Consider the following 243,793-nt stretch of genomic DNA (forward strand, 5'->3'; position numbering starts at 1 on the left):
CATTAGTGGCATCACTATTGGAAAACGCGTTTATAAAATTTCCCTGTTTGCGGACGACATGGTCCTTTACCTTGCACATCCATGCACCTCATTACCAGCCCTGGAAAAAACCCTGCATGATTTTGGTTACATTTCAGGTCTTAAAATTAATAAAACCAAATCAGAAATTTACCCTATTCACCTAACTCCAATCATTAGGTCAGAGATGGCTTCTAATTTTACATATCAATGGACCCATAAGCAATGGACTTATTTAGGCATTAAGATACCAGTTGATTTACTGGATATAAAAGAAGCTAATTTTAAACCGTTACAAAAAAAGATAAAAGACAAAATTAAAGAGTGGGCGGAAATGAAGTTGTCGTGGGCAGAAAAGATTAATCTGGTAAAATCTATGATTCTCCCACAATTTTTATTTAATTTCCGCATGCTACCAATTAAACTTACAGATCAAGATTTCCAACATTGGCAAAAAATTATAAACAGTTTTATATGGGATGGCAAACGCCCTAGGATAAACTATTTAACCATGAAACGGTCTGCTAAGAAAGGTGGATTATCAGTCCCAGACTTAAAACAATACTACATAGCTGCCCAACTAGCAAATATCGTAATACTATTAAATACTGTAGACGGTTCAGGTTGGCCACAAATTGAATCATCACACATCTACCCACATGACTTACAGGATGTGATATGGGCTGAACCTAAGAATAGACCACCTCAAATTCATACTAACCCCTTTCTAAGAACCACCTTAGACATATGGGACAAGTTAAGGCAACATCTTGCTCCAACCATCTCGCCATTATCATCTTTTATAGATCAGAATTGGTTCCCACCTGGCATGGACTTAAATTCTTTTAAATTATGGAAAGTAATTAAACAAAACAGGATTATTGATATAACCAAACATGGGATTATCCTGAACAAGGCTCAAATAGAAAAGGATACAAATGCTACGATCCCATGGTTTCAATACCTCCAAATCAGACACCTACTAGAAAGTCAGCCACTTGTAACCTCATTAAAGCGTGAACTAACTGACTTTGAATATTTACTTAAATTAACACAATCTCATAGGAAAGGTTTAATAGCTAAAATATATGCTATTTTAAACTCAAGGAATGATCAGCTCACATTGAAATACCAAGCAAACTGGAGCAGAGACTGTAATACAATCTTATCTGATGCTCAGTGGTCTTCCATCTGGTCAGGAAACTGCTTGCAATCTAAAGCAGTGAGCATCAGAATGACATCCTTTAAAATAATGGCGAGGTGGTACCTGTCTCCCACTCTTCTCCACCACATTAATCATGAAACGAATCCACTATGCTGGAAACAGTGTGGACAAAATGGAGACTATATTCATCTATGGTGGTCTTGTCCTAAAATTCAGTTGTTCTGGGATCGAATCATACAAAAAATTAAAACAATAACAAACTATGCAATTCCCAAGTGCCCTGAAGTAATCCTGCTAGGACTCTGGGAGGATCAGACGGTCCCATCTACTAGGAAAAATCTGATATTTTTATTGATTGCTGCGGCAAAATTGCTTTTAGCCTCAACCTGGAGACAGGAAAAAACTCCAAGTGTATCACAATGGCTCAGAAAACTATGGGACATTTTCATAATGGAAAAAATAGCAGATCACCTTAAAGGCTTAGATAATCCACAATATCAATCGTGCTTTCTTGTACAATGGCTACCATTTTTAACCTATTGTCATAATACCAATCAGTTACCTAACGTAGATTTACATACACTTAGCTTCTTTGCTATAATGTGACTTCTTATACTCAGTGTATTGTTTTCCATGTTAATATTGGCTGTTTGTTAAAACATCAAGGTTTTCATCTATTCCATGTATTGCCCATTATGCTGTTGTTTAATTTGGTTATTTGTAGTTTTGGAAAAAGTTATATAAAAATGCAAAATAAAAAGTTAAAAAAAAAAAAAGAAGTACCAACCAACAAGGTATGGGACACGTACAAGGCAGTAATCAGAGGTGTATTAATGGACTTAAATGGAAGACTCCGAAGGAAAAAAGAGGAGAAGAGACAGGAGATTATGGAAAAAATAAAAGCCAAAGAAATCCAGTTGAAGAAAAGACCAGGGAAAAAGAAAATATATCAGAACATTAAAATCCTTCAGGAGCAGTTGACGGCCATGAATAATAAAGAATTGGAATGGAATCTGAAAAGACTGAATCAAAAGTCGTTTGAAGGGGCGAACAAACCTGGGAAATTTTTGGCATGGCAATTGAAGAAAAGAAAGGAGAAAAAGATAATAAATAAAATATGTGATGACAATAAAGTACACCTGGAACAGGTCGCTATTAGCAGAGCCTTTTATAAATTTTACGCTAAATTGTATGATAAGAAAGAAGTGAATAAAGATGCGATAGCCGCATATCTGGAGAAAATGAAGCTGCCAGTAATGTCCGAGGAGTGGAGAGTTAAACTAAACAGTGAAGTAACAGAAGAAGAGATAAGGAAGGCAATACAGTCAACAAACTTGGGGAAAGCGCCAGGGCCTGATGGACTCACAGCTAAGTTTTACAAGGCAATGGCCAATGAACTGGTACCGTTTTTAAAAGAGGTGATCAATGGTGTTATGAGGGACCAAAGGATCCCAGATACCTGGAGTGAAGCAAATATATCATTGATCCCCAAAGAAGGACAGGACTTGACCAATGTTAAAAACTACAGACCTATCTCTTTACTTAATAATGACTACAAGATTTTCGCAAAGATCTTGGCGGAGAGAATAAAGGGGTGGCTAGCCGAAGTTATTGGAGAAGAACAAGCAGGCTTTTTACCAAATAGACAAATCAGAGACAACCTAAGGACAGTCATAAACGCTATAGAATACTATGACAGGCGATGTGATAAGGAGGTTGGTTTCTTTTTTGTAGACGCTGAAAAAACATTTGACAATTTGAACTGGGACTTTATGTTTGCCACCATGGAACAGCTACAAATGGGGGAAAGGTTCATAAGAGCAGTGAGAGAAATTTATAGAGACCAGAGTGCAGCAATTGTGGTGAATGATGAGCTGACTAAAAAACTGATTATCGGAAAGGGTACAAGACAAGGTTGCCCGCTATCCCCATTGTTGTTTATTTTGGTTCTTGAAATTTTGATGATGCAGATTAGAGAAGATAATGCAATCCGTGGTATAAAGATAAAAGACTTTTCCTATAAGGTCAGAGCGTTTGCAGATGATATAATGTTAATTGTGGAAGATCCAATTGAAAACATGCCTAAGGTAATAGAAAAAATAAAAGAGTTTGGAGACTTGGCAGGTTTCTATGTAAACAAAAAGAAATCAAAGATTTTATGTAAGAATATGATTAAACAAAAGAAAAATACAACTCTCAACAAACATTTCAACTTTTTTTTTGGATTTTTTTTCTTTGTTTGAAAAACCACAACACTGAAAAACATTTTAAACATTCCAAACAGGAGGATACAGTTTCCCATTCCCTAATCCCCACCTAAGCAATCCCTATCTAACCTATTTCTCCCTCCAGTGGCAATACATGTTTCTGGGGCATTATTTTTCAGAAAAAATTTGGTTCCACAGGGTCTGTCTCAGTGATGGGAGATGTTTTGAATTCCCTTGGGGTGGGGGCTTCAAATTGCTGGGTGGATTCCCTTTGCCACTGGTTCCTAACCACCCTCCCTCTGCCAGCAGGTTTTAACTGCGTCTGCAGGGTTTTATGCAGGGGAGAGCGTGATTCCAAAGGATTGGACTCGCAGAGGATGCAGGCCACAAGTTGGGCTCACCTCAGTCACTCTGGAAGTCCAGTCCTGAGAAATCGAAGAGGCGAGAGTTGACCTTCAGGAAGGTCAACTGCTCGACTCTCCATGGGAGAAGGCGAGTGCGATGTGGGCCGACAATGTCGCCCGCATGAGAAAAGACGCGCTCACTCTCCACGCTCGTCGGAGGGCATGAGAAGAGCCGCTGCGCCTCGAGGGAAAGGTCCGGCCAGACCGACTCCTTCTTGGCCCAGTAGCTGAGCGGATCGGTGGAGAGCGACTCGCAGGGCTCCGCGAGGTAGTCCCTGACCATTGCCTCCGCCGGATCCTCTCTCACAGTCCTCACGACCCCAGAGGGGACAACGGCCCACCGGAGCAGCTCTATCTCCATCGGCACTCCGGTGGTGGCCGCGGGGGGGCCTGCGCAGAGGGGGCGTCAGAGGGACCCGCACGGCAGGGCCCCTCTTGCATCCCCCCTGTCGACAGGCGTCCCCTCGCGGCCTGCCTCCGCCTCACCCAAGAGCAGAGCCCGTCTCTGGCTTGGGTGAGGTTCCCGTCCCGCTCGGCGAAAGTGCCCTTTATGCGCGGGTCACACATGGTCGCCAACATGTATGACTCGTCTTGTGTGAGAGGAGTTAGCCTGGCAGCTATGCCAAGCTGCAGCCTTCTCACCAGGGCGCACACCGCTGGAACAAGGTCAGCACGGGGCGCGACCTGGTCTGCAAGGGTGGCCAGATTCCTCTGGAGCGTGTGCACCAGGGGAATGACCAGACCGAGGGTCGCCGTGTCTGACGAGACCGCCACAGTGAAGTCCTTGAAGGGCTTCAGGACCTCCACTGTCTGGGTGACGGTGAGCCAATCCTCCCGGCTGAACTCACCCACCTGACTCGCACTGCGGCTCTCGGAGAGCCACGCGTGGAGTGCGGCCTGCTGCTCCACCAAGCGCTCAAGCATGGCGCAGGTGGAGTTCCAGCGAGTGCTAACGTCAGTGATCAGAGCATGCTCTGGCACACCTGTCTTGACCTGTGTCTGGCACACTTCGTGCGTGGACTTCACGCTGCGCGAGAAGTGACCCGTGAGCCTCCGACATTTCTGGATCAGTAACTGGAGTTCACGAGTCTGGGTATCAAGGGGTTCCTTCGAGGAGCCCAACCCCAGCGCATCTCTCACCACTAGGTGAAGCTTGTGAGCCGCACAGTAGACGCACTCTCGGCTCACTAGATGCGCTGCTGCCCTCATGTTCTTGCCACCGTCCGTCACCATGCATCCCACAGTGGCGGGACCCTGGCCTACCCACTCTTCCAACTGTCTCCTTAAGGTGGCAGCGATGTTCTCCGCCGTGTGGGACACGTCGAGCACCTCGGCATGAAGCAAGGCCTTGCAGTAGCCGGCCCAGCGGTCTCCCATCCTTCCCTGGCTAGCTGTGCTAGGCACCTCCCCCCGGCCCCCACCCACAACTGCCTCAGGTTCCCACCAGTGAGCAGTAAGCGAGAGGTACGCTTGCTGCACACTTGGGCAGGTCCAGATGTCGGATGTGAAGTGCACAGTTCTCCCGGCAACCCGGGACAGCTGTGCCTTCACATGGTCCCTGGCAGCCCTGTAAAACGAGGGCACCACCGATCTGCTCAACGTCGGGCAAGCAGGGACGGCATACCAGGGAAAGAAATCATGGAGCAGCCCTGAGAAGCCGAAGTCTTCTACTATGGAAAACGGTCTCCCATCCACCGCTACCATGTTGACGATGTGGCGCATGAGGCACCGGCCCGCCATACGGATCCCCTCTGTGGGCACACTAGGGCCCGCTGTACCAAGCATCTCCGGGAGAGAGGCTTGGCATCCCTTTCCTGAAGGAACCTTTGGGGGGAGAGCACCAGAGGAGCCTGTCTCCTTCTGGCTAGCTGGCGGCCGTGTGGCGCCACTTGAACCCTCCTCCCGAAGAAGCACCGCCCGGTGGTGCCTCCTCATGTGGTTCCTCATCCCAGACGTGGTGAGATGCCCAGCATCTCTGCCACGGCTGACCTGCATCCTACAATGCCGGCACTGCGCTGCTCGGGTATCCTCCATTGTCTGGAAGTGCTTCCAGATTTTGAAGCGAGTGGACGGCCCACGCTTCTCAGGAGAAGCGCTTTCGGGCCCACCCTGAGGCACCTCCTCTGAGGTGCTCTGGCCAGACACACCGTGTCCCACTCTCGGCCGGGCAGGTGGGGATGGACGAGGCTGAAGGGGCAGAGATGTGGGCTCTTCCACCACAGTCTCTGCCTCTTCCTCCTGCATCCTCTCCTCCTGCACAGCCGCGAGAGGCCTGCTGCTGGCCTCAGAGGAAACTGGGGTGGACCGCCACAGGGGGGGTCTCACGGGCAGTTCCTCCAATATCCTCCGGGTTCCTGGGGTGATCGTGAGGGATGGAAAAGTCACATGCCCCACGTCCATCCCAGGAGACACCACATGCTGCCCCTCCTCCAGCAGCTGGCTCGCAACCACTGGAGGAGGAGGAGCCTCAGCAGCAGGCCCCCACCCAGTGCCAGCCCCTGCCTCATGCACCCGGGTTGGGGGTAGCCCTCCAGCAGCTGCCTCAGGAAAGAGAGTCTTGCAAACCCTCTTACTGTCACCAGAAGCCAGGCTGGTGAACAGCAGTAGCGCAGGGGAGGGCCTCCTCCGCTCAGATGGGGGGGCTGCCGCAGCAGTCCCCCCTCCCTCCCCTCCTCCCATCTAGATTTCTCCCTAACCTTTCCCCTGGGGCCCCTCTCTGCTTTCCTCTCTGACATACTTTCCCCTCCCGAAATCTACACTAAACTGGTCAGAAAACCTTGGGAAAACAAAGGTCAACTTTGTTTTCAAGACCTAACTTTCCTGCTCTAAATCTGTGCTTCTAGTGGCTCTGTGACTTGGAGATGGACTATCAAGTGCCTTTTTAAGCAACCCTATTTATGTCGGGGAACCTGAACCTGCCAAACAGCTGAATTCCTCCGGAATTGAGCTGGCCCTAAACCCCAGTAGGTGACAGACAGCCTTAGACACTCACACACTAGTATGCCCGGGCCGGCCTTGCACCACCACGGGTGCCAGAGATGGGCAGCGGAACCCTAGTTATGGGGGCACTAATGGGAAGCCTATTGACAGCTATTCCAAATGTGCATATTTATTGAATTCAATCCTAACTCTCACTCACTAATGCTTTTCCTGCTGATTCCCTATTTAATTTTTTTTTAAAAACTACGCTTGGTTTTCCCTATCGATTACGTTGAGGGCTATTAGCCACTTAACACCTACCAACTGGCCTACCTAACTAAGACACTATTTAGTGGGAACAATGTTTCTGTGGTGTGTCGGTGTGGGGTGTAGATGTGGTGATCTGAAGATGAGCCTCCCCCCTCCCAAGCTAGCAGGAACCCACCCCTAAGCCCACCCAAATGTTAACCCAGATTCACAGTCCTGCAGTCCAGCGATGTTCAGGCGGTCGTGCAGCCGGTCCTCCTCTCTTCCTCTATGCTATAAAGAAAGGTGGAATCATGTTAACAGAGTCAGCAACACGCCAAACACACACACAACCCCCAAAAGTCAAGGCTCCGACTTGCTTTGGGCCGAAATAGTCCAGAAGTCATTGTGAGTAAGCGGTGCCATGGTTTAAAGTCCGGTCATGCAATAACCCCCCCCCCAAGAAAGGATTGGGCCAACCGTTGGTAAAACACAAAACATCCACCCTGCAGAGCAGGCCTGTGTGTGGGCCCGAATATGGCACACTGTTTTTCTGGTGTAAACAGTAGATCAAGCCCACCCCACACTCAATCATAAGAAAGGAAATATCAAAGAAAGAAAGTACAACAATCAATATTTTACCCCCCCCAACCCCAGAACAATGTCCTCGTGCCCAATGAAAAAATGTCCCTCCTCCTGACCCAAGCCATAAAGACCAAAACTAAAGCATATGCTGGCAGATTGCCACAGCAGTAGCAATATATTAAAAAATAATAATAATAAAAAAAATTACCAGTCCTCCTCTCCAGATGTCCAGCAGCAAAGTTGATCCTCACACGCAGAGGTCCCCAGGCCGATGTCCTCCAAGTGCAGTGCTGTCCAATCCAGGAGAGGTCCACGAACAGTCAGCAACCTGTTTGTGAAGCATGCTCGTGAGTGCCAGGCCAGCCAGCAAAGCAGCACAGAGCAACAAAGGCACAGCACCAGGCTTCTGGCCTGTGTAGGCCCAAAGCTGGCACACTTGTTGGAGAGCCTGGTGGGAAGCATGGGAGAAAGGGGGCCATAACCAGCAAGGCCAGACACACCAATCCAGTTTGTAAAGCGTGATTGGGAGAGCCAGGCCAGCAAGCAGCACAGAGCAACAAAGGCACAGCACCAGGCTTCTGGCCTGTGTAGGCCCAAAGCTGCCACACTTGTTGGAGAGCCTGGTGGGAAGCATGGGAGAAAGGGGGCCATAACCAGCAAGGCCAGACACACCAATCCAGTTTGTTAAGCGTGATTGGGAGAGCCAGGCCAGCAAGCAGCACAGAGCAACAAAGGCACAGCACCAGGCTTCTGGCCTGTGTAGGCCCAAAGCTGGCACACTTGTTGGAGAGCCTGGTGGGAAGCATGGGAGAAAGGGGGCCATAACCAGCAAGGCCAGACACCCCAATCCAGTTTGTTAAGCGTGATTGGGAGAGCAAGGCCAGCCAACACAAAGAAAGCACCAAAGCCACCGAGCAGAGCTTCTAGACAGTGGGCCCAGCCAGGCACAATCATTTTTTAGTCCTGGGAAACAGTGTATCAAGACCACCCCACACTCAAGCATGACAAAGGAAACATTGAAGGAAGAAAGCACACAGCAACCAATGTTGAAACCCCCCCCCCAACCATTCTCCTCTTCTGCCCAACATGAAAATGTCCCCACAGGCCAAGCCAAGACAGACTAAACTTTAAGAATCATTTTGCATAGGCATGCCACAGCAGTACATTTCCCAGCCAGCATCCAAAAATTTATAAAAATTAAAAAGGCCTACCAGGTCTCCTCTCAGGATGTCCAGACAAGCACTATCCTCCAGGCAGATGTCCTCCAGGCGCAGCCTCTGTCCTCTCTCTCAGCACGCAGCAACAGAACTGTTCAGTCTTGCCCCAAATTTAAATCCCCTTCCCCTGCTGCAGCCTCAGCCAAAGATTTGAATCTATTGGCTGGCAGAAGGATGCAGCAGTGGGATTGGTGACTCCAAAAGTCACCCCTCCCTTGCCTTACCTCCCCCACTCCAACAGCCACCCTCCTCCTGCTCCCCCTCCCCTACCTGAGAGGGAATCTCTGGCATTGCTTTGCAAATGCAAAGTGCAATGCTATTGGCAAAGCACCTTGCATTGGCAAGGCAAAACAAAGGATTCCCTTACATCCTTTGCAAGAGGGCTGGGGGGTGACAGAAGGAGTGAGTGACTCACTCCTTCCCCCCCCCTTCAAAGAGCCTGCAGGATGCTTGGCTTCCTGCAAGAGGGGTGGGCTCCTTCCCCCCCCTTCAAAGAGCCTGCAGGATGCTTGGCTTCTTGCAAGAGGGCTGGGGGGTGACAGAAGGAGTGAGTGACTCACTCCTTCCCCCCTCTTCAAAGAGCCTGCAGGATGCTTGGCTTCCTGCAAGAGGGGTGGGGGGGTGACAGAAGGAGTGAGTGACTCACTCCTCCCCCCCCCTTCTAAGAGCCTGCTGCAGGCTTTTGCTAGACGCTTGCCAAAGCAAGTGCCTAGCAAAATGGCGCCTGAGGGAAATCTGAATCGATTCGGAGAAACCCGAATCGATTCGGATTTCTCCGAATCGATTCGGATTTCTCCGAATCGATCCGAATCGGGGTGATTCGGGTTTTTTCAGGTTTGCCAAAACCCGAATCGCACACCCCTATCTATTATTTCCTATGGGCCAATGCTATCTCCATTATTCCTTATGGTTAATGGCTCTCTCCATTATTCCCTGTGGGCAATCACTGTTCCCATCATTTCCAATGGGCAGCTGTGCTTTCCATTACTCCCTATGGGTAATTGCTGTTCCCATTATTCCCTTTGGACAATCATGGTTCCATTTTTCCCTATGGGCAATTGCTTTCTCCTTTATTCTCTATGGGTAATAACAACAACAACAACAACAACAACATTCAATTTATATACTACTCTTCAGAACAACTTAATGCCCACTCAGAACAGTTTACAAAGTATGTTATCATTATCCCCACAACAAAACACCCTGTGAGGTGGGTGGGGCTGAGAGAGCTCCAGAGAACTGTAACTAGCCCAAGGTCGCCCAGCTGGCTTCAAGCGGAGGAATGGGGAATCAAACCCTGCTCTCCAGATTACAGTCCCGCACTCTTAACCACTACACCAAACTGGCTTATCAGATCACCAAATATGTAGCTTATCTGGGTAGTCGTGCTTTCCGTTATTCCCTTAGGGCAATTGCGCTCTGCAGTATTCCCTATGGGCAATCGGTGATCTCTATGTAGCCTTTTCTATCTGTTTCTCTGTATCTGTCCCTTACTGTCTATTTTTTACTTTCTATTTCTATCTGTTCCTTTCTATGTCTTTCCACCACTATTTATCAGAATCTATCTCTTTCTACATTTCTATGCTCTTTCCTATCTCTTTCTATCTCTACTATCATTTTCTCTCTTTCTCTTATATTATTTATATCTTTCTCTAACTTTCTTTATCTATGTGTATGTGTATCTATCTGTTTCTAATGTTTTTCTTTTTCAATCCATCTTACTATCTAGCTATCTCTACTCTCTATTTTCTCTTTCTCTCTCTTACTGTTTTGTTTATATCTTTATCTTTATCTATGTGTATGTGTGTGTATCTATCTTTTTCTATTGTTTTTCTATTTCAATCCATCTTATTATCTATTTATTTAACAGATCTTGTTCTATCCGACTACATATGTATTTTCAGCATTCGAATTCTGTTTCTAGCTCTAGCAGAATTGATCTCTATGGAGCCTTTTCAATCTGTTTTCTCTTTATTCTCTCCAACATTCTTTCTTCCTTTCCTTCTTTCTTTTTCTTTTTTCTTTTTTTCTATATCTATCTATCTATCTATCTATCTATCTATCTATCTATCTATCTATCTATCTATCTATCTATCTATCTATCTATCTATATTTCTATGCCTTTTCCTATCTCTATCTCTACAATCATTTTCTATCTTTTCTATCTTTTCTATCTAATTCTTTCTTTCTTTCTTCCTCCCTGCCTTTCTTTCATTCTTTCTTCCTTTCCCTTCTTTTTCTTTTTTCTTTTTTATCTATCTATCTATCTATCTCTTTCTATATTTATATGCCTTTTCCTCTCTCTATCTCTATGATCATTTTCTCTTTCTATATCTTAATGTTTTGTTTATATCTTTCTTTCTCTAACTATCTTTATCTATGTGTATGCGTGTGTATCTATTTCTGATGTTTTTCTATTTCAATCCGTCTAGCAGAGTTGATCTCTCTGGAGCCTTTTCAATCTGTTTTCTCTCTTTCTTTCTCTCTTTCTTTCTCTCTTTCTTTCTTTCTTTCTTTCTTTCTTTCTTTCTTTCTTTCTTTCTTTCTTTCTTTCTTTCTTTTTTCTTTCTTTCTTTCTTTCTTTCCTTCCTTCCTTCCTTCTTTCTTTCTCTATCTATCTATCTATCTATCTATCTATCTATCTATCTATCTATCTATCTATCTATCTATCTATCTATCTATCTATCTATCTATCTATCTATCTATGCCTTTTCCTACCTCTATCTCTACAATCATTTTCTATCTTTTCTATATCTTTCTCTAAGTATCTTTATCTATGTTTATGTGGGTGTATCTATCTTTTTCAAAAGTTTTTCTATTTCAATACATCTTATTATCTATCTGTTTAACAGATCTTGTTCCATCCAACTACATATGGATTTTCAGTATTCGAATTCTGTTTCTAGCTCTAGCAGAGTTGATCTCTATGGAGCCTTTTCAATCTGTTTTCTCTCTATTCTCTCCGACATTCTTTCTTTCTTCCTCCCTGCCTTTCTTTCCTTCTTTTTTCCTTTCCTTCCTTCCTTCTTTCTTTCTTTCTTTCTTTTTCTTTTTTCTTTTTTCTCTATCTATCTATCTATCTATCTATCTATCTATCTATCTATCTATCTATCTATCTATCTATCTATCTATCTATCTATCTATCTATCTATCTATCTATCTATCTATCTATCTATCTATATTTATATGCCTTTTCCTCTCTCTATCTCTAAGATCATTTTCTCTTTCTATCTCTTAATGTTTTGTTTATATCTTTCTCTAACTATCTTTATCTATGTGTATGCGTGTGTATCTATTTCTGATGTTTTTCTATTTCAATCCATCTAGCAGAGTTGATCTCTCTGGAGCCTTTTCAATCTGTTTTCTCTCTGACTTTCTTTCTTTCTTTCTTTCTTTCTTTCTTTCTTTCTTTCTTTCTTTCTTTCTTTCTTTCTTTCTTTCTTTCTTTCTTTCTTTCCTTCTTTCTTCCTTTCCTTCCTTCCTTCTTTCTTTCTCTATCTATCTATCTATCTATCTATCTATCTATCTATCTATCTATCTATCTATCTATCTATCTATCTATCTATCTATCTATCTATCTATGCCTTTTCCTATCTCTATCTCTACAATCATTTTCTATCTTTTCTATATCTTTCTCTAAGTATCTTTATCTATGTGTATGTGTGTGTATCTATCTTTTTCAAAAGTTTTTCTATTTCAATACATCTTATTATCTATCTGTTTAACAGATCTTGTTCCATCCAACTACATATGGATTTTCAGTATTCGAATTCTGTTTCTAGCTCTAGCGGAGTTGATCTCTATGGAGCCTTTTCAATCTGTTTTCTCTCTATATCTATATTTATATGCCTTTTCCTCTCTCTATCTCTAAGATCATTTTCTCTTTCTATATCTTAATGTTTTGTTTATATCTTTCTCTAACTATCTTTATCTATGTGTATGTGTGTGTATCTATTTCTGATGTTTTTCTATTTCAATCCATCTAGCAGAGTTGATCTCTCTGGAGCCTTTTCAATCTATTTTCTCTCTGACTTTCTTTCTTTCTTTCTTTCTTTCTTTCTTTCTATCTTTCTTTCTTTCTTTCTTTCTTTCTTTCTTTCTTTCCTTCTTTCTTCCTTTCCTTCCTTCCTTCCTTCTATCTATCTATCTATCTATCTATCTATCTATCTATCTATCTATCTATCTATCTATCTATCTATCTATCTATCTATCTATCTATCTATCTATCTATCTCTACAATCATTTTCTATCTTTTCTATATCTTTCTCTATCTTTATCTATGTGTATGTGTGTGTATCTATCTTTTTCAAAAGTTTTTCTATTTCAATACATCTTATTATCTATCTGTTTAACAGATCTTGTTCCATCCAACTACATATGGATTTTCAGTATTCGAATTCTGTTTCTAGCTCTAGCGGAGTTGATCTCTATGGAGCCTTTTCAATCTGTTTTCTCTCTATATCTATATTTATATGCCTTTTCCTCTCTCTATCTCTAAGATCATTTTCTCTTTCTATATCTTAATGTTTTGTTCATATCTTTCTCTAACTATCTTTATCTATGTGTATGTGTGTGTATCTATTTCTGATGTTTTTCTATTTCAATCCATCTAGCAGAGTTGATCTCTCTGGAGCCTTTTCAATCTATTTTCTCTCTGACTTTCTTTCTTTCTTTCTTTCTTTCTTTCTTTCTTTCTTTCTATCTTTCTTTCTTTCTTTCTTTCTTTCCTTCTTTCTTCCTTTCCTTCCTTCCTTCCTTCCTTCCTTCCTTCTATCTATCTATCTATCTATCTATCTATCTATCTATCTATCATCTATCTATCTATCTATCTATCTATCTATCTATCTATCTATCTATCTCTGCCTTTTCCTATCTCTATCTCTACAATCATTTTCTATCTTTTCTATATCTTTCTCTATCTTTATCTATGTGTATGTGTGTGTATCTATCTTTTTCAAAAGTTTTTCTATTTCAATACATCTTATTATCTATCTGTTTAACAGATCTTGTTCCATCCAACTACATATGGATTTTCAGTATTCGAATTCTGTTTCTAGCTCTAGCGGAGTTGATCTCTATGGAGACTTTTCAATCTGTTTTCTCTCTATTCTCTCCGACATTCTTTCTTTCTTCCTGCCTTTCTTTCCTTCTTTTTTCCTTTCCTTCCTTCTTTCTTTCTTTCTTTTTCTTTTTTCTCTATCTATCTATCTATCTATCTATCTATCTATCTATCTATCTATCATCTATCTATCTATCTATCTATCTTGTTCTGTCCGACTTTATCTCTTTGTAGCATTCGCATTCTCTTTCTTGGTCTATCACATTAGATTTCTATGTAGCCTTTTCTATTTTTTTCTCTGTATCTTTCCCTTAATGTCTATTTTTTTACTTTCTATCTACTTTTTTCTATTTCTTTCCAACACTATCTATCGGAATCTATCTCTTTCTATTTTTATATGTCCTTTCCTATCTCTTTCTATCTCTACTATCATTTTCTCTTTCTATCTCTTATCGTTTTGTTTCTCTTTTACTATCCTTATCTAGGTGTATGTGTGTGTGTCTATCTTTTTCTAATGTTTTTCTTCTTCAACCCATCTTGTTATCTATCTGTTTAACAGATCTTGTTCTATCCGACTACATATCTATTTTCAGCATTCAAATTCTGTTTCTAGCTCTAGCGGACTTGATCTGTATGGAGCCTTTTCAATCTGGTTTCTGTCTATTATCTCTGACTTTCATTCTTTCTATATATAAAGGTATACAGAAAACACTAAAGATAGATATGGAAAGAGAAAATGATAGCAAGATATAGAAAGAGACAGAAACGTGCAGATGTACATAGAAAGAGAGAGATTCTGATCCATAGTGGTGTGAATACATAAAAACAGATAATGATAGAAAGTTACAAATAGACATTAAGAGAAAGATACAGAGAAACAGATAGAAAGTGGTTCATAAAGATCAATGGTGCTATTGCTAGAAACAGAATGTGACTGCTCCAAATACATATCGAGTTGGACAGAACAAGATGACAAGATGAGAGAGAGAGAGAGAGAGAGGAAAAGATAGATACACATACGTACACATAAATAAAGATGGTTAGAGAAAGGTATATAAAAAACAGGAGAGAAAATGATATCTACGCTTTCCTATCACAGAGAAAATGATAGCTAAAGATAGAAAGGGCAGATATACCTAGGAAGAGGAGACAAAAACAAAAAAACAGCTATAATTGGTGTAGATAGTTAGAGAACGGTATATAGAAAACGATGGGGGTAAAAAGAGACAGAGAGAAAATGAAAGCTAGAGATAGAAAGACACAGGAAAGCCCAGATATACACAGAAAGAGATAGATTCAGGTATATGGTGGTGGAAAGATATAGAAAGAAACAGATAGAAAGTAACAGACAGGAAGCGAAAGGTACAGAGAAACAGATAGGAAAGGCATCATAGAGATCAACTGTGCCAAAGCTAGAAACAGAATGTGAATGCTGCAAATACATACTGGGTTGGAGAGAACAAAATAGATAAGATCAAAAGAAGGAGAGAGAAACAAAAAAATAGAAGGTTAACAGATGAAAATAGAGAGTGGTATTTAGAAAACAATACAGCTATTGAAAGAGAGGAAGTGATTGCTAGAGACAGAAAGAGATAGGAAAGGGCATATACCCACAGAAATAGATTCAAATAGATGATGGAAAGACAGAAAAAGAAAGTAAGAAATAGCTAAAAAGAGAGATTCAGAGAAACAAAAAGGCTACGTAAGAAATCAACTGTGCTAGAGCTACACACAAAATGCGAATGCTCCAAATATAGAGAGTTGGACAAATCAAGATAGATAAATAGATGAAAAGAAGGAGAGAAAAACAAGAACATCAGAAAAAGATACACCTAGATGAAGATAGAGAAAGGTATATAGGCAACGCTGGAGTTAGAGAAAGTGATAAAATGATAGCTAGCGAGAAAAGGTGATAGGAAAGCGTAGATAGACATAGAAAGAGCTAGATTCCGATAGATAGTGGTGGAAAGATTCAGTAAGAAACATAGAATGAAACAAATAGGAGGAGACAGATTCAGAGAAACAAATAGAAAAGGCGACATAGAGATCAACTGTGCTAGAGCTAGAAACCAAAAGTGAATGCTACAAACAGCTATAGAGTCAGACAGAACAAGATAGATATATAGAAAGGACTGAAAAAAAAAAGATTAGAAAAAGACATATGTGTCTTCATGTATACACATACATGAAGTTAGTTAGAAAAAGGTATATATAAAACGATGCTAAAGATAGAAAATCAGAATGATAGCTAGGGAGAGAAAGAGATAGGAAAGGGCAGATATACATGAAAAGGGATAGATTCAGATAGTGGAGGAAAGACAGAAAGAAACAGGTACAGTTAGAAAGTAAATAGACAGTAAGAGACATCTATACAGAGAAACAGACAGAGAGGCTACATTGAGACCAACTTTGTTAGAGCTAGAAACACTGCAAACGCTATACATACATATAGAATCAGGCAGAACAAAATAGAGAGGAAAATAGAAGGAGAGAATCTTACGAATAACAGAAATAACAGAAATATAGAAATATAGAAAATAACAGAAAGGATACAGATACAGAGAAACTAGCTCTAACAGAAAACAAGATGGATTGAAAAAGAAAAACATTAGAAAAAGATAGATACACACACATACACATAGATAAAGATAGGTAGAGAAAGATATAAACAAAAGGTTCAGAGATAGAAAGAGAACATGATAGAGATAGGTAGGGCATACAAACATAGAAAAAGATAGATGTCTTGTCTATCTGTTTCTCTGTATCTGTCTCTTACTGCTTATTTGTTACTTTCTGTATTTATCTTTCTTTCTAAGGCTTTGCACCACTACCTATCTGAATCTATCTTTTCCCATGTATACCTGCTCTTTCCTCTCTCTTTCTATATCTATAATTTTCTCTCATTCTATAGCTATCTCTAGCGTTTTCTATAAATAATGATCATTTGTGTATCTCTTTTTCTGATGTTTTTCTTTCTCTCCTTTCTATCAACCTATCAATCTTGTTCTATATGACTATCAATTTATAGCATTCGCATTCTTTCTAGCTCTAGCACAGTTGATCTCTATGTAGCCTTTTCTAGCTCTCTGTATCTCTCTTACATTCTGTTACTTTCTAGCTGTTCCTTTCTCTATCTGCCCTTTCCTATCTCTTTCTAGCAATCTCTTTCTATATCTAGCTCTATTTTCGATATACCTTTCTCTTAACTATATTAATTTATGTGCATCTACGTACTAATGTTTTTGTTTCTCTCTCTCTCTCTCTCTCTTGTTCTGTCCAATTCTATATGTATGTATACATACATATGTATGTATGTTTGCAGTGTTTCTAGCTCTAGCACAGTTGATATCTGTGTAGCCTTTTCTGTCTTTCTCTATATCTAGCTCTTACTGTCTTTCTCTGTTTCTTTCAACGGCTTTTTTCCACCCCTGCCTAACTGAATCTCTCCTCTATGGATATCTCCTGTTTCCTGTCTCTTTCAATCTCTTGCAATCATTTTCTCTCTTTTCTCTCGTGTCTCTATCATTTTCTGTATACTTCTAGCTAATTATCTTCATCTATGTGTATATATCTTTTTCTAACGGTTTTGTTTTTCTCTCTATCTTTTTCTTTCTTACTCAATATGTATTTCTAGCATTCACATCCTGTTTCTAGCTCTAGTACAGTTAATCGCTATGTAGCTTTTTCTTTCTGTTTCTCTATCTTTCTTTCTATGGCTTTCCACCACCATCTCTCTGCATTTATCTATTTGTATATCTGGCCTTTCCTAATCTCTTTCTCTCTCTAGCTATCATTTTCTCTATTTCTGTATCATTATCTATCATTATCTATCTCTCTATATATACCTATCTCTAACTTCATCCGTGTATATATATTTTTCTAATGTTTTTTTTTTCAATCCTTCTTTCTATCAATTTATCTATCTTCTTCTGTCCGGATCTATATCTATCTGTTGCTTTCCCTTTCTAGTTCTAGCGCAGTTGGTCTATTTTTTCTATTTTGCATCTGTCTCTTTTCTATTTTGTATCTGCCTTTTCTATTTTGTATATATATCTTGTCTTACTGTTTATTTCTTACTTTGTCTTTCTATCTGATTCTGTCTTTCCACCACTATCAATCTGAATCTATCTCTTTCTATCTCTAGCTATCTTTCTACAGCTATCCCTACCGTTTTCCACATACCTTTCTCTCTCTAACTATCTTTCTAACTAGAGCTAGATATAGAATTGGACAGAACACGATAGAAAAATAGATAGAAAGGGGATTGAAAAACAAAAACATTAGGAAAAGATACACATATAGAAACATAGATGAAGATAGAGAATGGTATATAGAAAACGATAGAGATATCTACAGAAAGAGAAAAAAGAGCTAGAGATAGAAAAAGATAGGAAAGGGCAGATATAGGTAGTGGTGGAAACACATAGAAATAGAGATAGAAAGTAAGAATTAGACAGTAAGAGAGAGATTCAGATAGTGGAACGGCACAGAAAGAGACAGTAATACAAGTAACAAATAGACAGTAAGATACAGAAAACACATAGAAAAGACTACATAGAGGTCAACTGTGCTACAGCTTGACAAAGCATGCGAACTCTACAAATAGATACAGAGCCAGACAGAACAAGATCCATAGATAGAAAGACGGACTAAAAAAATATAGAAAAAGATAGCTACACAAACATACATATAGATGAAGATAGAAAACGGTATGTAGAAAACAATATAGACATAGAGAGAAAAAGACAGAGCTAGAGCTAGAGATAGACAGTAGAGATAGGAAAGGACAAAGAGAGAGAGAGAGAGAGAGAGAGAGAGAGAGAGAGAGAGAGAGACATTTAGTAGATAGTGGTGGGAACACATAGAAACAGAGAGAGACAGAAAGTTACTAATAGATGGTAAGAGAGATACAGAGAAACATAGAAAAGGCTACTTAGTGCTCAACTGTGCTACAGAATGCGAACGCGACAAATAGATATAGAATCGAACAGAACAAGATAGATAGAAAGAAGGATTGAAAAAAAACATTAGAAAAAGATTCACAAACGTACATATACATGTACAGTTAGAGAATGGTAAATAGAGAGAGGTATATAGAAAAGAGAATGGTACATGGCAAACAATAGAGATAGATATAGAAAGAGAAAAGACAGATAGGCGGAAAGGGCAGATATACATAGAAAGAGATAGTGACAGAAATAAACAGAGATAGGTAACAGAGACTAAGAGAGATACAGAGGAAGCTAGAAAAGACTACATAGATATCAATGTGTTGGAGCTAGAAACTGTTTGAGCTAGTTTCTCTGTATCTGTCTCTTCCTTTCTGTTTGTTTTCTATCTCTATTTTCATCCCTGTGTGTGCATGACTTTGTTTATCAGTCCTTCCTCTTTCTAGTTAGCTTGTTCTGTCTGTTTGTTTTTAATCCGTCTTTATCTAGTTCTGTCTGACTATGTATCTATTTATAGCATGCTCTCCTTCTTTCTATCGATCTCTCTATATTGTTCTGTCTGATTCTATATGTATGTATAGTGTTCGCAGTGTTTCCAGCTCTAGCACAATCGATCTCTATGTAGCCTTTTCTGTTTCTCTGGATACTGAATAGCTGCCCTTTCCTGTCTCTTTCTATTTAGCTATCTTTTTCTCTCTCTATATCTATTGTTCTGTCTGATTCTATATGGACCTATAGGGTTCGCAGTGTTTCTGGCTCTAGCACACTTGATCTCTGTATCCTTTTCTATCTGTTTCTCTGTATGTTTCTTACTGTTGATGTGTTACTTTCTATTTCTATCTGTTCCTTTCTATGACTTTCCACACCTACGTATCTAAATCTATCAATTTCTATGTATAGCTGCCCTTTCCTATCTCTAGCTATCATTTTGTTTTTCTCTCTCTCTAGCTCTATCGTTTTACATAGACCTTTTTCTAACTTCATCTATGTGTATTTATGTGTATATACCTTTTTCTAATGTTTTGTTTTTCAATCCTTCTTTCGATCTATTTATTTATCTTGTTCTGTCCGACTCTATAGATATTTGTTGCATTTGCTTTTGGTTTCTAGCGCTAGCACAGTTGATCTCTGTCGCCTTTTCTATTTGTTACTCTGAATCAGTTTCTTCTTGTTTATTTGTTTCAGTATAATGTTTTTCTTTCCACCGCTATCTATCTGAATCTATATGTCTATCTACCCTTTCCTATCTCTTTCTCTCTCCCGCTATCATTTTCTCTTTTTATATCTCCGGCGTTTTCTATATACCTTTCTCTAGCTTCACCTGTGTGTATCTCTCTTTTTCTAATGTTCTTGTTTTTCCCGTCTTTCGATCTTTCTATTTACCTGCCTTGTTCTGTCCAACTCTTTTGTAGCGTTCGCATTCTGTGTGTAGCTCTAGAACAGTTGATCTCTAATGTAGCCTTTTCTATTTGTTTCTCTGAATCTGTCTCTTCTTGTCTATTTGTTACTTTATCTGTTTCTTTCTGTCTTTCCCTCATTTATGTTAATCTATTGCTGTGGATATATGCCGTTTCCGATCTCTTTCTGTCTCTAGCGATCACGTCCTCTCTTTCAATATCTATTTCTATCGTTTTCTAAATACCTCTCTCTATCTTCATCTATGTGTGTATGTGTATCTATCTTCTAATTTTTTCGTTTTCCTCTCGTTCTTTTGATCTATCTTCTTCTGTCCGACCCTGTATGTATTTGCAGCATTCACATTGTTTTTTGCTTTAGCACAGTTGATCTCTGTGTTGCCTTTTCTATCTTTCTCTGTACCTTTCACTTCCTGTCTATTTGTTACTTTCTATCTCTATCTGTTTCTTTCTATGTCATTCCACCACCTGAATCTCTCTCTTTCTCTGTATAACTTCCGTTTCCCATCTCTTTCTATCTCTAGTGTTTATTTTCTCTCTGTCTCTTTCTATCCCCATCGTTTTCTATATACCTTCCTCTAACTATCTTTATGTATAGCTATCCTTTTCTAATGTTTTTGTTTTTGTCTCCGTCTCTTTCTAGGTACATCTGCCTTTTCTATTTCTAGCTATCATTTCCTCTTTCTATATATATCTTTCTATATATATATTGTTTTTATATACCTGTCTCTAACTATCTTTATCTTTGTCTAATCTATAGGTTTTTCAATCAATCAATCTATCTATCTAATCATCCAACTCTGTATGTATTTGTAGTATTCGCATTCTGTTTCGAGCAATAGCACAGTTGATCTCTATGAACCAATTTCTATCTGTTTCTCTGTATCTCTCGCTTACTGTATATTGGTAACTTTCTGTCTTTATCTGTTTCTGTCTTTACAACACTATGGATCTGAATCTATCTCTTTCTCTGTACATCTGCCTGTTTCTGTCTCTTTCTATTTCTTGATATCATTTTCTCTAACCACATCTCTCTCTAGCATTTTCTATATACCTTTCTCTAACTTCCATCTATGTGTATGTATCTGTATCTATCTTTTTCTAATGTTTTTGTTTTTCATTCCTTTCTATCTACAGAGAAAAGCAACAAAAGGGATCACATGTGCTAGAGTTACAAATGGAAAGCCAAGGCTACATAGCGATTAAATGTACTAGAGCTAGAAACAGGATGTGAATGCTAGAAAGAAAAAGAGAGAAAGGAGAGAAAAACAAAAACATTAGAAAAAGATAGATACACATAGATGAAGATAATTAGCAAAAAGTATACTGGAAATGATAGGGACAGAGAGAAAAGAGAGAAAATGATAGCTAGAGATTGAAAGAGGGAGGAAACAGGAGATATCCATAGAGGAGAGATTCAGTTAGGCAGGGGTGGAAAGCCTTTAGAGACAGACAGTAAGAGCTAGATATAGAGAAAGATCGAAAAGGCTACAGAGAGATCAACTGTGCTAGAGCTAGAAACACTGCAAAAGCTATACATACATATACAATTGGACAGAACAAGAGAGAGAAAAGAAGAGAAAAACAAAAACATTCGAACGTAGATGCACGTAGATGAAAATAGTAAGAGAAAAGTATCTAGCAAATGATAGTGATAGATACAGAGAGGAAGTGATTGCTAGAAAGAGATAGGAAAGGGCAGATAGAGAAACAGCTAGAAAGTAACAAAGAGACAGTAAGCGACAGATACAGAGAAACAGATAGAAAAGGCTACATAGAGATCAACTGTGCTAGAGCTAGAACGAATGTGAATGCTATAAATTGATATAGAGTCATATAGAACAAGACTGATAGGTTGATAGAAAGGAGTGAAAAAGAAAAACATTAGAAAAAGATAGATACACATAGGTGACGATCATTAGAGAAAGGTATATCGAAAACGTTAGAGATAGCTATAGAATGAGAGAAAATGATAGATATAGAAAGAGAGAGGAAAGAGCAGATATCCATGGGAAAAGATAGAGTCAGATAGGTAGTGGTGCAAAGCCTTAGATGAAAGATACAGAAAGTAACAAATAAGCAGTAAGAGACAGATACAGAGCAACAGATAGACAAGGCTACGTAGAGATCAACTGTGCTAGAGCTAGAAACAGAACACAAATACTATAGCATTGGACAGAAAGAAGGATTGAAAGACAAAAAATTAGAAAAAGATAAGATTCACAAATGTACATATAGATGTATAAAAGAAAGGTCAATAGTTAGAGAGTGGTATATAGAATAGAGAATGGTACATAGAAAATAATAGAGCTAGATATAGAGAGAACAAGAATGGGCAGATATACATCGAAAGAGATAGTAGTGGAGAGACAGAAATCAACAGAGACAAACAGAGACTGAGACAGATACAGAGAAAGCTAGAAATGGCTACATAGATATCAAGTGTTAGAGCTAGAAACTGTTAGAGCTAATTTCTCTGCATCTGTCTCTTCCTTTCTGTTATTTTCTATCTCCATTTTCGTCCCTGTCTATGTATGATTTTGTTTTTCAGTCCTTCTTCTTGTAGTGTTCACATTCTGTTTTTTTAAATCCATCTGTATATTTATCTAGTTCTGTCCAACTCTGTACTATGTGTAACATTCTCTCCTATCTCTCTATATTGTTCTGCCTGATTCTATATGTATGTTAAGCGTTCGCAGTGTTTCTAGCTCTAGCAAAGTTGGTCTCTATGAAGCTGTCTCTGTCTGTTTCTGTATAGATCTCTTACTGTATTTGTTTCTTTCTGTCTTTCCTCCACTACCTGAATCTATTTCTATGTATATCTGCCCTTCCCTCTCTCTTTCCCTTTCTAGCTATCATTCTGTTTTTCTGGCCTCAGCTATCATTTCATATATACCTTTTTCTAACTAACTCCATCTATGTGTATTTATATGTCTTTTTCTAATCATTTTGTTTTCAATTCTCCTTTCTATCTATTTCTCTCGCTTCTTCTGTCTGACTCTATAGCTATTTGTAGCATTCGCTTTTGGTTTCTAGCTCTAGCACAGTTGAGCTCTATGTAGCCTTTTCTATTTGTTTCTCTGAATCGCTCTTCTTGTCTATTTGTTACTTTCTGTTTCTTTCTGTCTTTCCACCATCTATTTGAAACAATTTCTGTGCATATATGCCCTTTCCTATTTCTTTCTGTCTCTAGCAATCACTTCCTCTCTTTCAACATCTATCTCTATTGTTTTCTAAATCTTCATCTATGTGTATATCTTCTTCTATTTTTTTGTTTCTCTCGCCTTCTTTCGATCTTATCTATCTTGTTCTCTCCGACCCCGTATGTATCTGCAGCATTCGCATTCTGTTTCTAGCTTTAGCACAGTTGAACTCTATGTTGCCTTTCCTGTTTCTCCGTACCTTTCGCTTCCTGTGTATTTGGTCCTTTCTATCTCATCTGTTTCTTTCTATATCTTTCCACCAACATATACCTGAATCTATCTCTTTCTGTGTATAGCTGGGCTTTCCTGTCTCTTTCTCTCTCTAGCTTTCATTTCTATCTCTTTCTAGGGATATCTGCACTTTCCATCTCTAGCTATCATTCTCTCTCTTTCTATATCTATCTCTTCTGTTTTTTATATACCGTTCTCTAACCATCTTCTAACCAGTTGATCTCTATGTAGCCTTTCCTATCTGTTTTGCTTCCTTATATTGTCGAAGGCTTTCATGGCCGGAGAACGATGGTTGTTGTGGATTTTCCAGGCTGTATAGCCGTGGTCTTGGCATTGTAGTTCCTGACATTTCTCCAACAACTCTGGCTGGCATCTTCAGAGGTGTAGCACCAAAAAGACAGAGATCTCTCAGTGTCACAGTGTGGAAGGGGTGGGGTGGGGTTGAGCTGAGTCGTAAGTTTCCCAGGGTGTGGAATGCTAACGGAGGGAGGCTTCACTGTATCCTGAGGAGGTTCTTTTGCATATGGATTGGTGCTTGATGTGCTAATCTTCTCTGCAGGGCTATTGTCCGGTATAGAGTGTTTTGTTAGCCTGGTGTTTTTCAGGACTGGAAACCGTGCTCTATTCATTCTTAAATCTCTTCTTTCCTGTTGAAATTGTGCTTATGCTTATGCATTTCAATGGCTTCCCTGTGCAGTCTGACAAAGAAGTTGGAAGTGTTGTCAAGTATTTTAGTGTCCTGGAATAGGATACTGTGTCCTGTTTGAGTTAGGCTATGTTCAGCCACTGCTGATTTTTCAGGCTGGCCAAGTTTGCAGTGTCTTTCATGTTCTTTTATTCTTGTCTGGCTGCTACACTTTTTGGTCCCAATGTAAACTTGTCCACAGCTGCAGGGTATACGGTATACTCCTGCAGAGGTGAGAGGGTCTTTACTGTCTTTTGCTGAACGTAGCATCTGTTGTATTTTTCTGGTGGGTCTGAATACTGTTTGTAAGCTGTACTTTTTTATAAAAGCTTTACCATCTGATCAGTGATTCCTTTGATATATGGCAAAAACACTTTTCCTGTGGGAGACTGTTTTTCCTTAGTTGTTTGATTTATCCTTTGTTTACTCACTCTTCTGATTTCATTTCTGGAGTAGCCATTTGCTTGAAGTGCATGGTTAAGATTATTAATTTCCTCGTTGAGTCAGTGCGGTTCACATATCCGTCTTGCATGGTCTACTAATGTTTTTATTATGCCTCTTTTCTGTCGAGGGTGGTGATTGGAGTTTTTGTGTAAGTACCGATCCTTGTGAGTTGGTTTCCTGTAGACCTTGTGACCTAACTGAAAAAAATAGAAAAGGCTACATAGAAATCTAATGTGATAGACCAAGAAAGGAAATGCGAATGCTACAAAGAGATAAAGTCAGACAGAACAAGATAGATAGATAGATAGATAGATAGATAGATAGATAGATAGATAGATAGATAGATAGATAGATAGATAGATAGATAGATAGATAGATAGATAGATAGATAGATAGATAGATAGATAGATAGATAGATAGATAGATGAAAGAAATAGAAAGTAAAAATAGACAGTTAAGGAAAGATACAAAGAAAAAATAGAAAAGGCAACATAGAAATCTACTGTGATAGATCAAGAAAGATAATGTGAATGCTACAAAGAGATATAGTCAGACAGAACAACAGACAGACAGACAGACAGACAGACAGACAGACAGACCAACCGACAGACAGACACACAGACAGACAGACAGACTAAAGAAAGAAAGAAAGAAAGAAAGAAAGAAAGAAAGAAAGAAAGAAAGAAAGAAAGAAAGAAAGAAAGAAAGAAAGAATGTGAGTCTGAGATAGAGAGAAAGGTTGAAAAGTCTCTATAGAGATCAACTCTGCTAGAGCTAGAAACAGAATTCAAATGCTGAAAATATGTAAGATATGTTAAATAGATAGATAAATTAACAAGATGGATTGAAAAAGAAAGACATTAGAGGAAGAAAGTTACAAACACATACACATTGATAAAGATAGTTAGAGAAAGCTATAAAATAAAACATAAGAGATAGAAAGAGAGAAAAGGGATAGAGATAGGAAAGGGCATATAAACATAGATTCTGATAAATAGTGGTGGAAAGACATAGAAAGGAACAGATAGAAATACAAAGTAAAAAATAGACAGTAAGGGACAGATACAGAGAAACATAGAAATCTACTGTGATAGACCAAGAACGAGAATGTGAATGCTAAAAAGAGATATAGTCAGACAGAACAACAGAGAGATGATAGATAGATAGATAGATAGATAGATAGATAGATAGTTTAGAAAGAAAGAAAGAAAGAAAGAAAGAAAGAAAGAAAGAAAGAAAGAAAGAAAGAAAGAAAGAAAGAAGAAAGAAAGAAAGTCAGAGAGAATAGAGAGAAATCAGATTGAAGTCTCCATAGAAATCAACTCTGCTAGAGCTAGAAACAGAATTCGAATGCTGAAAAGCCATATGTTGTCAGATAGAACAGGATCTAATAAATAGATAGATAATAAGATGGCTTGAAATAGAAAAACATTAGAAAAAGATAGATAAACACACATACACCTAGTTAGAGAAAGATAGTGTAAATAAATAATGGAAAGAGAAAGAGATAGAAAGAGAAAATGATAGTAGATATAGAGATAGGAAATGGCATATAAAAATAGAAAGAGATAGATTCCGATAGATAATGGTGGGAAGACAGAGAAAGGAACAGATAGAAATAGAAAGTAAAAAATAGACAGTAAGGGACAGATACAGAGAAACAGATAGAAAAGGCTAAAGAAATCTACTGTGATAGACCAAGAAAGACAATGTGAATGCTACAAAGAGATCCAGTCAGAGAGAACAACATAGATAGATGATAGATGATAGATATAGAAATAAAAATAAATAAATAGATAGATAAATAATTAAGGAAAGAAAGAAAGTTGTAGAGAATAGAAAGAGAAAAAACAGATTGAAAAGATTCCATAGAGATTAACTCTGCTAGAGCTAGAAACAGAATTCGAATGCTGAAAATACCTATGTAGTTGGATAGAACAAGATCTGTTAAATAGATAGAAAACAAGAGTTAGTTAGAGAAAGATATAAACAAAACGATGAGATAGAAAGAGAAAATGATACTAGAGATAGAAATAGGAAATGGAATATAAACATAGAAAGAGATAGATATAGAAAGAAAGAAAAAGAAAGAAAAAGAAAAATTCGGTGAGAATAGATAGAGAAAACAAAGGGAAAAGACTCCATAGAGATCAACTCATGCTACAGCTGGAAACAGAATTCGAACGCATATGTAGTCGGATAGAACAAGATCTGTTAAACTGGTAGATAATAAGATGGATTGAAATAGAAAAACATTAGAAAAAGATAGATACAAACACATACACATAGATAAAGATAGGTAGAGAAAGATATAAACAAAACGTTAAGAGACAGAAAGAGAAAATAATACTAGCGATAGAGATTAGAGGTTTTCAATTCGGTTATCTGATTTGGTAAAGATTACCGAATCAAAGCCGTTTTGGTAGGTTTCGGTATTACCAACAGGTTTTTAGAATACTGAAAAATTTCGGTAATACCGAAACAGAGAATATCGAATCGATTCAGTATGTTTGGGGTCGATTCGGTACCCCAAGAATCGCCATTTTGCAAGCAGTTTGCATTTGCCGTTTGAAGAGGGGAGGGGGGGAGAAGAAGTGACAGAGTCACTACGTCCTCCTCATCCCTCCCCTCTAGCTAGAAAAGGCGGGAATCTTTGCTTTGCAAGGTGCTTGCTTGCTAGCATTGCACTTGCAAAAGGCAATGCAAAACAAGCAGCAAGAGACTCCTGCCTGGATTTCAGGTAGGGGAGGAGTGAGCAGGAAAGAGTGATAGAGTAGGAGTGCAAGGGGGAAGAGGGGGGGTCAGGCAAGGGAGGGGGGTGGGCCAATCCCACTGCTACATCCTTCTTCCAGCCAATGTGTCAGGCCTGCTATCCAGAGTAATGCCATATTGTTTTCTGTTGCTCTCTCGTGTTCCATAAAATGTCAGTTTATGGAATTCAAGTTACTCTGATTTCATCTCCCACCCCTTGCTGCAAGAAATCCAAGGTCTCTTGGTACAAAGGTTATTTATTGAAAGATTATATTCAAAGTACAGGTGTCCATAAGTAATCCAAAGGCATGAAAGCTTCTGGCTGACAGTGAAGCTTTGTTGAGAATGACTTGTTAGTTACAAACTGCAATATATCAAAACCTCCTTCTATTCTCGCCCCCCCCCATTGTCTGGCTACAGTAGATGCCTGGGAAGGCGAGGGATGCTCCTCCAAGGTCGATGTCTAGTCCTGGTAGATAAGGCCTTCCTGCCTTCCTGGGAATACAGCTGGCTCTCTGTGAACCTGTAGACGAATAACACTGGAAAACTACAGACTGAGAGAACATGAGAGAACATGAGAGAAAACAATATGGTGTTACTCTGGATAGCAGGCCTGACACAATGGATTCTTTGGAAGAAGATGCAGCAGGGGATTTAAAATAGAGGCTGGACTTTGGGACAGCCTCTGTTGCTGCTGGAGAGAGACAGCGAGAGAGACACTGCTTGCTTGCTTCTTCTCACTGTCTCTGCCTTGGCCTGACCTTCTGGACTGGAGTGTCAGTGGAGTGGACTTCTGCGGCTGCCTGTGGACTTCTGCCTGTGGATCAACTCAGGGCTGGGCATCAGGAGAGGACTGGTAGGAGATATTTTTTATTTAGGGAAGAGATGGGAGGAAGGGAAGGCACAGAGATTGTTTAAATTGATGCTGGGCCACTCTGCTGGCCTCTGGTTAAAAATGCTTCACTGTGACACTGGCTTTGCCTGCAGAGTGGGCCTGGGTCTCCTTAAGGCTTGGATTATTGTTCCCTTGCATGTTTGCTCTCTTTAACTCTGTGGGCTGCCTGGCCAGGCGACACCACGGCCTGGTGTCTTTTAACTTTGGGTGCCAGGGAAGCAAAGTGGGAGCATTTTAACTGGGGCTTTGGAATCACTGCTTGCATATTTGCTCTCTTTAACTCTGTGGCCTGCCTCTGCACAGTGGCTCTGGGCCTGGCCAGGCCAAACCCATGCCCTGGCCTGGTGTCTTTTTAAAATGTGGTGCCAGCCAGGGAACCAAAGTGGGAGCCTCTTTACTGGGGGTTTGCCTCACTGCTTGCATGTTTACTCTCTCCAGCTCTGTGGCCTGGATCTGCACTGTGGTGGTCCAGACAGTGGAGGACCTGACGCCCTTCAAGGACTTCACTGTGGCGGTTTCATCAGACACTGCAACTCTGAGTCTGGTCATTCCCCTGGTGCACATGCTCCAGAGGAATCTGACCACCTTTTCGGATCCAGACGCACCTCGTGCTGACGTCGTTCCAGCGGTGTGTGCACTAGTGAGAATGCTGCAGTGGGGCATAGCTGCCAGGTTAACGCCTCTCACACAGAACATGTCATACATGTTGGTGACCATGTGCAACCAGTGCATCAAGGGCTCCGTCCCTTCTGTCGGCTCGGGGGGGTCCCGGGTGAGAAACAAGCTCCCTTGGCAAATGTTCTTCCATCGCTGGTAATCCCGTCCCGAGGGGGTTCCAACCCCCACGGCAAACAACTCTCCTGCTGCACGGGGAGAGTTACACAATGTTCCAGTTCATCCTCCCACCTGTCAGGGTGTCAGTTTGATAGTCAGTTCTCAAGCCGGAGCTACACCATGTTCTTGTGTTATAATCTGTTGTTGTTTAGTTCTCTCCCTCTAGGCCCAGGTGCTGCCCAAGCCATAGCAGCGAAGTATTCTTATGAACCCATTCCGGCCGACCTTAATGTCCTCATCTTCCCAGGCCTTCTAGACAGGACTAAGGGGGGAGGCTGGGAATGGGTGTTTGAAGTGTTGTTACTTTCGTTTTATGTGTCATTCTCAACAAAGCTTTCATTCAGCCAAGGCCTTTCCAATCCTTGGAATATGGACACTGTATCCTGAGCATTGTCTTTCAATAAACCTTTTGGAATCAAGAAACTTTGTGCTTCTTGCAGAAGGGGGGAGACGAACTCTAGATAACTGGGATTCCACAGTCTGACATTTTGTTGAGAATCCCTTTTAACTCCCCCGGCCCCTTTCAACATTCAGCGTTATGAACTGAAGCAAGCCAGTGTAGAGGTTAAGAGCGTGGGACTCTAATCTGGAGAGCTGGGTTTGATTCCCCACTCCTCCACTTGAAGCCACCTGGGTGACCTTAGGCTAGTCACGGCTCTCTGGAGCTCTCTCAGCCCCACCCACCTCACAGGATGGAGATTGTTCCAGATACTACCAGTTGAAACCAGAAGCTGATTGTTAAACTTTTTGGTGTTTGAATACTGTTTGGTCGCCCCTGAGGAAGCATCCTTTATGAAACGAATGAAGCTAGCCATTAGTCGGGTGGAACTACTGACACTCCCTCCTGAGCTACAGCGCTGTGCACATTGAATATGTATCGGACTGGACAGGAGTGGTTGAGAATTGCGGTCTAATTTTCTCCAGGATATAGACACGATAAACTCCTGAATTGTGACGTTTTGGCCTTATATTGACCAGTGGAATAATTTATAGTGTATATGTCTATTGTCATACATAGGTATTCCCTATGGGCACAGCAATTGCTCATAGTGAATAATGGAAATCACGCTTCCCCATAGGGAATAATGGGGACAGCGATTACCCTTAGGGAATAATGGAAGTATATATTTCCCATAGGGAATAATGGAAAACACACTTGCCCAGAGGAAATAATGGAGAACCCACATACGCGTAGGTAATGAATTATTCCATACTTGCCCATTGAGAGTAATGGAGACCCTGTGTGTCCATAGGTAATAAGCGACACCAGAGTTGTACGTATGGGCAGTGATTGCCAATACACAATGCATTCCAATGCAGAATCCAAGTTTCTTCATTCTACTTTATAAAAGCCGAGCTGTATTAGCGATGACTCACTTTTTATACCTGCACAGGAGCACTTGCTGGCCACTCCGCAGTGATTAAAAGGGAGTCGTTAACTACAGGGCTTCACCTCAGAGGCCAAGAGGTGGCTGTGGTGGCAGCAGGAAGAAGGCCCTTTGTTCTTGCAGCGCAGCCCATTTCTCAGGCCCCTTCTCAGGCCCCCCTCACATGGAAGCAGCGATGGAGCGGCCAACATTCCTTCGAAGACCCCTTGCCCTCCTTCCGTTACTGCTGCAAGTTGTCTGGTGTCAGGCTCTGCAGTAAGCTCCCTGGATAAGCCCCCACCTCCCTACCCCAATGGAACACACCTGGAGGCACCAGCGGCAATAATAGTAATAATAATGATAACAACAGGAATAATCAATAATAATCAATAACGTGTGTCCTACTTATTTTTATTGTGTTTCAGATAATTCCAATAAAGATAGCAACTACAACAACAATCTTTTTATATACTGCCCTTCAGGATGACTTAACACCCACTCAGAGCGCTTGAGAAACTATGATCTTATTATCCCCACAACAAACAACACCCTGTGAGGTGGGTGGGGCTGAGAGATCTCTTCGAAGCTGTGACTGACCCCAGGTCACCCAGCTAGCTTCAAGTGGAGGAGTGGGGAATCAAACCCGGTTCTCCAGATTAGTCCTGTGCTCTTAACCACTATGCCAAACTGGCAAAGGTGAGGAGAAGCAGCATGAACAGCAAAAGCCCCATTGGCAGGATGGAGAGGTGTGCGTATGGGAACCCCACCAGCAAACCAGGCCGCACCGTAGCTCCCGCAGATGCTTGACAGCTGCAACAAGGCGGTAGGAAGTGGAAATGAGCTGCAGCAAGAGCAGGCTGGTTGCCCAAGGACGTGCAGCCCAGTTGGAGCTGTGGGCTGGCACCGCCCCACCACCTGGAGCCACCTAAAGCGATGGCCAACCTCAGACGCCATGGCCAACCAACAACCAGCCCACAAGGCACAGCCCACAGAAAGGGGCAGGGTTGGGGGAAGGAACGGCCATCCTGCCTCTGGAAGGTCAGAGGGAGGGCATAATCATAGGGTTGTGGCCAACACTGGCCAAGGTGTTGGGCCTCACCCTGGGGTCTGGGAGTTGGGCACCAGGGCAGCGCTGGTAGGAAGGGGGAGGGTATAAAGAAGGCTCCTTTTCCCGGGACAGGGAGGAGAGCTTTTCCTGAAGTGAATGGCAGCCTCCTCATGGGTAGCATGGCCAAAAGAGGGGCAGAGTCCCCAATACGGTAAAGCCCAATTCTGAGGCCTTAAAGACTGTGAAGCCTTCTGACTAGACATGGGCACGAACAGCATTACGAATGGAAAAAGCTAATGAACAGGCCATTCGTGATGCGCCACTCCAGCCGAACAGGTGGTCGTCGCAAGCCTTGTTCGTTGCATTCGGCTGCTGTTCAGGAAGCTAGACACTCAGGCGTCTTCAATCAATTGCCTCGGCAATGGAGGGAGGGACTGCCTGAACTCTGCACTCCCTCTGTCACCCAGGACATCCCAACCAAAGCCCAACTTAGCTTGATGGGCAGGTCTTCCTTCCAAGCATGGAGCTGCAAATTGGTTACAATCGGTCACGTAGGAGCAGACACTGGGGGGAGGGGGGGGAGGGAGGGGGGAGTGTTCTGTGGCCATGGGAACCCCCATCTCATCCCTGCAAACCCTGTTAGGCAGTTCTGACTGCCAACCACAGACCTCCTGCATTCCTCAATGAGACCTCTGCTTATAAAAGGGCACGGCGCTCCCAGTTCTGGCTTTCACTTTCAGCAAGCACTGGAGTGGGACAGAGCTGTTGATAGCTTTTTGGGAGAGAGGGGGGGGAGTGCATTGAAGCTGGGTTTTTTCTGTGTGTGGTGGGTGGGCTAGGGAGCTATCCCCTTTGGTTCCCAGTCTGCTGCCACGCCCTGGGGCCAAGCTCAGTGGGCACCTCGGCTGAGGGCTCACCCTGACTATTAGTATTATTAGTATTATTAGTATCAGTGCCTGATCTGGTGGTCAGGCTTGCGGGTGTGCTGGGCTAGGGCTCTAGCCTCAGCCTCTGGTTCCATGGCTGCTGCCAGGCCCTGTGGCCAAGCTCTGTGGGCACCTCTGCTGAGGGCTCACCTGTCATGTTTGACTGTACCCATTCATCCATGCCAATATTACTTCTGATTATATGCTTAGGTGCTAGTTAATGCCAGTGGTAACTCAATTATGTTCTACTGCCTTGTGCTGGTGTTTACCGTGGGGGTTGGAACCCCCTCTGGACGGGATTGCCAGTGATTGCCAAGCGAGTTTGTTCCTCGCCTGGGACCCCCCCCCCGAGCCAACAGAAGGGACGGAGCTAACAGGAGAGGGTCGTTTGGATTACCTCAGTGAACAGCTCCCAGTGATGAGATACGACCTGTTGGTGTTAACAGGTCTTACCCGGGCTTCGATGAGAAGCGCAGCGGATGCTCAACGTACCCAAGTCCCGGTGGATTTACAAATAACGGAGGTGTCAGTACTGTCCCACAGGCCTTCCAGTCATTCTTTTGCACCTGCCTAACTTTTGCATTCCAGCTTCCTAGGCTCCCAGGACCAGAGAACGGTTATCTCCGCGGCCGGCTCGCCGCAGCAGCCTTGAGACCGCTCTACTGAAGTCATCTTGTTCCTGCTTCTATGCTTTGTGGTCTGGAAGGGAGGGGGAGCGGGGAACGGGCAGAGGGTGATGTGTTCAGTTCGTCATTCCTAAGAAGGGACCTGTGTACGGGAGATACTTTTGTATTGCTTCTGACTATTCTATGGGCATATATATGGCAACGCCAAGGTATCTAATAAAACCCATTTACTCAAGAGCTTGGATTTCTTGCTGAAGGGGTCTAGAGTCTGGGCCACCATATCCTGTCTTCCATAGCCTGACATATTGTTAGGAATCCTCTTTACCTCTGAACCCATACTACCCGCCCTTCGACAACAGGGTTGCCCATTCTGGGACTGATGGAGCCAGAGGACTCTACAACCCAACCCACCCTGCCGCTGGGAGTGACTGCAGTGCCTGGAAGGACTTCCATGAAGCTTGGGGTGATCTCATGGAGCAGGGCCTCCCATCTAATGTGGACACAGTTACCTACCTCAAGGCAGTGGGCGCCCCAGCCCCGGGAAGAGAAGGAGAGGAGGAGGGGAACGCTCTTCAAGCGCTATTCTGTGGGGGCGGGACAAAGTAGCGTATTAGAGCTACCGCTGACATCTATCCAAGGGACAGAGATGGAGTACGAGGCCCTGGGGAACTATAGATGGGAACCGTGGCAATCTTCCTGGGACGGCATGAGAGCTGGCCCGAGCAGACCGAATCTATGGTGGGATGAGGCCACCGGGCATTATGGAGAGTTATCTGTCACGCAGGAGAGACTCGCACCAGGGGGCTTGGAGTCCCTAACAACCTCCCAGCCAGGAGCGGACCCCGTGTCCCACCAAGAAGTTCAACGGTGGGAATGCACCTGCCTAACTTTTCACCCAGAGCTGGGCCCTTTCGAGACAAAGGAGAGGGAAGAACCCCGGGACAGGGACCATTTGGATGACCTCATGGATCAAGTCCAAGTCATGCGCTGTGATCTCCTATCATTAATGGGACTTACGTAGGGTTGGGTGGATGGCTCACGTGGTGTCCAACCTAACTTGGCCACCCCAGGGGTCGCAGACCTGGTGGACCAGGACCTTGCGACACTGGGCCTCGTTGAGGGGGTGGTGGAGTAGAGCAAGGATCAGTTCAGCTCCTGCACACCGCCCTTGATGCAACACAGCCGGTGTTGCAGGACGTACAAATACAAGGACTTGTGGATTATGTGAGCAAGGTGTCCCTGGCCTGTGGTTTGAGTGATTACCGAGATTCCACCAGGCCCGAACCCCTGGAGGGGATTCCAGCACAGCAAGACCTCGAACAGCCAACAGCAAGCAAAATGCCCCCAACCTTCTGGGGCACATCTCCCACCTGTCCTCCCACCCTCCACCAAGGCTCAAGCTGATCCCACTTTGGGGGGCCATTTTATGGCCTCCCAAAGAAGGTGCTCTCAGCCCCTCTTTTCTCCATTTTTTCCTATGGGGAAAAAAAGAGAGGCTTGTCTGGCTAGGGGTGGCATTTGCCTCCAACCTTCAGGGGCCCATCTCCCACCTGTCCTCCCACCCTCCACCAAGGCTCAAGCTGATCCCACTTTGGGGGGCCATTTTATGGCCTCACAAAGAAGGTGCTCTCTGACCCCAAATCGACCCCCAACAGCCCCACACAGACCCAAATCAACCCCCAACTGCCCCACATCTTCCAGTACCCCAGGAGCAGGCTGGCCAGCCATCCCCCATTGTTCCCTATGATGGGAACTTTTGAACTCTCTTTCCCAGGGCAATTATGCACAGTCCAGGGGTGCCACAATGGCGGGCACACTCCCGAGTGCTAGGTGAAAGAGCACCTGATCCACAGACACCCTCCCCCAAATTCCCCCACCACCTATAGAACTGGCTGGCCAGCCAGCCCCATTGTTCCCTATGATGGGAACCAACTGCACAAGAAAAAATAAAACACAAACACACACTGATTAAAGTTTTTTAAAAATTATTTTCTCACTTTCAAAGTACAAGTAGGCAAAGTATTATGACACATTACACCAGCAATCTCCCACACTGAAAAATAACACCATTCACTTCACATCAGAGAATCATCAATGACACAATTCATTTTAAAAAACACTATATTTCTTGTACGGCTTTAGGTTACACATTAGGAGGGCAGAACAGGGCATGAAAGCAGTCTACTACACAAAAATAACACAACTAACTTCACATCAGAGAATCACCAAAAACACAATTCCTTTTAAAAAACACTATATTTCACAGCAGCCCCCACCCCCACAACCCAGCAATACACAACCACCGTTACAAAACTCCAGGAAAAAGAATTCCACATGGACACCCCCTGAGGGCCGTAACTCCTCATTGGACTTTTACATTGAATGCTTCCGTAGACGTGCTCAGGCTGAGATAATTGACAAACAACAACACCTAAAGCAGAACCTCAGCCGTGGAGAAAGAGAGGCCATAAACAGCCTCCAAAATAATTCTGGCATCGTAATCAAGGAAGCTGACAAAGGCGGAGCAGTTGTCATCATGGATAAACAAAATTATATACAAGAAGCAGAAAGACAACTCTCCAACTTAACATTCTATAAAATACTACCTTCTGACCCCACTGAACAATACAAAAGGGAACTCAATAAAATATTAAAAACACTCCCCATGGACATACAAGAATGCATCCATACGGACACACCCCAGGAACCACGACCAGGAAGATTCTACCTACTACCCAAAATCCACAAAGCGGGTAACCCAGGACGCCCAATTGTTGCAGGAAAATGCACCATCACAGTAGGAGTCTCGGGATACATGGACTCTATCCTCAGACCCTATGCCACCAGCACACCCAGCTATTTACGGGACACCACTGACTTCCTCAGGAAAATACAGTCCATTGACAACCTACCCGATGACACCATCCTAGCAACCATGGATGTGGAGGCCTTGTACACCAATATCCCACATGCAGATGGATTGCAAGCCATACGGAATATTATCCAGTACAAAACCACAGCAAACCTCGCCACTGAACTTTGTCACTTCGTACTCACTCACAATTACTTCAAATTTGGTGACAACTTATATCTACAGGTTAATGGCACAGCCATGGGCACACGCATGGCACCACAATATGCTAACATATTCATGGTGGACTTAGAGCAACGCTTCCTCAGCTCCCATCCACTGGAACCACTACTATACTTAAGATTCCTGGATGACATCTTCATCATTTGGACCCATGGGAAGGAAGCCCTTGAGAGATTTCATCAGGACTTCAATAACTTTCACCCTACTATCAACCTAAGCCTGGACCACTCTACACAACAGGTACACTTCCTGGACACCACTGTACAACTACATAATGGACGAATAAATACCACCTTATACCGGAAACCAACAGACCGATACTCATATCTACATGCCTCCAGCTACCACCCTAAACATACCACTCGGTCTATTGTCTACAGCCAAGCCTTACGTTACAACCGTATCTGCTCCAATGCTCTCGACCGAGACTCACACTTAAGAGATTTACAACAAGCATTTTTGGGACTACAGTACCCACCAAATGAAGTGAAGGAACAAATTAACAGGGCCAGACTAGTACCCAGAAACAGTCTGCTCCAGGACAAACCTAAAGGAACTAACAACAGAACACCACTGGTTGTCACCTATAGCTCCCAGCTCAAACCCATCCAACGTATCATCAGTGAGCTACAACCCATCCTGGAAAATGATACCTCTCTCTCAGAAGCCCTGGGTGGAAGACCTTTCCTTGCCTACAGACAGCCCCCCAACCTTAAACGACTTCTCACTTACAATCATGAATCGGCCAGCAGAGTCACCAGCACAGGTACCAGGCCCTGCAACAGACCCAGATGCCAGCTCTGCCCCTATATCTACCCAGGGAATACAATTACAGGACCCAATGGCATCAACTACACTGTCTCTGGCTCTTACAGCTGCTCATCCTCCAATCTGATATATTCCCTCATGTGCCAACAATGTCCTTCTGCTCTGTACATTGGACAAACCAGCCAACCTCTACGCAAAAGAATAAATGGACACAAATCTGACATTAGAAATGGAAACGTCCAAAAACCAGTGGGAGAACACTTCAATCTACCAGGACATTCCACCAAAGACTTAAAGGTCGCTGTGGTTCAACAGAAACCTTTCAAAAACAAAATCCAACGGGAGGCTGCTGAATTGGAATTCATATGCAAATTTGACTCTGTCAAGCTGGGACTGAATAGAGACTATGAATGGTTATCACATTACCACAGGTAACAGATTCTCTTTACAGAGGCGTGATCTGGGGGAGCCCAGTGACGCCTGGTGTGGGCTTTCGGGGACCACAGTTCTCTTTGTCAGATGCAACTGGCAGGAAGAGCTGTGGTTACCGAAGGCTTATACTACATAGGAATTGGATACCTTCACTGCTACAAACTGACTGCACACCAAAAGGAGACGTTTACATTTCCAAGCAAAGGAATGTTTTGATTGCCTCTATGCTAATTGCATTCTGTCTTCTTGTGATTTATGCCCCCTTCCTTCTCTCTCTTTCCCCCTCCTCTTCTGTATCTGCCCAGTTTTGATCAGGCATCTGATGAAGAGAACTTGATTCTCGAAAGCTTATGCTATAATAAAATTGGTTAGTCTTAAAGGTGCTACTGGACTCTTTTTGATTTTACTATATTTCTTGAACGGCTTTAGGTTACACAGCAGGAGGGCACAACAGGGCATGAAAGCAGTACAAAAACAACACAACTCACTTTGCATCAAAGAAGCACAAAAACACAATTCCTGTCAAAAACACTTCATCTCCTTAAAAGCTTTAGGTAACACAACTTCCATTCCAGAAACCTAGGACAAAATAACAAAAACCACACACACACACAAATCACTTTATTTCTTGGCACGTGAGGCCATGAGGGAAATCACCCATCCCTCCCAAACCAAATTGATGGGGGAAACCATTGCAACAAGGTCCAGCAGAACCATTTCCTGCAGCTGAGCTTTCAGTTCAGCCAGTGGGGAAACACCACAAAGTAGAACCGTGTACATCCACAGGCACAGCACAACGGCATTTCTGGAGTAGTGTTGCAGAGGTTTTCCGCCCCCGGCCAGCCGCAGCCTGTACCTGGAAACATCTGAGAAACACCGACGTTTCCTTCATCATCAGCTGGCCACCTGCATCATCCCCAACTGTCCCCCAACCCCACCAAGCACACACACCCAACAGTAACATTTCAATGGCATGCAAATGAGAAAACATCAGAACACTTAAAACAACAGTAAAAACATTCACTATCAACACACAGTAACTAAACATTAAACGCAAGCATCCCTAACCTAACCAGTCCCTATCTAACCTATTTCTCCCTCCAGTGGCAATCAGCATTTCTGGGGCATGTCATTATTTTTCAGAATAAACTTGGTCCCACAGGGTCTGTCACCTGTGTTCCCAGGAAGGCAGGAAGGCCTTATGTACCAAGACTAGACATCGACCTTGGAGGAGCATCCCTTGCCTTCCCAGGCATCTACTGTAGCTGGACAATGGGGGCGGGGGGAGAATAGAAAGAGGATTTGATATATTGCAGTATAACAAGTCATTCTCAACAAAATGTCAGTTTATGGAATTCAAGTTACTCTGATTTCATCTCCCACCCCTTGCTGCAAGAAATCCAAGGTCTCTTGGTACAAAGATTATTTATTGAAAGATTATAATCAAAGTACAGGTGTCCATAAGTAATCCAAAGGCATGAAAGCTTCTGGCTGACAGTGAAGCTTTGTTGAGAATGACTTGTTAGTTACAAACTGCAATATATCAAAACCTCCTTCTATTCTCCCCCCCCCATTGTCCGGCTACAGTAGATGCCTGGGAAGGCGAGGGATGCTCCTCCAAGGTCGATGTCTAGTCCTGGTAGATAAGGCCTTTCTGCCTTCCTGGGAACACAGTCTGTCACAGTTTTGGGAGTTTTTTAATTCCTTTGGGGGGGATCAAATTGCAGCGTGCATTCCCTTTGCCACTGGTACCTACCCACCCTCCTTCTGCTGGCTGGTTTTAACTGCGTCTAATTAGTTTAATGCAGGGGAGAGCGCGATTCCAAGGGACTGGACTCGCAGAGGATGCAGGTCACAAGGTGGGCTCATCTCATTCACTCTGGACGTCCAGTAGATGCCTGAGAAATCGAAGAGGCAAGAGTTGACCTTCAGGAAGGTCGACTGCTCAACTCACCATGGGAGAAGGCAAGAGTGATGTGGGCTGACAATGTCGCCTGCATGGGAAAAGATGCGCTCGCTCTCCACGCTCGTCGGAGGGCATGAGAGCAGCCGCTGCACCTCGAGGGAGAGGTCCGGCCAGACCAACTCCTTCTTGGCCCAGTTGCTGAGCGGATCGGTGGAGAGCAACTCACAGGACTCTGCAAGGTAGTCCCTGACCACTGCCTCCGCCAAATCCTCTCTCCCATGCCTTACGATGGGAGAGGGCCCACCGGAGCATCTCCATGGATACTCTGGTGGTGGCCACAGGGGGAGCGTTGTGATAAAGAGGTTGGTTTCTTCTTTGTTGATGCTGAAAAGGCGTTTGACAATTTAAACTGGGACTTTATGTTTGCCACTATGGAAAAGCTACAATTGGGAGAAAGATTCATTAGAGCAATTAAGGAAATTTACAGAGACCAGACTGCAGCAATTGTGGTGAATGATGAAGCGACTAAGAAATTGACTATAAGTAAAGGAACAAGACAAGGTTGCCCGTTGTCTCCACTGTTGTTCATTTTGGTATTGGAGATCCTGATGATACAAATACGACAAGATGAAGAAATTCGAGGAATAAAAATAAAGGACTATTCATACAAGGTCAGAGCATTTGCGGATGATATAATGTTAATTGTAGAGGACCCATTGGAGAACATGCCAAAAGTGATAGATAAGATTAAGGAGTTTGGAGACTTGGCAGGTTTTTATATTAATAAAAAGAAGTCAAAGATATTATGTAAAAACATGACTAAGCAGAAACAACAATTGTTAATGGAAATAACGGATTGTGAAGTAACAAGCAAGGTGAAATATTTGGGAATTGAACTGACTGCTAAGAATATAGACTTATTCAAAAACAACTACGAAAAATTATGGACTCAGATAGAGAGAGATTTGATTAAATGGAACAGGCTGAATTTGTCATGGTTGGGAAGGATTGCAGCAGTTAAGATGAATGTGTTACCAAGAGTAATGTTTTTGCTACAGACAATACCAATCATCAGAGACTCTAAGCAATTCGAAAAATGGCAGAGGAAAATATCAGATTTTGTATGGGCAGGCAAGAAGCCTCGAGTGAAAATGAAAGTTCTACAAGACGCAAAAGAAAGAGGCGGAATGCAACTGCCCAATCTAAGACTTTATCATACATCTTCTAGAGTCTCCTGTTGTATCAACTCAAAAAAGAGCTTTGGTAATAGTCCTCTTTTCTTTTGTGCCGTTATTGTCTTTTTATCTAATTCCAAGTTTGTCACTCCATTGAAGTCTCCAGCAAGAATTATCTGGTCATATGAAAGATCGTCTAGTTGCTTCCTCAAATCCTCAAAGAAGCTTTCTTTTGCACCGTTAGGTGCATAAACTCCGACTACCAACACTCTCTTTACGTTCCAGGTACATTCCACTGCTATAAATCTGGCTTCCACATCTTTCATTACAAATTTTGGCTGTAGCTCCTCTTTTATATACAACACCACTCCTCTTTTTTTCTTGTTGGAGGCCGCTACAAATTCCTTGCCCAGTTTTCCCAATTTTAAATATTTTACATCCTGCTTTCGAATATGGGTCTCTTGCAAACAAACAATGTCACATTTTTGTTTTAATAGCCAGTGGAAAATGTTTTTTCTCTTATTTGGTGAATTTAGTCCATTTACATTCCAAGATAAAACTTTACACTCCATACTCATAATCTTGTTGGTAAGTCCTTTTCATTGTCCCTTATAAATCGCTCCATCTCTCGCTCAGATCTAATGCGCTTTTTGGCCCCTCCAAATTCAAAGGACACACCTTCTGGGAGCTCCCATCTGTACCTGATTTTCATGTCCTTCAACATCTGGATTAGCACTTTATATTTTTTCCGGTCTAGTAACGCTGATCTGGGTAATTCCTTCATTATGATAATTGTCTTGCCATCAATCTCCAATGGGTCTTGAAACTGTTTAGTCACAATCTTCTCTTTCATGTTTCGTGTCGTAAACTGCACAATCACATCTCTTGGTAATTTCCTCTGGGTTGCAATTCTCGAGTTTACGCGATATGCCACATCTAGGATAGCCACAACTTCCTCCTCCTCCTTCCCCAGGTATTCAGCTAACACCTCAGTCATCTGTTCTTGCGCTGTCTTTCCTTCCACTTCCGGCAAGCCGCGAAATCTCAGCTGCTTCTCCATGTGTCTACTTTCCGCAACCGCCATTCTTCCCCTCATCAGTCTCATCTCTGTTTGTTGCGTGTCTGCTAGATTCTCCATCGCGCCTTCTACTGCTTTAACTCTCTGCTGTGTTCCTTGTAATTCATTTTGTATTGTTTCCATACCTTTCTTCACTTCTGACAGCTCCGATTTTACTGTCTGTTTAACCTCTTTAATCAACTCCAATTTCGTGTCCTTAAGTTCTTTAATCACTTCTAAAAGTTTTTTGTCCAGGTTTTCTATTGCCGATTGCCACTCTTTTTTCGACATCGTGGGGCTTGCTTTAGCTCGCTCCCACGAGTCCGCTCTCTTCCTTAACTCTGTGGCGTAAAATTTAATGTCTTTTTATTTCAAATGTCCCGGTCTTCTTGCATAAATTAATTTTTAAAGAGTCCAAAATGTCGGGCGTCTTTTCTCTATGGTTTCTCTATGATTTTGTAATCCAAAATGGCCTACTTCCTTTTCCACTGAAGCCGCGACCCTTCCCCTTTCAAAGATGGCGATTCCCTTCTTCCTGCCCTCCAGCAAGGGCCGCTTCTCTCCAGCAACTCTATTGTTATTACGCACTTCCTGTCTCCCGACTTCCCACAGTAGGTCTCGCGATGGTATCTTTTTCTCACAGCTCCATAACCGCAAGTATTCAAAACAATAGTCCAATTTCTTTAATAACTTCTTTAAACTTAGTCTCTTTTCAAATACAACTCTTGCCGAGTCTTCCCCTCCTTTTCATTAGCCTGTTGCAGTTTGAAAATCTACTTTTATTCCTCTCTGCTTTTATCAATCTGTCCCGTATCAGAAGATAGTGATCTTTACCTTCTCATTCACTTTTCTCAGGTTGTAATCGCTGTTTCGATTTTAACTTCTCCTCTCCACTTCTTCCCCCAATCGAAGCTTGGGTATGTAGGTCTTATGCCAGCCGGATTGGCCCCAGAACTGCCGCAGAGATTGTAGCCGACCTGTCGCAGGGTGGGACCTCAAGGATCGGGAGGGGACCCGTTGCGCAGAGCCCCCCTCGTCCGAGATCTAACACACCCTAGGGTCTTGAGCGTTCTTTGCCTGCTCTCCGCCTGAGAGCAGTCGGCCGCGGGCTATTTTCCCCCCGCTGGCCGCTTAAAACGGCAGTCCGGTCAGCTCCGCAAATGGAGCTGCTTCAGACCTCCATAAATCCCAAACCGGAAGTCTGGCGCAGTTCATGAGTGGCTGTCACGCTGCGCGAGAAGTGTCTTGTGAGCCTCCGACATTTCTGAAGCAGCAACTGGAAGTCACGAGTCATGGGATCACGGGGTTCCTTTGAGGAGCACACCCCAAGCGCATCTCTCATCACTTGTTGAAGCTTCTGGGCCGCACAGTAAATGCGCTCTTGGCTCACTAGATGGGCCGCTGCCCTCATGTTGCTGCCACCCTCCATCACCATGCATCCCACGGTGGCGGATTCCTGGCCTATCCACTCCTCCAACTGTCTTCTCAGGGTGGCAGCGATGTTCTCCGCCGTGTGCGACACATTGAGATCCTTGGCGTGGAGCAAGGCCTTGCAGTAGCCAGCCTGGCAGTCTCCCATCCGTCCCTGCCAAGCTGCATACACCCGACCCCATCCAGAACTTACTCGATTTCCCACCAGCGAGCAGTACGCTTGCTGCACACTTCGGCAGGTCCAGATGTCGGACGTAAAGTGCACAGTTCTCCCGGCAACCTGGGACAGCTGTGCCTTCATGTGTTCCCTGGCAGCCCTGTAAAACAAGGGAACCACCAATCTGCTCAATGTCGTGTGAGCAGGAACGCCGTACCAGGGAAAGAAATCATGGCGCAGCCCTGAGAAACTGAAGTCATCAGCAATGGAAAATTGTCTTCCATCCACAGCTTCCATATTGACGATGTGGCATGTGAGGCGCCAGCTCGCCTTCTGGATACCCTCTCTGGGCACACTAGGGTCCTGCTTACCAAGCATCTCCATCAGAGAGGCTTGGCATCCCTGCCCTACAGGAGCCTGTGGGGGGAGAGCACCAGAGGAGCCTGCCTCCTTCTGGCTAGCTGGCAGCCGTGTGGTGCCACTCAAACTCTCCCCCCGAAGAATCATCGCCTGGTGATGCCTCTTCATGTGGCTCCGCATCCCAGACGTGGAGAGAAGGTTCACATCTCTGCCACGGCTGACACGCAGCCTACAATGCTGGCACTGGTCAACTCGGGGGTTCTTTGTTATCTGGGTTGACCACACTTCCCAGGGGAAGTGCTCACAGGCCCACCCTGAGACACCTCCTGTGAGGTGCTCTGGCTGGACACACCGTGTCCCGCTCTTGGCTGGGCAGTTGGGGATGGGTGAGGCTGAAGGGGCAGAGATGTGGGCTTTTCCACCACAGTCTCTTCCTCTTCCTCCCACACCCTCTCCTCCTGCACAGCCGCGAGAGGCCTGCTGCTGGCCTCAGAGGAAACAGACCCCCACCCAGTGCCAGCCCCTGGCTGAGACACCTGGGTTGGGGGTGGCACTCCAGCAGCTGCCTCGGGAAAGAGGGCCTTGCGAGCCCTCTTCCTGTCACCAGAAGCCAGGCTGGTGAACGGCAGTAGTGCAGGGGAGGGCCTCCTCTGCTCAGATGGGGGGGCTGCCGCAGCTGTCCCCCTCCCCTCCACCCCTCTAATTTTCTCTCTGGCCTTTCCCTCAGGGCCCCTCTCAACTTTCCTTTCTGCCATCCTTTGCCTTCCCGGAAGCTACACTGACTATTTAGAGACCAAAGGAAAACAAAGGTTAACTTTGTTTTCAAGCGCTATCTACCTACTTCTAAATCTGTTCTTCTTGTGGCTCTGTCACTTGGAGATGGTCAATCAAACGTCTTTTTAGACAACCCTATTTATGTTGGGGGACCTGAGCCTGCCAAACAGCTGAATTCCTCAGGAATAAAGCTGGCCATAAACCCCAATAACAAGGGAAAGCCTTAGACACTAACAAGACTAGTATGCTCGAGCTGGCCTGGCTCCACCATGGGTGCCAGAGATGGGCAGTGAAACCCTAGTTATGGGAGCACTAATGGGAAGCCTATTTACAACTATAAGAATATGTATATATATACGAATGTAAATCAAATATGACCTAACTCTAACTGCTGCTTGTCCTGATGATCCCTATTTACTGTGTTAAACAAGCTACGCTTGGTTCCCTATCAATTAAGTTGAGGGCCTACAAACTGGCCTACCTTCCGAAGACACTATTTAATGGGAAAAACTTTTCTGTTGTGTTTCTGTGTGGGGTGTGGATGTGGTATTCTGAAAATGTACCTCCCACCACCCAGGAAAGCAAAAGCCCACCCCTATGCCCACCCAAATGTTAAACCCGGTGAGTCACAGACCAGTCCTGCAGTCCAGCAATGGTCAGGCAGACAGGCGGGCAGGAAGTCCTCTCATCCTCAGCAGCAGGCGAGACAATGCTTTGTAAGCCACCGAAGCAGCAAGAGCGTCTCGCCTCTCTAGGCCAGGAACAGAATGGTAGGAGGTTAGCAGAGATCCTTAAACTGCACCACCGCCTAAAGTTAAGGCCCAGGCATCGGTTTGGACTGGCCATTCCCAGAGCCACTGTGCAGAGGAAGGCCACAGAGTTGAAGGGAGCAAACATGCAAGCAGTGAGGCAAACCCCCAGTAAAAATGTGCCCACTTTGGTTCCCTGGCTGGCACCAAAAGTTTAAAAAGACACCAGGCCCGGGCATAGGTTGGGCCTGGCCAGTCCCTGAGCCACTGTGCAGAGGAAGGCCACGGAGTTGAAGAGAGCAAACATGCAAGCAGTGAGGCCAAACCCGCAGTTAAAATGCTCCCACTTTGGTTCTCTGACACCCAAAGTTAAAAGACACCAGGCCCTGGCAGTGGTGTCGCCTAGTCAGGCCCAGAGCCACAGTGCCCAGGCAGGCAGGCCACAGAGTTGAAGAGAGCAAACATGCAAGCAGTGAGGCCAAATCCCCAGTTAAAATGCTCCCACTTTTGTTCCCTGGCACCAAAAGATAAAACAGGGAACAATAATCCAAGGCCCACCAGGCAAAGCCAGAGTCACAGTGAAACATTTTTAACTAGACACCAGCAGAGTGGCCCAGCATCAATTTAAACAATCTCTGTGCCTTCCCTTCCTCCCATCTCTTCCCTAAATAAAAAATATCTCCTACCAGTCCTCTCCTGATGCCCAGCCCTGAGTTGATCCACAGGCAGAAGTCCACAGGCAGCCGCAGAAGTCCACTCCACTGACACTCCAGTCCAGAAGGTCAGGCCAAGGCAGAGACAATGAGAAGAAGCAAGCAAGCAGTGTCTCTCTCGCTGTCTCTCTCCAGCAGCAACAGAGGCTGTCCCAAAGTCCAGCCTCTATTTTAAATCCCCTGCTGCATCTTCTTCCAAAGAATCCATTGGCTGGAAGAAGGATGAAGCAGTGGGATTGGACACTCCTAAGTCCCCCCTCCCTTGCCTGACCCCCCTCTTCCCCCTTGCACTCCTACTCTTTCTTGCTCACCCCTCCCCTATCTGAAATCCAGGCAGGAAACTTTGCTTTGCAAGGTGCTTGCTTGCTAGAATTGCACTTGCAAAATGCAATGCAAAGCAAACAGAAAGAGTTTCCCGCCTGGATTTCAGGTAGGGGAAGGGTGAGCAAGAAAGAGTGATAGAGTAGGAGTGCTTGCAAGCATTGCACTTGCAAAATGTAATGCAAAGCAAACAGCAAGAGATTCCTGCCTTTTCTAGCTAGAGGGAAGGGGTGAGGAGGAGGTAGTGAGTCACTTACTCCTTCTCCCCCGCTCCCCTCTTCAAAGAGCCTGCAGGAAGTTACAGCTTCTTGCAGGATTTTGCTAGCCGCTTGCAAATGCAAATGGCTAGCAAAATGGTGATTCTCTGGTTACCGAATCGAACCGAAACATAACGAACCAATTCGGTAATCTCCGTTTCGGTATTACCAAAAATTTTCAGTATTTTAAAAACCTTTTGGTAATACTGAAACGTACAGAAAAGGCTCTGATTTGGTAATTTTGACCAAATCAGATAACCGAATTGCACACCCCTAATCTCTCCATCATTTTCTCTTCCTATCTCTTAATGTTTTGTTTACATCTTTCTCTACCTATCTTTATCTATGTGTAAGTATGTGTATTTATCTTTTTCTAATGTTTTTCTATTTCAGCCCATCTTGTTATCTATCTATTTAACAGATCTATCTGACAACATATGTATTTTCAGCATTCGAATTCTGTTTCTAGCTCTAGCAGAGTTGATCTCTATGGAGCCTTTTCCATCTGTTTTCTCTATCCTCTTTGACTTTCTTTTTTCTTTCTTTCTATATCTATCTCTTTCTATGTTTATATGCCATCTTGTATCTCTATCTCTATCATTTTCTCTATCTATCTCTAAACTTTTTTTTATATCTTTCTCTAACTATCTTTATCTATGTGTATTTGTGTATCTATCTTTTTCTAATGTTTTTCTATTTCTGTCCATCTTATTATCTATCTATTTAACAGATCTTGTTCTATCTGACTACCTATGGATTTTCAGCATTTGAATTCTGTTTCTCGCTCTAGCAGAGTTGATCTCTATGGAGACTTTTCAATCTGATTTCTTTCTTTCTTTCTTTCTTTCTTTCTTTCTTTCTTTCTTTCTTTCTTTCTTTCTTTCTTTCTTTCTTTCTTTCTTTCTTTCTTATCTATCCATGTATCTATGTTTCTATCTGTCTGTCTATCTGTCTATCTGTCTATCTGTCTATCTGTTGTTCTGTCCGACTATATCTCTTTGTTGCATTTGCATTCCCTTCCTTGGTCTATCACAGTATATTTCTATGTAGCCTTTACTATCTTTTTCTCTGTCCTTTACTGTCCATTTTTTACTTTCTATTTCTATCTGCTCCTTTCTATGTCTTTCAACTACTATTTATTGGAATCTATCTTTTTCTATATTTATATCCCCTTTCCTATCTCTTTCTATCTCTACTACCCTCTCTTTCTATCTCTTATAGTTTTATTTTATCTTTCTCTACCTATCTTTATCTATGTGTATGTGTTTGTATCTATCTTCTTTTAATGTCTTTCTTTTTCAATCCATCTTGTTATCTATCTATTTAACAGATCTTGTTCTATCCGACTACATATGTATTTTCAGCATTCGAATTCTGTTTCTAGCTCTAGAAGATTTGATCTCTATGGAGCCTTTTCAATCTGTTTTCTCTATATATTCTCTCCAACTTTATTTCTTTCTCTATCTATCTATCTATCTATCTATCTATCTATCTATCTATCTATCTATCTATCTATCTATCTATCTATCTATCTATCTATCTATCTATCTATCTATCTATCTATCTATCTATCTATCTATCTATCTATCTATCTATCTATCTATCTATCTATCATCTTGTTCTGTCTGCATTCTCTTTCTTTGTCTTTCATAGATTTCTATTTTGCCTTTTCTATCTTTTTCTCTATATCTGTCCCTTACTGTTTATTTTTTATTTTCTATTTCTATCGACTCCTTTCTATATCTTTCCACCACTCTCTATCGGAATCTGTCTCATTCTGTGTTCATATGCCCTTGCTTATCTCTTTCTATCTCTACTATCATTTTCTCTTTCTATCTCTTATCGTTTTGTTTATCTTTCTTTAACTTTTTTAATCTAGGTTTGTGTGTATCTATCCATCTATCCATCTTGTTATCTATCTATTTAACAAATCTTGTTCTATCCAACTACATATGTATTTTCAGCATTCAAATTATGTTTCTAGCTCTAGCAGAGTTCATCTCCATGAAACCTTTTCAATCTGTTTTCTCTCTATCTATTCTCTCCGACTTTCTTTCTTTCTATATAGAAAGGTATATGGAAACACTAAAGATAGATATGGAAAGAGAAAATGATAGCAAGAAATAGAAAGAGACAAAAACGTGCAGATGTACATAGAAAGAGAAAGATTCTTATGCATAGTGGTGTAAATACAAAGAAACAGATAATGATAGAAAATTACAAATAGACAGTAAGAAAGACATACAGAGAAACAGATTGAAAGTGGTTCATAAAGAAGCAACGGTTCTATTGCTAGAAACAGAATGCGACTGCCCCAAATACATACAGAGTTGGACAGAACAAGATGATAGATGATAGATAGATAGATAGATAGATAGATAGATAGATAGATAGATAGATAGATAGATAGATTGATTGATTGATTGATTGATTGATTGATTGATTGATTGATTGATTGATTGATTGATTGATTGAAAATTGTATATATTAGAAAAAGATAGATACACATACGTACACATATATGAAGATGGTTAGAGAAAGGTATATAAAAACAGGAGAGATAGATATAGAAAGAGAGAAAATGATAGCTAGAGATAGAAAGGGCAGCTATATCTAGAAAGAGAAGGAGACAAAAACAAAAACACTAGAAAAAGATAGCTATAATTGGTGTTGATAGTTAGAGAAAATTATATAGAAAATGATGGGGATAGAAAGAGACAGAGAGAACATGAAAGCTAGAGATAGATAGAGACAGGAAAGGCCAGATATACACAGAAAGAGATAGATGGTATATGGTGGTGTAAGTAACAAATAGACAGGAAGCAAAAGGTACAGAGAATCAGATAGGAAACGCAACATAGAGATCAACTGTGCTAAAGCTAGAAACAGAATGTGACTGCTGCAAATACATACAGGGTCGGAGAGAAGAAGATAAGCGACAGTTGATCTCTACGTAGCCTTGTCTATCTGTTTCTCTGTATCTGTCTCTTACTGCTTATTTGTTACTTTCTGTATTTAGCTTTCTAAGGCTTTGCACCACTACCTATCTGAATCTATCTTTTCCCATGTATATCTGCTCTTTCCTATCTCTATATCATTTTTTCTCATTCTATAGCTATCTCTAGCATTTTCTATATACTTTAATGATCTTCATCTATGTGTATCTATCTTTTTCTAATTTTTTTGTTTTTCTCTCCTTTCTATCAGCCTGTCAATCTTGTTCTATATGACTCTATATGAATTTGTAGCATTCACATTCTTTCTAGCTCTAGCACAGTTGATCTCTATGCAGCCTTTTCTATCTGTTTCTCTGTATCTGTCCCTTACTATTTGTTACTTTTGAGCTTTCTTTCTCTATCTGCCCTTTCCTCTTTCTAGCAATCACTTCCTCTCTTTATCTATATCATTTGCTACGTCTCCCTATTTTCATCTATGTGCATCTACGTTCTAATGTTTTTGTTTCTCTTCTCTCTCTCTTTTTCTCTATTGTTCTGTCCAATTCTATCTGTATGTATAGCGTTTGCAGTGTTTCTAGCTCTAGCACAGTTGATATCTGTGTAGCCTTTTCTATCTTTCTCTATATCTAGCTCTTACTGTCTATCTCTGTTTCTTTCAAAGGCTTTCCACCCCTGCCTAATTGAATCTCTCCTCTGTGGATATCTCGTTTCCTTTCAATCTCTTTCTCTCTGTCTCTATCGTTTTCAGTATACTTTTTGCTAATTATCTTCATCTATGTGTATCTCTTTCTAATGTTTTTGTTTTTCTCTCCTTTCTATCTTTTTCTTTCTGACTCAATATGTATTTCTAGCTTTCACATCCTGCTTCTAGCTCTAGTACAGTTAATCTCTTTCTGTTCTTTCTGTTCTTTCTGTTCTTTCTGTGTATGTGTCCCTTACTTTCTATTTGTTATTTTCTATCAATCAATCATGTGTACCATTGGCTTTCCATTTGTAACTCTAGCACATGTGATCCCTTTGTATCCTTTCTATCTGTTTCTCTATAGCTAGAAAGGATTGAAAAACAAAAACATTAGAAAAAGATACAGATACATACAGATACAGATACATTAGGAAAAGATACAGATACAGATACATACACATAGATGAAAGTTAGAGAAAGTTATATAGAAAATGCTAGAGATGGATGTAGTTAGAGAAAATGATACCAAGAAAGAGTAAGAGACAGAAACAGGCAGATGTACAGAGAAAGATATAGATTCAGATCCATAGTGTTGTAAAGACATTGAAACAGATAAAGACAGAAAGTTACAAATAGACAGTAAGAGAGAGATACAGAGAAACAGATAGAAACTGGTTCACAGAGATCAACTGTGCTATTGCTAGAAGCAGAATGCGAATGCTACAAATACATAGAGTTGGACAGAACAAGATGATCGAAAGAAGTATACAAAAAAATTAGAAGATAGATACACATACCTACACATAGATTAAGATGAGAGAGGTATTTAGAAAATGATAGAGATAGATATTGAAAGAGAGGAAGTGATCCGATAGAGACAGAAAGAGATTGGAAAGGGCATATATCCACATAAATAGATTAACATAAATGAGGGAAAGACATATAAAGAAACAGATAGAGAAAGTAACAAATAGACAAGAAGAGACAGATTCAGAGAAACAAATAGAAAAGGCTACATTAGCGATCAACTCTGCTAGAGCTACACACAGAATGCGAATGCTACAAATACTTATAGAGTTGGACAGAACAAGGTAGGTAAGTAGAAAGATCGAAAGGCAAACAAGAACATTAGAAAAACGCTATACATACAGATAGAATTGGACAGAACAATAGAGAGAAAGAGAGAAGAGAAACAAAAACATTAGAACGTTGATGCACATAGATGAAAATAGTTAGAGAGAGGTAGCAAATGATAGAGATAGATATAGAAAGAGAGGAAGTGATTGCTAGAAAGAGATAGGAAAGGGCAGATAGAGAAACAGCTAGAAAGTAACAAAGAGACATAAGCGACAGATACAGAGAAACAGATTGAAAAGGCTATGTAGAGATCAACTGTGCTAGAGCTAGAAAGAATGCGAATGCGAATATTCTATATAGAGTCATATGCGAATGTTCTATATAGAGTCATATAATCAGAAAAAGATAGATACACATAGATGAAGATCATTAGAGAAAGGTATCTAGAAAACGCTAGAGATAGCTATAGAATGAGAGAAAATGATAGATAAAGGAAAGAGGAAAGAGATACTCATGGGGAAAGATAGATTCAGAAAGGTAGTGGTGCAAAGCCTTAGAAAGAAAGCTAAATACAGAAAGTAACAAATAAGCAGTAAGAGACAGATACAGAGAAACAGATAGACAAGGCTACAGATAGACAACTGTGCTAGAGCTAGAAACAACACAAATGCTACAAATACATATAGCGTTGGACAGAAAGAAGGATTAAAAAACAAAAACATTAGAAAAAGATAGATTAACAAATGTACAGATAGATGTATAAAAGAATGGTAAATAGTTAGAGAGTGGTATATAGAATAGAGAATGGTACATAGAAAACAACATAGAGAGAGAAAAAGACAGAATGGGTATACATCGAAAGAGATAGTAGTGGAGAGACATAAATAAACAGCTAGAGACAAAAAGAGACTAAGAGAGATTCAGAGAAAGCTAGAAATTACTACATAGATACCAAGTGTTAGAGCTAGAAACTGTTAGAGCTAATTTCTCTGTATCTGTCTCTTCCTTTCTGTTATTTTCTATTTCTATTTTAATCCCTGTCTATGTATGAAGGATTTTTCAATCCTTCCTATCTATCTTGTTCTGTCTGACTCTCTATATTTGTAGCGTTCACATTTGTTTTTCAATCCGTCTTTATATTTATCTAGTTCTATCCGACTCTGTACTATTTGTAACATTCTCTCCTATCTCTCTCTATTGTTCTGTCCGACTCTATCTGTATGTATGTATAGTGTTCGTAGTGTTTCTAGCTCTAGCAAAGTTCTTTTTACTCTCTGTTTCTTTTTGTCGTTCCTCCACTATCTGAATCTATCTCTTTCTATGTATATCTGCCCTTTCCTATCTCTTCTCTCTCTAGCTATCATTCTGTATTTCTATCTCTAGCTATCGTTTTCCTAACTAACTTCATCTATGTGTATTTATGTGTATTTAAGTTCTTTTTATTTATCTATCTTCTGTCTGACTATAGCTACTTGTAGCATTCGCTTTTGGTTTCTAGCTCTAGCACAGTTTATCTCTATGTAGCCTTTTCTATTTGTTTCTCTTAATCTCTCTTCTTGTCTTTCTGTTTCTTTCGGTCTTTCCATCATCTATTTGAATCTATTTCTGTGGAATATCTGCCCTTTTCTATATCTTTCTGTCTCTAGCAATCACTTCCTCTCAATATCTATCTCTATTGTTTTCTAAATACCTCTATCTTCATCTATGTGTATTCTTCTATTTTTTTTGTTTCTCTCCCCTTCGTTCGATCTTATGTATCTTGCTGTCCGACCCTGTATGTATTTGCAGCATTCACATTCTGTTTCTAGCTTTAGCACAGTTGATCTCTATGTTGCATTTCCTATCTGTTTCTCTGTATTTGTTACTTTCTACCTCTGTTTCCTATATATTTCCACCACCATATACCTGAATCTATCTCTTTCTGTGTATATCCACATACCTGAATCTATCTCTTTCAAACGTTTTTGTTTTTGTCTTCTCTTTCTAGGTATATCTGCCCTTTCTATCTCTAGCTATAATTTTCTCTCTTTCTATATCTATCTCTCCTGTTTTTTATATACCTTTCTCTAACCATCTTCATTTTTGTGTACGTATGTATATCTATCTTTTTCTAATATATACATTCTTCAATCAATCAATCAATCAATCAATCAATCAATCAATCAATCAATCAATCTATCTATCTATCTATCTATCTATCTATCTATCTATCTATCTATCTATCTATCTATCTATCTATCTATCTATCGTCATCATCATCATCGTCATCATCATCTTGTTCTCTCCAATTCTGTATGTATTTGGAGCAGTTGCATTCTGTTTCTAGCAATAGCACCATTGATCTTTATGAACCACTTTCAATCTGTTTCTCTGTATGTAACTTTCTATCATCTGTTTCTATGGATCAGAATCTATATATTTCTATGTACATCTGCACGTTTCTATCTCTTTCTATTTCTTGCTATCATTTTCTATTTCCATATCTATCTTTAGAGTTTTCTATATACCTTTATATATAGAAAGTTGGAGAGAATAGAGAGAGAGAAAACAGATTGAAAAGGCTCCCTAGAGATCAACTTTGCTAGAGCTAGAAAGAGAACTCGAATGCTGAAAATACATATAGAACACGATCTGTTAAATAGTTAGATAACAAGATGGATTGAAAAAAGAAACACATTCAAAAAAGATAGATACACACACATACACAGATAAAGATAGTTAAAGATATAAACAAATGTTAAGCAATAGAAAGAGAAAATGATAGGGATAGGAAATGGCATATAAACATAGAAAGAGATAGATTCCAGTAGACAGAAAGAAACAGAGTGAAATAGAACGTAAAAAATAGACAGTAAGGGAGAGATAGAGAGAAAAAGATAGAAAAGGCTGCATAGAAATCTACTGTGATGGACCAAGGAAGAGAATGTGAATGCTACAAAGAAATATAGTTGGACAGAACAACACTAGATAGATAGATAGATAGATAGATAGATAGATAGATAGATAGATAGATAGATAGATAGATAGATAGATAGATAGATAGATAGATAGATGAAAGAAAGAAAGAAAGAAAGAAAGAAAGAAAGAAAGAAAGAAAGAAAGAAAGAAAGTCGGAGAGTAGAGAGAAAAAAGATTGAAAAGACTCGATAGAGATCAACTGCTAGAGCTAGAAACAGGAATTCGAATGCTGAAAATTGATATGTAGTTGGATAGAACAAGATCTGTTAAATAGCTAATAAGATGGATTGAAATAGAAAAACATTAGAAAAAGATAGATACACACACATAAACATAGATAAAGATAATTAGAGAAAGATATAAACAAAACGTTAAGAGATAGAAAGAGAAAATGATAGCGATAGAGATAGGAAATGGCATATAAACATAGAAAGAGATAGATATAGAAAGAAAAAAGAAAGTCGTAGAGAATAGAGAAAACAGATGGAAAAGGCTCCATAGAGATCAACTCTGCTTCAGATAGAAACAGAATTCAAATGCTGAAAATATATATGTAGTCGGATAGAACAAGATGGATTGAAATAGAAAACCATTGGAAAAAGATAGATACACACATATACATAGATAAAGATAGTTAAAGATATAAACAAAACGATGAGAGATAGAGAGAAAATTATAGTAGAGCTAGAAAGAGATTGGAAAGGGCACATAAACATAGAAAGACATAGATTCTAATAGATAGTAGTGGAATGACATAGAAAAGAACAGATAGAAAGTAAAAAATAGACAGTAAGGGAGAGAAAAAATACAGAGAAAAAAATTAAATACAGAGAAAAAAATTAAAATTAAAATTAAAAATTAAAATTAAAATTAAATACAGAGAAAAAAATTAAAAAGGCTACATAGAAATCTAATGTGATAGACCAAGAAAGAGAATACGAATGGTACAAAGGGATAAAGTCGGACAGAAAAAGAAAGAGAGATAGAGAGATAAAGAGATAGAGATTGATTGTTTGATTGATTGATTGATTGATGAAGATGGTTAGAGAAAGGTATATAAAAAACAGGAGAGATAGATATAGAAAGAGAGAAAATGATAGCTAGAGATAGAAAGGGCAGATATACCTAGAAAGAGGAGACAAAAACAATAACATCAGAATAAGATAGCTATAATTGGTGTAGATAGAGAAAGGTATATAGAAAACGATGGGGATAGGGAGAGACAGAGAGAACATGAAAGCTAGAGATAAAAGAGACAGCAAAGGATACACAGAAAGAGATAGATTCAGGTATATGGTGGTGGAAATATATAGAAGGAAACAGAGGTAGTGACAGGAGGTAGAAAGTGACAGAAAGTGATAGAAAGTGACAGAAAGTGATAGAAAGTTACTTTCTATTTCTTTTTCTTTCTGTCTTTCCACCACTATCACTCTGAATCTCTCTCTTTGTATATCTGCTTTTTTGTATTGCTTTCTATCTCTAGCTATCTTTCTACAGCTATCCCTACTGTTTTCCATATACCTTTCTCTATCTCTATCTTTCTAACTAGAGCTTAGACATAGAATTGGACAGAACAAGAGAGAAAAATAGATAAAAGGGGGATTGAAAAACAAAAACATTAGAAAAAGATACACATGCAGACATATAGATGAAGATAGAGTATGGTATATAGAAATTATAGAGATATCTTCAGAAAGAGAAAAAAAGAGCTAGAGATAGAAAAAGATAGAAAAGGGCAGATATACACAGAGACAGTAAGAGACAGATACAGAGCAACAGATAGAAAAGGCTACTTAGAGATCAACAGCTAGGGTACTACTCTATGGGTAGTCGTGCTTTCCGTTATTCCCTTAGGGCAATTGCTCTCTGCAGTATTCCTATGGGCAATCGGTGTTCCCATTAGTCCGCCCTGAGCCTGCTTGTGGGGAGGGCGGAATATAAATATGATAAAATAAATAAAATAAATAAATAAAATAAATGAGCAAACGAGCTTTCCATTCTTCCCTATGGGCAAAGGCTCTCTCCATTATTCTTTATAGACTATCACTGTTTCCATTATTCCATACAGGAAAGCGTGCTTTCCATTATTCCATGTGTACAATAACTTTCTCCAGTATTCTATATGGGCAATTGGTGTTTTCAATATTCCCTTTGGGCAATCGCTGTTCCCATTATTTCTTATGGGCAGACGTGCTTTCAATTTCTCCTTATGATCAACTGCTGTTCCCGTTATTCCCGATAGGCAAGCATGCTTTCCATTACTGCCTATGGGCAATTGCTATTTGCCTTATTTCCCTAAGTGCAAGGATGGGTAAGGGGATTGCCCCTAATGGGCAATCGTTGTCCCTGTTATTTCCTATGGGCAGGCTTGTTTTCCATTATTCCCTAGGGACAATCGTATATCTATTTATGTGCATGTATTCTTTCTAATGTTTTTGTTTTTCCGTCGGTCTTTATATTTATTTATATATCTTGTTCTGTCTGACTCTATGTATTTGCAGCGTTTACATTCTGTTTCTAGCTCTAGCACAGTTGATCTCTATGTAGCCTTTTCTATGTTTCTCTGTATCTCTCTTACTATCTATTTGTTACTTACCATTTCTATGTGTTTCTTTCTATGTTCCACCACTATCTATCTGAATCTATCTCTAGGTATCATTTTCTCTCTTTCCATATCTATCTCTATTGTTTTATATGTTTTTTCTATGGGTAGGCTTGCTTGCCAATTATTCCCTATGGGCATATCTATTTATGTGCATCTATTTTTTTATGTTTCTCATGTTTTTCCGTCTGTCTTTCTATCTATTTATATATCTTGTTCTATGTATATGAATGTGTAGCTTATCTTTTTCTGTTTTTGTTTTTCATTCCTTCTTTCTATCTTTCTATCTATCTTGTTCTGTCCGAATCTTTCTCTTTCTCTTTCTCTTTATCATTATATGTCTTTATATTTATTAAGATATCTTGTTCTGTCTGACTCTATTTGCAGCATTCACATTCTATTTCTAGCTCTAGCACAGTTGATCTAGCTGTTTCTCTGTATCTGTCCCTTACTATTTGTTACTTTCTATTTCTATCTGTTCCTTTCTATCTTTCCACCACTATTTATCGTAATCTATCTCTTTCTATGTTTATATGCCCTTTCCTATCTCTTTCTATCTCTACTATCATTTTCTCTCTATCTCTTATCGTTTTATTTATATCTTTCTCTAACTATCGTTCTCTATGTGTATGTGTGTGTATCTATCTTTTTCAAATGTTTTTCTTTTTCAATCCATCTTACTATCTATCTATTTAACCGATCTTGTTCTATTCACCTACATTTTCAGCATTCAAATTCTTTCTAGATCTAGCAAAGTTGATCTCTATGGAGCCTTTTCAATCTGTTTTCTCTCTATCTATTCTCTCTGACTTTCTTTCTTTCCTTTCTTTCCTTCTTTCTTTCCATATCTATCAATCATGTGTAGCATTGGCTTTCCATTCATAACTCTAGAACATGTGATCCCTTGGTAGCCTTTCTATCTGCTTCTCTGTAGATAGAAAGATTGAAAAATAAAAACATTTTATAGATACAGATACATACATACAGATAGAGAAAGGTATATAGAAAATTCTAGAGATAGATGTAGTTAGAGAAAATGATAGCAAGAAATAGAAAGAGACAGAAACGGGCAGATGTACATAGAAAGAGAGAGAATCAGAGCCATAGTGTTGTAAAGACATAGAAACTGATAAAGACAGAAAGTTACAAATAGGAAGAGAGAGATACAGAGAAACAGATAGAAATTGGTTCATAGAGATCAACTGTGCTATTGCTAGAAACAGAATGCGAATACATACAGAGTTGGACAGAACAAGATGATTAGATAGATAGATAGATAGATAGATAGATAGATAGATAGATAGATAGATAGATAGATAGATAGATAGATAGATAGATAGATTGATTGATTGATTGATTGATTGATTGATTGATTGATTGATTGATTGATTGATTGATTGAAAAACCTATAGATTAGACAAAGATAAAGTTAGTTAGAGACAGGTATATAAAAATAGATATATATATATAGAAAGAGAGGAAATGATAGCTAGAAATAGAAAAGGCTAGAAATAGAAAGAGAGGGAGACAAAAACTAAAACTTTAGAAAAAGATAGCTATACATAGATGAAGATAGTTAGAGGAAAGTATATAGAAAACGATGGGGATAGAAAGAGACAGAGAGAAAATGAACGCTAGAGATAGAAAGAGATGGGAAACGGAAGTTATACAGAGAGAGAGATTCAGGTGGTGGAAAGACATAGAAAAAAACATAGAGACAGAAATAGACAGGAAGTGAAAGGTACAGAGAAACAGATAGAAAAGGCAACATAGAGATCAACTGTGCTAAAGCAAAAAACAGAATGTGAATACATACAGGGTCGGACAGAACAAGATAGATAGATCAAAAAAACGAGAGGAAAACGAAAAAAATTAGAAGATAGATACACATACACACATAGATGAAGATAGAGAGAGGTATTTAGAAAACAATAGAGATAGATATTGAAAGAGAGGACGTGATCGCTAGAGACAGAAAGAGATCGGAAACGGCATATATCCACAGCAATAGATTAACATAAATGAGGGAAAGACAGAAAGAAACAGATAGAGAAAATAATAATAAATAATAACAGACAAGAAGAGACAGATTCAGAGAAACAAATAGAAAATAGAGATCAACTGTTCTAGAGCTACACACAGAATACGAACGCTACAAATACTTAAAGATTTGGACAGAACAAGGCAGGTAAATAGAAAGATCGAAAGACGGGAAAAACAAGAAAATTAGAAAAAGATAGATACACATAGGTGAAGATAAAGGTATATAGAAAACGCTGGAGATAGAAAAAAAGAAAATGATAGCTAGAGAGAGAAAGAGATAAGAAAGGGTAGATAGACATAGAGATTCAGATAGATAGTGATGGGGAAACTGATTCAGAGTAACAAATAGAAAAGGTGACATAGAGATCAACTGTGCTAGTGCTAGAAACCAAAAGTGAATGCTACAAATAGCTATAGATCAAAAGAAGGATTGAAAATACACATAGATGAAGTTGAGCTTATATCTAGCTCTTACTGTCTATCTCTATCTGTTTCTTTCAAAGGCTTTCCACCCCTGCCTAATTTAATCTCTCCTCTATGGCTATCTCCTCTTTCCTACCTCTTTCAATCTCTAGCTATCATTTTCTCTCTTTTCTTTTTCTAATGTTTGTTTTTCTCTCCTTTCTATCTTTTACTTTCTGACTCAATATGTACTTCTATCATTTGCATCCTGTTTCTAGCTCTAGTACAGTTAATCTCTATGTAGCCTTTTCTTTCTGTTTCTCTGTATGTGTCCCTTACTGTCTATTTGTTACTTTCTATTGCTATCTTTCTTTCTATAGCTTGCCACCACTATCTCTCTGCATCTATCTCTTTCTTTGTATATATGCCCTTTCCTATCTCTTTGTCTCTTTATCATTTTCTCTATTTCTATATCTATAGCTATCGTTTTATAAATACCTATCTCTAAATCATCTGTGTATATATGTATTTCTAATATATTTCTAATGTTTTTGTTTTTCAGTCCTTTCTATCACCCTATCTATCTATCTTTTTATCTATCTTCTTCTCTACGGATCTATATCTATTTGTTGCTTTCGCTTTCTGTTTCTAGTTCTAGCATAGTTGGTCTATATAGCCTGTCCAACTCTATAACTATTTTTAGCATTCACATTCTGTTTCTAGTTCTATCGTACTTGATCTCTGTAGCCTTTTCTATCTGTTTCTTTGTATCTGTCTCTTACTATTTGTTACTTTCTATTTCTTTTTCTTTCTGTGTCTTTCCACCACTATCGCTCTTAATCTCTCTCTTTCTATGTATATCTTCTTTTTTATCACTTTCTATCTCTAGCTATCTTTCTACAGCTATCCCTACCATTTTCCATATACCTTTATCTAACTAGAGCTAGATATAGAATTGGACAGAATAAGATAGAAAAATAGAAAGGGGATTGAAAAACAAAAACATTAGAAATCTTAGAAAAAGACACACGGACACATAGATTAAGATAGAGTATGGCATATAGAAAACGATAGCGATATCTACAGAAAGAGAAAAAAAGAGCTAGATATAGAAAAAGATAGGAAAGGGCAGATATACATAGAGAGATTCAGATAGCGGTGGAAACACGTAATAGAGATAGAAAGTAAGAATTAGACAGTAAGAGACAGAGAAACAGAAAAGGCTACTTAGAGATCAACTGTGCTACAGCTAGAAACAAAATGTGAACGCGACAAATAGATATAGAATCGAACATAAGATAAAGGATTAAAAAACAAAAACATTAGAAAAAGAGATTCACAAATACATATAGATGAAGATAGAAAACGGTATGTAGAAAACGATATAGATATAGAAAGAAGGATTGATATAGATATAGAAAACGATATAGATATAGAAAAAGATTCACAAACGTACATATACATGTATAGTTAGAGAAAGGTAAATAGAGAGGTATATAGAATAGAGAATGGTACATGGAAAACAATAGAGATATATAGAAAGAGAGATAGGTAACAAATAGAGACTGAGACAGATACAGAGAAAGCTAGAAAAGGCTACATAGATATCAATGTGTTGGAGCTGGAAGCTTATAGAGTTTCTCTGTATCTATTCTCTTCCTTTCAGTTATTTTCTATCTCTATTTTCATCCGTGTTTATGTATGATTTCCCCCCCCAGTCCTTCCTGTCCTTCTATTTATTTTGTTCTGTCCCACTCTATATGTATTTGTAGCGTTCCCATTCTGGTTTTGTTTTTCAGTCCGTCTTTATATTTATCTAGTTCTGTCTGACTATGTATCTATTTGTAGCATGCTCTCCTTCTTTCTATCGATGTCTCTGTACTGTTCTGTCTGATTCTATATGGACCTATAGGGTTCGTAGTGTTTCTAGCTCTAGCACACTTGAACTCTGTATCCTTTTCTATCTGTTTCTCTGTATGTTTCTTACTGTTGATGTGTTACTTTCTATTTCTATCTGTTCCTTTCTATGACTTTCCACACCTATGTATCTAAATCTATCAATTTCTATGTATAGCTGCCCTTTCCTATCTCTAGCTATCATTTTCTGTTTTTCTATCTCTCTAGCTCTATCGTTTTATATAGACCTTTTTCTAACTTCATCTATGTGTATTTATATATGTGTATTTTCTAATGTTTTGTTTTTCAATCCTTCTTTCGATCTATTTATTTATCTTGTTCTGTCCGACTCTATAGATATTTGTAGCATTTGCTTTTGGTTTCTAGCTCTAGCACAGTTGATCTCTGTCGCCTTTTCTATTTGTTACTCTGAATCAGTTTCTTCTTGTTTATTTGTTTCAGTATAATTATTTTCTTTCCACCGCTATCTATCTGAATCTATATGTCTATCTACCCTTTCCTATCTCCTTCTCTCTCTCGCTATCATTTTCTCTTTTTATATCTCCTGCGTTTTCTATATACCTTTCTCTATCTTCACCTACGTATATCTATCTTTTTCTAATGTTCTTGTTTTTCCCGTCTTTCGATCTTTCTGTTTACCTGCCTTGTTCTGTCCAGCTCTTTAAGTATTTGCAGCGTTCGCATTCTGTGTGTAGCTCTAGAACAGTTGATCTCTAATGTAGCCTTTTCTATTTGTTTCTCTGAATCTGTCTCTTCTTGTCTATTTGTTACTTTCTCTGTTTCTTTCTGTCTTTCCCTCATTTATGTTAATCTATTGCTGTGGATATATGCCGTTTCCGATCTCTTTCTGTCTCTAGCGATCACGTCCTCTCTTTCAATATCTATCTCTATCATTTTCTAAATACCTCTCTCTATCTTTGTCTATGTGTGTATGTGTATGTGTATCTATCTTCTAATTTTTTTCGTTTTCCTCTCGTTCTTTTTTTTAATTAATTTACTTTTTAATTAAGCTTTATAACATACAACAAATAGAAATCAACAATGAACATCAACTGTAACACAACAACTAATCAATAATAGTTTACAAGTTTTGAAGAATATGAACATTACAATAACTTTTAAACAAAGCATACATAATATTACCAAATATCAGAAAACTGAGTCAACGTCTGAGCAATTCTTATTTTGGGATGTAAATCGTGCATGTCTATAAATTCAAGAAAAGGGAACCATTTCTCATAGAAATTGGAACTGGCGGGAAAGCGTTCAGCATTGAGAATATTATCATTAATTTTATCCAGGATGAAATGGTCCCATATCTTAGAGAGCCACATCTCTTTAGTTGGCACCTTCTTCAGATTCCAGACTGAAGCTATCGCTGATTTCGCTGCAACCTAAAATATTGCTATAAGATTCCTGATAGCTTTTGGGATCTGTGGAATATTCCATTGGTCTAGAAATATAATTGAAGGTGATAATGGAATATCGTAATTCGTTATCTGTTTTATTACTTCCAATATTTCTTTCCAAAATGTGGCTATCCGTGAACAACCCCACCAACAATGAGAGAAGGATCCTACCTCATTGCAACCCTTCCAACACAGGGGAGAGCAAGAGGATGACATTGTAGACAATCTTTTAGGCGTCAAGTGCCACCGGTGAATAATTTTAAACGATTGGAGTCTTACAGAAATTACTTTTGATGTAAATATTGAAGATGACCAGATTTCCTCCCATTTTTCCTGTGTTTTTTCAATATTGCAATCCTGATGCCATTTGGATTTGCAAGGTAAATCAGTACTTTTTAAACAAGAGAGCAGAATATTTTAGATACCAACCCCTTTTTCTCCCTCTGTGTATAGTTTAAAATTTGTTCAAAATCGGTCAAAGGGGTACTCATAATTTTTTAAAGATTTATACTCTCTGTCATGTTTTTAATCTGCATGTAAACATACCAATGAATTTTCTTTTGCGTTTTATTTTCCAGTTCTTGTTTTGACATAATATCTTTCCCAAAAGTTATAAGCCTATTGAGTTGCATATCTTTGAGGACCAAGTTATAATTACTGTTTTTTCCTGGTGGAAACCATGTTTGATTGTGAAAAGAAGAGAATCTTGAAATCTTAGGAACTATTTTATCTCTTATTAAATCCCATTCTGATAGTACTGCTGACAGTAATATGTTATTATTTAATGGAGGGCAATCCTTTCTTTGATTCCAAATCAAGTCACCAAGTGAGAATGATTTTGGGAGTGAACACAATGGTATATTCCAACTAGAGAGTTCAGGTGCTGATAAGAGTTGTAGAATGTTAAACAGAATAACTGCTTTTTGGTAAATTGCCAAGTCAGGAAAGTTTAAACCTCCTTTTGAATGTTTCAACGAGAGGATATTAAAAGAGACCCGTGGAGGTTTGTTTTGCCACAAAAATCTATTCAGAATTGATTGCCATTTTTTCAATTGGGTTGTTGATATTTTCACCGGAATAGATCTAAACAGGAATAGAAGTTTTGGTACATAGAAGGATTTAATTATGTGGAATCTATCCCACCAAGAAAGGTTCAGTTTTTTCTTATTTTGCATATCTGATTTTATGTCTGAAATTATTTTATCTTGATTAAGTTTAATAAGATCATTAACATCCACTGATATTTTAATACCTAGATAAGTTAACTGTTTATTAGTCCATTGGAAGTTATATGAGTTTTTTATCTGATTTATCTTGTGACTAGGCAAATTCACTGACAAAATTTGGGATTTTTCTTGATTTACTATCAGTCCTGAAATTCTACCAAAGATTTCTAAAAGGTGATGTAAATGCTTTAAAGACTGATTGGGGTTTTTTAGATAGAGCAACATATCGTCAGCGAATAAGCGGATTTTATATTTGGATGTCCCTATATCTATACGATTTATGGAGTCATTTTCTCTAATCGCTATCGCTAGTGGCTCAAGGGCGATGGCAAACAGTATAGGTGACAGCAGGCATCCCTGCCTAGTTCCACGTCCAATGTTGATTGAATTTGATAACTGCCCATTTACCTTGATATTTGCTTTTGGTTGATTATAGATATATTGGATTATAGATAGAAAGTTATCGCCAAAGTTCATCATTTGCATAGTTTTAATTAGGTATTTGATTTCAACCGAATCAAAGGCCTTTTCCACATCTAAGGACAGAAAGGCTGCTTCTATTTTATTGAGTTTACAATGAGCCAGGAGATTTAAAGTTCTATGAATGTTATTAGTTATGTCACGTTTTGGGATAAAGCCTGCTTGATCTAAGTGGATATATTTGTCTATAAAGGTATTAAGACGTTTTGTCATTATTGCAGTAATCTTTACCGTGCTTTAGAATGATTATTATCGTAGCCATTTCCCAAGTAGGTGGTGTTTTCCCTGATGTTACTATTGCGTTGCATGTCTTTGTTAGATGAATGGTTAGTAACTTTGCATATTTTTTATAAAATTCCACAGGGAACCCATCTGGACCTGTCATTTTATTATTTTTGGCATTTTTTATAGCTTCTAAAATTTCTTGTTGGGCAATTGGTCTTTCTAGAAATTCTCTATCTGCCATAGTCAATTTAGTAAAATTTCTAATTTTTCCTAGAAAGTTGGTAATTTTAACCTCATCCGGGGCCTTTGAGGAGTATAAAGTAGAATAGAAATCAGTGAAGATGTTTAAGATTTCTTTAGTAGTAGTTTGCACATTTCCTTTTTTAGCCTTAAGACTATTAATCATGGTAGACCCTCTCTTCTTTTTTATTCTGTTAGAAAGCATACGAAGGGCCTTAGGCGAGTTGAACCAGTATTTCTGTTTAAGATATAACAAGTTTTTGTGAATATCCCTTGTTTCTAATGTTTCCAAAACCTTACGTTTGTTAAGCAGTTTTCTATAGTTTTTTTCATTACCTGTTTTTTTATGGTTTGTTTCCAACTGTTTAATTTCGGCCAAGAGTTCCTGTTTTTGCTTTATTTTTTCCTTATTAATTCTGGAAGTTAGTGAAATGATATGTCCCCTAGCTACTGTTTTAATAGTATCCCAGAAAATGTGTGGGTCTACCTCTTGCGAACTATTCTCTGCTATGATTGTCTCTAAAAATTTTTCTATTTCTGCTGAACTTTGTTGATGATACAATAATTTTTTAGGAAAGCACCACTGCCTATTCTGGCTCCCCTTATTTTCAATCGTTATGCTGACCCATGCATGATCTGATATTAATATATTACCAATTTCAGAATTTAAAAGTTTATCACCTAAAGAAGAAGAAACAAGGATATAATCTATCCTCGTATAAATTTTGTGTCTAGGGGAGTAATATGAAAAGTCTTTTTCTCCTACATGAGTGTGCCTCCATGCGTCTAGGAGATTGTTATTCTGAAGCAATGTGGCAAGCCTTGTGATAGATTTCCTTTTTTGTTTTTTCTTTTTTCTTTTAACTGTTTTGGTATTGAGCACTGTTTTGTCTAGAGAGTGGTTAATGATATAATTCAGGTCTCCTCCTATTATCAGCTGACCTTCCTGAAAGGAGGATAAGGTATTAAGTTTCCTCTATGAAGACAAGTTGTTGGTTGTTTGGTGCATATATTGAAGCAAAAGTGTATGCTTGTCCTTCTATCATACCTTTAACAAAAATAAATCTCCCTTTGGGATCCTTGAGAAGCTTTTTCTTTTGGAAAGGTAGGTTTTTAGTTATTAGAATGGCAACTCCTCTAGATTTGGATGATCCTTCTGCATGAAATTGTGAACCTATCCAATTGGCTTTTAATACGTTGGAACTTCCTGGTCTGAAATGAGTTTCTTGTAGTAGAATGACTTGTGAGTTTGTTTTTGCTAGAGTGGAAATTATGCGCTTACATTTAATGGGGTTTCCCAATCCTCTAACATTAAGAGATGTTATTTTAAGATTGGTGCACATCATGCACTCTTGTCCTCTTTTAAAGAGTTATACAATTTTCTATTTAGTACTTGTAACAGAGTATACTATGCTTTAAAATACCCTTATAAAGTGATAGGATCTAGAATTATTCTAACCCACCAAGGGGATCTTATTTTGTATTTATTCATTATTGTACTTAATGTATTTATTTAATTATTCAAATTTGTCTAATGAGAAACTACCTAACTGTGATAACAATTATTTCTTATTTTACAAGCCTAATGATTGTAAACTGAGGCAATGGCTTTGTCTTACTTTGTCCAAATTAACTACCCTAACCCAACTTGTTTAAAAACGATCCCCTCTAATTATAAAGTCAAAAATTAGCAAAGCTAACCTTGTTTGTTATAAACACAAAACCAATAAATATTTGCTAGAGTTTAAGCAAAAAATAGAATGCCTAAAGCCAATATTACAAACACCCTGATATAAAACTATTGACACAAATATTTATGATCTCTTTAACCCAGTACTTCTTGTATTTCACTGAATCTTTTCTGTCTTACTATGTATATACTCTGTATGAATATCCCCAGTACTTAATATTAGCTCCTAACTTGTAGTTAACAACCCTTAAAATGTTTCCTATTACAACAATTGATAACAATATTACAATTAAATAGTATGTTAAATTGATTGGTTACTATTTAAATATTAAAAATATATATCTATATATAATATAATATAATATTATAATATGGAAGAAATGTACTTTGGTAATATAAATAACTCTGTATTTACTCAAACAGTTATATAGCAATTAATCAAGTAATTAATCACTGGAATCAGCTGCCAAAAAAAAAGAGTAATTAATCACTGTAATTAATTTAATAGGTATATAAATATTAATCAATTTCTTAATCAATGTATTTAAGACAATAGTTATGTAATTATTAATCAAATTATTAAATCCTGCAATTATTCAAATAACAATCAGTAACAATTGAACAGTATTAAAATTATTTAGTTGTAAACCTGTATAGCCTGGAAAACTTATTCAAAGCCTTGTAAGATGCAAATGTTAATCCCCCCCTCCCTCCCCTTTATATTAATTCGGTGTCTTTAGTTATAAATTTTTTAATAAAACTTTTAATAACTTTAAGAACAAAAAACTACCCAGTTTCCCCAGCAATAGCTCTTAAGCTAGAGTTAGACTCTAGCTTTGGAGGAGGAAAAGTCCCCAAGTCTTGAGCTATTTAAAAAAAAAAACCGGAGCTGTCTTAGCAGAACTCTACCCTCCCTCCCCCAAACCCCTGTGATCATACCCGTTTCAATATTTGACTACCCCTGACTCCTATTAAATCACAACTATCAGTCTCTCATTCTTTATATATAAATGTTGTTTTAAAAGCCTCTTATTGGGATCTTGCTCCCTTGTGGGGGTGACGGAGTTAACGGCTGCTTCCTCTTGTTGCTGTTCCTGCTGACCTCCATGGGTGTTTCTATTCCCAAAGCAGTCAGAAGCTCCACTCCCGTTTCTAAGTCTGATGCTGTGTATTGCTTGCCTTGAATAATCACTAACACTTTGCAGTAATTCAGCCACTTGTAGCATATGTTATATTTTCTAAGAGCTTCAGTTATAGGTTTCAGTTCTTTTCGTTTTGTCAAGATTTCTTTAGGCAGGTCTTCAAAAATGAGTATCGAGGCTCCTTTAAGAGGGATAAAGCCCTTACTTCTGGCTTCTTGCAGTATTTTCAGTCGCATTGATTCCTCTGTAATCTCGATTATAATGTCCCTCGGGCCTGGCTTGTTTCTGAAGAGCCTCTCTGAGCCAACCCTGTAGGCCTTGCTGATGAAGGGGGGGGGGGCCTCCTCTCCCAGCTTGAAGTGTTTGACTAGCCACATTGTCAGGGCTGCCTTCAGATTTTCACTGGGGGCAAATGAGTCTTCCACCCCCCTTATCTTTAAACTCCTCTGCCGAGCTTTTATCTCAAGACTGAGAATTCTTTCCCGGTGAGACTCAGTCAGGTGCTGAAGATCTTTTATGTCGCTTTGAGATTCCTGACACAAATTTAGAGCCATTTCTGATTTCTGGTTTGTTTTATTGAGTTCTATTCTTATTTCTGATAATTGATTTGCTAGAGGCTGTAACAGTTTGGCCATTTGATTGAGTAATCTTTGTTCCAAATACTGCAACTGGGGATTGAGAGTAATTTCTGAGGGAGTTACCTGCGCCTCATCAATCTCTGTTCTCTCAGCAGCCATTTTAAGCAGTCCTTCACTGTCGTTCCTCACCTGCTTGGAGTCACTCGTGACAGAAAAACAGCGCTCTAAGTCTTTAACAATTTTAGACTGTGACTTCTTTTTCTTAGAGGCTTGTTTTATCATACTAAGAATTTTTTGAGTACAGGAGTATTTATTTTCCAGGGGATTGAGGGTTAAGGAGGACAGAGCTCTCCTAAAATGCTTCCATTCCCTTGGGAATCAAAGCCACGCCCCCCTCTCGTTCTTTTGATCTATCTATCTTGTTCTGTCCAAGCATTCACATTCTGTTTTTTGCTTTAGCACAGTTGATCTCTATGTTGCCTTTTCTATCTGTTTCTCTGTACCTTTCACTTCCTGTCTATTTGTTACTTTCTATCTCTATCTGTTTCTTTCTGTCTTTCCACCACCTGAATCTCTCTCTTTCTCTGTATAACTTCCGTTTCCCATCTCTTTCTATCTCTAGCGTTCATTTTGTCTCTGTCTCTTTCTATCCCCATCATTTTCTATGTACCTTCCTCTAACTATCTTCATCTATCTTCATCTATCTTTTTCTACTGATTTTGTTTTTGTCTCCATCTCTTTCTAGGCCTTTTCTATTTCTAGCTATCATTTCCTCTCTCTATATATATCTATTGTTTTTATATACCTGTCTCTAACTATCTTTATCTTTGTCTAATGTACATGTTTTTCAATCAATCAATCAATCAATCAATCAATCAATCAATCAATCAATCAATCAATCAATCTATCTATCTATCTATCTATCTATCTATCTATCTATCTATCTATCTATCTATCTATCTATCTATCTATCTATCTATCTATCTATCTATCTATCTATCTATCTATCTATCTATCTATCTAATCATCTTGTTCTGTCCAACTCTGTATGTATTTGTAGCATTCGCATTCTGTTTCTAGCAATAGCACAGTTGATCTCTATGAACCAATTTCTATCTGTTTCTCTGTATCTCTCGCTTACTGTATATTGGTAACTTTCTGTCTTTATCTGTTTCTATGTCTTTACAATACTATGGATCTGAATCTATCTCTTTCTCTGTACATCTGCCTGTTTCTGTCTCTTTCTATTTCTTGATATCATTTTCTCTAACCACATCTATCTCTAGCATTTTCTATATACCTTTCTCTAACTTCCATCTATGTGTATGTATCTGTATCTATCTTTTTCTAATGTTTTTGTTTTTCATTCCTTTCTATCTACAGAGAAAAGCTACAAAAGGGATCACATGTGCTATAGTTACACATGGAAAGCCAAAGCTACACATGATTGAGTGATAGAAAGTAACAAATAAACAGTAAGGGACACATTCAGAGAAACAGAAAGAAAAGGCTACATAGAGATTAAATGTACTAGAGCTAGAAACAGGATGTGAATGCTAGAAAGAAAAAGAGAGAAAGGAGAGAAAAACAAAAACATTAGAAAAAAATAGATACACATAGATGAAGATAATTAGCAAAAAGTATACCGGAAATGATAGGGACAGAGAGAAAAGAGAGAAAATGATAGCTAGAGATTGAAAGAGGGAGGAAACAGGAGATATCCATAGAGGAGAGATTCAGTTAGGCAGGGGTGGAAAGCCTTTGAAAGAAACAGATAGAGATAGACAGTAAGAGCTAGATATAGAGAAAGATCGAAAAGGCTACAGAGAGATCAACTGTGCTAGAGCTAGAAACACTGCAAAAGCTATACATACATATACAATTGGACAGAACAAGAGAGAGAGAGAAGAGAAAAACAAAAACATTAGATGAAAATAGAGAAAAGTATCTAGAAAATGATAGCGATAGATATAGAGAGGAAGTGATTGCTAGAAAGAGATAGGAAAGGGCAGATAGAGAAACAGCTAGAAAGTAACAAAGAGACAGTAAGCGACAGATACAGAGAAACAGATAGAAAAGGCTACATAGAGATCAACTGTGCTAGAGCTAGAACGAATGTGAATGCTATAAATTGATATAGAGTCATATAGAACAAGACTGATAGGTTGATAGAAAGGAGTGAAAAAGAAAAACATTAGAAAAAGATAGATACACATAGGTGACGATCATTAGAGAAAGGTATATCGAAAACGTTAGAGATAGCTATAGAATGAGAGAAAATGATAGATATAGAAAGAGAGAGGAAAGAGCAGATATCCATGGGAAAAGATAGAATCAGATAGGTAGTGGTGCAAAGCCTTAGATGAAAGATAAATACAGAAAGTAACAAATAAGCAGTAAGAGACAGATACAGAGCAACAGATAGACAAGGCTACGTAGAGATCAACTGTGCTAGAGCTAGAAACAGAACACAAATACATATAGCATTGGACAGAAAGAAGGATTGAAAGACAAAAACATTAGAAAAGGATAAGATTCACAAATGTACATATAGATGTATAAAAGAAAGGTAAATAGAGAGTGGTATATAGAATAGAGAATGGTACATAGAAAATAATAGAGCTAGATATAGAGAGAACAAGAATGGGCAGATAGACATCGAAAGAGATAGTAGTGGAGAGACAGAAATCAACAGAGACAAACAGAGACTAAGAGACAGATACAGAGAAAGCTAGAAATGACTACATGGATATCAAGTGTTAGAGCTAGAAACTGTTAGAGCTAATTTCTCTGTATCTGTCTCTTCCTTTCTGTTATTTTCTATCTCCATTTTCGTCCCTGTCTATGTATGATTTTGTTTTTCAGTCCTTCTTCCTATCTGTCTTGTTCCGTCCGACTCTATATATTTGTAGCGTTCACATTCTGTGTTTTTTAAAATCCGTCTGTATATTTATCTAGTTCAGTCCAACTCTGTACTATGTGTCACATTCTCTCCTATCTCTCTATATTGTTCTGCCTGATTCTATATGTATGTATAGCGTTCGCTGTGTTTCTAGCTCTAGCAAAGTTGGTCTCTATGTAGCTGTCTCTGTCTGTCTCTCTGTATAGATGTCTCTTACTGTCTATTTACTTTCTAACGGTATTTGTTTCTTTCTGTCTTTCCTCCACTACCTGAATCTATTTCTATGTATATCTGCCCTTTCCTCTCTCTTTCCCTTTCTAGTTATTCTGTTTTTCTGACCTTAGCTATCATTTCATATATACCTTTTTCTAACTAACTTCAATTATGTATTTATATGACTTTTTCTAATCATTTTGTTTTTCAATTCTCCTTTATATTTCTCTAGCTTCTTCTGTCTGACTCTATAGCTATTTGTAGCATTCGCTTTTGGTTTCTAGCTGACCTCTATGTAGCCTTTTCTATTTGTTTCTCTGAATCTCTCTTGTCTATTTGTTACTTTCTGTTTCTTTCTGTCTTTCCATCATCTATTTGAAACAATTTCTGTGGATATATGCCCTTTCCTATCTCTTTGTCTCTAGCAATCACTTCCTCTCTTTCAACATCTATCTCTATTGTTTTCTAAATACCTCTATCTTCATCTATGTGTATATCTTCTAATTTTTTGTTTCTCTCGCCTTCTTTCGATCTTATCTATCTAGTTCTCTCCGACCCTGTATGTATCTGCAGCATTTGCATTCTGTTTCTAGCTTTAGCACAGTTGATCTCTATGTTGCCTTTCCTGTTTCTCTGTACCTTTTGTTTCCTGTGTATTTGTTACTTTCTATCTCCTCTGTTTCTTTCTATATCTTTCCACTAACATATACCTGAATCTATCTTTTTCTGTGTATATCTGGGCTTTCCTGTCTCTTTCTCTCTCTAGCTTTCATTTCTATCTCTTTCTAGGTATAGCTGCACTTTCCATCTCTAGCTATCATTCTCTCTCTTTCTATATCTATCTCTTCTGTTTTTTATATACCTTTCTCTAACCATCTTCTAACCAGGAGACAGTGATTGCCCATAGGGAATAATAGGAACAGCTATTTCACATAGGAAAGAATGGAAAGTGCACTTACCCATAGGGAATAATGGAAATCGTGCTTGCCCTTCAGAAATAATGTGTACAGCAATTGCCCCTAGGAAAAAATGGAAAGCATGCTTGCCCTTAGGGAATAATGAAAATAACAATTGCCCATAGGGAATAATGGAAACCATGACTGCCGATAGGGAACAAAGGAGACAGTGATTGCCCATAGGGAATAATGGAAACAGCAATTGTCCATAGGGAATACTGGAGACAGTGATTGTTCACAGGGAATAATGGAAAGCATGCTTGCCCATAGGTAAAAATGGAGACGGCGATTGCTCATAGAGAATAATGGAGACAGTGATTGACCATAGGGAATAATGGAAAGCTCACTTTCTCATAGGGAATAACGGGGACAGTGATTGCCCATACGGAATAATGGAAATCTTACTTGTCCGTAGGGAAGAATGGGAAGCACAACTTGCCCTTAGAAAATAATGGAAATACCAATTGTCAATAGGGAGAACTGCAGAGAGAAAATGCCTAAAGGGAATTATGGAAAGCATGCCTGCCCAGAGGGAATAATGCACAAAGTGATTGCCCTTAGGAAATAATGGGAACCATGCTTACCCTTAGTGAATATGGAAACAGTGATTGCCTTTAGGGAATACTGGAAATCATGCTTTCCCATAGGGAATAAAGCAAATAGTGATTGCCCATAAGGAATGATGGAAAGCACACTTGTCCAAAGGGACAAGGAACAGCAATTGCCCCTAGGGAGTAAAGGAAAGCACATCTGCCCATTAGAAATAATGGGACAGTGATTGCCCATAGGGAATAATGGAAACAGCGATTGCCCAAAGGAAAGAAAGGAAAGCACGCTTACCCACAGGCAGTAATGGAAAGCATGCTTGCTCTTAGGGAATAATGAAAAAAATGATTGCCCATAGGGAATAATGGAAACCATGATTGCCAATAGGGAACAATGGGAACCGTGATTGCCCATAGGGAAGAATCAAAACAGCAATTGCCCATAGCAAATACTGGAGACAGCGATTCTCCACAGGCAATAATCAAAAGCACATATGCCCATAGGGAACAATTGAGAGAGCAATTGCCCATAGAGAATAATGGAGATAGCATTTTCCCAAAGGAAAAAATGGAAAGCACATTTGCCCATAGGGAATAATGGAGACAGCAATTGCCCCTAGAGAATAATGGAAAACATGCTTGCACTTAGGGAATAATGAAAAAAAGATTGCCCATAGGGAATAATGGAAACCATGATTGCCAATAGGGAACAATGGGAACAGTGATTGCCCAAAGGGAAGAATCAAAACAGCAATTGCCCATAGTGAATACTGGAGACAGCGATTCTCCACAGGCAATAATGGAAAGCACGTATGCCCATAGGGAATAATGGAGAGAGCAATTGCCCATAGAGAATAATGGAGACAGCATTTGCCCAAAGGAAAAAATGGAAAGCACGTTTGCCTATAGGGAATAATGGAGACAGTGATTGCCCAAAGGAAAAAATGGAAAGTACGCTTTGCCATAGGGAGTAATGAAGACAGTGATTGCCCACAGAGAATAATGAGAATAAGAGGAAAGGTAATGATTTTAAAATGTACCAAGATATGACAAACCCTCAAGGAAAGATGAAATTGTGGCAAGAAATTCAAGATGAAGGGGAGGAAATACAATGGCTTATATATTTTCAGGCAATTGATAGATAGATAGATAGATAGATAGATAGATAGATAGATAGATAGATAGATAGATAGATAGACAGATAGATAGATAGATGATGGAAGAAAGAAAGAAAGAAAGAAAGAAAGAAAGAAAGAAAGAAAGAAAGAAAGAAAGAAAGAAAGAAAGAAAGAAAGAAAGAAAGAAAGAAAAAGTCGGAGAGAATAGATAGAGAGAAAACAGATTGGAAAGGCTCCATAGAGATCAACTCTGCTAGAGGTAGAAACAGAATTTGAATGCTGAAAATACATATGTAGTCGGATAGAACAAGATCTGTTAAATAGATAGAAAACAAGATGGATTGAAAAAGAAAAACATTAGAACATTAGAAAAAGAAAAACATTAGAAAAACATTAGAAAAAGATAGATACACACACATACACATAGAGCCAAAACACACGTTAAGAAAAACCTAGGTTCAGCACGTGTTCTCTTACCTCAAGGTTTGCCGGGATCTGTAGGAGTCCTGGAAGCTTAAAGTAGGCGTCCTGGAAGCTTAAAGATCTGTAGGGGTCCTGGAAGCTTAAAGTCCTGGAAGCTTAAAGGATCTGTAAGCGTCCTGGAAGCTTAAAGGCGTCCTGGAAGCTTAAAGCTTAAAATACAGGCGCCTGTATTTCCCTTTCCCTTTTTGCTGCTCTGTAAATGCTAAACTTTAAGCTTCCAGGACGCCTACAGATCCCAGCAAACCTTGAGGTAAGAGAACACGTGCTGAACCTAGGTTTTTCTTAACGTGTGTTTTGGCTCATAGATAAAGATAGTTAGAGAAAGATATAAACAAAACAATGAGAGATAGAAAGAGAGAAAATGATAGTAGAGATAGAGATAGGAAAGGGCATATAAACATAGAAAGAGATAGATTCCGATAGATAGTGGTGGAAAGACATAGAAAGGAGCAGATAGAAATAGAAAGTAAAAAATAGATTGTAAGGGACAGATACAGAGAAAAAAATAGAAAATGCTACAAAGAAATCTAATGTTATAGACCAAGAAAGAGAATGCAAATGCTACAAAGAGATATAGTTGAACAGAACAACACATAGATAGATAGATAGATAGATAGATAGATAGATAGATAGATAGATAGATAGATAGATAGACAGACAGACAGACAGACAGACAGACAGACAGATAGATAGATAGATAGATAGATAGATAGATAGATAGATAGATAGATAGATAGATAGATAGATAGATTAGAAAGAAAGAAAGAAAGAAAGAAAGAAAGAAAGAAAGAAAGAAAGAAAGAAAGAAAGAAAGAAAGAAAGAAAGTCGGAGAGAATATATAGAGAGAAAACAGATTGAAAAGGCTCCATAGAGATCAACTCTGCTAGAGCTAGAAAGAATTTGAATGCTGAAAATGTAGGTGGATAGAACAAGATCGGTTAAATAGATAGATAGTAAGATGGATTGAGAAAGAAAAACATTAGAAAAAGATAGATACACACACATACACATAGATAAAGATAGTAAGAGAAAGATATAAACAAAACGATAAGAGATAGAAAGAGAGGAAATGATAGTAGAGATAGAAAGAGATAGGAAAGGGCATATAAACATAGAAAGAGATAGATTACGATAAATAGTGGTGGAAAGACATAGAAAGGAGCAGATAGAAATAGAAAGTAAAAAATAGGCAGTAATGGACAGATACAGAGAAAAAGATAGAAAAGGCTACATTGAAATCTACTGTGATAGACCGGTTCGGTTTCGTTTTCTCCGCCATGTCGGACGCTCCTCTTCGCTGGCTCGAGAGGAAGCGGCCGAGCACCCTGTCCGGGCGGCTGATCTGCGAAGATTAGCCCCCAAAACTCCCAGTGAGGGAGGCTGGGTCCGGGACGCTGCGGGAAGAGCCCCCCGGAATCGATGCGGGGGGTTAATTGCCCGTTTGTCCCTACGGAGGCCGGCGGACGTGCGCGGCGCCTCGAGTGCTGCCGGGCCATGAGAAACGGCAAAGAGCAGAACTAGGCGAGAGCCTACAAGTAAGCGAATTCCTTCTGTTATTACAAGCGTACGTGAAGGAGAGGTGAGATCTGAAGCTAAGAAGGCTCACTCTTCCCCTTTGCTGAGTCTCAAAATTTGGTTGGTGCCCCCCCCCCAAAATGGCAACAAAAAAACAAAGTCCTGCCCTTGGCAAGTCAGTTTCGGCTGCCTTAAAGGGAGAATCGCTGGAGGAAATTGTACGGAGGGCAGTTGGTGAAGCTATAAAACCCTTTGTTGACAAGCTGAATGAAACAGATCAAAGGGTGGGCTTAATTGAGAGCGAAGTGAAAACCATCAAGGAAGCAGCGGGGGGGGCAGAGAAGTCTGCTCGGGAAAGTGCGTCACTCGTGAAGGCTACGAATAAAGAGCTTAAACTGGTGGAGAATCAGTTGATCGGGCTACAAGTGGAACGAACACAGACAATTTTGCGCCTCCAGAATGTGAAAGAGGAGGAAAACGAGGACTTACGGGGTCTTGTCTCGGAACTATTGGCGATACCCGCGAGGGCAACTAAAGAAGAAGTTAAAAGCGCCATTTTGGAAGCCCGTCGGGCTACTTCAAAGTATGCAATGAAGCGTCAGTTGCCGCGCGAGATCATCATCGATTTTTCATCTAAGAGGATCCGGGACACTATCCTATACAATTCATATAATGCGGATTTGGACTTTTTGGGCAATAAAATTAAGATATTGAAAGACGTCCCATTTCTAGTCCGGAAAAGACGTTTTAAGTATAAAAAGTTCGCAGCTCTTCTGAGAGAACGTGGAATAAAGTACAAATGGTTATTTCCAGAAGGAATCTGGTTCACCCATAAAGATCAAGCCTTTAAGATATTATCAGAAGATCAACTAAGGGATTTTGAGGACAGGAACCCAGAATTCCAGTGCACCAAGCTAGACGAAAAGGAGAAGCCTGAGGGGGAGGGGGAGGAAACGAGCACTGCGGCTGCAGTTGCGCAGAGAGAACTCCGTCCGGGACCCAGGAGGGGAAGAAAAATCTAACTTGAAATTAAATTGTAATTTGCATTTAGTAAGGTCAACCACTCCATCAATATAATATAAAGCTTTAACTTTTGAATAATGGCAGTATGAAGGGAAAACAGAAATGTAGTGTTTAGTGTTTAGTGTTTGTAGGGTACCTTCCCCTTTTCTCCACCCCTCCCTCCCTCTCTCTTTTTTCTCTCTTCTTTCCTACCCCTTGTGCTATTGTAGTCTTTTGTAGTTACTGTTTTGTAGGGTATGTATGTATGTAGTAGTTGTATGTTAGATATTGAAAATAAAAAAACTATTATAAAAAAAAAAAAGAAATCTACTGTGATAGACCAAGAAAGAGAATGAGAATGCTACAAAGAGATATAGTCGGACAGAACTACAGATAAATAGATACAGAGAGGGAGAGAGAGAGAGAAAGAGAGAAAGAGAGAAAGAGAGAAATTAAAAATGAAAGTCGGAGAGAATAGAGAGAAAACAGGTTGAAAAGGTTCCATAGAGATCAACTCTGCTACAGATAGAAACAGAATTCGAATGCTGAAAATTCATATGTAGTCAGATAGAACAAGATCTGTTAAATAGATAGATAACAAGATGGATTGAAAAAGAAAGACATTAGAAGAAGGTATCACCCTTCTTGCGAAGGTCTTACCCAGGGTTGGATGAGAAGCGCAGCGGATGCTCAACATATCCAAGTCCCTGTGGATTTACAAATAACGAGGGTGTCAGGACTGTCCCACAGGCCTTCCAGTCATTCTTTTGCACCCGCCTAACTTTTGCATTCCAGCTTCCTAGGCTCCCAGGACCAGAGAACGGTTATCTCCACGTCCAGCTTGCCGCAGCAGCCTTGAGACAGCTCTACTGAAGTTACTCCCTTCGTCTTGTTCCTGCTTCTATGCTTTGTGGTCTGGAAGGGAGGGGGAGCGGGGAACGGGCAGTTGGTGGGGGTGATGTGTTCAGTTCGTCATTCCTAACAAGGGACCTGTGTTTGGGAGATGCTTTTGTATTGCTTCTGACTATTCTATGGACATATATATGGCAACGCCAAGATATCTAATAAAACCCATTTACTCAAGAGCTTGGATTTCTTGCTGAAGGGGTCTAGAGTCTGGGCCACCATATCCTGTCTTCCATAGCCTGACATATTGTTAGGAATCCTCTTTACCTCTGAACCCATACGAGCGGCCCTTTGTCGACAGAGCCGCCCAGTCTGGGACTGATGGAGCCAGAGTACTCTACAACCCAACCTACCCTGCCACTGGGAGCGACTGCAGTGCCTGGAAGGACTTCCATGGAGCTTGGGGCAATCCCACGGAGCAGGGCCTCCCATCTAACGTGGACACAGTTACCTATCCCAAGGCAGTGGGCACCCCAGCCCCGGGAAGAGAAGGAGAGGAGGAGGGGAACGTTCTTCACGTGCTATTCTGCGGGGACGGGACAAAGCAGCATTTTAGAGCAACCCCTGACGTCTATCCCAGAGACGGAGACAGAGTATGAGGCCCTGGGGGACTATAGATGGGAACCGTGGCAATCTTCCTGGGACAGCACGCTGGCTGGCCAGAGCAGACTGGAGCTATGGTGGGGTGAGGCCGCCCGGCATTATGTAGAGTTACCTGTCACGCAGGAGAGACTCGCACCAGGGGGCTTGGAGTCCCTAACGACCTCCCCACTGGGAGCAGACCCCGTGTCCCACCAAGATGTTCAACAGTGGGAATGTGTTCACCCAGAGCTGTGCCCTTTGGAGACAACGGAGGGGGAAGAACCCTGGGATGGGACCATTTGGATGACCTCATGGATCAAGTCCAAGTCATGCGCTGTGATCTGCTAGCATTAACGGGACTTGCACAGGGCTGGGTGGATTGCGCACGCAGAGTCCAATGTACCCTAGCCACCCCAGGGGTCACGGACCTGGTGCCCCGCGACACTGGGCCTCGTTGAGGGGGTGGTGGAGTAGAGCAGGGATCAGTTCAGCTCCTGCACACTGCCCTTGATGCAACACAGCTGGTGTTGCAGGACGTACAAATACAAGGACTTCTGGATTATGTGAGCGAGGTGTCCCTGGCCTCTGGTTCGAGTGATTACCAAGATGCCACTGGGCCTGAACTCCTGGAGGGGGTTCCAGCACTGCAGGACCTCGAACAGCCACCCAAGTTCGCTCCAGAATTCTCTCAGGAGGAATGGAACCGAGCCTGGCAAAGACAGAGGGACTGGGAAGAAGTGCCCTCCAAATTGCTGGAGCCCTACCCCAGGAGCCCCTGGCAAAGGAAGCCTTCCTCTTCATTTTTTCCCCATAGGAAAAAATGAATGAAGATGAGCAGAAGCAACCTAAAGCTATGGCTTTTTTTAGGCGAGGATAGGGGACTTGGTTTGGGGGTCCATAACATGGCCCCCCAAAGTCCAATCGTTCTGAAACTTGGGGGGTTGTTAGAGTGGAGTTAGAGGAAGGCCCCCACCAATTTTGGTTTGATTCGGTGGGAAAATGCCTCCCTCAGGCTTCAGAGAACCCTGGGGAGGCTTTTTCCCATTGAAAAACCCCCCGAATCAATCCGAATCAATCCGAATCAATCCGAATCAGTAAACCCGAATCGGCTGGGCGATTCGGGTTTCTGCTAAACCCAAATCGGCCTCTCGATTTGGGTTTAGCAGATTCGGATAATACGAATCAGGGTGCCTTTGCACACCCCTAATACACGGTCCTGGAAGCCCAGGTCGTGGCCATACGAGATGAGCTGGTCCAGTCCACCCAACTGGTCGGGGAGATGACAATCCTCCCAGTCCAGCCCGGAGTGCAGGAGCCGTCATGCAAACCAACAGTGGATCTGGTGTAGCAACCCCCAGCGAGAGCTCCGCTGCAACCCCATTTGGTTGCTCCTCCTCTGCCGAGTGGCGGGATCCAAGAGTTCCTCCAAGGAGAGTCTCCCAAGCAACCGGACTGGAAATTCCTGGAATATCCCAGATGGAAACGGAGGCCATAACCAGCTGTCCTAGCGGCCACCCAACCTGACCGGGTGGGAGCTCAAGAAGTGGGGTAATGGCTACAACAGGTGCCACCTGCTGCCGGCCCAGCAGGGCCGCTACTGTACCCGTGGAACCATGGACGACCGGCGGTGGCTGGGCCCCATTTCTATAGTGGAGCCCTGCTACCGGAACTGAGAGGGCCCAGAACCAGGACGACAGCACGGACCGTGAGAGGGCTGGGCCCGAACTCCATTTTGGGAGGGGAGCAACCAAAGGATTACCAGGCTGCTGCAATGGAGCTACTGTTAGGGTGGGTTAAGCTGGATGCTACCTTTGACGGGAACCCCTGGAACCTTGGGTTTTTCATCGTACAAGCATTGGAGTTCTTCAACGATTGGGGCCATTTGTTCCCATCCGAACATAGCAGAGTCACACATCTGGGCTCCCGACTGGGTGGAGTAGCTGCGGAATGGTATGTCACCCTCCACGATACTGGGGCCCGTGAACTGTTTGACTTACAAGCTTTCCTTTACTCTCTGAGAGGTCAATATGAAGACCCGATGGAGGGAGAGAGGGCGCGAACCAAGCGCCGGGCAATCCGACAATGGACTCGGCCCATGAGGGAGTATGTAGCCGAGTTCTGGCAACTATCCACGAAGTGCCCAGATTACCATGAGGAAGTAAAAATCGAGTTGTTCCGGAATGGTCTCAATACAGACCTCCTGGATCGTTCACTAATGCAGGATGATCCCTCAACCTTACTGGGCTGGATACAGTTGGTGTGTGAAGTGGAGAATCGGACGCAAGTGGTGAAGCTTGTAAAGTTGCATCAACTTGGTGGGACATGGAAAACTACCGCCGCTGCGGGATGGGGACAAGGCCCTGCGACGGGAGGTCCAGGGAGGGAAGTGCGGGACTAGCAGTGGAGGCAAGGATTGTGCCTCCAGTGTGGGGGAGTTGGACACCTTGCCGCACAATGCCCCCTGAAGCAACCTCCGGAGGGAAAAGCGGTTAAAGCTCACAAGCCCACCCGACCTCCTAAACTCTCAGAGCGAAAGTTTCCCCCGAAACGCGGGAGGCCAGAAACCGGCTTGGATGCTGAGGACAACCCAGAAGCTCTTGGAGAAGTTGAAGCTGTCACCGGGAAATGGGACGGATCTGTCGTAAAACGGCCCCGACGGCAGGTCGAAAAGGGTGCCACCCCATCCCAGGTGAGGGAAAGGGGGGCCATACTATTCATGCCTGTGATGCTAGTAAATCCCCAAAAGGGGACCCATGTGCGGGTACAAGCCTTAATAGACTCTGGATGCTCCCGTGACAATCTCCCCTGCCTTAGTAAATGGGCTGGGACTGGACACAACGGAACTCAAAGACCCTATAGTGTTCGAGCAAATGGATGGGTCTAGCATGAGTCCAGCTCCCTACGAGACTGCACTGGTCTCGACAGGCGGGGGGGGGGGGCACTGGGAAACTCGAACTTACATAGTCAGCGAGGTAGCAAAATATCCCTTGGTACTAGGGAGTCGCTGGCTATGGGACCATGACCCCTACATTAAATGGTCTACGGGCATGGTTGTTTTCAAAGGGGATCAGTGTGCGGGACACGCCTAGACGAAGGTGTGGGGCAAATCAACAGCTTCCCCCGTAGAGGCCATGTTACTCACTGCTGAGGAGGAGAAAGCCATCTCCCCTGAGTATCAGGACCTAAAGCGAGTGTTTGAAGAGAGAGGCTGATGAGCTCCCGGCGCACTGAGGCACAGACTGTGCCATTAAATTAATCCCAGGGGGAAAATTGCCCAAAGGCAAGTTGTACTTAATGTGCCCGGCTGAATGGAAAGAACTATGGAGTTTCATCGAGAAAAATTTAGAGCGGGAATTCATCCGCCCAGCCAGCAGTGCCTGTGTTGTTCAGGAGAAAAAAGGATGGTGGCTTGTGACTATGTATTGACTTTTGGGGAATCAACACAATCTCCATGTCAAATGCTTACCCCCTCCCTTTAATCAGAAACTTGCTCAGTGTAGTATCTCAAGGCAAAATATTTTCAAAGTTGGATTTGAAAGATGCATACTTCTGTGTGAGGGTCCAGGAGGGGGATGAAAGGAAAACAGCATTCAACATCCCCTTAGGACAATTCGAGAACCTTGTAATGCCTTTTTGCTTGAAAGGAGCACCAGGTATGTATATGAACTTGATCAATGAAGTACTGCAGGAATACCTGTATCAGGGGGTGGTGGTTTATCTAGATGATGTGCTTAACTATTCATCAGATAAGGCAGCCTATGTGAAGCTGGTCTTGCTATATCTATCTATCTATCTATCTATCTATCTATCTATCTATCTATCTATCTATCTATCTATCTATCTATCTATCTATCTATCTATCTATCTATCTATCTATCTATCTATCTATCTATCTATCTATCTATCTATCTATCTATCTATCTATCTATCTATCTATCTATCTATCATATTGTTCTGTCTGATTCTATATCTGTTTGAAGCATTCACATTCTGTTTCTAGCTCTATCACAATTGATCCCTATGTAGCCTCTTCTACCTGTTTCTCTGTATCTGTCTTTTACTGTCTATTTGTTACTTTCTATCTCTCTGTTTTTATCTATGTCTTTCCACCACTGTCTATCTGAATCTATTTTTTTTGTATATCTGCCCTTTCCTATCGCTTTCTATCTCTAGCTATCATTTTCTCTCTTTCTATATCTATCTCTGTAGTTTTCTTCATACCTTTCTGCGGCTTTTCTCCCTGCACAGATACTCGAAGGGATTTTTACCCAGCAAAGTCAAAATGGGGCATTTATTAAGTGCAGAATGCTTTCTTTGGTGTGAGGCCTGGTCCTGGCCCTGTTTTTTGCCCTCCCATTTATTCCCCTGCATCCAGATTGATTGAACAACCAGTCAAGTGTTTTTCTTGATTTTTTAAAAAATTAAATAGCAACCGTGCAACTTTAGTACCATTAAAAAGACCAACCCCCCCAAAAAAACTCTTGTAAGTTCCCCCAGCAATCATCTGAGGAAACTAATGATTCCTCGAAGCTTGCAGTGGAATCAGGACGTTTTTCTAGTGTAGAAATAAGAAGCACACGACTTCAGTTCAACTCCCTCAAAGTGTAGAATCAAAGAATCAAAGCAGTGTGGGGTCAGAACTGATGAATGAAGTGGATACAATCCTCATGGGTTGAATAAGCAGGAAGCCCAGTGTGAAGTTCACCATGCAGAGGAGGCCAACGTATCGACTTGCTCTTACTGCATTGTTGTCAGTCCCTGGCAGGTAGACCCCTCAAGCCCATCCACAGTGAACACACGTTGGTTCCAGCAGAAGTAGCTTTATTAGAATCGATGCAGTTCAAGCCTGTGCCCCATCACAGGGTTTGGCAGAAGGGACAATTCAAATCAAGCAGTCTCTGTTATAGTTGATTTTCCCACGCTCCAAATGACAGTTAAGGTTCTGGTGTGCAAGCCTACAAGAGTCTTGTGAGAATATAGTTATGACTATATATTAGGTATACAATAGAGTGTTCCCAGAAACTGGGAATAGCAGTGAAAGCTGGCATCTAGACACCCTAAGGTCACGGATAGCTGAGACTCGCATATTTCTCTAAGATGACAGAAGAGGCTCGTTCTGGGTCCTAAGTTATGAATAAGCAGAGAGAGAGAGTATACTTAAATTTAGTAATCATTCAGTATAGCTTCAGTATATTGTGGCACAAGTAAAAAAACAAAGAAAGAACTATGGTACTGTAGAGAAAAATGCTTGACTATTTCTTTTATTAAGCTTTCCAGAAGGAAAATGGTTCTGCTTAAAACTTTGGTCAAGAGGCCCTTGTTTTCATAAGACATACTTTAGCACAGAAACTCCCCCCTTTTTGGCTTCTAGCTGCTTCTCCTGAGAACGGAGCTGTTTTTTGCTTCTTGAACGCTCTGACCTTGTAGAAGAGATAAGACCCACTGAGTGAGAGAACCTCCATGGCCAGACACTTTGCCAATTAACATTCTTGATTTACGAAACTACTTGCACCTGCAAGGAGGACGTGGGTGGCTTGGACTGCAGCTTTGCACTTACCTCCTCTTTTGCACACAGTTCTTTTGGACTATGATATTACCTTGTCACTAGCTGATTGGTGGAAGGGCCCTCCCCACTCAGGTACCAGAAGGGCATAAAAACTCATTATCCATAATGGTGGACAGATCTGTGTGGGTTATACTGTGACTTGCTCAGTGCCTCAAACTTTGGCTCTGTCTGGGGATGGACGACATGAACCCATCCATTTTGCTGTGCTAAGAAGCCTAACTGATTTGCCTCTGGGAATAGAGATTTTGCCTCTTGCCTTTTGACAACTTTGGAAACCAACTTCTGCTTCTATATTGGTATGTAATAGTTAGAGCAAATAAAGCTATAGGTTTCATTAATTGATCCTCACATTCTGCCTTGTATATTTTAATGTGACTGTGCACCTTAATAAATAATTATCTTATATTTTGTGTGTGGGTGTGTGACTTGAGGGTCTCAAAACTCAAGGACTTTGCTGAACCCATTTTTTGCATGCCTCGTGAACCACCTACCAGATAACCATTGTCTGCGGTGAGCTCTGCCTGCAACCACACCTTTGCAAGGTAGACTTTGCTACTTTAGCTCCCTTATAGGCAGAGTGGTGTCCCTCCCCTCCTAAGCTTTGGGAACCCTGAGGGACTGGTGGCAGTAATTGAGGGCATTTGAGGGACTTTCCTTCTCTTGCCAATTTGATAATTGTATTTAGCCCGGCTTGTAGAACTCTGCTGGCTCTTCCCCTTAGCTGGGTTGAGGCACCAAAGCCCTGTAGCTGTGACATCTTCTACTTCTGTAATTCCATTTTCTACATTGTTTATATGTCATGTTTTATATTGTTTTTATTGCATTGTTTTACATTTTGTAATACACCTCAAGTCTCATTGGGAAAGATGTATTGTTTAATAAATAATTTTCTGAATCTGAAATTAGACTCTGCTTAGATGATGGTGGAGAAACATATCCTTGCACTTTCTCATAGCTGTGGCTTTAAAACAGGTTCCATGGCTGAATTCTGGCAACACTTGCCTTGGAGTAAGCCTTGTGCAGAGCAGTATATATCATTTTTACTGTCCCTAAAATTAGGAAGAGCTATCTAATCATTAGACTGGATTGACAGTAAGTTGATGCAGTGTGTTTTATAAAGATCTATTCATCAGATCTTTGGATTTGTTCTGTCAAAACAGTGGATGGAGAGTTGTTTAGAAACATTTAACTAAAACATTAAACTATCTGTAAACTGTTTATATCAAAATCTATGTCACTTTATAGCATATTGGTGCTATTTGGAGGGTTTTAAGCAGAAGCTAGATGGTCATCTGATAGCAATGGTTATACTGTGAACCTGGGCAGATCATGGAAGGTAGGAAGGGCTACATCAGTGCTTAATTCTCATGGCCCCTTCTTATATGCCCAGGCTAATGCTGATCACCACTTTGGGGTCAGGTAGCATTTTTTGCCAGGCCAGTTTGACTAGGGAGCTTGATGGTGTTTTGCCATTTTCTGAGCATGGAGTAAGGGTCACTGGGTGTGTGCATGTCGGGGGGGGGGGAGATATTTGTGAATTTCCTGTATTGTGCAGGGGGTTGGACTAGATAACCCTAGAGGTCCCTTCCAACCCTATGATTCTATCTGTAGAATGTGCCACAGAAAACTTCTGGTAGTCTGGTTTTTTCTTCAATCCCTCCTTGCCCTGAGTACTTATTCACTATATAGAACCTTTGCCATTGCAACCTTAATGACACCAAAAGGGACAGTAAGTGTGATCTAGGATTGCACACCTGCTTGGGGGGGGGGTGAGAAACACATCATGGCAGCAGCAGTAAACAGCTTGGAAAATAGTGTCCATGCACCACTTCCCCTTATCGTTTGGTATGGCTGCCCCCCCCACTCCTCCACCCAACCCACCTGTATAAAGGTGTAGAAGTAGCAATGATCATGCTTCTACAGACCAGAACAACCTCTTTCCTCACTTTTACATTTCCTGCTGAGCTGGGCTAGTGCTACAATTGGGGGGGGGGAAGGTGAAAAAAGCCTTTTAAAGAGCAAAGAGGGGGTCCCTGCAAGAGAGTGAGCAGCCCATTATCATTTGGAAAGTAGAGTTTATCTTCACCCCCTTCCCTAAGGTTGGAGCTGATGGAATGTCCATCGTCAACCTACAGCTACTCTACTTTGGTTTAAAGGGGAAATCCCAAGAAGCCCATGAGTATTGCTCAGAATGTGGTTGTTCTCGTTTAATTTGAGGGCTTCCTATATTCCTTGTGGGCAAAAAACCCTTTGCGGAGGCAGCCTCAGAAAAATAGATCATAATGTGATAAACCTGTTGTTGGATTATACTCTGAAGGGGTACAAGTAGGGGAAATTATGACAATGCTCTCCTTTATCCTTTTCCTGAAAACATACACAGAAAACTAGACATCAGGAAGAAGAATGCTTTCCAAATCTTCTCCCTGACATTATTTTTTGATAGATAAGGATCCCCCCCCCCCAACCTAGTAGTGGAGCATGCTGACCGGCAGATGCAGTTCCAGTCATTCTGAAATGGTAAGATCCAGGAGCAGTTTTATGGACAACCTTACAACATGCTTACATATAGGGGAAAAACCTATGAGTTAGTACATTAGGATACATATTCAAAGTTAGTTTAAGTGGACCATTTAGATAACTTTTAATATTTTATTTGTAAAAACATTGTGCGACAAATGTCAGCATATTGTGCACAATCCATAAGGAACTTGACTTAATTAAGACCCTGAATAATATTTTTGGAAGATTTTAATGGGTTGTGCTCTGTATTCTAAAATAACTTGAGGAATTGGTAAAAGAAAGCTCCCTGTGGTCACTACAATATATATATTGTGAATCTGTCCAGTTATTTTATGTTCATTAATGAAGAAAGAGGTATTTCCAGGAGTTTGAAAAGAGCTTTCAGGGAAAATAAGCTCTGGGTTTTCTTCCCTCACCTCTTTAACCCCATTCTGGTCTGGATCCAAAATGCACTTAAATGTACTAAAAGTAAAAGATGGTGGTTTAGAAAGTTGCATCTGGATTCTCTTGGGATCCATTAGCACCATATGGTGTTCATATTCCTGTAATGCTCTTCATCAGAGTGTTTCCTCACAAAAAGTGCTGTATGAGAGCGGAACTACCAGTAACAAAAGGCACAGATTGGACACTTGTCAGCTTCCCTCAAGTTTTGATGGGAAATGTAGGCATCCTAGTCTTGCAGCTTGGCTCTCTGACTGCTGTCCAATGGACTTTTCAACTGTCACTTGTCCAACATTCCGCCAAGCTGCCTACATTTCCCATCAAAACCTGAGGGAAGCTGACAAGTGTCCAATCTGTGCCTTTTGTCACTTGTGGTTCCACTCTCAGAATGCTGCTGATGGAAGAACATACTAGTAACCCTGGGAGTGTTGGGTTCATTGATCCTGAGTCCATGCCTATTCTCTATCTTGCAGTTCAGAGTTGCCAAAGAATACCAGCAGCTGGCAGGTGGGCATTCCACTCCTTGTATGCCAGTGCTCAAATAGTATTTCATTTGCCCAGTGGTTGGCCATGATTTTCCAAGGGATTTCAGGTTGGAGCACCCAAAAGTTAAAATCCAAATCTAGCTATTCATGATTATGCATGATGCGGCTGAAAACTTTTCTCATAACAAAAGCATTGTAGTTTCCTTTTAGCATTAACTTCCAGTCTTCTAATATGGATGGAGTGGCATTTAATCAACACAGTTGCATTTCTGGCAAATATCAGGTGTAATTCTGTTCTGTTAAATGTGTAGTAGGGGAAAAAAGCTAGAAGAGCAGTGTTCAACAGTATTTGTTTAATTTGGTGAATTGTTTAATTCTCAGGGGAAGCAGCAACAATATTGGGTCATTTAGGTGAAAAACACTTCCAATATTGTTTATGTTGAAATGTACATTTGAAGTTGAACATTGATACTTATAGAATTTCTGTATGCATTTTTTATAACTTCTAGCTTTTGAAGTCGAATGGGTAATAAATGAAGATACCAAAGGATGAGTCATTGTGCTATTAGCTAGTGCCAATTTCCAGGCATTAACTTTAAAAATTTATGTTTTCATTGCCTGAAGTAAAGATGCTTTCCTTTTTCAAGATGAGGCCTATCGCGTAGCATAGTCATCTTACAGTGGAATCCTATGCAGAGTTACTCCAGTCTAAGCCCATTGATTTCAGTGGGCTAGACTGGAGTAACTCTGCTTAGGATTTCACTGTAAGTGACTGTAGTTAACATAGATGACTTCTGTGTGGAGTTTTTGCTGTACCTTCACTCCCCAACTGCAACAGGTTATTTTTTTCTTCCACACAATGTCATGTTCATTCCAAGCACAGTATATGTGGCTCCTGGCACTTTTGCCTTTGAGTCAGAGCTGCCTTTGAATACTGTCATCTGTATACTGTCATCATAATGACCCCCCCCCCCCACAGACTGGTCAGCTGTGAAGGGTTCAAGGGGGTTGCCCTTGTGGGGGGGCACATCAGTACTTCTGACAAGACAAATTATCTCCTTTGTGTCTCCATATCCCCCACCTGTGAATTTAAGTATCTGCAGATGGGGCCATTTTGATTCTTACAGATATAGAGATTGTGCTTTTGCTGTTTAATAATAAAAATGTATAGAAGAATAGAAAACAGTGTAAGTCCATCATATAAAAAGATGATTTAAATCATAGCATATTCCCCACAAGTGCTTTCTAAAATAGGAAGGGATATTTTTTTAAAAAGATGACTACAATCATGGAAGAGTTACATTTGCTTCCTATTTTCATGTTTTATAGGAGTTTAAATGTGTTCTTGCTGATTTGCAACATGAGCAATTCTGTGCAACGTCTCTCTTTCTAAGGTAACTATTTCTCCTTTTAAAATGTGTTCTTTAAATTATGCCTATAATCCTTCACTTTATAATGTATGTGTAGCATATTGGCTCAAACAAGTGTAAAGTGTGGCTACTGGGTGCAGGATTAAGCCCAAATGTAAAGAGGGAAAAGGTGATAGTAATGAACGGAGCAGAAAATACAAATTGCCCACTAACCTAAAATACATGTGTGTATTTTTGAGAGAGCCAGAGGGGTGTAGTGGTTAGAGTGTTGGACTAGGATCTGGGAGACGCAGGTTCAAATCACCACTCTGCTGTGGAAGCTCACAGGGTGCCCTTGGGCCAGTCACACACACTCAGCCTGTCCTACCTCACAGGGTTGTTGTGAGGATAAAATGGAGGAGAGGAAAATGGTGTAAGCTGCTTTGGGTCCTCATTGGGGAGAAAGGTGGGATATAAATGAAGTAAATTTTTAAAAAGTGGTATATGAATAAAGATCTAGATCCTTCTGTTTGATGCTTTCAATTAGTTCTGAATGTTTGGATTTCACTTCCTTTCTTATAGTAGCTTCAAAGTGCCTCTGTGGAAGCTGGCAATGAGTAATTTCAAAAGCAAACCACAGTTATTAAAACACAGACTTCACATTTAAAGAAGTATGGTTAAGATATGGCTAAATAGCAGCCTCATGAAACTAAGCAATCCCTGGGAAACAATTTTTGAGAGGGTTTTTGTGTGTGCAGGGCTTCTCTTGTGTCTGTCTTACAGAACCAACATTGTGTAGTAGTTAGGCTGTTGGACGGATCTGGGAGACCCAAGTATGAATCCCCACGCTGCAGTGGAGAGACATTGGGTGACCTTGACATAAACATTCTCTGTCAGTTTAACCTACCTCACAGGGTTGTTGAGGGTAAGATGGAGGCAGGGAGAATGACATAAGCTGATTTGGGTTCCCATTGGGGAGAAAGGTGGAGTATACATATCTAAATAAGTGGCAGTAGTTCCCACAGTTTCCCAAGTCCATTGTTGTGAGATGGGAAATGCCCTTCAGGGACAAAGTTCCAGCCCTGCTCCTAAAATAAATCCCCTCAGATAGCCGCCCCCACCGCAGCATTGGTACTGAAAGAGGAGCATTATGGGAAAGATGAGCTCCACAAGCCAGGCTATATAAAAGTCATTTTTCCTGTGGCAACGACAGAAGTGTGGCGCTCTCTGTTGCTCCCTGCCTCTTTCTGAAAATGACAGTGCCTGTTTCCACACATTTCCCTTTAAGGGACAGCCCATGCACCAAATGCTGCAGGCTTTTCCCCTTGACCCCAGATATCTCCATTTTCAAAATGGTTGCGGGCTATTCAAAATCGCAGAAGGTTGATCGAAATCGCAGGAGGTCATAGCCCCTCTCTATACTGCCTTGGTCAGGCTGCACCGGGAGTACTGTGTGCAGTTCTGGAGGCCTCACTTCAAAAAGGATGTGGACAAAATCGAGAGGGTGCAGAAGAGAGCGACGAGGATGATCAGGGGTCTGGAGACTGAGCCCTACAAGGAAAGGCTGAGGGCCTTGGGAATGTTTAGTTTGGAGAAGAGGAGGTTGAGGGGGGACATGATTGCTCTCTTTAAGTATTTGAAAGGCTGTCATTTGGAGGAGGGCAAGGAGCTGTTCCAGTTGGCAGCAGAGGGTTGGACTCGAAGCAAGGAGCTTAAATGACATGCAGAAAGGTACCAGCTGGATATTAGGAAAAACTTTTTCACGGTCAGAGTAGTTCAAAAGTGGAATCAGCTGCCTAGGGAGGTGGTAAGCTCCCCTTTACTGACAGTTTTCAAGAAGAGGCTGGATGAATATTTGTCAGGGATGCTTTAGGGGATTGGGCAGGGGGTTGGACTAGATGGTCTGTATGGCCCCTTCCAACTCTGTGATTCTGTTTGGCTTCTGTTTTTTCAGAACCTTTTAGGGGACTGCAGGAAAGTGCCTTCTCAGAAAAGGCTCCAAAAAACAAAAGCCAAACAATCTGCTACTGTTTTGAAATGTGTGGATTGAAGGGTAAAAGCCACCAGCGTTCAGTGAGTGGGCCATCCCTTTAAGGATGTGTGGAAACGGCCAGTGTCCATATAGACAATTGCTGCTGTGCTTTTTGCTCTGGATCATAGATGTTTTCATGTCTATGTGGAAGCAGGAGGGAGAGAAAGGAGATCCAAGCTGAGTGTGTTTACTTCATCTGTACTGAGCACAGTAGCACAAGGCTTGGGGTCTCACACTCAAATAGATTGTAAGTAGAGATGGGCACCAAACGGAACATGAACCAAAAAGAACATGAACCGGCCTGGTTCGTGGAAGCTCGTGCTGCTACAGCACAGAAAGGGGCATTTAAACCCCACGAACTACAAACCACAAACAGGTTCACAAACTTGCCCCAGTTTGTGGAAGTTCGTAGTTTGTGAAAATGCACGAACCACAAACAGCACGGTTCGGTTTTTTCATGGTTCATGCCCACCTCTAATTATAAGTAGTAAGAAACTACCATTTTAGGCTTTACTAAAATGAAACAAATGAGCATGTTTCAGAGTTCACTAGAACTCTTTGTGAATCTATATGTGCTAAACAAGAAGATAAAGATGTCCCACCCTACAGTTAATAATGGTCTTAAAATGGAAAGAAATGCAGACTTACAGTGCAATCCTCTGAATGCCTTTTCAGACACAAGCACTACTGTGTTCAATGGCAGGTACTCACCAATAAATGTATCCATGTCTGCAGCCTGAAATAGATTGTACTTGCTGCCAAAAGATCTCATGTTGCACCAAAGTATACGAAGTGGTGGTTGCCCTCTTTGAAGATATGAAACAGCAGAGGGTTGTTGTACTGTGCATTCCTCTCCGTGTAGATTATATTAATCTATCATAGATTTCAGTGGGCCCACTGTCCATTAATCTTTGGGCCAAACTATACAATATGATTTTTAATGAATTGGAGAACCCAAGCCTAACTCACTTTCCCCACAGACGTAAAGTAACTGCATGGATGGAGAGCCAGTTTGGTGTGGTGGTTAAGCGTACAGGACTCTAATCTGAAGAGCTGGGTTTGATTCCCCACTCCACCCCTTTGTAACGGGACGGTTGCCCGTGTCTAAAACCAAGCTTCAGCTTGCCAGGAGAAAGATGGATCTCTCTCCGGGGAAGCCGAAAGCAGTTAGTCTTTAGACCTGTCAAACAGATAAGTTCTTTGAACCAGCTGTTTATCAGTACATTTATTTATATAGGGCTCAATATTGCTTTGCAACTCCTTATCAAACACACAGACACCAATCTAGAGTTTATTTCACTTTATTGAAAATATACCCTAGTTTTTTAATGAAGCAAGTAATCAAAATATAAATGGCTATTAATATGAATCCTATAACAACAGAACATAGAAAGGCCATAAGAAATAAGTTCACTAACATTTCTCAATAAATCCTAAGTTTAACATTGCTCAAAGTTTCTATGAAATACATAGGTAGAAATAGGTTCTCACCTAGATTCTCCCAAGAGATCTCTTCCATCAGTACCCTGCTTATTCTTTCTGTGTTTGCAATTATATACCTAATCATATGCAAATATTTAGTGTCTGTTCACATGATAGCACAAACAAATATTGATTGGTTTGACACTTCACTGAATATTCATAATTTCATAGTACAGCCTTCCAATTAGTTAAAAAATTATGTCATTGTCTGATCTGCAAGAGAATATTATAAATCTCTGACAAGTGTCAAGAAAAGTTAAGTTGGGCGATCACCATTGGTTGAATCTCTGATAGAGGAACATCAATCTCGGTAGAGTCCACTATTTTAATTAATTGTCAAAGGATGAGAGCACACCTGCTGAATTACCTTACACATAGAAAAAATACACTGAAAGTTCATGCAAAGTTTAAAAGTTCATCTAGAGAGTACAGAAGCTAGGCCTAGTATTGTTAAGTATTGATTATTGGCATATGATTTTAATCTATATTGGCATAACACCTTGAAGCCAGCTGGGTGACCTTGGGCTAGTCAGGGCTCTCTGGAGCTCTCTCAGCCCCACCCACCTCACAGGGTGTTTTGTTGTGGGGATAAGAATGGCATATTTGTAAACCGCTCTGAGTGGGCATTAAGTTATCCTGAAGGCGGTATATAAATCGAATGTTGTTGTTGTTATTATTATTATTTTTAAAATGTCTATGAGGGTCCAAATGGGCTCAGGATTGCAACTTGAGAGCAGGAAGTACTCTTGCGCCGTTTTCCCAATCTGAAACTATCTCAGGGTTGTGATTATGACCCCATTTTGGAAATGCTGTTGCTGTGTGACTTCAGGGAAAATGAATTGGATCTGGGGAAATTATCATGTAATTTGGCCCTTTGATGTGCTGCAAGACTCCTTTCATATTCCATGGTTTCAAGTAGGTAGCTGTGTTGGTCTGCAATAGAACACTTGGTGTCACTGGACTCAAATCCTTTTGTTTTCCATTTCTTTTAAGAACTCAGATATGCTTCCTTATTCTTGATTTTTCCTCATGTGAAACTGTTACTTGAGAACAGTTAACATGACATTTCTCAATACTCAGATGTTTGTAATCATAGCTGCATCCATATGGGCCTTGACTTCCTTACAGACTCACTGTTTGAGAGAACATCTATATTTTGTTGTCCTCTGTCCTGCCTCTGTTTTATCCCACTTTCTTGTGATCTTTCCCGGACGTTGTTTGGTAGGATTTTCTGGGAAAGATTGCTGTTAAAGTACCTTTGGACAATATGTGGACAGCAACATGTGCATTTTTGCAAGTCTTATCATTTTGCTTTCTACAGCCACCATTTCTTCCACGTATATGCACCAGAGGGCTTTTTTCTTCTTCTCAAATTTGGAGTTGCTAGCCTGCTATGACATTATAATGATTAATTGCAGTGAGTTCCCAGTTTTCATTTTTAAAAAGCTAGCCCTTTTTCATTGTGAAATTACTACATATTTCCCCTTAGAACTCTGCAACAAAAAGGGCAAGAAACTTTTTTAAAAATGAAAGCTGAATGATCGTGGGAATAGATCATTATAACACATGGAAGGAATAGTGGCTGCTGGGGCTTAGGCAAAAAAAGTACAGGTGAAACTGCTAAGTGTACAATCCATTGCCTCTGCATTTGCAGAATTGTCTCCATGTGGAAGAAGCCCTTATTACGTACAATATTTCTGATATTGTTAGACATCGTAGCTCTTCTAAAGTGATCTCAAATCATTTGTCTGATTCTCAACTGCACTATAGAGGATATGATTAATAGATCTACAAAATGGAGCAGGAAACAAATGGGAAGTTTCTCTACAAACCTGAAAATTTCTCCAGATTTGCAGAAATACCTGAAATCTAAAAAACAAAACAAAATATTGGGGGATTCTTCTCCCTCACATAATAGAAACAGTCCCCCAAAATAATAGAAACTGTGTCTGTTTTAAGAAAATAAAGCCCACTGAGCTCTCAATGGCTACGTTGGAGGTTGCTAGGCAACCACAATATTGCTGAGCCTTATAGGTCTTGTAAAGCTGGAGTGTACTTGGAGACCAAAACAGCCTTGGAAAATGGCCCATCCCCTTCTGTGTTATATTCCCTGATGGAGGAGGTGGCCACCGGAGACTCACTACCTACACAACTAGGCCAAACTTGGTAGCAGCACTCACCACCTGGCCTAGTCAGACTTATTCTGGGGAGAGTCTACCAGGGCAGGGAAAGAGAGAAAGCTTAAGACTAGACATGGGCACGAACAGGGGGGAAAAAATGAACAGGCTGTTCGTCGTTCATTTCCAATGATGAACACAAACAGACGAATGGAACAGAACATGTCCCGTTAACGAACATGTTTGGTTTCTGGAGTTCGTCAGCGCCAGAGTGGCCCCTTATAACTTAGAGAGCCCATATTAATAGAGAATGTGCAGCAGGCTCTTCTGCAGCCATCATCCAAGTTTAGTCAAGATTGCGATATGGATCTAGGAGTTATACATTCCCAAATTCAACGCCCCCAGGAAACTCCTATTCAACACAAATGGAGCCACCCTCACCAGTTCACTTTGGCCCCATGTGGTGGTCCTGAAAGTGGGCCACCTCCCCTCTCATGGCAGGGGGCCTGGTCGCTCACTGGCGGCACCCCCCATGTGCCCACCCACCAGGCCTCTGAGTCGGAGGCAGACACTTATCCGCTTATGCAGCAAGGTGGTTGATTACTGTGGCTGCCGGGCCAGGTGGGCTTGGGGAGGTGGTGGTGGGCTGCCTCCCCTCTCAGGGGCAGGGGGTCTGGCTACTCACTGGTGGCACCCCCCATGTGCCCACCCACCAGGCCTCCGGGTAGGAGGTGGACAGATTATCCGCTTATGCAGCAAGGTGGTTGATGACTGCAGTTGCAGGGCCTGGCAGGCTCAGGGAGGCGGTGGCAGGCTGCCCCTCTCAGGGGCAGGGGGTCTGGCTGCTTGCTGGTGGCACCCCCCATGTGACCGCCCACCAGGCCTCCGGGTAGGCGGCGGACAGATTATCTGCTTATGCAGCAAGGTAGTTGATTACTATGGCCACCGGGCCTTGAGGACTTGGGGAGGAGGTGGTGGGCTGTCTCCACTCTTGGGGGTGGCGGTCTGGCTGCTTGCTGGTGGTACCTCCCATGTGCCTGCCCGCCAGGCCTCCGGATAGGAGGCAGACAGATTATCTGTTTATGCAGCAAGGTGGTTGATGACTGCGGCTGCCGGGCCTAGCGGGCTCAGGGAGGTGGTGGCGGGCCGCTTCCCCTCTCAGGGGTAGGGGGTCTGGCCACTCACTGGCAGCACCCCCATTTGCCTGCCCACCAGGCCTCTGAGTCAGAGGCGGACACTTATCCGCTTATGCAGCAAGGTGGCTGATGACTGCAGCCACCGAGTGGTTAGGGAGAGGGAGACCAAGGGGTTCCAGCTGCAGCAACAAGCCGTACCTGGAAGATCATGCGACAGGGCCTGGAAGACCCCAATCCATCAGTGGCTGCTGGCATCAACCACCTCCCTGCCATCATGGAAAGGAGGAGATGGGGTGGTGCAAGTGGTGGGGAAGGGACTCGTGGCAGTACCTGAGAGGGAGAGGAGGAACGAGGGAACACGAAGTGGTCCGGGAGAGGGGGAACAAGGGGATCTGGCCACAGCGACAAGCCATAACTGGAAGATCCTGCGACAGGGCCTGAAAGACCCCAATCCGTCAGCGGCTGCTGGCATCAACCACCTCCCTGCCGTCACAGAAAGTAGGGGACGGGGCAGTGCAAGTGGTGGGGAAGGGACTCGTGGCAGTACCTGGGAGGGAGAGGTATGGACCAGGAACTGGAAAACTCCCAAGCGAGAGGTAGTTGGGAGTGGTTGGAGTGGTCCCAGAGAGGGAGAGGAAGAAATAGGGCTGTGGCAGCAGCTCCCATTGCCCACCTTCCTGCCTTTGTGGAAAGGAAGGGAGTCGCGGGACACATTCCCCCCCGGCTCAAAGGGGTCCAGTCACTCCCATTGACAGGGGAGCCACCATGCTGTGCAACCGTGCTGTATCCCTATACGGAACAATCGGCTGTGCAATCGCAGCCGAGCTGTCCCTCGTGACCAAGGAGGGAGCAGTAACATGATAGTCCCTTGTGAAGCAGCAGCTGACATGACCCGCCGTCCTGCCTTTGCGGAAAGAAGGGGATGGGCAGGACAGGAAAGGTCATTCGTAAGGGTCGGAGTGGTTCCACAGAGGGAGAGGTAGAAAGAGGGACCAGCAGCCCCAGGAACAGAGGGGACCAGAGCAGTTCCACACCGCTCCAAGACACCTCACCTGTGCAGGCAGTTCGGGCACTACTCATAACAGTTTGGGCAGCACCGCCAGACACCAACCACCTTCCTGTGTTCGCAGAAAGGAGGGGATGGACAGGACAGGAGAGGTTACTTGGACGGGTCAGAGTGGTTCTAGAGAGGGAGAGAAAGAAACGGGGCAGCAGCAGCAGCTGACATCGGTCACCTTCCTGCCTTTGTGGAAAGCACATGAGTCGAGGGACCCATTGCCCCCTGCTCAGAGGGCACAGTGTTTGCAATGGATAGGGCCACCGTGCAGCTCAACTACATGTGCAACAGCTCCTGAGCTGTTGCACAAGTGCCCAAAGGAGGCTGCCGCCAGCATCACCCACTTTCCTGCCTCCACAGAAAGGAGGTGTCATGATGATCTGGCTGTGCCAGGAAGGCCTAGCAAGGCCTCAGAAGCCTGTTAGCAGTGGGAGTGGGCCTGGTTAAACCTTACCCAAATGTGCCAGCACTCATTTACCCACAGGACTTGACGGGCAGGGATGCAGAGCGATGGCATGGAGAACCAAGGAGCAAGATGTTTTAGTAGCCTGCAGAAACCCACGCACTCCACAATGCATATGGGCAAGCCATGTAGGGCAATCATCTCTGCCAAGACGCGAAGGCCCACCTCCTGAGCCCTCAACCTCACCGTTCTAAGCGGTGCTGTCCCAGACCCTGAGGGAACAACCTCTGTGAGCATGGCCTGCCTGAGCGCTCCGCTCCCACAAATGTCATCCTTGCCACCCCAGGCAAGGATTCTTGCTTGGGGTGGATTTCGGTGACCCTCCCACTAATCCCCACTCAGAAGAGCTGGTCGCCCCCTTTCTCCCCCCAATGAATGTTTCGCTGGGCGAGGATGGAGACCACAGGCTCAGGTGGTGCATTTTCGGGTGCCTAGTCAGGGCCGTCGATGACAGGTATTTCGGGGTTTTGCCCCTGTGCACTAGGACATCACAGGCATGGCACCACCCCACATGGGGGTCCTTAGGAAGAGCCCGAAAGTGCCTCCATATGGAGGCAGTGAAACGTGGACCACTAACTGTCCCAGGGAAAGGAGGACGAACGGTTACAGGCTGCGCTGTGGAGCTGGCCATGGACGACAGAGTGAGGGGTGGACTGCAGGCGGGGACACCACCAAGAGTTTGGGATGGGGATGGGAGGGATGTTTCATAAAACACAAACCATTCATCCAGGGATGTGTCACCCACCCCTCCTCAAAATGTTGATAGATATCCTCTCCCCCCAGCGGAAAGACCTCTTTGGCCTCCTCCACAGCCCCCACAGGTGAATCTGGGGGAGCGGGAGTACACTCTGCTGCCCCCAAGCCACACCCAGTACAGCTTTCCACAAGTAAACCAGGAGGACTGCCTTTGCACTTCACCCCACAACCACCCGTGGCGGCCACCACAACATGACTCATTGTGCCTCCAAACTAGAATTAAGGAGGACAGAAAAGGAGAGAACACTGTGAGCCCTCAGCCAAGGTGCTGACAGAGCTTGGCCCCAGAGACTGGCAGCAGCCCTTGAACCAGAGGCTGGGACTAGCCCTAGCCCAGCACTCCCAGATACCTGAGAAGATCAGGCACTACTAATAATGTGAGCCCTCAGCTGAGGTGCCCACTGAGCTTGTCCCCAGGGCCTGGCAGCAGCCCAGGAACCAGAGGGGATAGCTCCCTATCCCACCCACCACACACAGAAAAAAGCCCAGCTCCAATGCACTCTCCCTCTCTCTCAAAAGGCTATCAACCACTCTGTCATACTCCAGTGCTTGTTGAAAGTGAAAGCCAGAACTGGGAGCGCTGTGCCCTTTTATAAGCAGGTGTCTCATTGAGAAATGCAAGAGGCTAACTATACAACAAAAAACAAAGTTGACTAGAATAACAGGATTTCAACTAGAAAAATAGAAAAGTATCTGGGGATACATTTGACAGCAAGATGCAGCTCACTAATGAAAGATAACTATGTGACGTTATTACAGGAAATAAAAGGAGATCTGGACAGATGGAAAGGACTACAACTGTCACTACTAGGAAGGATTGCAACTTTTGAAATGAATATACTGCCATGTGTAATATTTTTGTATCAAACCATCCCTACATGTATCAGCAAATCATATTTTGAAGAACTAAATAAAAACTTGAGTAAGTTCATTTGGCAGGGGGAAAAAACAAGAATTAAATTAAAAGTACTCCAAGGACTGAAAGAAAATGCAGGCTTCACGCTACCAGATTGGGAAAAATATTATCAAGCGTGTGGTCTAGTGTGGATGAAAGATTGGATTTTACTGGAAAATTCAAGACTACTAGCCCTTGACGGTCATGATCTACAGCTGGGATGGCATGTATTTTTATGGTATGGGAAGACAGTTGGACATAAATATTTTAAAAACCACCTGATAAGGAAATCCCTCATAACAATATGGGAAAAAATTGCACCGCAAATATATAAGAAGACCCCTTAATGGGTCTCCCCATTAGAAGCATTCACCCAACCAAATGTATGTTTGGCAAGTAAAATTATTAGATATAAAGAGCTGTTAGATGATAAAGGACTATTAAAAATGAAAGAACTACAAAACCAAGATGTTAATTTAGACTGGTGGTCAAGAGTTCAGATTGAATCCAGATACAACAAAGACAAAAAAATGGGGGGCTTTTATCTAGAACAAAAAGAGTTTGAAAAACTGTTATGTGATTCAGATGAAAAGTTGATAAAGAAAATGTTTATCTTCCTAATGGAAATGAAAGAAAATGAAGGGGTGGAGAAATGTAAAAGATTATGGATACAGAACTTAGGTAATGATATTGACAAAGTATAGTGGAATAAGATATGGAAAGTAAATGTTAAAATAACTAAATCTGCTGTGTTTAAAGAGAATTTATATAAGATATTCCATAGATGGTATCTAATGCCAGTTAGACTGGCTAAAATGTTTTAAAATATGTCAAATAAGTGTTGGAAATGTAAAGAAGGTATAGGGACATTTTTCCACATGTGGTGGTCCTGCAAAGAAGTGCATAGATATTGGATAATGGTACATAAGTTATTACAAAATATCTTACAGATATCAATTCCTTTGAAACCAGAAATTTTTCCATTAAACTGTATGCTGGATATAAAGAGAGAGCAAGAATACTTGGTAATCCATATAGTAACAGCGGTTAGAATCTTATTAGCAACCCATTGGAAACAACAAAGAATCCCTCAGCGAGAAGAATTAATAACAAAAGTAATGGAGATGGTGGAAATGGACAAATTAACATTGTTAATGAAAGGACAAATGGAAGAAGACTTCTCTGTACCATGGGATCCCTTCTACAAATGGATGACAAATAATTACAATGTTTAAACATAAATATGATACTAAGACTTACTGTATAATGACATAATAGAACTCACAATTAAAGAGGTAACAAGATGTAATATAAGAGCTAAAGAAATAGATAATAAATATCGACAAGCAAAATGATAACTGCCTCATGCATGTATATGTATATGTGGAAAAATTAATTTAAAATATATATTTTATTTAAAAAAAGAGAAACGCAGGAGGTCTGTGGTTGGCAGTCACAACTGCCTAACAGGGTTTTCAGGGATGAGATTGGAGTTCCCATGGCCACAGAACACCCCTTCCTCCCTCCCTCCCCCAGTGTCTGCTCCCACGTTACCAATTGTAACCGATTTTGCAGCTCCACACTTGGAAGGAAGACCTGCCCATCAAGCTAAGTTGGGCTTTGATTGGGGTGTCCAGGGCGACAGAGGGAGTGCAGACAGAGTTCAGGCAGTCCCTCCCTCCGTTGCCGAGGCAATTGATTGAAGGTGCCTGAGTGTCTAGCTTCCTGAACGGTGGCCGAGTGCAATGAACAAGGCTTGCGCCCATCACCTGTTCGGCTGGAATGGTGCCTCACGAACGGCCCGTTCGCAAGCAGCTGAGCGGTTTGTTCATTGGTTTTTTCCGTTTGTAATGCTGTTCGTTCCCATGTCTGCTTAAGACAGAGAGGAAGATAAATGTAGGTTGCCTGGTGGTGAGTGGAAAGAAGAGAAGGAAGCAGGAAAAAGGAAGAAGCTGTGCTGTCAGGAAAGGGGAAATAGTGGGAAAGGGGGTAAAGTGGAAAATGAGTTCTTCTGGGTCCCCTGCTTGTCTTTCCATAATTTACAGATACAGATAGTTTGTAGTTATTGCACAATACTTTTATTTTAAAATATTTTAAAAATAATTGCCATCAGCTACAAGCAACTATAAACAAGGGATCGCACTGAGGGCTGATTAAGTGAAAATTGCCCCCAAATTTAGTATTTGGGGCTGATTTTCACTCACTCCGGGGAGGGGGTTGTTTGCAGCACCAGAGGCTTGAGGTGGGATGATGGAGACCCCCCCATCAGTCAGTCTTCACCACTGTGGGACGCCTGTGATGAGCACTCCAGGCCCATATAACCGGGCAATGGCACTAAGTGGGAGGGCTCACTGGCAAGTTCCCATGCTATGTCTGGCTACCCAATCCTGGATGGCTCTGGCGAGCTGGGGGATGGGGTAGTGGGGGGAGGATGATGCATAAAGCTCCTTGTCCCTTTTTCAGAGCATGAAGCAGCAATGGTGTTCTGCTGTTTGGGTTGTGGGGGATTCCAGTCTTGGCTGCAATTGTAGAAGCTTTGGTAGAACCCTGATGGGGCTTTCCTGCCTCTTCTCTGCAGGGCTATTGTCGAGTATAGAGTGTTTTGTTAGCCTGGTGTTTTTCAGAACTGGAAACCATGCTCTGTTCATTCTTAAGGTTTCTTCTTTCCTGTTGAAGTTTTGCTTATGCTTGTGAATTTCAATGGCTTCCCTGTGCAGTCTGACAAAGTAGTTGGAAGTGTTGTCCAGTATTTTGGTGTCCTGGAATAAGATACTGTGCCCTGTTTGAGTTAGGCTATGTTCAGCCACTGCTGATTTTTCAGGTTGTCCGAGTCTGCAGTGTCTTTCATGTTCTTTTATTCTTGTCTGGATGCTACGCTTTGTGGTCCCTATGTAAACTTATCCACAGCTGCAGGGTATACGGTATACTCCTGCAGAGGTGAGGGGGTCTCTACTGTCTTTTGCTGATCGTAGCATCTGTTGTATTTTTTGGGTGGGTCGGGTGGGAAGATTAGCACATCAAGCACCAATCCATATGCAAAAGAACCTCCTCAGGATACAGTGAAGCCTCCCGCCATTAGCATTCCACACCCTGGGAAACTCTTACAGGATGACTCAGCTCAACCCCACCCCTCCTGAGTAGATACAAATGACCTGCCAACATCTTTTCCACACTGTGACACTGAGAGATCTCTGTCTTTTGGTGCTACACCTCTGAAGATGCCAGCCACAGCTGCTGGCGAAACGTCAGGAACTACAATGCCAAGACCACGGCAATACAGCCCGGAAAACCCACAACAACTATTCTTCCTGAAGTTTGGTGGTATTTTGATGAGGCTGTAACACAGGCACTGCTCTCTTGGTACAGTAAGCAATACTCTTGAAGCATGTTTAATATTTCATATATATTGGAGTTATTTTTGCTTTGAGGCTCGAAGTCCATAATTAATGTATGCATGTTTAGATATATATTGTGTCAAATAATCTTACACCTAAGAACAATTCAGCTGGCATTGACAGACGCACAGCATAATTCTGTTCTTACTTCAGATTACTACTTGTAATTACTACATTTTCCACTTGAATTTCCCCAGGCTTCCCAAGGCCCTCAGCCTTTCCTCGTAGGGCTCACCAGACCCCTGATAATTCTTGTCGCTCTCCTCTGCACCCTCTCGATTTTGTCCACATCCTTTTTGAAGTGAGGCCTCCAGAACTGCACGCAATACTCCAGGTGTGGCCTCCTGCGATTTCGATGCTATGGCCCCTTTGATACAACCCAGGATTGAATTGGCCTTTTTTGCCACTCCATCACACTGACTGCTCATATTTAGTTTACAGTCCACTCTTGCTCCAAGATCTCTTTCGCATGCACTACTACCCAGAAGTGTATCCCCAATCCAGTATTTGTGCTTCACATTTTTGTGGCCCAGATTTAATACTGTGCACTTATTTATGTTGAATTGCATCCTGTTCACAATATTCCCCATCCTGTATTTGTGCTTCACATTTTTGTGGCCCAGATGTAATACTGTGCACTTATTTATGTTGAATTGCATCCTGTTCACAACCTCCCACTTCTCCAGAGTATTCAGGTCTTGTTGAATTTTAACTCTTTCTTCTTGAGTGTTTGCCACTCATCCCAATTTGGTATCATCAGCAAATTTAATGAGTAGCCCGTTTATCCCTTCCTCTAGATCATTGATAAAAATATTGAAAAGTACTGGGCCCAAAACCGAGCCCTTTGGCACTCCACTGGACACTTCCCTCCAATCTGATGAAATGCTATTGATCATCACTCTTTGGGTGTGATCTTCTAACCAATTCCCTACCCACCAAACTGTCCTGTAGTCCAGTCCGCAGTCTTCTAGTTTACCCATTAGAATGTCATAGGGAACCTTATCAAAAGCTTTACTGAAATCCAAGTAAATCATGTCGACAGAGTCCCCACAATCTAGTAAGCTTGTCACTCGATCAAAGACAGAAACCAGGTTGGTCTGACAATCGAATGTTATTAATTTTAAGATCTGTTGGGGACAAAACCATGTTGACTTCCCCGGATCACTAAGCGGTCCTTCAGATGCTTACAGATCAATCCATTTAAAATCTACTCTAATATCTTCCCAGCAACAGAAGTCAGACTGATCGGCCTGTAGTTTCCCGGGTCATCCTTCTTCCCTTTCTTAAAGATTGGGATAACATTTGCTCTTCTCCAATCTTGTGGCATATCCCCAGTCCTCCAGGAGGCCTTGAAGATGATGGACAGAGGCTCTGCAAGTTCTCTAGAAAGTTCTTTGAGCACTCTTGGGTACACACCATCCAGTCCAGGGGATCTGTATTAGTCCAGTGCAGCCAGGTGCCTCACCACAACCTCTCTGTCAATGTCAACTAGCCCCCCAGGTGTCCTGTCATGTCTACTATGATCTCTAGATGGGCTCAAGTTCTTCAGGGAGAAAACAGAGGCAAAAAGTCATTAAGCCTGTCTGCTTTTTCTCTGTCCTCCATCAGAGTTTCTCCTTCCACTCCCAACAGCGGTCCAATTGCCTCTTTTACCTTGTGTTTGCTTCTCACATATCTGTAGAAGTTTTTCTTATTGTAGCAAGCCCCCTGACCAGACCCAGCTCATACTTTGGCTTCTCTGATGGCTGATCTGCAGTACCTAGTAACCCTCATATATTCCTCTTTAGAGGTCTGTCCTTTTGTCAGTCCCTGGCAGGTAGATCCCTTTGTCCCTCTCCAGTGAACACACATTTGTTCCAATAGAAAAGGTTTTATTCAGGTTTTCACAGTTCAGGTCTGCACTCTTACAAAGAGCTTGGTAGAAGTGAGGAATCAAAACATACAGGCAATAATATATTTGAGGTTTCCCACGCCGTAGTAATGGTTACTTTTGGTGTGCAAGATTACAGGGGTTCTGTGGGAACTCTTCCTAGTTATAGCTACATGATTAATACACAGTAACACATTCCCAGAGTCTGAGCAAAACATCGAGAGCTGGCAGTCAGAAGCTCCAAGGTCGCTTCCACTTAGAAAATATCAGAGAGATAATGGGCAGAGGCTCTTCTCTGGGCCTCGAAAGTAATAATCGTAATATGGAGAAAAGTAGTTAACATGGCAAAAGGATTATAACAGATAAGTGTTAAGGTGTTATGGTCAGTATACTGTGGCATCAGTGACACAACAAACAAATACACATGGCATGGCTAAACAGAGATATGACACCTTCTCTCCATTTCCTGAACATTTCCTTTTTCTCCCTTAGCTTATTCTTTCAAGGTCATTTGCATATGCAGGCTGATTGGGGCTCACAACATTCCACACCTCATCCCCCCCACCCAAGAGACAGTTGAAACACAGAGGTCATTTGAGTGTGTGGCATGATTGGTACTTGCTGTTGGAATATGTGTGTTGCAAGGTCTGACATTCAGTCATTTTGGAGGTGTTTACCTACCATGCTATTGTTTATTTTTTTATTTTTTATTTTTTAAAGAATTTTTATTGGATGGGTTTACAAACACAAACATAATAATCATTATCATTTTCCACCCCATTGCATTTTCCCCATCCTTTCCCCCCTCCCTTTTCTAATGACTCCCAGCAGTTTTCCATACCCAACTTAACCTAAAGAATATATATTATAAATTCTTAAAATCTATAATAATATATATAATATATATCTATATAATACATACTAATCTAGTCTATTTAGTTGTATTACGTATCTAAATTAAGAGTATACAAATATATAAGTATATAATAGGTACATATACTAATATATATATACACTAATCCTTAAATACCTATTATCTATATTATAAATCTATTGCTTCTATTACATCACTAAAATATTGTATATACTCCCTATTACCTATACAACTTTATTGTTCAACCTTATTACTTCCCATATGAATACGCGTCTTACTCTTAACTTTATAATACTATAATACTATAACTCTATACTAATCCAATAAAATATAATAAAATATACCCCCTTTTAACCTTAAGTAAGTTTCTATCCCCCCCTTAACAACTATCCAAAGACCACAATTTCCCCTTTATGTCCCACTTTTTCTCCACATATTTCTTGAATTTTTCCCAGCTTAATGTATATTCCAATATTTCTTGCTCTTTCAATTTCCTCGTTAGTTTGTCCATTTCTGCTATGTTCAGAACTTTCAAGATCCAGTCTTCCATAGATGGTATCTCCTGAGTCTTCCACAACTGTGCATAACACATTCTGGCCGCCGTAATCATATAAAATACCATAACTCTTCTAGGTTCATACATAATAACAACAATTCCGGGGTTTTAATTATATTCCTTTGTAAAATATCCGACATAACCTTTACTATATCCCCCCAGAACTGTTTTGCCTTGTCACAAGACCACCACATATGATAAAATGAATGTTCATGTTGTTTACATTTCCAACATCTATCAGACATCTGACTATAACCATTGGCCAACTTCTTCGGTGTTAAATACCATCTATACATCATTTTATAAACATTTTCTTGCACCGTGGTACATGCTGAAATTTTAACTGTATTTTTCCATACTTTTTCCCAAGCTTCCATTGAAATTTCCCTATTACAGTTTATTGCCCATTTAACCATCTGAACTTTAACAACCTCCTCCTCTGTAAACCATTTCAATAATATCTTATATATTTTAGAAATCATTTTCTTCCCCCCCTGAAGCAAACAGTTCTCAATCTCAGAATTTTGTAGCCTAAAACCATTTTTCCTTTTGTCCTTCTCATACAAATCTTTTACCTGCATATAGTGAAACCAACCATATTGGAATGGCAATTCGTCATTGTCTTTAAGCAAATAATTGTTCTGTTTTATCTCAAGAATTTCTTTATATGTCAACCACTCTTCCCCTGCATATTCTGTTCTTGGATTTACTACTTCAGCAGGAATAATCCACATTGGTATAGTCTCTTCCATATATTTCTTGTATTTGGTCCATACAGCAAACAAGCTTCTTCTTACATAATGATGTAAAAACATAGAGTCTGCTTTTACTTTGTCATACCATAGATATGCATGCCATCCAAATAGTTTATTATATCCTTCCAATGCTAACAGCTTCAAATGCTTCAATGTCAACCATTCCTTTATCCAGTCCAAACATACCGCTTCATGATATAATTTAAAGTTTGGTAATTGTAAACCTCCTCTTTCTTTTGCATCATACAGTACCTTCATTTTAACTCTGGGTTTCTTTCCAGCCCAAACAAAGTTTAATATCGTTCTCTGCCACTTTTCAAATTGTTTACTATCTTTAACAATAGGTATTGTCTGTAGTAGAAACATCATTCTTGGAAGAACATTCACCTTAATTACTGCAATACGACCTAACCATGACAAATTCATTTTGTTCCATTTAATCATATCTTTATCTATTCGTTGCCATAGCTTGTCATAATTATTCTTATATAGATCAATATTTTTCTCTGTCACTTCCACTCCTAGATATTTAACTTTGTTCACTACTTCACATTCTACCTTGTCCATCAACTCCTTTTGCTGTTGTTTAGTCATATTTTTACACAATATTTTGGACTTCACCTTATGTATAACAAATCCAGCTAAATCTCCAAAGTCTTTCATTTTCTTCATCAATTTTGGCATGCACTCTACTGGATCCTCCACTATCACCATTATATCATCGGCAAAAGCTCTGACTTTATATACAAATCCTTTTGTCCTCAGTCCTCTTATTGAATTGTCTTCTCTTATTTGCCTAAGTAAAATCTCCAATACCATTACAAACAGAAGTGGGGAAAGCGGACACCCTTGTCTTGTTCCTTTTCTTATTTCCAACTTTTTTGTTACATCCGAATTAACAATTATATTTGCAGATTGATTTTTATATATTGCTTTTATTGCTTGTATAAATTTCTCTCCCAACTGCATCTTCTCCATTGTTGCAAACATAAACTCCCAGTTCAAATTGTCAAAAGCTTTCTCCGCATCCACAAAAAACCCCCCAACCTGCTTCCCTGGGTTTTTATCATAGTACTCAATGGCGTTCAGCAATACTCGTAAGTTATTTTTTATTTGTCTTTCCGGTAAGAAACCAGCTTGATCTTCTTCTATAAATTCCACTAACCACACCTTAAGTCTTTCCGCTAATATCTTAGCAAATATTTTGTAGTCATTATTAGTTAGAGATATTGGTCTATAATTCTTAACATTACTTAAATCTAATGTCTCCTTCGGTATCAATGTAATATTAGCCTCATTCCACGTATCTGGCATCTCTGCCCCCTCCAATATCTCATTCATCAATTTTTGCATCAGTTGTTTTAAATCCTCTACCATCACTTTATAAAATTTTGCTGTAATTTCATCTGGTCCCGGAGCTTTACCAACTGTAGTAGCTTGTATTGCTTGCACCACTTCCATTGTTGTTATTTCAGCACCAAGCTTCCCTTTCAGCTTCTCCGGCACCTTAGGCAAATCAATCATGTCAAAATAGTCTCTTATCTTTTCATAGTCCACTGTTTTTTTCTGATATAGTCTTGCATAATATTTATAGAATGCTCTCTCAATCAGTCCTTGATCATATAATTCCTTCCCCTCTTCCATAATTTTACTTATTGTTCTTTTCTCTCTCTTTTTCTTCAGTTGCCACGCCAAATATCTCCCTGGTTTATTAGCTCCTTCAAATGATTTTTGCTTCATTTTCTTCAGTTCCCACTCCACTTCCTTATTTTCCATAACCCTAATTTGTTCTTGCAATACCTTTATTTCATACAACAATTTCTTTTTACCTGGCCTCTTTTTCAATTGCTGTTCTACTTGAATAATTTTTTCCTGAATCTCTTTTAACTTCATTTCTTTTTTCTTTTTGTCTCTACCATTTAAATCCATCAACACACCTCTAATTACTGCTTTATATGTATCCCAGACCTTATGTGTTGACACTCCTTTATCAACATTACATTGAATAAAAAACTTTGTTTCTTTTTTAAGCACCTCCACACATTCTGGGTCTCCCAAAAGATCCTCATTAATTCTCCATCTCCATTTCTTGTTTCTCATTCCAAATCTCCACATCACAGGATTATGATCTGAGCTAATTTTTGGTAAAATATCAATCTCTTTAGTAAATACTACCAGTTCTTTAGACGCCCAGATCATATCTATTCTAGAAAAGGATTGATGACTAGTTGAGAAAAAAGTATATTGCTTTGATTTAGGGTTGTATTTTCTCCAAATATCCTCGGGCAGCCCAATCCTAAGAAGGGCACGGAAAGTGAACAGGAACCGAACTAAGGCTTGCGAGGGCGCATCTAGCCCGTACGCCCGCGTAAGTGGCCTTCCGCCCGCGCTGGGACGCGGCGCTGGCCCGCCGGCGGGCCAGCACCGGTGCAAGCCACAGGCGCCTGGGCGGCGGCGCAGGAGTGGCGTAGAGCCCTACGCCGACGCAGGGGGGGCGGGGAGCAAGGCGGGGTCGGAGTTAGTCCGCTCCCTAAGCTCCTCCAGAAGCGGGAACGCCCACAGCGGCGCAAAAAAGCTACGCCACGGAAAAAGAAGGCGTAGCCCATAGGCGTCCATGGAACGGCGAAAAATCAGCCCCCTCTCTGAGCGCCCCGCCCCGCCCCTATGGCCCGAAGGAGCATAGGATGAGAACTATCCCGGGGACCAATCAGCGTGCGCGCCCGGCGTGGACGAGCCCCCCTCTCTGCACCCAATCACCTGCGACCGTGCCCTACAAAACATCCGGCCAGCGCCGCCCAAACCCCCAGGTAAGTGAGCACTCGGCCGGAGGCTCTGCCCGTCTGCTGAGAGGCATTGCCCCTTTGAAAACCGAAACGGGCTGAGGGCATTCACATTGGCAGGCGCAGAATGCACTCGGGGGACTTTGCGAAAAACTGGGGGAACTTCGCATAAAGGGGAAGAGGTGCAAATGTCTGCCTAACTCTCTTTCTACCGTGATAGAAAGAATGACTCCACAGCTAACTGATGCATGCTAGTTGCTTCTAACTAAGCACAAACAAACTAACCCTTCCGTGGCAGAAGGGAATGACACTTTGCAAATTAACCGCATGCTCTCCCGTTTCCTTGCAGGTGCCCTGACTCTGGCGCTCCCACCTGGTGATGACCGACGGAGCGCTGACAGGTAAGGAGGAGGTGGGGGGGCATTCCGCAGATTAGTGCAAACCACCCATTCACCTGAACCCACCCGCTCACTTGCCGCTTTGGGTGAGGCCCAGCAGGGGTGGGGGGCAACCATGGCCGCCCCTGGCTGCCTCAGAGGCAGGCGCCTCGAAAACCACATGTGGCCAGGTGTTTGTTGTGACCAGCTCATTCCCTCCCATAAAGGTAAAGGCTTCCCAAGGCTGAGTGCATCCTCGCCAGACCGTCAGGCATCAGCTGCTGCCCTCGACCATGTGCAACCCCCCCCCGGATGGCAGAGTGTGGGGCTTGCCTTGCCAGTGGAACGAGGCAAAGCCCACACGTGTCTTTTCCCCCCGCAGGCACGTCCAGGGCATGGCTGCTCCCCCGCGCCCCGCCCTCCCCAAACATCTCTGACGGACGGTTGGCTGCAGCCCAGGAAGCACCGTCGCGCCGCAGCCTGCATCCCAGCCCCGCCCCTCCGAGCGGGAAGGAGGGCTGTGTGGAATGCTCCGGCTCCCTCACCAGCCTAAACGCAAGCCCGCTCTTTCCAGTGCAATAAAACGAGATGTACAACAACTGTCTTCTGTGTCTGCGAGTCTGACTTCGTCCTCCGCCCCTCCCCCAACACTCCCGTCACATCTCCCCACCTGCACATTGCCACAAATGTATCCGACACACCCCGTCTTGCCTCCCCGCCCCCTCCCTCCCTCCTCCTCCCCCCTCCTCCTCTGTATTTGACCAGTGTCTGTACCACCCATCTGCCGAAGAGAACTTGATTCTCAGAAGCCTATGCCACAATAAAATTGGATAGTTTTAAAGGTGCTACGGGACCCTTTTTGAATTCGCTACCACAGGCTAACACGGCTAACCCCCCTGCATCTATGGCCAGGTAGAGGGTTGGGGCGGGGCATGTGAGCGGGGAGGGGGATCAATCCCCGGTGGGGAGAGTAGCTGGCACCCGATAAGCAAGGGAGAGGGTGGTGCGAGCTCCCGCTGCAAGGGGGCGGGAGATGGCAGGGGAAACGGTCCACTCGCGGGAACCCTAGCCCCCACCAATGGAGAATCCAGGGTGGTGGCAGGCGGATGCCATATCCCGGGCAGGAGGTCTCACGCGCCTGGGGAGGGTCGCCCCCATCGCAGCCGCAGCCCCAGCAACACAGTCCCATGAGCGGCCGCCTCCCAGAGTGGGTCCAGCCCCTCGGGCGTCTGCAGCAGTCCCATTGGTCATTCCAACACCTTCCACCCCAGGGCGTCCTGCCTCGCATCCAATCCCGTGGAGCAGTTGCCAGCCTCCCACGCCAACAGGCCATGGTTGTTGGGAGGGGTGGGGTGTGCCTCTCGAGTCCGTGCCGAAGCCCTGCTCAGGCGGCTCGTCGCCATCCTCGACCCTCCGGCCCCACCCGCTGCAGCAGCTCCACCCGCCCCAGAGGCACCCCTCCCTCGGGCCCAGTTGCGTGCGAGAGGCCGGGCCCGTGGACGGCCAAGGGGGTCCGGCCGCCGGCCTCGCCGGTGACCGCCGCTGCCGCCTTGGGGGTGGGGTGGGGTGTTTTGCTGCACAGGCGGCTCTCCTACACGCCTCCCCTTCCTCACGTCTGCTGGGGGAGGTGGGATGATATAATAATAAAGGCTGATTTCTGTGCAATGGGTGTCTGTGTTCTTTGCCTTGGGATGGGGACGAGGGGGCAGGCCCGCTGTGTCTGCCTCTTGGTGGCGGCCTCAGGCCAGCCCTCCCCTTCGGCGCCACTTGGGGGCTGTCCCCTGCTGCCAGAGACTGGCTGCTGCCCTGGATTCCTCATGGCAGGGCGCCTGCCAGTCCCATGCCAACCTCTCTGGACGCGGCCGCCACGGACTTGGTGCTACATTGGGCAAACGGGGGAAAGGCTTCTCAGACTATGCCCACCCCTCTCCTTCCCGACTGCGAGCCCCGCCCGACACACGAGCCGAGGCAGTCTGCCGGCATGGGCGCAGTTTGCCTGCTGCTCTGGGGCCTGGCCGGGATCGCGTGCTGCCCATAGGCTGCGCCTTTCCTGGCCCCTCCCCCTGACGCTTGTCAGGAACAGCGCTCTTTGGCTGCGCCTGGCGGCGGCCGTGCATCAGACCCGCCCACAACACTTTCTGGTTCTCCAAAATTGCATCTCTGCGCCGCTGCGGGCGCCGCTGCGGCCACACTTTGCTGGCACACTTTGCTGGCCCGGCGGCGCCGCCACACCACCAGTGCAGCCGCGTCGGCGTTGGGGCCGGCCATAGGATTGCGCTGTAAATTTTCTTGTTCCTGAATTTCAAAAAATGACTTTGGTAATTTCCCTGCCCTTACTTTACGTGGTGATGAGCTTTTATCCAACTGTAAATCCACAACTCCATTCATATCTCCAGCTACAATTATATGATCATAAGTCCATTGTTCCATTTGCTCTCTTAAGTCTTTAAAAAATAAATCCTTAGAACCATTCGGTGCGTATACTCCATTTATCAACGTTTTTTTGGCATTACATAAAAATTCCACAGCCAGGTATCTTCCATTTTTATCAGAAACTATTAATTTGGGCTGCAATTCTTCCTTAATATATATAACAATTCCCCTCTTCTTTTGTTTTGTTGCCGAAACAAATTGTTTTCCTTCTTATTAAATAGATATTTAACATCTTGATCTCTAATATGAGTCTCTTGTAAGCAAATCATATTACTTATTTGTTTAGATAGCCAATGTAACACAGCTTTTCGTTTAGAGGGTGAATTGAGTCCACTAACATTCCATGAAATTAATTTGTACTCCATAATTATAATCTACTTGAGCTAGGAAAGTCTTTTCCATTCTCCATCAGAAAGACGTCCATAGCATATTTTGACTTAATCATTTGTCTCCCTGATTGGAATTCAAAAGTCACTCCTTCCAGCAACTCCCATCTATATCTAATTTCAGCTGCCTTCAGCTTTTGTATTAAATCTCTATATTTTTCCCGATCTTGGAGCACTTTTCGTGGTACTTCTTTCATAATTCGAACCCTTGTCCCAGCTATTTCCAGTGGAGTCTCAAAATGCCTTCTAATAATTTCCTCCTTCATTCTCCTCGTGGTCAATTGGACAATAATATCTCTTGGTAAATTCTTTTGTTCTGCATACTTTGAGTTGACTCTATACACGATATCCAAGTGTATGCATTTCCTCCTCTGTTTGTTCTAAACATTTTGCCAATATTTCAGCTACTTGTTTCAGAGCAGATCCGCCCATTTTCTCCGGCACACCCCTCATATGAATTTGCCTATCCATTGCTTTACATTCCATCATCACAATTCTTTCACCCATGCCCATAGTCTCTGTCTTTATAGCTTCTGTTTTTTTTTCTCCATCCTGCACCATCTGTTGTGTTTCTTGCACTTTTTGTTGGGTATTCTGTAAATCTGTTTTTATTGCCTCCATCTCTTTTTTAACCTCCGTTATTTCCGTCTTAATCACTTCTTTAATTTCCATCATTAAATTTTGCTGCAGTTGCTGTACCATCTCCCAAATCTCTTTATTTCCCTTCGTTATTTTTTTGTCCAAATTCTCTACCATGCTACCGTGCTACTATACCATAAAACTAACTAAACACACACACAAACCAAAAAAATGCTACATACCCATAACTAGATTTAAAGTAATTAAATACTGTAGCAAAGCACGGGTATCAAGCTAGTACAATATTTATTTAAAACTCTGAAGGGAACTTCACTGGATGGGACTTTTCCTGTTGGAGAAAAAATTGTGCTTTTTATGCTTCTCTTAAAGTTACAGTGACTTTCTATAGATAGGCAATACTCCATCTGAATTTTGAATAGCTAAGAATCTGCCACAGCTGAATCACAAATTACTTACTTTTGGATAAGTATTGTATTATCATTTTTATGCATGATTTAAATCAGTCCTCCTTAAAGGGATGATAGTAATGGAAAGGTGGAAAGCGCCATCGAGCTGCAGGTGCTTATGGTGACACCGTAGGGCTTTCCAGGCAAGAGATGTTTGGAGGCGGTTTGCCATCATCGCCTGTCTTTGTGTGGTGATGCTGGACATGCTTGTTGGTCTCCCATCCAAGTACTAATCAGGGTCGACCCTGCTTAGCTACTGAAATCAGATGAGCTTGGGCTGGCCTGGGCCATTCAGGTCAGGACTTCAGGGATGAGAGGATACATAAATGTGTGATATTTTTATTTGCCCTTTCTGTTGGTAAAATGCAAATCAAAGCAGATTTGGGCAGCCCAATCCTAAGAGGGGCGGGGAAAGTGAATAGGAACCGAACTAAGGCTTGCAACGGCGTATCTCGGCTTTACGCCCACGTGCCCTCCGCCCGCGCTGGGACGTGGCGCTGGCCCGCCGGCGGGCTTGCATTGGCGCAAGCCTCAGGCGCCCGGGCGGAGGCGGAGGAGCAGCGTAGAGCCCTGCACCGGCATAGGGGGGGTGGGGAACAGGGCGGGGTCGGAGTTAGTCTGCTCCCTAAGCCCCTCCAGAAGCGGGAACGCCCACAGCGGCGCAAAAAAGCTACGCCACGGAAAAAGAAGGCGTAGCCCATAGGCACTCATGGAACGGTGAAAAACCAGCCCCCTCTCCGAGCGCCCAGCCCCGCCTCCATGGCCCAAAGGAGCATAGGATGCGAACTATCCCGGGGACCAATCAGCGTGCGCGCCCGGCATGGACGAGCCCCCCTCTCCGCACCCAATCACCTGCGACCGCGCCCTACAAAACATCTGGCCAGCGCCAGCCAAAACCCTCAGGTAAGTGAGCACGTCGCCGGAGGCTCTGTCCGTGTGCTGCGTGGCGTTGCCCCTTTGAACACCGAACGGGGGTGAGGGCATTCACGGTGGCAGGCACAGAATGCACTCGGGGGACTTTGCGAAAAAGTGGGCGCACTTCCCATAAAAGGGAAGAAGTGCAAATGTCTGCCTAACCCCCTTTTTACCCCGACAGGAAGAACAACTCAACATCTAACTGGACTCATGCAAGCTAGTTGCTTCTAACTAAGCACAAACAAATTAACCCTTCCGTGAGAGAAGGGAGTGACACTTGGCGAATTTACAGCAGCCTCTCCCGTTTCCTTGCAGGTACCCTGACTCCGGTATTCCTGCCTGGTGTTGACTGACGGAGCGCTGACAGGTGAGGTGGAGGTAGGGGAGGGGGGATTAGTGCAAACCACCCATTCACCTGACCCCACCCGCTCACTTGCCGCTTCGGGTGAGGCCCAGCAGGGGTGGGGGGCGACCATGGCCGCCCCTGGCTGCCTCAGAGGCAGGCGCCCCAGAAACCACATGCGACCAGGTGTTTGTTATGACCAGCTCATTCCTCCCTTAAAGGTAAAGGCTTGCCAAGGCCGAGTGCATCCTCGCCAGACTGCCGTGCATCAGCTGGTTGCTGTTTCCCTCGACCATGTGCATCCTCCCGGATGGCGGAGTGTGGGGCTTGCCTTGCCAGTGGAACGAGGCAAAGCCCACATGTGTCTTTTTCTCCCGCAGGCACGTCCAGGGCAGGGCTGCTCCCCCGCGTCCCTCCCTCCCCAAACATCTCTGACGGAGGGTTGGCTGCAGCCCAGGAAGCACTTTTGCGCCGCGGCCTGCATCTCAGCCCTGCCCCGCTGAGCGGGAAGGAGGGCTGTGAAGGATTCCCCGGCTCCCTTGCTAGCCTAAAAACAAGCCCACTTGTTCCAGTGCAATAAAACGAGTTGTAAAACAACTGCTTTCTGTGTCTGCGAGCCTGACTTCGTCCTCTGCCCCTCCCCCAACACTCCCGTCACATCTCCCCACCTGCACATTGCCACAAATGTATCTGACAGACCCCGTTCTGCCTCCCTGCCCCCTCCCTCCCCTCACAGTAACGTCAGGTAGAGGGTTGGGGCAGGGCATGTCAGTGGGGAGGGGGGAGCCACTGAGGGCACTCGATCCCTGGTAGGGCGAGCAGCTGGCACCCGATAAGCCAGGGAGAGGGTGGCCGGGGGTGCTGCTGCAAGGGGGAGGGAGATGGCACGGGAAACAGTCCGCTCACTGGATCCCTAGCCCCATCAGTGAAGAAACTAGGGTAGCGGCAGACAGATGCCATATCCCAGGCAGGAGGTCTCGTGCGCCTGGGGAGGGTCGCTCCCGTTGCAGCCGCAGCCACAGCAACAAAGTCCCATGAGCGGCTGCCTCCCAAAGTGGGTCCAGCCCCTCAGGTGTCTGCGGCAGCCCCATTGGTCATTCCAACACCCTCCACCCCGCGGTGTCCCGCCTCACATCCAATCCTGCGGGGCAGTTGCCAGCCTCCCACGCCAACATGCCATGGTTGTTGGGAGGGGTGGGGTGTGTCCGAGGCTGTGCGTGGCCCCGCCCTGGCCCGGCGCCGTCTCCTGCTTTCAGCATCCGTGGCCGCTTGCGTTGCCTTGCGGGGGGGGGGGTGGGACCCACTCCTAGGCTGACAACCCCACCAATCCTGCAGGGCAGGCCGCTGGCCCCGCCCACAGGGGCAGTGGAGGAGTACGCCACCCGCACAAAGTGGCCGAAACGCAGGAGCCCGGGGTCCCCTGGCTGGCTACCACAGTGCTTCCCCCCCCGCCCGGGCCATGCAGGCTGAGTGGCCACCCCAGACCCCGGGAGGGGGAGGGGGAGGGGGAGGGGGAAGGGGAGGGCCCACCCAATGGCAAGTTGCGCGAGCACCCCAACTCAAGGCGGCATGCCAGGCAGGGCAGGTGCGTCAGGGCGATATGGAAGACATGCCAGAGCGGCCGCTGGCCAGTCCTTGTGCATCCTTCTCTTCCCCCCCCTCCCTTTTGGAAGGGATGCGCTGTCAGCGCGGGCCTGGTCATGGGCCCATGGTGCCAGAACAGGATATGGCTGGCAGGTCTCCAAATTATTGCAGGCAGACACGGGTCCATGGGCAGATAAGCTTTATTCCCAGACCTGCAGCGTGCCATAGGGCGAGGCCCAAGGGTTGGCACGTGGCAAGGATGCACCTGAGCAGCGCAGCATCCTCGAAAGGCACGAGGGCCCTGGGGCTATAGGAAGCCAACCGCTGCGGCCCCCTCCCCTCCAACCCACAGGTCCGAGCCGGGAGGCCTCTGATGAGCCTATCCCTGGCCTATGTAGCTGCCAGACAGAAAATAAGGAATTGTTACATCTCAGACCCTCCAAGGTCATGCCGGCGAGCGGTGTAGTTCGGTGGGCAGCACAGAAACACAATACCCACAGTGGTTCCGGCAGCATGGAGGGCGACGGGTGGCGGGAGCAGTGGGCAGCCAGGCTCGGGGCCCAGCTCATTGCCAAGGCAGCCGGGAATGACCTCCTGGCAGATGAGGGTGCGATGACAGCGCGCCCAGTTTACCTGGAGGAGCTCTTCCCGGGCCGTGCGGAGGAGGAGCTCTTCCCGGGCCGTGCGGAGGAGGCCCGCCTCGTGCGAGCGTGGTTAGACGCGGCGCTGTGCGAGGTGGAGCATGACCTCCTGGAAGAGGAGGTGGCTGCGGGCCCCGCACGCAGTAAGTCGGGGTCCCTCTACTCCGGACGGGCCTGAGCGCCATCTGGGGGGCCTCCTCCGCTGTCGCGGAGGGCAGGCCATAAGGGCCCAGAGGCATCCCAGCCGCGTCCGTCGAGGCGCAGGTTGCAGGTGCTTGCAGCACATGCCGGGCTGCCACCAACGGGTGCCCTTCCTCCCTCCCCCCTCTGCAGGGACCATCAATGACAGGTGGATGGCCGCAATGGGGCATTCCAGCAGGCCCGAGCAGCGGCACCATGTGAGTCTCGACAACAGGGGGGGCATGGACGTATGGGGTGGGGTGGACTGCGGCCATAACGGAGGCCCCAGAGCCCACAGGGGCCCTGACGCCCCCATCCCCCACCTCTTGCTTCTACAGCGGCGCCCGCCCGGAGCCCCTCGCCAGATAAGGAGGAACTTGGGAGGGGCTTCACCGCCTGGTCTCCACCCCGCTACCCGCCACCTGCTGAAGACCCAGAGGGCGACCCAGTGGAGGAGCCTGGCAGGAAGCGGCCGAAGTTGGAGTCTGTCCCCGTGGAGGGCCAGGCAGCTGCCGATATGCCGTCCCAGCCACAGGCATCTGGGACCCCAGCTGGGCCCCTGCCCTGTGAAAGGGACACTGTGGCAGGGCCGCTTGCCTCCCCCTGCTCCATCGCGCTACCTAGCCCTCACCCTCCTGGCTGCTGAGGCCGGCGTGCTGGGTTGGCAAGCTGCTCTCTGGGTGCCCGATGCGGCCCTGGAAACGATTGGGAATAAAGTCAAGTTCCTTAACTGCTCTTCCAGTGCAGCCTGTCCATGGGGGCGGTGGCTGCCGGCCGGGGTGGCTTTCCCATGCTCTCTATATGCAGGGGTCACGGGAGCAGGCACTTGGAGGGGCCTCCTGGGACACCATGAGGGTGCAAAGGGCGAGTGTCTGGACGGCCGAGCCCCCCAAGGCCAGGCATGGCCCTCAGCGCGCAGCATGCCACAGGTGCTCCGCGACCCTGTCTCGCACAGCTTGGTGATGCTCCTGGGGCTCTTCAGGGGCATCGGGGGAAAGGCGGCCGGCAGGAGGCAGCCAGGGGTCCTCGCCGGGGCCCTCCGTGGCTGGCAAGGGGAGCTGCTGGCGCACGGCGATATTGTGCAACATGACACAGGCAGCCACGAGCTTGGCCACAGTGAACGGCTGCATGGCCAGGCGGCCGCCCGTGTGGTGGAGACATCTGAAGCGCATTTTCAGCTGGCCGAAAGCACGTTCGATCACCAGTCTCGTGCGCCGGTGGGCCTGGTTGTAGTTGGCTCTGTCGGCGGGCTCATCCGCAGGGTAGGGAGTCAGGAGGTAGGGCAGCAATGGATAGCCACGGTCACCTGCAAGGGGAGGCGGCATTAGGATCTCCCTTCCCATCCCAGTCCCCCCACGGCTCCCCCTCTAACTCCTGACCTAGGAGCCAGCCTCTCCCCTCGGGCCATGATGACAGGAGCCTGTTCAGGCTGGAGGTGGTGAAGATCTGTGCATCGTGGACGCTTCCCGGGAACTTGGCAACGAGGTCCGTGAAGACTCCCTGGTGGTCACAGGCCGCCTGGATGTTGATACTGTAGAACCGGTGCCGATTCCTGTAGACCTGTGGCTCCTCTCTGGGAGCACACATGGCCACATGCATGCAGTCGACTGCGCCAATCACATTGGGGAAGCCCGCGAGAGAGGAGAAGCCTGCCCGGATGGGTGCCAACTCTGCCTCCGAGGTGGGGAAGTGGATGTGCTCGCGGATCCGACCAACTAGGGCGTCCAGGAAGGCATGCAGGCAGCGGCTGGCGGATGACTGGGAGACCTCCAAGGCCTCAGCCATCACTCCCTGGAAGGAGCCGGTCGCAAGGTAGCGGAGGGACAGCAGGACCCTCTGGAGGACGGGGATGCCCCGGGGAGCCGCAGCTTGCCCCTGAAGGGCGGGCGCGAGCTCCTCGCACAGAGCCTGTATGGCTGCCCTGTCCAAGCGGAAGCGGTCCAGGCAAGTCATGTCGCCCAGGAGCAGGGATGGCACCCTGGCCTGGAACCGGCGGCGGCATCTCAGGCGCTGCCGCCTGAGGGCCACTCGGACATACATGGCCGGCAGGAGGTGGCTGGTCCAGATGGCTGGGAGCCGTGGCGGCAGTGGCGGGCACCAGGCGGGGATGACTGGGGTCCTGCCTGGAAGGAGTGCAGGTTAAGTTCAAGCACCCTGAACCCCCCCCCCACCTGGAAGCAGCAAGCCTACCAGTCTCAGCGGCCTGTTGTGAGTGGCGCTCGGGAGCGGGTCCTCTGTCCGCTGCATGGGCCGTCCCAGCCGCCCTTCCTCGTCCTGCACTCCCTGTGCCCTCCTCCATCTTGCCAAGGGAGTGGGCGGGCACATGACTAGGTGGCCGATTCCCACCACTTATCTCAGGGACCGGACATTCCAGCGGGCACTGCCCCCATGTCTGCTGTGAGCACCAGTGGCGGCGGGAGCCAGCGCCAGGCAAACTGGACGGAGGCTGAGAGAGTGCTGCTTTTTGGGCTCGTGGTGGAGAATGCAGAGGTCGCCCTGAGCACGAACAGGGGCGCCTCGTCCCGGTCTCGACAACGGGCATTCTGGCAGATGGCAGCTGAGAGGGTCTCAGCCGTGGGCAATGCGCCCCGCACTGCTCACTCCACAATGAAGCGCTGGAATGATTCTTTCGGGCCCGCGCGCAAACGAGTGCGCCTCCTCATGTCTCAGGGGGTTCCTTATGAGCGGGCCCTTGACGAGGGGCTCCCAGGCCCAGACGCGGTCATGCGAGCGGTCATCCCGGAGGCGGTGGTGGGCGGCCTGGGCGTCGAGGTCCTGCCTGGTTAGTATTTGTGGATTCAGGGAGGCGGGGGGGGGAGGGAAAGCATGGATCGCGGGGCATGTGTGACAGGGCCTCTCCCGTGGGTAGGCACAGCCCCTGAGGGTCCAGACCCAAGTCAGGCAGAGGCAGAGGCACCAGGGTCTGTGCCCCTCCTGGCAGAGAGCGGGTCCCAGTAACAGGCAGCCCTTCCACCGCCGCAGCAAGCCCCTGCTGCCAGTGACGAGGAGCCTCAACCGGGCCCGTCGGGGGGCATGGATCCGGAGCATGGTATGTATCTGTAGCCCTGCTGTTGGTGGGGCCAGGGACTGGCTTGGCCGCAGGCCTCGGCCATGCATCCCAGGCCCCTCGTGGTGCCAGCCGGTCTCGAGGGGGGCTGCGGCCACGGCTGGGATGGGTGTGCCTGGCCCGGCTCGGTGACCTGTGGCGGCCCATGCCGGGCCGCTGCTCTTCCTTCCCTGGGCCCTCTTCCCACCCACGTCTCTCTCTGGCAGGGACCATGCGCCTGGAGATAGGAGGGGATGTGATTGCCCAGCTGCGCGGGCTGCCACCCTCCCGGAGGACCTCTGCGGCCGGAGCGGCTCTCCTGCAGTCGCTCGGCTTCCCTGTGCCGGTGGAGGGTGAAGGTGGCCCTGGGACCCCGCTGGTTCAGGACACCTCGTCGACAGAGCCATTCGAGGAGCCACCCCAGGCTGCAGCACCCTCCCCTCCAGCCCCCCCCCACTCCCAGGTGCCATGGGCCATGTGCGGGAAGGACCTGGCTCCGCCTCTGACAGGGAGGGGCCCATGGAGGGGGTCCTTCCAGGCGCACGGGCTCGTGGCCCCCGCCCTGCCCAGCGGCTTCCCCCAACACTGGCCGCGATGTGGGCGGCGATCGAGAGGGAGCGGCTAGAGGTGCACGCCGCATGGGAGGAGGCGAACAACCGCGGGCGGGAGTTCATGGCTGCGGTATTGGAGGTGGGAGAGGGGCTCCGCGCCTCTCAAGCCCGTGCTGAAGCCCTGCTCGGGCGGCTCATCACCATCCTGGGCCCGCCGGCCCCGCCCGCTGCAGCAGCTCCACCTGCCCCAGAGGCGCCCCTCCCTCGGGCCCAGTTGCGTGCAAGAGGCCGGGCCCGTGGACAGCCAAGGGGGTCTGGCCGCCGGCCTCGCCGGTGAGCCCCACTACCACCTTCCGGGGGGTGGGGTGTTCTGCTGGACAGGCGGGGCTGCAGCCCAGGGTGTAATACAGCTGCTGGAGACAAGGGGAAGGGTCCTGGGGGGGGCAGCGAAGCGGAGCTTGGTCGCATGGCCTGGTCGCCGCAGCCGGGAAGGCTGGGTGGAGGGGCAGCTGCTTCTGACCATGCACTCGCACAGGCGCCGGACGGCACAGGGGGCGAGCGGGGGGGGGGGGGCTGGCGAGGCAGCGCCTGGGCCGTCGATGGGTCCCTGGCTGCCTGTCCTTCCAAATGGGCTCTGCCCAGCCCTGCCTCCCCATGGTCCCTTGACACCCACCCTCTCCTACACGCCTCCCCTTCCTCACGTCTGCTGGGAGAGGTGGGATGGTATAATAATAAAGGCTGATTTCTGTGCAACGGGTGTCTGTGGTCTTTGGCTTGGGATGGGGACGGGGGGCGGGCCCGCTGTGTCTGCCTCTTGGTGGCGGCCTCAGGCCAACCCTCCCCTTCAGCGCGATTTGGTGGCTGTTCCCTACTGCTGGGACTGGCTGCTGCCCTGGATTCCTCATGGCAGGGCACCTGCCAGTCCCATGCCAACCTCTCTGGACACGGCCGCCACGGACTTGGCGCTGCTTTGGGCAAACGGTGGAAAGGCTCCTCGGACCACGCCCACCCCTCTCCTTCCCGACTGCGAGCCCCGCCCAACGCACGTGGTCTGCCGGCATGGGCGCGATTTGCCTGCTGCTCTGGAGCCTGGCCGGGATTGCGTGCTGCCCATTGGCTGTGCCTATCCTGGCCCCTCCCCCTGCTGCTTGTGGGGAACAGCGCCCTTTGCCTGCGCCCGGCGGTGGCCGTGCATCAAGCCCGCCCACAACGCTTTCTGGTTCTCCCAATTTGCATCTCTGCGCTGCTGCCGGGGCTGGCGCCGCTGCACTTCGCTGGCACAGGATACGGCCTGGCGGCGCCACTGCTCCGTCTGTGCAGGCACGCCGGCGTTGGGGCCGGCCATAGGATTGCGCTGTAAATCTCTACAAAATTCCTTGAAATACAGCTTGAAATTATGTTTTGGTTTTGATGGCTTTTAACAGAAGATGTGATCTTAATTCACTTTGTCTTTCATTTTATGGGGTGTGTGTGTGCACTGCAAGTCACAGCTGATTTGTGGCACAATCATAGGTTTTACAAGGTAAAAGACATTCAGAGAAGGTTTGCGATTACCTGTCTCTGTGTAGCAACCCTTGGTGGTCTCCTATTCAAATACTGGCTGGGATCAACCCTGTTTAGATTTTTGAGACCTGACAAGATCAGGTTACCTGGACCATCCAGGTTCTTTTAATCTTTTATAACAACACCACCAACAACATTTGATTTATATACCACCCTTCAGGATGACTTAACACCCACTCAGAGTGGTTTACAAAGTATGTTAATATTATCCCCACAACAAAACACCCTGTGAGGTGGGTGGGGCTGAGAGAGCTCTGGAAGAGCTGTGGCTGCCCCAAGGTCACCCAGCTGGCTTCAAGTGGAGGAGTGGGGAATCAAACCCAGCTCTCCAGATTAGAGTCCCACACTCTTAACCACTACACCAAACTGGCTTTTAAATAAGCTAAGAATCTATTAACAAATTGCCCACTAGATGTTGCAAGATAAGACAGCATTGGGACAGAAAGTAGAAAAAATATTTTAGGATGATCAGATACAAAGGAGAAGAGAACATTTGTGCCTTTCAGCTGTTATGTAGAAAAAAATTGCTAGATGGAACTAGAGATGGTTTTTTAAATAGTTTTTTTAACTAACATACTGCTTCACAATTATTTAGCACTAACAAGGAATGTTGAATTAATATAGTTCTAAGAAGCCTTAGAATTTTGTGTATAAAACAGAGCACTGTAAATCATCACAGGATTTTTTCCAATTTATATTCTGATATCTACAAGCAAACTTTATTTATCTTCTGTCTTTTCCTTACATTTCAAGATGACAAATGCAGGATGACAGATTAGGCTGCAAACCTAAACATACATTTCAGAGGCAGAAGCCTTGCTCCAGTTACTAGAACTTAATGCCAAGCAAATCTGTCTGTCATTTGGCTAGAAAGTTGAAAACTGAAAGTTGAAATGTAAGCCAATTGATCTCATTCATGTCGTTCCATTCATCATAACAAGAGTGTGGATATAGAGGTGCTGTCAAGCACTCCTTGGTGACTTCAGTCAATATCTATGTTTTCTATTACTTCCCTACAATTCTTCATTGTTAATTTATATCTTTCACCAGTAGATGTCAGTGTAGTGCTTTGCTACTTTAAAATTAAATCTTTGAGGCTGGCTGCAGAAAGTTCAAGTTGATACCATTTTAGGTACTCGAAAATTTCATTCGTTCTGGCTATATTGATTTAACATTTTTTATCACACTTCTAAAAATGTAAATCAAACACACTTGTGATGGGTTGTTCACCAGGACAACCAAATTTTTATTGACAGAGCTGTAAATCAGTCTGCAATTAAATAGGCTTCAGCAACCCAACCAAGGGACTTTCAAGATAAGTGAGAAGCAGAGGTGATTTGCTATTGCCTTCCTCTTTAGAACCTTGCTCGTGGTCCCTCCTCCAAGAACTGACCCTGCTTATCTTCTGAGATCTGATGAGATCAGTCTTTCCCTACCATTCCACATCCCTTGAGCTGTGATATATCCATAAAAAGTTAAAAGCTCTTACTTATTCTGTTCATGATCAATATTGGCTTTCATTGATTGATTTGTTAGGTTTTTTAAAGAAGGAAACTTTTAATACACTGCCACAAACACAGCAAACTACTTAGACTGCAGATGAAGTTAGAGGAGCTGGAACCTTCACAAGATGAGGCTCCATGTAGGAGGCTTGGGGAAAAACAGAAATAGGAAATTGGCACCAAAAGTTAGGACTATGCTTAGACATGCACAGTATGATATGTAGAGAGACAAGTAGGAACAAGCAGTTCAGCTCCAGAAGGGTGGTAGTAATGCTCCATAGGTGAAATGTAAAGTCTGGTTTTGAACTATAAACCACTATAGTACTTAGTGCTAGGGGCTAAAGACCACTTACTCCCTCAGAACTTGCCTGCTTCAGGATGGAGTGGAGAATCAAACCTGGCTCTCCAGATCAGAGTCCTGCTGTCAGGTCCTGCTTAGCTTCTGAGATCTGATGAGAGGAGGCTCACCTGGGCTATCCAGGTCAGGTCATAGCTGATTACGGCGACCCCTGGTAGGGTTTTCATGGCAAGAGACTAACAGAGGTGATTTGCCATCGCCTGGCTCTGCAGCCCTGGTCTTCCTTGGAGGTCTCCCATCCAATTACTAACCAAGGCTGACCCTGCTTATCTTCTATCTGACCAGATCAGGCTCACCTGGGCTATCCAGGTCAGGGGTGTAATATCTTTAGCACAGACATGTTTACAAAACTCACTCCCACATAAAGCTCCAAGTGGTCTCCCATCCAAAGACTGATCAGGTTTAGCTACAACAGTGCTGTGAATTCAGTGGTATCTACACCATTCAGTGGGCAGCAGTGTTGCTTTGTACTTAAAGAACTAGTAATGCTTTTTTATTTTATTTACATAATTTATAGTCTGCCTGTCTCATTGGGAAACCAGGTGGATTATGTAGTATAAGTCAATATTCAGTAAACAGCGTGCCAGGGCATTGCAAACCCAAATGTGCAGAAATGGGAAACCAGCAGAAATCCAATACAGAGCTGAAAACAAGCATATGCAATTAAACACGGCATATTAAACAACGCAGAAACTACCCAGTAGGAATATGCTTACTACAACAGACAGTGGACAGTAATATAGTCTACAGAATCTGAAGGGCTTTTAATTCAGATATCTTTATGCAGTTGAATACACTTCAAGCAAAGTGTCTAAGCATCCCGTGAAAGTACCTACAAGCTGCCAGTGAAATCCACTTGTCATTTGCCACCTCTCAGTAAAATCTACTAAGGAAAAGTAGAAGCAACAGTCTGCTTTTTCCACTGCTTGCCCAGTAAAAGCAGACCAGGCAGGGCTTGGGAAGAATGAAAACCCTTCTCAAATTACTTTTTCCTGGTTTCAGCAGGTTCTGCTGCCAATGAGAATGGGGAATTCCATTTTCTCATTTGTGCCTGTGAAAGAAAATTCAGTACAAATCCAGCCGGTCCAGCAGTCTTGAGTGCTTCTAAAATCACAGTGCTGTCCATATACTTTAATCTGAATCTCAAGAATGTAAAATACGTACATAAAAATATGTAGATATCCTGGTGTCATTTCAATTCTTCGTTTTGCATAGAGCAGGAACAACCATTGTCCCTGACAGCCTGAACTCTTTCTTCCTGGTTATTGTGAAATCAGTAAGTATGTTGAAAGAAGACTGACTAATAATGAAACTGTCTTTGAGAGGAGGAATTGTATTAATGTAGATCACATTGAGTAAATATTTTTCTTAAGAATGGCTTCAGACAGCTGAGATGCCTGTTTAATAATTTCATTAGTTATGTTAGACTTTTGCAGCGAAAAAGAAATTCTTACCTTGTAAATTTGTATTTTTGCAAATAGGATAAAGAAAATAAAGCAGATTAATGCAAACCTATCTTTATTCTTGAAGGGCTGTTGTGTGGAAGCAGCAAAATTGGACAGGGCACAAGTTGGGCTTTGCTCAGATCTTCTTAATCATATTTCCACAGAGTCATTCTCAAAAGAGAAGATGAATTTGACTGGACAACATCTAGAAGGTAAGCATCTTTCACACTAGGTTCAATTCTGTATACATTAATCTGTTGTAACAATTGCATATGCTTATTATACTCTTTTTCAGTACATTGTGCAAAGAGTAGTCCACAGGCACCATTAATCTGAAAACTGCAGTCTCAAGAATAGTTATTGTGATAATGCAAACAAGCATAAGGATTCAGAACAGATCAGCTGTTTACAAAGTTTCTACTGATAGATTGTTAGTGGTAATTTATGACAGGTGGAATATTCCATGGCTCATGATTTCTTACATTGTGCAGCCAAAATCAGTAACAAGTAATTATATGTGTGTCTATGTGTGAGAGAGAAAAAACAGAAGAACACAGAAATGTCTGTTTAATAAAATGGGCCTTAATTTTATTTGTCATTTACTAGAAACAAAGCCTGTTGTGGGAAAAAATACAACAGGCTGTAGAAAGGGGAGAGCGGGCAGGCAGACAGGCAGGCATTCCCTCCTCCTCCATCACTGATGCCGGCTGGTGAAGGAAGGGGGTGGGCATTGCCACTTGGTCCAGACCTGATCTCAGCAACATGAAGGGGTGGTGGGCTTTGCTACCTGCTGCACATCTGATACAGGCTGGGTAAAGGGGGGCAGGCATTGCCACCTGCTCTACTCCTGATCCCAGCCGGGTGAAGGGAAAACGGGCATTGCCTTCAGCTCTGTGCCTTATTATAGCTGGGTGAAGGGAAAACGGGCATTGCCATCTGCTCTGCATCTGATTATAGCTGGGTGAAGAGGGGCAGGAATTGCTGCCTACTCGTGATTCTAGCTGGGTGAATGGGGGTGGGGTGAGCATTGTCATCTGTTCCCTGCTGGGTGACGGGAGGAGTGAGCACTACCTCCTGCTCCTTGCCTTATCCTGACAGGCGAAGGCAGGAGGTGGGCTTTGCTACATACTCCGCTCCTGATCCCAACTGGGTGAAGGGAATGCGGGCATTGCCACCTTCTCTGCTCCTGATTCTGGCAGGTGGAAGGGGGACCGAGATTGCTGCCTGCTTAGCACCTGATTCCAACAGAGTGAAGATGGGGTGGGCATTGCCACCTTCTCCATGCCTTATTCCCGAAGGTTGAAGGAGGCGGGCATTGTGACCTGCTCCAATTCCTGCCCTGGCTGGGGGAAGGGAGGAAGGGAATTGCCTCCTGCTCTGTGTCTGATCCCACTCTGGTGAAGGTGCTGGGCAGGCATTGGCTCCTGCTCCACTCCTGATCCTTGCTGGGTGAAGGGGGCGGGCATTGCCATCTGCTCTGCTCCTGATCCCACCTGGGAGAAGGGGGGTGGGCATTGCCATCTGCTCTGCTCCTAATACCTACTGGGTTAAGGCAGAGAGTGGGCATAGCCACCTGCTCCACTCCTAATACCAGCTGGGTGAAGGAGGGTGATGGTGATTGCCACCTGCTCCACTCCTACTGCCAGTTATGATAAGGTGGGGGTGGGCATTGCCCCCTGCTTCACTCCTAATACCTGCTGGGTTAAGATAGGGGTGGGCATTACCACCTCCTCTGCTCCTGATCCCAGCTGGCTGAAGAGGGGCGGGCATGGCCACCTGCTCCACTCCTAATACCACCTGGGTTAAGATGGGGATGGGCACTGCCACCTGCTCCACCCCTAATACCAGCTGGTTTAGGGTGGGGGTGGGCATTTCCACCTGTTATGCTCCTGATATCCACTGTGTTAAGGTGGGGGTGGGCATTGCCACCTTCTCCACTCATAATACCAGCTGGGTTAAGGCAGGGGGCGGGCATTGACACCCACCCCTTTCCTAATACCAGCTTGTTGAAGGGGAGCAGGCATTGTCACCTGCTCCACTCCTAATACCAGCTGGGTTAAGGTGAGGGCGGGCATTGCCACCTAATACTGGCTGTGTTAAGGCAGGAGGTGAGCACTGCCACCTGCTCTGCTCCTAATACCAGCTGAGTGAAGGCAGAGAGTGGGCATATCTACCTGCTCCCCTCATCCCAGCTGGGTGAAGGGGGGGGAAGGGCATTGCCTTCTGTTCCACTCCTGATCCCAGCTGGCTGAAGGGGGGCAGGTATTGCCACCTGCTCCACTCCTAATATCAGCTGGGTTAAAGCAGGGGGCGGGCATTGCCTCCAGCTCCACTCCTAATACCAGCTGCCCGAAAGGGGTGGCCATTGCCACCTGCTCCGGTACTAATATCAGCTGGGTTAAGGCACAGGGAGGGCATTGCCACCTGCTCTGATCCTGTTGCCTGCCTGCGTTTCCCACCACAGTGTGTTTTCTGGAGTGATATGGTGAGTAACCTGGGGTTTCCTCTGCGGCATCGCCCTCTGGTGGTGCACCAGAGTATAAAGTGAGTTGTCTGAAACATGGTTACTCAATTATATAGTAAGATAGTCTACGGCCGAATCCACACTTCCCTACCTTCCTCTTTTCATGTGCATTAATTGTGCTGGATTCTATCCCGCAATGTCCCAGTCTGTGTTCACATCCCTTCTCTTACTGCTGCTGCCTCGTGCTATACTTCGTCCACATCCCTGGTAGAATTGCACAATATGGGGCAGGTTTAGATCTGACGTCGCCGATGACAACATCACGTTCCCCCCCCCCCATTTTTTCATCAGATTTCCGCTATAGCATTTTTTTGCTAAATTGCTATGGCGAGACCACACCCCTATGATGCCTGTGATTGGTTAATGTTATTCTATGCCTTCTTCTTTGAAATCAATTGGACCATTATTCTGGCGGGCTAATTTGAACTGATATTTAAGGTGGGGGTGATCCAAACTCTCCAAATGGGCAGACTAATTATTTGATGCTTGAATGTAATGTTAGAATAACGGATTTCCACTATAACGGTAATTTCAACAGTTAAAAAAAAATTAATTATAACAGCCACCGATATTTCCGACTGTTCGGCACCCTAAAAATGACATGGAAATGGAAATGACGCCACCCCTTGATGTCTCCGTGGGGATTTTGGAGCACCCCAATTAAGATTTATGGCCAGGATTGGGCAACAATGCTGGGAAACTCCCCTTTAAAAATAGGGGGGGGAAGGGCTGGGCAGGCAGGCATGCTGCGGAGAGAGTGGAAAAGCTTGATAATTGCACGGCAAAGAGGGATGGTGTTCCGGAAAGGCTGCAAACACGGAAGTGGGGTGGTTTGAAGGGGGTGGTCTCCTTGTGAAACGCTTCTATTTGTCCACATCCACGGTGAGAACTGCACAAGAGAAGCGTTTGAACGCATGACAAATTTGTCTGAGGCGCAACGTGAAAGATGCGAGAGAATGGCGGGATTGAAGTAAGAGTATGTGAACAGCCCTCTGAGAAGCGAATAATGGGCGGGAAAAAAGCGGAAAACTTGAGATGTGTGGATTCTGCCTACCTTTCTCACTGAGACTCAAGGCGGATTACATAGAGTGAGATTAACACAGTCAGTATCAAAGACATTTCAATAAACAATGTGATAAGGTAAATAAATGCAAGTTTACAAAGACATAAAATTAGCAAGAATTCAATACAGAGGTGAAGAAATGCTGAAATAGAGCATAAGCAGTTCTAGAATTGACATTAGACAAAATAGAACTACCCATTAGGGTTATACTTAAAGCAACAGGTAGAACATGGGAGCCCATACTTAAAGCAATATGTTAAAGGCAACATAGAGGCCTTTAAATTGTTTGGTATTTACCAAAGCTCCTCTTTTTGCATTTCAAAGAAAATACAATATTAATTGACAGCCATGATTATATGGACATGCAATGCACTCCTTTAAGAACATATCCCATTCATTTTAAAAGCATTCAGCATCCAATATATATGTAGTATTGAAGTTAACCATCTTATTTCTTAATAAGGATACCAGTCGAATCTTATAGGTATGCATTTATACTCTCACAGTATCAGACATCCCCCAATTGTCAAATCTCAAGCATTTTCAAGTTTACTAAATAATTGGCTGGGATTTGCAGCAGTATGGATAGGAGACAGAGTAGACAGAGTACTCAGTTGGGTGTATCCATTGAAAACTAATACGACTTTTGTTTATGCAACTGTGTTTCAGCCTAAAATTTGAAACTCCAAACAAATTACTACAGTAACTAATTACTTCCAATTAATGCATGCAGACATTATGAATGACGACTTCAATGGCCAGAGTCCCCACTCCCCTTCCCCCATTAAAGAACAGGAAGCCAGTTCCACATGCATATTGCCCTAATGGCGCAGTAATGCAACTTAATTGGGCCAACTCTGGTTCCTGCTTGATTTTATCTTGTCTTTTTAATTAAAACAAAATTAAGCTGTCAGCATCATCAAACTGATTTCTACACAGTGCATATTACCAGCAAATTATTAATTTAGCTTAAAATAAATGTTTTGAGGATGCTATTTTGTATTTATATATAGTAAGCTTTATTGTAATGCTTAAAGCTATCAAGCAAGAGTTTCATTTAAAAAAAGATGTACTTTTTGAAAGCACTTCTTAATATTAAAATTAAGTCCAATGACTCTTCTTATTATGTTTTGAAACATTTTCATGGGCATCTATTCAGCTACTTCAAAAATTATGCCTAAACATAACTGGAAAACAAAAGGCACAGGTAGGACAATCATTTTGTTTCCTTTTTATATGCACACTTGTGTAGGAACATGCACCCATAATATGTGCTCTCCACCCCCCAGAACCTCCAGCAAACCATCTGCATGAATTTAGAGTTGTGACAACACCAGCTTTGGTTACAGCTACTAGGTGAGGGAAAAAAGAGAGAATCATGGTAGCAAAAGCAACTAACAGAAAAAAGCCGTGATAAACTTACTGGAAAAACTATTATTAAACTCACACTTAAAGAGTGTATCACACATACAAAGAATCATTTAGTAATATAACAATCTCTCAGGGGTCTCATAAATAGTACATGTATTATACCTTGGATACATATGGAAGGAAAAGCATCTTACAAAGGTTCATATTAACAATGGCAGAGAACAAAGTGCCAAGTGCAAGAATCAATTATTTTACAAAGTGCCAATGCCTAATGTTGACAAACTTGTCCAACAAGTAACCAAGTAATGCAAAATAGTCGTTCATTTTGGAGGTACAGATAAATACAATAAATATAATAAATTCCAATATTCTGTACAATGATCCAAGTCAGAGGTTATGATGTAAACACTGGAGAATAACTGCAATGGGAAGCCAGCAAAGTAAGCCCAAAATGGTGGACGGTTGCTGATAACGGAAGAGTAAACGTGAAATGTTCGACTATACTTGTATTTGATCCTTTTGTTACAATAACTGCCGAGATGAAGAGTTGAAACGGGCTTAGAAAGAAATGGGTGATAGAAAGCTAGTGGAGGGGGGAGGCAGTCAATGACCTCGTCATAGCACCCAATTCGGCTCAGACTCCCCCTTCTATTTCTCCCTTATCCCATTTTCTCCATTTCTGAGATGGGTTTTTTGCTGTCGTTTTTTTTAGTTCAGTATTTTAAAAAGCTATGTTTTCAACTTGTTCTCCTCATTCCCCTCCCACATCTCTTCTCACAAGGCCTTTTAATAGCTTTAAATTTTAAACCAAAATGTGTACTTATTCTTTAAATGGGCCATTGCATTTTATGAATATTGTGAGCCAAGGAGGTAGGGACTGGTCAAATCCAGCAGATGGATAAATAAATGAAAGGGATGGTAATTTAAAAAATATATTATTTTTATATATCCTGTTCTTCCCTACCCTCAACAGCATTTTTGAGATGTGTGAGTCAGAGCTAACACTGAAGTCAGCAGGAGTGGAGCGAGCACAAAAGAGATCTGTGTGACCCTCCCCCTGTGTGACCCTCCAAGTTTTTGATTTAAAGGTGGGGTAGGGCTGCTGAAGCAAAACTTAGTGTACCTCTGCAGAAGCAAAGTCATTATATATATTTAGGAAAAGGCTGTGCCAATATGGGCCTAGCCTGAATCCTGATGAAACGGCCCTCAATTTGGTTGGTTTGACTATTGGACTATGCTGAGAGTGGAAATATATTTTGAATTACCTGGGGACGCTCAAGTGCAAGACTTTATGTGTGGTTCTCAGTTCACATGCAGGCTGTCTCACTTGGTGCACACACATGCCACTTTCAGGGGAGCTCCCTTTGTGTGATTGCATCTGCAAGTGAGTCCAGTGGGGAGAGTGCCAATTCAGCTCTGTAGGCTCCTTTGACTTGCCAATTTGCATTTCTTTAAAGGTGTGAGAAAGTATCAAGATCTGCATTTCAGGGAATGGATGTGGGAGGTGGGGGAAACTGGGATACTTTTAGCAGTTGAGGAGGAACTGATATTGAATGGGTGAATGTATTCACACAGAGCAAATTGAAGTGTGACTGTGCGAGTGAGTGGAGGGGGAACACATAGAATGAGGTTCACTTGAGCATCCCTAGGTACTTTGTAACGTGTAGAGAGACTGTGAGATGCAGCCTTTGAGCTCTAATGCTCTAAAACAGGGCAATTTGAAGATTAGCTATAGCAGCATGATGGTTATCTGTTTCTCTGCAGAATGCAATGTCTTCTATTAAAATATACAAGACTGCAAAGGCCTGCTTTAAATAGTTACTGGGAATCCATTTTTACCAAACATATTTGCAACTTACTGGTTTGGAAACTTTGCTGTTTGTATGTTTGTGCTGAGACTCAAACTTGGCTGCTGCAAAAAGAAAAAAAGTGAGTCTAAAATATTATACTATATCATGGGAAGTATGTAAAGTTAATAATTCCAATATACTTATGTAACCCTGAAATCATCCCTGAGTTGGAAGCCATATTTTTCAGTCATCACCATGATTTCTCAGGCCATAGAAAAGAGCAAGTGTCCAGTAGCACCTATAAGACTAACCCATCTTGATCTTTCTCAGGCTACGTGCCGTCTGGGGTTGTGGGAGAGAAAGCCTGTGTTTGATATTGAACTGAGACATTGAGATCAGGCTGTAAGAACAGAAAAAGCTAACTCACTGACAGGAAGGTAGCCAAGCCCCCTTGAGGGCCTGACCACTCCCTTGACGAAAGTTCTATTCTTTGGCTTCCTGAGAGACATCAATAGACATGGGCACCAACCAGGAAAAAACCATGGACCATTGGTCCGAGGCCCATCACATTTCACGGACCATGAACTTTTCACAGACCCATAGGTCTGTGGTCTGTCATTTCTGGGGGCCCTAGGACTACCCCCTTTGCCCTCAGAGATACCAAGCTCACAGCAAGTCTTCAGCAGGCTTTCCTCCAGCCACTCTCCAAGTTTGGCCAAGATTGCATTTCGAAGGTCCGAGTTACAGACCTCCAAAGCAGCCACCCCCAGGAAACTTTCAGTAGATAGAATAGGAGCTGCAAATGCCGACTGACTTGCATTGGCTTGCAGCACCAAAAAATTGCAATAAAAACATTGGATTGAGTTGGAGAATCTTCATCTGAGACTGGGTTAGGGCAGACCCCTAGGCTAGCCCACCACCCCACAATCAAATAAAAATTGAAAGGAAAAAAAACAAACAGAAGAGTGAGCCCCCAAGGAGCCCAATAACCTTGCACTCAGAACCTTCTTGCAGCCCCAAGACTGGGTTGGGGCAGACTCCTAGGCTAGCCCACCACCCCACAATCAAATAAAAATTGAAAGGAAAAAAACAAACAGAAGAGTGAGCCCTCAAGGAGCCCAATAACCTTGCACTCAGAACCTTCTTGCAGCCCCAAGACTGGGTTGGGGCAGACCCCTAGGCTAGCCCACCACCCCACAATCAAATAAGAATTGAAAGGAAAAAAACAAACAGAAGAGTGAGCCCCCAAGGAGCCCAATAACCTTGCACTTAGAACCTTCTTGCAGCCCCAAGACTGGGTTGGGGCAGACCCCTAGGCTAGCCCACCACCCCACAATCAAATAAGAATTGAAAGGAAAAAAACAAACAGAAGAGTGAGCCCCCAAGGAGCCCAATAACCTTGCACTTAGAACCTTCTTGCAGCCCCAAGACTGGGTTGGGGGACAGTCTTAGGCTAGTCCATCACCCCACAAGCAAATAAGAATTGAAAGGGGGAAAAATTAAACAGAAGAGTAAGCCCTTAGCTGACGAAACCCAATAAGCTTGCTCCCAGAGCCTTGCAGCAGCACAAGCCCCAAGCCTCCCTCCCGTACAATCCAAAAACAGTTCCTCGTGCAACAAGCAGTTCCTCCCTCAGTAACTGCTTGTTGGAAAGTGAAACCACAGCTCAGTGCTGGGTGTTATATATACTGCTTGCTCTCATAGAGAATAATGGGAGCTCTCTGGTTGGCAGCTAGAGCTGCCTATCAAGGTTTTTAGGGCTAAGATTGGTGTGTTCCAAAGGCAGCAGAAGGTCTGAGACTCCACTACATTGCCTAGGGAATTGATTACTTGATGCCAGGATGTCTGGATTCATGGACCAACGGGCCAGGCCAAAAGTCGTTGTGTCCGCAAAAAACGTGCATCCCATGACCCACCTGTTTGCCGATGCCAAACCAGGCCAGTTTGTGTCAAATTTTGGTCTGTTTTTTGGTCTGTGCCCACCTCTAGACATCAACATTCAGTCCATGTTTAAAGATCAGAGTTTGCTGGGCAATAACCAACCTTCCAAGGTCTTCAAGGGATGTCTTACAATGCAGAGTTCCCTAAAGATTTACAGTGAAATCCTAAGCAGAGTTACTCCATTCCAAGTGCATTGAGTTCAGTGGGCTTAGACTGGCATAACTTAGTTTAGGATTTCATTGATAGTCATAAATGAGGCTAGGACATCAACTATCTCCTAGCCTTTTAAATCAGGATTGCTATTCAGCTAAATCAATTAAACTACTACCCAACCTTTGTCCAACAAGACTGAACTGGCCAACTGTCAAGTAAACTAATCACCCCAGGAAGACTTTTTCACACTTTCCCCATACTTTTAAATCATGCCCATATTTGGAGTTTTTTCAATATCCCCTAAAATTCAGATCTTCCAGTAAGTTCCAAAGTTTCTAGCCTGGACTGAATCCTGTTGCAGCAAAGACACTGTTACCTTCACAATGCAACTAAAGGACATAAAAACCACTTCTCAGCCCCTAAATTTTGGTAGCTGGTTTCTGGATTCTACCTACTACCCCTACCCATGATTAGTCTGCTGTCGCTAAAACCTGCTCCTGAGTGGTCTTCACATGGACTGCAACAGGTTCCCAACACATTGGATCCCTCCTCCTTCTTCCTGATTGCTATGCAAAATAGAGAAGGTATCTCTTTTGCTCCCCATCTATCTCCCTCTGTTTTCAATTCACACTGTACCACACAGAGAACATTGTAATAGCTCCATTCTGGCCATGACAACCATGATGTCAACAACTGCTATTGATGGCCAGGGGCCAGTATCACCTACTGCCCATGGTCTCAGACTTGTTGTCATGGGGAGGGGGGAGATGAATCAGAAATGTGGAGTTGTCAGCCACACACAATAACTATATTTATAAGGATTGTTGCACAGTTACATCTGGCCATTTGCTTTAGTCTGCTGCTGAATGACATGAAAACTATATGATCTAACTCTTGTGCCCACCATTAATGTCGCGCAACCCCGGAAACTGCCCGGGCTTACATCAAACTGGGAGGTTTACTGGTGAACCTAAATGTGCCTAAGCTTTCTGATGGTTGCCACTGGATATGAGGCAAGCCCCCTAACAGTCCACTCCCCCATAACAGGGAGAGATCCACCAGCTCAGCCATAACTCCTACTGACCAACTGGCTCCCCAGCCTAGAGACTGCTGGCCACACCCAGCTGCCAAGAATCAATAGCCCTCCCTGGAGGCATAGCTCAGAGGAAATTCGAGGGACAAGCTGCACCATTCCATCTGCAGGCAAGACCGGGCACTGCCTTAAAACATAAATGCCAGGACCAGTCTCCAGAACCGTCCTCAAAATCCTATGCCACTTGGATGAAAGAGGGTTAGGTATGGGCACCACTGCCTAATTGTCCACATGAAGTGGGCTGAGGGGTTATCTAGCTCCCTCCCCCACAATCCAACTGCCATGAGGACTGGAAAATTCCAATCATATATGATTTATAGTTAGACTCCCGTACTGACTGGTAAATGGGCCACTTCGCAGCCTACCAGTCCCCTGAATTAAACCCAGAAGCCATTGGGCCCCAAGGCAGCAGAAACTCCAAGGAAACTGCACTGCTCAGCCCACCAGGGCCTCTGAACTAAACCCAGAAGCCATTGGGCCCCAAGGCAGCAGAAACTCCAAAGAAACACCACTTCTATGTGCCAGCCCAGAAGCCATTGGGCCCCAAGGCAGCATAGACTCCAAGGAAACTCCTCTTCTAGGTGCCAACACCTTGGAGACAAGGCTCGGTGCCCCACCCGCTGCTGGAGCTCCCATAAAGGCTGGCCAGCAGCCGACTCGCCCAGGTGCAGTAAACCTTCTTAAATCTCATTTACTTGTCCCCTCCTCAGGTCCACCTCATCCTTCTCCTCTGCTTCCTGAAGAGGAATGTTATTCCCCAACCTCCCTTTATGACTGGCCCTTTAGGACTGAGTCAAGTAACAACCCAGTGGTCAAACTGCGAAACCTAAAGGCAAGACCCAAGGCGATACAACCCAGGAGCCTAAACATGGGAGTCGAGAGACTGTCGCCTGACCCTTTGGAGCCCCCACAGCCAGGCACTAGAGGCCAGTTAGGTCCACTGTCACCTCAACGTGACTGGATTACAGCAGACTAGGCCAGATCCGCTACTGGCCATCAATTGTGCTAATCTGGTAGGAAGATCAAATCACATTTTAGACTTCAGTGCCCCGGGTGACAGCTTTGCCAATTTTAGCAGATGCAATAACACAGCATGCTGTTAGGTGGCCTGAGTGACAAAACCTACAAAACAGCTCTTTAGGCCCACAAAGGCTGCAAATTGAGCAGGGCAAAGGGGGAGGGGTTTAACCAGCCACCACCCTGGGACTGTAGATCCTTGCTAAGCCAGTAGAAAAAATGTGTGCAGCAAACCACCCTTCAGATGACTGCAAGCCCCCCCACCCAAGCGTGAGCCAGGCCTTCACTGCTGCTGCTGCTGCTAGTACTGCTGCTGCTGTAAGTACTCTCTCCAAAGAAAGTGAAAACAGTGAGGGAGCCAAGATAGACTGGAGGCCTGCAAGGGCTGGGCCTAACCCTGCTTCAGCCCTCCTGACTGAGAGACACTGATAGCAGTATTTCCCTCCTCTCCTTGGTCACTTCATCATCCTCAAAGGAAGAGTCTGCAGGGCCACTTTGCAGGAGGTCTATTCACTGGCTGCTTGCCCTTAGCAGGGCTACTGCCCTTTTCTGGATGGCATGATGGAAACGTACAGTAAAGTAATGTAATGTACTGTAAAATGATGCTTTTAGAAGTTCAAAGCCCAATAGGAACACAGCACCCCCAAAACAGCAGCCCAAACACTGCTTAAGGCTGCAGAGGCCTCTATAAAATGGCCACCAGTGCAAGGAGGCTAAGCAGGCCACCGTGAGACACACTCAAAATGGTCACTGCCAGCACAGGATAAGCTGCAAACCCCCCATAAAAATGGCCACTACTGCCAGTAAACAGGAGGCAAATCAGGCCACACAAAGCCCACACTCAAAATGGCCACCCCTGGTGCTGTGCATATTGCAGATGCCTTCACAACATAGCCGCCATTGACAGGAAGTTAAGCAGACCACTGGGTGCCACTCTCAAAATGGTCACCCTAGCACAGGATAAGCTGCAAAAGCCCCACAAAAATGGCTGCCACTGCCAGTAAGCAGGAGATAAAACAAATGCCATACTCAAAATGGCCACCCCCAGAACTGTGCATATTGTAGATGCCTTCACAACATGGCTGCCACTGCCAGGAGGCTAAGCAGGCCACTGGATGCCACTCTCAAAATGGCCATACCCAACTGAATAAACTGCCAAGCCCTCCCACAAAATGGCCCCTGCTGCCTGAAGGCCTTAGGCCAAGCTATTGCTCCTGGTAATACTCCCTCCCAAATAAGTGTAATGGCAGGGGAGGGAAAAGCCTAGATGGGGGGAGGGTTACCAGCATCCACCATGCTAGGCCAATAGCAATAAAGTATGAATTAATCCACCCCTCAGATAGCTGCAACTCACCCCTGTGGCCTACACCAAAGCCTATTGCTGCTGCTGGAAGTACTCTTTCCCAATAAAGTAAAATGGGGGGGGGAGGTGCCTAGGTAGGCCAGAGGCCTACAAGGGCTGGTATAACCCTGCTTTAGCCCTCCTGACTGATAGACAACAGGTCCTAAATGTAAGTAAGAAAAAGTCTCTGCCAAACCACTGAGCCTGGCGCTGGGCCCTGGCTCTCCTCCTGGAGTTTGAAGGTAGCAAGCAGGGAAATAGCACAGCTTCTCCCAGGCAGCTATCCCTGCATAACCATGAGGGCCTTCAGAAAACAGCCTCAGAGGAGCTTGGCTGAGAGAGCTTGAGATGAGCTCTGCTCAGGCCGAGCAGGCAGAGCAACTGCCATCCAATTGGGCGTAGTTGCCTCATAAGGCTCCTTTCTCTGCCCCCCCCCCCGCCTGAGAGCCAGATACCATGGAAATGCTCTGTTTCCTCCTCCTTCCAGGGAGGCAAAGAGTGCCCCCCGGCATTATCAGTGGAAGCTACTGGCTGGGAGGGCTGTATTTCCTGTACAGCTGGCAACTCTCTTTGGATATCCAGGTAGCAGTGGTGGTGCTTTTTACCAGCTGAAGCTGATTTACCAGTTCTCTACCAAATACTCTGAATTCCTAGATTTCATTTAAAAACAAACTTAAGTCTCTAGCCCTTTTCATTGCAGAGATACACTTTCCTCTTTATATATCCACAATGAAAGAAGCTAAAGCGTTTTTAAAAATGAAAACAGGAATTCAGAGGACATAATAAATCCTTACAACTTTATAATGCTATAATAATAAATAAAAATAATGCTATAATAATAAATAATAAATTGCTGGTTTTAAAAAAACACATAAAACAAGTCCCCAGATGGCACATTATAGATTGAAATAGCTGGGAAAATACTAATATCAAGCATCCTAGCTATTTGGGAAATAGATGGTGCAGTGGAAGTGTTCATATTCTCCATCTTCATCAGACAAACAATGACTACACATTTCTGGATATTGTACTATAGCAACCAGTTATGAATAGTTGCTACAGCAAAATGATAACACAATATCCAATGATGTGTTGATACAGCCAATATGAGGGAAGTCAGGGCTTTTTTTCTGGGAAAAGAGGTGGTGGAACTCAGTGGTGGAACTCAGGACTGCACAATGACATCACTTTGGGTCAGCTGGAACAAGGGGGGAGTTTTTTAAAGTTTAAATCGCCCTCGGCGAAAATGGTCACATGGCTGGTAGCCCTGCCCCCTGATCTCTAGACAGAGGGGAGTTTAGATCGCCCTCTTTCATCTATCCTTAATAAAGCATCTTTGGCCTTTTTAAAATCAATCTCTCTAGAATTTAACAGGTTCAGCTAACAATTATGTTTTTATCTTTTCTGCTTTTCTACTGCCATATGCAAAATAAATCTTGATTGTTTATGGTTGCTTCAGCATCATTGTAAATAACATGTAAATTTCATTCACTTAAAAATTGTGTTTAATCATTCTTTTAATGCAAATACTTATTCTCTATTCAGTGGCAAAAAATTAAGACAAAAGAGCTGTGAAAATGTATACATTGAAAATAAAGGAAAGCCAAAGTGGAATAATTTTTGTTGCCAGTGTTTAGCAGAGTAGTCTTACCTTTTGAATAATGTTAAAAAGACCCCCCCCCATTACAGGAACAGGGTGGGCAATTATCATTTTTGATTCTATGAAAACTATTAGAAAAAAGGAGGGGGAAATTTGTCATTTGGGCACGCTCATTCATCCTATTAAACTGTATATTTGCTATTATAGGGCTTGTTGGAAGTAATGGACAAGTTCTGTGCTCTTCAGCTCAGTTTGGTAAGAAATTATTTTGGACCCCAGGCTGGATGTATCCCCAGGGTTGGATGTATCCCACAACAATCACCCTGTGAGGTGGTTGGGACTGAGAGAGCTGTGATTGACCCAAGGGCACCCAGCTGGCTTCAAGTGGAGGAGTGGGGAATCAAACCCAGTTCTCCAGATTAGAGTCCCACTGCTCTTAACCACCACACCAAACTGGCTTGACTTGGGACTTCCTTGGGAACCAAATACATGTAACTGTAGTTCTGTCAGGATTCATCCCGGGCGCTGCTGTGCCAGACGCCGGGGTGCCTGACTCTGGGGTGTTGTCAGGGATACTGCGGGGTCCTGCTTTGTGGAAGGAGGGGAGGTATACCTCACCCTTACTCCACTTGCAGGCCTGCTCAGTCTGACCCTGATCCTGACCCTGCTCCCACCTTCCTCCATCCACTCCTTCACCGACCTTCCTGGGGCCTGCAGTTGGGGTTCTGTCGGCCTACAGGTAAGGGGGTCTGTGGCAAGTCCAGGGTGCTTGGGGCGCTCAACCCCAGACAAGTTCAACAACCTTTTTCTCTTTTAAAATCCTCTTTCAGCCATTCCCACCTCCCATTTCTTGCTGCTTTGCAATTACAAATTTTAAACTTTATGTGGGAAAAAGCCTCCTGAGGGGATAATATAGAATGGGGAAACACTAAGCATGAAACACTAAGCTCCCGCCCACCTTCTCTCATGCCCTCCAAAAGTAGCTTTTAAAATAAAAAGAGGGTCAGTCTATAGTTACATATGTTGCATATAATCTGTAATTTGGCCCTAATCTGTAGTTCAGGCTTTTACACTTTCAAGAGGCTTGTCCCTTAGATACCTTGCGGACAGAACCCCTTTTGGATAGTAAAATGATTTAACACTGTCCCTGGAAGTTTCATTCATTCCTGGAGCTGTTTGTAATGTTAGTCTGACAGTCACTTCCAATCACCCTCAGGAGAGCCAAAAGAAACACTGAGTCTGTGGGAGGAGGGTGGCATTCAAATTCCCTCAAACCACTTTTACTATGGAAGGGTCACATGGTGAGGGTGGAAGTGACTGAAGGAAGAAAGTTTTATGGGGAAAGAGTATGACATCACTTCCCTTTGTCACTTGTAAATTGCCCCTTACTAAGAAAAGTCTGAAGTGGGAGAAAATTCTCATGTGAAATGCAGTTGCACTTTAATGCATAGCTTCTAAGTGAGCTACTCTTCCTCCTCGATGGGTGAGTACTGCCTGTAGAAGGTATGAAGGGTTGAGTGGGTATTTGACCACTTAGCTGCTTTGCAAAACATTGCTTCCCCCCCACCCCCGCCACTAGAACTTTGGAAGGGTACCTGTGGCTTCTGTAAGAATCAAAGCTAGCAGGCAAACACAGAGCTCTGCAGTTGTACTATTCCTTGAGAAACTTCTCTGAAGCTCTCAAAGGGAGATTGCCGAGTCATAGAATTTCTGTTTAGTGATCCACAGAGTGCATTTTTAAGGTTCCAAAAGCACACAAAACATAAAAAGTGAATAAAAACATTTTATGTAGTATCAAAACAGGTCAGGGGTGAACAGTCTTGGGGCCAAATCTCTAGTTGTTGACCTACACATTTAAAAAAGGATGAGGAAGGAGTAAAGACTGGAAATTAGACTTGTTAACAATGCACTTGGCAGGATTAGATGGTGGAGACCCGGGCTCGGGGTGTGTGATTTGGTATTTCCGAGCCAAATATATACCCAAATAATATTTCACCAGTATTACTGAGCTATATTTTGCATACATGAATAAATCCAGATATATTGAGGTATACTGAATACTGGATTTCTGAATAAACCTGAATTATTTGGCTTTATCTGGGAATCGCCACAGTGGCCATTTTGAAAGAGGCTAGCTGGCTTCTCCCTTCTGTTTTTTCCCAGGTTCCCCCCCCCCCCCCCAGGCAGCAGTGAGTGAGTGGCTACTGGATGGAGGAGCTCTACTTGTTTGGCCAATTAAGGATTCTTTAACGGGAGAGCCTTTTCAAATTCTTGCAAGAACATAAAAGCAGGCCTGGCTCAGAGCAGTCTCCATTTTGAGTGAGATTTCTGGAGACTGTGCTGTGAGTGCACTTAAGCCTTTGGCTGCTCTGGGAGTCTGCCTTTTGGATTTACCACTGCCTTTTGGATCTGTGATTTGGATTACTCCTGCAGGCTGCCCAGAGGATTACTTTTAATGAGGGTTAAAAAATACAAATTAATTTTTAGCTTAGGGACCAACAGAGTTTTCTCCTAAAGAGGCTTGTGTACACATTAAGAAGGATTCAGGCATTGCTGTCAGATAAATAGGCCCTAGAGTTAGAAAAAACAAAAACAAATTAAGCTGATCACGTTGCTCTTGGTTTCCAGGCTTCAGTGAAGCCAGGCCAGGTGGTTTGGAAAAGTAATGTTATCTCCTATTCTTGGCATGGTTCCCCCACTCCCACTCCCAAGATGTCCATGGAGATGGTGGCCATCAGGGAGCCACTTGGTCTTCTGGGAACGCAAGGTGCATGAGTCAGGATTTGGCAGAGGCAATAGTCAGGTACTACCTGCAAGTTGTGTACCACCTGTCCTATTGTCATATATGCTTGTCTGCATATCTGCCACGAATGTGTTCTGTGTTCTGTACTGGCCCTCTGAGGGCATGAGAAGTTTCTTATTGTATCTTTCTTGGGAACTGTGATGATTTCATTCTTTGTTCTGTCTAGTCTGAACCTAGCTTCTCCCTGACAACCCCTTGGCTCTTTTGCGCCCAAAAACTTTAACGGCTCTTATCCTGATGGTGGGAACATTCCCTATAACATCACCTACCCCAGTTACGTCACTTCTGCCAATGCACCTGTCTGAGCACCTTGAACTGGCTGAATCTCTAATAAAGTTACTTCAACCAATACACCTGCATGATTGCTGTGGAGAACTGGGGGATTCTACCTGCCAAGGTCTGACACCTGTGACCTACTGCACCAAGAAAAAGACCTCTCTTGAGGCTCAGAGGCTCTTCTCATGCCAGCCAATGAGCATGCAGAGCAAGTGCTTCTTTTCCCATGAGGGCTGCATTGTCACCTCACATTGTATTTGCCTGCTCCCCTGGAGAGTTGAACGGTTGGTCTTCCTGAAGGTCAACTTGCTGCTCTTCAGTTACCTGAGACCGGCCCCTTGGATACTCACCGTGAAGGGTCCTTCTCCTCTGATGGCAGGAGGACATCTTGGGTTGTTCCCTTTGCCCAATCAGGGAGGCAGGAAATTCAAACTTGTTCCTCCTCTTCCTGTTGGCGCCCAGGATTGCCTCTTCCCTCCCAGTTCTGGGGACTCCACAAGCAGTGAAGATATAACCTTACTTTCCTCTTAGTGAAAAGAATGCAGAGAAACCACATAATAATAAAAACAACTGGAACAAGACAAGAACTTTGTCTATCACACATGGTGCCCAGAGGCGTAGAACACTGATAACAGAAAAAGAGGTAAATATTTACACTGAGACAGTCAGCAGTAGTAGCCAGGTGGAAAGTCAGGAAACAAAGGGACAGACGAGGAAGTCGGGAGGGGCAAGATGTCCTCCTGCCATCAGAGGAGAAGGACCCTTCACGGTGAGTATCCAAGGGGCCGTTCTCCCTCTGAGGCGGAGGACATCTTGGGTACTCCCAAAGCAGTTATCCCTTACGAGGGCGGGAAGAGTTCCTCGTCTTGAACTATGTGTTGGAGGACTCTCCTTCCAAATGCTGCGTCTGCTGAGTCGAAAATGTGTAGTTTGTAGTGTCTGACAAACGTTGAGATGGAGGATCAGGTAGCTGCTCTGCAAACCTCATCTATAGAAGCGTTGTTCAACAGAGCCGCATTGGCAGCCGCGCTCCTGGCCGAGTGTGCGGTTATTCCGTGTGGGACTTCCCTGTTGCATGCTCTGTAAGCTTCAGAAATGCAAACTCTAATACTCCGGCCTATTGTGGATGAAGACATCTTCCCCCCCTGGTTAGGAGGAGAAACGTTAATGAAAAGAGAGTCTGTCTTTCTGAAAGTCTCCGTCCTGGTTAGGTAGGTCTTGAGAGCCCTCCTAACATCGAGAGTATGCCAGTCTCTCTCCCTTGGGTGAGTTGGATTGGGGCAGAAGGATGGGAGATAGATTTCTTGCATTCGATGAAATCTAGAGTTAGCCTTTGGTAAAAAGGTAGGGTCAGTGCGAAGAATTACTTTGTCTCTGTGAAAGATGCAAAGACTAGATTTAATAGACAAGGCTGCTAGTTCCGAAATCCTTCTGGCCGATGTAATTGCCACTAAAAACACCGTCTTTAGCTTCAGCCATTTCATCGAGACTTGTTGTAATGGTTCAAAAGGAGGTCTCGTTAGTGCAGACAGAACAACGTGAAGTCTCCAGGTGGGAAAACGATGAAGGGTAGGAGGGCTCAGAAGTGAGGCGCCTCTTAGAAAACGCTGGATGTGTGGGTGTCTAGAAACTTTGATGCCTTCTAGAGGAGGAAGGACCGAGGTTAGTGCTGCTACCTGTTTACGAAGTGTGGCTGGTTTGAGACCCGAGTTAAGGCCCTCCTGTAGAAAGCCTAAGACGGTCGACAAGGAAGGATGTAAGAAATCTAGATGCTTTCTTCTGGTCCAGCGAACGAAGGCCTTCCAGGATGCGTTATATACTCTGTTCGTCGATTTTCTTCTAGAAGCGAGCAATGTGTTGACCACTTGCGTAGGGTAGTCTAGATTGGCTAAGGTTCGCCGCTCAACTTCCAGGCGGTCAAGCACATCCAATCTGGGTGGGGGTGCCAGACTGGGCCCTGGTGCAGGAGGTCCGGTATCGGTGGAAGGCGCATGGGTGAAGCGATCGACAGAGACTGGATCATGGAGAACCATGGTCTCCGAGGCCACCATGGTGCCACCGGAATAATTTGTGCCTTTTGATCTATTATTCTTCTGAGCACTCTGGGAATCAGGGGAATGGGCGGAAAGGCGTATAGCAGTCCCCTGGGCCATGGGGAAGAAAGAGCATCTGTCTGTTCGGCTTGAGGGGACAGATACCGAGAGAAGAATCTCGGAACTTGACGGTTGTTGGCTGTTGCAAACAGGTCCAGGATTGGAGAGCCGAATCTGTTGGAAATGTCCAGAAAAAATTTCCGTTTGAGGGCCCACTCCCCCGGGTGGATGGATTGGCGGCTCAGCCAGTCGGCTTGGGAATTGGCTGTGCCTTTTACATGTTCTGCTTGGAGAGATGTCAGATGAGACTCGGCCCAGAACAGAATTCTCGTCGCCTCCTTGTGGAGCTGAGAGGATCGAGTTCCCCCTTGGTGGTTGATATATGCTTTGGCAGCAATGTTGTCTGTGCAAATCAGAATGTCGGCATTGGTGACTTCCTTGGAAAAATGAAGAAGAGCTAGACGGATCGCACGTATCTCCAAGAGATTGATGGGGAGTTGTGATTCTGCGGGAGACCAGATTCCCTGAGCAGGGCGGCCCAACAAGATCGCCCCCCAGCCTGACAAACTGGCATCTGTGAACAGTTGAATCTTGGGCGGGTTGAGGAACGACTTGCCCTGACATAGATTGGATCTGATGGTCCACCACCTGAGGCTGATCTTGACTCTCGAGGGAATCTTGAGTTGTTTGTCTACTCCCGCCACAATCAACAACTGAAATGGTCTGAGGAACGATAGAAGCTCTCGGGAATGAAGGCGACCCCAGTCCAAGGCTTCGCAATTGGCCACTAGTGTTCCCATCAGTTTGGACAGAGACGTTAATGAAGAGAGGCGACTCCTGATGGTCAGGCTGGTCATGTCTATCGTTTTTTGAATCTTCTCCGGTGGTAGGTAGAAACGACCTGTTGACGTGTCTATAATCAGTCCGAGATGAAACAGCCTCTGAGAAGGTACCAAGGAGCATTTGGACATATTTATTAGAAATCCATGTTCCTGGAGGAGAAGGATCGTGGTCTTGGTGTTCTGTTCGGCCTGTTCCCTGGAGCCTGCTCTGAGGAGCAGGTCGTCCAGATAAGGGTGGATATGGATCCCCTGTTCTCTGAGACGGACGATGGGATTTATGAGAACTTTGGAGAAGACGCGCGGGGCCATTGCCAGGCCAAAGGGTAAGGCCTTGAACTGGTAGTGGCAGTTGTCTAGGTGGAATCTTAGATACCGACGATGAGCGGGATGTATTGGAATGTGCAGGTATGCCTCGGTGAGGTCTATGGACGTGAGAAATTCTCCCTGTCTGAGGGCCTCGGAAATAGTCCTGAGAGTCTCCATGCGGAAGTGTCTTAGCTTTATGAAACGGTTGACGAACTTTAAGTCCAGAATGGCTCTCCAGCCTCCGTTTCTCTTGGGGACCACGAAGAACAGTGAGTAGACCCCTGAGTTTTGTTCCTGGGGAGGTACCTGCTCTATTGTCCTGATGTTTTGCAGGTGTTGTACCGCTTGCAACGTAATCAGTCTTTTTCGGTAATTCTTTCTGAGAGGAGACAAAAGGAAACGATCCGGTGGGTAGGATTTGAATTCTATTAGATAACCTTTTGAGACTACGTCTAGAGTCCATGAATCTGCCATGGAAGTTTGCCAGATGTGATGAAACTGCTGAAGTCTTCCTCCCACCGGATTTGGACACGAGTCAGGCCTTTTGACCCTTGCTCTCGAACTCCTGTCTGTCACCCCTCTGCTGGTGGAACCTGTTATTCCTGGATCCAAAGCTGTTTTTCTTAAAATTGGACCTGTTGCCATTCCAGGAGGGACGTTTGTGGTCCTGACGAAATCTGGGTAAGGCATGGTGGGCCCGAAAGGACTGGGGATTGAAAGGACGTCTGTCCAATCTTCTGACTGATTTTGGAAGGGCTTTCTTCTTATCCCTTGTCTCTACCAGGACCCTGTCAAGGGCTTCCCCGAAGAGTTTGTCACCGTGGAAAGGATAAGCCATCATAATAAACTTGGAACGTAAATCTGCAGGCCAAGCTCTCAGCCAGATGAGTCTTCTGGCGACTGTCGCCGAGGCTATGGCTCGAGATGAAAAGGTTATTGCGTCAAGGGTGGCGTCTGCGGTGAACGCGGTAGCTTTGAGGATGCGGCTTGCTCCTTCTAGCAGGCGTCTTTGGTTGCTAGGCATAAGCTGAATCAACTTGCGGAGCCAGACAACCGCTGCTCTGGACACAATAGAGGCAGCCGAAGAAGCTCTGATGGCCATGGCTGCTGCCTCGTGGGCTCTGCGTAGGGCAGCTTCTGCTTTCCTGTCCATATTATCCTTCACTGATCCCTGGCCATCTTCAGATAGGAGGCCAGCTGATTGGATGGCCGCGACTGGAGCATCTATTTTTGGAACCTGTAATAACTCATTGGTATAGTTAGGCAAAGCATACAACTTTTTAGTAATAGCAGAATACTGTTTAGTGGCCACTCTGCTTTTAATTGCCTTTCAAAGTATTTGGGAAAGGGAAAAACCTTCTCTGGGTTGTCAGCCCTGGGAAAGAACTCCTTACTCCCTCTAGGTCTGGAGGAAGCCTTGCCTGTCCTAATGGGGTCATCCTCCTCCCCCTTATGCTTGTCTTGTAGGTCAAGAGCAGCAAGTGCCTTTGCTAAGAGGTATTGGTAATCCTCAGGCTTAAAAAGTCTTTCATATTGGTCGGGCATGGAGACTTCCTCCTCTTCCTCTTCTGAGAGGAATTCACCTTCTACCCCCTCCTCACTCTCTGAAGTAGTCCCCCCTTGGAGCTCATAAGTATGGGATGTCCCTGGAATGGACTTTTGAGCAGCTTTGGTGGGCCACTGATGAGTGGAACGGCGTACTTTCCTCGGGGGGGGAAGGGGGGGTGGAGGCAGATTCACTTGCTGCCTCGAGAGAGGATTGACAATAATTATGAATTTCCTCTCTCATCGTCTGACGAAGGAAGGATATAAATTCGCCTGGTAACATGGGGCCGAGATCACTTGCCTTACCGGCCGCCTGAGTGCTGGTACTAGGCGCCTGAGCGTCTGCCATCAGACTGGAAAGAAGTGAGGCACATCCTCCCGCCGGGAGGTTGGCCAGCAGGGGGCCCGGAGCCGCGCGGGATTTGGCGCGAGCGCCATTGTTGTTTCCCGCCAGATCTTCGGCCTCTGATCCAGCGCGACTCCCTTCTCCGGCGTTGGTTGTTGCTCCGTGCGCCGTGCGCTTCTGTCTTGATCTTTTAGAAGACGTACACGGCTTACGAGCCGGAAAGGTGCCGGGATTCCGTTCCTGCCGCAAGGGCAGGACGGTACCGGGAGGCTCGGGCTCTAAGGCAGACGCTGCAGCCGATGTTGTTTGCTGTTCCTCCTCGTCCATGAAGCTGCCTTCTGAGTCCCTGGACTCTTTGTCCGCCATCGCAGCTTCAAGGAACGTAGCAGGGGGAACAGGCAGAGAAAATAGACAGAGAAATCGGGAAGAGGATAGAATGAGAAAGTTATAGAATATGGGAAGAACAAGTAAGTAGTGAGATAGGGACAAGTAAGTAGACAATGCAAGTAAGACACGAGGTAAGAAGCAGTGGGACAGCAGAGAGCTGAAAAACCACGACTGCTCTCCCTGGAGGCAGGAAAGAACTGGGAGGGAAGAGGCAATCCTGGGCACCAACAGGAAGAGGAGGAACAAGTTTGAATTTCCTGCCTCCCTGATTGGGCAAAGGGAACAACCCAAGATGTCCTCCGCCTCAGAGGGAGAATGGACTTTGACAGTGACTGAAGTGAGCACATTCTTCTTGTGCCTGCATCCGTTCTCAGTCTGTGTTGGGGGGGAAAACACTCTTCTCAAAGTTAAACTTAGAGCCAAGCTAGAAGTGACGAATTACACTTGAATGGTAAGTGAACAGACTCACGTGTATTCCTCCCTGTTCACTTGCTCTCCACTTGCACTCCACACAATTGTGTGGAGCGCAAGTGAACAGGGAGGAATACACGTGAGTCTGTTCACTTGCCATTCAAGTGTAATTTGTCACTTCTAGCTTGGCCCTTAGGAAGAAAACCATCAGGACACTTTACCCAGTTTGCACACTATATAAAATGCTCACTTGGACTTGGAGACCACCCCCTCGGCCTCTCCAAAAAAACCCAGCCCAGCCAACACACTCTTTGGATCTTGGTGCAATTCTGTGCAGAAAATTAAGAAAAGCAGCACCAAAAATGGGAGAGAATTGTTAGGGAAAGTAGAGAATTGACACGTATGTGCTGATGTTAAATTAAAAGCAGAAGCAAACCCACAGAAGTGCCAAAATGATGTTAATGCAGCATGCTGTTGTGTTGTTGTTGTGCTGTCATTTTTACAGGGTGGGAGGGAATGGGGGGCCAGTGTTGAAGGGCAGCTTCTGCAGCTGTCTCTCAGCTCCTCTGAGCCACGGAGTGACTGTGTAGGCTGTAGACTATAGAGAGGGGAGAACTTGGGTTACCCAAAAATAATTCCCCTTTCTCACTTTCTGAGGCCTTCCTTGGGAGATAGATCTTATACTAAGTTTCTACTGTGTGTGTTTGCTTGCATTGCCAATGCTTGTGCCAGGTTAGTAATTCTGCTGGATGGTTGATGTTGGTTCTGTTCTGTGGTGATACCACATTGGCCCTAGGTTCTGTGCATGACACTGGTCCTGTTGGGCTTGTAACAGTGTCCCTTGCTGGGATTCTCCGGTTTGACAATGGTTGTGCTGGGATTCTCTGGTTTAATGTTGTTTCTTGTTTCAGCTTGCACTGGGATTGGGCCTCCAACCAGTTGTTGCCCCTGTGTGTTTGGTTCCATTTTTTTTTTCTGGAAAGCCATCTTAAAATTTTCTCCCCTTTAGAGAACAGTGAAGAGTGGTGGAGAAAGTTTGTTCAGGGGCCCATAGAATTGGGACCCCTTGGTCCAATTTTCTTGAAACTTGGAAAGTCTTTAGTGGACAGGAAGGACTAGTTTTCCTGCAATTTTGGGGACATTTTATTAAAAAATCCCCCCTTCCCTGGATACATTTCTCATAGGGAATAATGGAGCCAAATGCATTTGGATTGCTGAAAACCCCCCCAGATGTGAATACTAAATCAGTGTTTGGGGGCCCAAACATCCATAATACCAAATAAATATGGTATTCTGGATACCTGGATCCAAATAATACCGATTTTTTTTGGTGCAGACCCCTAGGCCTGGCTCACCCTCCTCCCCACTTCCTCAAAGTAGTAATCTGCAAAACAATCTGCACATACCCAAGAGAGGACGGCTTGGTCTATTCAGTGCAAGATTGTTTCTGGTTGTGCCAAAAGTGCAGTTTTTTCTTGAATTAATATTTTTTATGGTACGAGGCCTTACCTTATTATTTCTTATTACTTTGTTTTGTAGTCCTTGCTTATAAAAAAATCTCATTGTCTTTACATTTGACTGATCACATATTTGTCCTTTAGAAGGAAACCTACATGGTTCTCACTGTATAACTTCCTCCCAAGATTGCCATACATCTTAGAAACTGATGATGAGCAAGCAATGTACTGGAGAATAGTATGCGAAGTAATGCTGCCTCAAGACTATAAGCTTAAGTACCACAGTTATGCTTTTTCTCATTCACCTAAAAAGTGTACTGTACATTCAAACAAGGCAGAACATACCAGTCTTTCAATCCAGAGCACAGCTTGTGTGCATGCACTAATAAAAAATAATGTAGTGATATTCCTGAGTAACTATGCTTTGAATGCTCTCCAGTACATCATTGTAACACATCATGAAGTAGCATATCCCAAAGGAAATATTGGTAGCAATGCATAAACTTTGAGAAGAAACAATAAAGAACTCCTATATCTATTTAGGCAATTCTTCAGGTACTCCATTCCCACATTACCAGAGAAGGCAATCCTAAGTAGGTCTCCTCAGAATCCTACTCAGGTCTGTTCAGTGGAGCTTACTCCCAAGCAAGTGTTCTTAGGGTTGCACTGTTAGGATTTTAAAAGTAAGCACCAGCTCAGAAAATTCAAAAACCTTCAAAGGTGACCTCTGCATAAAATACATTGCAGTAATCTAATCTGCACATTGTCCGGGGTCTGAGCCCCAGCCCCCAGACTTGACAAGAGAGAACAGCAGGGGACAAAAGGGTGGCAGCAACTCCACCCCCCAAGCCGGCAACCAGGGCCAGAACCTACCTACTCCATGGGGAAGGGGCAAAAGGCCAGTACCTCAGAGGGGTGGAGGGGGCAAGGAGAAACCAGCCAGCCCCACCCTCCAGGGGGAAGAGAGGGGGCTAAGCAGGCCGGAGGGAAAGGGACACAGCAGGGAGAAGGTGGGTCCAGCAGCAGCAGCAGCAACCCAAGCAGAGCCCTTACCTGGCAGGGAGAGGACGCTGCCGCTGCAGCCCAGAGCCACACCATGGCTAGAAGACAGCAGCCTGGCTCAGGAGTTGCTAGAAGCCAAGCCTCTCCAGGGGGGGCTGCCACAGGCATTCTGGGGGAGGAGATGGGTAACCCCGCCCAGCATTGCTGAGCAGGCAGCGCAGAAGCTGGCTAAGGCAGCTCCTCGTGAGCAGGGCCAGGCAAGCCCAATAGCACAGAGGCTGGCTGGGGCAGCTCCTCGTGAGCAAGGCCAGGCAAGCTCAATAGCACAAGGGCTGGCTGGGGCAGCTCCTCGTGAGCAGGGCCAGGCAAGCTCAGTAGCTCAGAGGCTGGCTGGGGCAGCTCCTCGGGAGCAAGGCCAGGCAAGCCCAATAGCACAGAGGCTGGCCGGGGCAGCTCCTCGTGAGCAAGGCCAGGCAAGCTCAATAGCACAAGGGCTGGCTGGGGCAGCTCCTCGTGAGCAAGGCCAAGGAGCCCTCAGCTGGGGATGGCTCGCACTCAACCCCACCCTGCCAGCATGGCAAAAGGGCCCAGGAGGGATTAGTGGTTGGAGGGAAACACCTGGAGGAATGCACAGCTGGGCCCAGTCAGGAGAGGGAACAAGCCTGGAAGGAGGGCGGGGTGGAGAAAGGAAACCCTATAAAGGGTGGCTGGGAAGAGCTCTGCGGTGGTGGGTGTGAGTGAGGAGTGATGATGTGGAGTGAGAGCAGTAGGATGCAAGGGTGGAGGCTTGGAGGAGAGTTCTGGAAGGAGGAGATGGAGGACACAGAGGGTAAGCAGGCCAGGTTGAGCAGGCCAGCGAGTGGACTGAGAGGGAGTCTGGGTGAGGTATACCGCCCCTCCTTCCACAGAGCAGGGTCCTGCAGAGTCCCTGGCCCCCCTGTGACGTCAGGAGCAGACCGCCCAGTGCCACGCCCAGCGGCAGCTGCGGCAAGCCCTGACAAGTTGGTGGCCCGTACGGGGAGAGACGTTCCGACGCAGGCGCCAGTCAAGGGGCGGCCTCCCAAGGCCGCCACCCCAGTGGAGCTCGGACTGTGGCTGGAGGAACGCCAGGATAGGATGTGGGGAAGGCTGGAGGCAGCCTACCCAGCTGCTCCAGCGGAACTAACACTGACAGCAGAGCCGCAGATGCAAGCCGGCGCGCTCACAGAGGCCTTGCCAAGGGTTTGCGCCTTCGTTTGGGAAAATAACCCACCGCCTGGCAAGCAGGTGCAGAGTCTATGCGCCACCGTGAGGATAGGCCGGCTGATCCTACAAGCCCTATTGGATTCCGGGAGTGCAGTCTCAGCAATTCAACCCCAGCTTCTCCCAGCTGCCACCCCAGTGCACTGCTGGATCCCGGTGACGGACGTGATGGGCCGCACCCAGCCGTACCCTACGGCCCTAATCACAATAGAGTACCTAGGGGTCTGCCACCAAATGGAAGTTGCCCGGGTAGCCCACCTACCCGTGCCAGTGCTGCTGGGAAGAGACGCCCCAGGGTTCTTCAGGCTCCTCAAGCAGGCAACGGAGAAATTGGGAAGAGACGCCCCCGGGAATGCCGGGCTGCTGCTGGAGGCGGCAGGGGAATTGGCAGGCCCTCAAGTTGCCACCGCTCTGCAAGTGGAGGAGGCCAACGACCCGGGCGAGGGTCCCTCTGTCAGACCAGGGGCAGAACCACAGGTTGAAGACCCAGCGGGACCCCCGGCAGACCGCCCATTCCGCGATGCCCAAGGGGCAGATGAGTCCTTGCAGCGCTTGCGAGAGACAGCCGCTCGTGAGGAGGAGCAGGTGCGGGATGAACGGAGGTCCCAGCGGCTCCCTCGCATCGAGAAGCAAGGAGGGGTTTGGGTTCGCCTAGCTCGTGCCCCAAGTGGCCAGGGGGAGGTCCACCAGCTATTGGTGCCGGCGGCCTACCGGGCCGAAGTCCTCCGCACGGCCCATGAGCATGCGTGGGCCGGGCATCTGGGGCACCACAAGACCCTGAAGAAGATCCTTGAACAGTTCTTCTGGCCCTCCGTGAATGCAGATGTGAAGGCCCACTGCCGCTCGTGTCCCACCTGCCAGCGGGTGGCAGCCCGCCGCCCACCGAAGGCCCCCCTCTCCCCGCTACCCGTCATGGAGACACCCTTCCAACGGATCGCGATGGACTTCATTGGACCGCTGCCACGCACACCCCGGGGCCATCGCTTTGCCCTGGTGATTGTGGACTATGCCACGCGGTTCCCCGAGGTCATCCCGCTGAAAACCATGCAGACCCCGGGGGTGGTCCGGGCCCTGTCCAAGTTTTTCGCGATGGTGGGGCTGCCAGATGAAATCCTGACGGATCGAGGGGGCCCGTTCCGTGCCACAGCCATGCGCCAACTCTGCCGGAATTTGGGGATCCGGCAGGTGTTCACCTCGGCTTACCACCCTCAAACAGATGGTTTGGCAGAGCGGCTGAACCAGACTGTCAAGGAGGCCCTGAAGAAGATGACACGGGACAAGCCTCACCAGTGGGACCTGTACATCGACCCGCTCATGTTCGCCCTCAGGGAGACCCCGCAGGCCTCCACTGGCTTCAGCCCATTCGAGCTGCTATATGGGCGCAAGCCACGAGGGATGCTCTCCCGGCTGACAGAACGCTGGGGGCCCCAGGCCAGCAACCCTGCGCCCACCCCACAGGAGTACGTGAGCCAGCTCCGTGATCGGGTGCAACAGTCCCAAGCCGAGGCGAACCGCAGACTGACTCGCACCCAGGCGAAGCAGAAAGCCGCCTACGACCGGGGTGCACGGATGAGGACTTTCCAGGCTGGAGAGAAGGTCCTGGTGCACCACTCGGTATTTCCCAGAGAGGGAGGGGACGCTTGGAGGGGCCCCTACCCGATTCGAAGGGTGCTGGGCCCCACTACCTATGAAGTCCAGTGCGGGGTCGGCCGACGACGGCGGAAGACCCTGCATGTGAACCTCCTGAAGCAGTGGCACGAGCGCCCCGAAGAGGAGTGTGGCATGGCTGAGGACCCATTGGAGCTTCCTGACAGTGAGCTGCCGTGGACCTCTGAAGCCCCGGAGTTTGAGGCGCCCAAGGTGGACCCCCAGCTTGATCCAGCTCAACGGGCCCAGCTACGAGACCTCTGCGCACGGGTTCCCGGGGTCTTCTCCCGCAGGCCAGGCAGCACCAGCCTGATTCAACATGCCATCCCAACCAGCCCGGGGCAGACAGCCCGGGCTACCTGGCGCCCCATCCCCAGGAAGCGGTGGGAGGCAGTGGAGAAGGAGACAAATGAGATGCTCCGGCTGGGTGTAATCGAACCCTCACGGAGTGCCTGGAGGAGCCCGATAGTCCTGGTTCCCAAGCCAGACGGGACCACCCGGTTTTGCATTGACTATCGCGAACTGAATAAGGTGGCCCAGTTCGACGCCTACCCCATGCCCCGAGCAGACGTGCTGGTGGACCACCTGGGGTCCGCCCGCTACCTGTCGGCCCTGGACTTAACAAAGGGCTACTGGCAGGTGCCCGTACGGCTAGAGGACCGGGAGAAGACGGCCTTTGCCACCCCCCAAGGCCTCTTCCAATTCAAGAAGATGCCGTTTGGCCTGCATGGGGCGGCGGCCACCTTTCAGCGGCTGGTGGACCAGGTGCTGGGAGAGTGCCGGGCGTACGCCATGGCATACATTGATGATATTATTATCTTCAGCCCCGACTGGCCCACCCACCTCCAACACCTGGAAGCCGTCTTAAGGGCCCTCCAACGAGCTGGGCTAAGGGCAAACCCAAAAAAGAGCCACCTGGGGTTCCAGGAACTCCAATACCTGGGCTTCGTGGTCGGGGGAGGACAAGTCAGGCCACCACCGGACAAGGTGGCCTCAATAGCCGACGCCCCACAGCCCAAGACCAAGAAGCAGGTTCGGAGATTCCTAGGACTGCTGGGGTATTATGGGCGGTTCATCCCCCACTTTGCCTCCCGAGCGGCGCCCCTGACGGACAGCTTAAGGAAGGGGCTGCCCAACCAAGTCCGGTGGACCCCAGAACTAGAGGCAGCTTTCAAAGACCTGCGTTCCGCCCTCTCTAACGCCACTGCCCTGTGGAACCCGGACTTTGACCGGCCCTTCACACTGGCCACAGACGCTTCGGACACCGGCCTCGGGGCTGTGCTGACCCAGGAACGTGACGGAGCAGACGTCCCGATTCTCTTCCTGAGTCGGAAGCTACAGCCCGCCGAGAAGCGCTATGCCACGGTGGAGCGGGAGGCCCTAGCGGTCAAGTGGGCGGTGGGGGCCCTGCAGTACTACCTGGCCAACAACCCCTTTATACTGCTGACGGACCATGCACCCCTGCAGTGGCTCCATCGCATGAAGGCGCACAACCCCAGGGTGCTACGCTGGTACCTCTCCCTTCTACCCTTCCAATTTACCATCAAATACCGCCGGGGGGCACGGCATGTGGACGCGGACTATATGTCCCGCATGTTTGAGACTGAGCCAGACCCCCACAACTCAAAGCCAAGCGGGGGGGGGGGGTGTCCGGGGTCTGAGCCCCAGCCCCCAGACTTGACAAGAGAGAACAGCAGGGGACAAAAGGGTGGCAGCAACTCCACCCCCCAAGCCGGCAACCAGGGCCAGAACCTACCTACTCCATGGGGAAGGGGCAAAAGGCCAGTACCTCAGAGGGGTGGAGGGGGCAAGGAGAAACCAGCCAGCCCCACCCTCCAGGGGGAAGAGAGGGGGCTAAGCAGGCCGGAGGGAAAGGGACACAGCAGGGAGAAGGTGGGTCCAGCAGCAGCAGCAGCAACCCAAGCAGAGCCCTTACCTGGCAGGGAGAGGACGCCGCCGCTGCAGCCCAGAGCCACACCATGGCTAGAAGACAGCAGCCTGGCTCAGGAGTTGCTAGAAGCCAAGCCTCTCCAGGGGGGGCTGCCACAGGCATTCTGGGGGAGGAGATGGGTAACCCCGCCCAGCATTGCTGAGCAGGCAGCGCAGAAGCTGGCTAAGGCAGCTCCTCGTGAGCAGGGCCAGGCAAGCCCAATAGCACAGAGGCTGGCTGGGGCAGCTCCTCGTGAGCAAGGCCAGGCAAGCTCAATAGCACAAGGGCTGGCTGGGGCAGCTCCTCGTGAGCAGGGCCAGGCAAGCTCAGTAGCTCAGAGGCTGGCTGGGGCAGCTCCTCGGGAGCAAGGCCAGGCAAGCCCAATAGCACAGAGGCTGGCCGGGGCAGCTCCTCGTGAGCAAGGCCAGGCAAGCTCAATAGCACAAGGGCTGGCTGGGGCAGCTCCTCGTGAGCAAGGCCAAGGAGCCCTCAGCTGGGGATGGCTCGCACTCAACCCCACCCTGCCAGCATGGCAAAAGGGCCCAGGAGGGATTAGTGGTTGGAGGGAAACACCTGGAGGAATGCACAGCTGGGCCCAGTCAGGAGAGGGAACAAGCCTGGAAGGAGGGCGGGGTGGAGAAAGGAAACCCTATAAAGGGTGGCTGGGAAGAGCTCTGCGGTGGTGGGTGTGAGTGAGGAGTGATGATGTGGAGTGAGAGCAGTAGGATGCAAGGGTGGAGGCTTGGAGGAGAGTTCTGGAAGGAGGAGATGGAGGACACAGAGGGTAAGCAGGCCAGGTTGAGCAGGCCAGCGAGTGGACTGAGAGGGAGTCTGGGTGAGGTATACCGCCCCTCCTTCCACAGAGCAGGGTCCTGCAGAGTCCCTGGCCCCCCTGTGACGTCAGGAGCAGACCGCCCAGTGCCACGCCCAGCGGCAGCTGCGGCAAGCCCTGACACACATAACTAGGGTATGGATAACAGTGGCCAAATCTCACATAGGGATGCAGTTGGAGAGCCTCAAGTGAGACTCAAAGAATGAACACACACACACACACACACACACACACACACACACACACACACACACACACACACACACACACACACACAATACATTTGCTCGTAAAATGTGCACATTGCACAAAAGGTTTATTTGTAATATTTAGAAAGTATTGCGAATTTTACTCTAAATTGAATGAGGCTTTTGTTTCTTCCTCCCCAGATCAGTGAAGGTGCAGAGTGCATACTTATTTCCAAAAAACTTTTTCTAAGGGAAGCACCTTCCAAATCCAGGCGGGTAGCACTAGAGATGGTGAGCAGCTACCCTACAGTGTGATCCACAAGAGCTATATTGTACAACAACAATGGAGCAAGTACAAGACCAAACTCATTGGACAGCACCTTGAAAGATGTGCTCCAGCAACTATTAATGTTTGCTGATAAGCATATTTGCTGTACATGTGTGTAATGTATTTGGAGTAAGAAAATGTGATTTATTTGTGAAATGCAAGCCAAAGTGCAGTTCACCCCATTTTATACACTAACTAAATGGCTTTGTGTTCAGTTATCACTTTATCTAGATTTTGTTTTTCTAAGCTTTGTTCAGCGCTTCTTGCACAAATACATAACCTGTCAAAAATTAGTATCTTAATAAAACTTCATAGCAATACCTAACATGTTCTCAGAAGGTCTTTTTCCAGGCACAGGATGGTGGATGGTGCCTGGCTTGACTGAGATTTAGGCCTACTGTTTGGGATAATGAAAAGTAAAAAGGAGAATTATAGGTGCTTCTATTGTAGTCTGACTAAGGCGTAACTACACTATATGCCCAACATGTCAGATTGAAGTCAGAAGTACCTAGGAGGAATTTATATTAAAATGCATTCATTCACTCAGTGCTGTGATGGAACACTGGGGGGTGGGGGGAGCTTCTGGTTTCCTTCCTGCCCTGCTTTTGCCAGAGGAAAAGGCAGTAGGAGGCTTTTTGGCTGTCTGAGACCAAGAAAAGGGGTGAAAGTCCCCCTTTCCCCTGGCATAAGTGGAGTAGGAGGGAAACCAGAAGCTCTTCCCCTGTGGCAGTACTAAGAGAATAAGAGATAAATTACACAAGATGCCCAACATGTGTCGGGTTCCCGCAAGTTTATCTGGGAAGTGTAAGAAGGGATGGTTGAGTATAGCAGTGGTGGCAGCCTCAGCAGCTCTGTCTGCTGCTGCTAGCTGCCTGTCAGCTTCTGGCTCGGCTCTCTTCAGGCTCTGCTTGCTGACTTTACCCCTCCTATCCTTCTGGCCCTGCTGCAGCTCTGATGTGCCCTCCCTGCCTCTGAACTCCTGGAGAAAAACCCAAGGGGAGCAAATTGTTGCAAGAAACGCTCTTGCAAAAATCCATTCCGCTCAGATTTTCCTCCTGGAGCTTGGGGGCAGGGCCCGAATACACTTCCCAGGTAAACTTGCGAGAAGCTGATATGTGTCGGCAGGGCTCATTTGGAGGTGGAACATGCCGGAACGGCATTCTGGTAGATCTGAAGAGGTCACGTGTTTTGGCCCCACCCACGTGATTCCTTTCCCTCCTGGCTGTCCTTGTCTTTAGCAGCAGGTAGTGGCAGCTGCAGCAGCAGCAGCAACACCTCCTCGTTTCCCTGGTAGGAAACGGGGGGGGGGGACAGGGGCATGGGCCATCCTGGAGGCCTGTAAGCAGTGAGGGCTCTCCAAAGGAACGTAAGCTGCTTTGAATTCATTCTGCTCTGCTGCTTTATTTTCATTTGTGACTCGTGAGAGGGAGGGAGAGAGAGAGAGGGAGAAAATGAGTGAGTGAGTGCAAGCCGAGTGGGGCTGGGCTCCAAAAGAACGTAAGCTGCTTTGAATTCATTCTGCTCTGCTGCTTTATTTTCATTTGTGACTCATGTGAGAGAGTGAGTGAGTGAGTGTGAGCGTGCAAGCAGGGCTGGCTCTCCAGAGGAGGGTAAGCTGCCTTGAGTTCATTCTGCTTTAAGGAAATACCTGGAGATTTTTGGGGAAAGGGGCCTGAGGATGTTGCCTTCTGACACACTTCCGGTGATGTCAGGGGGTGTGGCATATGGTAATGAGATATGCTAATGAGTTGTGCTAATGAGTTCCTGCAGTTGTTTTTCTAGGAAATGACCCCTGCGTGTTGGGCATCTCATGTAGTTTAGCTCTGAGAGCTTTTTAAGGTAAGTTCCCTTGGAGTACATCTGCCTGTGAGTCCTGTCACGCACACATGACCAAACACATGTTGGGTGTATTGTGTAATCTGGCACTAATTAAGAGGGTGGTTTGGAGACTGAGACAGACGACTTCAGGCCAGAAAATTTTCTTGTAGGTGGCTTGTGTGTCTGAAGTAGGATCACACTAAAGGAATGTCTCCATACACTACAGACTTTCAAATTTTATACTAATTAAAGAATACTGGAATAATAGGTTAATGAAGGTTTTGAGAACTCTCTCTAGAGAGAATTTTCTCTTTGTGAATCGTGTTGCAGGCGCTATCTTATTGTAAGCCTGTGACTGTCACTGAAACAGCTGGAGGGGGAACCAGCTTTAATCAGCAAACTGGATGCTCAAGAATATAGGAAATACATACATTTTTTTTAAAGCTACAAAAACACTACTACTTCTAAACTGTGGATTGCTATCTTCTCTGAAATGCTTAATTTGCAAGTGGCCGTTGATTACGTAAGTGACATTTTGCTGGCCTTTCCCTAGCAATGTGCGGATTTTTGGCGCCTGCTTCCCTTACGCAGAATTATCTCATTTCCTCTAAAAAGAGAGCCCAGAAGTCACGGGTCTGGGACTATTATTATTCCACGGCTTCCCTCTGTGGGCTGTTGCCCATTGACTCAGAGTGTTGTGGGTCATACTAAATCGTGGTAACTCTGTTTCTGTAATTTATAATACTTCCAGAAGGCAATCTCCAGTGACCAATTATCTACATCTGGAGAATCACTATTCATAATTTCCCCTGCAGCTTTTCCCCTCTACAATAGCAATTTGATCCAAATATAAATAAAGTAATTTGAAAAGCTAAATTTTAAAAATAATCCCCATTCAATGCTCTTTTATTTCAATGAATAAATAATCTGCAGTAAACAGGTACTTGATCTTCTCTGAGGTTATCAAACATATTCCATAACTCTTGACAAAATGAGAAAAAGGGAAGTTGCCATGTGGGAAATGTGCTCCAAATGGTGAAGATCTAAAAAGTTTTAATTTATTACAGTGATTAAATTTCTGCCATGCAAGGCTTACAAATTTGGGGAGTGGGGAGAGAAATAAGGCTCTTTCCTGGTAAAATCTGTGCTGAAACTCAATGAAAAACCGCAGAAAAGAAGAGCAAGTTCATTCAGCGAAGCGCCTGTTTGACACTTTAGGATCATGACCAAGGTGGCTGAAAAGGCTGAAGTCTTGAAGGAATCTGTTCTTCTCTCTTTTGATGGAGTCCACATGACAGCATAGGAATTATTCGCAGATCCAGTATTGCTGGAGAAACAAGTTCAGGCAGCTGCAAAAAAGGCATTCTTCCAACTATATTTAGCCCAGAAGATAGTCTCTTACCTTGACTCACCTGATTTGGCCACATGCATCCATGCTGTGGTTACCTTGAGGCTAGACTACTGCAATGAACTTTACATGGCCTGCCCCTAAACTCCAGTTGGTACACAATGCCGCAGCCAGGATACTATCAGGCACTAAGGAGAACATGCATGTTACACCCATTCTACAGACTCTCCATTGGTTACCGTTCAGTTAACAGGTTCAGTTCACGGTTCTTTTTATCATCTACAAAGCCCTTAATTCATTGCCTTGGATGCACATCTGCAGGATGGCCTCTCCTGCCATGTCCAACCACAACAGTTTTGCTTATCTGAGCTGAGTCTTCTGAAGGTGCCACCCTGCAAATGGGGGAAATCAGCGATTGCCTGCTCACACACATTCTCCGGAGTGGCTCCTACCTTGTGGAATGGCCTGCCTGAGGAGGTCAGAAAGGCCCCTATTCTACTATCATTTTGTAGCAAGTGCAAAACAGAAATGTTCTGGAGGGCATTTCTGTAAAAGTGGGTCCCTCTCTTATCCAGCCAAAAAGCATTTTCCAACTCAGAAAAGTGTTTATCACTCCTTTGTGATATCTCTACACAACTCTGTTAAAAAGTAGTACTGGAACTAAAATTGATTTAAGCCTATCGCCTTCCAGCAATTTACATCCAACCTGGATCAGGGTAAAGCCTGCTCCTTATTTACTTGGAGTCTCTTTCCAAGGGAAACAGCAGAAAAAAAACAGCCTCCTGGTCAAAATTAGAGTTTGAATCGGATATTGCCCTTGGTTTCCATCTTCAGGTCATTTCAAGATCTGTTTTCCCAGTGAGCCTTACTGCTTTTGGAAAGCCCAAGAAGCCTGTCAATATGTGAAGAAAACCACTAGACCATAACATTTTTAAAAAATTGATTCCCAGTATAAAGGTACATTTTGAGAAAGAATTTATTTTTCTGCTTTGGATTTTTTTTCTTGTTCCAAAGTGCACCTTTGTTCAGTACTATAGTTATTTTATGATAAAGGAACTGTGTCAAATTTCTTTTGTAGTAGTAATAAAAGAACTGAGCAATATAAGAGTACTAGCACTGCCATTACAAACAGCTATAGTACGGTATACTCAGTACTGTGTAGTACTGAGAGCCAGTTTGGTGTAGTGGTTAAGAGCGGCAGGACTCTAATCTGGAGAAACAGGTTTGATTCCCCACTCCTCCACTTATAGCCAGCTGGGTGACCTTGGGTCAGTCACAGCTCTCTCAGAACTCTCTCAGCCCCACCCACCTCACAGGGTGATTGTTGTTGTGGGGATAATAATAACATACTTTGTAAATCGTTCTGAGTGGGTGTTAAGTTGCCCTGAAGGATGGTATATAAATCAAATGTTGTTTATTACTTTCCCTGAGAACTCTTTATTATCATAAACATTTTCATGCGTAAAGTGGTATAAGAGTAATCCTCCTGTGTATTAGGTAGGCTGCCATTTCTCTCGCAACAAGGCCACACGTAGTGACATGACCTAAGGCCTTGGTTTCAGTTCTAATAATACCAGCCCATTTCGTCGATAGGTCCAATTCCACCCCAGGTCTGGCTCCCCAGTGGCACTGGATCCACTTGCCCTCTTCTGTGCTGGGTCTGGGTCCAGCTCTGCCCTCCTTCCCTTTGGTTCTGCTGTATTCTGCTGGGTGAATCAATGTGTCTGAATGCTCAGAATGAAATTAGAGAGGCCTACCTTGAATGGGCGCTCCCTCCCTGTAGTCACTGTGTCTATAACAAGACTGTGAAATGCAAACCTTCAACAGGTAACATTTTTTTTCTGGCTGGCAAATGACAGGCAGCTGTGAAGGAGAGGGCTGCGACCTAAAGAGATACAGAATAAAGTTTTTTTCCATTACATACCGAGGTTTACATTTGAACATACTACGGTTTCTGATATAGCAACCAATTATACCTTCATCCAGAGCTACTAAGGTTGCACCATCAAACTTTTTGGCCCAATTCATGATTGTGCCGGGGAACACCAATTAGGGAACAAATCTAGAATAGTAGCCATTGTTAAGAGTTCATAATTCAAGTAAAGTTTCTAAGTTGAACATTCTAGACTATTTTTCACTTCACTTACGAAGCTTGCAGCCATAAATATTACTACTTGTGTACCAGTGAAATATATGGAGCAGACAATGGGATCTTGGGCTCAGAATGGATTTGCTTAGCAAATGTTATGCATTATATATAAAGAAACGGGATTATAATCACTTAGTATGGGACAATTTTAATTTTAAGCTTAATACAAGAATTAAAAATGTATTTTTATCTAGAGATTTAACTCTTAAATTAAGAATCTATTATGGATGAATGGAGTTGGTTATAAATTACAACATGCTAAATTTTACAAAGCTATTGCTACAGTAAAACAAAGGCAAAAGATTGACTGCACCCAAGAACTCTACATACATGCACACACTACATTGCCCAAATCATAGATCATTTTTGGCTGCTATATTCTGTCCTAGACACATTGACATGGAAACCAAGCCCAATGACTTCTATTTCATGTCATATGATTTTAGGATGACAGCATAAGGGCCACTGTGGTCTAAAGTAGGGTGTTTAGACACCCACTGTTTTGGCTCCTGGTATGCTTGCCTGTCATTCAGTGGGAGCCAATCCCATTCAAGCACCTTACACAAGTTCATTGGATTACTTTTCATGTATTCGAACACTACAGTGCAGTGCAATCAACAGAGATTCACGCATGTGCGTTCTCACGCATGCCTGTGGGAATCATACATTCCACTTCCTCCATAGACCTGTTGTCAGAGCAAGCTGCTTGGCAGCCAATTGGATAACCGATCTGAGCAAATCAGTCAGCCAACCAGTGATTATAAACTTTATTGTTTTTTTAAAAAGTCTTACCTTTCGGTGTTTGTTTAAGTCTATGTAATTAGCTTTATTTAGTGCTTGTGCATTTTCATGCAGTCTTAGGGGAGGCACAGTTCCTACTTTATGCCATTTATTTACCTGTCCTGATCATTCATGACCCTGGGCACAATCTTTCTCACTTTCTCTGCACAGATGCAAAAGGCAAGGCAACAAAACTCCACTTCCACAAGGAAATGAAACCACTTCAACAGCTACTGCACAGCTGCAAAGCTGTTCTAACAACCTTCAAAGCGAAGAGCAGGCAGATCAGAGAGGTTCATCTCACAGTGGATTATGGATGTTTAACATCCCATGTTTGCCTGTTGAACATGTTTGCTGCAAAGTTCACAGCATCCGTAGTCTAAAGGAACAAGTGCATAGATAAGGGGCCAATTCTTTGACTTCTTTACCTTTCCATGTACAAAGCTGTCATACTATTGGCATAGATCCAATAGTCGTGTTAGTCTGTATTTGCAAAATAGTAAAAGATGCATCTGACGATGCCTCTGATGAAGAGAGCTGTGGTTCTCGAAAGCTTATGCTACAATAAAGTTGGTAAGTTTTAAAGGTGCTACTGGACTCTTTACTATTTTCCATACTATTGACAGGTATTCATGGTCATTCCTATAGATCTTCCTTTATACAAATGAGTTGCTCTAAAGGTGAATGCCTGTTTCCCTGATAAATGAGACAGTATTTATTAATCACCTTCATATCTTGCCCTTCCTCCAGTAGCTTCATGAAGCAAGTGTGAGGTTTTCCTCTTTCATCCTCCTAACAATCTTGAAGATCACAGTAGGGTGACGGTGAGTGGCTGGCCCAGGTTTGCTTTTGTGAGCTTCCTTAGTTGGTGGTAATTCAGCGTCTGGTTTCCTCAGTCTCAAGTATGTTACTCTACTCTGTTAATACCACACTAGCAGAAAAAAGTAAGAAATGGGAAATTAAAACCCAGAAGCAGATATAAGTGGATAAAAAGGCTACAGATGACAAATCAAAGTTGCAGTTGGCTTAGGAACAGTGCTTACATTGGAAGTGTGATTCGTTACCTGAATAAAATAGGTATGTATACCGTGGAGATTTTTAGACACCCACATGATTAATCAGTCCTTCTAACAGCAAAAAAGTGAGCAGCCCACGTGCTAACCAAGCAGCTAAAGAGGGGACTAAAAAAGAAGGGGGAGGTTCCTGCATGCTCAGGGGACACCTTAACTCTACTGAAAAAATTTTAATGGAAAGATTCTTCAACCTGGGAAAACTGGGAAGTTTATGTTGGGGTTGAACCCTAGCACCGGAGGTCAGTCGTTTGTACTTTTGCAGAAAAGTCCCTGTTTTACTTACGGATTTGTGAAATTAGCATTCAGATTCAGTGAGCCTGATGCAAGCTCAAGGGTATAAAAGAAAATCAGATTTCCAAGACCTTAGACTTAGAGGATTCCCAAACTTTTGACAGTCATCTCATGCCTGGAAAAAATACGATACACCTTTTTCCAAGATAGTTTCAGGTGGGCAGCCATTTTGGTCTACAGTAGACCAGCAAGATGTGAGTGCAGTGGCATCTTAAAGACCTAACAATGGGAACTTATACCTTGAAAGCCTATACCTTGAAGATTTTGTTGGTCTCCAAGGTGCTACTGGACTCGAATCTTGCTTTCCAAGATACAGTCATTAAATTTCATGTACCTCACAAGAATTTGATTACAAACAGGAGACCACTTTGAGCTCTTTTGAAGAACCAGTGGAAATAAATGAGATAATAGAGACCTTTTCTTGCTTTGCTCTTCCTTGTCTCCATCTCCTAATTCCTAATTCCTAATTCCCTTAGCAGTCGATCATCAAGCACCGAAATTGATTTTGGTAGACTTTTCCACATGCCTGCACTCCCTCTGCATTTTAATAGTTGTGGAGTCAGTATATTTCTCGCTCGCATGCCCTAAATATTCAGGATTTTCAAGTGACAGTGTTGCATTATCAGTAGCATTATTGGTGGCATCACAGGACCCTGGTCTTTTTTAAATTTAAGTGCATGCTTAAGCCCTCCATTCCCCCAGGGAACTTTTGCAATTTTTTTAAAATGGTCAATTTCATAATGTTATAATGATCTATAATTGTAATAATAGATGCAGCAGGTTTTCTGAATCTCCAGTTTTCATTTAAAAAAAAGACTCTAGCCCTTTCTGTTGCGGAGATATGCCCTTTCCCTTGTATATTTGCAAGGGATGGGACTAGGAACTTACTGTTTTAAAAAATGGAAACTGGTGATTCAGAGAACCTGCTGCACCTATTACTGCAATATTAGGTCATTATAATATTATGAAATTAATGATTAAAAAAAAGATCAAAAATGAAACTGGGAGGGGAAGGAAGGTGGAGGGTGGGACGAGTGGTTTGATCATGCTGAACAACCAATAATCAGAAAGTGGGTTGGAGACGGGTGGGAGTGGGTAGTAGAAACAAAACTTACATTCCACACAAGGAAGAAAGGCAGCTCAGAATCTGCTTTTAAAAAAGAATGGAGTAAAAGTGGTAAAAAAAAAAGGAGGGGTGGGAAGGAATGAACTGAAAACAAAAGGCAAAAAAGTATGCAGAAATCGGGAGATAAATCAAAAATGTATGGGGCTAGAAAAATCCCATGCAGAAAAGATCCAAAACAGGCTAAATATAGATTGCAAATATTTAAGCACCCAAAGGAGTATCTCCAGAGAAGCAAGAAATCATCATCATAATAGGGAGATGTCCCTTTGCTATTGACACATTGACAAAAAGAACAGGTCACCTCTCAACCATATTCAGTCAAAATATGTATACGTGTGTGTGTGTCTATGCGCGTGCACAGACCACTTACTTTGAACAATGGCTAACTGCAGAAATTTTTTTGTATGCTAGGCCTTGGGTCTTGAACATATGAAGGAATGATCTTTAAAATGTTTCCAAGCACCTACAAAATGCATTTTCTTCATTTATTACTCAACCATGTGCATTGAGGATTAGGGAACAATACGTGCAAGGACAGCCTTGCAGATTTGAGCTCTGAATGGCTTTTAACGCCCCCCCCAACCCAAAATTAACCACTGGAAAGCAGATTTGATATTTACACTCTTAGCAACCACCTTATAGTGAAATCCTAACCAGAGTTACTCCAATCTAAGCCCATTGACTTCAATGGGTTGAGACTGGAGTAACTCGGCTAGGATGTCATGATTAGTCTCCTGTGGGAGGTCTACTTGATACTGTGAGGCCTATGACCCAAACTAACATGCCCTATCAAGTGCAGTTTCACTAAACAGTTGCAAAATATTTCCACTTCTGATTCTGAATAGGGCATCTCACAAATAAACCAAACTGTGGCCAGAAGTAATAAGCAAAGGCACAAACAATTCCAGCAAGCCACGTTACTGTCATGTTGCCCCTAAAAATGCCTCGTAATTGGTTCGTAAAGGTGACAAAACATGATAGCAAATAGCAGGCTTCTGACATGCACAGAATCCTGATTCGCCCCGACTCATTATGAATTTGACAGGAGATTCAAAGATTTCCAGGGAACTGACACAAACTGCATTTGAGCATTAGTTTACTAGTGAACTGTCTGTCATTAAGGAGGAAACACTGGACCTGTCTGCAGAAATTCTGAAGAGGGAATGCTGGGGGAGGGGAGGGGAGCAGGTTGTTCATGCTCAGAGTTTTTGCCTTCTTAAGATCTCTCTTGCAAGATAGCAGTTTATGCTTTGCCAGGGTGTAGAAGCAGATTTTGCTCTTATCACAAAACATAGAACTTAATCGCACCACCCAAGAATAGTGAACAGCAACTGCTCCTACGGAAGGACACCACTGCATTTGGCAAGGCTACAGTTTACTAAATAAAATCCCAGTGTATGTATTTAAACAATGGGCTATGGTACACTCTGCATGCTACCATCTTGTAGATCCTAGAGATGAACTATTACCAGTTATTAAATTTTCCAAGTCTATCACATTTCTGTTTTCCCTTTCATATGGGCTCTTTAATCCTGTTTTGGCATCTGAAGGCAATCAATTTTTTTAAAGATTTCACACACCCAAAAGATAAAGTAACAGGAATAACAATAACAGGAAAAAAAACTGATCAAAGGTTTTGGAAAAGCTGGACCGAAGCTTCATTTATTGCAAGAGGACAGCATTTTAGCCATAAACTTTAAAAAAGCAACATGTTTTGTCTTCAGAAGCCCAAACAAGTTAAAAGAGTATGAAAACTTTTAAAAATACATTTGCCTTCAGAAACCATAGTGGATTAAAACGTATTTATGAAAGGGACCTACCCTCACATTCCTGTGTGTCATCCAAGATCTTCCTATCCAAAATATGACTGAACTTTAAGTTATCTGCATGGCGCTTTCTCCACCTCCATCTTATGTTTTAAACTACAGATAAGATCTCAGCACCACGCCCCACTTTTTTTTGCTTTATTGAACATTCTATCTGATGATGTCTTCCATGAAACTGGAAAGCTCATGCAATGTATTGTGATTTTCATTGATTTTAATAATGGGGTTTGGATTGTCCATGCTTGCTCCCCCCATAAAAAATCTCTTGGTAGTGGCTCTCCAAAATTGCAATCTGTGTTCCCCAAATGGTATCTATGGATGGAAATACAGCAGAAAATAACAAACCCACTCTTTCCCAAGTATTCCTAATGAAAGAACATATATCAGAGGAAAAGGAACCAGTAATGTAAGCAGCCATTAAAATGAATGGGAGTGGGTGGCACACAACCACAGCAAGGGAATTTACGTATGAGACTAAACAGTATCTCCAGATAAAATAAAATGCCAAGGAAGAGGGGTAACCAGGAAAAGATTCAAACTGTATTTTCTTCACAATGAATATGTTGCTGCTTATAAACAACTTTTTGACAAACCAAAAGCTATTCATTGCTCATATTTCAGTGTAATTAACTTGATAAATTAGATTTTTTAAAAAAGTATTTGCTAGATGTGGAAAACTGGAAGAAACAGATTCAATTTTTATTGAAAGCTAGGACAGTACAAAAAGGTACATTCTAGAAATGATAATGTTACTCCAAAGATAAAAATACCACTTAAGAAGCAATAATTATAAAGAACCAAATTATTAATTTTTTTCCACAGAGCCTGCTAAAGTTTTCTTGGAAATCAAGTTTAAGGAGTATAATTCCCTTTTACAGTGTGCCTCCAGAAGTAAAAGACACCTCTTGAGACTGCGTATAATTTTAAAATTAGCTTCAGTACTTAAAAAAAATGTATAGCTTGCCCAGAATAAAAACTGTCTTGTTTTTCACTGGCAATGGAAGAACACAGCTCTCTTCTGCTCTTGGTGTACATTAAGGCTGGATTATTAACTATGCTAAACGTGTTATATTGGAAGTCTCTGGAAGTTCCCAGAGGGATGCAGAGCAGCAGAGAGTCTGGCTGGCTCGCTATCGGGGCCCTTTTACTTCTGCGGTTTTGCTTTTGTTGTTTAGTAGCTTTGTCAAGTTGCTATGGTTGCCATTGTTTGTTTCTGATCTGTTTTGGGTAATTTTTATAATTTTATTGTTGCTCTGGTTTTTTTTTTTTAAACTGATTTTATGACTGGTTTGCTATTTTAATTGTGTGTTCCATAACTGATGCTCCCCAGAATGATCACTTGCAAATTGAGTGGCTTGACAAAAGTCACCAGACAGCAACTATTAGCCAGACAAACCAAAGCATAAGGTGAAACAGTCATGTGTGTATTATGCAGTAGTCTGGAACAGCTTACTTTCCTACCACTTTATAGCCAGTTTCTTTCTCCTCTTCAGGGCTTTTTTTCTGGGAAAAGAGGTGGCGGAACTCAGTGGCCTCAGAGAAAACGGTCACATGGCTGGTGGCCCCTCCCCCTGATCTCCAGACAGAGGAGAGTTTAGATTGCCCTCCCCGCTGCTCCATCTGGAGATCAGGGGGCGGGGCCACCGGCAATGTGACCATTTTCAAGAGGTGCCGGAATTCTCTTCCACCACATTCCAGCTGAAAAAAAGCCCTGCTCCTCTTTGAGTCCCTTTTCAAAACCTGTATCTTTCCTGACCATGTAGCCCTCACCTTTTCTATGCTGTCTCCTATCAGTGAAAGGTTTTCTCCCCCCTCACACACAGATTTTGTGAGTCTTTCTACACGAGACACCTTGGTGCATGTTCATCAAGTGTAGGGAGACACAATGTTAGCTGGGAAGTGTAGTTAAAAAGACAGAGTCTCTGGAAATCACTCCTCAGAGGGTTTATTAATGTCATCTTTGCCTCCCCAAAGGTTCTGTCAGTTTCACCTCTCCAGTCTAAAACTGTGTAGGATCACAACCAGAGAGTAGCAAGGAATGGAAATGAGCTGCAGCTGCCTTCCAGAGCCGGGCTTGGACCTGGAGAGGTTATAATGGGCTGAAGTTTCCCTTCTGGCATTTCACAGCCTCTTCACACAGCTCCAGTGTATAGCAAAGCCTTTGCCCTGCTACCTGCTCTGTCTTTCCTGGATAACATTGCATCTCTTGACACGTGTTCTTCACGTGTCAGATGTCTCGTGTAGAGAGACTCTGTGATTCTGTTCCTCTTTGCCTGTTCTTTCTGAATGCAGAACTATACCTTCAGGACTTCTATAAGGGACCTGCTGTTTAGAATCTTACCATTTAAAAATGTAGATAGGAGACTCCCATGATCAAATGCCTTCCTAAGTAACTGTTACAATAACCCTACATAATAATGGCCATGAGAAATCATGGCTTCCAGAAAACTGCACAGCAAGTTTATGGCTGGTGTCCAATTAGAACCAGAAACAGCCAGCTCATGCTCTTAACAGCTACTTGCTCTCTAAATAATGGCAGGTGAGATGGGAATATGTGCTGTTGTATCTGATCTTGTTTAATTACTTCATGGAATTAATAGGTATTTCCAGTTTTGGATTGCATGCCATTCATTCCTTTATACACTGTCATAGTAGAAATCAGCTTTGTGTGAACATTTATGTTTGTTGCTTCTTGTCTTCACACATTGGGCTGGATCCAGACTAAATGTTCTGACAACAGAAGGGGGAGGGGAATTCTTGCCACGTCACCCCTCCTGCTCCAGACCCCCAATTTGCTCCCCTGCTGTTTCGGAGGATCTACTGTCCCTAAGGGCTGTAGTAGGAGAGGGGAAGTTGTTATTTCTGTTCCACTGGCAACAGTGCCTCCCACTAGAGCCTTTGTCTCCACCAGAAAGCTTACAACACCCCCTCCCAAATATAATTAAACCATCAGCAGCAACAACAAAATTTAGTGTAACAGCCTCTGGTCCAGGATTTGGATGAGCCAGGTCACTCAAACCCAGAGGCTACAAGCCATGAGCCAAGAGCTATTTGGCTCCTACTCTTTGGGTGGCACCCAAAGGGTCACACATGCTCAGGGTCATGCTCAGGCTTTAATACCTGAAACGGAAAAGGAGACAAGCTCAGCCTTGATCTTCTACAACTGGCAGCCATGTTTGTAGGATTCCCTCTCTGCTCAAAGAGCCTCTGGTGATGCCTGGTTGCCTGGATCGAACCCGTGGTATTTCTTAGTTATATACATGAAATGTAATGTGGCAAACAGATGTTTGAAAATACACATATCAGACAGGTATGCTGATCATCAGTACGGGAGTAACTGGAACTTTCTGGAATTCTTTGAGAAAGTGAACAAACATGTAGATAATGGTAAACTGGTAGACATTATAAACTTGGACTTTCAAAAGGGTTTTGACAAAATACCTCACCACTGATAAATAAATCGTTATGTAGGCCCCAGAAACCTAATTAAAGGATTCCATGTTTGGGCCATTCTATCATGTGGCTATCATGTGGCATAGGAAGCATGAGTATAGGTGGTTGTGAGCTCATTCTGTTGGGTGGTGTGTGTGCAGGAATGAAAATAATAAAAGCATACCCTTGGTTTATATTTAGAAAAGAAAAAAGAGTTCTTTATTGAAGGAACTCCATACTCTGATAGGAAAGGAGGAGAGAGAGATCCTAACTACCTATCTAGTCTAAGGATGGACATGGATGGCAGGGCAAGGCCTGCATCCATGCTGCCAAGGTGGAGGGAAGAGAAAGAGAGAGGTGTTGCCTGGAATAAAGCCAGGAAGAGGAGGGAGAAGGAGGAAGTCAGGAGGAGGAAATCCTGAGAATAGCAATCTGCATATTAAAGGACAGACAGAGCAGTAAACAATAGTAAACAGTAAACAGAGTGCCCTGACTCTCTATCTTTCCAACTCTTCGGTTTGTCCTCCTCAGAAACCTGAGGAGGGAGAGAGCACTGGATCCTCCTCTTCCAACAACCACAAACTCCTGAGTAAGTCATCGGATAAGAGGATGAGCCCGTTTATTGATTAAAAATTGGTTAAATGATAGGAAGCAGAGAACAGGAATAAAAGGTCAGTTCTCGCAATGGAGGGGAGTAAGCAGTGGGGTCCCACAACCATTGGTATTGGAGCCAATGCTGTTTCATTTGTTCATAAATGATCCAGAATTGTGGATGAACAGTGTAGTGACCAAGTATGCAGATGACATAAAATTATTCAGTTAGCAATTTTCCCCAGGCCAGTTTGGCTAGAGATCCTGACAGTGTATTGCCATCTTCTGGGCGTAGAGTAAGGGTCACTGGGTGTGTGTGTAGGGGGGGAGGCATTTGTGAATTTCCTGCATTGCACAGGGGGTTGGACTAGATGATCCTAGAAATCCCTTTCAACCCTATGATTTGATGTTGAAAACCTAGGCCATTGGAACAAAAGATCCTAAGCACATTGGAACAAAATATCCCAATTTCAAGTATATACTAACGGGGTCTGAACCGACTGAGACTGAGAAGGAGAGATCTTGGGATCATAGTGTACAACTAAATGAAAAATGTCAGCCCAGTGAGACGTAGGAATGAAAAAGTCAAATTCTATGCTGGGGAATATTAGGACAGGTTTTGGAAATAAAAACGCTAATATTATATCGTCCATGTATAGATCTATGGTGTGGCCTCATTTGGAATACTGTGTGTAGTTTTGGTCACCATACCTCAAAGAGGACATTGCAGAGTTGGAAAAAGTACAGAAGAGGCCAACCAAGATGATTAAGGGCTTGGAGCATCTTTGCTTTGAGGAAAGGCTGAAGAGCCTGGAACTTTTTAGTTTAGAAAAGAGATGACTAAGGGAGGGCATGATGTTTATAAAATTATGCAGAGAGAATGAACAACGAGAACTTTTTATCCCTCTCTCAAAATACTAGAACTTGAGGGCATCCAATGAAGTTGATGAGAAGTAGATTGAGGACACACAAAAGGAAATACTATTTTATTCAATGAGCGACCAAAATGTGGAATTTGCTACCAGAGGCTGTTGCTATCAGAATTTGCTATCAGTGGCTGTTAGCACTGGTGACTAAAGCAGACCTTCGCATTCAGAGATAATAAACTTCTGAATACCAGTGCCAGGAAGCAACTTCAGGGAAAGGCCTCAGCTTCTGTGTCTCGTTGTTGGGCCTCCAGAGTAACCAGTTGGCCACTGTCTGAGACAGGATGCTGGAGGAGATGGACCACTGGTCGGATCCTGCAAGACTCTTCTTATGTTCTTTTGTTAACACTCAGAGGCCAACCTGAACTTGTTGTTTTGTAATGTGTGAAATGATCCTTCTTTTCAAGGAGACATGAAAATAAAAATGACAATAACCAAAAGATGGAACATTCCAAAGAATTGAATTTATTGCTTTCAATTGATCACTTTCTTTGCCTGATTATTTGATTACTTCACTCGGCGAATCCATATAATAAGGGCAGCTCCTGAGTAGAAAGCAATGAGCAGCTATTATTATTATCCTACAAACATAAGTCATTTAAAATGGCCTGGATGGGGGGAGTGGCCAGCAGCGTCGGAGTGAGGCAGCAAACTCTAAGTCTCGTCTCTAGAGGGAACTGAAACTGCCACGTGGGGAGGGGTTATACACCCCTAATCGACACCTGGAGGGTGTCAAACAGCTGGGGACAAGCCTCTTGATCATTCTAGTCAGTAGCACCTGACAGATCTGATCAGGGGAAAGTCCTATAGCCAACCATCCGGCAGAAGACTTCATTGAAGTCGAAACTCGGAATGCCAGAGAAGGAGTGGAGCTTTTATCTTCTTGCTGCCTGCTGTCTGAGATGTGATTTACAACTTTCTGTGAACTTTGAGTTTAAAGCCAAGAATTGCCAGAATGATAAGAGTCTTTTAACTTTTCTGCTCGAGAAAGGATTAAAAAACGGAGAGGGAAGACTGGCAAAACTCCCTCTTCTGTGGGACGGCTTTGGATTGCATAGAGCTACGTACTGTTTATTTGTGCTTGTTTTGCTCTTGTGGCTCTCTCTATGAATGGATTTATCTGGTTGGAAACAGAAGATTTAGCAAGAGAACTAGAAGCTGTGACTTTTGTTCTGTCTCCTATGTAACTTGCTTCTAATACCTAAACTACTGGCTGGAAACAAGGGAACAATGAAGTTTTTTCTTCCTTTACTTTTTAAAGGGATGTATCACTTTTTGTGGATTATTAAGAGGCAGATTTACTAATATATTGGTAGGATCTGGGAAATTGTTTTTTTCTCATTTTTTGGGACTTTTGAGTATTTTTATTGGACATTACCTTTTCCTGTACTGGATTACAAGTTGTGACGCAGGAAAAATTTCACTCTGGGACAACCGGAGCTGAACTGAATAGAATATTGCCATCTACTGGACAATTTATGAATTGGTAATGGGTAATTATTTTTGTTAAATATTGCTGATAAATTGAGTTGTGGTACAGGACGGATCTAAGTGTTTATATTGAATATTGAATAATGATCAAGGGAAGTTGGGGGGGAAATAATTACTGGAATGCAAAGTTGGTTCCTTCTATTCCAGAGAAAAAATGAGTAGACAAGGGAAGCAAGGAAAAACTTTAGGACCTACACCTCCACACCCCCCCTCACCAGCCTTTGCTAAATCTACCATGTTGATGGTACAAGAAACAGGGGCAGAGATGCAAAAGGATTTGAGAGACCTGTTCCAGACAGGGATGGATAAAATTAATACCACATTATACCAGGTGGTGGAGCCAATGAAAAATCTAAGTAACAGAACTTAAAGGGAAAATGGATGATTTTCAGGTACAACTGACAGAAAACAAACGTATGACTTAAGATATGGCAAACCAAATTCAAACAATAGATGCAAAAGGTGAAGAAACTTGCCAGAGAACAGAAGTGGCCGCTAAACAGGCTATTGCTTGGAATTCACTAATGGGACTGGAGATGGAATGAGCAGCCTTTATTATTCGATGCCAGGATGTAATAGAGGATAAAGATGAGGATTTGAGGACTGAATTTGCAGAAGCCCTAGCAGAACTTTTGGAAGAAGATCCAGGGGAGATGATCAAAGAGACTGATTTAATATACAGAGTTAATTCGCTATACGCAAAGAAAAATAAGGTACCAAGAGAGGTACACATTAAATTTACACGACGGGTAACCAGAGATTGTATCCTGAGAATGTTGAGGGATAAACCACTGAAAATTCAAGATAAAGAGATAAGGGTCCTAAAGGAGACTCCCTGGAAAGTGAGACAGAGGCAGAAGGAATACGCACCACTAATAACTAAAGGCGGACTTAATTCCTGTTCAATGGCTAATACTAGAAGGAGTTAATTTTCAATATGAAGGAAAAAGATTCAAGATTGACTCTATACATAAGATGGAGAATTTTATGGAAAGATACAGGAAGAGACCAAAACAAACAGACAGTAAGAAAAAGAGAGCCAGAAAAGAAGAAGGCGCAGAGAAAGACGAAGGAACCTTGACACAGGACTACTCAACAGCATCAGAAGAAGGAGGAGGACCCTCAAGGATCAAATCTCGAAGTCAGGAACCAAAATAGATGAGAATGACCAGAAGGAATAAGGAAGATATTAATAAAGGGAAAATAGCATGGAGAGGAAACCAATAAAAATCTTCTCAACGAACATCAATGGATTAAATTCACCAGAAAAAAGAAAAAAACCGTTTAGGCAATTAAAAATTGTGAATGCAGATATTACTTGTCTGCAAGAGACTCATATTAGAAAGAAAGATCAGCACTATTTACAATGTAAAAAACTTGGAGATACCTTTGCCTCTGCAGACGACTAAAAAAAGAGGGATAGTAGCATATATTAAAAAAGAATTGAGCCCAAATTTGATATATGTGGCGGAAGATGGTAGGATACTGTTAGTCGAGATCTGTATGGAAGAGAAGATTTTACTGACAATGATATATGTTCCAAATGATCACCAGAAAAAATTCTATAATAACTTAAATATTGGCAAGATTTAATTATATAGACGTATGTGTGATTGGAGATTTTAATGCGGTATTTGATTAGGAACTAGACAGAAAGACAACAAAGAAGTCCAAAAACGCTAAAGGATTCTTACCAAGATCCTTTCTTAGACTGGTGGAGTAATATAAACTGATTGATGTGTGGAGAACAAGGAATCCAACAGGAACAGACTATACATTCTACTCAGACTGTCACAAATCTTGGTCGAGAATTGATATGTGTTGGACATCCTCAACTTTAGTACAAGAAGTAAGAGATGTGGATATACTACCAAGGACCTTTGCAGACCATAATCCCATATTGGTGAAGTTGGCAGAAATAACAAGGAAATTTAGATGGAAATTGAATGCACAACTACTAAAGAATAAAAAATTCCAGAACAATGTTAAAGAGGAAATGAAAAATTACTTCCAGCAAAATATGAATCATGAAGTACACATGAATATTGTCTGGGATGCTAGTAAAGCATATTTTAGAGGATTGGCTATAAAATATGCCACAAGACAGAAAAGAGAGAAGCAACAATGTTATAAGGAAATGATGGGAAACCTTGAAAAAAAGGAAAAAGACTTAAAAAAAGATCCCTCGAATGGAAGTTTAAAAAATAACATTAAATTTTACAGAATCAAATTAAGTTATTGCTGACCAAGGAGATCACACAAAATATTAAATTTGCTAAGCAAAATTATTTTGAACATGCAAGTAAATCAGGGAGATGGTTAGCTTACAAACTTAGAAAGGAAAAAGAAAAGAGATATGTCCATTGCCTGTATGATGAATTAAAAAGAGAAAAGACAAGAAAAGAGGAAATGAAAAAGTTGGCGGAGGACTTTTACAAACACCTATATAAAAAGGAGATCTCAAGAGAAATCCAAAAGGAGTACTTACAAAAGCAAGAACTACCGAAATGATCAGATGAGGCAAGAAAAAGTGATGGAGATAGTAGAGGCAATACAGAAACAAAACAACGGCAAAACCCCTGGACCAGATGGATTGCCAGCAGAATATTATAAGGCTTTAGAAGATGTCATTATCATACCATATAAGAAGAGGATTGCTACAGTATTAGAAGAAACATCTGTACCAGAGTCATGGACAGAAGCAATGATCTCCTTAATACACAAAGAGGGATGAGAGAGTGGATTTTATTGGAAAATCCAAGACTTCTAGCTCTTGAAGGTCATGATTTACAGTTAGGATGGCATGTGTTTATATGGTACGGAGAAGTAACTGGACACAAATCCTTTAAAAACCACCTGATAAGAAAATCTCTTATAATGACATGAGAAAGAATTGTACCGCAAATATATGAGAAAATCCTTCAATGGGTCTCCCCATTAGAAGCATTTACACAGCCAAATGTATTTTCTATGGATAAAGTTGTTAGGTATAAAGAACTTTTAGATGATAAAGGAGTACTAAAAACAAAAGAGGATTTACTAAATCAAGGTATTAATTTGGATTGGTGGCCAAGAGCACAAATTGAATCTAGATATAATAAAGACAAGAAATTGGGTGGTTTTTATCTAGAACAAAAAGACTTTGAAAAATTATGTGACTCAGATGAAAAATTAATTAAGAAAATGTATCTCTTTTTAATGCAAATGAAAAGGAATGAAGGGGTGGAAAAATGTAAAACTTTATGGATACAGAATCTAGGAAATAACATTGACTCAGCACAATGGAGCAAAATATGCAAAGTGAATGTAAAAATAACTAAATCTGTTGCGTTTAAAGAGAACTTATACAAGATGTTTTACAGGTGGTATTTAACACTAGATAGATTGGCCAAAATGTATAAAAATGTGTCAAATAAATGTTGGAAATGTGGGAAACATATAGGGACATTTTTTCATATGTGGTGGTCCTGTAAGGAGGTGCATAAGTATCGGATAATGGTGCAGGACTTGATACAAACTGTGTTACAAATTTCAATTGCACTCAAACCAGCGAGTTTTTTGTTAAATTGTATGCCGGACATACACAAAGAACAGATGCATTTTACTATTCATGTAGTAACTGTAGCTAGAATTTTATTTGCGTCCTACTGGAAACGACAAGCAATACCTAAACAGGAGGAACTAATAGAGAAGATAACGGAAACTGTAGAAATGGACAAATTAACTTCTATATTGAATGGACAAATGGAAGAAGACTTTTTTCACCTTGGAATCCCTTTTATGAATGGATAAATAATAAATGTACAGAACAGAATCCAACAAGATGGCAATAATGTATGAAATAGCAGAACTTACAGTTATAGTTCTATTGAGAACTATAATTCTATTGAGAAGACTTGGAGACCTATAATGTTGATATAAGCAAGCCTACTGAAATTGTACTGAAAACTTTATTGCTCCTTTTATCTTATATCTATTTTCTTTTCTTTTTTATCTGGAAAAATAATAAAAAACAATTTAAAAAAATAAATAAAACGGCCTGGAAGTTTTGGGCTGAGAGAGCCATAGAATGGATCTTCGATGAGGTGATCAGCCTTCCTGGCGGTTTCTTCTTTCAACCACATTTTACTGCATGTAGCCTAATCATGATTCTCTGATTTATTTATTTAATTCAATTTATATTCCGCCCTCCCCACATCAGCAGGAAGGGTGGAATTAATTTAAAATAAATATAACTTTAAAATCAATAAAACCACATAAATATTTAAAACACACAGCAGCAGACTTCTCCAATAACCACCACCCAACCATCTCCAAAGTCTTTTAACAGGCTGGGTGGGTAGGGGGGTATGTTTTCCTCTAGTCAGCCGGTGGGGAGGCCCAACCAGCATCAACCATACGCCTGGCTGATCTGACATTTCCCTGCTCTTCTGGCTGTACATGGCTCTAGGGAAGCTGTGAAGCATGGCTCCCGGAGGGGAGGGGGCCATGTGTAACATGTCATCAGATTACATCAGACATCTTCTCACTACTTTGTTTCCCTCAGTCAAATACATGTTCTGGGACACACCACGTACCCAACTGCATGTGAGGTTTTTTCTCTCTCCAGGTTGGAAACTGGCATCCCTACCCATAGACAAAGTCACAACGTACAATCTGGATTTCTAGCCTGTAACAAGGAAGACAAGCTGGGAAGTTCATCCATGTTCACAGTGACATTTCAATTTGTTGCATGGTCAGCGCTGCCATGCTTTAGAAGTGCCCTACACCAAATCACGTGCAAAGTTCTAGCCACATTTGCAGAAGAAGCTGCGTTGCTAAAGATGACCTAAAAGGTCTAAATAATCAACATATGCATTGTTTTCCTTTTTAAGTAAATTTGGAGTCAAATTTTCTTTAAATAATCTTGTACTGCAAATGTGAAGCCTGAAAACCAAACAGAACATGGCACAAGCCTGCAGCCCACTGTGGTTTGTTTTATTTTATTTTATTGCCCTTTGTAATACTTTCCAGATATCCAGTCACTACAGTTCAGGCATGGACAGGGGGCCGATGCTTCTTTGTCATGTGTTTGCTGTTATTTGTTTCTACCAAGGGCAAAAATTCACTGACAGGAAAGAAAATGCATCTCATTATGCAAAGGGTTCAAGCTTCACAGCCATTATAAAAAAAAGTGAACAATCTGAAATGCCATGACCTTTTCTGGCAGAGAAAAAAATGCCACCAGAAAGGGGACACAGAGGCCAGGACTGGACAAGTGCGGAAGGGGCAGGGGACTTAAAAATGTTTTTGAAAGTGTATGGTTTTCCCATCATATCTATTTGTTACCCATGGACATCACTGTCAGGAGAAAACCTCCACAAAATCATCAGGCCAGGTGAATAATACATAGCACTTTATTTTTAACCCAGCATCATTAAGGATTTGGATACCATATTAACAAAAAATATTTCTTCAGTCATAAAATCGCATTGATCCCAAAAGGAGCAAGATTTCACCTGAAGACATTTATAAAGTATTGATAAATGGAGGTAAGAGGTCATGATAAGCCCCAAACCCTTGCTTAAGAGAAGCCAAGAACTGTAGCCTAAAGCTGCAGCCCTAAAGGTGCTTTCCTGGGAAAAGAGCCCCATGGAATAAAATGAGACTTATTTCTCAGTAGATGTGTTTAGGATTGCTCCTTAAGCATTTGCAAAGAAAACTTCGAGACTCAATATCGATCCAGATACATTGGAGTAAACACTGCAGTCTAAATGAAGGAATTCTGACAGATGCAGACCAAACATTAACAGTCTATTGGGAGACAGTAAATGTTTTACAGAATAATATCATTACACTAGAAAACAAATTCAAGGGTCCAATAGGAACTCTTCAGACAATCTAAGTCCAGGACTTTTCTGTTGTCCTCAGTCCAGTGTGATGTAGTGGTTAAGAGTACGTCAGGTTTGAATGCCCCCTGGAAGTTTGTTGTGTGACCTTGGGCCAGTTGCACACTCTCAGCCCAACCTACTTCACAGGGTTGTTGTGAGGATAAAATGGAGGGGGGAGGGAGAATATTGTAAATCATTTGGGTTCCCATTTAAATAAAGAAATATAAATAGCTGAAATGGATGGATTTCCCCCTACTTCTTCCCAATTATTTTCACCTCTCAAACATTTATCTGCATTATTTTTATTCTCTGCACCAAAAAAACCTGGCATCAACTTGTAACAGTGATTGCTCCACTCTTTGTAAGGGACAATACTTTGTAAATCAGATGTTATTGATGCCCCTTCAAACTCATCTTTCCAGTCATCCCTATCTTCACTGTTCTGTTGAACGCTAGGCTTTGCGCTCACACACACAGGATTAGTGATCAACCTATGTCTGAGAGCTGTGTCACTTCAGGGACAATTCACACATTACAAAGACCTTGCATCCAGCGTCTGTTCTTTTGGACTGATGGATCAGAACCACTTAGGAGCACTTGGTCCTGATCTGGATCGGGACCACAGTGCTGAGGGAGAGGGAGGTGTAAGTCTTTCTCCCCATGCCATTTCTAAACTGGGAGCTGCTCTTTGCCCCTTTGGGGAAATGGACGTGCAGCCTATCAGTACAGGGAAGTTTCCCCAGTATGGCATATAATGGCTCCCTTGGGGCCATTTCAGGTTGGGGAAAATAGCATGGGAAAGGGGCCTCAGTCTCCTGTTCTTGCACACCACAGTTCTGATCTGAATTGAGCCCCCATCTGCCTGGGAATAAAGTTCCAAGCACAAAACTCCCTGAGCATACTTGGTCAACAGGACCCAGGTATAAATCTGGAGGGGATGTGAGCAATTTAAGGTTGTTGATATCTGACAGCATCTGCAACGGGTATAAATGATCACTTGACTTCTGTCCAGGCACAGACTGGCCATTTAACTTAGAGCGAAGTTCCCCAATGGGCCCCTTCCTTATATGGCTGCTGGTGGCCAACTCTGCCAGTAACACAGGGGCCACTTGATAACCGGTGTCAGCTCACCTATGTCACCTCCTGCACTGCTGCCGTTTTGTGGGATGAGGGTGAGCCAGTGTCCATTGTCTGTGCCACTGAAGTGCTGGATGGTAGGGGCTGTTCTACTCGGCTTCCCAGACTGCTTCTGCATCTGTCCGCTTGTCACTGGATATCTTGTCCTTCAGCAGAATGTGGGAGTAAATGTAATTTTGTAAATCATTACTAATAAATTAGACAATTTCATGGTCCTGTGTTTAAATTAGCTGGGTTTTCCCCCATGAAACACCCATAAGCATACTAAACATCTTGAGGAGTCTGAACATAAATGAACAGAAAGAGGGCTATACTAACTCAAAAATAAATTTAAAAAATGTATCAATCCCATTCCAATCATGCAAGCAATAATTGTGTTATCAACTCTTGGTCTTTAAAGTTAGATTTCAAACATTACCCTGGCTGGAAACTGAAAGCCCACTCAAAAACTGAACAAAGCAGTCATGTCAGCCCATCACTACCTCTTGGTTGCTGAGGAACCAAAAAGATTTCTAAGCATACTGAAGCAGCAGCATACAATTAAACAGGTAGTATACTGTGTTCCAGAATACTTCTGCTCAAAAAAGATGATATTGTAGTGTTTCCCACTGATCAGAAACTCTGAGTAGAACTTTAACTGGAAAGTATTAATGAACTTGTGTGGGCACAGTGAATCAATTCAGATTCCAAGTGTGTCTATTTTTGTGCACAAGATTCACAACTCATGGTACATGGACTAATTTAAAAGTGTCCTTCAGCATAAAAAAAAAACCCACCCTGGCCGCACAAGGAAATAATGAATCTGCATCCTAAAGCAATCAATAATCTTTTAGTAAGTAGGAAGAGAATATTATCCACTTGATAGATGCTTAGAAATTTTCTGTAAGTGATCTTTGCCTCTAAATTCAACTTGGAAGCAGATTTAAGAGCACTACAATCTGACAGAAGATTCTCTTGCACAGTATTATGTAAATGAATGGGAGCTGCACCCACCATTTCCATTACACTCCCTCTCTCCCTAGTACCCTGTGTAGGATTATTAGGATGTGCATGTGGACTATCGACAGGCAGGAAATATAACTCCTCTGGAAATATATGTGTTTTCCAAATCCTTGAAAAAAAAAGTGAAGGTGTATGTGCTCTATGTATTGGTGTATAAGGCAAATATTGCTAATGGTTCTGCTAAGGTCATTGTTTGTTTGTTTCCTGAGACATGATGAACCCAGAAAAGCAGTGAACTGTTCTCTGAAGAGAAAAACAAATAATCATGTTCTGTCTAGTTATTTTAGCAGCTGCACAGACCTAGTTCATTATTTATAAGCTTGATGTACCATGCCGTGTTCTTGCATTCTTCACTGACTGACAGCAGTGGAATGCTGTAAATTATTGCAGTACAGCCCATTAAGAAGGGGTTGTGGAATATCCCCCACCCCCAATGTTATTAGTTTGGGTTTTTGTGGGGTGGGGAGCAAAGAGCACATTTAAAAACTTTTTTAGTCTGACTCACTTCTGAATTTTGCAAACACATTTTACTCATAATTTGAGGAGATGGGGGATGGGCACCTAATGGAACTATTCAGAAATGTTTAACCACTTTCTTCCTCATTCGCCAGTGTGGTGTAATGGTTAGAGTGTTGGACAAGGATCTGGGACACCCAGGTTTGAATCCCCACTATGCCATGGAAGCTTGCTGGTGACCCTGGGCCAGTCACATACTGTCAGCCTGTCCTACCTCACAGGGTTGTTGTGATGCTGAAGGGAAATTATTGTAAGCTACTTCGGGTCTACATTGGGAAGAAGGGAAAAGTTTTGTCTCAAGCTTTTGCTGGGGGGGGGGAGTGATACCACTTCTGGATACCATTGAGCCTGCTGGGAGCGTGTGCGCACAACGCATACGTGCGAGATCTCAAAAGTAAGTGCCAGCCCTTGCACCCTCCTGCCCCACCCCGGGAAGTTAAAGGGACCCGGCAACCCTATTAAAATCCCCATCCTCATCCTGGTATGGAATCTTTCTGGGTGACCTTGGGCCAATCACACACTTTCAGACTAACTGCCTACCTCACAGGGCTATTGTGTAGGAAAATTATCTTTATTTGTATTTTCCTCTTCCTGTAAGGTGCTCAGAAAAGCTTACATCATTCTCCCCTCCTCTGTTTTAGCCTCATAATAATGCTTTGAGGTAGTTCCGCTTAAAGTAATCTGATTGGCTCAATATCACCCAGAGAGCTTTTTTTTTTTTAATAAAAATTTTTATTGGATTAGACACATATAAAATTTATTACAATCACATTCCCTTAAATTTTCCAATTCTAACCCCCTCCCTTTCCCCCCCTTTTGTTGACTTCCAACAGTTTTCCAACCTTCCAACTTTCCAAGTTTTCCTTGTCTATTCTCCCTCTACTCATTTCAAACTTATTGTACTTATTATAATATACTTTCAAACTCTTCTAAGCTTTTCTATAGTAACATAGTGCTATCTCTAATTTCCTTCCCAAATGGGTAAAAGTATGACAATCTTAACTTATCTTTTTCAATAATAATAATAATCATCATTTTGGTATTCTGTACTCTATCTTACTCTTTCTAAGTACTTCAAAATGGGACAAACAATTTGTCCCTCTTTATACATAACTTCACATACTTCTATAAACATTGCATACATTTATTATAAATCAATCAATTTGACTTGTACTCTATGTGTTACTCTTTACTTTCTTTTACATGTCTTGTCCTTTTTGATTAACTAATTTCTCCATTATAAAACTACACAACAAACCATTCATGTACACATTCAACAAAAGTCTATCAATTAGACCTATATTATGTATGCTAATGTATATTAATTCTCCATTGTACAGTTATCTGCTTACTTAAAAAAAATTAATTAAATTCTATCCTTATAATCCTTATAATAGTAACACTATTAATACCCAGCTATTCATACTAATCAAATAGAATAATTGCTTAGAATTTTTTCGCCTTACTCTCTCCCCCCGGTATAGTCACTCCCCTCTCCTTTTGTTATATTTCAGTAATTATCAAACTGCCACAGTCCTCCCACCTCCCATTTTTTCGCCAAATATCGTTTCAGCCTCTCCCAGTCCGTGTTAAACTGTCCCGGGTCAAAGTCTCTCAATTTTCTTGTCATTTTATCCATCTCCGCCATGTACAGCAATTTGTAAATCCAGTCCTCAATAGTTGGCACTTCTTGTACTTTCCATTTCTGCGCATATAAGAGTCTAGCTGCTGCTGTCATGTAAAATAACAATGTCCTGTGTTGTGCTGGAATATCTTCCATTCCCAAGTTCAGTAGCAGGAGTTCTGGGTTCTTATTAACTTGAAATTGTAAAATCTCACTCATTACTCTTATTATTTCCCCCCAGTACTGCCTAGCTACCTCACAAGTCCACCACATGTGATACAGAGATCCCTCATGCTTTTTACATTTCCAGCATTTATTAGATGTATTCAAGTTCCCTAGCGCAATTTTCTTTGGTGTCAAATACCAACGATAAATCATTTTGTAGAGATTCTCTTTGATACTGGTGCATGTCGTAATCTTCGATGTATTTTTCCACAAATATTCCCACGCCTCCATTGTTATTTCTTTATTAAAATTTATAGCCCACTTCACCATTTGCACTTTAACTACTTCATCTTCCGTGTACCATTTTAACAGTACTTTGTATATCTTAGAGATTTCCTTTTTTTCTTCTTGTAGAATTGCTTTCTCTAAATCTGAGTTCTCCATTCTTATCCCTCCCTTCACACAGTCCGAGTAGTAAAGATCTCTAACTTGTCTATATTGAAACCAGTCATAATTTGGAGACAACTCTTGTTGCGTCCTTATTCTTATTTTAGAAAGTTCTATTCGCGTTATCTCCTTGTACGTTAAGCACTGTTGTTCATTGTCAACCGTTCTCGGATCTATTACTTCATATGGAACCACCCAGGAGGGGATTCCTTCTTGCAAGTAGTCTTTGTACTTCTTCCAAGTTGAGAAGAGGCTTCTCCGAATGTAATGGTGCAAAAACATAGAATCTGCTTTTACTTTGTCATACCATAAGTATGCATGCCATCCAAATAATTTTTTATATCCCTCTAAGGCCAGCAGTTTGCGATTTTTCAGCTTCATCCAATCTTTCAACCATACCAAACAAATTGCATCGTAATAAAGTCTCAAATTGGGCAATTGCATTCCACCTCTTTCCTTTGCATCCTGTAATACTTTCATTTTCACTCGAGGCTTCCTGCCTGCCCACACAAACTCTGATATTTTCCTCTGCCATTTGTCAAACTGCTTAGAGTCCCTAATGATTGGTATTGTCTGTAACAGAAACATCACTCTTGGCAACACATTCATCTTAACTACTGCAATTCTTCCCAACCATGACAAGTTCAATCTATTCCATTTAATCAAATCCTGCTCTATTTGAGTCCATAATTTCTCATAATTATTCTTGAATAGATCTATATTTTTTGCAGTCAGTTCAACTCCCAGATATTTCACCTTATTTGTTACTTCACAGTCTATAAGTTCCATCAATTGCTGCTGTTTTAACTTAGTCATATTTTTGCATAATATCTTTGATTTCTTTTTGTTTACATAAAAACCTGCCAAGTCTCCAAATTCTTTAATTTTTTCTATTACCTTAGGCATGTTTTCAATTGGATCTTCCACAATTAACATTATATCATCTGCAAATGCTCTGACCTTGTAGGAAAAGTCTTTTATCTTTATTCCACGGATTGCATTGTCTTCTCGAATCTGTATCATTAAAATTTCCAAAACCAAAATAAACAACAGTGGAGACAACGGGCAACCTTGTCTAGTACCTTTGCCAATAGTCAGTTTTTTAGTCAACTCGTCATTCACCACAATTGCTGCGCTCTGGTCTCTGTAAATTTCTTTCACTGCTCTTATGAATCTTTCTCCCATTTGTAGCTGTTCCATAGTGGCAAACATAAAGTCCCAGTTCAAATTGTCAAATGCTTTTTCAGCATCTACGAAGAAGAACCCAACCTCCTTATCACAACGCCTATCGTAGTATTCAATAGCATTTATAACTGTCCTTAGGTTGTTTCTGATTTGTCTGTTTGGTAAAAAACCTGCTTGTTCTTCCCCAATAACTTCGGATAGCCATCCCTTTAGTCTCTCTGCCAAGACCTTCGCAAAGATCTTGTAGTCATTGTTAAGTAAGGAAATAGGCCTATAGTTTTTAACATTAGTCAAGTCCTGTCCTTCTTTAGGGATCAATGATATATTAGCTTCACTCCAGGTATCTGGAATTCTTTGATCTCTCAAAACACCATTGATCACTTCTTTTAGAAATGATGCCAGCTCATTGACCATTACCTTGTAAAATTTAGCTGTAAGTCCGTCAGGTCCCGGCGCCTTCCCCAAATTTGTTGACTGTATTGCTTTCCTTATCTCTTCTTCTGTTACTTCACTGTTCAATTTAGCTCTCCAATCGTCCGAAATTACTGGAAGCTTAATTTTCCCCAAATATGTCGCTATTGAATCTTTATTCACTTCTTTTTTGTCATACAATTTAGCATAAAATTTATAGAAAGCTCTGCTTATAGCAGTCTGTTCCAGATACACTTTATTGTCCTCACATATTTTATTAATTGTCTTTTTCTCCTTTCTCTTCTTCAATTGCCATGCCAAATATTTCCCAGGTTTATTTGCACCTTCAAACGACTTTTGATTCATTCTTTTAAGATTCCATTCCAATTCTCTATTATTCATTGCCGTCAACTGCTCTTGAAGGATTTTAATATCTTGATAGATTTTCTTTTTCCCTGGTCTTTTCTTTAATTGTATTTCTTTTGCTTTTATTTTTTCCATAATCTCCTGTCTCTTCTCCTCTCTTTTCTTTCGAGCTCTTCCATTTAATTCCATTAGTATGCCTCTAATTACTGCTTTATATGTATCCCATACCTTGTTGGTTGGTACTTCTCGATTCATGTTATGCTGTATGAAGAATTTAGTTTCCCTTCTCAACATCTCCATATTTTCTCCCTCTTGTAACAGGTCCTCATTTATTCTCCATCCTTTCCTCTTAATTCTTTTTCCAAACTTCCACATTACTGGGTTATGATCTGAGCCTATCATGGGCATTATTTCTACATCCTTAGTCCAAAGCACTAAGTCCTTTGAGGCCCAGATCATATCGATTCGTGATAGGGTAGAATGCCTTGCAGAGAAGAATGTATAATGTCTACCTGTGGGATTCTGCATTCTCCACACATCTTCCAGAGTTTCCTGTTGCATTAATGCAAAAAAAGTCTTTGGTAATAATCCTCTTTTCTTTTGTGCAGTTACTGATTTTTTGTCTTGTTCTAAATTTGTAACTCCATTGAAGTCTCCTGCAAGGATTATCTGATCATAAGAGAGTTCATCTAAATGCTTCCTTAAATCCTCAAAGAAGCTCTCTTTTGCTCCATTTGGTGCATAAATTCTAATCACCAACACTTTCTTTAAATTCCATGTACATTCCACTGCTATAAATCTGGCTTCCGCATCTCTAATCATTAGCTTTGGCTGTAGCTCCTCTCTTATATATAATACCACTCCCCTTTTTTTCTTTTTTGAGGCCGCTACAAACTCATTGCCCAACTTGCCCAATTTAAGATATTTTACATCCTGATTTCTAATATGGGTCTCTTGCAAGCACACAATATCACATTTTTGTTTTAATAGCCAGTGGAAAATACTTTTTCTCTTATTAGGTGAATTAAGTCCATTTACATTCCAAGATAGTACTTTACACTCCATATTCATAGCCTTGTTGTTGGTAAGTCTTTTTCATTGTCTCTCATAAACTTTTCCATCTCAAATTCAGATCTGATGCGCTTTTTCACTCCTCCGAATTCGAAGGATATCCCCTCCGGTAATTCCCATCTGTATCTTACTTTCATGTCCTTCAAATTCTGAACTAAGACTTTATATTTTTTCCGATCAAGCAGCACGGATCTGGGTAACTCTTTCATGATGATAACCGTCTTGCCATCAACTATCAATGGATCTTGAAACTGCTTACTCACTATCATTTCTCTTGAATTCCTTGTCGTAAATTGCACAATCACATCCCTTGGTAGTTTCCTCTGGGTTGCCAATCTGGAATTTATTCGATACACCACATCAAGGATAGCCACAACCTCCTCCTCCTCCTTTCCCAGGTATTCAGCTAACACCTCTGTAACCTGTTCTTGTGCTGTCTTTCCATCTATTTCCGGCAAACCTCGAAACCTCAGCTGCTTCTCCATGTACTTACTCTCCGCAACTGCCATCCTTCCCCTCATCGCTCTCATATCAGTTCGTTGCGTCTCTGTAAGATTCTCCACCACCTTCTCGACTACATTGACTTTTTGCTGCGCTGCTTGCAAGTCATTTTGTATTGTTTCCATTCCCTTCTTTACTTCTGCCAATTCATTTTTAACTGTCTCTTTAACATCTTTGACTTCCCTCACCAACTCCTGTTTTGTCTCCTTCAATTCCTTTAACATTTCCAGAAATTTTTTCTCCAGGTTCTCAATAGCCGTTTGCCACTCTTTTTTCGACATCGTGGGGCTTGATTTACCTCGCTCCCACGAGTCTGCACGTTTCCTTAGCTCCGTGGCGTTTAAATTTATGTCCCTCTAAATTAATTTGACTGACCTGATTCTTAAAAAAAGCAAAGGATGTTTCAAGAAGTCCAAAATGTCGGGCGTCTTTTCTCTATGGTTTTTCTGTAGTCTTTTTGCAATCCAAGATGTCCTACTTCCTCTCCTGTTGAAGTCAAAGTCCTTCCCTTTTCAAAAATGGCGATTCCCTTCTTCCTGTCTCCAATAAGGGTCGTCTCTCTCCAGCAGCTCTATCACTGTGACGCACTTCCTGTTTCCCGTCTCTCCACTGCAGCTCTCGCGATGATAGAAATTTTCTCACAGCCTGCTATCGCTCTCTGACCACAGGTATGAAAAACAATTGTCCAGTTTCTTTAATAGCTTCATTTAACTTAGTCCTTTTTCTAAACTATTTCTTGCCGAGTCTTCCCCTCATTATATTCCGTCTGTTGCAGTTTAAAGTTTCACTTTAAAAGTTCGTTACTTTAAGCAATCCATCCCAATTCGAGAGATAGTGATCTTTACCTTTTCAAGCGTCTTTCTGGGTTGTAATCACTGCTTCGATCTCAATTTCTTTTCCACCTACTTTTCCCCTGTTGAAGCTTGGGCATGTAGGTCTTATGCCAGCCGCACTGGCCCCGGTTCTGCCGCAGAGATTTTAGCCGACCTGTGTTAGGGTGGGACCTCAAGGGACGAGAGAGAATCCTTAGCGCAGAACCCCCCCTCGCCCAAGATCGACGCGCCCTGAGGTCTTTGAGCGTTCTTTGCCTGTTCTCCGCCTGAGAGCAGGTGGCCGGGGGCTATTTGTGCCCCTCCGGCCGCTGAAATGGCAGCCCGGTCAGCTCTGCACTTAGAGCTGCGTTAGACCTCCATGGATCCCAAACCGGAAGTCCAATATCACCCAGAGAGCTTAATGACCAAGTAAGTATTAGAACCCAGGTCTCCCTAGACCAGAGGTCCCCAACTTTTTGGGCCTGCATGCGCCTTTGGAATTCTCACACGAGATGGCACAGTCATAAAATGGCTGCTATAGCTTGCCTTTAGTCACAGAGGGAAGATCCCTGGTGCTGTAATGGCAGCTGCTGCCAAAGCAACATTTTAAAAAATCTGCATGGACAATCAAATTTCCAATAGCCAATCAGAAGCCCTGCTGGGCTAAAGCCCACCCGACCACACCCATTTTCTTAAAACAGTTGGTTGGCACCAGGAAATTTTCAGCAGGTGCCATGGCACCCACAGCACCATGTTGGGGTGGTGGTGGTGGTGGTGTAGAGTGTCTTATGGCAACCCCTGGCGGGGTTTTCATGATAAGAGTCGAACAGAGATGGTTTGCCATTGCCTTCCTCTGCAACCCTGGTCTTCACTGGAGGTCTCCCATCCAATTACAAACCAAGGATGACCCTGCTTAGCTTCTGAAATCTGACAAGATCAGGTTTTCCTGGGCTATCCAGACCAGAGCACCATGTTGGGGACCCCTGCCGTATATGAATTCCAAGGCTATTGCACTACACTAGCTGTTCAGTTGTAGGCGGTTATCTCTGCTTTGAACCAGTTAGTGCTTACATACAATATTTTTCTTAGTAATATCTTTTCTAGTAAATTTTATTTCCTGACCCCCACAGTCTTAAGAGCTCAGTATATGTCAAGTTAGCACCATTTGCTAGCACTATAAATACGTGTACCTCTGTGTTTCTCCTTTGGCTTTAGATGCAGAGTTTGCCCAGCCAGACCCACACAAACCATACAACTTTGTGGAGACCTGGAGGCCTATTTCAGACGCCTAAGACTGAAAGAATTCTTCAACTACTCTGCTGAACAAAACGATGAACAGAGCACTGAACAGACACCATCACAGCAACCATCACTCTCCCAACCCAGCAATACACAATCATCGTTACAAAACTCCAGAAAAAAGAATTCCACATGGACACCCCCTGAGGGCCGGAACTCTTCATTGGACTTTTACATTGAATGCTTCCGTCAACGCACCCAGGCTGAAATAATTGACAAACAACAACACCTAAAGCAGAACCTCAGCCATGCAGAAAGAGATGCCATAAACAGCCTCCAAAACAACTCTGGCATCGTAATCAAGGAAACCGACAAAGGTGGAGCAGTGGTCATCATGGACAAACAGAATTATATACAGGAAGCAGAAAGACAACTCTCCAACACAACATTCTATAAAATACTACCTGCTGATCCTACGGAGCAATATAAAAGAGAACTCAATAAAATATTGAAGACTCTTCCCGTGGACATACAAGAATGCATCCATACGGACACACCCCAGGAACCACGGCCAGGAAAATTCTACCTACTACCCAAAATCCATAAACTGGGTAACACAGGACGCCCCATCGTCTCAGGAAGAGACACTATCACGGTAGGAGTCTCAGGATACATGGACTCGATCCTCAGGCCCTATGCCACCAGCACACCCAGCTATTTACGGGACACCACTGACTTCCTCAGGAAAATACAGTCCATTGACAACCTACCTGATGACACCATCCTAGCAACCATGGATGTGGAGGCTTTATACACCAATATCCCACATGCGGATGGACTGCAAGCCCTACAGAATATTATCCTGGACAAAACCACAGCACACCTCGCCACTGAACTTTGTCACTTCGTACTCACTCACAATTACTTCGAATTTGGTGACAACTTATATCTACAGATTAATGGCACAGCCATGGGCACACGCATGGCACCACAATATGCTAACATATTCATGGCGGACTTGGAACAACGCTTCCTCAGCTCCCATCCACTGGAACCACTACTATACTTAAGATTCCTGGATGACATCTTCATCATTTGGACCCATGGGAAGGAAGCTCTTGAGAGATTTCATCAAGACTTCAATAACTTTCACCCTACTATCAACCTAAGTCTGGACCACTCTACACAACAGGTACACTTCCTGGACACCACTGTACAACTACATAATGGACGAATAAATACCACCTTATACCGGAAACCAACAGACCGATACTCATATCTACATGCCTCCAGCTACCACCCTAAACATACCACTCGGTCTATTGTCTACAGCCAAGCCTTACGTTACAACCGTATCTGCTCCAATGCTCTCGACCGAGACTCACACTTAAAGAGATTTACAACAAGCATTTTTGGGACTACAGTACCCACCAAATGAAGTGAAGAAACAAATCAACAGGGCCAGACTAGTACCCAGAAACAGCCTGCTCCAGGACAAGCCTAAAGGAACTAACAACAGAACACCACTGGTTGTCACCTATAGTTCCCAGCTCAAACCCATCCAACGTATCATCAATGAGCTACAACCCATCCTGGAAAATGATACCTCTCTCTCAGAAGCCCTGGGTGGAAGACCTTTCCTTGCCTACAGACAGCCCCCCAACCTTAAACGACTTCTCACTCACAACCATGAATCGGCCAGCAGAGTCACCAGCACAGGTACCAGGCCCTGCAACAGACCCAGATGCCAGCTCTGCCCCTATATCTACCCAGGGGATACAATTACAGGACCCAATGGCATCAACTACACTGTCTCTGGCTCTTACAGCTGCTCATCCTCCAATCTGATATATGCCCTCATGTGCCAACAATGTCCTTCTGCTCTGTACATTGGACAAACCAGCCAACCTCTACGCAAAAGAATAAATGGACACAAATCTGACATTAGAAATGGAAACGTCCAGAAACCAGTGGGAGAACACTTCAATCTACCAGGACATTCCATCAAAGACTTAAAGGTCACTGTAGTTCAACAGAAACCTTTCAAAAACAAAATCCAACGGGAGGATGCTGAACTGGAATTCATATGCAAATTTGACTCTGTCAAGCTGGGACTGAATAGGGACTATGAATGGTTATCACATTACCACAGGTAACAGATTTCCTTTACAGAGGTGGGGTCTGGGGGAGCTCAGTGGTACCTGGCGTGGGCTTTCGGGAACCACAGATCTCTTTGTCAGATGCATCTGGCAGGGAGAGCTGTGGTTACCGAAGGCCCATACTGCATTGGAATTGGATGGTCTAGCTATTTGGCTTCTACAAACTAACAGGGCAAACTCCTTTGAAGCCAACTGATACACACACCAAAAGGAGATGTTTACATATACTAGCAAAGGAATGTTTTGATTGCTCCCTCCCCCTCCCCCCTAATTGCCTCTTCCCTCTCTTGCTCTTCTGTGTTTGACCAGTCTCTGTATCAGGCATCTGACGAAGAGAACTTGATTCTCGAAAGCTTATGCTAAAATAAAATTGGTTAGTCTTAAAGGTGCTACTGGACTCTTTTTGATTTTCCTTTGGCTTTGAAAACATAGGGCTCTGTCTGTTCAATCATATACACAGTTACTCTGGTCTAAGTCCATTAAAGTGAATGGGATATCATCAGAAGTAACGTGACAATACAAGTTGAGATAGGAGGAAATATTAGTTATTGAAGTTACTTACTGCACGTTTCTTGTTCTCTCTCATCTCAAAGACTACAAAATCCAGTTTTGCACACATCCATATTTAGATACCCCATTGTGTAATAAAGATTACTGTCACACTATGGCTCTTCATAAGTTTGAGGGGTCAGTTCTGGAATTTAAAAAGAAGCAATAACAATTTCCTCAGAAATCTCAAAATTACTTCAGCGACTTCTCAAATGATAATGTACTTCTAATTTTAGACATTATGTTATTGAAACTACAATAAAGTGGCAAATAAGTCCCACAGAACTCTAATCTGGCCTTCAGAGACAAGCTGTCCCTGTTTTTATAATACTCAGTTTGTTTGGCAAAACACTGAACAAAAAGACACGTAAGAAAGAGACCAACATGTTGAATATAATGTATTTTCACCCTATGTAATTTTTTTCCTACTTTATGCAGACAAAAGGTACAAATAATCAAACTGCAATACTCTGACTAAGTCTTGACAGCTCCCCTAAACTGCACATTTTTTATACAGATATTGGGGAGTTGCTTCTGTTATAGTTGTGCCGCATACCATGACAGAAAAGACAGACAATATAACCTGCTTACAATGCATTCACCAGGAAAATTCTGGGAACCAGAGATTTTCAAGATGACCACTGACCTGAGCACATTCACACTTACCTTTCCATCTCATGCTTAGTCCAATGTTCTTGAAGGATTGGAGAAAACAACTCCAAAAATATATTTCTGTTTGCTCCACTCCGATACCTGGTTTATGTACTATTATGACCCAACCTAATAGCACATAAAGGGGGTGACATCGAAGATGAAGGCAAAGCCCACCGAAGTATAAAAAGTATTGTCTAGATCCAACATGATATAATGGTTAGATTTTTGGACTGAGATCTGGGAGGTCCAGGTTTGAATCCCCACACTGTCACGGCATCTTGCTGGGTGACATTGGGCCAGTCACACACATTCAATTTATCTTACCTCACATGGCTGTTGTGAGGATAGACTAGAGAGGAGAACGATGTAAGCTGCTGTGAGTCCCTGTGGGGAAAGAAGACAAGATACAAATGAAGTACATAAATAAATAAAATTCCTTTACTAGTCAGAATCCCCATCACACTGGAAAAAAATCTTCATTGTGGGAATTTTTTCCCCATCAGACACATGTCATTTCTTCCCATTCTACAGAACAGTCGTGTCTCCTTGCGTAACTAACTGCACAATATTTCAGTTTTGTACGGTGTATCTAACCACGCAATTCTAAGTAGAGCGATATCCTTCTAACTCTATAGATTTCAATGGATATCAATAACTCTGCTTAGGATCAGATTGTAACTTTGTGTAAAGAACTCACAGACACTTCTGCAACTTTGCTCTAGTAGGATAAATATAATTGAAAAATAGAACAAAAATTAGACACAATTAATTCCCTGATTAAAAACATTAAATATTGGCCATCAATGTAATCACATCCTCAAGATAATAACTTCCACATTCAGACTTACTTTTAATAGTTAATATCTCTCAGGTTTCCATATGAAAAAATGAAGTTGGTGCTTTCATTTTAGCTAAGAAAATGTAATAAAACTGGCCTCGTGTGGCTTTACAGAAGATTTTCCATCTTTTTGAGAGGGCCTCTCAGAAGCAGGAATGAGCTATCTCAAGCTCCGTCACATCAGCACAGAAGTGCTCCATTTTAAAAAGCCAACGTCCTTTGGGGGCGGTTGGTGGTGGTGGGGGGATGCAGGCTGACAGCTTTTGAAAAATGTGAGTGCGCTGCTGCTTTAACTCCTAGCCTGGAACAGACCAACAGTAACTACACGCACCTGGCTTCTTTGCACTCCTTACACCTCCTAATCCCACAGGAGTCAAAGGGAGTAATGTTCTTTAAGACTTCATTGCCTACGAGGTAGTACTGGTTTAGGGTTTTTTTCATGAAGAGATAATTCTGGGGAGACACATCTTGTATAAATGTACTCTTACAAACTTACAGGTTGAGCAGATAGGAAGCAGGCACTGATTCCTAAAATGGTATCAGTCACCCAAACAATAAATTAGAGGACTGGAATTGTAAGTCTGAATTTGGAGGAGAAATTTGAGCAGAAGTAAAAGGTATATTATTAAAAATGAATTGAAAGCTTTGCAAAAGATTTATAAAAGTAATATGTGGTAGTCTGAATATCAGCTTCCACAGCAGAAGGGGAATCCTGCTCTCAAGGGAGTGAACTCCACACAAGGCTTATTCTTTTAGAAAAGAAACGGATGTCCTTTATTGTTACCTCAGATAGGCTGGAGAGAGATGCTGAGAGCACGTCTTCCCCACCTGGAGGCTCGCCAGAAGAAAGTCCCTGAGAGTAGCAATCTCTAGTAAACAAGGAGGAAAAAAAAACAAGGATACAGAGGAACAAACAAAAATAAGGACAGAGAGGAAAGTTCTACAAGTTCTACTGTCTTACAATTTCTACTGTCTCCTCTGAAGTACTGGTGTGCTTGCCACAAAGATACAGTAAACAGGCTTTCACTTCTAACAATTTGCCAGCACATGAGCTGCATGCCACTTTGAGGCTCTGCAACTACAAATGAATGCTAATAAATGCACAAATGCAGGGATTTGTTAGGGATGTGAGCTCAGGAGAAAAAAAAAGGTAGCTCTGGATCTGACCAAGTAAAGTGAGTCAGAGATAAAGAGAAAAAAAATAAAGATCTGGCTGGTAAGAAACAACCTTAGGGAATCTATGGACTAACACACTTACAGTATAAGCATTCACAAACCAGAGCCTTCTTTGTCAAATGATGGTTACATTCAGTTTGGCAGATTAAGACACACAACTGTAAAAAGAAGGAAGTTAGGTGGGATAGAGGTGGGCACAGACCGTGAAAAAAACACAGGCCGTGGGTCTGTGGCATTTCAGCCCAGTTCCCGACGATTCAGCCCGGTTCCTGAACCGACTGGTTTGTCAGTCTGGGCAGGGGCCGGAGTGCATTAACCAACTGATTCATCTGTCCAGGCAGGGACTGGAGTGCTTTAACTCCCCTTGCTCCAGCTGACTGGCAAGGGGGGATTTAAATGTTAAAGCACTCCCGGTGCTGCTTGCCAGTGGCGCTGGGAGCACTCTAACCCCCCCTTGCTCCAGTCAGCTTTCCAGTGGCTTGCATGGCAGGGAAAGGGCCCTTTAAATGCCAGCTGGCCTACAGAGGGAGGATCCCCCCCCTCCGTGGGCCAGCTGGCATTTAAAGGGCCCATTCCCTGACACTTATATGGCAGGAAAACTGCCCTTTCCAGGCACCAGCTGGCTCACAAAGGGAGGATTCCCCCTCTGTGGGCCAGCTGGAGTTTAAAGGGCCCTTTCCCTGTCACTTGTGCAGCAGGGAAACAGCCCTTTCCAGTGACCAGCAGGCCACTTGCGCGGCAGGGAAATGGCCCTTTCTAGGCGCCAGCTTGCCCATGGAGGGGGGAATCCCCCCCTCCGCAGGCCAGCTGAAATCTAAAGGGCCAGTTGAAGCCCAGAAAGGGCCCTTTCCCTGCCACTTGCTGGCCTGTGGTGCTGGGAGCAGCACCAGGAGAGCTCTAACTCCCTCTGTCATGGGCTGGGCCGGGCCAGCCCAAGCAGGGTGGTTCAAGTCCAAACCTTAATGCCAGAGTCTGAAGGGAGTTCCAAGAGCTAAAGCCAGGTCAAACCGGTGGTCAGAGCATGAGATAACACCAGGAGTGAGTCCAGAGTCCAAGAGCAAGGTCGGGCACAGTCCAAGGTCAGTTACCGATAGCATCAGGTCCAAAAGCAGGCACAGGCAAGGTCCATGGAACACAGAGTGGTTGCAGACAGTAGACACGTTGTTGCTTCCACGCCCGGCAGTTCCTCCAGACTGGCTCTTATAGCCAGGCGTGGTTTCCATCCAGCTACTGGGGCTCCATCCTGACGCTACTCATCATCACTCTCCAGCAGCTGCCGTTGGCTCAAGAGGCGAGCACTGCGCCGTCTCTCCTGCAGTTCCAGTCTCTGGCGCTGCCTGCGGCGTTCCTTGGGCGTGGGTGAACCTGGGGGGATGGAGGCTCTTGGCTGAGCTGCACCTGTAGAAGTCCCTGGCTGAGCTTCCCCTGTGGTGTAGGAGCTAGAGGGTGCTGGTGTCTCAGCTGGTGGCTGCAAGCTCTGATCAGCCAGCAGCTGTTGCTCCTGATTGCTGGCTTCTGCTGAATCAGGGCTAGGGCTGGCTACACAGGGCTCCTCTTCTCCTGAGGAGTCCTGGCTGGCTACACGAGGCTCCTCTCCTCCAGAGGAGACCTCACTCTCAGACTGGGCCATGGCACCCTCCCTGCTCCAGCTGACTGGCAGGCTCCCCTGCTTCTGCTGACCGGCAAAAAGTCCATGGGTCCATGGAAAATGGGCCTCCCATGACTCGCTGGTTTCTGAATGCCAAACCGGATGGGTCCGTGCAAAACTTTGGTGTTTTCCAGTTCATGCCCACCTCTACTGGGAGAGGCCAGCTTTCTAAGACACAGATTATTACACCTCACAGGGTGTTTTGTTGTGGGTATAATAATGGCATACTTTGTAAACCGCTCTGAGTGGGCATTAACTTGTCCTGAAGGGCGGTATATAAATCAAATGTTGTTGTTATTATTTCTTTGCAGGGCATGGATGAAAACCCTATCTCTAGTCGAAAGAGTAATGATCCTGCTGAAGTGTCAAGCAAACTGGCAAATTAAGATAATAGAGTGCAGAAACTCATCTGAAAGGACAATTACTTTCTGTAGTAATAAGCTAGCCACTCTGAGCCCACACTGATAGCCTCAGATCTGTGCAAGAATTCCAACACAGCAACTTCATATATATTTTGCCAACGTACTATTCTTGAGGAAGAAGAAAGATGGTTTAATCATAATAAACACAACACACACAATCTGGAGTGAAAAGAAACTGTATGCTGCTCTTAAAAGGAAGAGGCTGGGAATGATGAGTGTGAATTTCATTAAAAATCATACACTTCTCTCGTTATGTTTTCCAGCTATGCTAGAAGTCTTAGGCTGTTGTTCTTTTCTAAATACTTAGAAAAAGCTGTCTGTTTATCCATTCTGTAAACTTCTGTGGAGGAGAGAAATCTTCTGGGCATTAGGAAGAAATAAAATGTTATGGAAGACCAACAACTGAAGGCATGATGGTGATTCTGTTAAGGAAATTACGCACCAACATATTGATAAAGGCACATTACACTCCACATCTTTGGCCACCATGCACTGGGGCTTCACACAAGTGTAAATGCATTACAACAGACACTCATTCCGACTGTCATGTTTTATGCATGGTTTTAATTGCACGCTGTTACGGCAAACACTTCTTGGTTATCAAGTAATGAGAAAGTGTGTGGCAATTGTTTAAAATTTCCCACCTCTTATTCTCTTCTGGTTTTTCTTCTTCTTCTTCTTCTTTCTCTTGCAGGTTGCTGCACCACTTTCCATATTGCTTTGGTTATTCTAAATGGCAGGATATGTTAATCAAAATGATTAAAACATTTTACTGTTATTTTGAAAGGGTATGAAGACCAGGAAAAGGATAATAAAATCTAATCTTCAGCTTTGAATAAAAAACAGCAAATGTATTTAAAAAATCCTAACATGTGGAAGGAAAAAATCCTATGCATGTGGAAGGAAATATGTGCTCCTCTATACTGCTGACAGGGGATTTTAGTTTTTAAAAAGTTTGCGTGTGTTACGTGAATTAATGACCTCCAGAATATCTTATTATTGCTCAGGTCTTGCAAATGGAAGGCTATGGCTTCCTTTATTGATTCAAGAACAGTCTATTTTCCAAAAAACATCAGAATAGCAGGTAAATGTATATTATTTGAAGCCTTTGATGTTTCTGAATAAATTATTTATTGGTGGTGGAAAATGCTGGATTGTGGAGATCCCATGGATTTTTCCAGGCAAGAGAAATTTAGAGGTGGTTTGCCATTGCCTGCCTCTGCATAACAGCCCTGGACTTCCTGGCGTGGGCTTTCGGGAACCACAGATCTCTTTGTCAGATGCATCTGGCAGGGAGAGCTGTGGTTATCGAAGGCCCATACTGCATTGGAATTGGATGGTCTAGCTGTTTGGCTGCTACAAACTAACAGGGCAAACTCCTTTGAAGCCAACTGATACACACACTAAAAGGAGATGTTTACATATACTAGCAAAGGAATGTTTTGATTGCACCCTCCCCCTTCCCCCCCTAATTGCCTCTTCTCTCTCCTCCCCTTCTCTCCCTCCTCTTCTGTATTTGACCAGTCTCTGTATCATGCATCTGATGAAGAGAACTTGATTCTCGAAAACTTATGCTACAATAAAATTGGTTAGTCTTAAAGGTGCTACTGGACTCTTTTTGAAGTCTTAAACAGACTCCTTTCTGAGTCCTGCTACTTGAGGCAGGTTTTTTACAAAAACGTGGCTGGGATTGAACCTGTTTACAAATTTATTTATTTATTTTATTTATTTTCGACTTTTATTCCACCCTCCCTGCATTTCCAGCAGGCTCAGGGAGGATTACAAATACATAAATGTTAAAATATATAAAATAGTTATTGTAAATTAACAATGCTAAAACATCCAAATTTACATAGTTTACAAAGTATTTACAAAGTACTTTCCTCATGCTTTCTAGCAATGTAAACCAATATCTACTTATTCAGAAGTGTGTTCAGCTATGTTCAATGGAATCTGCATGCTACCGAGGCTCAGTTCTCTCAAGCTGTGGATAAGAAAGTAGGCTGGTGTTTGCACTTCAGACTGGATTGGCATTCACATTTTTATGCTCCTTAATACATAAACTTACTGGTACACAGAAAACTAGGGGAGAATATTAGTCTGTGCTGCAGAAGAACCAGGCTCTCAAGACCTCTAGTATGCCATGTGAATTTTAGAGGACCATTTAAGATATGTTATTCAGTACTGTGAAGTGGTACAAACCAAAGGGAGCGTTACCTCCTTTTTGCTGTTTCTGAGGACTAGGCAAGTGTTGGTAAGTTTAAAAGCTTATGGTTTGCACATGGGATGAAGGAGGCCAAGGTTCTTACACCTTGTACAATTGAGCAGAAGAGTAAATTGCAGCAGCTGTCACTTACAGACAGGCTGTTTGTCCTAGACTGACTAGGATGCTATTGGGACGTGGGATTTTTTTCCCTGTTTCCCCACAGCATTATGTACCTCCAGAGATTTTTCCGTCTTCTCTGTGATTTTTCCCAAATTTGCTTCAGTGTTTTAAGAAAGATCACAACAATGCCAATCTGGCACTCATGTGGGTGAGAGTCTGGGTCTTAACATTCCTGCCCACACCTGCACGATTTTCTCTACCCCGTCCTTGCAGCAGCCATTTCTCTGCCTACCATTGGAGAGGGTTTTTTTTAAAGTTAGCATATTGTTACAATAACCTGTCTGTTCCCTGATTTCCCTGCTTTCATTGTGTGTTTTTTTTAAAAAAAGAGTAACTCTAGGTCCTTTTGTTGTGGGAGAGATGCATTTCCCCTTGTATCTTTGCATCAGAATCTAAACAAAATCTGGGAATTCAGAGAACCTAATTGCTATAATGATATACAAGTGCCAATTAAAAAAATAAACCCCCAAACCCCCAGGTGCACAGAGGAAAGGGAATGGCTGCTGTTAGGAGATTGGAGAAGGGAAAATAGAAGGACACTAGCCATGTAGAAGTGCTGTTGCTGTTGTGGTGTACTGGCGACCACAGCAGCAACAGGGAAACCATATAAACCTATATGGAAAACACTACTGTTCTTGATAAACCAAGTCAGAGTACTGACCTTAGGGTTGCCAGCAGGGGGCAGGACTTACTCAAATGGCACAATGCCCAGATGTCACTTCTGGCTGCATAAGCAGAAATGCCATCACAGAACCCGACTCTATGGTAAAAGCCACGGAGTTCTAAGTAAATCCTAGACCATCTAGCAATGGACTAGGGAGAAAGACTGATGGAGAAAGTCTTTGTTGAAGTAAGTCCCTCTCTGTTGGAGAAAGACTTGATAGAAGGCAGTCATAGGATGCAACTTACCTCAAAGGAGCATCTATTCTCATTGTCTTCATTCTTCTCACAATGAAGGCTGAAATCATACCCTTCACCAATGCTCAAAAATTCAGGGCAGAGGACTGGTCAGCCACAGCAATGTAGTTACAGAGACTAAACACAGACAACTGAATACCAAGAAGGCCGTTATTAATTAGCGCGGTCTCATCAGAAGCTAAGCAGGGTTGGCCTTGGTTAGTAATTGGATGGGAGACCTCCAATGAAGACCAGGGCCGCAGAGGCAGGCAATGGCAAATCACCTCTGTTAGTCTCTTGCCATGAAAACCCCACCAGGGGTTGCCATAAGTCAGCTATGACTTGAGGACCAGTGTAGTGGTTAAAAGCAGCAGGGCTCTAATCTGGAGAGCCAGGTTTGATTCCCCACTCCTCCGCTTGAAGCCAGCTGGGTGACCTTGGCTCAGTCGCAGCTCTCTCAGCCCCACTCACCTCACAAGGATAATAATAACACACTTAGTAAACTGCTCTGAGTGGGCGAAAAGTTGTTCTGAAGGGGGAATACAGATCGAATGTTGCCTGTGGTTAGTAAGACTTCTAAGGCTATCCCCAGGGTGCACCTGCCCCAGCACTGGCGTTGGGCCTGTGAATCCGTGCCACTGGACAACCATTAAGAGAACAAGGCTGCGGGGTTTTTCCTGACCCAACCCTTTCACCTCCCACAGGACAGGAGGGAAGCGCAGGGCAGGTCGACAACCCTCCCCTGCGTGGGATCACATCGCACCTGACAGGAGGATTTTTCACTCCCATCACGAGCGCTTTGGGGTTTGCTGCTGTTGGGCCCTTTTCAGCTTTCCACAGTCCCACCGCCAGGGCCGAGCCCGTCCGTCGGCGTCCCCCTCCTGACGGGTCGGGCGGCTGCCGAGGGCGGACAGGCGGCAGGCGGGGAGGGCCGGGGGCTGACGTGGCCCGCCTGAGTCAGGTTTGGTCGCCGCCTTCCTCGAGTCTGGGAGATTTAAAAGCGTCGCTCGGCAGCGCGGACCGGAGAGGCCACGGCCGGAGAGCTGCAGCCCCCAAAGCGCGCGCGAGGGAAGCGCCGACGAAGCCGCCATGCGAAGGGCCAGCCGCGCGTGCCGGGCGCCGCCTCCAGCCTCCTGCCCGGGCGGGAGCGGCGTCGCCGGCGGCGGCCCCCTCGCCCCCCGCAAGCTGCAGTCGGGCCGGGGAGCCCCCGGGCGGCTGCCCGTCCTCTTCCTCCTCGTCTTTGGGGTGAGCTTGTGTAAAGGTAAGGGCGAGGCGGTGGCGGGCGGCGGTGCGCGCCGTCCCTCCTTTCGGGGAACGTCCCGTTCTTGTGGCCGGACTGTTTCCGCTGCCGCGACGTCGCTTCTCTTGCATTTGCCCGCGCGCTCCCCTCGCTTAACAAACTTCAGGGGCGACCTTTGCCAAATCTTGACTCGACTTGGATTGCGCGCGTGTAGGAAACGAGCAACAATGGCCCAGCTGCCGTTTCTGCAACATCATAATTCTTACACGATTCGCAGCGGGAATGGTTTCGGTCGCTATTTCCGAATAGAGCGGATACAAGTAGAATAAATAAGGGTATGCAACAAGCTCGTATTTACTTAATTCCCCCCATTTCTCACGCCCTCGGTCTCTCCCAACGTTTGTAAGTAAATAGTCAAATATTTAATTGCAGTAGAAAAGAGCCAGAGTCCAGTAGCACCTATGAGACTAACAACATTTGTGTTAGGGTGTGAGCTTTCGTGAGTCACAGCTCACTTCTTCTGATACCGTAGAAAAGAGCCAGAGTCCAGTAGCACTTCTAGTGAGCTGTGACTCACGAAAGCTCACACCCTACCACAAATGTTGTTAGTCTCATAGGTGCTCCTGGACTCATGCTCTTTTCTACTGCTACAGACAAACAGACTAGCCCATCTTGAAATATCTAATTGTTATACTTTCAATCCTGTTCTTTTAGCCATGTCAGTGCTTTCAGTAACTTTTAGAGGTAAGGATGATTAAAACCCCCTCCACCACCTTTTTTCTCCCCCAGACTTTGGTCAAGTACAGCGATTCCTGAGCACCATCCACCAGGCAGCAGTTCAAAGCTTCTGGCAAGGGGAAAGGCAGTGGAAGCACAGTTATTTAGAGAGCGATCTTAACCATTCTTGGATTCATACTCGGCTCCATACAGTGGGGCTTACTCCCAGGAAAGTGTTATGAGGATTACACTGTTAGTGTATTTTGATTCCACCTGTTCTCCAAGGTGCTCAGTCTGGCATACTTTGTCCTAGCCTACTGCATTTTACCTTCAAAACAACCCTGTGAGGTAGATTAGGGAGAGAGAGAGAGTGACTTGGCCCCATGATCTCCCAGTTAAGTTTCCTAACAAGCTGGGTTTTGATACTGGTCTCCCAAGGCCAGTCTTGGCCTGGTTGGGCCAGGGAACCCCAATCTTGTCGGATAATAACAACAACAGCATTTGATTTATATACCACCCTTCAGGACAACTTAACATCCACTCAGAGCGGTTTACAAAATGTGCTGTTATTATCCCCACAACAAAACACTTTGTGAGGTGGATGGGGCTGAGAGAGCTCCGAAGAGCCGTGACTGAGCCAAGGTCACCCAGCTGGCTTCAAGCGGAGGAGTGGGGAATCAAACACAGTTCTCCAGATTAGAGTCCTGCCACTCTTAACCACTACACCAAACTGGCTCTCAGGGATCAGGGAGCTGCTGTTGCATAGAGGTTAAGTGGTTGGATTGCAAATCAGCACTCTGCTTGTTTGAATTCCACTACTGCTGTGAGCTCAGCAGGCGGTCTTGAGTAAGCTGCTCCTCTCAGTCCAGCTCCTCAACTGTATCGTGGGGATAGTAATAACACTGACCTTTGCTGCTCTGAGTGTGGCACTAATCTGTCTACAAGAGTGGTCTATAAGTTAAGTTATTACTGTTATCTTGGAAGCGTAACAGGGTTGGTCCTGGTTGGTACTTGGGCAGGAGACGACCAAGGAAGTCCAGAGTGGCTCTGCAGATGCAGGCAATGGCAAACCACCTCTGAACATATCTTGCCTTGAAATTCCTAGGGGTTGCCATAAGTTGGCTGCTACTTGATGGCACCTTATACATATACTTCCCACTCCTAGTCCCACACTCTAACTAATATACTATAATGGTCCTCAGCATGTTCTATACAGACCTCACAATCTGGTACCCTAACTATGTGTCCTATGAAGAATTCTGTGAATTCAGAAGCCTGCATACTTTTACACAAACCTTAGGTTTTCCTGTGAAATATGTAGCTCTACCTGCTTTTTTCTGTCTATTTTATATGCTGCCTTTTTACTTAGGAAAAAAAAGCGTCCATAGCAGGCTACATGATTATCTAAGCCTGTGGGATAAATCTGCTCACCACTGTGCACTGATTTGCATTAATAGAGATGGAAAGTGAGTTTTAAAATCCTCCCTGATTCCAGTTTATTCCAGCTACCAAATGTCAGCTTGAATGCATACTTTATACATGCTTCCAAAAGATCAGCGTTTGAATTGTGAAAGCATTTCTTTGGCTGCCACTGCAAACTACCTCACCATGGCTGTTTTCACACTACTAACCTGCTTCCATTACGTTGTGAAACGTCGCGCAAAAACCACGGAAGATAGCGTCTTCTTGTGAGAGTTTTGCGCGATGTTGCGCAAAACTCTCGCGAGAAGACGCTATCCTCCGTGTTTTTTGCACAATGTTTCGCAGTGTTATGGAAGCAGGTTAGTAGTGTGAAAACTGGATTTGGTTCACAATTAATATAATGAAGTCAGCACCTAGCATAGAGTTAGTACTAAATTAAAAATTAACAGCGGCGGCAGCAGTAAAGTCTGATTGGTATCATTATTAGGGCCACAGAGACAATACATGCTAAATTCTTTTTCTTGTTTCAGGCTTTCAGTCTGTAGATTGTTCTTTGACATCTCTCTTCTCTGACTTGAGTAAGCCTTTCCATATATACATGGTGGTTGAGAGTGCCCTCAAGACATAGCTGACTGGCTATAATTAGCAGCAGCCACTGTAAGACTCTTGGTACAGACCGTTTCCCTCTGTTTTGGTGGCCAAGTTTTAGCTCCGTAAACTGTTATCAGCAAGCATATATGCAAACTCTTCTCTGCTGCAGCCACACATCAGAAGCTGACCTACATTTACTTCTGATTCACTAAATTGTAATCATTACTATATCTTGATTTTTCTGTTTACAGTTTCTTCCCTTTATGGGAGTGCTTCTCACTCCACCCATAAGAACAGATGGAAAAGGCTGCATTCCAACACCATACTGATTGTAAGAGTGACTGGATTCTTAAATGTTTTCAACCTGTAATATTTACATTTTATTATCTATAAGTGACCAGCGTGAGCACCTAAATGCATTGCTGTCAGTTTTAATAACAAATCAGACCATTGAAAGAACTTTTGTGTTTGAGTAAAGTTAAGGTATTGCCTCTAATTCATTGATCTCTAAAAACAGGCTAATGAAAAAATTGATAAGTGGGTCTGGGGATAATCTGGAGCACTTTCATCCTGACTTGAATGACATTTAAACTGCCCACATATTTGAAATCTGCACAGAAACCTTATCAATTAGTACCAAAGAAATTCTATTTCAGATAATGGCTAGATGGTATTTAACACCAATCAATTTACATCCCATGTGGCCATAATATTTTGAATGTGTTGGGAAGGTTGTGAGAAAACAGGGTTCTTTACAAATCTTGTGCAAAAATACAAATGTTTTGGGCAGAATTATTCTACAAATTAATTTTAAAAACTCGCTGGTTATTCAGTCACCCTATAATCTTCAGTCACCTCTTACAATCTTAATGGATCATTCAGATTCCAAGCTTATTCCAAAAGTGACGAAAGAACTAATATTTATGTGTCCGATTACAGCTAAACTGCTCACTGCTGCAAGATGGAAATATAAAAATGTAATTAGCATTAGACAATGGTATGAGATACTCATATTTGATAATGTATCTTCACTGTTCAAGGTATTCTACAATCCCTTGTACTTAACAGACTTTCTTCTGTTACTAGATTGTACTGAGATCTCTGAACAGATTTAGCTTTATTCTTATATTAGTCATATCTGTTTTGTATGTTAGGTTGACTTTAATATATGTTATCAGTAGACACACTTTTATACCCTTTACTTAAATAAATAAAAATTATGGAAGATGCCTATATGTAATATACCTATAGTTGCCTACCAGAATATTCAACTAGCCCTCTAAATTATTACTTAATAAAAAGGTTTATTATACAATCTGTAGCTCTTTAAGATACAATCAATAAACAGAATGCAGCAATTATCAGAACTTGATTAACAGAATTATTTTACCAACTGGGACCTTATCTCAGTAGCTACATTATAAAATATAGCCATATTTCCAGTTCACCCCAGGAAGGAAAGGTTTTGTGATGATGACTGTTACTTATAACCTGAAAAAATATTTTCTAGAGACCTTAGATTTCTTCTCAATGGTTATTTTTAATGCCTGTAATTTGGGTGTTTGTGTGTGTAGAAACTCTTACAAAAAAGTGGAGAGAAGTTTAAAGAAGGAATGACTTTGAAACTGACTTCACGTGTCTTGAGTTTTTTGATGTTTTATTGATTTAGACTGCTGTATTTCCTGCTCTTTTTTTTGGTAGTGGTGATAGTATTGACTTAATTGTTTTAATTGGATCTGTGTAGACATTTTTTCTTTTTATTTGATTGATGTTTTAGATCTCTTATATTGTAAACTTCATAGCAAAGGTACTTTCAGTCCCTTAAATCATCTTGGTTGCCTTTTTCTGAACTTTCCAAATCTACAGTATCTTTTTTGAGATTTACAGTGCAACCTTGGCCATGGATGTTAGTGTGTATAGAAGGGTGTAACTTTGCTTAGGATGGCACCGAGGGTGACTAGAGACTGTTTGCAGTATTCCAAATGAAGCCACGCCATAAATCTATGCAACAAAATTGGCAGTTTCATTTTCCATCCCTTTTCTAATAATCTCTAGGATGGAGCTTGCCATTTTCACCACTGCCTCACACTGCGTTGACTTTTTCATCAAGTTATCTACTATAAACCAGACATCTCTTTCCTTCTCAGTCACTGCCAGTTCAGACTACATTAGCTAACGTTTAAAGTTAGGATTTTTTGTTAACAGTGTTAACTCATGGTACTGTATGGTTAGCTGTTCAGGTATCAAACAATTTTAATGTTTTGAATTTTGTATGACTCCTTGCTCATAAATCATAACCCACACAAAGTTGCTAGTGTTGCAGTTTTTAAGGGTGTTTTTTTTTGGAATCTTTATGTAATGACATAGTTTTAAAAGGTAGTTTTCTTAAGCATTGTACAAAAGTATTTCCCCCCATGTTAGTCTGAACATAGCTTCATTGATGTGGTGGGAAACAACATAAACTTTATTATAGTATGCCAGAGAGCTGGAACATGAGTGTTATTCATAGGAAGCAATTTTAAAATGCATTCTTTTGACATCTTATATCACTAGATGGCAAATGGACAAAGCCTATGTTTTTTAAAAAAATAAGGATGGAAATAGGGTACCCCAAGTGAACCACAATATGAGTCTGGGGGCAGGGGTAGATTTGCAAAGGAGAATCAGCAGGTAAAAGGAGAGCCAGTTTGGTGTAGTGGTTAAGAACAGCAGGACTCTAATCTGGAGAACCAGGTTTGATTCCCTCACTCCTCTGCTTGAAGCCAGCTGGGTGTTCTTGGGTCACTCACAGCTTCTCAGAGCTCTTTCGGCCCCACCTACCTCACAGGGGGATTGTCGTGAGGATAATATGACAAACTTTGTAAACCGCTCTGAGTGGGCATTAAGTTGTCCTGAAGGGCGGTATAAATGTTGTTAATATCTAAACCTTACCTGATTTATCAGTTCTTCCCTGTAGCTGCCTCTCAGGTCCCTTTAAATTTTTTTCTTCAGCTGTGCTGAAGAACTGATAAGGGAAGTTTCCTACCACCACATTCATGTTATCTCATCAAACACAGATTTGGAAACAACTGTTTGTTGAGACATCTTATTCCAAATTTTAATAGGAATTTATTTATATCTAAGTGATCCGTCCAAATAACTATTCAAATAATTCAGAACTGGACAAAGCAATAGAATCTGCTGGATTAAAAACAGATATGTACCTTCAAGTATTTTTAGTGGAAACATGGAGTTTTGAAGTAATAGCGTTCTTTCTACTTAAAAGAATTACTTACAAATTTGATAGTTTAACCATGAGCAGGCCAACAGCCATTTGTTTGTGTTTGGCCAGAATTCAGCACAGAGATAGGCATGCCTAAGATCCATTTGTTTCAGTTATACTTATTACATGCACCAACCCAATGAGATGAATGGGATTGTATGCTCTTATTTTACTGTCTTTCATTTCACTCGGGTTTGCACAGCAGAGGTTCCTGTTGGATTGTAGCAATTTTCACAGTGGGACTAGAAATGAGATTGCCCAGATAATAGTCTTTTTTTTCCCTTGGGGACCTTTTCTTCATTTTTTTTCAATCTAAAAGCATAGAGGGGGAATCTCCTTTGAAATATTTTGAAATAGTTTGAACATGTTTGCGACAAGTGCATTTGAAACGCTTTATAAGAACTGTACAGTACGAAAATTTGTATAGTAATTCCTGAGTATGCTGTAGACGTATATAACATTTTCAAATATACATTTATTGTTTAAATGCAATTAATCTTGTCTACAGTTTATATAACATACTAGGTGCACGCTGATGCTGATAATACACTATTGAAATCAATAGTTTCAGTGAAGTTTAACACCATATCTGAATCTGCTAATAGTTCTTAATACTGTGACTGAAGACTCTTTTAAGTTGAATAATAAACCTTTTGTTTATTCCAAACAAATGTAGTTTCTTCAATGTAGTTTCTACATTTCTTCAAAATGTAGTTTCTACATTTCCCCCCCTAGATCTCAGGAAAGTATAGAGACATATTTAGGTGGCGCAATTGCAGTAGTAGCATGAATGCAATTCACTTTCTCATATTTATTAATTTTATTGAGAGCATTTCTATGCCATCTTTTGATCCAGCCTTACTAGGTTTCTTTGCAATTTTGCCTGAACATTGAGGCGCGTACACTTTAAAATGTCACGAATATGCCAAGTAGTACAATGTTTATGTTAAAATTTTGTTCTTAAAGCTGCACAGTCATTTCATGTTTTATAAGTTAATACTGCATATATTTCCATTTTCTCTCTAATTTTGTTTTTTTATTGCTCCTCCCCCATAACTTTAGAAAATGTGTGACATGATATATAGAGAGCAGTGCACTAGATAGTAACATAAAATTGTTAAGGTCAAGACATAGCGTTTGGAATTAAAGTTATTTTTCTGTCTAAATGAATATATATTGGATATTAAACATTCATCTTGCTTTTCATACAAGTCTGTGAATCACAGTATTGTTTGCGGTAACATTCATTTATTCTCATTTACATGTAAATGCTCACTTAACTGTTATAATAAGCAATTTTATTCATATTAAAAACAGGTCACCCTTCTTATTTCCAGGTGCACCAGTAGCGCCCAGCATTCTACAAGAAGAAAAAGATTTGCAGTTGTGGAATGAGGTAGAGAGCAACATCCCATGTTATCTGTTTTAATTTTATTGTTTATTATTTGATGTTTTATGTATAAAGGAAGGGATTCATCATTACTAAGGATTCCAGGTTGTAGGCTTGGATTGAACAGAAGATTTCTGCGGGGGTGGGGAGGGGTGTCTATTGGGAGGGTGATTTTCACTGATTCCCTCTCCTGGTGTAGACCTCCAGCTCTCCACCAATGCTGATGCTGAGGTTCTTCTGTCCACCAGTAGTAACATTTCAAGGTGCCTTTTGGCTGCTATAAGAGCGGACACGGGTGGAGGAGGCTAGAAATTTATGCTCCATAAACAGAAATTCCCTCCATCTACAGAAATCCTCTGTGGGATCCAACTTATGGATAACAACTAGAGGTTAGCACGAACTGAAATACGAACCAAAGTTCATCATGAACCGGGACGTTTTTTGATTCGCGAACTTGCAGTTCATCGGAGGGCATTTCTGACAAACCACAACAAACCACAATGATTTTTAGGGTGATTTGTTTGGTTCATTTTTCGGTTTGTCACTGTAGACAGCCTGGCGCCAATCAATCAGTTTCCTAGGCAATGACGGGGATGGGCTTTCTGCAGACCTTCTGCTGACCCGGAAGTGATGTATTCACAAACCAAACAAACTGATTTGCTAACCAGGCAATTTTAAGCCAGTTCATGGTTCGTGAAATGCTACGAACCATGAACTGCTGTTTTCCTGGTTCATGCCCATCTCTAATAACTTCTGTGTAATAATACACATGCACATTAAATGGTCCAAAGTCTTTGTTTAATATCCCAAAAGTCTCAGATTTGGGTGTGTGCATCTTACATTTATGTATAAGCAATTTCTAGCCCTGAGGTTATACTGAGATGTTTGAAAATAAGCTGCTGTTAGTCATTAAAGGGCCACGAGCATAAAGAATTCCAGATTCACTGAACAACAGAATGCTCTTGTGCATATAGACGAAACATATAAGAGGCACTTTCACCAATAAACATAAGCAAATAAGGTAGAATACTACATGTGAAGGAATATGAGGGGATTTACAAAACCACTGCACTGGCGAAAACACTAGAAAGAAATCAATTTACACAATCCAAACTACTAAATAATATTTCAATATTTCAATATACCTAATCACAAAATTCCAATTCCCACAACAATGGTCATGAACAGTATACACAATCCATATATAACTCAAATACAAGCAGTGCACTCTCTCCCCGCTGATATGCACTCTATTAATGCAGAGTTTTCCACATATACTGTTGTTGTTTATACATGATAGAACATATATCACATATAAACAACAGAGTGATGGAAGCCCCCTTGCTGGAACATTTTTTACAGAAACAAAGCAGGGAAACCCCGGGTAGTCAAAGGCTACAAGAAACAATGCCGGGAATATACAGTCAAAGAAATTTTTGATTTTTATAACAATATATTGGTGCAAAGTGTGCAAAAGTGCAAAGTGTCAACAATAAATACAATTTCATACAAGTAATAAATACAATTATACAAGGTAACAGTTGTTTGTCCGTGTTTTTGTAATGTTCATAGAGAAACGTCTGGGTGAGAGCTGCAGTAGAGCCTTCTTAGGAATGTAGGCAGAAGGTCCCACAGGGAAGGGTGACCACAATCCAGATCAAATGAAAATATTGATGTGCCGACGGGATTATGCGTGCATATTATACCATTCCCGTTTCGTATAAACAACTTCTTCCTGGGCACAGTTATTGGACTTAAAGAGATATTGACCATGTCGGAGTTCAAACAGGAGAGTGATGTTACCAGTTTGAGTAGACCAGCCCCCTGGGGCCATCACCAGTGTGGGGATTGCAATGTATGCTGCCTCATGGCTAAGTTTGAAGAACTTGTAGAGGATAGATTAGGCACATCCAAAGGCTTCTCTACATGTAGAACACCATATGTAGTCTATGTGATTAGATGTAGCTGTCCTTCCATTTACATGGGCAGCACCACACGTCCCCTCAAAATTAGAATTCAAGAACACATTTTGAGAATTAGGAACAGAGTAGGTGAGGCGCCACTGGTACAACATTACACTGCATGTCAGCACAAATTCCATGAATCTAAGATCACGGTAGTGGATGTGATCCAGGAACCTTATACTTCAGATAGCCCCAGAAAGTTGCTCCAACTAGAAACGAAGTGGATATTCAAATTAAAGAGTTTGGCACCATATGGACTCAATAATGAGATTGATTATTCCTGTTTCTTAGGGTAGTAAGTCCTAGTGGTTAGGTCAGTGTATTTTGCCTTTTCTCATTATGGCTATACTACAGAGGATGTTTAGCTATGCAAATTGATTCAATAATATGATTGTTTATTCTGTTTCTTAAGACAGTAAGTCCTAGTGGTTAGATCAGTGTGTTTTGCCTTTCCTCTTAATGGCTATATCACAGAGAGTATCTAGTTATGTAAATTGAGCCCTTGTTGTATGTTTGCATATTGATGCTTGTTGGATGATGGATGTAATTGTATCTTTAAAAGATGTTATGTCCTAAATGGAACTAATTAGTTAATTACGTCAGCTTCTGTATATATATTGGAGTCCTCTCTCGTTGTAACAAATGTCTGTTGCGCTGAAATGGTGGTTCATGCCAGTAATGAAAATATCATGTGGTGAGCTGTTCTAATTGAAGACCATTAGGAAGGTGTACAGTGAGTTTTCTAATATGAGATGCAATTTCTAATCTTCTACATGTGATAATATACATTTAATACACATTGACTTTATGTCCACAGTCCAATAACTGTGCCCAGGAAGAAGTTGTGTATACGAAACGGGAATGGTATAATATGCAAGCATAATCCCGTCGGCACATCAATATTTTCATTTGATCTGGATTGTGGTCACCCTTCCCTGTGGGACCTTCTGCCTACATTCCTAAGAAGGCTCTACTGCAGCTCTCACCCAGACGTTTCTCTATGAATATTACAAAAACACGGACAAACAACTGTTACCTTGTATAATTGTTACCTTGTATTTATTATATATTTATTACTTGTATGAAATTGTATTTATTGTTGACACTTTGCACTTTTGCACACTTTGCACCAATATATTGTTATAAAAATCAAAAATTTCTTTGACTGTATATTCCCGGTATTGTTTCTTGGAACATTTTTTACAGCATGAACATGGGACACAGAATTTCAGATTCACAGTTTTATTCTCAGGTCAGGGAATTCCGGAACAGAGTTTAAAAAGAATTTTGCTCCAAAAAGAATCCTTATGGATTCACAAGTTAAATTCCATGAAGCCTAGGGGTCTTAATCATGAATTTAATCTGTCATGCTTTCTATAAATTGGGTTCACTGTATTTGAAGGTTATATGTGGTTGATACCTTTAAGATCAGTTCATAGGTTGATTGGTAGCTCCTTAAAAGTATTTGGATTGCGGGGTGGGATGCTCCCCAGCCGTCGCTTCTGACTTCGTGAATGTAATGTATAGTTTATTTAGACACAATCAAAGAATACACAGGTATGTTTGGATAACTATCATTAAAAAAGTTTATTCCTTGCATTGTTTTGGATTGTAATGCAATGTTATTTTGAATGGTGTGATATTTATTGGCAATACTTCATTGGAATTATTATCGCCCCAGAAGAGGTCATAAGACGAAACAACAGGCTACAGACACCGGCCCTGATTGTTGGGCGAGGGACACCTTCCAGGTGTCTGGATTGTCTTCTTTATCATCTGAAAAGAATTGGGAAATATCATTGACCATTGGAAAATATCATTAATCTATAAGTAACTTTGGATACTCACCTGGGAGACTTACCAGTGGATGTTCTCCGATGGAACTTTGAGTACTTATATGTGGGAAAATTTTGCGTTAATAGAGTGCATATCAGCGGGGAGAGAGTGCACTGCTTGTATTTGAGTTATATATGGATTGTGTATACTGTTCATGACCATTGTTGTAGGAATTTGAATTTTGTGATTAGGTATATTGAAATATTATTTAGTAGTTTGGATTGTGTAAATTGATTTCTTTCTAGTGCTTTCACCAGTATGGTGGTTTTGTTAATCCCCTCATATTCCTTCACGTGTAGTATTCTACCTTATTTGCTTGTGCATATAGAGTCAGAGGGTTGGATCCAGACCACATTTTTCATCAGTAAAACAGGACATTCCTGCCTCTCTCCTTGCAGGCCAACCCAGTGACCTCCACAAAATACTGCTTCTGTGAGATAAGGAACCCTGAAGAATGATATGAGGGGAGTCTGCAGTGGGAAGAGAGAATCTGTAGAAACTACTAATGGGAGACTGGATCCAACCCAGAGTCTGTAGCACAAACCTATAATCAGGGGATATTTCTACTGTTCAGTATACTCTTGTTGCAAGGCATTAAAATTGGACTCTGAAGAGAAATAATTGGTGATCCCAGAGTGCTAGTCCAAAAAACGCTACCGGGTGGGGAGAACCGAAGAAGGTATCTGTCTTGTTAGAAACTTCTGACCAAGGAGTATGAGTGCCATTGAAACTACAAATCCAATAATAATGACTGTCTTCTGGAAGGGGCGCATGGACATATATTTCAGAAGACAGCTTCCTTTGTATTAGCGTATTTCTGTCCTCCTCTTCCTCTCTCCCTTGGAAAGTTAGATTAATTTACCTCCAGCCTGGTGCAAAGAAAAGTCGGGAGAGATTATCACAGGCAAATGACTTTCTAGTACCTCTCCACAAGACCTTTGTAGCCATTGTCGCAATAAGTCATTGAAAAACCACCATGTGTATGTGTAACCATCATATCAGCTATGCTCTTCCTTCCAACACGTGCATAAAAGTGCAAAGATGTCTTGGAGTAGCTCTGAGCTATTTCCTGAAATCCCTCAACTAGGGAAGGGAAACCACTCTCAAAGGAGGGCTGTCAAGTTCTCTGGTCTTCTGAGTATATATGAGGTATAAATCATTGACTGAGAAAAGAAAGGTCTCAGAGGGAAAGGGAATTTTTTAAAAAAATTCAGTACAGCAAGTACTAGCACTGTTATCTTGTCAACTTTTACAGATAGATGATGTGTGCTCTGCTTACCTGGCCAGGGACACTCAGCTTCAGGTTAGTTCATTTTAAAAGATTCATTCAAATGCAAGAGAGTTCAATGATATCATGGCCTCAGACTCTATTTTCTTTCCTTTAGTCATCTAATACATTGGAAGAGCTTTGCTTTATGGTTCTGGGACTTCTACAGAAAACTCAGGTAATATTAGTTAACATCATTTCTGAAACTTGATCACAAGTGTATTTTATGCAGTGCTGCTTAACATCCATCCAGTTAGTTGGTTGGATCCTGCCTTAATTTCCATGAATGCAAGGGGGTGCATTTTTCCCATTCCCCTTAACAGTGCAGGATGCACATCTCTCGCACCCCATTCCTGTAATACCATTGTCCAACTTTGTAAAGGAACTTCCACATTTAAAGTAAGTACCCCCAAAGAAAGGGAAGGTAAAGGTGTGCAAGCACCGAGTCATTACTGACCCATGGGGGACGTCACATCACAACGTTTTCTTGGCAGACTTTTGTTACAGGGTGGTTTGCCATTGCCTTCCCCAGTCATCTACACTTTACCCCCAGGAAACTGGGTACTCATTTTACCAACCTCGGAAGGATGGAAGGCTGAGCCAACCTTGAGCAGGCTACCTGAACCTGGCTTCTGCCAGGATTGAACTCAGGTCATGAGCAGAGCTTGAGCTGTAGTACTGCAGCTTACCACTCTGTGCCATGGGGCTCTAAAGAAAGGGTACTGCAGCAATCTATATATGATACAGATACTATGGAAAAATCCCCTGATCTGGATAGCCCAGGTGAGCCTGATCTCATCAGATCTCAAAAGCTAAGCAGGGTTGGTCTTGGTTAGTAATTGGATGGGAGGCCTCCAACCAAGACCAGGGTTGCAGATGCAGGCAATGGCAAACCACCTCTGTTAGTCTCTTGCCATGAAAGCCCCACCAGGGGGGGTCACCATACGTCAGCTATGACTTGAGGGCACTCTCCACCACCGCTATGGAAAAATAATAGTAGAAATGCTCCGTTTCTGTTGATTAAAAAATTATAATTCCAAAGATTAAAAACCATTACAAAAATAATGACCATACCAGTGTTTAGTTTCCCCTCAAAATGATCTGTGCTGTATTGGGTTTCTTTTAAATGCCTGTCCCAATTACTGTTTCCATAGGGGTTAGATGAAAAAGATCACTCCAAAAGAGTAAGTTTATTTTTTTCTACCCTTTGATTGTGTTGTAACTGTCTAGAAACTCATAGCCCATTAGCCTGTCTCAAAGTAAATCCAGTTTTAATTTCTTTGAACAGTTCTTATTTCATTATTCCATGACACAGGTAACTCAGACATTCTGGTAAGTTGAAAAACCCCTTCCTCTGTCAGTAAAACATGAAACTTCTTTTGTCAGTAAAAGACAATTAAAGAGAAAATGAAATTAACATTATTATCTGGACTTCTGTTAATCTTTCCAGGCTGAGATAGCTTGTAATTTGTGAAACAGTTTAAAATGGAATTGATTGATCTTAGTTAAAAATATGAAGCAGCTTCATACCGAGGTACAGCATTGGTCTCTTGAGGTCACTGTGAGCCTCTACCGAGTCACTGGGGTTGGCACAGCTGCCAGGTAAGGGCTGCTAACTCCACGTTGGAAAATGCCTGGAGATTTGTGGGCAGAACCTGGGGAGGTGGGATTTGGGGAGGGAAGGAACCTCAACAGGGTATTAATACCATAGAGTCCCCCCTCCAAAGCTGCCATTTTCTTCAGGAGGATGCATCTTTTTAGCTTGGAGATCATTTGTAATTCCAAGAGATCGCCAGGACCCACCTGGATGGTGGCATCCCTATGCCAGGGACTCTTGCGGCCTCAACAGATCTCAGTGCTTGGAGGGAAAAGGGTCCAGACCACCCCTGTGCTTGTCCTCCACCTGGCTAGCAGAAGAATAGCTGGGGGGCAGGTCCTCCTTGGAATAAGTTCCTGGCATTTATGAAGCAGGCTGTATTGGCTACGCCCACCCCAACACCTGTCCCTGCCTCCAGTGGGATTAGCCCTGCCTACAGAAAGTGGAAGGGGAGTGTGGCTGCTAGTTGGGCATGGGGCTTCCAGGTCCCCCGGTGGGGGCAGGGGATCCCCAGCTCCCAGCCTTTGATCCCCCCACCACTCTCCTAGCTGGGGGGGCGGGGGCGGGGATGGACCCAGGAGGCAAAAAACCTTCCGAGCCAGTGCGCAGCAGGTGCATTCCCACCAGGCGTGATGGCATCACTTCCTTAAGTGACTCATCATGCCCAGTGGCAGATATGCTTCTGCACTTCACAGGGACCCAAATTGGCCCCTGTGAAGTGTGGGAGCATGCCCACTGCTGGGTGAGATAATGTCACTTCTGGAACTGACGCCATAGAGCCCTGTTGGGAGCACACTCGTTTTGCGCATGACTGCGTGAAGATCCAGGAGGTAAATCTCAGCCCCCACCACCAGTGAGAGAGTAAGGGGATCTGGCAACCCTAGTTGGGCATGGCCTTTATTATGGCCAGTCCTGCCTGCCTGTTCTGGTTCCTCCTCCTGTCCTCAGGTAGCCTTCTCCACCCAGTTGAATCGGCTGCTGCCAGCCCTCCCTGCAAGGCGGCATTCCTTCCACTATTACGTGGCGTTGCATTGGGCCAAGAGCTGCCCTACCTTCCTTGTGTAACCTGCCTTGTGTTTACCCACTTTCCGGGCCATCTCTTGGATCTGCATGGGGTGAGGAGGAGATCCACTGTTCAGAAGTTGTGATTGGGGATATCACCCGCTCTGTATCCTGAGTTCCCAGTAAGTTTGGGGGTGTGGAGGTTTTCCCCAGTCAGTCAGTTTTGGCTCTTCTGACTGGCAGCAGCTATCCAGAACCATAAGTAGAGGTATTTCACCTCACTTGCTGCCTGATCCTTTCGACTGGGATCTTCTGGAAGCAGAGCAGATGTTCTACTGCTGGGCTACACCCCCTCTAAAAGTTGAAGTCTAACTGAAAACCAATGACCACCATTTTTAAAAGTCAAAGGTTCAAAATTTAGGAAGGAAACCGGTGAAGAAGATATTTGCTAAAGACTAAAGCAATGTCAGAAAGAAGAGTTCATGCTGAGGATGATTTTCCATTCATCATAATTTAGGGATATTTCTCTAAAAAACTATGCGAGTTATGCTGGCTGATATTAATTAATGATCTAAGCAACAAACATGGATAACACCATTTCTATAATAAATATTTATTCAAAAAGCAGGGGGTTATTTTTATTTTTGGTTCATCATCAGCAACAAATAATCAGATGTTTTATGTATACGCCTAAATAGATAAAATGTGTTTTAATCAGCTGTTGCTTTCAAAATGTACTACTTGCCCATGCAGTATGGAAACCTGGAGTTGAAGTAATACGGCAGAGATTGACAGGGCAATCCTAAGAAGAGTTACTCCAGTCTAAGCCCAATGGGTTTAAGAATTTCATTTATCAACCTAGTCTATTTTTCATGTTTTGCCCCATGTTCTCTAAGTCTTTATGTATTAATGAGCACTAGAACCGAATCTTTGTTTCAGAATTTTAGACACTGAGGGCCAAGCTACAAGTGATGAATGATACTTGAACGGCAAGCGAACAGACTCACATGTATTCCTCCCTGTTCACTTGCACTCCACTCGAGTGCAAGTAATGGTTGAGTGGAGTGCAAGTGAACAGGGAGGAATACATGTGAGTCTGTTCGCTTGTCGTTCAAGTGTCATTCGTCACTTGTAGCTTGGCCCTGAGAGAGCAATCCCTAAGCAGAAGTAAGTCCTGTTTTTATTCAAAGGGACTTATTCCCAGGAAAGTGCTCTTAGGATTACACTGGTAGAAACATAATGAAGCATCTTACTGCTGAAGGCAATATAACAACTGGGTTTGCAGTTGTCTTTATGTGAGCTTCTGGCTGCTGCTTTGTGACGTCAGGAATCAACGTCCCAATGAGGCTTGCTTGTTCCACAGTATCCTTTTTATAGCTTCTGTCAGGATTATGTACTTCAGGAAATACAAGGAAATGAAACAGTTCTCTTATATAAGCTGGGCTTTTCGTTTCTCTTAGTATTTGAGTAAATGATTCTATTTCAGTCTTTTGCTAAAAGTGTATTAGAAGTGCACCTTGTTTACTACATGATTTTGAACAATGGTATTTCTTGAAAATTTTGATCTTGTGAGCTTCCTGTTGCAAAGTAGACAGTGATGCAGTATCTTTTGCAAATAATATTTGTGTTGCACTTACGCACGTTTGTTGCATGAAATCTTCTAAATCATTAAAATAAAAAACATTAAATAGCAGTATGATTGTGTGTATAGTGCAAACCAGTTACCTACCCAATCCAGAACTCTGCAAGTGCAGAGAGTCTTTGTGACTAACAGTGATTGGTAGACTGTAGAGTAGCAGAACAGCTTAAGCTTGAGGTGACTGGAAGAGTGCAAAGCAGTGGAGCAGAATGCAAAGAGGCAAGGCATAAAGATTGAGGAGGAAGCCAAGAATCTAATCACATCAACTGTTACACTTAAATAATACAGTATCCGGAAACACGATTTTGGCTATGGCTTTCCTTTTAAATATGGTGGCAGATGTCTTCAAGGGCAAATTTCTGAGCTGCCAGTCAAGCATCTGGATCTGTAAGGATTCAGTCTGGGTTCTTCTTTTGCATTATGAACCTGGTATTTTGGAAGGAGCACTATGGAGATTCCCTGGTGATGTGGCATCTAATTCATGGGCTGTTGAGTGGGATAAAGAGAGCATTTCTTTCCAGTTAGTGAGGCAAGTGTTTCATTGTGCTTGAACACTAAGGGTTATGTTGCTGATTGCTCCTGATCCAGATCTGTCAGGTCTTCCTGCTTGGAGATACCAAGATTTGCAATTATCTAAAATTGCTTCTTCTGGCAAGGAAGGATTAGAGATCTTTGTCTTGTGCCATGCTGGTAGAATCTGTGATGTTAGATGGGAGACAGTGGAGGATAACAAACACTAAACTACCATTGGCTTCTCCAAATAGTCCATGTAAAATTTGGAAGTAAATACAGGCATGAGACTATCTGCATTTTGATTTCCATCATGGAAGAGAGTTTTAGTGCATAACTATCAAGGAAATTGTAACATCAGAAGCACCCTAGAGAATCCCCCAAAATACGACCGCATCAAATATCTTTCATCCTTTGCTTTGCATGATCTCTTCATAAGCTGATGCTGTAGTAAAGAAGGGTTTTTTTTCACATCTGGAGTCCAGGATTTCATTGTTGTTCATGTCCTCTCAGTCGTCTGTCCTGCATCCTTTGCTGCAACTTGTTCCCCAACTGCATGAGAAGAGGCCGAAGAGGTACAAAGTGGACGTATGTAACTTTTAAATTATGCACGCTCCTGTTCCTTTCCCTGCTTTCTGAAAATGCCCTACTTCTGTTCCTGAGATGCATCGGATTACTGCACTTTCCATTTTTTGTGTGCTGTTACTGTTTTGCATGGTTTGTTGCCTTCAAAGAGTTGTGCATGTGGTGTGATATGGCATATTAAAAAGTTACACAAAGGGGAGCAAAAACTTTATTTATGAAATGAATGTAATCATTGGTAAACTTCATTGGTAAATAACTGCAGAATCTTTCCTTTTAAAGTTGTGGTGTCCTGGCTGAAATACAGAAATTTAATACTACTGTCCAAAAGCATAGTGCTATTTATTTATTTAACTTCATTTATGCTCCACTTTTTTCCCCAATGGGGACATGAAGTGGCTTACATTGTCCTTCTCTCCTCCATTTTATCAGCACAACAACCCTGTGAGATAGGTTCAGTGGTGTATGACTGGCCCAAGGTCACCCAGCAAGCTTCCATGGGAGAGTGGGGATTCGAACCTGCCTCTCTCAGATATTAGTCCAATACTCAATCAATCAATTTATTATTGCAATACATGACCAGATTATAACAAAACTGGAAGTATTTCGAGAAATAAACTGTATATAGAATTTACAAAAATGAGCATTAAAACTTTGTAAATTTAAAAGCAAGGCTCAATATTATCAAATAGAGCATAGGCCAAGAGAACCCCTTAATTCATATATCAAATACCTTCTATAGTCATTCCTTGTGAATTCTATATGCTGCGGCAAGGAATCTGGTGCAGGTAAATGAAAGCTGAGGGATCAGTCCAACATTCTAACTACACCATACTGACCTTATGGACTAGAATAACACAGTACAGTACTCTGCAAACATGCCTTGAGTCTGAACACTCACGTTTCTTCCTTTCTCCTCTCTGTGTGCACTACAATTCCTTCCTGTTTGTGGCAGACGGGGAAGGAACCCAAGTGCATGAGGCTGTGCTTTGGACTATAAGTTTCATCTGAAACCTACCTAGTTGTAGTAGTAACAGCAGCAGCGCTACTGAACCCTATGATTGTACTTGGTAGTGGGAGAAGCAGGTACTACTGGTAGTAGATTTGGAGTAATCCTAACAGAGGCCATGCCAAAATGCACACCACTTCAGAGCTCCATGTCACAGAGGGGTAAAGAGGCGCTACGTCCCCACTCCGTGTAATCTTCTCGCCCAGCCACCCCTGACCTGCTGTGACAGCTTTTTAGATCCAGCTGTGTGGTTAGTGGGTGATTAGCACTCTTACTCAACATGTTTATTGTCTGTCATAGGATTCCGATACCAAAAGATATTCTCTAGAGGCCACTCAGTAGTGTATTTGAACAGTTTTTTTGTTTAAATGTTTTCTTATTCACAGTGAAGAGAGAGAAGAATTCAGAGTATGAACAATTTCAGGATCAGCATTTAGCTCCGACTTTTGCTTTCTGAAGTGATGCTTCACCCTAATCCCAAACATGTTTACTCAGGACTAAAACCTACTGAGTTCAGTGGGGTTTACTTTCTGATTGATGGGTAACAGTGGTTATGCTACCTTGCATATTACCAGTTTCCATCCAAATAATGCCCAATGTCACCTTGTTACATTCTAGGAGAATCGACTTTCTCTTCCTTATGTGGTGAGATGAACTTCAAGAGATAGTAGATTTCAGGACGCCGTTACAGAAAGGAAGCAAATTGTCATTTATTTTATTATTCTATTTGACCATCATAAAGAACATCACTTAGATCTTCTTCCGCACCCAGCAGAATGCCCTGAGGTCATCTTTGATTTTTGGAACTAATTTTTCAGTGCCTATAAATGTTTCACACAAGAGATTACATAAAGGTAATCTAAGGAGGGTAGTGTACCAGTAATAACTAAAAAAACAATTCAACAAAGTCAGATTTTCATAGAGCAAATAGTTTTATTACCATGCGCCCAATTTCCTGCTCTAATTGGACCTCTGTACCACAGTTTTGCAAACTTGATAGATTTCCTTGAAGCAAAATTCTAACGAAAGAAGACTCATCAAAGTTGCAAAGGCTCCTTTGAGAACAATCAATAGCAGCCTGCAGGGCTTTGAATTATTCTGAGGGTTTTCTTTTTTTGAGACCATGAGTTTCACTGAGGAGGTATGTACCATATATTTCTGATAAATCTACTATTGTTCATCCTTCCGAGTCAGTTATGGTGCAATATTGTTTAGAAAAGTTACTTAGAACAGTGTTACTCTGCTTAGGATTTCCACTGTGAATTTGGGTTCTTGGTTTCAGATTTCTCAAATACCTTTTAAACAGACTTTTACCTTTTAAATCCAGAATTTGGTCATAGAACCTGACCTTTGTAACTGAAATTAAATTCAAGGAGATTCAAATGTTTGACTTGTGCAACACTTGGCCAGTTTTGAATTTGTACTTTAGATGTATACAGCCTTCAAAGACAAATATTATAGGTTAGAAATTGGCAGTAAATATATTACCTGTTTTGTTAGCTATGAACCTTTCCTTGCCTAAAGTAGCTTTGATCACATGTTCAAACTTTCTAACTGCTTAGGTGAAACCGTTAGTATCAGAATCTTTTTTATATAATAGCTCAGGAGCCCTGATCATGGATACTAAAATCTGGAGATTGGAGCCATGAATGGACAGGGCAGATCTTTCTACACACCTGAAAACTGTCCCAGGTTTGCATAAAAATCTGAAATCTAAAAAAATACATTGAGGGGATTTTAAAAAACCCCAATTATTTTTTAAAAGTTCCTGTAACTTTAACCAGATGGCCTCAATGGTTGTTGCTAGGCAACTATATCAGTTTACACAGTATTCCAGGCTTGGTTCCTGTCAGTAAAAAGCAGGGGGAGGGTGCAGGGCCCTTTCCAGGGCTATTTAGCCTTTGAGGGAGGACTTGTTGGGGTTAGGCCCAGTGATAACCACCAGACACCTTGTGATCACATGACTTACATGTCTCACCCAGGCCTGGCTGCTTGCTACTATTCAAATCTATTCCCTGTAACAGCTGTGGCCTACAAGCCATACATCGGAGTATTTTGTGAGTGATTTGTAACTGCACAGATAAATATGGCTAAATCACATATACACTTTTTTTTAATCTTACCTAACAGTAAGATCTATGGAGCCTCGTAGCGCAGAGTGGTAAGCGGCAGTACTGCAGCCCAAGCTCTGCTTGCGACCTGAGTTCGATCCTGGCGGAAGCCAGGTTCAAGTAGCCGGCTCAAGGTTGACTCAGCCTTCCATCCTTCCGAGGTTGGTAAAATGAGTACCCAGTTTCCTGGGGGTAAAGTGTAGATGACTGGGGAAGGCAATGGCAAACCACCCCATAACAAAAAGTCCACCAAGAAAACATCAGGATATGACGTCCCCCCATGGGTCAGTAATGACTCGGTGCTTTACCTTTACCTTTAACAGTAAGATCTAGTTTCTGCTGTTCTGAAATGTTCTGTAGCTGGTCAGTCCAGTGAGTAATATGTTAGTTACGAAGTAAAATATAACAGGGGCAACTAAAAAGGATATGAGAGGTTGAGGCAACTTGATCTTCACAATAAGCTTGCTACTGTTCAACAGCAGCCCCCCCCCCCCGACAAGCCAGTTGCTTGTTAGAGCCAGTAGCTGTTAGAGTTTCGGAGAAGGATCTGGGAGACCCAAGTTCGAATCACCACTCTGCTGTGCAAACTTACTGGGAGAATTTGATCCAGTCACACATTCTCAGCCAAACCTACCTCTCAGGGTTGTTGTGAGGATAATATGGAGGCAAGAACGATGTAAGCTGCTTTGGGTCCCAGTTGTGGAGAAAGGCAGTATATAAGTGAAGTAGGGTGGGCAGCAGATAAAAGGTAAGTTGTTTAGTGAGTTTGAAGGAGAGAGGGATGTAGAGAAATTTGAGCATATGCCAGGAGGAAGGAAAGAGGAAATAATTTGGGGAAGGGGATACCGGGAAAAGTGAAGTACCCCATGCAAGTCCTTCTAGGTTCCCAATCATGCAATTCGGCCTCACTTAGCTGGCACCACACAACTGAGCCATGTGGGGAGGGAAGGGGGAAAAGTGAAGAGAGGGCAGACAAAGGTGGGTGGGAAGGAGCGAAGGAAGCAGGAAAAGGGGGAGAGGCTGAGGGGGGGGGTGGCAGGGAAAGAAAAGAGGACATAGTGGGGGAGAGGGAAATGGCAAAAGTTCTTGTGGGTTCCCCAAAAGTTCTTGTGGGTTCCCCACTCGTACGGACTAAAAGCACAAATTTTGTAAGGGAAGGGAAATTTAGAAGATTGGTTGGTAAAAACCTTGTAGGAACTGTAGGGGACATGAGAGATGGTGCTATGGGTAGACGGTAGAGAACAATCTGTCACATAGGCAAGTATGATAAAGGCCAGGAGTCTGAGTAGAAAAGGGGCCTGCAAGCAGTTTGCTAAAGCTCTTCAACTGAGAGCCAGGCTACATGATAGTTCTATGCAGGAAGGAACATAAATTTCTACTTACACGTGTTTCTCCTGCTCACATGATCCCAAAGCCATACACCTTTCAATTGTGTGCACTGAGGAACGAGTTGTTTTGTTTTTCTTCCAAGTCCACAATGACTATCCCACGGTGCCCTTGGGTTTCGAGCATGCGCACACCTTTTTCAATGAAAATAAGCCTTTTCCACTTTATTTTTCAACAAACAAACAAATGGTGCTCAAACTTTGTGCTGCCACACAGCAGAGGTTATTGCATCTAGATTTTTCTTGTCGATCTTGTCCCATTCACAGCGCTTTCTCTTTGAAGAGAGAGAAAGGGGAGCTTTAAAAGCTTTTCTCTATGATTTTTGTGAGATTCTAAAAATCTCTTCACTGTGTCTTAGTTATGGAAAGAGCCAAGCCATTCTTACCTTTCTAAGGCTGTTTCCACACATCCTTAAAAAGACGGCCCGCTCACCAAACACTGCCAGCTTTTCTCCTTCACTCCACACGTCTCTGATTTCAAAACGGTAGCATGCTGTTTCGCTTCCGTTTTTTCAGCGCCTTTTCAGGGAACTTGGGAAATGTGTTCTTAGAAAAGGCATCGAAAAAACAAGCAAAACAGCCTTCTACCGTTTTGAAATCGGAGACATGTAGCGTGAAGGAGAAAAGCCGGCAGCGTTTGGTGAGTGGGCCGTCCCTTTAAGGATGTGTGGAAACAGCCCAAGCTGCATGTAGATGTTCAGGCGGCAACAGTGATGAGCTGTGACTAGTTTACCAATTACACGTTGGTCAGAATGCTGTGATAGACTGACTTACTGAAATGCTCTGCTCCTGAAAAATATTGGGAAATTGGAGTTGGTCCAAAATCAGGGTGGTAGCAGGTATCAGGTGAATGGAGTATATTATTACAGTTTCACCATAACAATATTAGCTCCCACTTGGTTTCCAGGCCCAAACTAGGGTGCTGTTTGTGACCTTTAAAGTCTTGAAACGTTCTAGTTCCAAGACATTGCCATGTATGCCTCCATCATCATATGTGTTGCTGGCCCTTTTGTGGTGGCATCTCAGTTGTGGACTTTCCTCCCGAGGGAGTCTCATAGGAAGCAAATAAGCCAATTTTGATTGGGGGGGGGGCTTTTGGGCTCATGTAAATTAGTAGAAAATAGGATATTTGCTATAATACTGTGTGGCATAGTGTTAATTAATTTGTTGCATTTTTACTTTTGTAGTTTAATTAAGTTTTGTTGTTTGTCTTAATTGATGTAAGCCTTAGATAGTCAAAAAGGTGGGTGTATAAATATTGCAATGCACACAAGAAAAGGAAAGGTAGGCTGAGGCCTGGAAAACATTAACTATGTGAGGGAGAGATACCTCCAAGTGGGGTCTGGACATCTTCCAGAATTTCAGCTGATCTCCAGACAACAGAGGTCAGTTCCCCTGGAGAAAATGGCTGCTTTGAAGAGTGGACTTTATGGCATTATACCCTACTGAGATCCCTCCCCTCACCAAACTCCATCCTTCCCAGGCTGAGCCCTCAAAATTGTCCTGTGCTCTGTAGGATGGCCAGGTCTGGACTCCTCTGGCCAGGTAGGCTTGGAAATGTAGAGTGGCAGGGATCTGGATGTGGAAGCATAGGGCTTGTGCCTAGGGATCCAGTGGATCCACCAATGCCGCCTTCTCAAGCCTTGGCCTAAATAGGCTGAGAGGTGATCTAGCTCAACTAGGGATCCCTGGTGCCCTGGTGAGGGTGAAGGATCCCCCACTCCCACCCTCTACACACCACTTACCTGACTGGCAGGGGGAAAGGCTGGGGGAACAGGCTTCCTGGAGTGGTGCGATGACATCACTCCTGAGAGCGCTCCCGCACTTCACAGTGAGCTGATTTGGGCCCTAAACAGGCCGAATCAGGCCCATTTGAAGCATGAATTGGCCCTCTGTGAAGCTCCTGCTTTGTGGAAGTGACATCATTACGCAGGCCCAAGGAGCACTCTTGGGGCAGCATGAAGGTGAGTGCCAGGGCCCCCCTTCCCTAGGCTCAACTACACCTGCTGGCAGATGTTGCAGCTCTCGAGGCTGTGCTGGGCTTTGGCCAGGCTCCTGCGAGGAATCGCCTCTCTCAGCACTCTGCTCTGGATTGACATGGAAATTACGTGTAGCCAGTCTGGCACTTTGCCTCCTTTGTGCCGCCTCTGCCTGGGCTCTCCCCAGCTGCTGTTCCTGTGCATTGGCAGAAGGTCCGGAGAGACTACAAGCCTGGGTACATGGCCTGCCTGGTAGAGGTCTGGTGGGTTCTCTCAGGGCTTACTTGCAGGCTCTGGCAAGATGGCCTCTGGTGCTACTGGGGCGTGGCCAGCAGGTACCTCTGAGCATCAGGCCCTCCCTGATATCTGCCTTTCCTGGTCACCTAGCCTTCCTGATCCTCAGCCCCTCCCCTGATCCCTCCAAGTCAGAAAACTCAAATGAGCTCAGAATGGCACCTCAGGGAGAGGAAAGACTCCTGTCCTCCCCTTAAGGCCATTTTCTGACATGAAAAGTGCATGTGAGGGGAGTTATTTCACTGAATTGGCTGCTCCACATGGAGCAGCGAAAGTCAGCAAAATAACTTCTCCCACGTGCTATTTTAGCACAGGAAAATGACTGGGGGTGGGTGGGAAGCAGCTCCTTCCCTTGGCATGCCATTATATGCTTGTTTGAGCTCCCTCTCTTTTTTCCAAAGACGTAGTTCTCTTCAGCTGATGTGTGACTTCATGGGGCCTGTTAAAACCAGCGCACAGTCATGTATCATCGAGAGAGACCTTGAGTCAGAGTCTCAGGGCTGGTCAAAGGGGGTCATGATCTCCAGGAATTTCCCAATCCAGACATGGCAACCCTAGAAAAAGATAAGTAAGAAAATAGAGGCCTGAGAAAAGAGAGGCAGAGAAGACATGGAGTTAAGGAAAGGGAGAGTTGGAGGTAAGAAAGAGGTCAAAACATGAAATGTTTTGGGACAAGAAGAACTGTTTAGTAGGGATACGAGGTCCCCCAGTGGACCTCCACCCCCCATCACCACTCACATGGCTGGGGACGGGGGGGGGAAGGACCTGACAACCCTACTGATGAAAGGCACTTGAGCTCTTGAGGACGGGGTTGGCTAAGGTCCTGTACGCAGGAAAGCAAAGAGGCAGTGAGGAAGCTGAATTTCATGGTGATATTAATTAACCATCCAGTTCTTTGCCTAAGGATTTGCTCATTTGAATAAAATTAAGTTGTGTTTTCAATAAATGTTCTTTTCCTTTTTTTCTACATTGAGAGAATCTGATTCAGTTAGGACTATCCCATGAGGAACTGAAAAGATAGTTAAAGACGAACTATCCAGCCTATTATTTGCCCTTAATGAGTTGGGGGGAGGGAAACTAGAACAGAAAGACCTGCTCATAAATATTTTAGAGGCGCATGGAACTTACTTTGCCAATTTTCAAAGGAGAAGTATGTAACCATCCAATAGACACTTCCACATTTTATCAAAAATTGGTTTGGAAATAATAACTAACAATGAGATGGGAGTTATATGTAGGGTGACACTATCCTCCTAATTAATCACAAATAAAATCAGAGTAGAATGGCAGGCAGTTTTGTCCTTCAAGAAGAAGCACTGTTAAGCAGTAGTGAAGACATATTTTTAAAAATCTAATGGCAATAGCATGCTGTGCATGTTAGAAAATGGCAAGAGACTTAAGACATGTTTTAAAATGTCTTTACTGTTTTTGTTATCTTTGATATAAGCTACAAAAAAGTTACAGCTTTTGTCTTTTGCATTCTGTGAATATTTGAATACTCACTTTTTTCATGAACGAGTTTCACTCCTTGTTTGAATGAATTTCACTCTTTGATAGAACAGAAGTTAACTTCATTTAACCAGCTGATTGATACACACACACGATTTTTAATTTTTTAGATAGAAAATAGGGAGTAGAAAGTATAGGGAAGGGGGACAGAAAGAAAAGAAAGAACAAAAAAAGAAGTTACATATCTATTACATTGCACCATTCACTCTAATACATGTCATAGTATTCTGCTAAGCTCTCTATTTGCAAGTTTTTCCATTTATCTTCTATAATGTCCATAAAGGACCACATCTTGGTTGAAAATTAAATTTCTCCAAACTTATCTTGAGGCTGACATCGGTCTTCTACAAAGCTCAGGAGCACTCCAGGGCCCATTGTGCTGCCCCCACAGTGCTCCTGCACTCCGTAGTAGGCCAATTTTGGCCCCAAATGGGCTGAAATTGGTCCACAGTGGACCATGGAAGCACTCCCAGGGGCGGCACAAGGTCTGCACAATGACCTCACTTCCCAGCTGTGATGTCATTGCTCAGCCCGGGAGCACATGTCCACAAAGCATGCATAGAGCACATCTAAACAGGCGAGTGCCCGGTCTCCTGCCCAGAGGGTAAGGGAATCTGGGGACCTTAGAGGAGCCCCTCATTCCCCTACGAAGGCATTCTGGAGGCCATTTGGGCTCTCTCTTATTTTTTAACAGCCATTTACCCCCAGACCCAACTTTTTACAAACCTGCCCATCTAACTTGCCCCTTAGAATTTCACCCCTGGTGGTAGTTAATCCTTTCCCACACGCATCACATTTTCTCTCTACATCTTTCATTGAACTGCGGCTCCCTCAAGGATCTAGACGTGTTTGTGAGGGAATTTGGAGATGGGGGTGGAAAAGCCAGAAGGGAGCAGTAGGAGAGTAGGCAAAGCTTCCTTTCCTGATACTGCTTAGTATCAAAACAGTGAGTCACTGGAGTTTCATTATATGCCTTTACGTGTGACTGAGGGCCAAATGAGATGAGATGTTGGCCATGGTTCTCTGACCCAACTGATCAAGTCACTGCCAATCGTTACCTGAGGGAAATAAAATGTGCGAGTGTGCTGGGACCCCATTTGGCTTAGAACTGTGACACCAGGGAGAGGGGCTCTGCCTTCCCCATCGCCATTTTTCTGAACTGAAATAGCCCCAGGAGGCATTATTACCTCATTGCAGGGCTGCGTGTGCAATATTCAATGCACGTATAGCCTCGCAATGGAGAAAATAACATCCCTGGGCCGCTTTGGCTCAGGAAATGGGCACGGAGAAAATAAAAACCCTACCACAGTCTCAGATCAAATCAGACCTCAGCACACTTGGAAACTTTGCCATCAAGTAATGTTTGGCAGTGAGATTGAGGACCTTGGGTTGAGATTGAGAACCTTGACCCAACTTGTGCCCAGATGACTTAATCTAGTTTAGCCCTTACCAGTAGACAGACCCTAACAAAACAACAGCCTTCCCAAAGACATCTGATGGTCTTAGGCGCGAAAAGTCACTTCATGGCTGATGTGAGGTTTGAACTTCCTAGCACATGAACTTAACCGCTAAATCCTCTTTTATTGCTTGTATGTATTATCATTTCCATTATAAACCAAACTCCACATTTGGTACAGTACATAGATTTGAACAAGTGCACAGCTGTCTGCATATATTGAAAAAAACCCAGACTCCATGAAATTTTTTGAAAATAAAATTCTCACAAATAGTATTCTATTATATTACATACAACTATCATATAGTGTCATGTTTGTTGCCATTTTAATGTGTTGTTTGAAATTTGCTGTCTTTTCAGGAAGAACTTCGAATACCTGGAGGAATTCAAAGTAGAGGATATTTTATCTTCAGGGTATGTGGGTTTTTATTTTCTTCCTTTCCAACTCACTGTTACACCCCCCCCCTCCAAATAAGATACTATGTTGGTAGTTCTTAAACTTTCATTCACTACTCCAGGCCACTCCATACACAACATTACCATTGAATACCTCTATTTATTTGTTTAAATAGTTATATGCCACCTTTCCCACCAACCATGGCCACTCAAGGTGCCTTACAAGAAAAAAAAATCTGGCCTTGGGAAGAATGTTCCATAATGTTGAAGCCACTATCAGAAAAGAGCGAGCCCATGCTGCGGACAAATAGCTTGAACGGAGGTCTCATACTGGCTTACAAGAAGTGAATAGGACATAAGAACAGCATTCCAAACTGGGCAACAGGCACATGATACATAGGCCATGGGCATTTGTTCCATGAGAGACTTGTCTGAAAGTTTTCAGTCAATTCTTTAATGTTAGGCAGGGCTTTTTTCTGGGAAAAGAGGTGGTGGAACTCAAGACCGCACAATGATGTCACTTTGGGTCAGCTGGAACAAGGGGGGAGTTTTTTAAAGTTTAAATCACCCTTGCCAGCAGCGCGGAGGGCAATCTCTACTCCCCTCTGTCTGGAGATCAGGGGGCAGGGCCACCGGCCATGTGACCATTTTTAAGACGTGCTGGAACTCCGTTCCACCGCATTTGTGCTGAAAAAAAGCCCTGATGTTACGTTTGATTCCTATTTGCTGTGTGCCATTTTTAAAGGACCAAAGGAAGAAATCTGGGACTTTATCCTCAGAGTGAGGTGAGCTGTGCAGAACTCTCCTTTGCTTTGCTCTTTGAAGCTGATTGGTTGGATCCATGCAGCTTCTCAGCTGGTAAAAAAGAAGTCCCCTTTGACCACCCAAATGGGGTATGCTGTGGGGATTAGGGGACCTGCCTGACGAATAGCCATGTGGAACCACGGCTGTAGTAAAAAGAGGAGGGGAATTAAGTGAAATTGAGTGGAAAAGCTGGCTGGATCCTGCCAAAAACTGTCCTCGACTCCACTATTCCTGCCACCTTCCTTCTTTTTCCTCAGTGCAACACAACAGCCTCACATGTTCACAGCATACATGGGGAAGGAGAGCATGCCCGAGCATGCTGCCTCTGCCTCTGTGTGATCGCCTAGTCATCTGCAGGGTGTAAAGAATGGAGGAAGGGGCCACGCAGACTCTCCGTCCACATGATTAGTGATGTTCTGACTGCAGCATCACTGATTACAGCCACTTCCTCTGCAGATGACCAGGGGATCACACAGAGGCAGGGGGCAGGGCCAGAACACCAGCGCCCACTCTACCTCCCCATGGGTTAGATCCAGATGGGTAGCTGTGTTAGTCTGTCTGTACCAGTGCAAAAGAGCCAGAGTCCAGTAGCACTTATAAGCAGGGCTTTTTTTCTGGGAAAGGAGGTGGTGGAACTCAGTGGTGGAACCCAGGACTGCACAATGACATCACTTTGGGTCAGCTGGAACAAGGGGGGAGTTTTTTAAAGTTTAAGTTGCCCTCGGTGAAAATGGTCACATGGCCAGCGGCCTCGCCCCCTGATCTCCAGCTAGAGGGGAGTTTAGATTGTTCTGCGGCACGGAGAGCAATCTAAACTCCCCTCTGTCTGGAGATCAGGGGGCGGGGCCACTGGCCATGTGACCATTTCTAAGAGGTGCCAGAACTCCATTCCACCTCCTGCTGAAAAAAAGCCCTGCCTATAAGACTAAGAAAATTAGTGGTAGGGTATGAGCTTTCGTGAGCCACAGCTCACTGATATCTGAAGAAGTGAGCTGTGGTTCGCAAAAGCTCATCCCCTACCACTAATTTTGTTAGTCTTATAGATGTTACTGGACTCTTGCCCTTTTTCCCCATGAGTTGAATGAATGCATGAGGTTGTCATGGGCAGCAGGATTTTGTTTCTCATCTTTGCAAGTCAGGTCAAACTGATGAAGTTGTTACCATAACCTCTACTTGAAGTGTGTAACTTGATTTTATTCAGGGGCATGGCTTTACTTGCTTCAGCATTAGGCTGCAGAACTGTCCATACAGCGCATGTTTAATACTTAACAGTTTTTGTACCATTAACTATTAAATAATCACAACAGAGAGAACTAGTAGGTAATGCAATATTATGAGAATGGACACAGAACTGGAAGGTGGTCCTTCGAATATGAAAAGTATATTAAGAGAGAGCCCTGATCTAGATAGCCCAGGAGAGCCTGATCTCGCCAGCTCTCAGAAGCTAAGCAGGGTGGGCCTTGGTTAGTAATTGGATGGGAGACCTCCAACGAAGACAAGGGCTGCAGAGGCAGGCAATGGCAAACCACCTCTGTTAGCCTCTTGCCATGAAAACCCCACCAGGGGTCGCCATAAGTCAGCTATGACTTGAGGGCAGAATTCCAATGAAGAGAGAAATGCTATCTGTAGGAATTAGGTAAAATGGGTGGAAGTTTCTGACCTGTTGCTACTTTCAATTACTTTCAACAAATTTTAAGTTTGTCATCGTTAGTTTATTCCTGCTTTACCAAAGATCACTACCTTCAGTTTAGTCACAGACAGATGTGTGAGTTGTGATGCGCCTTTTTCTCCCTCCCTCTTTCACATGTACTGAAAGCAATAAAATAAAACCAGTGTTTAACAGTAAATATCCTGTGTAACTGATTTACAGAAATGGGAAAGCATTTTGAGTACTCTTCAGGTCCGCCTACACTGTACACTTTAAAAGGGGCGTCTTGTTGATATTCTTTAGCTGTATGCCAAAATACTCACTTCTTCCTGGATAAATGTTTTTGCTTTCTAGCCACGCAATGGGAGGAGATCAACTGCATTTCGTTAAAAAGGTATTTGTCTTACACTTCACTCATGATGTGCGCTCAAATCCCGTCCTCCCATTACAAATGTAACCTAAAACTCAAACTACAGAGTCTGGTTTATTGTCAGAAAACTTTTAAAACAGTGTGAATAAGGTTATGTATAGCTATTAATTAAAAAGAGGTTCACAGCACTGTGAACTTGCTTTGAGCTCCCTTTTTAATGAATATGTGACTAAGGGCTAAGCTAAACGTGCAGGTTTTTAAAGAGTTCCCCAGACCCAACTCGGGTTTCTGCAGCTATAAAATAAGAGAGCCGAAACGGCCTCAGAATGCCTTCATGGGGGAAGGAGGGACTCCCCCCTTGAGCCATTTCTCTGGCTCACCATCGCAAGGGGGAGTTCCCCCCCCCTGTTTTTACTGTTCCACGTGCATAGAATATTCCATGTGGAGCAGAAAAAACAGGGGGAAAACTCTCTCCTCTGCTATTTTGACACGGGAAACAGCTTGAGCAGGGAGAGAGGAGCTCCTCCACCCCCCACAGTGGCATTCTGAAGCCATTTGGGGTCTCCTTTTTAACAGCTACTCCCCAAAGAGCTGCTGTGTAGCTGCAGGGAACTCAAATTGGGTCTGGGGATTTCCATTAAGCAGAGTTTCTATGTAGGGCATTCTGTTGTTGATGTGAAAGTCATGGTTTTCCTGCAAAAAAGCTAAGGGAGAATCAGGCATGAAAGCACTGAATTGGAGTTCATTAAGCTAAGCAGGGCCGGCCTTGGTCAGTACTTGGATGGGAGACCTCCAGCGAAGACCCGGGTTGCAGAGGCAGGCAACGGCAAACCACCTCTGTGAGTACCTTGCCTTGAAAACCCCACCAGAGGTTGTCTTAAGTCAGCTATAGCTCAAGGGCACTCTCCATAACCATCAAGAAGTGTGACACTTTCTACCTCCAGGCCTGAACAGGGATTTGGGATTTCTAAATTGCTGTAGGTATTTATCTTTACCACATTTTTATTTCCCCACCCTTATGAATGTTAACTGGGAGGGAAGGCAGCATGATATAACCTTATCTTGTCAGATCTCAATTATAAGAACAGTAATTGTGTTCCAATGAAACAGTTTCATTGACAGCATTTTCCATGGTCACCATGCTATTGTTAAATTGTAGCCTCTTTATATGCCCTAGGCAGAATTAGCTAATCAGAGGGAGAGAAATAAGGCACCTGATGTCTCAGTTAGTTCCCCACAACCCAGTTGTTGGGAAGGTAGGACCTGAGACGGCAAAAAGAAATTTTAGAAGCAGGTTGCACTGTTCTTGTGACTGGGCAATAGAAACTAGTAAAGGGGAATGTGACACTGGTAATCTACAAGCAGGATTTCCTTTCCAAGAGCTGTAACATACTTATTTTTAGTGTGATGATGTAATTTATTACATATGTAACTATTTCCCCTCTTTTTTAGGATTCTTCATTCTTTGACCTAAAATTGTCATAGGATTGCAGACAACATGGGTGTCCTTTCCTTTACCATAAGTACAAGTTATTTTGTAATATATATATTCCATCTACAGTGTAAATTTGTTAAAATGAATTAAGTTGTAATTTTTTTCTTGAAACACCTTAAAATCTGTTCCCTTATGTTTATATGGTTGCAATTATGTGAAATAAAACTGTAAACAAAATAATGTTGGTGTTAGATGCCTGCATGCAGAAGACATTGTCCATAGCAGTATTACTATTTTTTTTCATTGTAAATAAAGGCACTCAGTAGAGAGCTGTTTTCAGTGAGAATATTTTAATGCAAAATTTTCTGTTCTATCATCATCCTTTTCATAATTCATGCCCTAGGAGTTGCCATTACAATGTAAGTGTTTTGTGAAACAGCTAAACTGGTATTATCTAACAGGTCCTCCTTGCATATGTTTGATGTTTCCGCTACTGAAACAAAACAACTACAACACTTAACAGTGTAAAAGGGGGACATTGGATGCCATGGAGGCAATTCACATTCGGAACACATATCTAGCAATAGCCAGCTATTGAGCTAATTGCATTTAGTAATTCCAGTGATAGAGCAGTGTTAGATTATTATAGCAAAACAATAGAATCCTGTGGCACCTCAAAGACTAATACAGTTTGGTGTAGTGGTTAAGAGCACAGGACTCTAATCTGGAGAGCCGGGCTTAATTCTCCACTCCTCCACTTGAAGCCAGCTGGGTGACCTTGGGCTAGTCACAGCTCTCCCAGAGCTTTCTCAGCCCCACCCACCTCACAGGGTGTTTTGTTGTGGGGATAATGATGACATACTTTGTAAACCGCTCTGAGCGGGGATTAAGTTGTCCTGAAGGGCAGTATATAAATCGAATGTTGTTGTTGTTGTTATTATTACATTTATTAAGCCATTTGTCATCTTTCAAGGCTTAATATAAGCCACAGGTCACAGGAGGCTTAGCTTCAGATGCTGGCTGCAGTCTGGGGACAGAAGTATGGAATGTCTGGAGTTCTAATAAAGTGCCTTTGTATATGTGTGGTGGGTCTTTCTCTTAGCACTGACAAACTATTTTTCATGCCAGAGGGCAGGACTTCTGGTCATTTGTAGCATTGCTCATTTTAGAAATCGAACACAGTTCTCTTGCTCTTCTTATCTATATGAGATTAAGGACTGAATGAGTGGGATTTTGGCCGTGTGTCTCCCAGTGAGCTTCACTGCTACTTGGAGAGTTGAATGTTTCTCTCCCTGGTAAACCCAAAAGCTATTCTAGCTATTGTGGTTAGATTGCTAAACTAGGGCTGTGACATCAGGTTCAAATCCTTGCTCAGCCATGAAAACCTAGTGCTGGTGAGTGACACTTGGACCAGTCCTACTCTCAACCTAACCTGCCTTACAGGGTTATTTTGGTGCTGAAAAAATAGAAGAGGGGAGAATGATGTTTTTTCTTCCATTGAGGGAGAAAAGCAAAGTATCAATAAATACCATCACAGTGGCTTTCTCCATTCTCCCACAGAAACTTGTCACTGGGGGCCAAATAAAACCTCATGGTTTTCCCCAGGTTCGGTCTGGGTTGCCCTGCATGATTTTTCTCTCAGATCTAAACCACACAAGACGAATTACTAGAGGATGGTCAAGTGAAGGGAAGCATAGTTTGAATTTCACCTCTCTCTACAGAGCCAGCAGGATCGCACCTCAGAGGGTATGTTAAATTTCCCTCTCTACAAGAGCCTGCAAAGATCATTCCTCAGAGAATTTGTTAATAATTGACAGAGCCTTTGAGCAAAGAAGAAATTAACAAACCCTCTGAGGACTGATCTTTGCCAGCTTTGTAAAGAGGTGAAATTAACAAACCCTCTGAGGGGTGATCTTTGCTGGCTCTGTAGAGAGAGGTGAAATTCAAACTACGCTTCTTGGCTAACATTGCGTCTCCCTTCACTTGAGCATCCTCGTGTAATTTGTCTCATGTGGTTTAGCTCTTAGTTGATCATGCATCTCCTGTGGGTCCTTCTGCTGAAAGTCCTTCCACTTTTCATAGGACAGTTTTAAAGAAGACAGAATGCTCAGGGTGGCAGTTGGCACCTCGGTTTTCTGTTAGCTCCAATTATGCTTTCCTCATAGTAAGCCACATTCTGAAGCAGTTGGCTGTCAGTTCTCATCTGGCCCCCTTGGAATAAGCCAGGATTTGTAGGTCACAATCTCTGAGGCCAGCAGCCAGGAGACCAGCTTTGCCACGCGTAAGAAAACCAACATGCAGGTCAGAAAGATACACTATACTGGCATGTGTGAGGCAGAAGAAGATGAGATTGTTTCCAACTCCTCCTTTGCTGTCTACAGTAGTTTACTTCCAGTTGGGAACCCAGGCAGTAGGAAGGTTTGTAAGTGGAGCAAGGATTGAAGAGTGGAGGGGCAGAGTGAGGAGCACAGTGGGGAGGGGGCAGGTGCTCTGCTCCAGACCCCCAAAAACCTGGAACCAGCCCCAGCAGCCATGTTTATCCATAGCAAAATCCAAAAGCAATATAGGATTAAGACCAGTCAAAAGGTTTTCCTAGAAACCTTGTCTTTCACTCCCCACAGGGGTGAAAGAAAAAACACGCTGAACATCTTCTATTAGTTAATGTTGCACAAGTTCCACACCTGACCGCAGCATAGATAAACCATTTCAGGAATGAGTAGCAGAACAAACCCCCAAAGCAAAATTGTTTAAAAAAAAAAAACATACAGTACGCTCTAGTTCTGTAGCCACACATTCCATGTGAGCTTCAAAATTTCTTAAATGATTTGGGACATTTTTTTGTGCTGCTTTTTATACTAGTATCTATCATAGGTCCCTCCCCCCAGTCAGCACAATAATGGTGGGCAGTGTTGTTGTTGAGAATTCTGTCAGCGATTCTATCATCTGTTCACAGAATTACAGTTCAAAGGCTCCTTGGTCAAAGACAGGGAGCTGAAACTGAAGCCATCTAAGCCATGTGGTTGGGGAGGACCAGGCGTCTGGAGGGGCTACAGCTACCAGCTCGTGATGGGGTCCACTTCTTTGGCGGATTCCATGAAGAGCCTGGGGGGTTGGTTGGATACATTACTTTCCTTGGATAAATAGGGGTCCACAGTGGCAAGGTTGGCATTTTACCATTTTACTAGGCTGGTCAGCTGGCCCCCTACCTGTCTTGGTCAGATTCGGCCACAGTGATTCATGCTATGGGCACTTCCAGGTTAGAGTACTGTAATTCACTCTACACAGGGCTCCCCTTGAAGTTGCTCTGGAAAAATGCAGGTCATCCAGGATGCAGCTGCTAGGTTCCTGACAAATTCATCTTGATCTGCCCATATGCAGCCTATTTTACAGCAGCTGCACAGGCTTCCAGTTGGTTTCCAGATCAAATTCAAGGTGCTGGTTTTAACCTTTAAAGCCCTACATGATCTGGGACTCTCTCTCCTGACATGATCTACATCTTGTGGTGTACTGGTCATTCCCAGCCCTCAAGTGGCTCATCTTTCTTCCACCAGGTTGAGGACTTTCTCTGTGGAGGCCCTACCCTGGTGGAATCATTTGTCTGACAATACGTGTGCTTTGCGGGACCTATCTAGGTTCCGCAGGGCATGCAAGGTGGAATTGTTTCAACTGGAGATTGTAATTTCAAGAATGTATGATGTAAATTCTTCAGGTGTGAATTCCTCTGAGGAACTGGAAGAAATTTCGTTGTAACATAGTGTTTGACTGAAGACAATAGATTGTATGGTGTGCTTAAGGTAATAGCTGGAAACATGTAGGTATGTGTCACAGTCAACGGCTTTTCAATATAAGGTGGTGCATATGGGTCCATCAGGTAAAATGGTGTTTAAAAAGTGACCCATTATGTGGACTGGTTCAGATTGAAGGTGGGGCAAAATTGTGGAGATCTTGACAGAATGTCTTCAGGACTTCCTTTATATGGATCCAGATGATGAAAATGTTATTGACAGATCTCAAGTAGATCAGTTTATGGATGGGAGCTGAGAGCTAAGGTATGTGCTGCTCAAATCCAGAATTTTGTAACATTTCAGTAGGTCAATTAAGTCTTTATCCCATTGAAACAGAGATCCGGATTTATTTAACATCTGAGGTACTCACTCTAGCGTCACATTGACTAGGCTCTTTACAACTTCTTTTGATCTTTCTGCCGTTTAACCCATCCTTACTCAGCTTCATTAGTCCCGTTCAATGGAATGTGCAAGTCTTAAAACATTTGAGGGTAGGTCAATATGCCACTGGCTAGCTTGGCAGAACATTTAAATGTTGTTGAAACAGTGGGTTGTGGTAAACAATACTGATTTGACTTTCCATGATCGGATAGTTTTATACCCTTAATCTTTGTAATTATCTGAAGTTTGACTATTCTCATTGTCAGTCAACCATCGTTTCATTTGATAGAGCTAGTGCTGTGTTACATAGATAATTAACTACATTTCTCTACATGCTTAACTCAAGCATCTGTCACAATTTCCAAGCCCTTTGGAGTTTAAATATTCAGTTAGGTATTGATCTTCACAACCTCATAGAATCATAGAGTTGGAAGGGGCCATACAGACCATCTAGTCCAACCCCCTGCCCAGGGCAGGATCAGCATAAAGCATCTCTGACAAATATTCATCCAGCCTCTTCTTGAAAACTGCCAGTGAAGGGGAGCTCACCACCTCCCTAGGCAGCTGATTCCACTTTTGAACTACTCTGACGGTGAAAAAGTTTTTCCTAATATCCAGCTGGTACCTTTGTGCATGTAGTTTTAGCCCATTGCTTTGCGTCCTACCCGCTGCTGGCAACTGGAACAGTTCCTGTCTCAGATTGAATCATGGGGAGCCATATTTTATTGCAGAGTAATCGAATTTCAGCATTCAAGAGAAGATGTGTGAATCCTTATTTGAAGAGACAAAAACAAACAATTCCTTGGGATTTAATGTATCTCATAAGAGGGAAGATTTTGAAATTCATCTAGCAGCATAATCTCTGCAGTTGGACAGGGATTTTGAACAAGGGCAAGACATGCTGTGTAAAGCACTCCCGCTAATGATAACGGCTTCCCAGCCTCTTTCTCCACTTGGGAAATTTCTCCAAAGGAATACTTGGATTGCAATCAGATGTGGAATGAAAGGTTTGAATGTTACAACTAGTATCCTGTAGCTTTCAAGTGCATCTATCAAACGTTTACATTCCTAAGCAGAGTTACATCCTTCTAAGTCCTTTGATGTCAATGGACATATAAAGGGTGTAACTCAGCTTAGGGTGGCCCTGAAAGGCTTTTATCTTGTATTCTGCCGCAGAAGTAAACATGTTAGCACTCAGATGTATTTGAAAGGCGTATTAAAAACAGCAAGTCTTGGCTGATCAAGCAAATGGCACTGTTTTTAGCCCCTTCAACAACAACAAGAAGAAGGCATGTACTCAAGTCTATCCTGCCAGTAGCTGCCTCAAAGTCCCTTTAGATGGAAAGGCAAGGTAAACACAGATTAAGTGAATTAAAACAAGTTCTGCACCAGTCATATATCCTACACAATCCAGAACATAACTGCTGCGATAAAAATGCAGAAGACCTATTGTAAGATTTCTTTTTTTTATGGAACTCAAAGCAGTGTCTATGCAATTCCAGGGAGACCTCTCACCCTGGCACTGACAATTCCCTCAACTGCAGCAAGGTGCCGCGAGAGGACTAGAGAGGATCAAGATCTTTTGTCAACCCTAGGAGGTTGCCACATGCAATCCAAACGATCTACCCAGATTTCCTTGCAGTGGCAGATGGGCTTCTGGGGGTGCACTTCTCTGACCATGTGTTGCAACTGTTGTGACAGGGGAGTATAAGATGTCTTGAATTACACCCAGGGGACCCAAGTCTTAGTGAAGAACTCTCTTTCCTAGGGAAGGGAGTAATAAACTGCTTAAATTGCCAGCTGAGCAGAGATGAGTTTCATGCAAGGGGATACCCATTTGCCCAAATGCCAGGTATCATAGAATCATAAAGTTGGAAGGGGTCTAACAGACCATCTAGTCCAACCCCCTGCCCAATGGAGTAACAGCCTAAAGCATCCCCAACAAGTATTCGTCCAGCTGCTCCTTGAAGACTGCCGATGAAGGGCAGCTGACTCCACTGCTGAACTACTCTTAGCATGAAGAAGTTTTTCCTTCCCTCCTGTAGTTTAAACCCATTATTGCAAGTCTTATCCTCTGTTGCCAACAGGAACTGCTCTTTTCCCTCCCCTAAGTGACAGCCTTTGAAATACTTAAAGAGAGCAATCCTGTCTCCCCTCAACCTCCTCTTCTTCAAACTGAACATTCCCAGGTCCCTCAGTCTTTCCTCACAGGGCTTGCTCTCTGGGCCCCTGATCATCCCGGTTGCTCTCCCCTGCACCCATTCCGATTTGTTCACATCTTTTTTGAAGTGAGGACTCCAGGACTGCACACAATACTCCAGGTAGGGCCTGGCCAATGCAGAATATAGTGGGACAATGACATCTTGTGATTTGGATGTTACTGATACACCCCAAGATAGCATTTGCCTCTTTTGCTGCTGCATCACACTGACTGCCCATATTTAGCTCCTGTCCACCTGTATCCCAAGATCTTATTCACACACACACTGCTACCGAGAAGTGTATCCCTCATCCAGTATGCATGCTTTGCATTTTTGTTACCCAGGTGCAGAACCTGGCACTTATCTATGTTAAATTGCACCTTACTCAAATCTGCCCACTTTCCCACTGTGTTCAGATCTTTTTGAATTCTATCTAAAAATATTGAAAAGCACTAAGCCCAGAACCGAGCCCGGTGGTACTCCACTGGACATCTCCTTGTAATCAGACGTGATGCCATTGACGACTACACTTGGGGTGCGGTCATCCAACCACTTCCCTCTCCATCTAACTATCCTGGAGTCCAGTTCACAGTCCACCAGTTTATCAATCAGAACATCATGAGGAACCTTGTCAAAAGCTTTACTGAAATCCAGATAAGCTACATCAACAGCATTCCTCCTACCCAGTGAGCATGCCACTCTCTCATAGAAGGAGACGAGGTTGGTCTGGCAGGACCTGTTGGACCAAATTCACATTGTCCATCAGATGCGTGCAGACTGAGGCCTTTAATACCTGTTCCAGTATCTTCCCTGGGAGGGAGGCCAGGCTGACTGGCCTGCAGTTCCCAGGATTGCCCTTTTCCCCTTTCTTGAAGACTGGGGTGACATTTGCCCTCCTCCAGCACATCTCCTGTCCTCCAGGAGGCCTGGAAGAAGATCGCCAAAGGGTCTGCGAGCTCTTCCGAAAGTTATTTAAGCACATCTTGCCCAGGAACAAGCAAGAGGGATGGCTATTTGGATGATCTGAGGGGGGCAATAAAAGGGTGATGTGCTCCAAGGTAACTGGAAAAAAGAATAACAAATGACCCTCGATAGGCGTCACCCTCAAACTCAGGACTGGGTGAAGGCAAATCCACCCGGGGGAGGGGGGAGGAATTATTAAAAAATCTGGATATGCTGTTAGCAGAGCTCAGGCTGGTCCAGGAACCAGGAAGGAAATAGAGTAGCATCTGCTTCTGTTTCATAAGTTACAGCTGGCTTGTGTCCATCCCAAAGAGGGGATGCCAAAGTAACTGTCTCTAAGGCTTAGGGCCAAGCTAGACGTGCCGGCTACACAGCAGCTTTGGGGGAATAGCTGTTGAAAATAAAGGAGACCATAAATGGCCTCAGAATGCCTCTGTGAAGGCAGGAGGGGCTCCTCTCTCCCCCCTCAAGCCCTTTCCCCCTGTCAAGATAGCAGGGGAGGGAAGTTCCCCCCCTGTTTTTCTGCTGGAGTAGTAAAAATGGGGGGGGGGATTCTGAGGCCATTTGGGCTCTTTTATTTTTTAAGGGCCATTTACTTTTTAAGTGCTGTATGGCTGTGGAAACCTGCATGTTTAGCTTGGCCCTTAGACTAGGCTCAAGTGGTTTATTTTTCTTATTTCTGCAATAGTCCTTTAGTGCCCTAGAGTGTAAAGCTGTGTTATAGTGAATAAAGAGCTTTCTCTTTTAAGAACTCTGTGCTGTCTGACCTGCATGTCTGGCTCTTTCTTCCACACCCAAGCTACAATCCCCTGGCTGGGCTGGGTTGGATAGCAAACAGGAGAAGCCCAAGTAGTGCCCCAGGCGACTGGAAAATATGGGCACCTGTCTACCCCCATAACTAAAAGCAGCCTAGGGAAGGGTTGCTAACCTCCAGGCGGGGGGCTGGAGATCTCCCAGAATTACAACTGATCTCTAGACTATAGAGATCAATTCCCCTGGAGAAAATGGCTGTTTTGGATCTATTGGATAAATCTATTGGATCTCTCTGCAGCCTTTGACACAGTAGACCATGCCATCCTGTTGAGGCATTTAGAAACAGAAGTGGGCATCAAAGGATGTGCCTTGGACTGGTTTAAATCATTTCTCATAGAACGGACTTAAAGAGTTGCGGTCAAAGATCATCTATCTCCAGAATGGGAACTATCCTGTGGGGTTCCGCAGCGTGCAATCTTATCTCCCATGTTATTCAACCTCTACGTAAAACCTTTATGAGAACTCATTCGCAGCTATGGAGTTGGATGTCATCAATATGCAGATGATACCCAACTCTATATCTTGCTATCCAGGTCCCCACAGGATGCAGTAGAAATCTTTGATTGCTGCCTGACAGCCATAGTGGAATGGCTGAAGAATAACAAATTAAAATTGAACCCAGACAAGACTGAAGAGATGCTTGTTGGGAAGCCAGAGCTCTTGAAGGACGTTGTACTCCCCACTTTCGATGGAGTTTGTTTGACCCTTGCAGACTCAGTTAAGAGCCTAGGAGTTATACTGGATCCAGCGCTACTACTAGAAAACAAGTTAAGGCAGCTGCAAAAAATGCTTACTATAATCTCACTCTAGCCTGAAAAATGGCTTATCTTGACACAGCTGACCTAGCCACCTGGATCCATGCTATGGTAACATCAAAACGACTATTGTAATGCACTATATATTGGTCTCCCATCTAAATTAACTAGGAGGCTCCAATTAGTGCAAAATGCTGTGGCTCAACTATTATCAGGAGTGAGCAGGAGCTTGAACATCACTCCCATCCTACAGTCACTCCATTGGCTACCTATCAGTTACTGTGCTCAGTTCAAGGTATTGGTTATTACATACAAAGCTCTTCATGGCCTTGGTCCAGCATACCTATGGAACTGCCTCCCTCCCTATGTCCCTCCACGGCAGCTTCGCTCATCTGAACAGGGTCTCCTGCAGGTGCCACCCTGCACATGGGCGAAATCAACAACAGCCCATATATGGGTCCTTTTCACACTGGTTACCGGGACTCACAACGACGCGGAACATTGCGCTACAAATGCGGAAAATCGCGTTTTCTCACACGAGATTTGCGCAACATTGTTTATGGAAATGTTCTTGACAGTGTATGGAAATACCTGCCCTTGTCCTGCTACTGATTGTAGTAATCTCACACTATGTAATCTGCCTTGAGTCTCAGTGAGACTCAAATCTCATGCGAGAAAACACGATTTTCTGCGTTTGTAGTGTGATGTTCCGCGTCGTTGCGAGTCCCGGTAAGCAGTGTGAAAAGGGCCATGGGCTTTCTCTGTGGCAGCCGCTACCCTATGGAACAGCCTGCCTGAGGAGGTCAGGAGAGCCCCTACGCTCCTGGCTTTCCGCAAATAATGCAATACCGAATTATTCAAAAAGGCTTTTTTCTCAGCTACAAGGG

The 243,793-nt window shown here is 43.6% G+C and overlaps 2 protein-coding genes across 6 annotated transcripts; both read left to right on the plus strand.

The window, feature by feature from the left end:
- The first annotated feature begins 124,785 nt into the window (after positions 1-124,785).
- On the plus strand, positions 124,786-192,403 carry LOC129336859 (uncharacterized). Its single transcript, XM_054990239.1, has 3 exons — positions 124,786-124,969; positions 125,303-125,350; positions 189,841-192,403. The coding sequence occupies exon 3, from the start codon at positions 190,259-190,261 to the stop codon at positions 191,300-191,302; it is 1,044 nt and encodes a 347-aa protein (XP_054846214.1). The 5' UTR covers positions 124,786-124,969; positions 125,303-125,350; positions 189,841-190,258; the 3' UTR covers positions 191,303-192,403.
- Positions 192,404-201,445: 9,042 nt separating this feature from the next.
- On the plus strand, positions 201,446-234,904 carry NMU (neuromedin U). 5 transcript variants are annotated; one of them, XM_054990240.1, is made up of 10 exons: positions 201,446-201,854; positions 209,163-209,221; positions 214,271-214,318; positions 214,401-214,460; positions 215,437-215,466; positions 219,544-219,605; positions 229,716-229,769; positions 230,497-230,536; positions 232,558-232,597; positions 234,026-234,904. In XM_054990240.1, exons 1-9 carry the CDS (start codon positions 201,683-201,685, stop codon positions 232,591-232,593), a joined length of 561 nt encoding a protein of 186 aa, XP_054846215.1. In that variant the 5' UTR covers positions 201,446-201,682; the 3' UTR covers positions 232,594-232,597; positions 234,026-234,904. The 5 variants fall into 5 exon arrangements, with proteins under 5 accessions (XP_054846215.1, XP_054846216.1, XP_054846217.1 ...); XM_054990241.1 differs by having other exon boundaries at positions 219,544-219,618; positions 234,026-234,066; XM_054990242.1 differs by lacking the exon at positions 230,497-230,536 and having other exon boundaries at positions 219,544-219,618.
- The last annotated feature ends 8,889 nt before the right edge of the window (positions 234,905-243,793 follow it).

Source organism: Eublepharis macularius, chromosome 10, assembly GCF_028583425.1.
Source record: "Eublepharis macularius isolate TG4126 chromosome 10, MPM_Emac_v1.0, whole genome shotgun sequence".
Lineage (NCBI taxonomy): Eukaryota > Metazoa > Chordata > Lepidosauria > Squamata > Eublepharidae > Eublepharis > Eublepharis macularius.

Excerpts from the sequence above, each read along its gene's own strand:
- NMU (XM_054990240.1), top strand. The coding sequence starts at position 201,683 with ATGCGAAGGGCCAGCCGCGCGTGCCGGGCGCCGCCTCCAGCCTCCTGC. Across the intron at positions 201,855-209,162 it reads TGGGGTGAGCTTGTGTAAAG|GTGCACCAGTAGCGCCCAGC; the intron begins GTAAGGGCGAGG and ends TCTTATTTCCAG. Across the intron at positions 209,222-214,270 it reads ATTTGCAGTTGTGGAATGAG|ATAGATGATGTGTGCTCTGC; the intron begins GTAGAGAGCAAC and ends CAACTTTTACAG.
- LOC129336859 (XM_054990239.1), top strand. The coding sequence starts at position 190,259 with ATGGACAAACAGAATTATATACAGGAAGCAGAAAGACAACTCTCCAAC.